The 288358-nt window shown below is 35.2% G+C and overlaps 1 protein-coding gene across 7 annotated transcripts; it reads right to left on the minus strand.

Annotated features, from left to right (window-relative positions):
* Window positions 1-72346: 72346 nt before the first annotated feature.
* Window positions 72347-187221, minus strand: KLHL4 (kelch like family member 4). Of its 7 annotated transcripts, none has more exons than XR_012329428.1 (12): window positions 186572-187220; window positions 126777-126944; window positions 126251-126387; window positions 123191-123387; window positions 119222-119434; window positions 114317-114503; window positions 108082-108306; window positions 106247-106409; window positions 104279-104491; window positions 75483-75654; window positions 75175-75300; window positions 72347-74007 (listed from the first exon to the last, which is right to left on the minus strand). XR_012329428.1 is itself a non-coding variant. In XM_073799692.1 (12 exons), exons 3-12 carry the CDS (start codon window positions 126917-126919, stop codon window positions 73948-73950), a joined length of 1710 nt encoding a protein of 569 aa, XP_073655793.1. In that variant the 5' UTR covers window positions 126920-126944; window positions 127685-127776; window positions 186572-186709; the 3' UTR covers window positions 72347-73947. The 7 variants fall into 7 exon arrangements, 5 of the variants coding, with proteins under 5 accessions (XP_073655793.1, XP_019787783.1, XP_073655791.1 ...); XM_073799692.1 differs by lacking the exon at window positions 75175-75300 and adding an exon at window positions 127685-127776 and having other exon boundaries at window positions 186572-186709; XR_012329427.1 differs by having other exon boundaries at window positions 74097-75654.
* Window positions 187222-288358: the final 101137 nt, after the last annotated feature.

The following is a 288358-nucleotide window of genomic DNA, read 5'->3' on the forward strand; positions in this document are numbered from 1 at the left end:
GATTTATATCAAAGAGTGTTCTTCCTTTGTTTTCCTCTAAGAGATTTACAGTGTCTGGCCTTACATTTAGGTTTTTAATCGATTTTGAGCTTATTTTTGTGTATGGTGTTAGGGAGTGATCTAGTCTCATACTTTTACATGTACCTGTCCAGTTTTCCCAGCACCACTTATTGAAGAGGCTGTCCTTTCTCTACTGTATATTCTTGCCTCCTTTGTCATAGATTAGTTGACTGTAGGTGTGTGGGTTTGTCTCTGGGCTTTCTATCCTGTTCCACTTATCTATATTTCTGTTTTTGTGCCAGTACCATACATCTGGATTACTGTAGCTTTGTAGTATAGTCTGAAGTCAGGGAGCCTGATTCCTCCAGCTCTGTTTTTCGTTCTCAAGATTGCTTTGGCTATTCGGGGTCTTTTGTGTTTCCATACAAAGTGTAAACTTTCTGTTCTAGTCTGTGAAAAATGCCACTGGTAATTTGATAGTGATTGCATTGAATCTGTAGATTGCTTTGGGTAGTATAGTCATTTTCACATTATAGATTCTTCCAATCCAAGAACACTGGTATATCTCTCCATCTCTTTGTGTCATCTTTGATTTCTTTCATTGGTGTCTTTTAGTTTTCTGCCTACAGTACTTTTGTCTCCTTAGTTAGGTTTATTCCTAGGTAGTTTATTCTTTTTGTGGAAAAGGTGAATGGGATTGTTTCCTTAATTTCTCTTTCTGATCTTTTGTTCTTGGTGTATACGAATGCAAGAGATTTCTGGGTATTAATTTTGTGTCCTGCAGCTTTACTAAATTCATAGACAAGCTCTAGTAATTTTCTGGTGGTATAGATGACCTTACTGGCAAAGCAGACATAGAGACACAGAAGTAGAGAACAGATGTATGGACAACAAAGGGGGAAAGGGAGGGTGGGATGAATTGGGAGATGGGGATTGACATATATATACTACTGATACTATGTATAAAACAGATAACTAATGAGAAAATACTGTATACCACAGGGAATTCTACTCAATGTTCTGCAGTGACATAAAAGGGAAAGAAAACCAAAAAAGACTGGATATATACGTATAGCAGATTCACTTTGCTGTACAGTAGAAACTGAAACAAAATCGTACAGCAACTATACACCAATAAAAATAAAAAACAAGTTTTTCTAATATCTTATCTAATTTATTAAGTAGAAATATATTTTTTGTATTGTACTGAAAATATTTTTAGATCTGCTTTTACTAGGGCTATGCTGTTTACTCTTCCCAAAGCCTTAGAAGCCTTCCTGAAGCTGTGTTTTCTGGGTCATATACCAAACATTAAGATATATAATGTCTTGAAATATTTGCCTTCTCTGTATATTAGACATAATGTCTTCTAGACAATCGGTATACAGTATTTGTGTGTGTGTGTGTGTGTTCTTACATCTTCTTTTTTACATATTTATTGGAGTATAATTGCTTTATAATGCTGTGTTACTTTCTGCTTTATAACAAAGTGAATCAGTTATACATATACATATGTTCCCATATCTCTTCCCTCATGCATCTCCCTCCCTCCCACCCTCCCTATCCCACCCTTCTAGGTGGTTACAAAGCACCGAGCTGATCTCCCTGTGCTATGCAGCTGCTTCACACTAGCTATTTATTTTACGTTTGATAGTGTATATATGTCTATGCCACTCTCTCACTTTGTCACAGCTCACCATTCCCAATCCCCATATCCTCAAGTCCATTCTCTAGTAGGTCTGTGTCTTTATTCCCATCTTACCCCTAGGTTCTTCAGGATATATATTTTTTTGATTCCATATATATGTGTTAGCCTATGGTATTTGTCTTTCTCTTTCTGACTTACTTCACTCTGTATGACAGATTCCATGTCCATCCACCTCACTACAAATAACTCAATTTTGTTTCTTTTTATGGTTGAGTAATATTCCATTCTATATATGTGCCACATCTTCTTTATGCATTCATCCAATGATGGACATTTAGGTTGCTTCCATCACTGGGCTATTGCAAATAGAGCTGCAATGAACATTTTGGTACATGACTCTTTTTGAATTCTGATTTTCTCAGGGTATATGCCTAGTAGTGGGATTGCTGCATCATATGGTAGTTCTTTTGTAGTTTTTTAAGGAACTTACATACTGTCCTCCATAGTGGCTGTACGAATTCACATTCCCACCAGCAGTGCAAGAATTTTCCCTTTTATCCACACCCTCTCCAGCTTTTATTGTTTCTAGATTATTTGATGATGGCCATTCTGACTGGTGTGAGATGATATCACATTGTAGTTTTGATTTGCATTTCTCTAATGATTAATGATGTTGAGCATTCTTTCATGTGTTTGCTGACAATCTGTATACCTGCTTTGGAGAAATGTCTATTTAGGTCTTAGGCCCATTTTTGGATTGGGTTGTTTGTTTTTTGTTATTGAGCTGCATGAACTGCTTGTAAATTTTGGAGATTAATCCTTTGTCAGTTGCTTCATTTGTAAATATTTTCTCCCATTCTGATGGCTGTCTTTTGGTCTTGTTTATGGTTTCCCTTGCTGTGCAAAAGCACTTAAGTTTCATTAGGTCCCATTAGTTTATTTTTGTTTTTATTTCCATTTCTCTAGGAGGTAGGTCAAAAGGATTTTGCTGTGATTTATGTCATAGAGTGTTCTGCCTATGTTTTCCTCTAAGAGTTTGATAGTTTCTGGCCTTACATTTAGGTCTTTAATCCATTTTGATCTTATTTTTGTGTATGGTGTTAGGGAGTGTTCTAATCTCATACTTTTACATGTACCTGTCCAGTACTCCGAGCACCACTTATTGAAGTGGCTGTCCTTTCTCCACTGTACATTCCTTCCTCCTTTATCAAAGATAAGGTGACCTTATATGCGTGGGTTTATCTCTGGGCTTTCTATCCTGTTCCATTGATCTATCTTTCTGTTTTTGTGCCAGTACAATACTGTCTTGATTACTGCAGCTTTGTAGTATAAACTGAAGTCAGGGAGCCTGATTCCTCCAGCTCTGTTTTTCGTTCTCAAGATTACTATGGCTATTCAGGGTCTTTTGTGTTTCCATACAAATTGTGAACTTTTTTTGTTCTAGCTCTGTGAAAAATGCCAGTGGTAGTTTGATAGGGACTGCCTTGAACCTGTAGATTGCTTTGGGTAGTAGAGTAATTTTCACAATGTTGATTCTTCCAATCCAAGAACATGGTATATCTCTCCATCTATTTGTATCATGTTTAATTTCTTTCATCAGTATCTTATAATTTTCTGCATACAGGTATTTTGTCTCTGTAGGGAGGTTAATTCCTAGATATTTTATTCTTTTTGTTACAGTGGTAAATGGGATTGTTTTCGTAATTTCACTTTCCGATTTTTCATCATTAGTGTTTAAGAATGCCGGAGATTTCTGTGCATTAATTTTCTATCCTGCTACTTTACCAAATTCATTGATTAGCTCTAGGAGTTTTCTGGTAGCATCTTTAGGATTTTCTATGTATAGTATCATGTCATCTGCAAACAGTGACAGCTTTACTTCTTCTTTTCTGATTTGGATTGCTTTTATTTCCTTTTCTTCTCTGATTGCTTTGGCTAGAACTTCAAAAACTATGTTGAATAAGATTGGTGAGTGTGGGCAACCTTGTCTTGTTACCGATCTTAGTGGAAATCGTTTCAGTTTTTCACCATTGAGGACAATTTTGGCTGTGGGTTTGTCATATATGGCCTTTGAATGTTGAGGAAAATTCCCTCTGTGCCTACTTTCTGCAGGGTTTTTACCATAAATGGGTGTTGAATTTTGTCAAAAGCTTTCTCTGCATCTATTGAGGTGATCATATGGTTTCTCTCCTTCAATTTGTTAATATGGTGTATCACGTTGATTGATTGGTGTATCTTGAAAAATCCTTGCATTCCTGGAATAAACCCAACCTGATCATGGTGTATGATCCTTTTAATGTGCTGTTGGATTCTGTTTGCTTGTATTTTGTTGAGAATTTTTGCATCTATGTTCTGATATTGGCCTGTAGTTTTGTTTCTTTGTGACATCCTTGTCTGGTTTTGGTATCAGGGTGATGGTGGCCTTGTAGAATGAATTTGGGAGTGTTCCTCCCTGTGCAATATTTTGGAAGAGTTTGAGAAGGATAGTTGTTAGCTCTTCTCTAAATGTCGCCTGTGAACCCATCTGGTCCTGGGCTTTTGTTTGTTGGAAGATTTTTAACCACTGTTTCAATTTCAGTGCTTGTCATTTGTCTGTTCATATTTTCTATTTCTTCTTGATTCAGTGTTGGCAGGTTGTGCATTTCTAAGAATTTGTCCACTTCTTCCAGGTTGTCAATTTTATTTGCATAGAGTTGCTTGTAGTAATCTCTCATCATCATTTGTATTTCTGCAGTGTCAGTTTTTACTTCTCCTTTTTCATTTCTAATTCTATTGATTGGAGTCTTCTCCCTTTTTTTTTCTTGATGAGTCTGGCTAATGGTTTATCAATTTTGTTTATCTTCTCAAAGAACCAGCTTTTAGTTTTATTGATCTTTGCTATTGTTTCCTTCATTTCTTTTTCATTTATTTCTGATCTGATCTTCATGATTTCTTTCCTTCTGTTAACTTTAGGTTTTTTGTTCTTCTTTCTCTAATTTCTTTAGGTGCAAGTTTTGGTTGTTTATTCAAGATGTTTCCTTTTCTTTAAGGTAGGATTGTATTGCTATAAACTTCCCTCTTAGAACTGCTTTTGCTGCATTCCATAGGGTTTGGGTAGTCGTGTCTCCATTGTCATTTGTTTCTAGGTATTTTTTGATTTCCTCCTTGATTTCTTCAGTGATCAGTTCATTATTAAGTAGTGTATTGTTTAGCATCCTTGTGTTTGTATTTTTTACAGATCTTTTCCTGTAATTGATATCTAGTCTCATGGCATTGTTGTCGGAAAAGACACTTGATACAATTTCAATTTTCGTAAATTTACCAAGGCTTGATTTGCGACCCATGATATGATCTCTCTTGGGGAATCATCCATGAGCACTTGAGAAAAAATATTTATTCTGTTGTTTTAGGATGGAATGTCCTGTAAATATCAATTAAGTCCATCTTTTTTAATGTATCATTTAAAGCTTGTGTTTCCTTATTTATTTCCATTTTGGATGATTTGTCCATTGTTGAAAGTGGGGTGTAAAAGTCCCCTACTATGAATGTGTTACTGTTGATTTCCCCCCTTATGGCTGTTAGTATTTGCCTTATGTATTTAGGTGCTCATATGTTGGGTGCATAAATGTTTGCAATTGTTATATTTTCTTCTTGTTTCACCCCCTTGATCATTATATAGTGTCCTTCTTTGTCTCTTCTAATAGTCTTTATTTTAAAGTCTATTTTGTCTGATATGAGAACTGCTATGTCAGCTTTCCTTGATTTCCATTTGCATGGAATATCTTTTTCCATCCCCTCACTTTCAGTCTGTACGTGTCACTACATCTGAAGTGGGTCTCCTGTAGACAGCATATATAAGGGTGTTGTTTTTGTGTCCATTCAGCTAGTCTGTGTTTTTTGGTGGGAGCATTTATTCCATTTAAATTTAAGGTAATTATTGATATCTATGTTCCCATTCCCATTTTCTTTTTTTAAAATATATTTATTAGAGTATAACTGCTTTACAATTGTGTGTTAGTTTCTGCTTTATAACAATGTGAATCAGTTATACATATACATATGTTCCCATATCTCTTCCCTCTTGCATCTTCCTCCCTCCCACCCTCCCTATCTCACCCCTCCAGGCGGTCACTAAGCACCGAGCTGATTTCCATGTGCTATGCGGATGCTCCCCACTAGCTATCTGGGTTATATTTGGTAGTGTATATATGTCCATACCTCTCTCTCGCTTTGTCACAGCTTACCCTTCCTCCTCCCGATTTCTTCAAGTCCATTCTCTAGTAGGTCTGTGTCTTTATTCCTGTCTTACCCCTAGGTTCTTTGTGACATTTTTTTCCTAAAATTCCATATATATGTGTTAGCGTGCAGTATATGTCTTTTTGTTTCTGACTTACTTCACTCCGTATGATAGACTCTAGGTCTATCCAACTCATTACAAATAGCTCAATTTTGTTTCTTTTTATGGCTGAGTAATATTTCACTGTATATATGTGCCACATCTTCTTTACCCATTCATCCGATGATGGACACTTAGGTTGTTTCCATCTCTGGGCTATTGTGAGTAGAACTGCAATGAACATTTTGGTACATGACTCTTTTTGAATTATGGCTTTCTCAGGGTATATGCTCAGTAGTGATGTTGCTGGGTCATATGGTAGTTCTATTTGTAGTATTTTAAGGAACCTCCATACTGCCCTCCATAGTGGCTATACCAATTCACATTCCCACGATCAGTGCAAGAGTGTTCCATTTTCTCCACTCCCTCTCCAGCATTTATTGTTTCTAGAGTTTTTGATGATGGCTATTCTGACTGGTGTGAGATGATATCTCATTGTAGTTTTGATTTGTATTTCTCTAATGATTAATGATGTTGAGCATTATTTCATGTGTTTGTTGGCAGTCTGTATATCTTCTTTGGAGAAATGTCTATTTAGGTCTTTGGCCAATTTCTGGATTGGGTTGTTTGCTTCTTTGTTATTGAGCTACTTGAGCTGCTTATAAATTTTGGAGATTAATCCTTTGTCAATTGCTTCATTTGCAAATATTTTCTCCCATTCTGAGGGTTGTCTTTTGGTCTTGTTTATGGTTTCCTTTGCTGTGCAAAAGGTTTGAAGTTTCATTAGTTCCCATTTGTTTCTTTTTGTTTTTATTTCCATTTCTCTAGGAGTAAGGTCAAAAAGTATCTTGCTGTGATTAATGCCATAGAGTGTTCTACCAATGTTTTCCTCTAAGAGTTTGATAGTTTAAGCTAATTATCATTATCTATGTTCCTTTTCCCATTTTCATAATTGTTTTGGGTTTGTTATTGCAGTTATTTTCCTTCTATTGTGTTTCTTGCCTAGAGAAAGTCCTTTAGAATTTGTTGTAAAGCTGCTTTGGTGGTGCTGAACTCTCTCAGCTTTTGCTTGTCTGTAAAGCTTTTAATTTCTCCATCAAATCTGAATGAGACCCTTGCTGGGTAGGATAATCGTATTTGTAGGTTTTCTCCTTCATTAATTTAAATATGTCCTGACACTCCCTTCTGGCTTGCAGAGATTCTCCTGAAAGATCAGCTGTTAACCATATGGGGATTCCCTTGTGTGTTATTTATCCCTTGCTGCTTTTAATATGTTTTCTTTGTATTTAATTTTTGACAGTTTGATTAATATGTGTCTTTGTGTGTTTCTCCTTGCATTTATCCTGTACGGGATGCTCCATGCTTCCTGGACTTGATTAACTATTTCCTTTCCCATATTAGGGAAGTTTTCAACTATAACCTCTTCAAATATTTTCTCAGTCTCTTTCTCTTTCTCTTCTTCTTCTGGGACACCTATAATTTGAATGTTGGTGCATTTAATATTGTCCCAGAAGTCTCTGAGACTGTCCTCATTTCTTTTCATTCTTTATTTCTTTATTCTGCTCTGCAGTAGTTATTTCCACTATTTTATGTTCCAGGCCACTTATCCATTCTTCTGCCTCAGTTATTCTGCTGTTGATCCCTTCTAGAGTATTGTTAATTTCATTTATTATGTTGTTCATCGTTGCTTATTTCCTCTTTAGTTCTTCTAAGTCCTTGTTAAATGTTTCTTGCATTTTCTCTCTTCTATTTCCATGTTTTTGGATCATCTTTACTATCATTATTCTGAATTTTTTTTCAGGTAGACTGCCTATTTCCTCTTCATTTGTTAGGTGTGGTGGGTTTTCATCTTGCTCCTTCATCTTCTGTGTGTTTTTCTGTCTTCTCATTTTGCTTATCTTACTGTGTTTGGGGTCTCCTTTGTGCAGACTGCAGGTTTGTAGTTCCCGCTGTTTTTGATGTCTGTCTCCAGTGGCTAAGGTTGGTTCAGTGGGTTGTGTAGGCTTCCTGGTGGAGGGGACTAGTGCCTGTGTTCTGGTGGATGAGGCTGGATCTTGTCTTTCTGGTGGGCAGGTCCACACCTGGTGGTGTGTTTTGAGGTGTCTATGGACTTATTACGATTTTAGGCAGCCTCTCTGCTACTGGGAGAGTTGTGTTCCTATCTTGCTAGTTGTTTGTCATAGGGTGTTCAGCACTGTAGCTTGCTGTTCTTTGAGTGAAGCTGGGTGTTGGTGTTGAGATGGAGACCTCTGGGAGATTTTCTCCATTTGATATTACATGAAACTGGGAGGTCTCTTGTGGACCAGTGTCCTGAAGTTGGCTCTCCCACCTCAGAGGCACAGCACTGACTCCTGGCTGCAGCACCAAGAACCTTTCATCCACAAGGCTCAGAATAAAAGGGAGAAAAAGTAGAAAGAAAGAAAGAGGATAAAAAATAAAATAATGATAAAATAAAATAAAGTTATTAAAATAAAAAAAATTATTATTAAGAAATTTTTTTTTTAAAAAGTAAAAAAAAAAAAAAATGGATGGACAGAACCCTAGGATAAATGGTGAAAGAAAAGCTATATAGACAAAATCTCACACAGAAGCATACACATACACACTCACAAGAAGAGGAAATGGGGAAAAAATAATAAATCTTTCTCTCAAAGACCATTTCCTCAATTTGAGGTGATTCATTGTCTTTTCCGGTATTCCACTGATGCAGAGTACATCAAGTTATTTGTGGAGATTTAATCCACTGCTCCTGAGGCTGCTTGGAGAAATTTCCCTTTCTCTTTGTTCTCACATCTCCCTGGGCGCAGCTTTGGATTTGGCCCTGACTCTGCCTGTAGGTCACCAGAGGGGTTCTGTTCTTCACTCAGACAGGGCGGGGTTAAAGGAGCACCTGATTCTGGGGCTCTGGCTCCCTCAGGCCAAGGGGAGGGAGGGGCACAGAGTGTGGGGCAAGCCTGCAGCAGCAGAGGCCAGCATGAAATTGCACCAGCCTGAGGCACACTGTGCATTCTCCCTGGGAAGTTGTCCCTGGATCCCAGGACCCTGACAGTGGTGGGCTGCACAGGCTCCCCGGAATGGAGGTGTGGATAGTGACCTGTGCTCGCACACAGGCTTTTTGGTGGTGGCAGCAGCAGCCTTAGCATCTCACGCCCGTCTCTGTGGTCCACGCTTTTAGCCGCGGCTCGCGCGCGTCTCTGGAACTCCTTAAGCCTTGCTCTTAATCCCTTCTCCTTGCGCACCAGGAAACAAAGAGGGAAGAAAAAGTGTCTTGCCTCTTCGGCAGGTCCAGACTTTTCCTCAGACTCCCCTCCAGGCTAGCCATGTTGTACTGTTCCCTTCAGGCTGTGTTCATGCCACCAGTCCTCTCCCTGCTATCTGACCAATGCCCGAGCCTCAGCTCCCAGACCCCGCTCACCCCGGTGGGTGAGCAGACAAGCCTCTTGGGCTGGAGAGTGCTGGTTGGCATCGATCCTCTGTGTGGGAATCTCTCTGCTTTGCCCTTCGCACCCCTGTTGCTGCACTCTCGTCCACGGCTCTGAAGCTTCCCCCCTGCGCCACCCGCAATCTCTGCCCTTGAAGAGGCTTCCTAGTGTGTGGAAACCTTTCCTCCTGCACAGCTCCCTCCCACTGGTGCAGGTGCCATCCCTATTGTTTTGTCTCTGTTTTTTCTTTTTCTCTTTTGCCTTACCCAAGTATGTGGGGAGTTTCTTGCCTTTTGGGAAGTCTGAGGTCTTCTCCAGCATTCAGTGGTTGTTCTGTAGGAGTTTTTCCACGTGTAGATGTATTTCTCATTTATCTGTGGGGAGGAAGGTTATCTCCGTGTCTTACTCTTCCACCATCTTCCCCCTCATGTCCCAGTATCCAGTTTTAAGCTGAGATTTGATCTAGGTTATTTCCAATTCTTTTAAAATATTTGATATTTGAATAAGAAATTTCTGTTCAGAGGACTTAATCTGACTACAAAATTTGTTGCAGGAAGATTATTCTTAGTAATTTTATTTGACTTAAATCCATAATGGAAAAATCAGTTTTAAAGACAAAGGGATTTTTAAAGCAAGAATCTACAGGAAAATTTTACAAATTTTTCTTCTCAATTGAGGTCAATATCATTATCATTTATGTTTCAACAGCTTTTTGCATTATAGTCATGTTTTAATAATTAAAGTTAAAATTAAATGAAAATTGTACAAATCACAAAAGATAAAGATAATGATGAAGGGACATCGGCGTACAATAGGTTACAATGACAATGCTCTAAGATAGAAAAAAGAGCTAATATGTCCTCACAGAACCCCAGAAAATTTCAGGACCTAGAGAAAACATGTATAGTAGGGATCAAGTGTGCAAAACTTATCATATGAAAATCTATCATAAGAATATGTTCGCCGGCAATATAGGGATATACAGTAAGAAAAAACAAGATATTAATTTCCTTAAGATGATGTTAAAAATATTTAACAACCAACATTTCATGACACTTACTAATGAGAATGGATTCTCAAACAATCAAGAGGGAGGCTGGCTACTCTTCCATACAGGTGTGTAACAGCTAAATATCATTCCTAGGTTTAGGGATCAATGAGTCTTACTCAAGACAACTGTGAAGATTAGTCTTAGGATAGCAACTGTATGGCAGACCTGCAGAGATCAGTCTGTTCAGATTAGAGCAGGATGATGGCAGTCCCAGGAAGGAGGCCTCCCAGAAAAATTAAACTCAGTAGAGCAGATGGTATGGTAGATAATGTGATTGTGCATCTAGAAAGAATTAAGAGCATCTGGAAAATTATGCAAGGCAACTAGGCAAATAATAGCCTGAAGATATGAAAAATGTAAATAAATATATATGATGACAAGAATTAGTTATCCAGTAAATATGTACATAGTAATAATTATGAACATGCTGATTAATGATTTAAGCAATATAGTGATTTACATATATATTGGGAGGAGTGGAAGAGGGGCAGTTGGGAAGGGAGAGGAGGAGGTACAAGATAGCTAAGTCTTTATTATAATAGGAAGTCGATAAGTTTAAAATTAATGAACCAAGGAAAAGTTTTTTTTCTATATGTATATTGTTTAGAAGTATGAACATCATCATCAGATGTATAGTACAGGGAACTCTACTCAATACTCTGTAATGACCTATATGGGAAAAGAATCTAAAAAAGGGTGGATATATGTATATGTATAATGGAGTCACTTTGCTGTACACCTGAAACTAAAAACATTGTAAATCAACTATACTCCAATAAAAATTAAAAAAAATAAATAAAACATTTGCCTCTGGAGATGAGAACTAGAAATAGTTGGAGCAAAGGGCTACAGTATTTCATTAAAAACCTTTCAGCACCATTTGATATTTAAGTATGCTCATAATATACTTTGATACATTAAACACTATATTAAAAATCAAAAAAAAAAAAGAATACCAAACCTAACCAAACCAAACAAAAAGTTAAGAAAAGAAAAGAAAAAAAACCCAGGAGTTTGTACACAAGTGAAAATTGCCAACACACTGAAAAGCACTGTTCTGTGAGAACGCCGTTGGCCAAGTGCAATTTTCCCCACTCCTCCACCCAACTAACCATAAATAAGGAGAGGGATTCATAGATCTAAGTGGTTTGTAAGAGAAGAGATATTGTTGGTACATGTGACTGTGCCCTCTGGGTATTACCCAAGGAAAATGTCCTTAATATACAAAGTAGCAACGTTAAACTTTACCTGAGCCCTGTATTCTGAAAACAGTGACTCAAGGGCCTCCCCCACACCCCCGACGCCTCTCCCACCCACACTTTTGTGTTTCAGGAAATAGCTAACTGCAAAGAACCACATTTCCCCACATAACTTAGATAAGACTGGTAGATGGCTCCCTTGTTTACCTAGGACAAGGCTCATAGGGCCCACAGCAGTGAAAGCACAGAATCCTAACCACTGGACCACCAGGGAACTCCCCAAATTCCCATTCTTTGACTCGTAAATGATTTGATAAACTGTTTGCCCCCACTAAATACCACTAGCTTGGCTTGACCAAACTTTCAGATTTCTCTCCTTCCCCCAGGTCCCTGAACTTTGACCCACCCTCAGCCTGAGCCAGCATCAGAATATGGAACAGCCCCCCCCTTAATGGCTCCTCCAGAGAGTTTGCTGACTGCAAGGAAAGACATTTTCTTTGATCAACTGTCATTTAAGCCACATATTCACCCCACTGCCCCATTCCCTGTTTTTTTTCTAGGCTTGTTTATCTTTCCCAATAAAAGAAAATTTCTTTCTACCTTACCTTTGAGAGACTTGCAGATCTCATTCTCCTTGTTGCAATAGTCACTTCCACTTGCGATAATAATCCTTTTGAATAAAGTCTTTCCTTACCTAATTCTGGATTTATTTTAATTTGACAAACTAACATCAGAAATGATGTGTTTGAAAGGAAGTCAGAAATCTATTATGAAATATTCAAAAAACTATCACAAATACTGTCAAAAAAATTAAATGACTGATTTTAATTTTTATTAGAGCAAGAAGGTTTAGGACCTGTGAGACTGGTAGTCTTTTGTTTAATAGTTACACACACACACACACACACACACACACACACACGCACACACACATATATATTTACACTCTCATATGATTTAAAGAAAATTCTGGCTTCAGACCTAATTGTATCATAGTACGCCTAAATAGAATTTTAAAAATAAAATACCAAAGACATGTAAATTGATGAAGGTGGGCTAATTTTCCAATTAACTGATTACACGAGGTTTTTTTTTCAGTGTAAAAACAATCCAGTGCTGAAGACTTCCACCAACATGAGGCTAAGTAAATATTCCACTTCTTTTTAGCCTGTGATTGCTGCTTTAATGAACGCTAAATAAGAAAAAAAAGGTCCTTTTTTCTGTATGTTGGCTGTGTGTGTGTGTGTGTGTGTGTGTGTGTGTGTGTGTGTGTGTGTGTGTGTTCTTATGCCTGTGCAGTACGCGATTAAGAGAAAATTAACTGGTGTGGGGTGATAAGTAAGGGTGATGATGGCCTGCAAGTGGAGGTTATGACATTAAGTGGCAAGATGAAATCTGGTCCTGGGAAGTTGTTCAGAAATTTCAGTTAAAGAAAGAAATAAAAATAAACAGAAAAATTACTTATGTGAAAAAAATGTAATATTTGTAAAATCTCTACTGTTGGCACTAAGAGTTAATAGGCCTCCTGAGAAAGACATATAGAAGTTAATCTTCAAAGAAGATTGAGTCTTATTCTCCACAGAGTTAAGATAGATGATATTTATGTAATCACATAGCTCAAAATAATAATAGCTAACATTTACTTAGTGCTCACAGTATGCCAGGTGCTGTGTATTATAATATTTAATGTTTGGAACAACAACATGAAGTAGATACTATTATTCACTTCCTCTCACAGCTAAGCAAACTGAAACACAGAAGGCTTAAGTAACTTTATAAGGTCACACATCAGGGAAGTGATAGAGCCAGAATTTGAACCCAGACAGTCAAACTCCACAGTGCAAGCCATTGACAATTATAATATTCAGCCAGCAAGATAACAGCCATTGCATCTATGAAACTGAGCAGGACCCAGTGGGGCTCCTGGGCACAAAAACTTTTTGTGTCCCCTTCCCTGAGTTCCAAAGGACAGTTTCAAACTGTTAATCAGGGAAGGGTGGGGATGCAGACACAAGGGAGGAGCAGTCAAGAAACAATAGTACAGCCATGGCACAGGGTCCTGGTTCCTCCTCAAGGGATATACATAACAATATCTTTGAGCACTTCTGCAGAGCAAAAACCCCCAACAAATGGAAGATGTTCCAGAAAGGTCACAGTTCAGTAACCTCAAGAACCACAGATCATGAGACCACCTGATGCCATAAGATATCTATATTGAGGGAAATGCAGGCCATGCATGCACCCCAACCCTTATCAGTAACCCTGCCCCTTGACTATAAAACTCCTAATCCTCCCATGCCTATTGGACACACAGTTTTGAGGGCATTGGCCTGCTGTGGCCCCCTTTACCTGGCAAAGCAATAAACCTATTCTTTTCTACTTCACCCAAAACTCTGTCTCTGAGATTCCGTTTAGTACCAGTGTACAGAGGCCGAATTTTTGCATCATCTACAAACACACACATTCCTCTTTGTATGGCTACCCTAGACCTATTGCACTCAAACTAGAAGTAGGCAATCATCTTTGAAATTAAAATTCAAAGAGTACTGTAATTTAGGGGAATTTCCAAGGTAAAAGTCTTGAAAATAAAATTGGTCAAGGTCAATAGTGGTCACTAATTGGTCAATAGTGTTCCTCAGATGGAGGTAGTGTGGGTGTTTATTTTCTTCTTACTTTTTTGTATTTTCTAATTTTTCTATGATGAAAATGAATTGATTTTATAAGAAGAAGAAAATGAAGTTATTTCTTGTTAGACATGTACTACCTATACTACAATGAATGATATTGCTTTCTTTTTTATACCAGCTGCCAAATGGCTAGATCATTTCCCTGATGCTATCTCCACTGAGCTTCTGTTTTTTCTTCTTGGCTTATAGGTTTGTTGAACATAGAAGTGGGATCTCATTACTAAAGCACTTTTAAAAATTTAGTATGTTTAATAATCACCAGAGGTGTTAAAAAAGTCAAAGGATAGAGTGACCATCAGATTTATAACATACAATCCAAACTGTAGCACTTCAGAATGTGAAAGGGAACAACAAAATAATTAAAATGATGACAATTTGGTTTTACTATGTGCGTGGACCTATAAAATTGTTTTATTCAAAAACTATTCTCAAAAGTGAAATTATTTCAAAAATAAAATAACATGTATCTGTGTACATTAAAGTAACATTTAAAAAATATATAATTTACCTGAACATTGGAAAATAACATATACAGAACATGTATTATTGATAATTCATACATTTTAATCACAGTCTTAGCTACATCTATCTATAATATGCCATTTTGGAGAAAAATATATTTTAAAATATTGTCTTTTCCCTGAAATGTTTTTAAAAATTGCAATTTATTATTGATAAATTTGAAATTTTTAATACTTTCAGTTGATTCTTCTCTCCAGACCATGATAGTGTTAATCAATAAAATACTGTCTATAGGTCATGACAGGGAAACTCAGAGAAAATTCTGCTAAAAGGTGTATATTCCCAATTTTCTTGTATGTATTGAAATGTGTATTTGTTTTAGTTTAAATATATAATTTTTGCTTCTATTCAGAGGATCTGTCTTCAACAAATTTGTTTTACAAGAATAAATTCATCAAGAAGTTGTCTCTTTTAATAAACCTTTTGAATGTTTCACCGAATTTAGATGCTGCAAAATCATATCCTTTATTTTACTCCATTCTAGTACAGAATATGAATTTATCCAATAAAAATAGATGCACCATCAAAAAATCACAAATCAAGATGTTCCAAAGTTCAATTATAAAATTTCAAAATTAAAACTTTTACAGTTTGAGCTCTCATCATTTAATTCAGTCGTTCCCTCTCTTTTGTTATAATAAAATTCCAGTGTCTTTGTGTTTTCAAGCTTTGTTTTCAGTCATTGTGATTAATTAAAAGCTTGAAAGCTACATTTGTTTCATGTTTCATTTGTCCTGCATCAGAGTTCCAACTGATTTTGATAAAAAATTCAACTCAAATGTTAAGAACGCATTTACAAAAGGTAATTAATTACATTTGAAAACAGGTTAATTTACAAAATAGTTATCCAAAGGCTTAAACATTTCCAAACTCTAATTGATGAGGGGCAGCAAGGAAAGAAAGTAGGTAAATACATGCAAAGGGGAAATTTTTCTTTTTAGATTCAACACCGCCAATACCCCAAACCCTATACTTCTATCAATTACTCTTTCTCCATATAAATATTGACATCTATGTTTTCTATATAGATGGGTGGACTATAAAGGCATCTTAAGATATAGTTATGAAATATGTGTATTTCAAAATAATCCCAAATTTCTCCAGAGGTTTCTAACTTAATAAGAAAATATTTTACAATGATGCTTTTGCTCTACTAATATTTGCATTCATATGATAAATATAAAAATATTTTTATCTCCAGATTTAATTTTTAAACTGAATTTAAAATAGTTTTCTCAATAATCTCAAATATTTCACCTTGGTAGAATAAACTTTCAAAGGCTTTATACTGATTCTATGGATTGGATCAAAAAATCAAACCATTATTAAACATAACATTTTCTATTTGAAGTATTTGATTTCATTGTTCTAAAATTGCCTTTGTGTAACTGTGAAATACTTCTGTTAATAAAATCATCTTATTAAGTTATCATTTCATTTTTTGTTTATGCATGAGAAAGGTTAGAACCAAATATGAGCTAAATTAATTTAGAATGAGTCATTTGATCTAAATGAATAGCACATTTTATGCAAGTTACAAATTTATCATTAACTTTTTGAAAAATAGAATTGTATTATTTTTCATTTAACATGGCTTTTAACGTTTGTTGATTAGTGAATGTGCTTATTACAAAAAAGTTATAATTGAGTTAATAAATAGTTGTACAGTACAAAATAAATGGCAAAATCACTATAGCAAGAGCACTATGCTACAACAAATTCTAGAGACCAGCTCTATGGTACAGCTGTTCAGCCTTGTCTGGCACTTATTTCATGGCCACCTAACCCTTGATTTTTCACATTTCCGACTAACACCAGCAAATGACACCCTGGCATCTTTGTACATCTAACAGGACTGAGTATCACTACTGAAGTAGAGAAGGAGTTAACAATCGTTAGCTGCTCATGTTCCAATATCTATTTTTTTATCAGTAAGAATTTTTTATGATGTGTTTTTTTAAACATCTTTATTGGAGTATAATTGCTCTACAATGTTGTGTTAGTTTCTGCTCTATAACAAAGTTAAACAGCTATACGTATACATATATCCCCATATCCCCTCCCTCTTGTGTCTCCCTCACTATCCCACCCCTCTATGTGGATACAAAGCATGGAGCTGATCTCCCTGTGCTATGTGGTTGCTCTCACTAGATATCTATTTTACATTTGGTAGTGTATATATGTACATGCAACTCTCTCACTTAGTCCCGTCTTACCCTTCCCCCTCCCCGTGTACTCAAGCCCATTCTCTATTTCTGCATCTTTATTCCTGTCCTGCCCCGAAGTTCATCAGAACCATTTTTTTTTTTAGATTCCATATATATGCGTTAGCATACAGTACTTGTTTTTCTCCTTCTGATTTATTTCACTCTGTATGACAGACTCAAGGTCCAACCATGTCACTACAAATAACTCAATTTCATTTCTTTTTATGGCTAAGTAATATTCCATTGTATATATGTGCCACATCTTATTTATCCATTCATCTGTTGATGGACACTTAGGTGGCTTCTATGTACTGACTATGGTAAATAGTGCTACAATGAGCATTGTGGTACATGACTCTTTTTGAATTATGGTTTTCTCAGGGTATATGCCCAGTAGTGGGATTGCTGGTAGTTCTACTTTTAGTTTCTTAAGGAACCTCCATAGTGTTCTCCATAGTGGCTGTATCAATTTACATTCCCACCAACAAGACAGTGCAAGACAGTTCCCTTTTCTCCACACCCTCTCCAGCATTTATTGTTTGTAGATATTTTGATGATGGCCATTCTGACCAGTGTGAGGTGATACCTCATTGTAGTTTTGACTGGCATTTCTCTAATGATTAGTGATGTTAAGAATGCTTTCATGTGTTTCTTGGCAATCTGTATGTCTCCTTTGGAGAAATGTCTATTTAGGTCTTCTGCCCAATTTTGGATTTTTTTTTTGTTTTTTAGATATTGAGCTGCATGAGCTGCTTGTATATTTTGGAGATTAATCCTTTGTCAGTTGCTTCCTTTGTAAATAATTTCTCCCATTATGAGAGTTGTCTTCTTGTCTTGTTTATGGTTTCTTTTGCTGTGCAAAAGATTTTAAATTTCATTAGGTCCCATTTGTTAATTTTTGTTTTTATTTCCATTTCTCTAGGAGGTGGGTCCAAAAGGACCTTGCTATAATTTATGTCATAGACTGTTCTGCTTATGCCTTGCTCTACCAGTTTTATAGTGTCTGGCCTTACACTGAGGTCCTTAATGCATTTTGAGTTTATATTTGTGTATGGTGATAGGGAGTGTTCTAATTTCATTCTTTTATATGTAGCTGTCCAGTTTTCCCAGAACCACTTATTAAAGATGTTATCTTTTCTCCAGTGTATATTCTTGCCTCCTTTACCAAAGATAAGGTGACCAAGTGTGTGTGGGTTTATCTCTAGGCTTTCTATCCTGTTCCATTGATCTATATTTCTGTTTTTGTGCCAGTGTCATACTCTCTTGATTGCTGTAGCTTTATAGTATAGTCTGAAGTCAAGGAGCTTGATCCCACCAGCTCCATTTTTCTTCCTCAAGATTGCTTTGGCTATTCTGGTCTTTTGTTTTTCCATACAAATTGTGATTTTTTTTTTTGTACTTCTGGCGAAAATTCCATCAGTAGTTTGATAGGGATTGCATTGAATCTGTAGATTGCTTTGGGTAATATAATAATTTTCACAAGGTAGATTCTTCCATTTCAAGAACATGGTTAATCTCTCCATGTGTTTGTTTCATTTTTAATTTCTTTAATGAATGTCTTATAACCTTCTGCATACAGATCTTTTGTTATCTTAGGTAGGTTTATTCCTAGGTATTATATTCTTTTTCTTGAAGTGGTAAATGGGAGTGTTGCCTTATTTCCTATTTCAGATTTTTCATCATTAGTGTACAAGAATGCAAAAGATTTGTGTGCAAAAATTTTGTATCTTTCTACTTTACAAAATTCATTGATTAGATTTAGTAGTTTTCTGGTAGCATCTTTAGGATTCTCTATGTATATTACCATTTACCTTCCAATGGTGACAGTTTTACTTTTTCTTTTCTGATTTGGATTCTTTTTATTTCATTTTCTTCTCTGATTACTGTGGCTAATACATCCAACACTATGTTGCATAACAGTGGTGAGAGTGGGCAATGTTGTCTTGTTCCAGATTTTAGAGGAAATTGTTTCAGTTTTTCACCATTGAGAATGATGTTGGCTGTGAGTTTGTCATATATGGACTTTATTATATTGAGGTAAGTTCCCTCTATGCCTACATTCTGGAGAGCTTTTTCATAAGTGAGTGTTGAATTTTGTTGAAAACTTTTTCCGCATCTATTAAGATTATCATATGTTTGTTATCCTTCAATTTGTTAACATGGTGTATCAGGTTGATCTGCATGTATTGAAGAATCCTTGCATTCCTGAGGTAAACCCAACTTGCTCATATTGTATGACACTTTTAGTGTTCAGTTGGATTCTGTTTGCTAGTATTTTGTTGAGGATTTTGCATCTATGTTTATCAGTTATATTGGCCTGTAGTTTTCTATTTTTGTGACACCTTTTTCTGATTTTGGTATCAGGGTGGTGGTGGCCTCATAGAATGAGTTTGGGAGTGTTCCTCCCTCTGCTATATTTTGGAAAAGTTTCAGAAGGATAGATGTTAACTCTTCTCTAAATGTTTCATAGAATTTGCCTGTGAAGCCATCTGGTCCTGGGATTTTGTTTTTTGGAAATTTTAAATCACAGTTTCAATTTCAGTGCTTGTGATTGATATGTTTGTATTTTCTATTTCTTCCTGGTTCAATCTAGGAAGGTTGTGCTTTTCTAAAAATTTGCCCATTTCTTCTAGGTTGTCCTATTTATTGGCATATAGTTGCTTGTAGTAATCTCTCATGATCCATTTATTTCTGAGTGTCTGTTGTTACTTCTCCTTTTTATTTTCTAAATCTGTTGACTTGAGTTTTCCCCCTTTTTTTCTTGATGAATCTGGCTAGTGTTTTTTCAATTTTGTTTATCTTCTAAAATAACCAGCTTTTAGATTTATGGATCTTTGCTATTGTTTCTTTCATTTTTTTTCATTTATTTCTGATCTGATTTTATGATTTCTTTCCTTCTGCTATCTGTGGTGTTTTTTTTGTTCTTGTTTCTATAATTGCTTTAGGTGTAAGGTTAGGTTGTTTATTTGAGGTTTTTCTTATTTCTTGAAGTAGGATTGTTTTATGATAAACTTTCCTCTTAGAACTGCTTTTGCTGCATCCCATAGGTTTCGGGTCATTGTGTTTTTATTGTCATTTTTTTCAAGGCATATTTTGATTTCTTCTTTGATTTATTCAGTGATCTCTTGGTTATTTAGTAGCATATAGTTTAGCTTCCATGTGTTTGTACTTTTTACAGTTTTGTTTTTCCTGTAATTGAAATGTAATCTCATAGTGCTGTGGTCGGAAAAGATACTTGATACAATTTTCTTAAATTTACCAAGGACTGGTCTGTGACACACGATATGATCTATCCTGGAGAATGTTCCATGAGTACTTGAGAAGAAAGTGTATTCTTTGTAGATGGAATGTCCTACAAATATCAACTAAGTCCATCTTGTTTAATGTGTTATTTAAAGCTTGTGTTTCCTTATTTATTTTCATTTTGGATGATATGTCCATTGGTGAAAATGGGGTGTTAAAATCCCCTACTATTATTGTGTTACTGTCGTTTACCCTATTGTGTTTCCTTTTTTGGATGTCAGCATTTTCCTTAAGTATTGAAGTGCTCCTATGTTGGGGGCATAAATATTTACAATCATTATATGTTCTGCCATTGATTATTATGTAGTGTCTTGCATTGTCTCTTTTTTTTTTAACATCTTTACTGGAGTATAATTGCTTTACAATGGTGTGTTAATTTCTGCTTTCTAACAAAGTGAATCAGTTATACATATACATATGTTCCCATATCTCTTCCCCCTTGCATCTCCCTCCCTCCCACCCTCCCTATCCCACCCCTCTAGGTGGTCACAAAGCACCGAGCTGATCTCCCTGTGCTATGCGGCTGCTTCCCACTAGCTATCTATTTTATGTTTGATAGTATATATATGTACATGCCACTCTCTCACTTTGTCACAGCTTACCCTTCCCCCTCCCTATATCCTCAAGTCCACTCTCTAGTAGGTCTGTGCCTTTATTCCCATCTTACCCCTAGGTTCTTCATGACCTTTTTTTTTCCCTTTGATTCCATATATATGTGTTAACATATGGTATTTGTTTTTCACTTTCTGACTTACTTCACTCTGTATGACAGACTCTAGTTCCATCCACCTCACTACAAATAACTCAATTTCATTTTTTATGGCTGAGTAATATTCCATTGTATATTTGTGTCACATCTGCTTTATCCATTCATCTGACGATGGATACCTAGGTTGCTTCCATCTCCTGGCTATTGTAAATAGAGCTGCAATGAACATTTTGGTACATGACTCATTTTGAATTATGGTTTTCTCAGGGTATATGTCCAGTAGTGGGATTGCTGGGTCGTATGGTAGTTCTATTTGTAGTTTTTTGGAGAAACTCCATACTGTTCTCCATAGTGGCTGTATCAATTTACATTCCCACCAGCAGTGCAAGAGGGTTCCCTTTTCTCCACACCCTCTCCAGATATTAAAGGTGATCCAAAATCTTGGAAATAGAATAGAGAAAATGCAAGAAACATTTAACAAGGATGTAGAAGAACTAAAGAGGAAACAAACAATGATGAACAACACAATTAATGAAATTAAAAATACTCTTGAAGGGATCAATAGAAGAATAACTGAGGCAGAAGAACAGGTAAGTGACCTGGAAGATAAAATAGTGGAAATAACTACTGCAGAGCAGGATAAAGAAAAAAGAATGAAAAGAACTGAGGACAGTCTCAGAGACCTCTGGGACAACATTAAAAGCACCAACATTCGAATTACAGGGGTCCCAGATGAAGAAGAGAAAAACAAAGGGACTGAGAAAATATTTGAAGAGATTGCATTGTCTCTTGTAATAGTCTTTATTTTAAAGTCCATTTTGTCTGATTTGAAAATTGCTACCCCAGGTTTGTTTTGCTTTCAATTTGCATGGAATATCTCTTCCCATCCCCTCACTTTCAGGCTGTATGTGTTCCTAGGTCTGAAGTGGGTCTCTTGTAGAAAGCATATATATGGGTCTTCTTTTGTATCATTTCAGCCAGTCTGTGTCTTTTGGTTTGAGCATTAAATCCATTTACATTTAAGGTAATTTTTGATATATATGTACCTATTCCCATTTTCTTAATTGTTGGGTTTGTTATTGTAGGTCTTTTCCTTCTCTTGTGTTTCCTGCCTAGAGTAGTTTCTTTAGCATTTGTTGTAGAGCTGGTTTGGGGGTGCTGAATTCTCTTAGCTTTTGTTTGTCTGTAAAGATTTTAATTTCTCTGTCGAATCTGAATGAGATCCTTGTTGGGTACAGTAATCTTGGTAGTAGGGTTTTCCCTTTCATCACTTTAAGTATGTCCTGCCACTGCCTTCTGTCTTGCAGAGTTTCTGTTGAAAGTTCAGCTGTAAACCTTAAGGGGATTCCCTTGTATGATATTTGTTTTTTTCCCTTGCTACTTTTAATGGTTTTTTTGTATTTAATTTTTGATAGTTTGATTAATATGTCTTGGTGTGTTTCTCCTTGGATTTATCCTATATGGGACTCTGTGCTTCCTGGACTTTATTGACTGTTTCCTTTCTCATGTTAGGGAAATTATCAACTATAATCTCTTCAATATTTTCTCAGATGCTTTCTTTTTCTTCTGGGACCCCTATAATTCAAATGTTGATGCATTTAATGTTGTTCCAGAGGTCTTTGAGACTGTTCTCAATTCTTTTCATTCTTTTTTCTTTATTCTGATCTTGGTAGTTATTTCCACAATTTTATATTCCAGGTCATTTATCCACTCTTCTGCCTCAGTTATTCTCCTATAGATTCCTTCTAGAGAATTTTTAATTTCATTTATTGTGTTGTTCATCATTTTTTGTTTGCTCTTTAGTTCTTCTAGGTCCTTCATAAAGTTTCTTGTATTTTCTCCATTCTATTTCCAACATTTTGGATCATCTTTACTCACATTACTCAGAATTCTTTCTCAGGTAGGCTGCCTATTTTCTCTTCATTTATTTGTTCTGATGGGGTTTTTTCCTTGATCTTTCACCTGCTGCATATTTCTGTGTCTCTCATCTTGCTTAACTTGCTGTGTTTGGGGTTTCCTTTTTGCAGGCTACTGATTCGAAGTTCCTGTTGTTTTTGGTGTCTGCCCCCAGTGGGTATGGTTGGTTCAGTGGCTTGTTTTGGCTTCCTGGTGGAGGGGACTGGTGCTTGCATTCTGGTGGGTGGGGCTGGATCTTGTGTTTCTGGTGGGCAGTGCTGCATCCAGTGGTGTGTTTTGGGGTGTCTGTGAACTTATTATTATTTTAGGCAGCCTCTCTGTTAATGGGTTGGATTGTGTTCCTGTATTGCTAGTTTTTGGCATGGGGCATCCAGCACTGGAGCTTGTTGGCTGTTGAGTAGAGCTGGATCATAGCATTGAGATGGATATCCTTGGGAGAACTCTCACCAATTGCTATTACTTGGGGCCAGGAGGTCACTTATTTTCCAATTTCCTGTACTCGGCTCTCCCACCTCAGAGTCTCTGACCTGACAGCAGGTCAGAGCACCAAGACACTGTCAGCCACATGGCTCAGAAGAAAAGGGAGAAAATAAAGCAAATATATATATATATATATATATATATATATATATATATATATATATATACATACACACACACAATAAAAGTAAATAAAATTATTAAAATTAAAATTTGTTTTTAAATTATTAAAATAAAATAAAAATTTAAGTAATAAAGAAAAGGTAGCAACCAAACAAATAAACAAATCCACCAATGATACCAAGCACTAAAATCTATACAAATCTATACTAAGGTAAATATAAAAATCAGAAACAAGTCATTCGCATATAGCAAACCCCATGTCTACATTTGCTACCAAAGTCCACTGCCTCAATTTTGGGATGATTCATTGTCTATTCAGGTATTCCACAGATGCAGGGTACATCAAGTTGATTGTGGTGGTTTTATCTGCTGCTCCTTAGGGTGCACAGAGAAATTTAACTTTCTTTTTTGTCCACACAGCTCCTGGGGTTCAGCTTTGGTTTTGGCCTTGCCTCTGCATATAGGTGCCCTCAGGCTTCTGTTCCCACCCAGACAGGAGGGTGTTAAAGCAGTGGCTGATTAGAGGCCTCTGGCTCACTCAGGCCATGGAATGTGGGGTGAGCCTGCTGCGGCAGAGGCCAACATGACATTACAACAGCCTGGGGCATGCCGAGTGTTCTCCTAGGGAAGTTGTCCCTGGATCACGTGACCCTTGCAGTGGTGGGCTGCACCGGCTCCCAGTGGGGGAGGTGTGGTTAGTGACCTGTGCTTGTACACAGGATTCTTGGTGGCTGCAGCAGCAGCATTTCATGCCCTTCTCTGGGGTCCACCCTGATAGCCGTGGCTCGTGCCCATCTCTGAAGCTCGTTTAGGTAGTGCTCTGAATCCCCTCTCCTCACACACCCTGAAACAATGGTTTCTTGACACTTAGGGACAAATTCCAGACATTTTCCCAGACTGCCTCATGGCTAGCTGTGGGGCACTAGCCCCCTTCAGGTAGTGTTCACACAGCCAACCCCAGTCCTCTCCCTGGAATCTGACCTCCAATGCCCAAGCCTCAGCTCACAGCCCCCACTCACACTGATGGGTGAGCAGAAGCATCTCAGGCTGGTGAGTACTGGTGAGAACGGATCCTCTGTGTGAAATCTCTCCGATTTGCCCACTGCACCCCTGTTGCTGTGCTCTCCTCCATGGCTCCATAGCTTCCCCATCCACCCTCCCCTGTCTCTGCCAGTGAAGGGGCTTCTTAGTGTGTGGAAAATTTTTCTCCTTCACAGCTCCCACCCAGAGGGCATGTTCCATCATTATTCTTTTTTAAACATTTTTACTGGAGTATAATTGCTTTACAATGGTGTGTTAGTTTCTGCTGTATAAAAGAATGAATCAGCTATACACATACATATATCCCCATTTTTCTTCCCTCTTTCATCTCCCTACCACACTCCTTATCCCACCCCTCTAGGTGGACACTAAGCACCAAGCTGATATCCCTGTGCCATGTGGCTGCTTCCCACTAGCTATCTATTTTATATTTGGTAGTGTATATATGTCCATGCCAATCTCTCACATCATCCCAGCTTATCCTCCCCCCCCAATCCCTCAGGTTCATTCTCTACATCTGAGTCTTTATTCCTGTCCTGCCCTTAGGTTCTTCAGAACCTTTTTTTTTTCTTTTGATTCCATATATATATGTAGCATGAGGTATTTATTTTTCTCTTTCTGACTTATTTCACTCTGTATGACAGTCTCTAGCTCCATACACTTCACTACAAAACACTCAACTTCATTTCTTTTTAGGGCTGAGTAATATTCCATTGTATATATGTGCCACATGTTCTTTATCCATTCATCTGTCGATGGACACTTAGGTGGCTTCCATGTCCTGGTTATTGTAAATAGAGCTGCAATGATGTTTGTGGTACATGACTCTTTGAATTACGGATTTCTCAGGGTATATGCCCAGTAGTGGGATTGCTGGGTTATATGGTAGTTCTATTTTTAATTTTTTAAGGAACCTCCATACTGTTCTCCATAGTGGCTGTATCAATTTACATTCCCACCAACAGTGCAAGAGGGCTTCCTTTTCTCCACACCCTCTCCAGAATTTATTTTCTGTAGATTTTTGATGATGGCCATTCTGAATAGTGTAAGGTGATTGCTTTTAGTTTTGATTGGCATTTCTCTAATGATTAGTGATGTTGAGCATACTTTCATGTGTTTCTTGGCAATCTCTATATCTTCTTTGGAGAGATGTCTATTTAGGTCTTCTGCCCATTTTTGGATGGGGTTGTTTGTTTCTTTGATATTGAGCTGCTTGTATATTTTGGAGATTAATCCTTTCTCAGTTGCTTCTTTTGAAAATATTTTCTCCCATTCTTAGGGTTGTCTTTTCATCTTGTTTATGGTTTCCTTTGCTGTGCAAAAGATTTTAAGTTTCATTAGGTCCCAGTTGTTAATTTTTGTTTTTATTTCCATTTCTCTAGGAGGTGGGTCCAAATGGATCTTGCTGTGATTTATGTCATAGAGTGTTCTGCCTATGTTTTCCACTAAGAGTTTTATAGTGTCTGGCCTTACATTTAGGTCTTTAATGCATTTTGAGTTTATTTTTGTGTATGGTGTTAGGGAGTGTTCTAATTTCATTCTTTTTTATGTAGCTTTCTGGTTTTCTCAACACCACTTATTAAAGAGTCTATCTTTTCTCCATTGTATATTTTTGCCTCCTCTATCAAAGATAAGTTGCCCATATGTGCATGGGTTTATCTCTGGGCTTTCTATCCTGTTCCATTGGTCTATATTTCTTTTTTTGTGCCAGTACCATGCTCTCTTGATTACTGTAGCTTTGTTCTATAGTCTGAAGTCAGGGAGCCAGGTCCCACCAGCTCCATTTTTCTTTCTCATGGTGGTTTGGCTATTCTGATCTTTTGTGTTTCCATACAAATTGTGAAATTTTTTGTTGTAGTCTGTGAAAAATGCCATTGGTAGTTTGATAGGGATTGCATTGAATCTGTGGACTTCTTTGGGTAGAATAGTCATTTTCACAATTTTGATTCTCCAAATCCAAGAACATGATATATCTCTCCATCTGTTTTTATCATCTTTAATTTCTTTCAGCAGAGTCTTATTGTTTTCTGCATATAGGTCTATTTTCTCCTTAGGTAGGTTTATTTCTAGGTATTATATTCTTTTTGTTGCAATGGTAAGTGGAAGCGTTTCCTTAATTTTTCTTTCAGATTTTTCATCATCAGTGTATAGGAATGCAAGAGATTACTGTGCATTAATTTTGTATCCTGCTACTTTACCCAAATCATTGATTAGCTCTAGTATTTTTCCGGTAACATCTTTAGGATTCTCTGTGTATATTATCACGTCATTTGCCAACAATGACAGCTTTACTTCTTTTCTGATTTGGATTCCTTTTATTTCTTTTTCGTCTCTGATTGCTATGGATACAGCTTCCAAAACTATGTTGAATAATAGTGGTGAGAGTGGACAACCTTGTCTTTTTCATGATCTTAGTGGAAATGGTTTCAATTTTTCACCATTGAGAACTATGTTGGCTGTGGGTTTGTCATATATGGCTTTTATTATGTTGAAGTAAGTTCCCTCTATGCCTACTTTCTGATGGGTGTTTATCATAAATTTGTATTGAATTTTGTCAAAAGCCTTTTCTGCATCTATTGAGATTATGATATGGTTGTTTTCTTTCAATTTGTTGATATGGTGTGTCACATTGATTGATTTGCATACATTAAAGAATCCTTGCATTCCTGGGATCAAGCCAACTTGATCATGGTGTATGATCCTATTAATATGCTGTTTGATTTTGTTTGCTAGTGTTTTGTTGAGTTTTTTTTTTGCATCTATGTTCATCAATGATATTGGCCTGTAGTTTTCTATTTTTGTGACATCTTTGTCTTGTTTTGCTATCAGGGTGATGGTGGGCTCATAGAATGAGTTTAGTAGTGTTGCTGTCTCTGCTATATTTTGGAAGATTTTGAGAAGGTTAGGTGTTAGCTCTTCTCTAAATGTTTGTTAGAATTCGCCTGTGAAGCCATCTGGTCCTGGGCTTTTGTTTGTTGGAAAATTTTAAATTCAATTTCAGTGCTTGTGATTGATCTGTTTATATTTTCTATTTCTTCCTGGTTCAGTCTCAAAACATTGTGCTTTTCTAAAGATGTCTTCCAGGTTGTCCATTGTATTGGCATATAGTTGCTCGTAGTAATCGCTCATGATCCCTTTTATTTCCTCAGTGTCAGTTGTTACTTCTCTTTCTCATTTCTAATTCTATCGGCTTGAGTCTTCTCTCTTTTTTTCTTGATGAGTCTGGGTAATGGTTTATCAATTTTTTTTTTACCTTCTCAAAGAACCAGGTTTTAGTTTTATTGATCTTTGCTATTGTTTCCTTCATTTATTTCTCATGTAATCTTTATGATTTCTTTTCTTCTGCTAACTTTTGGGTTTTTTTGTTCTTCTTTCTCTAATTGCTTAGGTTTAAGAGTAGGTTGTTTATTTGAGATGTTTCTTGTTTCTTGAGGTAGGATTGTATTGCTATAAACTTCCTTCTTAGAACTGCTTTTGCTGCTTCCCATAGCTTTTGGGTCATCCTGTATTCATTGTCATTTTCTTCTAGGCATATTTTCATTTCCCCTTTGATTTATTCAGTGATCTCTTGGCTATTTAGTAGTATATTTTTTTGCCTCCATGTGTTTGTATTTTTTTTCAGATTTTTTTCCTGTAATTGATATATATTCTCATAGCATTGTGGTCAGAAAAGATACCCGGTATGATTTCAATTTTCTTAAACTCACCAAGGCTTGATTTGTGACCCAAGATATGATCTATCCTGTAGAATGTTCCATAAGCACTTGACAAGAACGTGCATTCTGCTGTTTTTGGATGGAATGTCGTATAAATATCAATTAAGTCCATCTTGTTTAATGTATCATTTAAAGCTTGTGTTCCTTTACTTATTTTCATTTTGGACGATCTGTCCATTGGTGAAAGGGGGGTGTTGGTGTTCGCTACTATTATTGTGTTACTGTTGATTTCCCCTTTTATGGCTGTTAGCTTTACCTTATGTACTGGGGTGTTCCTAAATTGAGGGCATAAATATTTACTATTTCTATATCTTCTTCTTGAATTGATCCCTTGATCATTATGTAGTGTCCTTCTTTGTCTCTTGTAATAGTCTTTATTTTAAAGTCTATTTTGTCTGATATGAGAATTGCTGCTCCATATTTCTTTTGATTTCCATTTGCATGGAATATCTTTTTCCATCCCCTTGCTTTCAGTCTGTATGCGTCCGTAGGTCTGAAATAGGTCTCTTGTAGACAGCATGTATGCAGGTCATTTATTTGTATCCATTCAACCAGTCTATGTCTCTTGGTTGGGTAAAATCCATGTACATTTAAGGTAATTATCGTTATGTATGTTCCTATTACCATCAAGTAGAGTCCCTATTACCATTTTCTTAACTGTTTTGGGTTTGTTACTGTAGGTCTTTTCCTACTATTGTGTTTCCTGCCAGAAAAGTTCCTTTATCATTTGTTGTAAAGCTGATTTGGTGGTGCTGAATTCACTTAGCTTTTGCTTATCTGTAAATGTTTTAAGTTCTCCAACAAATCTGAATGAGATCCTTGCTGGGTAGAGTAATTCTGGTTATAGATTTTTCCCTTTAATTACTGTAAATATGTCTTGCCATTCCCTTCTGTCTTGCAGAGTTTCTGCTGAAAGATCAGCTGTTAACCTTATGGGATTCCCTTGTATGTTATTTGTTGCTGTCCCTTGCTGCTTTTAATATATTTTCTTTGTATTTAATTTTTGATAGTTTGATTAATATGTGTCTTGACATTTTTCCCTGTAGATTTATCCTGAATGGGTCTCTGTGTGCTTCCTGGAGTTGATTGACTATTTCCTTTTTCATATTAGTGAAGTTGTCAACTATAATCTCTTCAAATATTTTCTCAATCCCTTTCATTTTCTCTTCTTCTTCTGAGACCCCTATGATTCAAATGTTGGTACGTTTATTGTTGTCCCACAGGTCTTTGAGACAGTTCTCAATTCATTTCATTCTTTTTTTCTTTATTCTGCTCTTGGGTAGTTATTTCCACTATTTTATCTTCCAGGTCACTTATCCATTCTTTTGCCTCAGTTATCCTTCTACTGATTCCTTCTAGAGAATTTTCAATTTCATTTATTGTGTTGTTCATCACTGTTTGTTTGCTGTTTATTTCTTCTAGGTCCTTGTTAAACATTTATTGTATTTTCTCCATTCTATTTCGAAGATTTTGGATCATCTTTACTATCATTACTCTGAATTCTTTTTCAGGTAGAATGCCTATTTCCTCTTCATTTGTTTGGTCTGGTGGGTTTTTACCTTGTTTCTTCATCAGCTATGTGTTTCTCTGTCTTCTCATTTTGCTTAACTTAGTGTGTTTGTGGTCTTCTTTTCACAGGCTGCAAGTTGTAGTTCCTGTTGTTGTTGATTTCTTCCCCCAGTGGCTAGGCTTGTTTTAGTGGGTTGTGTAGGTTTCCTGGTGGAGGGACTGGTGCCTGTGTTCTGGTGGATGAGGCTGGATCTTGTCTTTCTGGTTGGCATGACTGTGTCTGGTGGTGTGCTTGGGGTTGTCTGACCTTATTATGATTTTAGGCAGCCTCTTTGATAATGGGTGCCATTGTGTTCTTGTCTTGCTAGTTGTTTGGCACAGCGTGTCTAGCCCTGTAGCTTGCTGGTTGTTGATTGGAGTTGGGTCTCAGTGTTGAGATGGCAACCTCTGGGAGAGTTTTCACCATTCGATATTATGTGGGGCTGGGAGGTCTCTGGGCATCCAATGTCCTGTACTCGGCTCTCCCACCTCAGAGATTCTGCCCTGACACCCAGCTATAGCACCAAGACCCTGTCAGCCCCTCAGATCCGAAGAAAAGGGAGGAAAAAAAAATGAAAGAAAGGAAGATTAATCCTTTGTCAGTTGCTTCATTTGCAAATATTTTCTCCCATTCTGAGGGTTGTCTTTTGGTCTTGTTTATGGTTTCCTTTGTTGTGCAAAAGCTTTGAAGTTTCTTTAGGTCCCATTTGTTTATTTTTGTTTTTATTTCCATTACTCTAGGAGGTGGGTCAGAAAGGATCTTGCTGTGATTTATGTCATAGAGTGTTCTGCCTATGTTTTCCTCTAAGAGTTTGAGTTTCTGGCCTTACATTTAGGTCTTTAATCCATTTTGAGCTTATTTTTATGTATGGTGTTAGGGAGTGATCTAATCTTATACTTTTAAAAGTACCTGTCCAGTTTTCCCAGCACCACTTATTGAAGAGGCTGTCCTTTCTCCACTGTACATTCCTGCCACCTTTATCAAAGATAAGGTGTCCATATGTGTGTGGGTTTATCTCTGGGCTTTCTATCCTGTTCCATTGATCTATCTTTCTGTTTTTGTGCCAGTACCATACCGTCTGGATAACTGTAGCTTTGTAGTATAGTCTGAAGTCAGGGAGCCTGATTCCTCCAGTTCCTTTTTTCGTTCTCAAGATTGCTTTGGCTATTTGGGGTCTTTTGTGTTTCCATACAAACAGAAGCAACCAAAAGATGTCTTTCAGTCCTTCAGTGATGAATAAGTAAAATATGGTACATTCAGACAATGGAATATTATTCAAGGCCAAAAAGAAATGAGCTTTCAAGCCATGAAAAAAATATGGAGAAACCTCAAATGCATATTACTAAGTCAAAGAAGCCAATCTGAAGAGGATTTCAACTGTAGGACATTCTGCAAAGGTAAAACTATGGAGAAAGTAAAAAGATCAGTGGTGTTAGAGCCTGGGGAAGGGGAAGGAGGGATGAATACAGGGGGTCGGTGCACAGAGGATTTTTTAAGGCAGTGGAACTATTCTGTGTGATACTATTATGGTGGATTCATGTCATTTTACATTTGTCCAAACCCACAAAATGTACAATACTCAGAATGACACTGATGTAAACTGTGGGCTTTAAGTGATTATGACATGTCAGCATAGGTTCATCATTTGTAACAAATGTCCACACTCTGGGGATGCTGATGCTGGGGGAGGCTGTGGATCTGGGGGGCCGGGGGCAGGGAGCATATGGGAAATCTCTGTACCTTCCTCTCAATTTTGCTGTGAACTTTAAACTGTTCTAAAAAATTGTCTTAAAAAAATAATGACAGTAGTGAAGGCAGAAATAAAACAGTCAATTCAAAAAAAAAAGAAAGGAAGAGAAAAATAAAATAAAATATAAAGTTATTAAAATATTATTAAAGTTAAAAATATACAAAAGTAATAAAAAGAAAAAGAAAGAATGAAAAGAGCCACCAAATGAAAAACCAAATCCACGAATCCACCAATGAAAACAAGCGTTAAAACTATACTAAAACAAACAAACACGCAAAAAATGGTCAGACAGAAACCTAGGATAAATGGTAAAAGCAAAGCTATACAGAAAAAAATCACACAAAGTAGCATACACATACACACTCACAAAAAGAGAAAAAGGGAAAACAAACAAACAAACAAACAAAATATATATAAAGGAAGAGAGCAACCAAATCAATAAACAAATCTACCAATGATAATAAGCTCTAAATACTAAACTAAAATAAGCATAAAACTAGAAACAAATTAGATGCAGAAAGCACATCCCATGTCTACAGTTACTCCCAAATTCCACTATCTCAATTTTGGGATGATTAATTATCTATTCAGGTATTCCACAGATGCAGGGTACATTATGCTGATTGTGGAGATTTAATCCACTGCTCCTGAAGCTGCTGGGAGAAATTTCCGTTTCTCTTCTTTGTTTGCACAACTCCTGGGGTTCAGCTTTGGAGTTAGCCCCTCCACTGCATGTAGGTCTACTGAGGGTGTCTGTTCCCTGCCCCAACAGGACAGGGTTAAAGGAACAGCTGATTAGGTAGGTGGCTCTGGCTCACGCAGCCTGCGGGGAGAGAGGGGTATGGAATGTGGGGCAAGCCTGCAGCAGCAGAGCCTGGCATGATGTTGCAACAGCCTGGGGTGCATGGTGTGTTCTCCCAGGGAAGTTGTCCCTGGATCTCAGGACCCTGGTAGTGGCGGGCTGCACAGGCTCCAGGTATGGGAGGTGTGGTTAGTGACCTGTGTTTGCACACAGGTTTCTTAGAGTGGCTGCAGAAGCAGTCTTAGCATTTCATGCCTGTCTCTTGTGTCCCTGCTGATAGCTGTGGCTTCTGTTCATCTCTGGAGCTCGTTTAGATGGTGCTCTGAATCCCCTCTCCTCACACACTCTGAAAAAATGGTCTCTTGCCTCTTAGGCAGTTCCAGACTTTTTCCCAGACTCCCTCCTGGCTAGCTGTGGAATACTAGCCCTCTTCAGGCTGTGTTCACACAGCCAACCCAAGTCATCTCCCTGGGATCTGACCTCCGAAGCTGGAGTCTCAACTCCCAGCCCCCACCCAACCCGATGAGTGAGCAGACAAGTCTCTCAAGCTGGTCAGTGCTATTCGGCACTGATCCTCTGTGTAGGAATCTCTCTGCTTTGCCCTCTGCACCCCTGTTGCTACGCTCTCCTCCATGGCTCCAAAGCTCCCCACCCCCACCCCCCGTCTCTGACAGTGAAGTGACTTCCTAGTGTGTGGAAACTTTTCCTCCTTCACAGCTCCTTCCCAGAGGTGCAGGTCCCATCCCTATTCTTTTGTCTCTGTTTTTTTTCTTTTTTCTTTTGCCCTACCCTGGTACATGGGGAGTTTCTTGCATTTGGGAATTCTGAGGTCTTCTACCAGCATTCAGTAGGTGTTCTGTATGAGTTGTTCCACATGCAGATGTATTTTTGATGCATTTGTGGGGATGAACGTGATCTCCACATCTTACTAGTCCATCATAGTGAAGGTCCCCTATGTGTATTTTAAAAGGAGATGTTAATAATGTTGTGTCTGAAGTCTTTCAGATTTACCCAAATGATAGAGTAAGACCATTCACTGCACATACTTCTCATACCCTACTAGACAAGGCATTGGCAGAAGCTGGGAGTACAAAATGGAGGTTAACCAAACCTCCAACCTTATTTTAATGTACCCATTAATAATAATACTGTGTTAAAAATGAAAAATCTGGTAAAAACCTAAACCAGAATTCGACCTATCCATTGACTACTTTTAGAGTTGTTTGCTCTAAAACCTGCTGCAGTTCCTTGTCCTCAGTTAGTATTAAATACATATTTCCTTAGGTGAAATGTGAGTTCCTGTTACTTCTCCTACTGCCATCCTTAGAAAAGTTCCAGGTTCTAGGAGCCTACTTAGGGTCTCATAAATCATTTCAACTTCAAAGACAATAGAGAAACAAAACCAGCATAACTCCCCAACCCACTATATTTTATGAGTTGACTATGATAAACCCCTTACTCACCAAATTACTATCTGTGGTCTTTGTTTGACTGTTTCTGAGCCTGAGTTGTTATAAAACATGGAAACTTTATACATTGCATCTCTATACATTATATTTCTCATATTTCAACTGGGTCTTCCACAAGACTTCCACTTGTTTAAATTCCAGAGCATGTGTTGTTATGGTAATCTATTTGGGTTGTCTTCATGCTACTGGTAGAAAATGTTCTATATTCATTTTATGAATCTCAAAGTTTTAAAAAATTTTTCCAGTGTCAACTATGTTAGCCTTTGAAAATCAAATGGGATCAGCAAAATCATAAAACTATGTTTATAGCTTTCAAAATGTTTATCTGCTTTGACTTTAATCTGTACCCGAGAGCAATCAACTTTTGACTGTTTATAGAAGTACTGCTTAGGTAAACTTTAGAGAAAATATCATTTAGTTTTTTAAATGTCTTCCTAACTTCTCTCAGGATCTGAAGTGGGTGTCTGATAACAGGTTAGTGTTTGTCTTATTTCTGAAACAAATATTAGCAATGACAGTGTACTGGTGGTGATGATAATGATATATACTTTGTACATTTGTAAACATCAATACTAATGTCAGGAAATTATAAAGTGTTTACAAATTCAGAATAAGAAGTATTTCAAAGACTATCACAACCATATCTGGCCCAATTCCAGTGATGTCGAGATAGGGATTACCATCTCTAGGTTTCTTTTTAGGTGATAAATTTAAAATTCCTTCTTAGGTCACTTAATTGTTCTGTTACTTGCAGCTGAAATTTTGCTGACATATGCATGCATTAATGTGTTATAAAATTATCATTTGGTTTATACATAGAAATCTTCATCATTTAACATTGTTGTTCCTTTTCTTTTTTCTTCACAAAGAACACTTCCTTTACTCCAATTTGGTAGACTAGTCTGATTAGTGGAAATTTTCATGGTGCCAGACTACTGAGATTTCCAGAGCAGATGACACTGTGCTTCTCCAGAAATAGCCATCCACCAACAAATGGCCATGACCTTCCCTGGGAGACTGTAGAAGTAGTTTGCTGCTCAGCTTACATTGGCCCTACCTTACTGGATCTAAGTGTAACCTTTCTTTTCCAAGTCATGCTGTAACAGCTGCATAGAATGAGAAATCAATAACCACTAGAAACCTGGAGTTAGGCCTTTCAGGCTTAATGATTTTATCATTAACCAAAGTGTACTTTTACTCTAATTAATTGTTTCTTCTTAATCTAAACTCTCTTATTTTGTGTGTCCAAGTGAAAGGAGAAAAATAACTTTAGTTCTTTAAAAGAACATCTGTTCCTTGCCTCACTACCTGTTAAAAGCAGAAAAAGTTAAATTATTTTGTCTACATAATGTCAGTCTTTCCTTTATTATTTGCTTATCAACTACTCATCCTTGAGATTCCAGCTCATCATCCTCAGGGTACCCTTCCTTTAATCAGATCAAATTGCATAATTACATACTCTCATAACATTAGGTAATTCCCTGCATTGTATTTAAAATATTTTGCATTTGTATATTTAGTTGTGTCAGTTTTGATTAATATATATCTTTTAAATTATTCTATGAGGTACATAATATATTTGGCTTACCACACTATCCCAGTACATAGTACTGTGCTTGGGGCTTAGTAGGATCTATATGATCTGGAGCATGCCAAATTACGATTTCATCTTACAGTGCATTCCCCCTTGCTTACCATGTTTTATTTTCTCTTTCTTGTTCTGCTTGAAATATATTTTCTCTAGATATTTCGCATCATGCTAGCATCTGGTTAAATTTTAAGTCCACATAGATGTCTTCCCTGACCACTCAATCCAAAGAATCCTCTCTCTATTACAAGCCACATTATACAGTTTTGTTTTTTGCTTTTTTCAAGGTAATATTTCTTTCTGAAATTATTTATTTACTTTTTAAGAATTTATTTTCCAACTAGAATGTAAGCTCCATGAGAGTAAAGACCTTACCTTGTTTTGCCATTGCTATATCCTCATTTCTCAGAATACTACCTAGCACATACTAGATGTTCAATAATTGTTTTGAATGAATGACTGGTGCTCCATAAATATGTGTATCATAGTTGAATGAAGTAAGTTATGTAGCAGGGAATCCTTATCTGAGCAAAAAGTGGCTTACCCTAAGGTTCAAGTACATCTTAGCATATTTAGAGAGTTGATTATATATATATATATCCATTATGGATAAGAATGGGGAATTTAGAATACTCTTGGGAGAGATTTCATTCTAAAGAAAATAGTTAAGGAACTTAACCTGGTTCTAGGAAAATGGGCCAGTTCAAAGTAAAAAAGTGACTCGGAGTACAGCATGGTGAGTGTCACTCAGGTTGTTTCCTGAGGAGTGGGCTATGATAAAACAGCAGATAAAAATGAGAAGAGTAGGGATGATGATAGTCCAAAAGGCCCTGGTATTGGCAGCATTGTTTCCAGCAGTTTCAGCAATGGTGAGAGAATGATGTCCTCAACATTTACACCAGGACTCTAGATATTAGGCACTTGGAGCCTCAACCCAGATACCAATTGGGCATTAGCAACAGCATCTCTACCATTAGCAACCCCCAACACCAGTGCGGAGTAATTCTTGGAAAATGATGGTATAGCTGCTACTCTGAGCATCAGCAGAAACAAGGGAGTTAAAGTGGGAGAATGAAGAACAGAGGACTTAGTGTCAAAAAAGGTTCCTTTATGCTCCTACCTGGGAACTCCAATAACTATTTGAGAAGATTTTGAAAGGAACTATATTCCTGTAGCAGATTTTCTTAACTGTAGCACTCTGACATTTTTGGATGTGTAACTCTTTTGTAGGGGGATGTCCTGTGCAGTGTAGAATGTTTAGTAACATCCCTGATTTCTACCTGCTACCTGCTAGTTATACCCATCAGCTGTGACAAAGAGAAATGTCTCCAGACATTGCCAAATATCCCCCAGGTAGGCAAAATTGTTCCCAATTGAGAAATGCTGCTGTAGAGTAAGAGAGCAAAGTCAGAAAAATCTTCTTTTGTGAATGTTACTGTCAGTTATATTTCCACTCAAGAGAGAAGAGTTTGAGAAATCCTGGTTACATGTACAAATGAAGATATACCTGGCTTTTTTCATCTATGTCAAAACTGTACATCTGTATTACTCAGGCCTCTCCAGAGAAACAGGACCAGTAGAGATTTATTTCAAAGATTTGACCTATTTGATTGTGAGAGCTGGCAAGCCTAAAGTTTGTAAGGTAGGCTGGCAGGGCTGCAAGCTCTCAGGCAGGACCTGATGTTGTGGTCTTGAGGCAGAATTTCTTCTCAGGGAAACGTAAGTTTTTCTCTTAAGGTCTTTGAAATGATTGGATGATGCCCACCCACTGTATGGAAGTAATCTTTTCTTAGACTCAACTGGTTGAAGACCTTAAGCCCACATACAAAATGCCTTCACAATAACACCTGGGTTAGTATTTGAATAACTAGGTATTATAACCTAGCACATAGTTGGCACATAAAAACTAACCATAACACCATCATATGTTTTTGAATTTCACAAGCTATTTTGTATAAACACACATAATAGTATGTTGATTGTGAATCTTAGTAATTCTTTAAAACAGAAATTTTAACACTACTAAATGAATAAATTGATAGAGTTCTAGTCTTTATCCATAGCCTAACACAAATGAACCCAAGGAGATCAGCATAGTGGCAAAAGCATGAACTCTGAAGTGAGACAAACTTGAATCTGACTCCAAATACAGGCCCTACTGCTTACCAGCTATGTAATATTGTGTAAATAATTTATTTCTCAGGGCATCAGTTCCCTTGTCCTTTAAAGAGGCAAAATAATACATACATTCAAGGGTTGTTCTGAGGTTGAAATGAGATGTATTGAAAACATCTAGGACAGGACTTAGTGTACAACAATAGTTATCACTTACTGGCTGCTTTCCATATGTTCAGCACTCTTCTAAGCTCTTTTCACAAATCAATTCCTATTATCCTGCCAATAATCTTAAGTGGTCTTTACTGTTATTATTCCCATTTTATAAATAAAGAAATTAAGGTTTGAAAAGAAAAAGAAATTAAAGTTTGGAAATATTAATTAACTTTCCTAAGCCAGCATTTGCACCCAGACTACCTGACTTTGAAGACCAAGCTCTTAACTACTATGCCTTCAGTTTGAACATGTATAAGTATCTAGATCTGGGATCCATAAACTGCAGCCCACAGGCAACAGGCCAAAGACAGCCCACCCTCAGTTTTTGTATAGCCCATGAGCTAAGAATGTTTTTTTACATTTTTAAGAGGTTGAAGGATAATGAAAAGAATACAGTAAATCCCCTACATACAAACTTTTAAGTTGTGAATTTTCAAAGATGTGAACGTGTGTTCCATCAACATCATGTGTGAGTGAAATTGCAGCTTGCTCTCCATCTCCTATTGCTGATGATCCTTCAGCTCTACCATCTTCCACCTCCTCTCCCTCCTCCAGTCAGTAACTTTTATTGCCTGTTCACTCGATGCCAGCCCCTGTATGCCAGCTGTTGTACTGTACTACTCTACTTTTCAAGGTACTGTACTGTAAGATTAAAAATGTTTTCATTATTTTTTGTTTGTATTTTATGTATTATTTTTGTGAAAAGTATTATAAACCTATTACAGAACAGTACTATATAGCCAATTGTGTTAGTTGGGTACCTAGGCTAACTTTGTCGGACTTACAAACAAATTGGACTTACAAACGTGCTCTTGGAATGGAACTTGTTCATATGTAGGGGACTTACTGTACTGTTTTGTAATAAGTAAAAATTACTTGAAATTGCAATTTCAGTGTCCATAAATAAAGTATTATTGGAACAAAGCCACACACATTCATTTACATATTGTCTATGGCTATTTTCATGCTACAGAGTTTGTAGTTGCTACAGAAATAGAATGGCCAGTTAAACCTAAGCTATTTGCTATCTTGCCCATTATAGAAAACATTTGCCAACCCCTAATCTAGTTACCCATTCTCCTAACTTTGGACAACATCTCCATTTTACATTTTGTGTGTTGTGTCTCTTGAAAGAATAGTATGTGTGTGACTAAGAAAATGTAAATTTATCAAACAGAAGATGGAGAGACAGAATTTGCCACCTCTTGATACAGATAACAAACTGTTAATATGATGATGCAAATACAGAGAAAAATGGTTAGATAACACCATCTACTGAGAAAATTTGAAATTACAGAAGATGTCACCAAATAATCTTTTCTAAACTTTTGTATGCATCAGCATCACCTGGATTCCTGGTGTGAAATACAGATTTCTGGACCCCACTGCTTACATATTTTGATATAATAGGTCTGGAGTATGGCCCAGAAATACGGATTTTAAGTAAACAGTCCAAGTGATTCTGATGCAGGTGATCCTTGAACCCTTTTTGAAAAATATCAATCTAAAACAAAGCTCATACCTGAGGGGAAAAAAAGACATATGCTCATTTACATTTCCTCATCTTTTATGTATTTAGTTCACACGGGTCAACACTGTTGTGTCTTGAACAATGGACTTGGTGGAGAAATAGTGCTATGATGTGCTGGTTGGAATCAGGGAGGCCTCAAGCTTCAATCCAGGCATATTAAGTCCCAGTGAAAGAAGGCATATTATGTAACATTAGTTTGCATGGGAAAAGGTGGTTGCTACCACCCAAATTGGGAGTTAGGAGCCTGAAACCTGGTACCTGTGCTAAAGCCGGAACCAGAGGTCAGAGTTAGATAATTTAGATGAAAATAGTGGGAAGAGTGATGTGGGTGGGAGAAAGAAATCTAATGAATTCCCCTAATGGGCCATCTCTTGCTGATTTTGTCAGATTTTATTGGCTCAGGAGTATAGAATTGTAGTCTGAAAGCACCACAGATGCACCATGAAGTTCTTAAGAATCATCAGCTGCAGTTTGACAGCCATCATATTTCCTCTCTAGACCCTCTTTAATATCCTGAGCCCTCTCCCTTTTATTCTCAGGTAGGAGCATGTTTTTTATTCTCTGTAGGCATTTTTCTCTCGAGCCAGTCTGATGCATACTGTGGAGTTTTTTTATCTATAATTGTTATCAATTGTTATCTCTAATTTAAATCTAATGTATTACTGAGGGGAGTTGAGATAGTATAAGTCTAATAGAAGTGATTAGAAGGTTATCTTCAACACCTTAATATAGCTAATAATGAAATGTATTTAAACTAAAAGCATATATATGCATACACAATTATATACAAAGTGAATATTTATGTACACATATATACTATACATAATAAATAAACATATAATTAAATTCTTCATTTGTAGTTGATGTTCTACTGATAGGAAAGATAGCAAAAACTCAATGAAATGTATGAAGCTAATAAAAAAGGGAGCTAAATAATGAGAATTAGGCATTAGTCATAAACGTAAAGCCCGTGGAGGAGATGCTGTAGTTGGTAGGCAAAAGTAGCTCAGCTATTAAAAGCTATCCTTATTTATAGGCAATAATTATTAATCAGGCTGGTCCACAGCTTGGGTGACATATCCCTCACTAGCAACAATTCTTTTGCTATTATGATTAATTTAGCTTCCCAAATACATTGGTTAAGGAGTTGATGTCTTGCATAATTTTGGCCACTGCAAATATGTATTCTGTTGTTGACACCAGTACAATGGCATCCTGATTTATTACATTGGGTTGGCCAAAAAGTTCGTTCGGGTTATGCCGTAATATGTTACAAAAACCCGAACAAACTTTTTGGCCAACCCAATATTATGTGAATGATGTATTTGATTCAGTCATATAAATTGATCAACATGGTAATCAGAAAGAGTCAAGACCCTAGGTTTGCAAAGCTTAGGGCCAAATCATGGGTTGTGATGACTCTAAGAAATCGGTATATTTTGAAGCCCTGAGTAGCCAGAAGACCTTTTTATATTTCCATTCAAACTTTGACAGCAAACATCCAATGAAGGTCAAATCTGGCTGCAAAGTTATTTTGTTTGGCTTGCAAACATTTTATTTTAAATTGAATTTGAATACCTTAAGAGGAGTTTATATTCTAAATCCCAAAGTCTTCATGATATAATTTTATTTATATATGGTCTCATTCACACATTTATGTTAACTACCTGGCCCCTAAAAACATTGTGATTTGCCCTGACCTACATAATACTTTGTTTTCTAATTGCTTAAAGTGAGTACGTTTGATCTCCTCTAATACATCTCAAGCCTGGTCTGTTGTTTTCTTGCTACTCCTGAACAAGCAACAATGAAACCACAGGTTGTACATAATAAATGCACCCCTTCACAGTCACTTAACTAGCCCAGGTTCTTTATTCATTGGACAGTTGTGACACTGGTCAACTGGAAATAACCCAAATCACAACCCTAAATACTGAGTTTTAAAAGGTAAAACAAGTGGATATTTTAAAAAAAAACTTTAGTCACAGCTTAAATGACTTCAGTGAATGTGCATTTACTATTTAACTATGTTATCAGTTATCCTTTCCCCTTAGAAATGTAGATCTGTAAAAGTATGTTTTATAAACAGCAGCAGAAAATATTTGCAGCTTAATTTTTAAAATTTTATTTATTTAGTTAAAATTTAAATTTATTGAACTTAAAGCTTTATTTAGTTGATGTATAATATTATATAAATTATAGGTATACAATATAGTGATTCACAATTTTTAAAAGTTATATTCCATTTATAGTTACTATAAAATATTTGCTATATGCCCTGTGTTGTGCAGTATATCCTTGTAGCTTATTTTATACCTAATAGTCTGTACCTCTTAATCCCCTACCCTTATATCGTCCCTCCTCCCACCCCTCTCCCCACTTGTTACCACTAGTTTGTTCTCTATATTTGTGAGTCTGTTTTTGTTATATTTACTAGTTTGTTGTATTTTTAATATTTCACATATAAGTCATATCATACAGTTTCTGTCTTTGTCTGATTTATTTCACTTAGCATAATGTCAAGTCCATCCACATTGCTGCCAATGGCAAAATTTCATTCTTTTTTTATAGCTGAGTAGTATACCAGTGTGTATATGTATATATATATATATACACACACACACACACACACACACACATCTTCTTTATCCATTCGTCTGTGGATGGACCCTTAAGTTGCTTCCATTTATTGGCTACTGTACATAATGCTGCTATGGAAATTGGAGTGTATGTATCTTTTCGAATTAGTTTTTTTTTTTTTTCAGATGTGTACCCAGGAGTGGAATTGCACAAACTCATAAATTTACTCTTTTTCTTCCTTTTCCTTTATAGTGTTCCAGGTGATTAGAAAAAGGATGGGTTGATTTTTTTGTTTTATTGTTTTTTCTATTTTCCTAAATCATGTCCTCCTTCTATCATTAAGCATTAAGCTTTAAGGTTACATTGTCCTAAAAAGACATAGTATTATTTAAGACTTCATTTGTAGGGTAGTTTTAGATTCACAGCAACATTGAGAGAAAGTTATGAAATTTCCCTATACGCCCTTACCCCGACAAATGCATAGCCTCCCCATTATCAATATCATCCACCAGAGTGATACATTTGTTACAATAGATGAACTTACACTGACATCATAGTCACTCAAAGTTCATAGTTTACCTTGGGCTTTACTCTCGGTGTTGTACATTCAGTGGGTTTATACAAATGTATAATGACATGTATACAGCATTATAGTATCATACAAAGTACTTGCACTGCCCTAAAACCTCCTTGTGCTCTTCCTATTCATCCCTCCCTCCATCACCGACTCCTGGCAACCACTTATCATTTTACTATCCCTGTAGTTTTGCCTTTTCCAGAATGTCATGTAGTTGGAATCATACACTATGAGCCCTAACAGATTGGCCTTGTTCACTTAGTAATGTGCACTTAAAGTTTCTCCATATCTTTTCATGACACAATAACACATTTCTTTTTAGTGCTGAATAACGTTATTTATCCCTTCACCTATTGAAGGACGTGTTGTTTGCCTCTAAGTTTTGGCAATTATGAGTAAATCTGCTATAAACATACTAGTGCATGGTGCATATTTCTGTGGACATAAGTTTTCAACTCTTTTGGGTAAATACCGAGGAATGAGACTGCTGGATCATTTGGTAAGAGTATGTTTAGTTTTATAAGAAACACCAAGCTGTCTTCCAAAGTGGCTGTACAATTTTGCATTCCCACCAACAATGAATGAAAGTTCCTGTTGCTCCAAGTCGTCACCAGTGTTTGGTGTCATCAGGGTTCCAGATTTTGGCCATTCTAATAGGTGTGTAACTGTATCTCATGATTGTTTTCACTTGCATTTCCTAGATGACATATGATGTGTAACATCTTTTCATATGCTTATTTGCCTTGTGTATCTTCTTCTTGGATGAGGTGTCTGTTAAGGTCTTTGGCTCATTTTTAAAAGTGGAGTATTGTTTTTTTATTGTTGAGTTTTAAGCGTTCTTTTCATATTTTGGATAACACTCTTATCATTGTTTCTCATAGAGCAGAAGTTTTAAATTTTAATAAATTCCAGCTTATAAATTATTTCTTCCATGGATTGTGCCTTAGTTGTGGTATATAAAAAGTCATCACCATTATCTGTACACACATTAAGAATTTTTAAGCCTTGGAGAATTGACCCCTTTATTATTTGTAATCATTATCATTATGTAATGCCCTTATTTATTCCTGATAAATTTCCTTGCTTTGAAGAATGCTGTATCTGAAATTAGTATAGCTACTCTTGCTTTCTTTTGATTAGTTTTAGCATAGTCTATTTCTCTTTATCCATTTAAATTTTTTTTTTTGCAGTATGCGGGCCTCTCAGTGTTGTGGCCTCTCCGTTGCGGAGCAACAGGCTCCGGACGTGCAGGCTCAGTGGCCATGGCTCATGGGCCCAGCCGCTCTGTGGCATGTGGGATCTTCCTGGACCAGGGCATGAACCCGTGTCCCCTGCATCAGCAGGCAGACTCTCAACCACTGCGCCACCAGGGAAGCCCCATCCATTTACGTTTTTTTTTTTTTTAACATCTTTATTGGGGTATAATTGCTTTACAATGGTGTGTTAGTTTCTGCTTTATAACAAAGTGAATCAGTTATATATATACATATGTTCCCATATCTCTTCCTTCTTGCGTCTCCCTCCCTCCCACACTCCCTATCCCACCCCTCCAGGCGGTCACAAAGCACCGAGCTGATATCCCTGTGCCATGAGGCTGCTTCCCACTAGCTATCTACCTTACGTTTGTTAGTGTGTATATGTCCATGACTCTCTCTCGCCCTGTCAGCGCTCACCCTTCCTCCTCCCCATATCCTCAAATCCGTTCTCCAGTAGGTCTGTGTCTTCATTCCTGTTTTACCTTGGGTACTTCATGACATTTTTCTTTCTGCTTAAATTCCATATATATGTGTAAGCATACGGTATTTGTCTTTCTCTTTCTGACTTACTTCACTCTGTATGACAGACTCTAGGTCTATCCACCTCATTACAAATAGCTCAATTTCGTTTCTTTTTATGGCTGAGTAATATTCCATTGTATATATGCGCCACATCTTCTTTATCCATTCATCCGATGATGGGCACTTAGGTTGTTTCCATCTCCGGGCTATTGTAAATAGAACTGCAATGAACATTTTGGTACATGACTCTTTTTGGATTTTGGTTTTCTCAGGGTATATGCCCAGTAGTGGGATTGCTGGGTCATATGGTAGTTCTCTTTGTAGTTTTTAAAGGAACCTACATACTGTTCTCCATAGTGGCTGAACCAATTCACATTCCCACCAGCAGTGCAAGAGTATTCCCTTTTCTCCACACCCTCTCCAGCATTTATTGTTTCTAGATTTTTTGATGATGGCCATTCTGACTGGTGTGAGATGATATCTCACTGTAGTTTTGATTTGCATTTCTCTAATGATTAATGATGTTGAACATTCTTTCATGTGTTTGTTGGCAGTCTGTATATCTTCTTTGGAGAAATGTCTATTTAGGTCTTCTGCCCATTTTTGGATTGGGTTGCTTGTTTTATTGATATTGAGCTGCATGAGCTGCTTGCAAATTCTGGAGATTAATCCTTTGTCAGTTGCTTCATTTGCAAATATTTTCTCCCATTCTGAGGGTTGTCTTTTGGTCTTGTTTATGGTTTCCTTTGCTGTGCAAAAGCTTTGAAGTTTCATTAGGTCCCATTTGTTTACTTTTGTTTTTATTTCCATTTCTCTAGGAGGTGGGTCAGAAAGGATCTTGCTGTGATTTATGTCATAGAGTGTTCTGCCTATGTTTTCCTCTAAGAGTTTGATAGTTTCTGGCCTTACATTTAAGTCTTTAATCCACTTTGAGCTTACGTTTGTGTATGGTGTTAGGGAGTGATCTAATCTCATACATTTACATGTACCTGTCCTGTTTTCCCAGCACCACTTATTGAAGAGGCTGTCCTTTCTCCACTGTACATTCCTGTCACATTTATCAAAGATAAGGTGACCATATGTGTGTGGGTTTATCTCTGGGCTTTCTATCCTGTACCATTGATCTATCTTTCTGTTTTTGTGCCAGTACCAAACTGTCTTGATTACTGTAGCTTTGTAGTATAGTCTGAAGTCAGGGAGCCTGATTCCTCCAGCTCCTTTTTTCGTTCTCAAGATTGCTTTGGCTATTCGGGGTCGTTTGTGTTTCCATACAAATTGTGAAATTTTTCGTTCTAGTTGTGTGAAAAATGCCAGTGGTAGTTTGATAGGGATTGCATTGAATCTATAGATTGCTTTGGGTAGTAGAGTCATTTTCACAATGTTGATTCTTCCAATCCAAGAACATGATATATCTCTCCATCTATTTGTATCATCTTTAATTTCTTTCATCAGTGTCTTATAATTTTCTGCATACAGGTCTTTTGTCTCCTTAGGTAGTTTTATTCCTAGATGTTTTATTCTTTTTGTTGCAGTGGTAAATGGGAGTGTTTTCTTGATTTCACTTTCAGATTTTTCATCATTAGTGTATAGGAATGCAAGAGGTTTCTGTGCATTAATTTTGTATCCTGCTACTTTACCAAATTCATTGATTAGCTCTAGTAGTTTTCTCGTAGCATCTTTAGGATTCTCTATGTATAGTATCATGTCATCTGAAACAGTGACAGCTTTACTTCTTCTTTTCTGATTTGGATGACAGAACTCTTAAGTGTGGATTCATCTGGGAATATCCTGTCATATGTTAAAGGATGGTAGAGGAATCTAGAAAATCTCTCTTAATACATAGCCCAGATGTCAATAAACTTTTTCTGTAAAGGCAAAACAGTAAATATTTTGGATTTTGTGGACCATATACAGTCTCTTTTGCACCTACTTAACTCTGCCATGAATGTATATGAATGAGCACAGCTGAGTTCCATTGAAAGAAACAAAAAAACCAGTGAAGAAAAGCTGGTATGACCAAAAGAGTGCTTCTTTTCTAATACTGAATAACCTCTGACTGTTTCATTCATACAAGTTTGAAAGAGGCTCATTTAAGTGAAATTTTTACCCAATGCTCCAGAGGTTCCTATATGCACAAATGGCAGACTTATACTGTTAACCTTGATATTTAAATTCTTAACTCCTAATTATGTGCTAAATCAGTGGTTTCTTTTTTTTAAATTTGTTTCATTTCATCACTGAAGCATCTCTCAAAATCTCCTGATTAAGAAGAATAGCTTCTTGTCCTGACAGTTCTTTTTGACCCCTATAACTACACAACTGTGTAACATGAAATGTTATATTTCATCCATCACTGGGGATAATGACCAAAAAAATTTAATGAAACTCACACAAAAGTGTCTCATCTGACCCAGAAATGACAACAATAAAAGAATGGAAATTTTTCAAAGCTTGAAAATCTTTACTTCTCTAAATAAATATGTAGAAGTGGAGACATCTAGTGTATATCTTCAACATTGATTTCTGTTTGTCTTTTAAAAAGAGAAATTGTTGAGTACCAGTTGTTAATTCTCCTAGTCAGGAGAGTACAGAAGCCTAGGTCTCTGGGGATTATAGGTTCTGGGGTCATTAACGCTATGTGATTTTCCTTTCATGGCCCCCTTCCCTGGTAGCTGATCACAGAAAATCAATTCTGATTCATTCCTGTTTTGTTCCTTCTCTCCTGAAATCTGAGATGTGACTCGTCAACGGGCCTTATCTCCATGCCTTTGCTTCTTGGTACTATAGACCTTGCAAGAAAAATTTCCTCAAGTTAAGTAGCTGAATAACTTGCTAGAATCCCTCCATGATGTTCTGTAGTTTGTCTGCTTTGACTGTCCCTAGCTGCCTCCTCAGCATGAGGCACTGTGGCCAGCCAGACAGTCCTGACAGCCTTGTGAGAAAACACAAGCCTCCTTCAATCTAGCAATACAAAAGCTGTCTCCAGATTACATCTGGAAGGAGAATCTCCAGGTTTAGAGAAGATACTTGACCAAACAATCTCCAGTCTGTCACACATTTTGCAAGTTTAGCATTTCTCTTCTCATTCTCTCACTTATGTGATAAATGCCACCACCACCATGCTGGCCTGCAAGGATAGGATTTAGCTCCACTTAAATGTGTTGTTTTAAGCATTGCCTCTATATGTTTCACGAAACCACCTGCCAAGCTGGAATGTACTTCACAGAACTTTACTGAACAGTGTGGAAGAGGCACAAGATATTAGATCACATAGAGCTGGCCATAAGTCTACAAACAAAATGCCTGATAAAGCCTTTAAGTTGTTTACGCTGACATAGTCAAAAACTATGAGCATAGCTTATTGTCCATGATCTGTAAGCCATATGCTACTGTATAAATGCCACTGGGGACATTTACACTCTAGCTAGAGTTAGAAGTTTTAGTAAATAAAGATATGGGATACCAGTTAAATTTGTATTTCAGATAAACAATGAATAATGTTTTAGTATAAGTATGTTCCATGTAGTGCTTGAGATATAATTATATTAAAAATGTATTCATTGTTTATCTGAAATTCAAATTTAATAAAGTCTCTCTCTCTTTTTTTTTGCTACTCAGATTCAAGCCCCCAGGTCTTACATTTAGGTCTTTATTCTATTTTGAGTTTACTTTTGTACACGGTATTAAAGAATGTTCTAATTTCATTCTTTTGCATGTAGCTGTCCAGTTTTCCCAGCACCACACCAACTTTCTTCTTTTTTCTCAAGATTGTTTGGCAGTTCAGGGTCTTTCATGGTTCCATATGTGGACAAAGAAAATGTTGCCTGTCATTTCAGTAAACACAGAATGTTTCAGCCATCAAGCCATAAGCCACTACAGCAGCCCCCAGTGGTGCTCCCTAAGGGGAATTCAGGGTGGATAAAAACAGGATACTTACTGGCCCTAGATAGTTAAGATGCATATCAAAGAAATAATTTCAATGAGCCCCAATTTTTTTTTCTTAGTATAATTATATGCCCAATATTGCATGTGACACGCTGATACTAAAAAAAGGTATTCATTTTCTATTTGAAATTCAAATTTGGCATCCTGCTTTGTTTTTGTTTTTCTTTTCTTTTTTTTTAACATCTTCATTGGGGTATAATTGCTTTACAATGGTGTGTTAGTTTCTGCTTTATAACAAAGTGAATCAGCTATACATAAACATATGTTCCCATATCTCTTCCCTCTTGCGTCTCCCTCCCTCCCACACTCCCTATCCCACCCCTCCAGTTGGTCACAAAACACCGAGCTAATATCCCTGTGCTATGCGGTTGCTTCCCACTAGCTATCTGTTTTACGTTTGGTAGTGTATATATGTCCATACCTGTCTCTCGCTTTGTCACAGCTCACCCTTCCCCCCCCCCATACCCTCAAGTCTGTTCTCCAGTAGGTCTGTGTCTTTATTACTGTCTTACCCCTAGGTTATTCATGACATTTTATTTTCTTAAATTCCATATATATGTGTTAGCATACGGTACTTGTCTTTCTCTTTCTGACTTACTTCACTCTGTATGACAGACTCTAGGTCTATCCACCTCATTACAAATAGCTCAATTTCGTTTGTTTTTATGGCGGAGTAATATTCCATTGTATATATGTGCCACATCTTCTTTATCCATTCATCTGATGATGGGCATTTAAGTTGTCTCCATCTCCAGGCTATCGTAAATAGAGCTGCAATGAATATTTTGGTACATGACTCTTTTTGAATTATGGTTTTCTCAGGGTATTTGCCCAGTAGTGGGATTGCTGGGTCATATGGTAGTTCTATTTGTAGTTTTTTAAGGAACCTACATACTGTTCTCCATATTGGCTGTACCAATTCACATTCCCACCAGTAGTGCAAGAATGTTGCCTTTTCTCCACACCCTCTCCAGCATTTATTGTTCCTCGATTTTTTGATGATGGCCACTCTGACTGATGTGAGATGATATCTCACTGTAGTTTTGATTTGCATTTCTCTAATGATTAATGATGCTGAGAATTCTTTCATGTATTTGTTGGCAGTCTGTATATCTTCTTTGGAGAAATGTCTATTTAGGTCTTCTGCCCGTTTTTGGATTGGGTTGTTTGTTTTTTTGTTATCGAGCTCCATGAGCTGCTTGTAAATTTTGGAAATTAATCCTTTGTCAGTTGCTTCATTTGCAAATAGTTTCTCCCATTCTGAAGGTTGTCTTTTGGTCTTGTTTATGGTTTCCTTTGCTGTGCAAAAGCTTTGAAGTTTCATTAGGTCCCATTTATTAATTTTTGTTTTTATTTCCATTTCTCTAGGAAGTGGGTCGAAAAGGATCTTGCTGTGATTTATGTCATAGAGTGTTCTGTCTTTATTTTCCTCTAAGAGTTTGATAGTTTCTGGTCTTACATTTAAGTCTTTAATCGATTTTGAGCTTATTTTTGTGTATGGTGTTAGGGAGTGATCTAATCTCATACTTTTACATGTACCTGTCCAGTTTTTCCAGCACCAATTATTGAAGAGGCTGTCCTTTCTCCACTGTACATTCCTGCCTCCGTTATCAAAGATAAGGTGACCATATGTGCGTGGGTTTATCTCTGGGATTTCTATCCTGTACCATTGATCTATCTTTCCATTTTTGTGCCAGTACCATACTCTCTTGATTACTGTAGCTTTGTAGTATAGTCTGAAGTCAGGGAGCCTGATTCCTCCAGCTCCGTTTTTCGTTCTCAAAATTGCTTTGGCAATTCGGGGTCTTTTGTGTTTCCATACAAATTGTGAAATTTTTTGTTCTACTTCTGTGAAAAATGCCAGTGGTAGTTTGATAGGGATTGCATTGAATCTGTAGATTGCTTTGGGTAGTAGAGTCATTTTCACAATGTTGATTCTTCCAATCCAAGAACATGGTATTTCTCTCCAGCTTTTGTATCATCTTTAATTTCTTTCATCAGTGTCTTATAATTTTCTTCATACAGGACTTTTGTTTCCTTAGGTAGGTTTATTCCTAGGTATTTTATTCTTTTTGTTGCAATGGTAAGTGGGAGTGTTTTCTTGATTTCACTTTCAGATTTTTCATCATTAGTGTATAGGAATGCAAGAGGTTTCTGTGCATTAATTTTGTATCTTGCAACTTTACCAAATTCATTGATTAGCTCTACTAGTTTTCTGGTAGCATCTTTAGGATTCTCTATGTATAGTATCATGTCATCTGCAAACAGTGACAGCTTTACTTCTTCTTTTCTGATTGTGATTCCTTTTATTTCTTTTTCTTCTCTGATTGCTGTGGCTAAAACTTTCAAAACTATGTTGAATAAGAGTGGTGAGAGTGGACAAACTTGTCTTGTTCCTGATCTTAGTGGAAATGCTTTCAGTTTTTCACCATTAATGATGATGTTGGCTGTGGGCTTGTCATATATGGCCTTTATTATGTTGAGGAAAATTCCCTCTATGCCTACTCTCTTCAGGGATTTTATCATAAATGGGTGTTGAATTTTTTCATAAGCTTTCTCTACATCTATTGAGATGATCATATGGTTTTTCTCCTTCAATTTGTTAATATGGTTTATCACATTGATTGATTTGCGCATATTGAAGAATGCTTGCATTCCTGGAATAAACCCCACTAGATCATGTTGTATGACCCTTTCAGTGGGTTGTTGGATTCTGTTTGCTAGTATTTGTTGAGGATTTTTGCATCTATGTTCATCAGTGATATTGGTCTGTAGTTTTCTTTCTTTGTGACATCCTTGTCTGGTTTTTGTATCACGGTGATGGTGGCCTCATAAAAGGAATTTGGGAGTGTTCCTCCCTCTGCTGTATTTTGGAAGAGTTTGAGAAGGATAGGTGTTAGCTCTTCACTAAACGTTTGATAGAATTAGCCTGTGAAGCCATCTGGTCCTGTGCCTTTGTTTGTTGGAAGATTTTTAATCACAGTTTCAATTTCAGTGCTTGTGATTGGTCTGTTCATATTTTCTATTTCTTCCTGATTTAGTCTTGGCAAGTGGTGCATTTCTAAGAATTTGTCCATTTCTTCCAGGTTGTCCATTTTATTGGCATAGAGTTGCTTGTAGTAATCTCTCATCATCGTTTGTATTTCTGCAGTGTCAGCTGTTACTTCTCCTTTTTCATTTCTAATTCTATTGATTTGAGTCTTCTCCCTTTTTTTCTTTATGAGTCTGGCTAATGGTTTATCTATTTTGTTTATCTTCTCAAAGAACCAGCTTTTAGTTTTATTAATCTTTGCTATTGTTTCCTTCATTTCTTTTTCATTCATTTCTGATCTGATTATTACGATTTCTCTCCTTCTGCTAACTTTGGGGTTTTTTTGTTTTTCTTTCTCTAATTGCTTTAGGTGCAAGATTAGGTTGTTTATTCGAGATGTTTCCTGCTTCTTAAGGTGGGCTTGTATTGCTATAAACTTCCCCCTTAGAACTGCTTTTGCTGCATCCCACAGGTTTTGGGTCGTTGTGTCTCCATTGTCATTTGTTTCTAGGTATTTTTTGATTTCCTCTTTGATTTCTTCAGTGATCACTTCATTATTAAGTAGTGTATTGTTTAGCCTCCATGTGTTTGTATTTTTTACACATCTTTTCCTGTAATTGATATCTAGTCTCATGGCGTTGTGGTCAGAAAAGATACTTGATACAATTTCAATTTTCTTAAATTTGCCAAGGCTTGATTTGTGACCCAAGATATGATCTATCCTGGAGAATGTTCCGTGAGCACTTGAGAAAAATGTGTATTCTGTTGTTCTTGGATGGAGTGTCCTATAAATATCAATTAAGTCCATCTTGTTTAATGTATCATTTAGAGCTTGTGTTTCCTTATTTATTTTCATTTTGGATGATCTGTCCATTGGTGAAAGTGGGGTGTTAAAGTCCCCTACTATGAATGTGTTACTGTCGATTTCCTCTCTTATGGCTGTTAGTGTTTGCCTTATGTATTGAGGTGCTCCTATGTTGGGTGCATAAATATTTACAATTGTTATATCTACTTCTTGGATTGATCCCTTGATCATTATGTAGTGTCCTTCTTTGTCTCTTCTAATAGTCTTTATTTTAAAGTCTATTTTGTCTGATATGAGAATTACTACTCCAGCTTTCTTTTGGTTTCCATTTGCATGGAATATCTTTTTCCATCCCCTTACTTTCAGTCTGTATGTGTCTCTAGGTCTGAAGTGGGTCTCTTGTAGACAGCACATATATGGGTCTTGTTTTTGTATCCATTCAGCCAATCTGTGTCTTTTGGTGGGAACATTTATTCCGTTTACATTTAAGGTAGTTGTCGATATTTATGTTCCTATTCCCATTTTCTAAATTGTTTTGGTTTCATTATTGTAGGTCTTTTCCTTCTCTTTTGTGTCTTGACTAGAGAAATTCCTTTAGCATTTTTTGTAAAGCTGATTTGGTGGTGCTGAACTCTCTCAGCTTTTGCTTGTCTATAAAGGTTTTACTTTCTCAATCAAATCTGAATGAGATCCTTGCTGGGTAGAGTAATCTTGCTTGCAGGTTTTTCTCCTTCATCACTTTCAGTATGTCCTTCCACTCCCTTCTGGCTTGCAGAGTTTCTGCTGAGAGATCAGCTGCTAACTTTATGGGGGATTCCCTTGTGTGTTATTTGTTGTTTTTCCCTTGCTGCTTTTAATATGCTTTCTTTGTATTTAAGTTTTGACAGTTTCATTAATATGTGTCTTGTCACATTTCTCCTTGGATTAATCCTATATGGGACTCTCTGTGCTTCCTGGACTTGATTAACTATTTCTTTTCCCATATTAGGGACGTTTTCCACTCTAATCTCTTCAAATATTTTCTCAGTCCCTTTCTTTTCCTCTTCTTCTTCTGGAACCCCTATAATTCCAATGTTGGCATGTCTTATGTTGTCCCAGAGGTCTCTGACACTGTCCTCAGTTCTTTTCATTCTTTTTTTCTTTATTCTGCTCTGCAGTAGTTATTTCCACTATTTTATCTTCCAGGTCACGTATCTGTTCTTCTGCCTCAGTTATTCTGCTATTGATCCCTTCTAGAGTATTGTTCATTTCATTTATTGTGCTGTTCATCATTGTTTGTTTCGTCTTTAGTTCTTTTAAGTCCTTGTTATATGTTTCTTGCATTTTATCTATTCTATTTCCAAGATTTTGGATCATCTTTACTATCATTATGTTGAATTCTTTTTCAGGTAGACTGCCTATTTCCTTTTCATTTGTTAGGTCTGGTGCACTTTTATCTTGCTTCTTCATCTGTTGTGTGTTTTTCTGTCTTCTCATTTTGCTTATCTTACTGTGTTTGCGGTCTCCTTTTTGCAGGCTGCAGGTTCGTAGTTCCCATTGTTTTTAATGTCTGTCCCCATTGGCTAAGGTTGGTTCAGTGGGTTGTGTAGACTTCCTAGTGGAGGGGACTAGTGCCTGTGTTCTGGTGGATGAGGCTGGATCTTGTCTTTCTAGTGGGCAGGTCCATGTCTGGTGGTGTGTTTTGGGGTGTCTGTGGACTTATTATGATTTTAGGCAGCCTCTCTGCTAATGGGTGGGGTTGTGTTCCTGTTTTGCTAGTTGTTTGGCATAGGGTGTCCAGCACTGTAGGTTGCTGGTCGTTGAGTGAAGCTGGGTGCTGGTGTTGAGTTGCAGATCTCTGGGAGTTTTTTGCCATTTGATGTTATGTGGAGCTGGGAGGTCTCTTGTTGATCAATGTCCTGAAGTTGGCTCTCCCACCTCAGAGAGCCCAAACTCTTGCATCTTCCCTGAGAAAGGCACTAACATCGTTAACTTGAGATGTCTGGGGTTTTTTCTGATTACCAGTAATCTTTTGATGTTCGACTACATGTGATTTTTTTGTTGTTTTGTTTGTTTGTTTTCAGAAACAACTCGCTCCTCCCTTACTTCTTTGGAACAGTCCCTCAGAGCTATCCGAGAGGCTGTCTTTCCAGGCTATAGTCCTCAGTAATATCCTTGAATAAAACATAATTCTCAACTTTTAGGATGTACATTCTTTTCAGTTGACACATTTAAATTTTAGGATTATTTGCTCTAGTTCTGGAAAAAATATCATGGGAATTTGGTAGGGATTGCATTAATTCTGTAGATTGATTTGGATAATATGGACATTTTAACAATATTAATTCTTCTAATCTAATACATGGAATATCTTTCCATTTCTTTGTACCATTTTCAAATTCCTTCAACAATGTTTAATAGTTTTCACAGTATAGTTCTTCCACTTCCTTTGTTAATTTTATTCCTAGGTATTTTATTCCTTTTGATGAAATTTTAGACAGGATTATTTTCTCATACTTATAGTTCATTATTAGTGTATAAAAATGCAATAAATTTCTGTATATTAATCTTGTTTCCTGCAACTGTACCAAATTCATTTATTAGTTCTAATAGTTTTTTGGTGGGGACTTCAGGGTTTTGTATATATAGTATCATGCCATGTGTAAAGAGTGACAGTTTTACTTCTTCCCCAAGGGAATGGTTTCCTTCTTGCCTAACTCAGGGCATTGACAGTAATGGTGACATAGTTTTTTTTTTTTTTTTTTTTTTTTGCGGTATGCGGGCAGACCTCTCACTGTTGTGGCCTCCCCCGTTGCGGAGCGCAGGCTCAGCGGCCATGGCTCATGGGCCCAGCCACTCCATGGCATGTGGGATCTTCCCAGACTGGGGCATGAACCCGTGTCCCCTGCATCGGCAGGCGGACTCTCAACCAGTGCGCCACCAGGGAAGCCCATGGTGACATAGTTTGAGTGTCAGATTGGAGGGCAATGAAAGCAGATGGTGTAGGCTTAAAAATATTCTTAATTTTTTTGGATTGTAAATTATTAGTGTGTAGATATGCAACTGATTTGTGTGTGTTGATTTTGTATCCTTCAACTTTGCTGAATATTTATTAATTCTAACAGTTTTTTGGGTAATCTTTAAGTTTTCTACTTATAAGATCATATTGTATGTGAACAGAAATGATTTTATTTATTCCTTTCCAATCTGGATGCTTTTTATTTCTTATAAAATTACTCCAACTAGGACTGGTAGTACTGAGTTGAATAGAAGTGGTGAAACAATATCCATGTTTTGCTGAAAACTGAGGGTTTGAAAAAATATTCACCTCTCCCAGTCTTCACAGACTGGCTCTGTGCAGGGGAACACCTCCTCTAATCCACCTGTCATGAAGGCTGAAGGTCTTCTCAGGCCTTTTCTGAAGATGCATCTCCCATAAGTATATGTGTGCTTTTTTTTCCTTCTTTTATAATGCTCCCAAATACATGCCTATTTTTAAATGTCTTAATTTACTGAGGAGTCTCACCCCTGCTTCTTCTCAGAGTCATAGATGTTCTATTGTTTTCATCTGTCTGTTAATTTCATCCTCCCAGGCACTCACACATCTGAAATCCCCTTGAAGCTCTCTTGCATTGAGGCCCCCATCAATTGCTTTTATTCACCTTCAACCTGATACCCAAACTATGCCACCATTCCTGTCAGTGCCCTGAGTAAGGCAAGACAGAAACCATTCCCTTGCACAGCTCCCAGACAAGCCAGAATATAACAAGTTATACTCTATGTCCTGAGTGAAGAACCAGGAATTGGGACTGTGCCATGCTGTGTAGCTCTGGAGATGTTTGGGGCAAAGGAGATCAAACACTTCATGAAATTTTCTACTGTTTTGAGTGTGTCTTTTTCTTGTTTAGGCTTTGGTTGCTGCAGCTTATTAAACTATTTCTAGAGATACCACATAGCTACTTTTGTCTATATGTTGTTGTTTATTTGGTATTTTCATGGGGAAATAGGGACTGAAGCTTCCTAGTCTGCCATCTTGCTGGTGTCAATCTCCTAAATTAACTTTTAATTCTCAAACTACAGTGGTTTGGGCTCCCATCCATGTGATAACAGTACCAACTCCCTTATTTCCTTGTATCAGTTTATTTCTGAATCTTCAAAGATGACCTTACATGTGCCCCCCAAACCAACATCTTAGTTAAAGATACCATATGGCATTTGTCTCCACACTGATTCCTCCTCTTCTCTAGTTGCCACTTGTTTTTGAAACTCACTGTTGCCACTGCTGAGAATGCCTAACATTCTGTGCAAATGATGGGTATCTCAATATTCATAAATTTTCTCCTGTTATGACAATGTCAGACTAAATGGCATCTCCATACCTAGCCCCTGCATACAGCTCTGAGCTAACCCTTATATCTGGGTTGGCAAGCAGCTCTGTTTATGCCGGCAGTATCCCAAAGTCTCCTTTGATTTTTTTCTATAAGCTTTTGGCCCTGATCTCTTTAACCACAGTGAGTCAAACCCCATCTGTCTTATGGAGGTGCTCCATTCAGGGTGTTACCTGAATACCACAAATTGGGTAGCTTTTAAGGAATAGAATTTTATTTCTTACAGTTTTTAAGGCTGGGGAGTCTGAGATCAGGGTGCCAGCATGCCACCAGACCTCTTTTAGGTCACAGACTTCCTGTATCCTCATGTGGAGGAAGGAGGCAAGGGGTCTCTCTGGCTTCTTTTTTTATAAGTTCATTTATCACATTTATGAGGATTCTGCTCTCTTGACCTAATAATCTCCCAAAGGCGTCACATACCAATACCATCATATTGGGCATTTCAGTTTCAACAAATGAATTTTGGGGGAACAAAAACATAGAACCATCCAAAATACTGAGTTTGGAATACCCACCTTTTCAATGCATTCACTCTTTTCCTTACAGCCCAGCCCATGTTCTACAAGTGAAAAATCTCCTTCCACTCCCAGCTATAAAAATTATTTTATAAGTGGAGTACTATAGATTTTCATGTAATTTAGGTAAGTTATATGTTCTATACTAATTTTGCCTAGGCCCATATGAATCATCCAAAAATGCCCTGATGCAATCAGAAGAGGCTCTACTGTTCCCAAAAGAGGACAGATATTAGTGTGACTTGGTAATATTTTGAGATATTAACTTATTACTTTTTCTCATTCTGTTTCCTTTCTCTTCTCCTAATACACGAAAGCAACTTGGTTTTCATTGTCTTAGGGGAAATAGGTGGCAGGTAGGAAAACAGATACAGCTTAAAATTCTTTCTGACCTTGGGATTGTCAAATCTTAAATCCTTAGAGGAAAGGGATGTACAGTCAGATATAGAATATCTTTAAGAAATAAGAAAAGAGAGAACTTTCTACCAGATAGGAAAATTACACTCCATGGTGGGAAAAAAAGCAGATATTCAAGAGAAGTTTGTGAGATCCAAAAGCAGAGATGGTCTGTGTACTTGCAAATGACACCACCTTAGTGACAAAAATTAAGAGAAGAATGACTGAGTAGTGCATCACAGAGAACTGAACAACTCACATCCTTAGTGGATTCAGGGGTGTCATGTAGGGCATAGAAGTAGCAAAAAGCCCAGTCATGAGGAGACCATGCAAGTGGATACCCTTACTCCTTCAGCCAGAGGGGAGAATACTGAATTAACTTTTTGTTTTGCATTTTTTGTACTGGTTTCTTGACAGCCTGGTAGAATGGAAGTTTGGATTCAGAAGTTTGTTGAGTTATAACAAAAAAAGAAAGCTATCTTTTCAACCTGAGTTTGCATTTTAAGATTTATACCCACTAAGTAAATATTCAACTATGTGACTTGGGACAAGTGTTAAAAACAGAAAGTATTGCCAATATGTCTAACTTATCTAAAGAATAAGACATGCAACAAACTTATGAATTATACCATTCCTTTTAGGAAAGTACAGAAAGGATAAAGTAGAGGAATGAAGTCAACAAGGTGTCAAAATAGGAGGTCCCGAGCATTTATTTCCCCACAGAATCACCATTTGGCAATTATCCACAGACAAAAGAACAATTGTGGGAGCTTCAAGATCTGGGTAGGAGTTTGTGACAGCTCAGTAGAGCCCAAGGCCAAGGAGAATGCTTTGATAAGGTGGGCCTGTGCCCCAGGGAGGTGGTCCACCAACCACAGACCCAACTGCAGACATAGAATCAGCCCCATCCCATGTGGACTTAGCTCCAGCCCTACTTGTCCATGGTCACAGAGGCAGTCCTATCTTCCCGGGGTACCCAGCAGAAACCATGTCCACATATATCCCTGTAATAGGCCTGCTGATTACAGACCTGACTGCAGACATAGATGAAGCCCCATGACCCAGATCCAACCCCACTTGACTGCAGTCCCAGAGGCAGTCCTGCCTGCCTGGGGACCTGGCAGGAGCCATGCCTACCTATAACCCAGGTAACAGGCCAGCTGGCTGCATACTTGTCTGTGGAACTGGAATCAACTCCATGATCTGACTCCATCGCCACTGAAACATGAACTCACAGCAGTTCTGTCTGCTGGGAACCTTGCAAGAGGCAAACCTACCTATGACTCTGATAGCAGGCCTGCTAACTGGACCCAGAAGCATCCCCACTGTCTACAGACCTGTCTTCATCCCTGCTTGCCTGTGGTCTTGGAGGCAACCCTGTCCACTCATTCACCCTGTTCCAGACCTGCTGGCAAACATGCCTTCAGCCCTGCCCACCTATGACCTGATGCCCCCACTTAAGGATGCTGGCAGTAAGCCCACCTTGGGAAACCACCAACAGGATCATCCACAGATCCTGTCTGCTAACAATACCATACTCTCTGACTAGGCTGAATGGTGAAGGTCTTTACCTTCTGAAGCCAGTCTGTAAAATGTAAATGACTGGAAAACTGCTCCTCCAAATGCACAGACCAAACCCAAGGCTACAAGGATCACAAAGAATCAGGCAACCACCAAAAGAAACTAATAAAGCTCCAGTAATTGACTCTAAAGAAATAGAGATCCATAAATTACTTCACAAAGAATTCAAAATAATCGTCTGAAAGAAGCTCAATGAGCTACAAGAGAACACAGATAGACAACTAAACAAAATCAGGAAAACAACATATGAACAAAAAAAAAGTTCAGTGAAGAAATAGAAACCATAAAAAAGAATAAAATAGAAGTCTTCAAGCTGAAGAATGCAACAACTGATCTGAAAAATTTAATAGAGAACTTCAACAGCAGAATCAAACAAAAGAAAGAATCAACAAACTCAAAGAAAGTTCATCTGAAAATAACCATTAGACGAAAAAAGAAGAAATGGAGAATACCCACAGTTCTTATGGACATCTTTAAATATTAGTATATGTATTACAGTATTTTAAAAGGAGAAGAGAGAGAAATGGGCAAAAAATTATTTGAATAAATAATGGCTGAAAACTCCACAAATCTAGGATCTGAAATGGACATCCAGATTCATGAAGCTCAGAGGATCTCAAGTAAGATGAATCAAGAGAAATCCACACTGGGTACATTATAATTAAACTGTCAAAAGTCAAAGACAAAGAGGATTTTGAAAGCAGCAAGAAAGAAGTGACACTTCATGTATAAGGGAGCCTCCATAAGACTATCAGTGGATTTCTTAAAAACAAACACATAGACCAATGGAATAGAATCAACAGCCCAGAAATAAACACATGCATATATGGTCAACTAATATTTGAAAAGGGAGCCAAGAATATTCAATGTATAGAAGACATTCTCTTCGATAAATAGTGCTGGGAAAATTGGATATTCACATGTAAAAGAATGAAAATTGTACCCTGCCTTATACCACTTACAAAAGTTAACTCAAAATGAATTAAAGACTTAAATTTAAGACCTGAAACCATAAAAGTCTTAGAAGAAAACACAGGGAAAAAACACCTTGACATTAGTCTTGGCAATGATTTTTGGGATATGACACCTAAGCACAAGGAACAAAAGCAAAAATCAAGTGGTATTACATAAAACTACAAAGCTTCTGCACAGCAAAGACATGATGAAAAATGAAAAGGCAACCTAGAGAATGGGAGAAACATTTGCAAACCATCTATCTGAGAAATGGTTAATATCTAAAATATATAAGGAACTCCAACTAAATAGCAAAAATACAAAACAGAGAAACAAACAAAAAATTGATGAGGAAATGGGCCAAAACCTGAATAGACATTTCTCCAAAGAAGGCAAACAAACAGCCAACAGGTATATGAAAATGTGCTCAATATCACTAATCATCAGGGAAATGCAAATCAAAACCACAATGAGATATCAATTCACATCTGTTAGAATAGATATTATATAAAAACACAAAACAAAACAAAAGACAAGTGTTGGCAACAATGTGAAGGAAATGGAACCCTTTTTGTATGCTACTGGTAGGAATGTAAATTGGTGCAGCCATTATGGAAAACAATATGAGTTTCCTCAAAAAAAATATAGAATTTCCATTTGATCCAGCGATCCTACTCTTGGTATATATCCAAAGTAATTGAAATCTGGATCTCAAGGAGATATCTAGACTTCCATTTTCATTGCAGCATTATTCATAATAGCCAAGATACAGAAACAACCTAGATGTCCATGGATGGATGAGTGGATAAAGAAAATACAGCATATACAAGCAATGGAATATTATTCAGCCTTTAAAAAGAGGGAAATCCTGACATTTGCGACGACATGCATGGGCCTGGAGGACAATATATTAAGAGAAATAAGCCAGACAAAGACAAATACTGTATGATCTCATTATTATATGGTATCTCAAATGGCCAAACACATAGAAGCAGAGAGTAGAATGTGGTTCCCAGGGACTAGGGGCTGGAGGAAATGGAGAGGTGTTGTTCAAAGGGTACAAAGTTTCAGTTATGCAAGTTAAATAAGTTCTGGAGATCTGGTATACAGCGTAGGGTCTGTGATTAGCAATATTGTATTGTGTACTTGAAAATTTGCTAAAAATGTAGATCTTAGATTATGTGCTTTTAGCACAAAAGGAAACAGAATAAAGCAAAACAAAATAAAGGGAGCAGGAAGAAACTTTTGGAGGTGATGGGTAAGTTTGTAGCATCAGTTGTCATGATGGTTTCATGGATGTATAATTATGTCCAAACACATCAAGCTGTATGCAGTAAAAGTCTACAGCTCTTTGTATGTCAATCATACCTTAATTTTAAAAAGGTACCTGTTTTGAAAGTTATATTAGATAATATATGTAAAGAATTTAGCACAGAGTTCAGCACATAATAAATACTTAAATATTAGTTATTTAAAAAAAAACATGGGTAACCTGTGAATCCCTACTAACTACTTCACTCACCATATGTAGCCTCCAGAAAAGAAGGTCCCTACCAGGTCAAGGATAATGTAGGGGAATCGATTTTCCTTTTACAACTTTCCTGTGTTTTTCTAATGTAATTCTGGTTATACCTGGATCATTAAGGCCTCAATGTAGATAAATAACAATTATTGCAAATACGTTGATCTACACACCACTGGAGAAGTGTGGAAAATAGTAGTACACACCCATGTTCAGTCCCCACCTCCTTACTGAATAAACATGAAGACCACTCTCCCTTAATCCTCTCCAGCTAATGGATGCCATGAGACTGGTTCTATTTAATGAAATGTTAGTGTGTGTCTCTTCTGGGCTGAGGAATTTAAAAGTCACTATGCTACTCCACACTGTCTTCTGTGTTAGTGGTCTTGAGGTCACGTGTTGGGATGTTAGTGTCACAAGATGTAGAGAACCCAAATATACAAGACAAAAGAAACTCCATTCCCATCTTCAACCCATGCTACCATCCCCCAACTGTGCAGACGCGCAAGCACACACACACATACACACACACACACACTAAACGTGCATCAGGATTTGCATGAATGATAAATAAACATCTGATATGCTAATCCAGGAAGATTTTGAGGTTTCTTTGTTAAGACAGCCTTGTTTGACCTATTCTGATGACTGTAAATATTGTTACAATTTTGTTTTCCAATGGCTGATGAACCATATTCTATGAATTCCTTGGACATAGTATCCTTTTTGTACAGAGCATCTTTACGATGCCATATAGTAAATTTAAAGCTTCCATAGTCAGCAATAATATGTGAGCAATCCTAGGATTTGCTAAGTAATTCATGAGCCTCATTCTGTACTTCTTCACAGTCACTTTTAGATAATAAATCTCTTCCAGAGAGATAATTATGACATTCATATATCACATTTATGTGCTTTGGATTCAAATAAATCTGGCCCTGCTACTTAGTAGCTGTGTGGGTTAAGGCAAGTCACTTAACCTCTCTGAGGTTCAATTGTCTCATTTGACAAATGTAACTAAAACAAATCTATCTAGGGATGCTGTGAGGATAAAATGAGGTAATACATGAAAATCATTTAACATGATACCTAGTAAATATGCATACTATAATTTAACTGTTAGCTCATTATAGAAAGGGATTTTCAGCACTGATGTATGTAGCAGAGGCATTTGAAGAACTTAAAATGCTTTTCATGTTGGCCCCAAATCTGACCCACCCTAACATAGTGATAGGAGCATTATTATTCCAAGAGTCAATTAGTGCAGATGACTCTATCCCATGTCTACTTTCATGGAAGGCAGTCCAAACCAAGGAAAAGTATTATATCTGGGAACAATGGATGGTTAAGTATCTCAGGATTAGCAATGATGAGTAACCGTAGCCAGCTCTAAACCTGAAGGACAAGGGTAGGGTGTAGTTAGTGAAATCCAGAAAAAATATGTAGCTATAGGAGAGAGATGCCCAACGGAAGCTGTGGTTTTCTGTAAAACACATATACTGCCACAGTGCCATGGCAGAAAGAGAGCCGGGATAATAAATAACCTTTCTCTCCTCTTACTCTCTCCTACAATCTCCATCCAGTGCCTCTGGTTGAATAGTTCCCCAAATGAAAGTCAGAGCAAAGGTGCTGTGTTGATAGAATCCTTAGAAGTCAGCCTCCCAGGGCACAGAGAAGAGTGGAAAAGGGCACAAGTAGATCTAGAGGAGCAACCAGAGAATAAAGAGCAAATCTATTTGCTTACCCAAGGCCTGAGTTTCCAGAGAAGGTTGCACAGGAGGAAGGTGGCAGAGAGGCTGAAAGAAATTTTCTCAATCTAGAAAGGCTGCAGAAGTGTTTCTACCTGAACTTGCTCCATGGTGGAAGAAGGACAAAATTGGAAAGACCTCAGAAGAGATGGCTGAGGGTTGAACAGAGGGAGGATAGGAACTTCTAGGTCAGTGTAGAATATGATTTAGTTCTTTTAAATCATGACATCTTTTAAGTTGTCATGAGTTCTTTTAAGTCATGACATCTGACTTTATGGAATAAGAATCATATTTACTAAACACATACTATTACTCTGTGTGATTTTCCAAATTGTAACAAAAGAAACCTAGTTATTTTGTGCTGGTAAAAGTTATAGGTTATCTTCCTAAATTCATCCTATATAGCAATGTTATAAGTTATCTTCCTATATAGTCCTTCCACTTATCTTCTTAAAAAATGACTACTAGACATTTAAAACTGGCACCAATATATATCTGTTAACATTTTGCTATACTTGTTTCCTGTCTTTTTCTCTCCAAAAGTGCCAACCACTAACATAAATTTAGTGTATATCCTTTCAGTCAATTGTTTTGTACTTTTACATACACATATAATGATTTTTTAAAAAGGTTTGTGGAAGTGGAATTACATTATCTTAGCCCTTTTGAGAAACAACCTATCCTATCTGGTTCTTGAGTACGTTCCTCTCCAGTCTGACATACAGAAATCAGAAGAACATCTGAGTGCTTAGCTCTATAGTTCCCTCCAAATCTTCTGTATCAGGTGTATCAATTGTTCCACCAACAAGACCACCATGTAGGTACACAGGTAACTTATATCTTCATTTAGGGGGCCATGGGAACTCCTGGACAGTCTCCTACCATATTTATTGTCACAGGAAGCTCAGAGTTTATTTTTATCCACTTTACGCCTAGACCTACATACTACACAATGATATCTGATTTACAACTGATTAAGCATAATGCTGGAGCTTGCTATCTCCTTAGGATTTATCCTAGAAAATAAGGTATATATCCTATCTAAGGGGTCTATAACCCCTAGGTCTCAGCCGAAGAAGGTAAGGACATGGCCAGTTCCCTCCTCCCCCAAATATATACTCATGTCTGTCTTGTTTCATCACCAATCCTCTGCTCAAGACTCTTTCCCTCCAAACTCATGGTATCTTTATCTACTTTTAGTGGGGAACCAGGAAAAATCCTGCTTCTAATTTAGCATAACTTTTTGGTAAATCTTTCTTTCTTATACCTAGATCAATGGTCTTTTGAATTTATAAAGTCAGATTTTATTCTTTACTCCTCATTGGGACTATAGTGTTGCAAAGTGCAGATGGTTACAGAATGAGAGTGAATTCCAAGAAGTAAAGAACATCTCAGATAATATGTAAATCATTACTCTGTTACACAAGCAGAATCATACAATATGTGACATTTTGTGTCTGACTTCTTTCACATATCATAATGCTTTCAAGGCTCATCCATATTTTAACACATATCAATAGTTTTTCCTTTTTGTGGCTGAATGGTATTCCATTGTATGGATATACCACATTTATATAATTATTCACCAGGTGATGGATATATTGTTTTTTCCCCCATGCTTGACTATTAAGAATAAATCTACTATGGACACCCAAGAACAGATTTTTTGTATGAACAGATGTTTTAATTTCTCTTAGAATGTGCCTAGGAGTGGTATTGTTATTGGTTATTGTTATAGGTATCTATATGGTAGATAACTCTATGTTTAACATTTTGAAGAATCATCAAATTATTTTCCAAAAAGACTGCATAATTTTACATTTTCACCAGAAATGTATGAAGGTTTCAGTACTCGCCATACCTGTTATACCCTGTCTTTTAAAATTTTAGCCATCCTAGTGGGTGTAAACTATTATCTTATGGTTTTGACTTGCATTTTCCTGATAGCTAATGATTTTGAGCTTGTTTTCATGTGCTTATTGGACATTTGTATATCTTCTTTGAAGAAATGTCTATTCAAATCCTTTGCTCATTTTAAAATTTGATTATATATCATTTTATTAATGAGTTATGTTTTTTAATAAAATTCTGGATACAAGCCACTTACCAGGTATCAGATTTATCCCAGTCTGTGGGTTGTATTTTCACTTTTTTGATAGTGTCTTTTATAACACCAATGTTTTACATTTTGATGAAGTATAATTTATTTTTTTCTTTTATCACTGTGCTTTTGGTGTCATTTCTAAGAAAACATTATCTATCAGAGTTCATGCAAATTAACTCCTATATTTTGATCTAAGAGGGTTATAATGTCATGTCTTACATTTAGGTCTATGATCCATTTATTTTTATTTTTTTATTGTAGTAAAGTATACATGACATAAAATTTAACATTTAAACATTTTTTAAGTGTACAATGTAATGGCATTAAGTATATTTACATTGTTGTGTAACCATCACCACTATCCATTTCCGGAACTTTTTCATCATCCCAAACTGAAACTCTGTGCCCATTAAACATTAACTTCCTATAATCCCCTGCCCTAAACCCCTGGTAACCACTACTCTACTTTCTGTCTTTATGAATTCTATTATTTTAAATACTTCATGTAAGTTGAATCATACAGTATTTGTGTTTTTGTGAGTGGTTTATTTCACTTAGCATAACTCAAGTTTCATCCATGTTGTAACATGTCAGAATTTACTTCTTCTTTAAGGCTGACTTGTTATTTTTGCATTTATATTCATCAGGGATATCGGTCAGTATTTTTCTTTTCTTGTCATGTTCTTATCTAGCTTTGGTATCAGGGTAATGCTGGCCTTGTAAAATGAGTTTGGGAGTACTTCCTCCTCCTTGCTGGAGTCCTTGAGTGCCTTGGTGCTGGAGTGGGTTGTGAAAGCCTGGGACACGCTGGTCAGCTTGGCAATGGGCCTTGCTGGATTCCCCCTGGAGTCTGTGTCACAGGCATTGATTGGGAGCCTGAGGCCACAAAAGCCACCCAGGTCAGTAGGAGCCAGCCAGTGCTGGAATGTACTGGGAAACTGCTGGAGCTTGATGGAAGTCTGTTGTCACAAGGGCTACCTGATGCCATAGGAGACAGCTGGTGCTGGCGTAAGCTGGGAGTCTGCATTCATGGGAGCTTGTCAGGAACCTGGTTCCAGCTGAGTCAGCTGGCACCTTGCTGGGCTGTGATCCTGGGACCACTGGAGATGCCTAAGACTGTGGGAGCCAGTAGGCACCAGAGTGGATTGAGGGCCTTGGTTCATGGAAGCATTCTAGGAGCCTGGATACAAGGAAGCTGCCTGGAGAGGAAGAATCACCTGTGGCCACTGGCCAACTGGGACTGCTGAAACTGGCCAGTTCCTTGGTGGGGAACTGAGTTTGCAGGGGCCCTCTAATAACATGGAGCCAAGGAAGCTGCCTGAAGTCATGGATGTTGTCTGTGACTGCTGGAGTAGCAGGCACCAATGTGAGATGGGAACTTGACTTCCTGGAAATCTGCTGGAATCCTGGTGCTGTGGAAGCCACCTGAGGCCACTAGAGTCAGCAGCTGCCTGGGACCGCTAGAGTCAGCAGATGTCAGATGAACTGGGAGCCTACTGGAAGCCTGGTACCACAGATGCTACCCAGTGCCTTGGGACCCACCTGGGGTCACAGGAGCTGCCAGGTGCCAGGGTTAGATGGGGAGACCTGTATTCACAGGAGCCCACTTTGTGCCTGGTACCATAAATGCTACCTGGTGCCACTAGAGCTAGCAGGTGCCAGGGTGAGCTGGGGCCTGGCTTCCTCAGAGCCCACAGGGAGCCTGGAATCACAGGAGCCACCAAGGGTCACAGGAGCAGCTTGGAGCCCCCAGAGCTGTCAGGTGCATGGGTGTGATGGGGGCCTGGGTTCCCAGGAGCCTGTTGGGAGCCATCCTATAGAAACCACCTGGAACTGTGAGAGGTGCCTGGGACCACTGGAGTAGGCAAGTGCTAGGGTGAACTGGAAGCCTAAATGTGTGGTAACCTGCTGGAGCCCTGGCATGGAAGTTGCTTGAGATGCTGGAGTAGGCATGTGCCAGAGTGAACTTGGGTCTGGCTTCACAGGAGCCCATCAGGAATTTTATGCCAAAAGTGACACTTGGGGCCACTGGAGCCAGTAGGCACCAGGGTGAAATGGTGGCCTGGGTTCCTGGGAGCCTTTGGGGATCCTGGTGCCAAGGGATCTACGTGGAGCTGTTAGAGTTGACAAGTGAGAAAGTGAGCAGGGACCATGGTTCCTAGGAGTCCTCCAGGAGTCCTGTCATGGAAGCTGCCTGAGGCTGCTGGAGTAGGCAGGCACTGGGGTCAGCTGGGGTCTGGCTTCATGGGAGCCTGCTGGGAGTTTGGCGCCAAGGACAGCATTTGGGACTGCCAGAGCTGCCTGCGGTCACTGGAGCCAAAAGGTACCAGGGTGAGTGGGGGTCTGGGTTTGCAGGAGCCTGCAAGAAGCAACATACAGCTGTGGGAATTGGCTTGGTGCTGGGATGGGTTCTCTCTGGGGTTTGGGGTAAAGTTGGGTACTCATTTTACTCCCCTCCCATGGGGAAGGTGTCTTTCTCCACACTGAGCTGCCTTAGCTTAGGAGAGGGGTAATGAGGTAGTGTGAATCTGTCTTTCTTACACTCCTCAATGTGTCCTTTCTTATTTCTTATTTCTGTGGTTCACCCAGGTGCTGTGATTGCCTCACCTAGAGTATTTGCTCTTGTGAAGGTATTTTCGTGTTTTCAGACCTATTTTTAAATAAGACTAGTTGTTCTCTGATGACCAGAACCTCTATGTGTTCCAATTCTAGCAAGGTCTAGTTAATTATGATCCAGATAGGATTATTTAACCACTCACATAGATACTAAAGCTTATGGAATCAGGCTGTTTGTATGAGGGTCTCCATGACCTTAGATGAAATGTGAATTGGGAAAATTCAGCTGGCCTTTGTAGAAAAGAGGCCACCAAATACTGATTCTCCATTACTTGAAATATCATCTAAATTACACAGACCTGGATTTGGTAGAGATTTCACAAACTTAGCCCTAATTTTTGCATATATCACTAGGGCCTAAGACACAGTAGATCCTTAATAAATATTTGTGATGCAGGGATATTATTTTCGAAGACTATTAATGTGTTTTTTTCCTTTTAATGTTTACTCATGTGTGAGAGTCCAGTATTTTGCTAGATATGTTCATTTCACCCATTGTTTGTGTATAATCTGAGTGTGTATGTGTGTCTGTGTCTGTGTAAGGGAGGGGATTAGGATTACAACAGGAAGGTAAAGAAAGTGGATACCAATATTAAACTTTAAGCATGTCAAATAGGACTTTTTCCCTAGTCTGTAGTAGGCAATAATCTTGAAAAACAAGTATTGTCAAGAGAGGAAAAGTATTCTATAGATTTTTAAAAATGTTTCCTTTACATAAGGAGAGGCAGGTTGATGAAATATGAAGTTTATGTGGTGTCTTCCACAGACTAGAGAGGAGATACTCCTTCCATTGTTCAGTTGGGGCTTAGTGTCTCTAGCAAGTGGTATATGATGTAAAAGAAGTCCATTACAAAGAGGAAAAGTAACTGAAAAACCTGTCCCTCTTCCTCAGGTGACTGTGGTAAGAGAAAAATGACACCTAAAGAAATATATGTATTATGGTCTTTTTTCTTTTCCCGGAATAAGATCTTGAGGTGGGAATCTTGTTGGAGAGCTTAAGACAAAATCTGAAATCAGAGGAGTTTTTGTTCTCTATTCCATTTGGGACTATAGGAGGAGACTTCCTTTCAGTGTTCCCTCCATATCAAAATGTGGCAGCAACCACACCTGAGTCAAGTTAATGTATGGTAGAGTTAGGCAGAGAGAGAAACTGAGTTTAGTGCCCCAGAGTCTACTCTAAGGTCCTGTGTAGTATAGAAAGTATCTAGAAGTTCCTTCATGCCTTATGGAAATACTGGGAAAGTAGCTGATGGTGTTGTCTGGAGAGACATCATAATATACGTTGTGGGCTGCAGAGCAGGGAGACCCTGAAAGCAAGGTCATAGTGATTACAGAACAATCAAGAACCAATATTTTCTTTCCAATCTGAGTATAATGTCTAAATGTATCAGCCCTTACACTTGTTGAAAGAGTATATAAATTAATAACTCCCTTTCTTATCTTTGTTAGCTTAAACCAAACTGATAGGTCATCTCCACTATGCTATGGTAGCAAGGGTCCTGACCCTATAACTCCTTTTCCAAACTAGATTTGACTGAAGCAAGCACAGTTATGTTTTAGTACTCTGAGCCTCTGCAGCTCTCCATTCTGACTGCTCAACTCTGCTCAGATTTTGGCAGCCCAGCTAAGCCATAGTGGCCCAAGCACAATTTTTTTCCAGTTTTTTTTGACACATAAAAAATGCATCACTGTATAAGTTTAAGGCATACAGCATGATGGCTTGATTTACATATATTGTGAAGCGATTATCACAATAGGCTCAACTAACATCCATCATTTCATATAGATACAATAAAGGGAAAAGAAAGAAGAAAAGAAAAAAAAATCTCCTTATGATGAGAACTCTTAGGATTTATTCTCTTAAAAACTTTCTTATGTATCATATAAAAAAGTGTTAACTATTATCATTGTTGTACATTATATTCTTAGTACTTCTTTATCTTATAACTGGAAAGTTGTACATTTTGACTACCTTCCTCCAATTTCCCTTTCCCCCACACTCCGCCTTTAGTAAGCAGGTCTGATCTCTTTTTCTATGAGTTTGGTTTCTCTCTCTCTCTCTCTCTCTCTCTCTCTCTTTTAGATTCCACATATAAGTGAGATCATAAAGTATTTGTCTTTTTCTGACTTATTTCACTTAGCATAATGCCCTCTAGATCCATCCATGCTATTGAAATAGTAGGATTTCCTCATTTTGAATGGCAAAATAATATTCCATAGTATAGATAGATAGGTAGATAGATAGATAAATAGATACATAGATAGATAGATAGATAGAGAGAGAGAGATAGAAAGATAGATATACCACAAGGTCTTTAACCATTCATCCATCAAAGGACACTCACTCTGTTTCCATGTCTTGGCTATTGTAAATAATGCTGCTATGGACATGGGAATGCAGATATCTTTTCTTTCTTTTTTTTATACATCTTTATTGAAGTATATTTGTTTGATAATGTTGTGTTAGTTTCTACTGTATAACAGAGTGAATCAGCTACATATATACATATATCTCCATATCCTCTCCCTCTTGAGCCTCCCTCCTACCCACCTTATCCCACCCCTGTATGTTGTCGCAAAGCACCGAGCTGATCTCCTTGTGCTATGCTGCTGCTTCTGACTAGCTATCTATTTTACATTTTGTAGTGTATATATGTCGATGCTACTCTCACTTCACCCCAGTTTCCTCCTCCCTCCTCGTGTCCTCAAGTCCATTCTCTATGCCTTCGTCTTTATTCCTACCCTGCCTCTAGTTTCATCAGTACCATTTTTTTAAAAAACTTCCATATATATGTGTTAGCATATGGTATTTGTTTTTCTCTTTCTGACTTACTTCATTCTGTATGACAGATTCTAGGTCCATCCACCTCACTACAAATAACTCAATTTCATTTCTTTTTATGGCTGAGTAATATTCCATTGTATGTATGTGCCACATCTTCTTTATCCATTCATCTGTCAATGGACACTTAGGTTGCTATCATGTCCTGTCTATTGTAAATAGTGCTGCAATGAACATTGTGGTACATGTCTCTTTTTGAATTATGGTTTTCTCTGGGTATATGCCTAGTAGTGGGATTGCTGGGCCATATTTTTAGTTTTTTAAGGAAACTCCATACTGTTCTCCATAGTGGTTGTATCAATTTACATTCCCACCAACAGTGCAGGAGGATTCCATTTTCACCACACCCTCTCCAGCATGTATTGTTTCCAGATTTTTTGGTAATGGCCATTCTGACCGGTGTGAGGTGATACCTCACTGTAGTTTTGATTTGCATTTGTCTAATAATTAGTGATGTTGAGCATCTTTCCATGTGCCTCTTGGCCATCTGTATGTCTTCTTTGGTGAAATGTCTATTTAGGTCTCTAAAATATGCAAACAGCTCATGGAGCTCAATATCAAAAAAACAAACAACCCAATTAAAAATTGGGGAGCAGATATCTTTTCAAGTAAGTGTTTTCATTTCCATTGAATATAGTCCCAAAAGTGGTATTGCTGGATCATATAGTAGTTCTGCCTTTAATTTTTTGAGGAACTGCTAAACTGTTTTCCATAGTGGCTGCACCAATTTGCATTCCCACCAGCAGTGCACAAGAGTTCCTTTTTCTCCACATCCAGCATTTGTATTTTTGATGATGGTCATTCTAATAGGCATGAGGTGATATCTCATGGTGGTTTTAATTTACGTTCCCCCAATGACTAGTGATGTTGAGCATCTTTTCATGTACCTGTTGGCCTTTCATATATCTTCTTTGAAAATATGTCTATTCAGGTTCTTTGCCCATTTTTTAATTGAGTTGCTTGTTTTTTGCTACTTAGTTGTATGAGTTCTTTATATATTTTGGATATTACCCCCTTATTAGACATATGTATGGTTTGCAAATATTTTTTCCCCTTCCATAGTTTATTTTCATTTTGCTGATGGTTTCTTTCACTGTACAGAAACTTTTAAGTTTGATGTAGCCCCACATTTTTATTTTTTTGCTTGCGAGCATGATTTTCAAATGTAGCCCTGGGCAACATATACATACCTCTCCTACTAGTCAATGTCTGATCAAAATGAAGCAAGCCTAACTGGACCATCAAGAAGATGGTATTCTTTCTCTGTTTGCCTGACCAAGCATGACTCTGGACATGATTTCCCTATTGGTGCCATCTAGCTGTGACTGGAGCATTGGCAAGCTGAGCTGTGGTAGGTCCTTTGATCTTTCTTTTTCCCACTGGCTCACACTCCAATTTAACTTGACAGGCCAAGCTTTGCTCTGGAGATAAAAGTTTAAGTAACTCTACTTCTGCATTGACTTAGATAAAGTATGAATTTAAAGATCCAACAGAACTCTCTGGGTGTGTGTTTATTATTTTTTACAACATCTCTATGTTTCCATCTCTACCCCTAGAACTGAAGATGTCTATAACCCTTTATTTAGAATTAAAGACAATGGCAGGAATAAGAAACAAAGTAGGGGAATTTTATTTTTTTATTTAAATACTTTAGCTATTGGAAAAATAAATATCAAAAGGTCAATTCAAGCTGCACTTGACATAATCTAAAGCCACACTTTATAACCAGAGGAAATAAATTTTATTTAAATTCAGTTTGTTAAAGTACACATATCCTTGTACAACCTATGTTGCTCTTTTTTTAAAAAACTTAAAAGTAGTAGTACATTTTATAAGCATCTCTGGATTTTATTTGTTGGTTTCACATACTACAATACAAAGCCCATTTAAAAGGACATATTGCAGAAATTCTAAAATCATAATTTAATTGAAAAGTTACTTTCATAAAGAAGGTTTTCCAACATTTTATCTTAAATATTGGGTTGGCCAAAAAGTTCATTTGGGTTTTTCCATAACATCTTATGGAAAAACCCAAATGAACATTTTGGCCAACCTCCCCCACTTTTTTTTAAATAATTGGACATGGAAGTGAGAATTTAAAGGTAAAATACTACCCAGCTAGTCTTTTTTGTTGTTTTTTAATTTAAAAACATTTGTAGTGCATATATCCTTAATATTCTCTACTGGATGAATATAAAATTGACAGAAAATCATGTACTGGTACATAAAAGATAATTATAGAATTAACCACGGATGTTGAACATTTTGGTGTTTCCATGTGTTAATATTGTAGAACATCTCAATTTTACTGCTGTTGAAAAATTGCTTTGTTTTTGAAAACTGGTTTAACTTAATGGCAGGTGTTTTAAGAGTTCATAGAAATGTTTGAGAAGAATGTTACTGTCTATACAAGTGAGGCCCTGACACTCGAAAGCTGAGGTCACAGTTTGTATCAATATGATAAATATTCACCATTTTATTGTATAGATTGTGTATATGGAATTACAATAATATTTTACTGGTAAAATAAATGTTGCCTAACAAGACAACATGTTAAGGAATACCAAATCTATATGTGTGCTTTGGAAAATGGTACTGTAAAAGAGTAAGTCTGAAAATTTTAACCTACTGTGATCAGCATAACAAATTATGTCAATGAGCTTTTTCTTTTTTTTTTAATCTCACCACAGTAAAATCTTTCTTCTTGGTAAATGTGAGATATTATTTAGCTATTTAGGATATTGTTTAGATAAAAGAATGATGTCTTACTGAAAATCAAACCTTATAATTTAAGCTTTAGATGTTCTCTTTTATATTAGTTACGTTCCAAATGATAGGGTACTTAATTTTTTTTTGAAATAGAAAATGTTTTTAACTTATCAGACTCAAAATTACTGATGCTTTTGTAACTTTTTATACTTTGGTCACTATCAATTTCCCTTAAACATTTTAACATTTTAAAGTGACGAGACTAAACATAGACTACTGGATTTTCATTTATATTATTAGCTGCAACAACATATACACTAAACACCTATATGTAATTAGTGTTTGAAAACTTGCTTTGGCTTCACAAATGAGAGCATTTATATCTACATATTAAAATGACACAAGAATTTTCATGTTTGATTACTAATTGAAGGAAAGAACATATTTCTTCTTCCTCTCCTCTTCCTACTCCACTTCTTGAAATTATCCAGTTTCCTTCCCTTTGATAAAGATAGCTTTATGGTAGCTTCACCACCACAACACATGCACCAGCTCTTCCAATGTTAACAGGAACTTCCTAACACAGAAAACAAAAACAAGGAAAGAAATGCTGTTTGAATGAACTCTGCATTTAGCATAATATATTAGAGTTGAAAAAGTCCTTACCTATTCTGGCCCAACCTTCATCTTGTATAAAGATATGGGAAAATGCAGCCCAAATAATAGTCCAATGTAGAAAGAGCATAGTCTTTAAAATGAAGTAGGCCTGAGTTTGAAGAACAGGTGATCTTGGGTAAATTTCACCTCTCTGATAATTTTCTCACTTTAAAAATTACAGCTAATAATACTCATTCTTCAATGAGCTTTTGTTAGGGTTAAGGAAGATAATGAATGAAAATAATTAGGCATATAGTAGTTATAATCTCATTATCTATTAGTTCTCTTTCACCATTTTCAAGGTCACACAATGAAACAGTGAAATGCCTGGAATAGAGTCTAGGTCTCTTAGCTACTAGTCTATAATTTTCTGAAAAGTAAATTACAAATATTTTGATTCTTGTATTTGACCTACATCCTTGTTTTCTAAATATTTTCCTCCATTTCTAGCTGTCCTAACCATTGTAAAGAGCTACCTACATGGCAGAACTTGAATATTTCTGAGGGTCTTCATGAATCATATTGTTGGAGGAAAGAGCTAGAATCCCATTATCAGGTGTCAGTATATTACACATAACTTATTTAGAACAGTAACCAGCTTACTACGTAGAAAACAGAGCACCATGAAGTTAATGTAAGGAAAGGTGACGTTTGATACCAAATACAAGGTTTGCTTGTTTGTGGAAATGGTGAAGAGTTAATCATACTTCATATTTTATTAATCCATCATTTAATCAACAAAACACCATTAGGCATTTTGGAATAAATACAGAGCTATAACTGCAAAGCTGTCAGAAGCATCAAGTTTCCTTTAACACCACCAAGATGTCCTTTCAGTGCCCCTTCTTGTACTTTCCTTAGAATTTCTTCTGTTAGATGCCCAGCACTCTTGAGAGAGTTTAATTCCAGTCTCTTACTGTGCACCAAGTCCCTTGAATGACTGATCAGTAGTTAGGAGTGTTGTAATTTGTAGAACCTCTATAAGGAGGGGACTGAAAGATTTTCCTCCTGGGCACCAGCCAATAAGAAAGGGCAGACATTTGTGGGTGAGGACATTATTCTTTGCTTCTCAAGTCATAATACATACATAGAAAGTTGGTCAGAGAGTAAAGCTCTTGGATTATTGAATCTGATTCACTTTTCTGTAAAAGGAATGAGTCCATCGTTAAGAGAATGTCTTGTCTCCACTTTATATGAGTACTGATGGATCCTGCTAATGATAAAACAGCTCAGTTAATAATTCTCTATAGCTAAATAAAACACATGCTATAAATTTCATTAAAGAATTTGGTTCAGCCCTAGAGAGGAAGAGAATGGGATTAATTCCAAACACATATTTTAATTTTTAAATTAAAATGTGAAATATATCAATTTGAATACTTTAAATGAGAGTACCTCTTTCCATTCATCTTTCTGTGTATCATATGACTCAACAGTGTTCAAGTAAGTATGTCCATCATATCCTCCAACTACATAGAGTTTGTCTCCAAGGGGACATACAGCAACAGCATCTCGAGGAACGCTCAGAGGTGCCACAGTTGACCATGAATCATTTTTTGGATCATACCTTAAGAGGTTTAGGAAGACAATTGAGAAGAAAGTTCAACAGCGTTAAAATTAATAGACATTAATAAAATGTACTCTTATCTAATATAAGAAATTAAAAATACCTTATACATACTAAGTGTAGTCTGACTAATAAACGTTAAGGATAACTAAATGACAGAATTCTCTTCAGCCACCAGATGTCACTCAAAGCATAGTGACAGTGAATTTCCTTTTAAAAATACCACACATTTCTTTGATCAGTACTCAGAATCTGTATGAGGAAATTTCACATATTGGCATCTTAACATTATGTGGAAAATGCCTCCTCTGTCATTTAGTATGCTAGCTGGAATGGATTTTTCTTATTCTTTGTTTATCCAAGTTATATCTGAGATGCCTGATCTTGTTTATATGAGAGCTCACATGTTAAGTAATTCTGAATATAATTGCCTTTTTGTTTTATAAACTATAGTACCCTGGTTTTAACACTCTTTGTAGTTACAAAGACCACAGTTGTATTCTTTTCCCTCTATGAGAGTTCTTATTTATCTTCAGAGGACCCTGGGATGTTTTTCTATTTTAACTTGAAGTTAACTCCTTATCCCCAAGCCTATTCTGTAAGCAAAATGAAAGAGAATTCAATAAGCAATATTAATTAAAATCTTCTCCAGGAATTCTTTCCTAAAATTTGAAGCCAGTATAGAATACTAATATCTAAAAGGGGTGAACAATAAGAAAAACTTATATAATTATATGTAGAAATTATCTCCGATTTTATATTGGCCTATTTGTAAAGCCCAATGAAAAACATTTATTTTACAAAATTTCATTTATTATCATCTACTAATTTCCTTACAATTGTATTACTCATCTTATTTCTGTTTCTCTCTCTTTAATCATAATCTAAATTATCTGATCCCAGCTTCCATTTGAACTTGGTCTCACATCCAGTAATATTTTTTAATAATATATGAAATCAACAATAATTAAGATATCCTCAATATCCACCATATACTGTTGGGTTTCACCTTAAATTCTGATGTTATATTAAAAAGCAGAACCAGAAAATCCACAGCTGTATGCTTTAACTAATCTGAATCTTTAACACAATTGCTATTGTTAATTGATGCTGCGCTCAGCTAACATAGTACACACATATATGAATTGTGAACCAGGGCTTGCGGAAGGATTCCCTTATAGATTTGCATCCAAAACCCAGGATTTTTCTGCATGTGTATGATAATGAATGCTCAAAAATCTGGCTGTTAATATTATCTGGACACTGGTTTATTAACTAGAGAGGTTTGGGGAATGTAGAATCTTCTGAAGAAAAAACATGGCACCTTGGTTGTTATCTGTAAAGGCACAGAGGATCAGTTATTAAAGAAAAAGTTAGCCACTACCTCACCTTCAAATTAAAACAGCACCCCATTTCTCCCCTTTTGTTTCTCTTTTGCTTTTCTATTTCTCCTTACTTTGGATATAAGTGTATATATATATATATATATATATATATATATATATATATATATATTCTAGTGGAAATAAAAAGGAGACTGAAGTAAAGGGAATTAGTCATGGACTTATTCCTCCACTTAGAGTAATTACAGACAATTTGCTTGACTTCTTTGTCTCAATGTTCTCATCAACATTATAAAAATAATAATCCCTGACTCAGCCAACACAAGTTTATGTATTTTAGAAACCTTTAATTTAAATGATTATCTTAATTAATTGGATGAGACTTCTAAGGTACTGGGTAGGCCATCAATGTTTTACCAGAAAATAGTGTCAGGAGTATTGTCTAAAACATGGAAATGAGGATTATCTGATTCCACAGAGTGTGCATCTTTGACTTTCTAACTGACAAGGCTATTTTACAACTCTATAGGTGTAGAAGTTAAGCTGTAGAAAACTGAGTTTTCTTGTGATTCCTATACATAACAATAAAATAAATTTTGCTTGATAAAGATAGAATTAATTTCTAACCCCGAATGATGACCCCACCCAAATATTACATTTTATTCCCTATAGGTTATTAACTGCTTTTGTATCTATAACCAATTTTTTTCAGCATTCTTAATTGTTTTTATGTCTTTTCTTCGAAGATTCTTTGAAGCAATTTTAACGTCTTATGGGTTACCTCATTAATTAATGAATCACACAAAATTCTTTGACAAGTTACTATTATATTTGTATGAAAGTCATAATTTTCAAACACTGTACTTTAGCACTAGTTATTTTCTCAAGATCTTTACAAGGAAAATGCCAATAAGGGGGATAATGTTAGTAATAACAATAATACTAATTACAAAAATAATACAAACAAAATAATAATATGTGCCAGGCAAGGCATTAAGTGCATTAACTTTTATTATTTTGTACCCTATGAAGTTGATACTAAAATTATTCCCATTTTTCACATGAGGAAACAGATGTTTAGAGATGTAAAGTAACAGGGTCAAGGTCACATAACTTGTAAATAACAGATCTGGGATTTGAACTCAGAGCTGTCTGACTGCAAATCTAGTGGTTTTAACTAGTATACTATACATGTTTTGGTATGCATAAAGTGCTTTTTCCCATTAAAAATTAAAAATAGTATATTTGGAAATATAATTATATCATTAAATAAAGTTAAACATTTAATTATTAGGATATGTTTGTAAGCATTTAATTTTGTAGTCTGTATTATGAAATTTTCTATATCAAAAAAATATGAACTGAGTTTATATTTTCCTAGTTGCCTATTTAAATTGGTATAGACACTTAAGCTATCGTAAGGCTAATTTCATGGTGATCACTCTACAGTGCTAAAACGCAGCCCAATTCATCTCTCTTTCAGGTCTTAAGATAGAATTTCCCAATTTCAGGGGTTCTTGATAAAGCCAGGAAAATGCTGGCATAATAATGGGAGAGAAGAAGGTGATTTAATTAAAATATTTTATGTATTTTAGATTTTTTCCTTATGAAATGTATTCTTTTTGGACCAAACCTAGTTTCTTAATCCCATGCATTTTGATACAAGGAACCAAGTAAATGCAACACAATTTACACCACTAAGATACAATAAAAAGTCTCAAAAACTGAAATAGAAGAAAAAAGCATAGACTTCAGTATGCTAGAAAGAAAATCTCTTACTAGTTTGAATTTATTATAAGAAAATTACTATTATAAGAGCTGAGAGTATTACCTGTCTCTCTGTCTATATATTTATATGATTTAACTTTTAATTCAGATGAAATTTTTGTGAAGTCAGGTTTGATTTTCATAGTAACAAACCTTCATGACTTTTTACTTACTAGATATAATTTTGTATAGTATTGTATTATTTTGTATAAAATCTTCTAGACAACTTTTAATATTTCTGTAATGAACGACATGAATTCTCTATATCAGTATCACTCTTTGACCACTGCTTCTCATGAATTTATCACTCCAATATAGTTTAGGCATTAATGGAAATTTGAGAAAGCATAGTTATTTTTACATGGATTTGTTTGTATATTTGATCAAGTTTTCCCAAATATAATAATTCCTGATGCTGTCTGTTTAGCTTATAGGAGGTGATATAGTCTTCTCCACTCTTGAATCATATAAAGAGGTGGCTACAGTTATTCTTAGGTATAGAAATATGTATATTTTTACAAGCATAAGAGTAGAATTCAATGCCTAGATACCCTTTCTTAAAATGAAAGCTATACTTACCTTTTTTGAATACAAGTATCAGTTTTTTGAGAGTATGTATACATTCATTAGACAGGTGGGCCTAAACTTTTGTGAACTGTGTGTTGTCTGTAATTTTTTGTGGTCTATGGAAGGCATCAATAAATTATCTAAGCAATTTGAAATTTCAGTAGAATCTATCCTTTTTCAACTTCTTACAGTGAACTTTAACAAGTATTGAGTTGCATTCCTTTGGCCTTTCTAAAAGGGAAACATGATTCCCATCAGTTATACACACACAGCACAGAGTAAATACTTAAACTTTTATACATATGATGAAATTCTGTATCAATAAAAGTAGAAAATAGTGGCTTGATGTTTAATTCTATCAATAATACTGAGTGTAGAATAGTGAACTTTTAGTTTTATAATGAAATGGAAAGTCAAGTATGACTGGTTTCCAAACTTTTAATAACCCCAGTTATATGAAAAAACTCCTTTAGCCACTATTTGTCATTTAACAATAGAGGGTGTCAACTGCCACTTATGTAGGGTGATAGGGATATACTAGATTTTCAAGATCTTTTCCATTTGTAATTACATATAATTTCACTATTGTGCTTCTGGATATAAATAAAGGGCAGAGCAAATTCAGCTTTATCTTTTAAATATACAGGCAAGTCAAGGTGATTTTCATGTAGTTTTTATCTTTTTTTTCAATGCTGCATTACTAGGGAGTGATGTCAGCAAGATGGTAGACTAGGAAGCTCTAGGATCTTATTCTGTCACAAAAATATTAAATAAACAAATAGAGACTGGTGAAAATAACTTTGTAGCTGTTCTGGAAATCAGTCAAAGATCCACAGCAGCCAAATACCTGCTCAGTCAAGAAAAAGATGTAGGCAATTTTGTGATTTTTTTTTTACTTTCTCTGGCCCCACCCCCTCCTAGAAAAGCATGGCATGGATTGGATAAAGCAGTGGCCCAGCCCCAGTTCCTTTCCTTGAACCAGAGAGAAAAGAGCAGAGCTAATATGCAGCAATTCAACCTGTCTCAGTTGTTGCCAAAGGGATTATCTTCTGTGTTACCTAATTCAGAGCTCAGACAGTCAAAAGTGTTTCAGCTCAGATTTCAGGCTAGGAAAAGCCACGGGAAGTACTGTACATGGTTCATGAAAGCTGTTGGGGGATTACAGATGCATAGACAACTGGGAAAAGAGATTATTGGTACTACAATAGATTACTGATTACTCCAATAGAATAGCTAAGGCTCTGAAAGGCATCAGGGCTGAGAATCTTAAGGAAGTTAAGGCATTTAAAAGCAGCCATGTATACAGAGAATCAACACACACACACACACACACACAAACACACATACACACACACAGGCCCAGGAAACAGACAAACCCAGTAGAGGTCTGAGAAGAACTCAAGCCTTCAAGATGGGCTTATCCCAAATATAGAACATAATTAGTGATTAAATAACAATAGTCTTCCTATGCATGGAGTCAATCTGCAAGGACTGGGAAAGGTATCTGTTATTTCAAATGGCCAGTTTTCAACAAGAGACCACAAAGCATACAGATAAATAAGAAAATGAATTTCACTCAAAAGAACAAAGTAAACCTCCAAAACCATCCCTGTAGAAACACAGGCATCTGTGTTACAAGAAAAAGACATTTAAGTGACTGACATATATCCTCAAAGAGTGAAAAGAAAAACAGGCAAAGAACTAAAAGAAATCAGGAAAAAGATAAATGAACAAAATTAGAAGGTCAACAAATGAAATAAATTATAAAGAAGAAAAAATAGAAATTCTGGTGCTGAAAAATGAGATGACTGAATTCAAAAACTCACTAGAATTTTCCATTGGAGACTCAAGCAAGCAGAAGAAAGAATAAGTGAACTTGAAGACAAGTGTTTTGAAATTATCATGTCTGAATGAAAAGAATGAAGAAAATTCAACAGAGTCTAAGGGACCTCTGAGACAACATCAAGTGGGTCAATATATGCATTTTGGGGGAAAAAGAAGAAGAAGAAGAAGGAGAAGGAGAAGGAGAAGGAGAAGGAGAAGGAGAAGGAGAAGGAGAAGGAGAAGGAGAAGGAGAAGAAGAAGAAGAAGAAGAAGAAGAAGAAGAAGAAGAAGAAGAAGAAGAAGAAGAAGAAGAGGGAGAAGAAGAAGAAGAAGAAGGAGAAGAAGAAGAAGAAGAAGAAAGGGAGGAGAACAAGGGGGGAAGAGTAAGAAGAAATAGTTCTACAGTAATAGTAGGAGGATTTGACTTCCCACTTTTAATAATGGATAAAATAAACCAGACAGATGATCAGTAAGTACATGAAAGAAGAACAACATTATAGACCAAATGGACTTAGCAAACATATATAAAAATTTCTATTCCCCCAAAACTCAGAAGATATATTTTTCACAAGTAAACATGGGACATTATCTAGGATAAAGCATATGTTAGGACATGAAACAAGTCTTAATAAATTTAAAAAGGCTGAAAACATGCAAAGTCTTTTCACAGTGGAATGAAACTATAAATCAACAACAGAAGGAAAAGTCATATGTCCACACATATATGGAAATGAAAGTACATACACTTAACAAATGAGTCAAAGAATATATCATAAGGGAAATTAGAAAACATCTAGAGACAAGTGAGAATGAAAACATGACTCATACAGAGTCTTCTGGAATGCAAAGAAAGCCATGATATGACATGGGGAATCAATAACTGTAAAGGTTTACACTTAAAAGGAAGAAAAATTGCAAGTCAAAAACCGAGCTATAGGAGAGGGGGAAGATGGTGGAAGAGTAAGACGCAATCACCTTCCTCCTCACAGATACACCAGAAATACATCTACACGTGGATCAACTCCTACAGAACACCTACTGAACACTGGCAGAAGACCTCAGACCTCCCAAAAGGCAAGAAACTCCCCACGTACCTGGGTAGGGCAAAAGAAAAAAGAAAAAACAGAGACAAAAGAATAGGGATGGCACCTGCACCAGTGGGAGGGAGCTGTGAAGGAGGAAAGGTTTTCACACACTAGGAATCCCCTTTGTGGGCTGAGACTGGGTGGCAGAGGGGGGAAGCTTTGGAGCCATGGAGGAGAGCACAGCAACAGGGGTGCGGAGGGCAAAGCGGAGAGATTCCCGCACAAAGGATCGGTGCCGACAGGCACTCACCAGCGCGAGAGGCTTGTCTGCTCACCCGCCGGGGAGAGTGGGGGCTGGGAGCTGAGGCTGGGGCTTCGGTTGGAGTGCAGGGAGAGGAATGGGGTTGGCGGCATGAACACAGCCTGCAGGGGATTAGTGCACCACGGCTAGCCGGGAAGAAGTCCGGGGAAATGTCTGGACCTGCCGAAGAGGCAAGAGACTTTTTCTTCCCTCTTTGTTTCCTGGTGTGCAAGGAGAGAGGATTAAGAGTGCTGCTTAAAGGAGCAAGAGAGATGGGAGTGAGCCGCGGCAAACAGCGTGGACCCCAGAGATGGGCATGAGACGCTAAGGCTGCTGCTGCCGCCACCATGAAGCCTGTGTGCAAGCACATGTCACTATCCACACCTCCCTTACTGGGAGCCTGTGCAGCCCACCACAGCCAGGGTCCCGGGATCCAGGGACAACTTCCCCGGTAGAACGCATGGCATATTCAGGCTGGTGCAAAACCACACTGGCCTCTGCTGCCGCAGGCTCGCCCGCATCAGCACCCCTCCCTCCCCCCGGACTGAGTGAGCCAGAGCCACCAAAACAGCTGCTCCTCTAACCCCGTCCTGTCTGCGCGAAGAACAGTCGCCCTCCAGTGACCAACCTGCAGATGCAGGACCAAATCCAAAGCTGAGCTCCGGGAGCTGTGAGAACAAAGAAGAGAAAGGGAAATCTCTCCCAGAAGTCTCAGAAGCAGCAGATTAAAGCTCTACAATCAACTTCATGTACCCTGCATCTGTGGAATACCTGAATAGAAAATGAATCATCCCAAATTGAGGAGATGGACTTTGAGAGCAAGATTTATTATTTTTTTCCCTTTTCCTCTTTATGTGAGTGTGTATGTGTATTCTTCTGTGTGAGATTTTATCTGTATAGCTTTGCTATCACCCTTAGTCCTATGGTTCTATCTGTCTTTTTTTCTTTTTTTTACTTAAAAATTAATTTTCTTAATAATTATTATTTTAGTAAAATATACTAATAATATATATAATATAATGTATTATATTATATATAATATATTATAATAATTATTATATATAATTATATCATTATAATATATCATATATATTATATATATATAATAATAATATCTTACTTTATTTTATTTTATCCTCCTTCTTTCTTTCTTTCTTTCTTTCATTCTAATTTTTCTCCCATTTATTCTGAGCCGTGTGGATGAAAGGCTCTTGGCGCTCCAGCCAGGAATAAGTGCTGTGCCTCTGAGTTGGGAGAGCCATCTTCAGGGCACTGGTCAACAAGAGACCTCCCAGCTCCACATAATATCAAATGGTGGAAATCTGCCAGAGATCTCCATCTCAACACCAGCACCCAACTTCACTCAATGACCAGCAAGCTACAGTGCTGGACACCCTATGCCAAACAACTAGCAAGAAAGGAACACAGCCCCACCCATTAGCAGAGAGGCAGCCTAAAAGCACAATAAGTCCACAGACACCCCAAAACACACCACCAGACATGGAACTGCCCACCAGAAATACAAGATCCAGCCTCATCCACCAGAACACAGGCACTAGTCCACTCCACCAGGAAGCCTACACAATCCACTGAACCAGCTTTAGCCACTGGGGACAGACACCAAAAAGAACAGGAACTACGAACCTGCAGCCTGCAAAAAGGAGAGCCCACACACAGTAAGATAAGCAAAATGAGAAACAGAAAATCTCACAGCAGATGAAGGAGCAAGAGAAAAACCCACCAGACCTAACAAATGAAGAGGAAATAGGCAGTCTACCTGAAAAGGAATTCAGAATAATGATAGTAAAGATGATCCAAAATCTTGGAAATAGAATAGAGAAAATTCAAGAAACATTTAACAAGGACCTAGAAGAACTAAAGATGAAACCAGCAGTGATGAACAACACAAGAAATGAAATTAAAAATAGTGTAGATTGTATCAATAGCAGATTGACTGAGGCAGAATAACGGATAAGTGACTTGGAAGATAAAACAGTGAAAATAAAAACTGTAGATCATAATAAAGAAAAAAGAATGAAAAGAACTGAGGACAGTCTCAGAGACCTCTGGGACAACATTAAACAGAGCGACATTCGAATTATAGGGGTCCCAGAAGAAGAAGAGGAAAACAAAGGAAATGAGAAAATATTTGAAGAGATTATAGATGAAAACTTTCCTAATATGGGAAAGGAAATAGTTAATCAAGTCCAGGAAGCACAGAGAGTCCCATACAGGATAAATCCAAGGAGAAATACGCCAAGGCACATATTAATCAAACTCAAAAATTAAAAAAAAAGAAAGCATATTAAAAGCAGCAAGGGGAAAACAACAAATAACACACAAGGGAATCCCCATAAAGTTAACAGCTGATCTTTCAGCAGAAACTCTTGAACCCAGAAGGGACTGGAAGGACATATTTAAAGTAATGAAGGAGAAAAACCTACAACCAAGGTTACTCTAACCAGCAAGGATCTCATTCAGATTTGATGGAGAAATTAAAGCCTATACAGACAAGCAAAAGCTGAGAGAGTTCAGCACCACCAAACCAGCTGTACAACAAAAGCTAAAGGAACTTCTCTAGGAAAGAAACACAAGAGAAGGAAAAGACCTACAATCATGAAACCAAAACAATTAAGAAAATAGGAAGAGGAACATACATATTGATAATTACCTTAAACGTAACTAGAATAAATACTCCCACCAAAAGACACAGACTGGCTGAATGGATACAACAACAAGACCCATATATATGCTGTCTACAAGAGACCCACTTCAGACCTAGAGACACATACAGATTGAAAGTAAGGGGATGGAAAAAGACATTCCATGCAAATGGAAACCAAAAGAAAGCTGGTGTAGCAAGTCTCATATCAGATAAAAGGGACGTTAAAATAAAGACTATTAGAAGAGACAAAGAAGGACACTACATAATGATCAACAGATCGATCCAAGAGGAAGACATAAAAATGGTAAATAATTATGCACCCAACATAGGAGTACCTCAGTACATAAGGCAAATATTAACAGCCATAAAAGTAGAAATTGACAGTAACATATTCATAGTAGGGGACTTTAACACCCCACTTCCAACAATGGACAGATCATCCAAAATGAAAATAAATAAGGAAACATAAGCTTTAAATGATACATTAAACAAGATGGGCTTAATTAATATTTATAGGACATTCCATCCAAAAAAAAACAGAATACACATTTTTCTCAAGTGCTCATGGAACATTCTCCAGGATAGATCATATATTGGGTCATAAATCAACCCTTGGTAAATTTAAGAAAATTGAAATTGTATCAAGTTTCTTTTCCAATCACAACACTATGAGACTAGATATCAATTACAGGAAAAGGTCTTAAAAAATACAAACACATGGAAGCTAAACAATACACTACTTAATAAGGAAGTGATCACTGATGAAATCAAAGAGGAAATCAAAAAAATTCCTAGAAACATGACAATGGAGACATAATGACCCAAAACCTATGGGATGCAGCAAAAGCAGTTCTAAGAGGGAAGTTTATAGCAATACAATCCTACCTTAAGAAACAGGAAATATCTCAAATAAACAACCTAACCTTGCACCTAAAGCAATTAGAGAAAGAAGAACAAAAAAACCCCACAGTTAGCAGAAGGAAAGAAAGCATAAATAACAGATCAGAAATAAATGAAAAAGAAATGAAGGAAACAATAGCAAAGATCAATAAAACTAAAAGCTGGTTCTTTGAGAAGACAAATAAAATTCGTAAACCATTAGCCAGACTCATCAAGATAAAAAGGGAGAAGATGCAAGTCAATAGTATTAGAAATGAAAAAGGAGAAGTAACAACTGACACTGCAGAAATACAAAAGATCATGAGAGATTACTACAAGCAACTCTATGCCAATAAAATCGACAACCAGGAAGAAATGGAGGAATTCTTACAAATGCACAATTGCCAGGACTAACCCAGGAAGAAATAGAGAATATGAACAGACTAATCACAAGCGCTGAAATTGGAGACTGTGATTAAAAATCTTCCAACAAACTAAAGCCATGGACCAGATGGCTTCACAGCCGAATTCTATCAAACACTTAGAGAAGAGCTAACACCTATCCTTCCCAAACACTTCCTAAATATAGCAGAGGGAGGAACACTCCCAAACTCATTTCACGAGGCCACCATCACCATGATACCAAAACCAGACAAAGATGTCACTAAGAAAGAAAACTTCAGGCCAATATCACTGATGAACAGAGATGCAAAAATCCTCAACAAAATACTAGCAAACAGAATCCAACAGCACATTGAAAGGATCAGACACCAGGATCAAGTGGGTTTTACTCCAGGAATGCAAGGATTCTTCAATATGTGCAAATCAATCAATGTGATACACCATATTAACAAATTGAAGGAGAAAAAACATATAATCATCACAATAGATGCAGAGAAAGCTTTCGACAAAATTCAACACCATTTTTGATAAAAACACTGCAGAAAGTAGGAATACAGGGAACTTTCCTCAACATAATAAAGGCCATATATGACAAACCCACAGCCAACATCGTCCTCAATGGTGATAAACTGAAGCCATTTCCACTAAGATTAGGAAAAACACAAGGTTGCCCACAATCAACACTCTTATTCAACATAGTTTTGGAAGTTATAGCCACAGCAATCAGAGAAGAAAAGGAAATAAAAGGAATCCAAATCAGAAAAGAAGAAATAAAGTTGTCACAGTTTGCAGATGACATGATCCTATACATAGAGAATCCTAAAGATGCTACCAGAAAACTCCTAGAGCTAATCATTGAATTTGGTAAAGTAGCAGGATACAAAATTAATGCACAGAAATCTCTGGCATTCCTATACACTAATGATGAGAAATCTGAAAGTGAAATGAAGAAAATACTCCCATTTACCATTGCAACAAAAAGAATAAAATATCTAGGAATAAACCTACCTAAGGAGACAAAAGACCTGTATGCAGAAAATTATAAGACACTGATGAAAGAAATTAGAGATGATACAGATAGATCGAGAGATATATCATGTACTTGGATTGGAACAATCAATATTGTGAAAATGACTTTACTACCCAAAGCAATCTACAGATTCAGAGCAATCGCTATCAAACTACCACTGGCATTTTTCACAGAATAAAGCAAATAATTTCACAATTTGTATGGAAACACAAAAGACTCCAAATAGCCAAAGCAATCTTGAGAACGAAAAACGGAGCTGGAGGAATCAGGCTCACTGACTTCAGACTATATTACAAAGCTACAGAAATCAAAACAGTATGGTGCGGGAACAAAAACAGGAAGATAGATCAATGGAACAGGATAGAAAGCCAAGAGATAAACCCATGCACATATGGTTATGTTATCTTTGTTAAAGGAGGCAGGGAAGTACAGTGGAGAAAGAACAGCCTCTTCAATAAGTGGTGCGGGGAAAACTGGACAGGTACATGTAAAAGTATGAGATTACATCACTCCCTAACACCATACACAAAAATAAGCTCAAAATGGATTAAAGACCTAAATGTAAGGCCAGAAGTTATCAAACTCTTAGAGGAAATCACAGGCAGAACACTCTATGACATAAATCACAGCAAGATCCATTTTGACCCACCTCCTAGAGAAATGGAAATAAAAACAAAAATAAACAAATAGGACCTAATGAAATTTCAAAAGTTTTTCACAGCAAAGGAAATGAAAAACAAGGCGAAAATCAACCCTCAGAATGGGAGAAAATATTTCCAAATGAAACAACTGACAAATAATTTATCTCCAAAATTTATAAGCAACTCATGCAGCTCAATAACAAAAAAACAAACAACCCAATCCAAAAATAGGAAGAAGACCTAAATAGACATTTCTCCAAAGAAGATATACAAACTGCCAACAAACACATGGAAGAATGCTCAACATCATTAATCATTAGAGAAATGCAAATAAAACTACAAAGATATATCACCTCACACCATTCAGAATGGTCATCATCAAAAAATCTAGAAACAATAAATGCTGGAGAGGGTGTGGAGAAAAGATAACACTCTTGCACTGCTGGTGGGAATGTGAATTGGTACAGCCACTATGGAGAACAGTATGGAAGTTCCTTAAAAAACTACAAATAGAACTACCATATGACCCAGCAATCCCACTACTGGGCATATACCCTGAGAAAACCATAATTCAAATAGACACATGTACCAAAATGTTCATTGCCGCTCTATTTACAATAGCCCGGAGCTGGAAACAACCTAAGTGTCCATCATCGGATGAATAGATAAAGAAGATGTGACATATATATATACAATGGAGTATTACTCAGCCATAAAAAGAAATGAGATTGAGCTATTTGTAATGAAGTGGATAGACCTAGAGTTTGACATACAGAGTGAAGTAAGTCAGAAAGGGAAAGACAAATATTGTATGCTAACACATATATATGGAAATTAAGAGAAAAAAATGTCATCAAGAACCTAGGGGTAAGACAGGAATAAAGCCATAGACCTACTAGAGAATGGACTTGTGGATATGGGGAGGGAGAAGTGTGAGCTGTGAGAAAGCGAGAGAGAGGCATGGGCATATATACACTACCAAACGTAAGGTAGATAGCTAGTGGGAAGCAGGCACATAGCACAGGGAAATCAGCTCTGTGCTTTGTGACCACCTTGAGGTATTGGATAGAGAGGGAGGGAAAGAGGGAGACACAAGAAGGAGGAGATATGGGAACATATGTATATGTATAACAGACTCACCTGGTTATAGAGTAGAAACTAGCACACCATTGTAAAGCAATTATACTCCAATAAAGATGTAAAAAAAAATAACAAAGTGATCACTGAAGAATTCAAAGAGAAAATCAAAAAATAACTAGAAACAAATGACAATGGAGACATGATGACCCAAAACCTATGGGATGCAGCAAAAGCAGTTCTAAAGGGAAGTTCGTAGCAATACAAACCTACTTTATGAAAAAGGAGATATCTCTAATAAACAACCTAACCTTGCATCTAAAGCAAATAGAGAAAGAAGAACAAAAATACCCAAAGTTAGCAGACGGAAAGAAATCATAAAGATCAGATCAGAAATAAATGAAATGGAAATGAAGGAAACGATAGCAAAGATCAATAAAACTAAAAGCTGGTTCTTGCAGAAGATAAACAAAATTGATAAACCATTAGCCAGACTCATCAAGAAAAAGGGGAGGAGAATCAAATCAATTAAATTAGAAATGGAAACGGAGAAGTAACAACTGACACTGCAGAAATACGAAAGATCAAGAGAGATTACTACAAGCAACTCTATGCCAATAAAATGGACAATCTGGAAGAAATGGACAATTCTAAGAAATGCACAACCTGCCAAGACTGAATCAGGAAGAAATAGAAAATATGAACAGACCAATCACAAGCACTGAAATTAAAACTGTGATTAAAAATCTTCCAACAAACAAAAGCCCAGGACCAGATGGCTTCACAGGTGAATTCTATCAAACATTTAGAGAAGAGTTAACACCGATCCTTCTCAAACTCTTCCAAAATATAGCAGAGGGAGGAACACTCCCAAATTCATTCTACAAGGCCACCATCACCCTGATACCACAACCAGACAAGGATGTCACAAAGAAAGAAAACTACAGGCCAATATCACTGATGAAAATAGATGCAAAAATCCTCACCAAAATACTAGCAAACAGAATCCAACAGCACATTAAAAGGATCAGACACCATGATCAAATGGGGTTTATTCCAGGAATGCAAGGATTCTTCAATATATGCAAATCAATGAATGTGATACACCATATTAACAAATTGAAGGAGAAAAACCATATGGTCATCTCAATAGATGCAGGGAAAGGTTGAGAAAAATTCAACACCTATTTATGTTAAAAACCCTGCAGAAAGCAGGCATAGAGGGAATTTTCCTCAACATAATAATGGCCATATATGACAAACCCACAGCCAACATCGTCCTCAATGGTGAAAAACTGAAAGCATTTCTACTAAGATCAGGAACAAGACAAGGTTGCCCACTCTCAACAGTCTTATTCAGCATAGTTTTGGAAGTTTTAACCACAGCAATCAGAGAAAACAATGAAATAAAAGGAATCCAAATCAGAAAGGAAGAAGTAACGCTGTCAATGTTTGCAGATGACATAATAATATTCAAAGAGAATACTAAAGATGCTACCAGAAAACTCCTAGAGCTAATCAATGAATTTGGTAAAGTAGCATGAGACAAAATTAATGAACAGAAATCTCTGACATTTCTACACACTAATGATGAAAAATCTGAAAGTGAAATCAAGAAAACACTCCCATTTACCATTGCAAAAACACGAATAAAATATCTAGGAATAAACCTTCCTAAGGAGACAAAAAACCTGTATGCAGAAAATTATAAGACACTAATGAAAGAAATTAAAGGTGATACAAATAAGTGGAGAGATATACCATTTTCTTGGATTGGAAAAATCAATATTGTGAAAATGACTCTACTACCCAAAGCAATTTACAGAGTCAAGGCAATCCCTATCAAACAACCACTGGCATTTTTCATAGAACTAGAACAAAAAAATTTAAAATTTGTATGGAAACACAAAAGATCCCGAATAGTCAAAGCAATCTTGAGAAAGAAAAACGGAGCTGGAGGAATCAGACTCCCTGACTTCAGATAACACTACAAAGCTACAGTAATCAAGACAGTATGGTACTGGAACAAAAACAGAAAGATAGATCAATAGAACAGGAGAGAAAGCCCAGAGATAATCCCATGCACATATGATCACCTTATCTTTGATAAATGTGACAGGAATGTACAGTGGAGAAAGCACAGCCTCTTCAATAAGTGGTGCTGGGAAAACTGGACAGATACATGTAAAACTATGAGATTAGAACACTCCCTAACACCATACACAAAAATAAGTTCAAAATGGATTAAAGACCTAAATGTGAGGCTAGAAACTATCAAACTCTTAGAGGAAACATAGGCAGAACACACTATATCATAAATCACAACAAGATCCTTTTTGACTCACCTCCTAGAGAAATGGAAATAAACCAAAAATAAACAAATGGGACCTAATGAAACCTCAAAGCTTTTGCACAGCAAAGAAAACGATAAACAAGACCAAAACACAACCCTCAGAATGGGAGAAAATATTTCCAAATGAAGCAACTGGCAGAGGATTAATCTCCAAAATTAACAAGCAGCACTTGCAGCTCCAAAGCAAAAAAACAAACAACGCAATCCAAAAATGGGCAGAAGAGTTAAATAGACATTTTTCCAAAGAAGATATACAGACTCTCATCAAACACATGAAAGAATGCTCAACATAATTAATCATTAGAGAAATGCAAGTAAAACTACAAAGAGATATCACCTCACACCATTCAGAATGGCCATCATCAAAAAATCTAGAAACTGTAAATGCTGGAGAGGGTGTGGAGAAAAGGGAACACTCTTGTAATGCTGGTGGGAATATGAATTGATACAGCCACTATGGAGAACAGTATGGAGGTTCCTTAAAAAACTACAAATAGAACTACTATATAACCAAGCAATCCCATTACTGGGCATATACCCTAAGAAAACCATAATTCATAAACAGTTATGTACCAAAATTTTCATTGCAGCTCTATTTACAATAGACAGGAGATGGAAACAACATAAGTGTCCATCATTGGATGAATGGATAATGAAGATGTGGCACATATATACAATGGAATATTACTGAACCATAAAAAGAAATGAAATTGAGTTATTTGTAGTGAGTTGGATGGACCTATAGTCTGTTATACAGTGTGAAGTAAGTCAGAAAGAGAAAGACAGATACCATATGCTAACACATATATATGGAATGTAAGAAAAAATATGTCACGTAGAACCTAGGGGTAAGATGGGAATAAAGTCACAGACCTACTAGAGAACGGACTTGATGATATGGGGAGGGGGAAGGGTAAGCTGTGACAAAGTGAGAGAGTGGTATGGACATATATACACTACCAAACCTAAAATAGATAGCTAGTGGGAAACAGCCACATAGCACAGGGAGATCAGCTCGGCACTTTGTGACCACCTGAATGGGTGGGATAGGGTGGGTGGAAGGGAGGGAGATTCAAGAATGAGGAGATATGGGAACATATGTATATGTATAACTGATTCACTTTGTTATAAATCAGAAACTAACACACCATTGTAAAGCAATTATATTCCAATAAATATGTAAAAAAAAACCCAAAATACTAAAAGATAAACAACAAAAACCCTGCAAAAAACCTTACTTTACACCTTAATAAACTAGAAAAGAAGAGTAACTAAACCCAAAGCTAGTATAAGGTAGGAAATAATAGAGATTAGATCATAGATAAATAATATAGAGAAAACAAAACAATAGAGAAAATCAATGAAATTATGAGTTGGTTCTGCAAAACATCAAAATTGATAAACTGTTAGCTAGATTGAGTATGAGAAAAAGACAAAACTCCCATAAAATCAAATGAAAGAGGCAGCAATTAGTGCTGATTTTACAGAAAGTAAGGATTATAAAAGTACTATCAAGAATTGTTCACTAACAATTTGATTAACCATCATGAAATGGACAAATTTCTAGAAACACACAACCTATCAAGATTGAACCATTAGAAAATTTCTATTTTTAAGATGAAATGGAAAATCTGAATAGACCTCTAATGGTAAGGAGATCAAAAGTATCCCAACAAAGTACAGTTCATCCTCAAACAACATGAGTGTTAGGGGCACCAACTCTATGTAGAGTCAAAAATTCGTGTATAGCTTTACAGTCCTCCCTCCATATCCATGGTTCCACATTTTTGGATTTAACTAACCAAGGATTGTATAGTACTGTAGTACGTATTTATTGAAAAAAAACTGTACATCTAAGTAGACCTGTGCAGTTCAAACCTATGTTGTTCAAGGGTCAACTGTATTCAAAAATCTCCCAAAAAAGAAAAGCCTAGGGTCAGATGACTTTACTGTTGAATTTTACTTTAGATTTAGAAAAGAATTAACACCATTTTTTCTCAAAATCTTCCAAAAAATTAGAGAAGAGGTAACACTTACTCATTCTATAAGGCCAGCATTGCACTGATACCAAAGCCAGACACTATAAGAAAACTACATACCAATACTCCTAATAAATACTGATGCAAAAAATTTTCAACATAAAACTAGCAAATTGAATTCACCAGCATTATTAATTTGATTATTCATCATAATAATGTGGGATTTATTCCTGGAATGCAACAATGGGCTATCATACAAAAATCAATCCATGCAACACACCACAATGACAGAATGAAGGGGGAAAAACATATGATTATCTCAACTTATGCAGAAAAATTATGTGACAAAGTTCATCACCCTTTAATGATTAAAAACCCTACCCAAAGCAGGAATAGAATGAAACCAGCTCAACATAATAACGGCCATATGTGGAAAACCCAGATCTATCATATTCAATGGGGAAAGACCAAAGGCTTTCTCTCTAAGATCAAAAACAAGACAATAATAAGAATTTTCACTACTTCTATTCAACATAATACTGAATTACTAGTTAGAGTTGGAAGAGAAATAAAATGCATCCACACTGGAAAGGAAGAAATTAAAGAAGACACCAATAGGTGGAAAGATACCACGTGTTCCTGGATTAGAAGACTCAATGTTGTTAAGATGTCAATATCACCCAAGTGATCTACAGATTCAATGCAACATCTATCACAACCCCAATAACATTTTTTTGCAGGAATAGAAATATCCATTATAAACCCATATAGAATCTCAGATACCCAGAGTAGCCAAAATAATTTTGAAAAAAGATGGAGAGAGATTGACATATCACACTTCTTGATTACAAAACTTATTAGAAAGCTACAGTAATAAAGAGTATGGTACTGGCATGATAACAGATGTAGTTACCAATGAAATAGAATACAGAGCCCAGAAATAAACCCTCACATTCATGGTCAAATAATTTTTGACATTGGGGCCAGGAAGATTCAATGGGGAAAGGACTGTTGTTCCAGCTGCTTCAAAGGCTGATGGGAAAACGGGATATCCACATATAAAATAATGAAGTTGGATCGTTACCCTACTCCATATATAAAAAATTTACTCAAACAGATCAAAGGCCTGAACATAAGACCTAAAACAGTAAAATTCTTATATGAATACATAGGGGAAATTATTTATAACATTGGATTTGAAATGATCTTTTGGATATGAGTCTAAAAGTACAATGTATGAAAAAAAATAGATAAATAGGATTTAATATAAAAATTTGCACATCAAAGTGTGCTATCATCAGAATGAAAAAGCAACTGATGGAATGAAAGAAACAATTTGCAAATCACATATCCGACAAGGGGTTAATATAGAGAATATATGAAGAATTCCTATAATTCAACAGCAAAAAGGAAAACAACCTGATTAAAAGATGGGCAAAAGACTGGAATATGCCTTTCTATAAAGAAGATATAAAAATGGCCAATAGCACCTGTTAAGATGTGCAACATATCTAATCATTAGAGAAACTCAAATCACAACCACAAAAAGGTACTACTTCAAATCCATTGGGATAGCCATGAAAAACAAAAGAAAACAATGTTGGTGAAGATGTACAGAAATCTGAATACTTCTGTTTTGTTGGTGGCAATAGAAAATGGTGTAGCTGAAATGGAAAACAGTATGGTGGTTCCACAAACATTTAAAAATAGGGAGGACCTTCAAGATGGCAGAGGAATAAGACGTAAAGATCACCTTCCTCTCCACAAATACATCAAAAATACATCTACATGTGGAACAACTCCTACAGAACACCTACTGAACACTGGCAGAAGGCCTCAGACTTCACAAAAGGCAAGAAACTCCCCATGTACCTGGGTAGGGCAAAAGAAAAAAGAAAAAAACAGAGGCAAAAGAATATGGATGGGACATGCACCTCTGAGAGGGAGCAGGGAAGGAGGAAAAGTTTCCACATACTAGGAAGCCCCTTCACTGGTGGAAAAGGGGGGTGGGCGGGAGGGAAGCATTGGAGCCACAGAGGAGAGCACAGCTAAAGGTGCAGAGGGCAAAGCAGAGAGATTCCCGCACAGAGGATCAGTGCTGACCAGCACTCACCGGCCTGAGAGGCTTGTCTCCTCACTTGCTGGGGCGGGTGGGGGCTGGGAGCTGAGACTCGGGATTCAGAGGTCAGATTCCAGGAAAATGACTGGGGTTTGCTGCGTGAACACAGCCTGAAGGGTGCTAGTGCGCCACAGCTAGCTGGGAAGGAGTATGGGAAAAAGTCTGGAAATGCCTAAGATTCAGTAGACTATTTTTCTGGGGTGCACGAGGAGAAGAGATTCAGAACACTGCTTAAACAAGCTTCAGAGACAGGCGCGAGCCACGTCTATCAGTGTGGACAACAGAGACAGGCATGAAATTCTAAGGCTGCTGCTGCAGCCAACAAGAAGCCAGTGTGTAAGCATAAGTCACTATCCACACCTCCCCTCCCAGGAGCCTGTGCAGCCCACCACTGCCAAAGTCCCATGATCCAGGGACAACTTCCCCAGGAGAACACATGGCATGCCCCAGTCTGTTACAATATCACACTGGTCTCTGCCACCACAGGCTCACTGTGCATTCTGTACCCCTGACTCCCCCTGCCTGAGTGAGTCAGAGTCCCCTAGTCAGCTGCTCCCTTTAACTCCCTCTTGTCTTCGTGAAAAACAGATGCCCAAGGGTGACATACATGCAGAGGCGGGGCAAAATCCAAAGCTGAACACCAGCAGCTGTGCAAACAAAGAAGTGAAAGGGAAATTTCTCTGTGCAGCCTCAGGAGTAGTGGATTGTATCTCCACAATCAAATTGATGTACCCTGCATCTGTGGAATACCTGAATAGACAATGAATCATCCCAAAATTGAGGCAGTGGACTTTGGGAGCAACAGTTGACTTTGGGTTTGCTGTATGCGACTGACTAGATTCTGATTTCGTGTTTATATTGGTATAGGTTTTAGTGCTTGTAATCATTGGTGGATTTGTTGATTGGTTTGGTTGCTCTCATATTTTTTATTAAACTGTTTTTATTTTTATTTCAATATTTTTTAATTTTTTAATTTTAATAACTTTATTTTATTTTCTTATTTTATTTTTTTTTCTACATGTTCTTCTGAGCTGTGTGGCTGACAGGGTCTTGGTGTTCTGGCCAGGTGTGAGGCCTGAGAGTCTGAGGTGGGAGGGCCGAGTTCAGGATATTAGTCCACCAGAAAACTCTTGGCCCCATGTAATATCAAATGGCGAAAGCTCTCCCAGAGATCTCAGTCTCAATGCTAACACCCAGCTCCAGTCAATGACCAGCAAGCTCCAGTGCTAGACACACCACGCCAAACAACTAGCAAGACAGGAACACAACACCACCCATTTGCAGAAAGACTGCCTAAAATCATACTAATTTCACAGATACCACAAAACACACCACCAGACGCAGCCCTGCCCACCAGAAATATAAGGTCCAGGCCCACCCACCAGAACATAAGCATCAGTCCCTACCACCAGGAAGCCAACACAAGCCACAGAACCAACCTTACCCATAGGGGGCAGACACCAAAAACAATGGGAACTATGAACCTGCAGCCAGAAAAAAGGAGACTCCAAACACAGTAAGTTAAGCAAAATGGGAAGACAGAGAAATATGCAGCAGATGAATGAGCAAGGTAAAAACCCACCACACCAAACAAATGAAGAAGAAATAGGCAGTCTACCTGAAAAAGAATTCAGAGTAATGATAGTAAAGATGATGCAGAATCTTGGATATAGAATGGAGAAAACACAAGAAACATTTAACAAGGACATAGAAGAACTAAAGAGGAAACAAAAAATGAGAAACCACACAATAAATGACATTAAAAATTCTCTAGAAGGAGAATAACTGAGGCAGAAGAAAGTAAAAGTGACTGGAAGTCAAAAGAGTGAAAATAACTATCGCAGAGCAGAATAAAGAAAAAACAATGAAAAGAATTGAGGACAGTCTCAGAGACTTCTGGGACAACATTAAATGCACCAATATTCAAATTATAGAGGTCCCAGAAGAAGAAGAGACAAAGAAAGGGAATGAGAAAATATTTGAAGAGACTATAGTTGAAAACTTCCCTAATATGGGAAAGGAAATAGTCAATAAAGTCCAGGAAGGGTAGAAAGACCCATACAGGATAAATCCAAGGAGAAACACACCAAGACACATATTAATCAAACTATGAAAAATTAAATACAAAAAAAAAAATTAAAAGCAGCAAGGGAAAAGCAACAAATAACATACAAGGGAATATCCATAATGTTAACAGCTGACCATCAGCAGAAACTCTGCAAGCCAGAAAGCAGTGGCAGGATATATTCAAAGTGATGAAAGGGAAAAAACTACAAGCAAGATTTCTCTACCCAGCAAGGATCTCATTCAGATTCAACGGAAAAATTAAAACTTTACAGACAAGCTAAAGTAAAGAGAATTCAGCATCACCAAACCAGCTTTACAACAAATGCTAAAGGAACTTCTCTAGGCAGGAAACACAAGAGAAGGAAAAGAGCTACAATAACAAACCCAAAACAATTAAGAAAATGGTAATAGGAACATACATATAAATGATTACCTTAAATGTAAATGGATTAAATACTCATACTAAAAGACAGACTGGCTAAATGGATACAAAAACCAGACCCGTATATATGCTGTCTAAAAGAGACCCACTTCAGACCTAGGAACACATAAAGACTGAAAGTGAGGGGATGGAAAAAGTTATTCCATGCAAATGGAAAGCAAAAAAAGCTGGAGTAGGAATTCTTATATCAAACAAAATAGACTTTAAAATAAAGACTGCTACAAGAGACAAAGAAGGACACTAAATAACGATCAAGGGATCAATCCAAGAAGAAGGTATAACAATTGTAAATATGCACCAAACATAGGAACATCTCAATACATAAGCCCAAAGTTAATAGCCATAAAAGGGGAAATCAACAGTAACAAAATTACAGTAGAAGATTTTAACACCCCACTTGCACCAATGGACAGATCATACAAAATGGAAATAAATAAGGAAACACTTTAAATGACACATTAAATAAAATGGACTTAATTGATATTTATAGGACATTCCATACAAAAACAACAGAATACACTTTCTTCTCAAGTGCTCATGAAACATTCCCCAGGATAGATCATATCTTGGGTCACAAATTAAGCCTTGGTAAATTTAAGAAAATTTAAGTCATATCAGGTATCTTTTCTGACCAAAACGCTATGAGACTAGATATCAATTACAGGAAAAATAAACTGTAAAAAAGGCAAACACATGGAGACTAAACAATACACTGCTAAATATCCAAGAGATCACTGAAGAAATCAAAGAGGAAATCAAAAGCTACCTAGAAACAAATGACAATGAAAACACGATGACTCCACACTTACAAGACACAGCAAAAGCAGTTCTAAGAGGGAAGTTTATCGCAATAAAATCCTATCTTAAGAAACAAATAAAATCTCAAAAAAACAACTTAACCTTACACCTAAGCAATTAGAGAAAGAAGAACAAAGAAAACCCAAACTTAGCAGAAGGAAAGAAATCATAATAATCAGAACAGAAATAAAAGAAAAAGAAATGAAAGAAACAATAGCAAAGTTCAATAAGACTAAAAGCTGATTCTTTGAGAAGATAAATAAAATTGATAAAAAAAATAGCCAGACTCATCAAGAAAATAAGGGAGAAGACTCAAATCAACAGAATTAGAAATGAAAAAGGAGAAGTAACAACTGACACTGTAGACATACAAAGGATCAAGAGAGATCACTAAAAGCAACTATATGCCAATAAAATGGACAACCAGGAAGAAATAGATAAATTTTTGAAAAGCCCAACTTTCTGAGACTGAACCAGGAAGAAATATAAACAGATCAATTACAAGCACTGAAATGGAAACTCTGATTAAAAATCTTCAAACAAACAAAAGCCCAGGACCAGTTGGCTTCACAGACGAATTCTATCAAACATTTAGAGTAGAGCTAACACCTATACTTCTCAAACTCTTCCAAAATATAGTAAGAGAAAGAGCAGTACGAAACTCATTCTACGAAGCCACCATCATCCTGATACCAAAACCAGAAAACGATTTCACAAAAAAAGGAATTTACAGGCCAATATCACTGATGAACATAGATGCAAAAATCATCAACAAAATACTAGCAAACGGAATCCAACAACTCATAAAAAAGATCATACACCATGATTAAGTGGGGTTTATCCCAGGAATGCAAGGATTCTTCAACATATGCAAATCAATCAATGTGATACCCATATTATCAAATTGAAGGATAAAAACCATATGATCATCTCAATAGATGCAGAAAAATATTTTGACAAAATTTAACACCCATTTATGATAAAACTCTCCAGAAAGTAGGCATAGCGGGAACTTAACCCAACATAATAAAGGCTATATATGAGAAACCCACAGCCAACATCATTCTCAATGGTGAAAAACAGAAAACATTTCGACTAAGATCTGAAAGAAGACAAGGTTGCCCACTCTCACCACTATTATTCAACATAGTTTTGGAAGTTTTGTCCACAGCAATCAGAGAAGAAAAAGAAATAAAAGGAATGCAAATAGGAAAAGAAGAAGTAAAGCTGTCACTGTTTGCAGATGACATGATACTATACATAGAGAATCCTAAAGATGCTACCACAAAACTACTAGAGCTCATTAATGAATTTGGTAAGTAGCAGGATACAAAATTTATGCACAGGAATCTCTTGCATTCCTATTCACTAATGATGAACAATCTGGAAGAGAATTTAAGGAAACACTCCCATTTACCTTTGCAACAAAAAGAATAAAATACCTAGGAATAAACCTACCTAAGGAGACAAAAGGCCTGTATGCAGAAAACTATAAGACACTGCTGAAAGAAATTAAAGATGATACACACAGTTGGAGAGATACACCATGTTCTTGGATTGGAAGAATCAACACTGTGAAAATGACTGTACTCCCAAAGCAATCAACAGATTCAATGCAATCCCTATCAAGCCACCAATGGCATTTTTCACAGAACTAGAACAAAATTTTCACAATTTGTATGGAAACACAAAAGTTCCCAAATAGCCAAAACAATCTTGACAAAGAAAAATGGAGCTGGAGGAATCAGGCTCCCTGACTTCAGATTATACTACAAATCTACAGTAATCAAGACAGTATGGTACTGACACAAAAACAGAAATATAGATCAATGGAACAGGATAGAAAGCCCAGAGATAAGCCTACGCACATATGGACACCGTATCTTTGATAAAAGAAGCAAGAATATACAATGGAGAAAAGACAGCCTCTTCAATAAGTGTTGCTGGGAAATTTGGACAGCTACACATAAAAGAATGAAATTAGAACACTCCCTAACACCATACACAGTAATAAACACAAAATGGATAAAAGACCTAAATGTTCATATGCCAGACACTACAAAACTCTTAGAGGAAAACATAGGCAGAACACTCTAAGACATAAATCACAGCAAAATCCTTTTTGACCCACCTCTTAGAGAAATCTAAATAAAAAGGAAAAGAAGCTAATGGGACCTAATGAAACTTAGAAGATTTTGCACAGCAAAGGAAACCATAAACCAGATGAAAAGACAACCCTATGAATGGGAGAAAATATTTGGAAATGAAGCAACTGACAAAAGATTAATTTCCAAAATATACAAGCAGCTCATGCAACTCGATTTCAAAAAAACAAAAACAAAAAAATCCAAAAATGGGCAGAAGACCCAAATAGACATTTCTCCAAAGAAGTTATACAGATTGCTGACAAACACATGAAAGGATGTTCAACATCACTGATCATTAGAGAAATACAAATCAAAACTATAATGAGTTATCACCTCACACCAGTCAGAATGGCCATCATCAAAAAATCTACAGGCAATAAATGCTGGAGAGGGTGTGGAGAAAAGGGTACCCTCTTGCACTTTTGGTAGGAATGTAAATTGATAAAGTTGCTATGGAGAACAGTATGGAGGTTCCTTAAAAAACTAAAAATAGAACTACCATATAACCAAGCAATCCCATTACTGGGCATATACCCTAAGAAATCCATAATTAAAAGGGTCATGTACCACAATGTTCATTGCAGCACTATTTACAATAACCAGGAGATGGAAGCAACCTAAGTGTCCATTGATAGATGAATGGATAAAGAAGATGTGGTACATATATACAATGGAATATTATTCAGCCATAAAAAGAAATGAAACTGAGTTATTTGTAGTGAGTTGGATGGACCTAGAGTCGGTCATACATAGTGAAGTAAGTCAGAAAGAGAAAAACAAATACCGTATGCTAACACATATATATGGAATCTAAATTAAAAAAAATTGTTCTGAAGAAGCTAGGGGCAGGACAGGAATAAAGATGCAGATGTAGAGAATGGACTTGAGGACATGGGGAGGGGAAGGGTAAGCTGGGACACAGTGGGAGTGTGGCATGGACATATATACACTACCAAATGTGAAATAGATAGCTAGTGGGAAGAAGTAGCACAGCACTGGGAGGTCAGCTTGGTGCTTTGTGACCCCCTAGAGGGATGGTCTAGGGAGCATGGCAGGGAGATGAAAGAGGGAAGGGATATGGGGATATATGTATACGTATAGCTGATTCACTTTGTTATACAGCAGAAACTAACACACCATTGTAAAATGGTTATACTCCAATAATGATGTTAAAAATAAAACATTTAAAAATAGAATTGCCATATGATAAAGCAACTCTACTTCTGTGTATATACCCAGAAGAATTGAAAGCAAAGACTCAAACAGATATTTGTACACCTATATCCTAGCAGCATTATTCACAGTAGACAAAAGGTGGAGCAACACATTTGTGCATTGACAAATGAATGGATAAAGAAAATGATGCTGTATGTACATATAATATAATATTTTTCAGTTTTAAAAGGAAAGGAAATTTGGATAAATGCTATAACATGGATGAGACTTGAACAATTATTGCTAGGCTAAGTAAAATAAGCCAGACACAAAAGGATTATGTATTATTCCACTTTTATGAGGTACCTAGGATTATGAAATTCATAGAAAAGGAAAGTAAAATGGTGGCTGCCAGTGACTGAGGTGAGGGAAGAATGGGGATTTGTTTTTTAATAAGGATGGAGTTTCCGCTTGAGGAAATGAAAAAAATATTTCTGGAGGTGAATGATGGTAATGTTTTCACAACGATGTAAATGTATTTAATGCCACTGAATTGTGCAGTTAAAAATGGTTAAAAGTGTAAATTTCATGTGATGTATGTTTTGCCACACTAAAAATATCTAGCATAATGAAGAGGTGATCAACTACTACTTTGCTAACTTTGGGGAAAACTGATATGGATAATCTCAGTGTCACATATATTTGACTATAATATATTATATATTGAGACAGTAATTGAACTCTTTTATGTTTTGCATAATGTTAAATTAAAATTTGTTTGCATCTCTTAAGATCCAATCTCAGGAAAAGCATTCCAGATATACACTGAGTAGCAGGGAGCTGGCCACTTATGATTAAACTTTAAAAAACAGAAAAAAAGAGGAAAAAGTCTATCATAAAGCAATTATTCCCTATAAGAAATGAAGTATTAACATTATCGATAATGCTTTTCAGAAGAAAAAATAATATTCGTATTCTTTCCTTTAGTCTTTTTTCCCTACATTATATCCTACATATCACTATAAATCAATTTCCCCCAAATTATTTTCTTTGTGATATTCCATTTCTCCAAATTTAATTATCCTTTTGCATACAAGATGAAATCCAAAAGTTTCCACCTTGACATTTCAGGCTATCAGAAAATCTGGTGCTTAATTGTGTTTTTGAATTGTTCTTCCAAATTGTTTCAACCTAAAGTCTCTGCTCATATCTATGAAGGTTTCTCCTTTATATTCAGGGTTTTGGCTGTGTTTTTTCCTAGACCTGAAATTCCCTCCATTCTTTTTTATGCCTACAAAGTACAAATTCTATCTTGTTCATGAATTTCCCTTGAGGACTCCATTCGTATTGATCTCTGTCTTCTGAATTCTGATAACTTTACTGACTGTAAATTTGTCACTGGAACATGGTTAATATTATCAACTGTTATGTTTGTGCATATAGATATATATTTTTCTATCTTGAAAGGGAATATGAATGGTAAAACAACAAAGTAATATGACTGACATTTAAAAAAACACTGCGCTTTATTTGTCCAGATGAATGTCTCCCATTCAAAGAAGTTACCTTTGGGAAATTAAATACTTAATGCAATAGAGTCATTGTTCAAAACATTATTAACACTTCTCTTTGGGAAATCTTTCAGTTTATTTTGTAGTGATAAGCCTTCATCCTTTGAGGATTGATTTTGTTTTCAAAACAGTAAAGTTATTTTGATTTGAGCTGGTAAATAGTTGAATGACATAGCTTGTAATAAAATTTATTTATTCTTACATTTTTTTGTCTCATTTTATAGGGTGACTATCAAATGATAAAACAACACATTCTTTTTATACATTTCTTATGATGAATCTGGAATGCATAAGGAGGATTTCTTCACAATATTTCAGGCCTAGGAGTAAGTGTACAACTTTACAAAGGATTATACCGCTGTAAGAATTAATACTTATTTGTAAGACTACTTTCTGGTAGCTTAAAAATCCTTCTTATTTCTGATAAAAACAAATAACCAAATAAATACATGAATAAAAAGGAATATTTTACCGTTCCACACAGTCAGAAAGTCTGGAGCAATGGTTAGAAGCAGGGGCATCATGACCCCCAACAACATATAAGAATCCATTGTATGCTGCAACTCCCACACCTCCACGTCTTTTGGACATTGGAGCACACAGACTCCATTTGTTAGTATGTGGGTCAAAGTATTCCATAGATTTGAGGCAGGAACTTCCATCACGTCCACCAATAGCATATAGCCTAGAAAAAAGACAGAAGTGTGTGTGTGTGTGTGTGTGTGTAAATTTGTGCATAATGAAAGTGACAGAACCTTGTGCAAAGCATTGAACTGTGTGTTCTACTCCCTTAGTATTTCACAGTGAATGGCCTGAATTTGTGAATGGATAGTTACCTAAAGGCATTTGTTAAGGTCTACCTTACCCTAAACCTCTCTGTTTCATCATTTTTGTGAAAGTTACTTTGACATGATATAATAGATTAAAGGATCCCACTGGAAGTGAAGTACAGAGAAAGAAGGGAGATTTCAAAATTGTTGGTAGTATTTGTCAGTTAAACCTCAATAAAGCTAAACATTTTTAGAGAAAGGTAAGATGTTTCCAAAACCCAACTATGGCAACCTTACAATTTTAGCTAGGTTTAATTGCTTAGCATTAGAATCCCTGTTGTTTTCTATGAACTATTTTATTTAGTGTAAAAAAAAATTGTAACTAAGAAGATATTAATTTAATAAGTAACTAGGGGAATAGAACAAAACCTAGAAACCAGATTTTTTTCCTAGAAAGATATATTGGCTATAACATTTCTTTCATAAATTTTAAATGCCAATTCTTTTGATGAGCAGTATTTTTAATCTAATTTAAATTTAATCCTGCATCAATAAAGAAGATAAACATTTATTAAACTATATGTCTATAATTGCCCTTCATGCTCAATTGTGAACAATAGCAAGTCAGAAAGACAAAATTAAATTAGTCAGATTCGATGATTTCAGCTTCTTCTGTAAAAGGTAGGAGATTGCTACTGAGTCGCCTGATATCATTCAGGTTAGGCAAGAGATAATCAGATTTAGGAGAATTTTAATCTCTAAAACACTGTAAGTCTGGGTCTCCTCTTAACTATAGACATTTCCTGCTCCTTGCACAAGGTGCTAAAATTGAAATTGAATTTTACTTGAAATTGTATTGAAATTTCTACTGAACCCAATTATGTGATGAGATATTGGCTTTATGCATATGCATAGTCAGTACAGACATACAAGGCTGTCTCCTGCCACTGACCCATCCTGGTGTCTGAATTTTTCATCATTCAAGTCTTTCCTATATGCTGGTCATTATCTCCAAAGGTTCCTTGTCAGAAAGCACATAATTACCTGCAAGAAGAACAATTCAAGCTCGTAGAAACCTCTAACATCATTGGGTTTCAATATATTAGCTTCTCTTATAGGCAAGCGATCAGGAAGAGGGAAAGATTCAGAAAGGTGGTACTAGTTGTAATTCTAAAATACTCAGGAGAGTGAATGGTAAAGAACAAAGAGACTTGGCCTATTACAAAGACTTACCAAAATTTTGATAAGTCAAGAATAAGTTATAATGTAAAAAATGGTAGCTTCCTCAGGGTAAGATTGGAACTTGTTTGATTCTCAAATTTAATGTACACACAAGTCACTTGAGGATCTTGTTAAAATGTCTATTCTGATTCAGGGGGTCTAGGCTGGGGCTAAGATTCAGCATTTCTAAATAGATCTCAGGTAATGCTGATGCTACTGGTCTCAGGACCACACTGGAGTAGCAAAGGACTACAGGATATTTAATTAAATGTTCATTTTAGATAAATATTTTCCATCAAAATGAAGGGAGAGTTCCAACAAAGGCCTTCTACTATCAATAGCTAGGATGTCCTGGTCACCGGGAATGCTTATTGATTGGTGGATCACATCACTGAAGTGCTGTACCACATGAAATGGGAGCAAAAGCATGCATGCTTGAGTTTACTCACTTGTTGTTTAATGCAACAACACCAACGGTGCTTCTAGGAGTTGACATACTGGCCACATAATTCCACTGACGTCCCTCAGGATCCCATCTTTCTACAGTGTTTAGATAACTCCATCCATCATGACCACCAACAGCATACATTGGTCCTTCAAGTGTGGCTACGCCTAAAGTGTAAAAATAGCATGAGGGCTCACCTAGGTAGGCCACACACAATGGATGTTGTTTCATTTTTCAAGGAACTGACTGCTTAAAAATTTGTTTGTATCTCTTAAATGGTTTTGTAAATAATCATTTAATTAATAATTTACTGATCTTGATATAAAAATTAATATGGTCTTTTAACCCTAGGAAATTTTCAGGCATAGTTAGGGTATCATGGTTGTAATGCTGAAGTCAAAGGAAGTAGTGGGACACAACTTTTCTCAGGATTAATAGAAAAGGGAAGCTGATTTGTTTTCTGGCATAATTTCAAAGTTATTTTTCAAATGTAAGTGATAGATGAGGTATGATATTGAATCTTAGATGAATCTTAGAATTGTAGGCTAACTGTGATAGGTCTTTCTAATCCCTGATTTTTATTATAGGGATAAAAAAATTCCCATGAGATAACTAAGTAGACAAGGATTTTTGAGGTTTAGTTAGAAATTTGTTCCAGTAGATACTATAAATAGCCCCTTTCTGTTTCTCATCTGCTCTGGGAATTCACGTAACTGGTTCCTCCCCACCTTACCTTCTTCACCATCTCAATCCGCCTCTCAGAGGTATACCCTCATCACCTCTCCTATCTCTTTAGTAATATCAATTAGAATTTAACAATTTGCTCTGATTTCTCTGTAAGATATGTTTTCTAAACATCACACTGACAGAACTGAGCTGAATAATTACATAGTCTATCATTTGATATAGATAATTTATCAGATATTTTGGGGCAAATAATACCAGTCCTGGATATGGCATGCTTTATCTGTGTAAAATTCAGTTCTTAAAGAACAATGCAATTGTTCAGCTTTTTTTTTTTTTAAGAAACTCTGTTATTGAATCGTACAGAGTCTAGCATGAAGAAAGATATACCTTGACAAATACACAGGAGAATCAAAGTTCCCCACTGTTCCAGAAGTCTCCATTCCTTCTTAAACTTTTTTGGAACCTCTGGATTAAGTATAATTTAGAGCTACTCTCAACCAAAGTGTTTTTTTTCTAAATATTTCTGCCTTCAAACTGTATCCTAAGGCTTTTGCATAAATATAGTTTTGCTTCTTATGTGAAGGGACACTAGAAACTAGTCCCTTGAAACAATGAAACAAAGAAACAATGTCTCTCCATTATCAAGTGTTCTTTTCTCTAAATTGAGTTTACAAAAAACTCCCTGTTGTAGTTTCGTGCTCTTCAACAATGTATTCCTTCTAAAAGTTTTTATCCTTCCTGAAGTGGGACCCCTTTAAAATACCGGTAGAATGGAGATAGGATTATAGCAAGTATGACATCTGAAACAAGAAAAACTTTCACAGTCTTTTATCATTTGCTTATGCTTTTCAGCATTTTGGAAACATTTTCACTAAGCGTTTGGCTAAATCTCAGTGATGTGCAGCTTAATTTTATTTTAATTAATTTTTTTTCAGATGGATGACCTTTATTATTTATTTTTAATTGGGGTATAGTTGTTTTACAACGTTGTGTTAGTTTCTACTCTACAGTGGAGTTCCCCGTGCTATACAGCAGGTTCTGATTAGTTATCTATTTTATACATATCAGTTAGTGTATTCCAGCTTAATTTAATTTTTAAAAAGCTCTACTAACTGTACATTCTTTAGAAACTATGTAACATTAAGCTCTTACCTAAGCCATGCCTGTGTGTTGACATGGGAGGCATCACCATCCAGATTTTGCCAACTGGATTAAAACATTCCACAGTATTCAAAGTTTTTAAACCATCTCTTCCTCCCACGACGTAGAGCTTATTATCAATAACAGCAACTCCAAACTGAAGCCTACGGCCACTCATGGTGCCAATATGTAACCAGCTGTTGGTCCTGAGGTCATATTTTTCAATTGTAGTGGTACCTGTTAAAAAATGTTGAACAATGGTAAAAACTGCTTGTATAAAAATTTTAATTGGCATCATTCATATTACATTTATGTATCTATCATTTATAGCATAGGATCAGTGATTGCAACTCAAATTAAAATAAGTAGCCCAGATGATTCTCCAACCTGGGAGGTAAGGTAAGGATATTTCACCACTTCTGAATCCAAATGGAGGAGTCAGAATAAAATAGTTTACTTAATATATATAGTTTATATGCTTATAATGGCTATAATAAGCTATTGGTAGTACTAACACAGGTGTCAAACACCATATTTTACAACCAAAAATTACTTCGGAATCTATTACTGACTGTTTACATACCTATAACCATTCAATATACTAATTTATGACCTTTTATTTTTAGTTTGGTGTGTGTGTGGGTTGATTTAAAATACAAATGACTAAAAGAACAGGAATGAAAATTCCTTTTAAATGGAACTTCAGTGTTGATTCACTTAATGTTCCATGATGGTAACACAAAGGATTATAATTAATAACATAATTATTTATATTTATATTATTTATGTATTATAATTAATAATGCAATTCTGAGGTATTACCTTCTTTATGTGTTAATAAAAGTTCAATTTTCTACTCAATTACTGAAATACCAAGTTTACTACCAGAGTATACTGTCACTACTGCCATAGTAAATTGTCACTACTTCATAATAAATTATTACTCCTGTAGGCAATGCTTTTTACCAGTCATCAACAATAGCTGCTGTTATTTTTTAATAAAAATTGATTCTGCACAGCAGGAAAGTTTCTAATTACCAAAGTAAGAAATGAAAGAGTTAGACGATTCACATTCATAGCGTACCTAAGACAGCTTGTGACAGATTTAGGGAATTTCAACCCAATTTCACAATGCTAACCATAGGAATAAGCAAAAACACTTCTGTTGTTCTACTGGGAGATTTGTGGAGAAAATATAATCCATTAGTTAAGATGAAAACAGTTAATATCTGAAGCCTTTTCACTGGCAAATTATAAGGCTACAGTATAAAGATTTAGGCAGAGTGTATATTATGTCTATGGCTGCTTCTGAAAGTTTTTCTTTTTATATTGGACTAATGGAAACAGTGTTTATATCTTTTTAGGTCTTTTCTGGTGAATAGTGCACTATAAGTATTTTTGTCTCAAGGGTTTGGATTTTCACAATAAAAACATGCAAATATACAGGCACTCATTTACTCTTTCTCTTTAATCCCTGCATCTTTCATTGACAATGTGGATTTGGCTGAATGCTGATTTACAGATAGCAATCACTCTATTGACTATATTTATTGCTGAGAGGTCAAATAACACCACCTAGCTTTTATATAATAAATGTCTCTGGATGATACTGTTACAACTGGAATACCTACAAACAAACTCACATCTACTTTCACTCTGTCAAGCAGTCAATTTTCTCTATCTGTTTTCATATCTTTCCACTTCTTCATTCCAATCTTCCCACATCTGTCTTCCTATCCACTCTTTTCTATTTTAACTTTTCATTTTGAACTCTTTTCATTAGTGGAATTTACCAAAAAGCCAATTTAGATTAGGAAATGAAGGTTAGGGTGCACTAATTATTAAGATTATGGAGTTATTAATGGTGAAGTAATTAGGAAATTGTAGAAGGCTACATAAATCAGCTGTATGTTGAAGATTTACATTGAAATGATGAAGGCTGCTTCATGCCAAGTTAATTTTTTCCAGACATTAGATAAAATATAAAAGATAAATTTACCCCATATCTACTATTTGCATCTATGAATATATATGACTTGTAGTTCTGTATCTTGAATTCTGAAAATTTCTTTAGCCCATTTGCCTACTTCCACAATTGCTCCAACTAATCAAAATGTAAATCCTCTAGGTAGCTTATTATGGCAGCTCTATATTTGATGGGAAAACTTAGATTTTTTTGTTTTTACTAATCTCTCTCTTTAGGACTCACTTCATAATTTTTCTGTGTATATCAATCTTCTACACTTAAATTTTGCAAATATTGTTTTTTATTTCATTTCAAAGCTCCTATTCAACTCTAACTTATGATCTATTCAAGAGAGAACAAAACCAGCCAAACTTTGTAGTATTGTTTGGAACATGATAGTTCCTGCTGTGAATATATCTGATGTAGTGATTTCCTCCATCTATTTTTAAAATGAAATAAAAATCACTATATTAACTTTTAATTTGTCCCCTGCCATACTGTCTCTCAGAATTCATTGTTTATAATAAATGAAAGGTTACTGAAAACCTTGTATTCACAAAAGCCCACAGTTTACCATTTGACCATTTAAAATTTTTGACTCTGTGATCATACTTAGAATTTTTTGATGAATCTTTTAATATACATGGTAGGAGTTATAGTTAACTCCAGCCACTTGTCTGATACCTATATTTAGCAACTAATTCCAAGTTAATTGTATGAGTCAGAAAGGTAATTAAAGACTGAGGAAGTACTGTATTTCCTAAACATCAAAAGGTGAAAGTTCAAAAAGTATCTTAAAAAGATAAGTGAAACAACACACTGTAAGAAAAAGCATGCATATAGAAATTTTTTTAAGAATGTAAATTGATATGTTTTTAAATGTAACACTCATTTATACAGATAAATGCTACCACTTTAATGTTTTTGCTTTACTTATTTTTTCTTTCTTTTCTTTCTTTCTTTTTTTGCTCCTAAGTGCTCACCCTGAATTTTAAATATATTCTAAAACCCTCAAAGAGAGGGGTCAGTTTTGTTGTTGTTGTTGTTCTTTCATCTAAAATAGTGGCAGTATAGCAAAAAGGAACACAAAATTTGAGTAATAATTCCCTTTCCCTTAGTTCTAGATGTTTGCCCTTGGCTTGGCTATTTAATCTTAGGGACCTTAGTCTCCTCATCTGCAAAACTGGGGTAATAAAATCTATCTTGTAGCATTATTGTGAGGATTAGAAATGATGTTTGCAAAATGCCAATCAAGGATCAGGTATTCAAAAATAATAGTTTTTACTATTATTGTAGTTGTCTGCAACTTCCCATAGACATTTTTATATTTCCATACAATAGGTATTCCAAGAGTCTCAAAATGATGGTTTTACTTCCTTCCATATCAAACTGTGGTAATAGAGTCAAGGGATCATAGGCTCACATTTCACTCATTTCTGTAAGCTAATAAGGAGTTGTAGATACTTATTACCATCTTGTGTAACACATTCATTTGTGTAATATTAACTTAAAAAACAGGAACCTGAAAAAATAACAAAAATAGTAACAAACAGGAAAACCAAACCAATAAACACAAAGTTTTCCATTTCTCACTCTGCAGGTTAGGCATTTTTTTTTTTAATCAGAAACTAAGCATAGCTGTGCTTGCATTTTGTACTTAGTACCTTTTTATATAAATATCAAATAAGACACCTTTTAAATGCTGTTAATGTTAATTCTATTCAACAAAATGCAATAAAATATCATTACTAGATTTGAAATTAATTATAATATTTCATTGTATTTGTTATTTTCTGAAGAACACTAGTTCTGTGACGTTTCTCTACTACTTTGGAAATAACTGCATTTGCAAGCTTTTGTTTTATAGGTTTATTATTAATTGACATGTCTCCTATATGGTCTTCCAATTTCCAGTTACACATACCAAAAGAAAGAATCGGTTTCCAGAAGCACAGGACTTTGACTTTTGCAACATTTTCTACAAGGTGTCAAAACATTTCTATGTATGACTTGGCAAATTTTAAGTGGTTGATCTTATTTCCTACACTGCCAATTCTTAATTACAAAGTCCTTGCCACATTGTTTTGGCAACATGGGTCTACAGACTGAGAAATCAAGTGTAAAAAGACAGAACTATAGAAAAACAAGCTCTAAGAAGTATTCAAGGTAGAATGATGGCTTCAGAAATTTTTCCTTATTCCTATTTGTTGAAATTCTTTTGTAAAATCAGTTTTATTCCAGGATGCAATTGCTGATCTTGTTATCAACATTTCAAGTTTATTTGTAACTGGTCTTTGAGCAACTATCTGGAAATTGACAGCAAGAAGTTAGAGACCACTCTCCTATTTCTGTCAAAAAACAAATTTGGAGGACCCCATCCCTTCCGTTTACAGTAAATCTTTAAGTTTTCCATGAAAAGATCTTATGTTGCAAAGCAAATACTGAAATTTAAAAATTGTTCCCATAAGAACCACAAAAGAACCCAAATTGCCAATGCAACCTTGAGAAAAAAGAACAAAGCTGAAGGTATCACCATCCCAGACTTCAGACTATACTACAAAGCTAAAGTCATCAAAACAGCATTGTACTGGCACCAAAACAGACAAATAGATCAATGGTACAGAATAGAAAGCCCAGAAATAAGTCCACACACCTATGGTCAATTAATCTATGACAAAGGAGGCAAGAATATACAATGGAGAAAAGACACTCTTCAACAAGTGGTTCTGGGAAAACTGGGCAATGAGATTAGAATACTCCCTCACACCATATACAAAAATAAAATCAAAATGGTTTAAATACCTAACTGTAAAACCTGAAACCATAAAACTCCTAGAAAAAAAACACAGGCAGAACACTATTTGACATAAATCATAGTGATATTTTTTGGTTCTGTCTCCTAAGGCAAAAGAAATAAAAGCAAAAATAAACAAGTGGGTCCTAATTAAACTTAAAAGCTTCTGCACAGCAAAGGAAACCACCAACAAAATGAAAAGGCAACCTATGGAATGGGAGAAAATATTTGCAAATGATGTGGCCTACAAGAGGTTAATATCTAAAATATATAAATAGCTCATACAACTCAATATCAAAAAAAAACCCAATCAAAACATGGCAGAATAGGCATTTATCCAATGAAGACATACAGATGGCTAACTAACACATGAAAAGATGCTTAGCATTGCTAATTATTAGAGAAAGGCAATCAAAACTCCAATGAGATATCACCTCACACATGCCAGATGACTATCATCAAAAAATCTCCAAATAACAAATGTTGGAGAGGATGTGGATAAAAGGGAACCCTTGTACACTGTTGCTGGGAATGTAAAGTGGTACAACCACTATGGAAAACAGTATGAAGTTTCCTCAAAAAACTAAAAATAGAACTACCATATGATCCAGAAATTACACTCCTGGGCATATATCCAGAAAAAACGAAAACACTAATTCAAAAAGATATATGCACTCCAATGTTCACAGCAGAATAATATACAACAGCCAAGACATAGAAGCAACCTGAGTGTCATCAACAGATAAATGGATAAAAAAGATGAGGTATATATACAGTGGAATAGGATTCAGCCACAAAAAGAGGGAAATTCTGCCATTTGTAGTAACATTGAAGGATCTAGACAATAGTATGCTTAGTGAAATGTCAGAGTGACAAATACTGTATGTCATTTATATGTGAAATCTAAAATAATACAAATGAATGTATATCCAAAACAGAAACAGACACACAAATATAGAAAACAAACTAGTGGTTACCAAAGGTGATAGAGAAGGAGGGAGGGACAAATTAATGGTATGGGATTAACAGATACAAACTACTATGTATAAAATAGATAAGCAACGAGGATATACTGTATAGTACAAGAAATTATAGCCATTTTCTTGTAATAACCTATAATGGAGTACCACCTGCAAAAATACTGAATCACTATGTAGTTTACCTGAAACTAATATAATATTGTAAGTCTATACTTCAATAAAAAGAAATTAAATGTATCCTGAGAGAAATAAATAAATAAATAAATATTGCTGTCATAAGGGAAAAGTACCTATTAAGAGTTGAGGAAACACTAATGAAAGGGTTTTATCCCATAAGGTAAGAATAAAAAAGGAGGTCACAATATTTATATTACCTTATTTATAAGAAATAGCTTTAGATGCAGACATTTATATATAGCTTTAACACCACCCTTATAGTTTAGAGGGTGTTGAGAATACATCTTTTTTGAATGATACTTTCTAAAGTAATTAATTTGTTCCTGTTACCTTTCATAGCATCCATGCCTCCCACAGCATAAAGTGCTCCCACAGTTGATTTTCTAGGCTTCGTCCGAGGGCTTTGCATCATGGGTCTTCTCTCAGGTAAGAGATGATACTTCATAGCTTCCATCAGGAGCTTCTGACACTCAAGATCACCAGTAAACATGGAACTGTTTTCAAGATCTGCCAGTAACTGAAAAGTAATGATGCATGTATATGAAGTAAAGAGAGAACATTAGAAATAGCATTTTCATTTATATAACTTTGGAGAAAACTCAAGCTAATTCTAATGTATGTGTTATTATTTAATATTTTAAGTTACTTAGTAACATATTTTATCATTAAAAGCCTCATGGTAGTAGCTAATTTATTAATGCACATTTATTTGACATACTTTTCCTCTTTTGAGTATGTACATGTAATCTCCAGGAGTGAAAGTGAAAAAGCACTCATAAAATGTGCTACTGAAAGCAAAGTGAATGGCTGTGTCTACACAGAGCAAGTGTCTCCTGCCCCGCTAGAGAAGCAGTCACCTTTTTGGTTGATTTAGGGGAGATGGCACAAACATGCGCAATTAAAATAATATCAGGACTTCACTGTTGGCACAGTGGTTAAGAATCCATCTGCCAATGCAGGGGACTTGGGTTCAAGTCCTGGTCCAGAAAGATCCCACATGCTGAGGAGCAACTAAGCCTGTTTGCCACAACTACTGAGCCTGCGCTCCTCAACAAAGGGAAGCCACCGCATTGAGAAACCCGTGCACCACAGTGAAGAATAGCCCCCATTCACCACAACTAGAGAAAGCCCATGCACGGCAACGAAGGCCCAATGCAGCCCTAAATAAATTAATTAATTAAAAAAATAATATCACCATGGGGGCTGCATCTTTATCATCAAATCAAAGCATGAAGCAGGTGCTTTTTATCTGTACATGTACATGTGTACACCAGTAAAGTACATGTATTAGTAACTAGGTGATTCATCATCAATAGTATATGAGATCAATCCTTTCTAACCATTATTGCCCGGCAGCTAATATGACCCTAATTCAATGGGATAAAAGCTAGGTAAAGTATTCTTCTTGAGATGGGTTGAGGAGAAGTTAAGAGTCTTGTTCAGAATTTTCCAAGGGTCATTTAGATTGGTTCCTTGGAGTCTGGAGTCTACAGTATCATAGGAATTGACAGGAACAGCAAGAAGATTGTTGGAATGGACATACTAATCTTACCCCATAAAACTTCCCCCTGAAGTTTCCTGTTCTTCACTGGTTAACCTCAACCCTGTTCTCACCCCACTTTTTATCCCTGATGGATCACTGTTTTGACTTGGCTGATGAGACCCCAGGTATTTCCTTAATGCATACGCTGTAGCAAATAGGTTTGAAAACTAGGCTATGTAATTTTTTTTCTTTCAAAAATATTCTTCAGATATTTATCACCAGTCTCTTCATGTATTTCATTTCTAGAATATTTGTATAAGATTACCCACTACTACCATCATCAGGAAAAGTTCACACAATCCCACATTCTAGGCATACTCAGGAGTGGGAGGCCAAGGTACCACTGGTTGTGTGTTTCAGCTGGATATTTCCTGTTATTCCAATAAATTAAGAAAAGTCCAACTAAGCCTTTTGCTGAAAGAATGTCATATAGACTTAATAGCATTATAAAGTTAAGGGCTTCTGATCCTTTACACCAGTGTATTTCAAATTTTTGCATATCTAAGAATCATCTGGAGAACTTGTTAAAATACAGAATCCTGGCCTCAACCAAATAAATCGTTTCAGTTGGTCTGTGGTGGGGGCCTGAGAAACTGAGTTTCAAAGAAACCCCGGCTTAAGAGTAAATATGTACTGGGAGTTCCAAAGATGGCAGAGAATAAAGAGTCTGAGCTCATCTCCTCTCCCAGGCACACAAAAATTACAACTATTTATAGGATAACTATTGATGAAAAAGACCAGAACCTACCAGAAAAGATCATCTACAGTTAAGATGTAAAGAAGGAACCACAAGTTGGGTAGGAGGGGTAGTCACAATATAGTCAAGACCCATAATCCCGGTGTGGGTGACCCACAAAGAGGAGAATAATTACAACTGCAGAGGTTCTCCCCAAAAAGTGAGGGGTCTAAGCCCCACATTGGGCTCCCTAGCCCAGGAGCCCTGCACCAGGAAGACAAGCAACCAGACTATTTGGCTTCAAAGGCCAGCGGGGCTTACATTCAAGAGACTCAGAGGGCTGTGGAAAATAGAGACTCCATATTTAGAGGACACACACAAAATCTCACATGCTCTGGGATCCAGGACAGAAGCAGTAACTTGAAAGGAGACTGTGTCAGATCTACCTGCTGATCTTAGAGAGTCACCAGGAAAGGCAATAGGCAAGCAGAGCTCACCCTGGAGTCAGACACTGGCAGCAGCCATTTGTGGGAGCTCATTCTGTCGTGTGGACACTGGCCCTGGTAAGGGCCATTTTGGAATCCTCCCTCTAGCTTATTAGCCTTAGGACTCAGACCTGCCCCCACCCAACAGCCTATAGGCACCAGTACTGGCATGCCTCAGGTGAAGTAACTAACTGAGCAGGGACATAGCCCCACTCACCATATGTGGTATATATATATATATATATATATATATATATACACACACACACTCTATACAATGAAATACTACTCAGCCATAAAAAACGAATGAAAATTTGCCATTTGCAACCACAAGGAAGGTCCTGGAGGGTATTATCCTCAGAAATAAGTCAGACAATGACAAAGACTGTATGTTATCACTTATACGTAGAATCTAAAAAAAGTGAAACAAACTAGTGAACACAGCAAAAAAGAAACAGACTCTACAAAAAATAAATACAAGAGAGGGTGTGGAGCAAAGAGAACCCTCCTACACTGTTGGTGGGAACGTATATTGGTGCAGTCACTATGGAGAACAGTATGGAGGTTCCTTAGAAAACTAAAAATAGAGTTATATGATCCAGCGATCCTACTCCCGGGCATATATCTGGAAAAGAAGAAAACTTTAATTTGTAAAGTTACATGCACCCCAATGTTCATAGTAGTACTGTTTACAATAGCTAAGACATGGAAGCAATTTAAGTGTCCATGGACAGATGAATGGATAAAGAAGATGTGGTATATATATACAATGTAATATTACTCAGCCACTAAAAAGAATGAAATAATGCCATTTGCAGCAACACGGATGGACCTAGAGATTATCATACTGAGTGAAGTTAATCAGAGAAAAACAAATATCATATGATATAACTTATATGCAGAATCTAAAAAAAATGATACAAATGAACTAATTTACAAAACCAAAACAGACTCGGAGTTGTAGAAAACAAACTTATGGTTATCAAAGGGGAAGGGGTGGAGGGATAATATAGGAGTTTGGGATTAACAGATACACGCTACTAACTATAAAATAGATAAACAACAAGGACCTACTGTATAGCACAGGGAACTATAGGCAATATCTTGTAATAATCTATAATGGAAAAGAACCTGAAATAGAATATATATATATAACTGGAACACTCTGCTATACACCTGAAACTAACATAACACTGTAAATCAACTATACTTCAATTAAAAAAAAACAGACTAACAGATATAGAGAACTAGCGGTTACCAGTGGGGAGAGGGAAGGGGGGAGAGGCAAGTTAGGGGTAGGAGATTAAGAGATGCAAACCACTATGTATGAAATAAATAAGCTATAAGGATATATTGTACAGCACAGCGAATATAGCCAATATTTTATAATAAATATAAATGGCATATAATCTATAAAAATTTTGAATTAGTTTGAATTAATTCAAACTAATATAATATTAATATTATATTATTTGAAACTATATTATAGTTTCAAATAATAATATTTGAAACTAATATAATATTGTAAATCAACTGTACCTCAACTAAAAAGAAGAGTAAATATGTACTTCCATGGGATTTAATTAACAGCTAAAAGTAAAAAAAAAAAAAGTAGAGAAATCATCAGCAAATTAAAATCTATTTTTCAGTGTTAACATTTAATTAGAAATGTTTTGCAAATTGATTAATTTTAACATTTATGAAGCTACGGATACATTAAGTCCAGAAAAGTCCTTCCTTCCAATGTGAATGATGTTTGAGGACTTTAGCTACAAGTTATATAGCATATGAAGTGTTCATATGTGCCTTATATTCATATATATATATGTATATATATAATATAAATAATATATACTACTGATCAGTTGGCTACAGAGAAATAATTTTGGTTATCACCAGTGTTAGAATTATATAGTGAGACTGCACTCCAACCTCACTAAATTTTACGTACTAAAATTCAGTATGAGGTGGGTCAATCCTGAGTTTTATCCAAGGGCGGGCATTTGTTTTTAGGATCATTTTTAGTACAATCCTTCTGCATGCATGGTGAGGATGCCATTATAATGATGCTCCAGTGCATCTGAAGCAATTATAATATGGTTTCAATCATAGTAGCTAATTACTCATGTTAGTTAGTAGGTATTATCCAGAATCTAACTCCTTCCTAGGGTCTCCTCTGGGATGCTACTGTAATGATTATTATCACCTTGCCTAGAAGATGGCAGGAAAAGAAAAAGAGTTAGGTTAGTCATTTTCCCTGCTTGTTACAAGTACTGTTTGGTGAGAGAGGAAACTGAATCTAATGAGTATTCTGAAGTTTGGGGATCATTTGTAGATTTTTTCCTTAAACCTTTTTTCCTTGCTCTTCATCATTATTAATATTGTTAATTGAAGGCTGTACATGTCCTTCTGTGAAACAAATCCTGTACCAGAAATTCTCTGTATCAAATTAAAAAAAAAAAAAAGGAATGGCTTAATGCCTAGTTGTTGTTTAGAACTATAATTTACATTCCTTGGGTAAGTTTCCATACCTGTGGTGGAAGTAATGGCAGTCTGATGTAAGAAAGCAGCATTGCTAGGTCTTGTTGCCTAGCCTGCACATCATGCCTTACCCACTGCATTAGAGCGTGGAAAATAGTTTCTTCATCAGGAACATTAATGTCATCACTGCATAAAAGTTTTGAAATCTCATTAGCTGGAAGCAGGAGGAATTCTTGGTTCTTTATTACCTCGATGAAGTGTTCCTAGAAAAGAGAAGTCTTCTACTGAAACTTTGTACTTTAGAAACTTCTTAACAAAATAAGCTTACCAAAGCATTTCTTTTTGTTAAACTTCAGAAAAAGCCAGAGAGACAGATATATGCATTCATAGAAAATAGATGTTATTGCTGCCCGTGACAGGGTATTGGAGGAGCCTCTGAAGCTGAGGAACAAAATGCTTCCACTGGGAGTTGTTTATTAAACACAAGGAAAGGCCTTAACTACTTCACAGGCCACATGGGTAGTGTCTGAGTTGATGCCAGTGCTTTTCTCTCTCAGATTTGTAGGTGACAACAGTTTATGACTCCAGAACTGACTGATGTCAAGTTGGCCTTTAGCCAAAAACCTGAAGAGAAATGCTAAAAATTTTCAAGGTGGAGGTTATATTGAAGGCCTGGTAGAGGCAGATTTGGCTGTGCATTTGATGGGGCAACATACTGAATTCATTTGAGATAAGAAAAAGAGACTGATTAAAAACTTCTCTTGTAAAAAAGCACAATCTTCTATTAACCAAGGCAAAGTTATTTTACAATGGATAAACATCTACAGAGTCAGGTTAATCTAAAAGTGACTCCTTTGGAGTTATTTTTTGAGGGGGAGTGGGGCTATCTCTCAATTTTTATGTTTTATAACTTGATTCTCTCTTCTGTCATTTGTGTTGTATTTTTATCAAGTATCAAATTTCAGGCAGCTGTGTTTCAATTTTTTTCATCAAAACACCACTATATTTTTCCTATTTATAATGTTATATATTTTCTTTGACAACACAATTATCATTTCCAACATTTTTCATAGTAAAGATCTTAAGATTTAAATGCAATAAAATATACTTCTGAAATTGATATAAGCAAGTCTAGTTGGTAATTTATGTTGCCCAATAAATAGATATTCTGGAAGCAGCTTAAGACAGCCTCTGTATAACTGGGGGATCTGGATAAATCAAATCACTCCCTCAGCTCCACTCTGAGTTTAGCCATTGTAGGAGGCAAGACTTCTGCCAATGAACCACCAGTGCCCTTGAGTTTAGTCATTGTGGGACTGAGTTAACCTAATAGCAAAATTATCCATACAAGAATCATCAAGTTTGATAGACCCATCAGGAAGCTCTGATACCGTAAATTCCAAGTTAACTTGCCTATTTAGACAAAGAGCCCTCTTGTGACTAATCAAGTAATTGAGAGAGAACTGCTGCTTTTACTATAGCAGATGTTCCTTGTTGAAAACCCTCTCATCTATAGCAAAATGGTGGAGCTAGTACTAAAACTAAAAATACATTACAATTGTACAGCACTTCACACTTTACAGATTTCTTTCACAAACTTTAAGTCATCACCAATGCAGTCTTGTGGGAGGTGGAATTATTCTGATGAGAAAACAGGCTATGTGAATTGTTTGATCTCTTGTGCAGTAAATGGCTAAGTATGAACTCACACCTATGCCTTTAGGTCTACTTCATTTTGTTCAATACTTCAACTGCCTTTCATAAATGACATAATTTTTATGAAAGGGTTAAGAAAAAGATAAAACACTCTAAAGCTTATGGTTACCCATTACTAGTAGTGTATGTAAACTTTGAAACTGTGTAAATATTATGGAAGACCCCATCTCTCATTCTCTCATTCTTCTTTCTATCCACTCTCCAACGAAAGAAAAAAAAAAAAAAAAACAAGAGTGTGAGAGAGAGTGCCCTTGGTTTAGTATTCATTTTTAAAATCCACACTTACATTGTTGCAAAATGTATTCAATGAATATAGCATATTTGCTGAATGTTTCATCAATGCAGACTACTATTTATATAATTGTGATGGTTAATTTTATGTGAACTTGACTGAGCCATGGAATGTCCAGACTTTTGGCCAAACATTATTCTGAGTGTGTCTGTGAGGGTATTTCTGGATGAGGCCCACTCACATTAGAAAGGGCAATCTGTTTTACTCAGTCTATGATTCAAATGACTGTAACTGAATCCTTAGTTTAGCATTATTCTTAGAGATTAAAATTATTTGCATTTTTATATTATCAGTACAGTATTATAAAAGCATTATTTTAGCAAGATCTTGACATCTTTTGCTGCATTTATAATATATACTAAAATAACTAAAGAGGGATTAAAGGAGATAACAGCATTGCATTTTTTTGCACATCCTGCTTTAACACTCAGTTTCAGTCACATAATAGGAAAAGGAAGACAAGTTCATTTTGAGCAACAAAAATAACTCAAGCTGTTTATCAGAATGTGTTTTGTCTGCAAGAGTAAGATACCAGACAGGAAACTGTTAATAGTTAGTTCAAGAATTTAAGTAATTTAACAGGAAGTTTTCATGTTTGGCATTTGTGGTAGGATTAACCTTTGAACTGCTGTTCCTATAGATTATATAGCATCTATATTTAGGACATAGGAATATAAATAGCATAATTAAATGACATGTTAAAATGTCAATCTATTATAATATGATTCGCCATATAATGGTATTGTTTCAGAAATATGTTTAAAACTTCAAATTTTGAACAATGACCAAGGGTGGGAAGAAGAGAGGGGAAGTTTTACAAGAATTTTTAAGAGAATTCAAATATTATAAGTTTGAAAATTTTAAGGTCTGTATGAAACTCTAGAAATATTTTTTTAATTATATGCATCTCAATTCTAAAATGTACTGTTAATTTTATTGTTTTTAGTTGTGATTCTCTATTGTTCATTTTTATGTACTTGCCTTTATTTTTGAATCTTAAATAAAGGTAGCTATTTTCTTAGCTTGAAATTTTATCTTTTAATTTGGTTTCTCAGAAAGATCCATCTCTTGTGTTGTTCCCTGCTTCAGAGGTTAAAAAGTTCATTTTCTTCTTTGTATAAAGGAATTATTAGCATGAATGGTAAGGATTTATTTAATATCCTCTGTCTACTTTTACTTGCCTCCCTACAATCTATATTTCATGTCACTCTCACTTGACTGAATAAAGATAGTCTTATCCCATGCAACTTTTAAAGAATTAACACATCAAATATGTTCAGTTAATTTATTATAATTACTAACAGAATTGAGAGGAATTTTAAGTTAATTAAAGAATTGAGTTGTTTTCACCGAAATAACATGTTTTCATTAAGAAATAAAAATTCCATTCAATAGAATTGTCTGATTTACTAATTTTGATAGTTCTTAAGTTCTTCCAGTTAATAGTGATCCAATAATATTACTTTTTTACTTATTGAATGATGCCTATTGGGTTAGCCAAAAAGTTTGTTCGGGTTTTTCCATAACATCGTATGAAAAACCCGAACAAACCTTTAGGCCAACCCGATAAATTTCATTAGAAATAATAATTTGTACAACTTTATGAAGTAAAGTTCTAATAGTATAAAAACATCAGGGAAATTATGTTTTCTTGTTACTGTGGATTCTACTTGAAATATGCATTTGTCCAGTTTAATTGTTGGCAATATTTTCATTTCTCCAAGCTCTGAGATTTAATTAAATCATTTTAGTTTGAAAAATGTGAAATTTGCTTGTGTACAGCTCAACCAGACAAATATTTGTATCTAATATCTATTTTGTGCAAGTCATTTGAAAATTATGTAAATTCATATTGCTTTTTAATTTTATCCCAACATTATAATCTTTACCTTGGAATGGTTCTACACACACAAACACACACACACAAACACATATCTGTAAACATATAATTAGTTTAGACACTGTGTTAATATATTATCACTATAAGTTAACATGAAGCAATTGATTTTACCATTGTGTATTTATGTGCCACACTCAGGAGCTCGGTACAGCCCTGGGCATCTCCAAACGATCGAATCCCTAAGCAGTTTGAAGGGTGGAGTTGTTTTATAAGAAAATTGGAGCAGACTTCAATGACTTGAGTCAGCTGCAGAAGACAAGCTGCAGCCAGCAAATTTTCAATAGTATCTTCTTTCAATTGCAGGACACCTAAATGGTTTGAAAAAGTAAAGAATTATTATATATTCCATAAAGTAAGACACAAATATGATAGATAGCTAAAATTTTCAATTTCTTTAATTAATAGGGCTACTTTTTCTAGTGTACAGTAACTATTCAGGGAATACCTTTTGAGGTGAATATATGCAAGTGAGTATGTACAAACACTAATAAGATGGCTGAAGGGAGCCATACTAGATTATCAAAAACAACTGGAGCAAATGAACAGTGAGTACCACCATTGCAACAAAAAGCAATTTCTTGTTTCTTTATCATCTTAGACCTGCATCTAAATCTAATACTAAAAACTGTCTACATTATGACTCAAGAAGCATTATGTCATATTGTATAAGGGTTGTACAATGGGCAATACAGGTACCTGTCATTTGTGTGGAAAAATGTCTGGGTAAATAACATTAAGCTTATATGTCCATATTTTTGCATCTGTATTTATTAGCTGATAAGGATGACTTTGCCCAAATATTACATCTGGAATTAATGCCCAGCACCGTCTTAAAAGAAAGAAAATGTTGCCAAGAGTCCTCAGCTAAAGAATTGTTTATATGATTATTTTCTTAGGTATAAAAAACAGATTCTGTTTAAAAATATCTGTAAAGATTTTTAAAAACCAAGATCAGAGCAATTTAAGCTGTTTCCTTTATATTGATATATCTGTATTATTTTTGAAGCAAGAATTATTGATGAATTAGTGCAAATGTTGTAAGTTATTTTGATAAGATATATTCCTATATTTCTGTTTTAGCCAAGCTATAGGGAAATTATAAAGAATGATATTTCATATGGATTATATAAACTATAAAGTATTATTTTATAATTTTGTTTTATAAAATACCTTAATATGAATTCTATCTGATTGCATAACCATAAAAATGAATAATAAAAACTGTAAGCTGCTATGTATTCGCTTCGACCTCTAAAATGTGTTGTAAAGGGATCCAGCCCATTGGCAAACTTTCTTGTGTTGTTTCTTATCCTGGATTTTGAAGGGAGAGCCCTGCCTATATTTTATGAAACTCAGAGAAATATGAACTATTCTCAGATTCATCTGCTGTAAACATTGAAACTTGCCCTGGTTATTAAGAATAACATTTATTTCTCAATGAATGAAACAATAAAACTCATAGAAGAAAACATAGCATAAAAGCTCCTTGGGTCTTGGCAATAAGTTCATGGGTAAGACACCAAAAGCACAGTGAACAAAAGCTAAAATAAACAAGTGGGACTACATCAAACTAAAGATCTTCTCCACAGCAAAGGAAGCAAAAAATAGAGATGGAAACCTACAGAATGAGAGAAAATATCTGCAAACCTTATACATGTTAAGGGTTTAATATCCAAAATGTATAAAGGACTCATACAACTCAATAGCACAAAAGCAAATAATCCAATTAAAAATTGGCAAAAAACGTGGATAGAATTTTTTTTTCCAAAGAAGACATACAAATGATGAATAGGTATGTTAAATGGTGCTCAGCAGCACTACTCATCAGGGAAATGCATATAAAAACCACAATGAGATATCTCATACTTGTTAGGATGGCTATTATAAAAAAGAGAAGAGATAGTCAATGTTAGTGAGGCTTTGGAGAAAAGGGAACTTTTGTGCACTTTTGGTGAAAATGTAAATTCGTTCAGCCATTAAGAAAAGCAGTATGAAGGCTCCTAAAAAATAAAAAAAATATAGAACTACCATGTGATCCAGCAATCCCACTCCAAAGGAAATGAAAACAAGATCTGAAAGAAATAGCTCCTCTCCCTTGTTTATTGCAGCATTATTCACATGATATGGAAACAATTTAAATGTTCTTTGACACATGAATGGATAAATAAAATGTGATATACACACACACAATGGAATACTATTCAACTATGAGAAAGATGGAAATATTGCCATTTGTAACAACATGGGTGAACCTGGAGGGCATTATGCTAACTGAACTAAGGTAGACAGAGAAAGACAAATACTGTATGGGATCACTTGTATGTGGAATAGGGGCGGGAAAGGGAAGATGGAGAAATGTAGATCGAAGGGTGAAAACTTTCAGTTATAAGAAGTTCTCAGGATAAGAAGTACAGCATGGTGACTCTAGTTAATAATATGCATACTTGATAATAATAATACTGCATACTTGAAAGTTGCTGAGAGTGTATCTTAAACAGTATCACCAAAAAAAAGAGTTATCTATATGAGATGATGTGTGAATTAATTACCTTGATCTTGGTAATCATTCATATATATATACATATATATATATATCTGTGTGTGTATATATACATATATATACACACACATATATGTGTATATACATGATATATATATATATTCATCAAGTTGTATACTTTAAATATCTACAATTATATTTGTCAATTATTCCTTAATAAAGTTGGAATGAATGAATAAATAAATAAATATTTCTTGGCCCCCAAACTCATCCTGTTACCTTTGTTAGATAGTTTGATTAAATATGACTTTATTATTTCAAAAGAAGAGACTAAATCTATAGAGTTAGAATATCCCACTTCCACTCTCATTTTTACAAACAAGAATGTACCCACACCTCTCAAGAGAGAAAGAGAGACATGCTCTTGTAGCTTTGTGTTAAAATAGCTCTATTTTCTCATGGTCAAAAATTTTATAGTATATTATTTACCTCTTGCTCTTTTATATTACTGTATTTAAATACTGATTCTGCCACTTACTACTTTAGGAAATTTACTTAACTGGTTTATCCTTCAATTTTCTCACTTGCAGAGTCATAATAATAATAATGTGGGTTATATAATATAGAGTTACTGTGAGGATTGAATGAGTTAATACATGCCAAGCACTTACCGGTGTAAGCATACTGCACCAAGGAATCAAGTGCATTAGGATCGACTCCTTCCATCCTGACCTCTTCTTGTTTGGCTTCAAGCACATCATTAGTAAACATTGCAGCAAAATAATCAGACACTGCACTGAGAACCAACCTGGAATTAGGAATGTTTCATAGGAAATTAAATCAGTCCATAATCTCACTGAAAAACATGAAATATAGTCGGTAAGTTTTTAACACTGATGAGTACGTTTTCTGCATAAATCTTTCATAGTTCAGTAAAGTGTAGTGAAATTAGAAAGGTAAATTAAGTAAGTTGATTCTGTTTAGACAATTTGTGCTGTTTCTCTTCATCAATTTCTCTAAAGTTTGGCTCTTCTAAATATCACACAGGGAAACAGATCACATAGGCTAGTGCTTTTTCAATATAAAAACATAAAAATCTATTTTCCTCAATGCTCCAATTCGTAATCAATGGACTGATTCTTTCTCATTCATGCTAGCTATAGTCATTAAATGATCTGTCTGCTTAAGGATACTTACCGATGGGCTGGGATTCTGAGGTGTCCGGCAATGAGTAGCACATCACACAATTGTTTCTCTTTCAGGTAGTTCTCCATTTTATGAAGAGTTTGTTCCGCATGGTTTACAGCATGGAAGTGCTCCTCAGATCTACTAACATTCATTTCTTCAGGATGCTGTGTATCTAATCTAAAAGGGGGATGAGTGTGAGAATATATTTTTTTCTCCTAGTGGGTGTGCAAAAATCCAGTAGAAATTTAGGCTAAATTTATTTCTAAAAGAAATAAATAGAATTAAAGTAAACTTAAAATTTGCCCACCAATCCTAAATATTTCACTATTATTGCTCCCTAACCTCCATTAAAGTGAGGTGTCATGATTACTATTTATGTCTGGAATGTAACCATGGATGTGACTATGCATGGTTCAATGGCAGGGCTAGTGCTAATTGTTATATGCACAAACATAAACTTCAAGATACAAGCCTCTTTGATTTTTATTAGCATCACAATTATGCCATTTGGCATGAAATTGCAGGCATGATTCAAAATACTTTTCAAATTTGATTATATTCTGAAGCTTCTCCATGGAGTACTTATTACACATCAGAGATATTTCTTGAATAATCTCAAGGCCGAGACTTCCACAACATTGTTTACAATATGTCATTCCCATCAAGAAAATAAACATATTTCCATCTTTTATTTTTTTTCAGCTTTACTGAGATATAATTGACATACTACATTAAGTTTTAGATGTACAATGTGATTATTTGATATACATATATATTGTGAAAGGATTACCACAATAAGTTTAAAGTATCCATCATCTTACATAGTTACCATTTTGTGTGTGTGTGGTGAGAATATTTAAGATCTACCCTCTTAGCAATTTTCAAGTATACAATACAGTATTGTTAACTATAGTTACCATGATGTATATTAGATCCTCAGAACTCATTTATCTTCTAACTGGAAGTTTGTACCCTTTGACTGTTTAGGTAAAGATGATGACTGTTGAATCTGCAATAATGAAAGCTGTTTACATGTCTTTTCAACCTCATACAATGGTGGAATTTAAGTACTAACACAAGCACATAGAGGTTTACAGTGAGTAGAAGCTTAAAATTTTGATGGTAAGATGAACATACTTTTCTTGTTATGATTCTAGCTTCCAGGCATCATTTTCCAACACCAGTTAAGATTAATTTTAGGTCCCTCCCACAATTTAGGCTGTATTTCTTTGAAGACAATTGGCCCAGGGTGACATTACTCTCTTTTTGTCTGTGTAATTCAAATAAATGATTCACCTGCAAATCTTCTTAACCTTTAAAGATTATTTTGGACATTCTGTCACAATACTGTATGGACAATCAGGGTAATAGGATATGAATATCCTTAAAAATTGCTTATTTTTTTTTAGAAAGGAACAATCCCTTGGCACCATAGAATGGAAGGAATTCAGGTTTCACTTATCCTAATCTTTCCTCTGTTCAAGAAATGGTTTGATTCACATTGAGTCAATCAAACATTCAATATCTAATTATCTTAGCTGTCCTTGTGTATACTCCAGCATGTATCAGAGATGGGCATATTCTAAAGGAGGAATATGCTTTGGGAAGTTCTTGCTGGGAAATATTTCTTTTTCATTTCCTATGTGGATGCCTGTGTGTGTGTGTGTGTGTGTGTGTGTGTGTGTGTGTGTGAAAGAGAGAGAGAGAGAGAGAGATTTCCCTGGCAAGGACTTCCACTACTATATTGAGTAGAAGTGGCACAAGTGGGCATGCTTGTCTTGTTCCTCATCTTATAGGAAAACCTTTCAGTAAACATTGATATGGTGATTTTTACAATGGCCTTTATTATGTTGTGGTAGCTTCCCTCTTTTTTCTAGTTTGTTGAATTTTTTTTTAATAATGAAAGGGTATTTAATTTTGTAAAATGCTTTCTCTGCATCAGTTGAGATGATTGTTTTTTCCTATGTTATGTTAATTATAGGGTATTGCATCGATTGATTTTCATATGTTGAAACAACCTCACATTGCAGGAATAAATCCCACTTTATCATGGCTTATAGTCCATTTAATGTGCTATTGAATTCTGTTTGCTAGTGTTCTGTTGAAGATTTTTGCATCTATATTCATAAGAAATATTGGTCTGCAGATTTCTTTTCTTGTAGTGTCTGTCTAGTTTTGGAATCAGGGTAATGGTGACCTCATGGAATGAGTTTGGAAGTGCTCCCACCTCTTCAATATTTTGAAAGAGTTTGAGGAGGATTGTTATTAATTCCCCTTCAAATATTTTGTAGAATTCACCAGTGAAGCCATGTTGGTTCAGGCCTCTTCTTTGTTGGGAGGTTTTTTGATTACTGACTCAATCACTTTTTACTAGTTACAAGTTGGTTCATATTTTCTTTTCCTTCATGATTCATTCTTGTGAGGTTGTGTGTTTCTAGGAATTTGTCCACTTCATTTAGTTATCCCAAAGCTGGCATACAGTTGCTCATAGTAATTACAATGTTTTTGTTTTTTCATTTCTGATTTTAGCTACTTGAGTCTTCTCTCTTTTCCTCCTCATGCAGCTTAAGGTTTGCCAATTTTGTTGATGCCTTCAAAGAACTAACTATTGGTTTCATTGGTTTTTCTCTATTTTTTAATTCTTGATTTTGTTTATTTCTGTGTCAAATTTTTTTGTTTATTTCTGTGTCAATATTTCTTATTCCCTTCCTTCTGTTTCAATTTAGTTTTATTTTTTGCTATACAGTAGATTCTTATTATCTATTTTATGTACATTAGTGTGAATATGTCAATCCCAATCTCCCAATTTATCCCTTCCCCCGCCTTTCTCACTTGGTAACCATAAGTTTGTTTTCTACATCTGTGACTATTTCTGTTTTGTAGATAAGCTTATTTGTACCTTTTTTTTTTAGATTCCACATAGAAGTGATATCATATGATATTTGTCTTTCTATGTCTGACTTACTTCACTCAGTATGACAATCTCTAGGTCCATCCATGTTGCTGCAAATGGCATTATTTTGTTCTTTTTTATGGCTGAGTAATATTCCATTGTATATATGTACCACATCTTCTTTATCCATTCCTCTGTTGATGGACATTTAGGTTGCTTCTATGTCCTGGTTATTGTAAATAGTTCAGCAATGAACACTGGGGTGCATGTATATTTTCGAATTATGGTTTTCTCCAGATATATGTCCAGGAGTGGGATTGCTGGATCATATGGTAGCTCTAATTTTAGTTTTTTAAAGAACCTCCATACTGTTCTCTATAGTGGCTGAGGAATGAAGTTAGCTTTTTGATTTGACATCCTTTATCTTTTTTAATGTAAGCATGTATAGCTAAAAATTATCTGTTTAGCACTGCTTTTGCTGCTTATGATAAGTTTTGGTATTTTGATACATCTTTTCAACTTGAAGGACTCCCTTTAACATATCTTGTTGTGAAGGTCTAGTTGTAATAAACTTTCTCAATATTTGCTTATCTGCAAATATATTAATTTATCCCTCATTTTTGAAGGACTGTTTTTACAGATATAGAATTCTCATTTGATATTTTTTTTCTTTCAGTACTTTTTTCTTTTTATTTTTTTGGTATGCGGGCCTCTCACTGTTGTGGCCTCTCCTGTTGCAGAGCACAGGCTCTGGATGTGCAGGCTCGGCAGCCATGGCTCACAGGCCCAGCCACTCCACGGCATGTGGGATCTTCCCAGACTGGGGCATGAACCTGCGTTCCCTGCATCAGCAGGCGGACTCTCAACCACTGTGCCACCAGGGAAGCCCTCTTTCAGTACTTTAAATAGAGTCAGCCCTCCATACCCCTGGGTTCCACATGTTGAACCCATCCACAGATTTTTGTATCTGCGGTGGGTCCTGGAACGAATTCCCCATGGATACTGAAGGACAAATGTATATCATCCTACTGCCTTCTGTCTTGCAAGGTTTCTGATCATAAAATTATTGATAATTTTATTGATGATTCCTTGTATGTGTTGGGTCATTTCTTTTCTGCTGCTTTCAAAACTGATCTTTTACTTTCAACAGTTTCATTACAATGTGTCTGGGTCTCTTTGAGTTTATCCTATTTGAAGTTCATTTAGCTACCTGTATTTTAAATCTATGTCCCTCCTCAAATTTGGGGACTTCTTTACCATGATTTCTTCAAAGAAGGTGTCTGCTCTTTTTCTCTCTCTTCGCTTTCTGGGATTTCAGTTATGCATATATTGGTCTGTTCGATGATGGCTCTTAAGTCTCTAAGGCTCCATTCACTGTTTTACATTCTTTTTTCTTTGTGTTCTAGATTTGAAAATTTCATATAACTTGTCTTCAAATTCACAGGTTTTTTCCTGCTGGTTCAAGTCTGCTATTGAAACCCTCTAGTAAATTCTTCAATTTAGTATTGTATTTTTCATGTCCAGAATTTCTGTTTGCTTCTTTTTTGTAATTTCTCTCTTTCTTGATATTCTTATTTTGTTCATATGTTGCTTTCCTGATTTCTTTTAGTTCTTTTTCTGTGTTTTCCTTTAGCTCTTTGAGGATATCTAAGAAAGTTGTTTAAGTTATTTATCTAGAAATTTTAAAATCTGTTGTTCTTTAGGGTCAGTTTCCTGATATTTATTTTGTCCCTTTTGAATGAGCCATGTTTCCTTGTTTCCTTGTGATCTTTTGCTAAAATTGGGTATTTGGAAAAACAGTCACTTTTCCTAATCTTTGCATACTGGCTCTGTGTGGGGGAAGTATTTCACTAATCAGCCCAACATGAAAGTTGAGTTCTCAGGACTTTTCTGAGAATGCATCTCTGTGGACTTGCATGTGTGCTTTTTTATTCCAATCTCACATATACACACTTGCTTATACAGATCTTAATTTCTCTATGTCTCACCTCTGCTTCTTTGTCAGACCTTAGATATTCTTTTGTATACCTTTGCCTATAATTGCTTGCCCCCATGTATCCATGGGTCTGTAGTCCTGCAATTTTCATGTGCTATTGTACCTGCCACTACTTTTTGTGGCTTCCAACTTGGCATCCAAACCATACTGCTATTCTCATCTGATCATTGAGTTAGGCAAAACTGAAATTAGTTTGTTGCATAGCCTACAGATAGACCAGAATGTGGCCAAAATTTCCACTCATTTCTTGTATCTTGAGGGGGAAATCAAGAAATAAGTTGCCTTCTTCCAATTATGCTGTTCTATCCTGGTATAAGAGCAAGCATAAATGCCATGAAATTTCTGTTGATTTGAATGTGACCTTTTCTTGATCAGACATTTACTTGGCTGCTGTATATCCTTTATTTGCTTGCAGAGCTCCCATGAAGCTTTTTAAATCAATCTGTAGTTGCTTACTTGATATTTCCATAGAGGACAAGGATCTGGAACTTCTTAATCCACCATTGTGCTGAAATCACAGAAGTTACTGCAGTCTGATTTTAGTTAATTTTAAGGAGAATACTTGAGTTTCTTATGTTTTTCTGAGTAGTAGTGAAACAGATATCAGAACAATAAGCCTTTAATATTGCTTTTGCTGCAAAACTCTTTTGTAAAAAATTTACTTTGAGAAAAAATGGAGGGAATTATCTTAAAAAATTGGTGTCATTAATTTTGGAGGTCACTTTGGAAGGCAATTTGGAAATATACTTAAAAAATTAAAATATAGATACTTTGTAAAGATATTCTTGGCAAGCCTCTGAGTTTGAAGTTGAAAATCTGAATGCAGTTATTTTAGAGAATGTGCCTTTTAACTTAGTTCAAATGTTGTAAAGACACAGAACCACATGCTGCTAACATAGAGAGCATAACTTCTTATTTAGACATTTCTCAAATAGCTTCATATTTTTTTCTGTTGTAAATTCCAGTTTTCAAGTGAGTCATGGAGGTTAAATGGAAACTTAGCCTTCTTCTAATGATGTTAACTTAGTTCCCAAAACTCATTATAGAAAAGAGCATTTTCTTACTGAGGGAATGTAAAACTACACAGAAAATTAATTTCTATTTTTTTGTATATGGTGATGCTGGACCATATGAAAGATTGCTCTCTTCAATCCAAGGGACAAGCTTATGGCTTAAATAAAATTTTTGTAGTGACTCTCCTTTGGAGAGCTGTTAAAGCTTCATCCATGTGCTTTTCTTGGCAAATAGAAGGCACTCAGTAAATGCCTGATTAAGGTATTAATTTATGCACATTTTTAATGCTGTTGTAGCTTGAACTTTATTACATTTGGAGTCCTGGAAGTGTATGAATTAAATCTCAGAAGCAAATCACAAACTTAGAGCTTCTTCTTGCTAAGATAGCTATTCAGATAATATAAACTTGCAATCATGCAGATAATATAATGATCTGAGTGGCATAAATTAAGCCAACATTCTAAACCTATAGTAGGTATAAATTTTTCTCTGAAGAAATGATGTATTCTTTTGTGTGAAATAAATATTTTAATATATCATATGGGATTATATATTAAGATATCATCTGTTGTAAATGACTGAAATTGTTATTTGAAAGGAAATATTATATATGGATAATACAAAGCAAATGCCTGCAATGTTTCCATTAAAACCAAAACATTTTGCCATTTATGAAGGCTTATCAGTTATTAATGTTGGGGATAATATATTTTAAAATTTTGTTGTTACTTAATTATGATAAATGATGATGGCATCAAAGTTGAAATCACTTTCATCTAGGACTCTAAAATTTATTTGCTCTTAGAATTTTAGCCTCCAGAATTGTTAGAAAGTACGTTTATATTGTTTAAGTAATCAAGTCTGTGCTATTTCATTTTGGCAGTCCTAGAAAACTAATGTAAGCTATATATAAAATTAAATATGATAAGGTCAGGTAATTTTTTCCATTAGTTTTATAAACATTTACTGAAAGCAACTATATGTATTTAACAATAATAAATGACAAAATCTCGAGATGTCAAAAACATTAAATATTGCATTAATTGCATTTTTAAAATTAATAAAATTTGAGAGGAGACAGTGTGGTGTAGTTATTAAGAACTTAGGCTTTTTACTCAAATGCTTAATTTCCATTCTGACACTTAATTAAGTGACTTTAAAAAATTTGCTTATCTTCCCTAATACTTAAATCCTCTCATCAGTAAACTTGTGCCAATTCCAAAGAGGTTTTTCTGAACACAACAGGAAATACTCATTAAATATTAGCTATCCTAGTCACTAAAAACACCAGCACAAACACCACTGTCATCATTGTAATCTCATCATCATAATCACCATTTTGGGTTGCCACAATCAGTGAAAGTGGCAGAAAAAAATACAGGGTAGCCTTAGAAGTATACAAAAAGAATACAGGTGAGCTTAGCTTTGAAGGATGGGCATGGCCTGGATGAGCAGAAAAGGGTGAAAAAGGTATTTGAAGAATGGAGAACAAGATGAACAAAAGTTTGTCATTGTTGTAACTGCTGTTATTTTTCCCCAGCTAGATTTCTCATAACATGTTAGATGGAATGTAGAAGTAGCAAAGTAAAATTTAGACTAGGAACAGAGATTAAACACCAGGAAAATCATGGATCTTTTATGAAACCTGGTGTAGGCAGTGAAAACTGAGAAAAGGGATATCTGCAGTCAGGAACTGAGTCAATAGGAAGGAGTTGCTCTGAATGAGTTAGTCTGAAGGGCAGTCCTAGATTACACCTGATAGTGACTTGACAAAGAAGCAAAGAGAGTAAAAGTATTTAGCATTTGGTTGCAGTGAGACTCAATTTGAAGGTCTTCCCTGAGTGAAATAATGGCAATTCTGAGCCAGATGCCTGGCAGCAGAAAAGTACACAGCATGTTCAGCATCTGCATTTGACTATCTTCATTGGGGTGTACAGATTACATGTGGAACAAAAGTGAAAGCAATAAGTAGCATTCACAGATTTAATGAACTACAGCAAGGACAAGAAAGAATAATATAGAATTGTGATTTAAACAGCAGCAGGGTCAAGAGAAGTTGGTGGTCTTTTTACTTCTTTGGTGTGTGTTATTTGGGGGAAAATTATTTAACTGAAGGGAACCTAATGGGTTTTTTTTTATATTTTTTTTGGTTACACCATGCTGGACAAAAAGTACCTGAAAAGAGGTTGACAAACCAGAATGATGAGACATTCACACAATCTATGCATACATGATAGTCCCTTAGATGTGAAGATTGATGTGTGAAGTTTGTTGAGGCTGGTGAAAGACTTTTATGTAGCAATTGCTAATGCTTTGGGGTTTCCAATGGGAACAGTGGGTGAGGCAAGGGAAAGTAGTCTCCCAACCAGTTTCTTAATATGGTATTAAAATGTTTGCTTATTTATTGTTTTAATATGGTTTTCTAAAGACTGTTGATAGTATTTTGTTACAATGTTACTGTAACAGAGAAGAAAAAACCTGAAATATATATAATAGCCCATTCTCAAGGCTCCGCCTTCCAGGCTTGACCTTTAAATCTATAACACATTTCATTCATATAGAGGTAAAAAGTTGTGGAACAGAGAATAACATTTGTCTTATTGGAGGTTTACAGGAACATTGTGACCTGACCTACACGGGGGACAGCTGCAAGAACAAAGGATTCTGACAACAAGAAGTTTGCAACAACCAGCCACCTCCGCCCCACCCCTTTTCGTATTAATAAGGAAGTCTGAGTTCTAACTTGGGGAAGATGGTTCTTTGGGACACTAGTCCACCATCTTTTCAGTCTGCTGGCTTTCTGAATAAAGTCGATATTCCTTGCCCCAAAACTTCGTCTCTCGATTTACTGGCCTGCTGTGAGGGAGCAATACGAGCTTGGACTTAGTAACATTACTATTCTTCATTTGTTTTATAAGATTCATGAAATTTGTGAGTGACTTATGTTAAATACAGAGGTCAGATTTCTGCATCAATGATAGAATTCTTTTAATAAGGCATATTTTTTAAAATATAAAAATATTTTATCATGAATGATCCTATCTTGGAAAATATATTAATTTTCTTATAGGAATTACATTTGTAGTTCTACCTAAGTTTTTTATATTGTAAATGAATATATTTCTATTCAAAATAACAATTTCAATCTACTAATGGAAAATGAACGATTATAGAATGCTGAATAATAAGTTATGAAATCTGGTATAATCATTTGCAAGTAAAGCAGCCAAGTCACTCACTAAGTATTGGTACATGTTGACTCAAGATTCCTTTTGGATAAGTTATTGTAATTAAGTCACATTTTCCATAATATATTGAATCTGTGATGTCTATCAAGTGTTTCCTTTAACATAAGCAAAAAGCTGTTAGAGTTGATAATAAAACATATCACAGTGTTTTTAATGTGAAGAGCTATACTTGTTTCCAATATGTTTATGTCTTCCAGGAGTGCATGTAGTTTTTTCCTTTTGGGAATCATCATGGAAGGCTATTTGTTATATATAAAAAAGCTCATTGACACCCTCATTTTCCAAGCTTTCTTGGTAAGACCTTAATGTTGTTTTACAAAAATTGTCTGAATTTATGTCTGTGCAGATACACACATCACAGTTCTACTCACCTTAGTGAAAATGTGCTACCTAGTGTAAGTCAATTTCAAGATCAAGTCCTAGACCTAGATTAAAAAGAAAAATGTATATTCTCATCTATACACCAAACAAAAATTAGATAGAGACTGTAATATAGATAAATATGTGGAATATAAAACCAAGGCTTTGCATATCATCATATAAAGACAAAATAATATATTTTAAAAGGTATTCTCAGGAGAATGCTGTAAACTGAAGTGTTACTACTTAGAGTGCCCTATACTCCAAATGCTATTTGATTTTGCTGTTGTCTTTCTTAGTTTTGAAATAAAATTTAATGAAAGAGAGAAATAATCCAAAGGACAAAGTAAATAAAACTAATGGTAGTGAATTTTAATGATAATCTTTATGGAAAAATGTTAGCTCTTAAATAATTGTTTTACTTGTTGTACTTGTGACCTTCCTCTCTTCATTCTAAAATACAGTTAAAGAATTTCTATCTATTTTACATATCTAAGTGAACTATAATTAAATTAGTAATAGGGAGAGACTGACGATCATGCTAATATATTTACTGTGGGTAATGTTCAAATGTCTTCCAAATATTCATTCTTCAAGCAGAGTAAAATAAATATTAACATGCTAACCAAGTGAAAATATTTATTTATAAAAATAACTTTAGCTCTTTTAGATCCAAAAGAGCTTTTGTGAAAATAACAACAAAACTTCTTCATGAGGCTGAAGTGGGAGCTGACAAAACTGACACTTGCCTTATGGATACCTGTTATGACCTATTTCCCTTCAGAGTTGCTATATAGTAGGAGACACAATTTGAACAACAATATAACTAAATTATTTTTTAAATGAGCTATGTAATTTATAATTTTAACTATGGAGAAAATTCCCACATAAATATAAAACAGTCTTTTATGTTGGTCTTCACTATCAGAAAAGGAAGACTTACATATCCTCACACATTAACAGTATAATAATAATCATAATCATAATTACAGACTAATGAGTGTCAGTTATGAGTCAGGCAATATGCTATATATTTTCTTATATATTAAGTCTTTTAATATTCACTGTCTGTAAGTTAAAAATTTATCTCTATTTTTCAGATATGGAAACTCAGGCTCAGAAAGATTTAAAAATTGCCTAATATTATGTAAGCTAGTAAATGAAGAGTTAGGTTTCAAGCCAAACCAAGATCTGTCTGATCCTAAGGCTGATTTATTTCTAGTACTCCACAATACCATTTAACTACTTACATTACATTGCACATTTAACTTACAGAAGGTTGGAATCTTTGTATTGTATTCTAAATAGTTGGTACAGATAAAGTACACATTTATTCTAAAGAAAATCTTAGAAAAGATAAATTTGTTGACAGCAGTTTTATAATTTATGAACTAAAAATTCAGAAATTATAATAACTTCTGAAAGCTTCTTAAATCATTTATGATACTGATAAAATGTAAGCATTACAAGTTAGTGACCTGGAAATCACATTTTTAACTCAAGATATTTTAAGGTAGGAAGATAAGGGATCTGGGGATTGCTTGACTTAGAAGTCATTTGAGAACTGTGTTAATTACCTGGGCTGACCTACTAACTTCAGCATTTTAGAGTCTTTACTTTTAGAACTTGTTTCAGAAAGACAGGGCTCTTGAAGCTGTGTCATTTATTGTCCTCTAAAAAAAATCTTATCTATGGATATTTTAAAAGATAAAAACTATGTTCTTCACTACCAGATTTTAGAGGAGACACATGAAAAAGGGAATGATATTTCTCTTTGAAAAAATATTTCCAGGTTGAAAATGAAGTGTTTTGCTTTTGATTTATATTTTTTAGATTCTTGTGCCAAATATTTGATTTGTAGCATAGTTGGAAAACAGGAAATACAAGAATAAACAAAAGCAGAATAATGAGTTGCATCTTAATCTAATAGAGTTGGATGGCTTTATTGCAATTTGCATATATGTTTTATCTGAATACTTAGGCCACACACAGTGTTCTTGCTTCTTTTTTCAGAGTGATGTTATTCCCCAACCCAAAGTAGAACTACTGATGACATAGTGACAGAAGTAGAAATGATGAACTGAAATAATCCCTCCCTCTCAGTGATTTAAGAATACTCTATTGAAAGCAGTACAGTACAATCCTCTAAACCTACGTTTGGCATTCTCTGAGAATCACATCACTGTTTTGTTTGCTACTTATATTTTTCTTATTTCTAAACCATTCATAGGATCAAATGAATCTGATCATATGTTTACATCAGATGTTTAAAGTATTCAGGGCCTGTGATTGTATTAATAGAAAAAGAACACAGTGGTATTTTTCAGAGTGTTGTTGTAAAGGCAGAATTAAAATATAAATGTAATTCATACATGGTACGTAAGTTCTTGAAAAAAACATTATAATAGGTTGTTCAGTTCTCAAAGCTTGATTAAATTTGAATGTAAAAAGCAAAATATATTTTTTAGACTGAGTTTAATGTTTCTGGGAAACATTTTTATTTTGTTTTGTCTTTCATAGTACTTGTGAATTTGGCATCTAGATGTCTAGGTAAGGAAATTTGTCAGGATCTAGTCAGTCATTAGGAACTACTGGAGAACAAATGAAATGCAAGTCTCAGAAAGCAAAAAACCAGCAATACAGGCAGACAGATGAGGATGAAGTGGGCTGAGAATTATGGAAAGACAAGACACAGGATTAAAAGTATGAACTATATTCAGGAGGAGCCAATGGAAAAGAAAAAAGTCACAATAAAAACATTATATACCATATCATATTATAAATTATCTTAATTGCAATAATCATTAGAGCAAAGGAAACCACCTAAAAACATAATAATGAAATATGGCTGTCTTATTCAAAATATGGGAGTCTTATTTCCCATGATTTAGCCATAACAAAGTTATTATTTCTGGTTGCCACACAGGTTATAAAATATTCTACTCTACATATACATTTTTTGGAGGTTTTAGTTTTCCATATTTACTATGCATAAAATATCTCAAGGCCCCTTAGTGGTCACCAGGGAAGTATAGAATGAGCTAGCATTTTACTAGTCTTTGGAAGGAAAAAAAATATCAAAATTAAAGTATCAGAATCTATTATGTTAAGATCGTATATATATATTTTAAAATTATTGCAGTATAGTTTCTTTATAATGTTGTCTTAGTTTCAGGTGTACAGCAAAGTGAATCATTATACATATACATATATCAATTCTTTTTTAGATTGTTTTCCCATATAGGCCATTGCAGAGTACTGAGTTCCATGTGCTATACAGTAGGTCCTTATTAGTAATCTATTTTATATATAGTAGTGTGTATATGTCAATCTCAATCTCCCAATTAGTATCTCCCCCCCTTACCCCATGGTAACCATAAGTTTGTTTTTTACATCTGTAGGGATCATACATGTTTTAGTATTTCCATAAGAGTGGGAATTTAAATTTTGTCATCCCTCATTTGATTGGGTTAAAAACTAAGCTCAAAGTTTGGTTAATCCTCAAAATGACATCTAATTTTTCTAATATGATTAGTGGTTTTATGCACTTCTGTCTTTCCCCTAGATCAGTAAATTATCCCCTTTCTAATTATTTGTGGAAATTAAATTACCTGAATTTTAATGAAGTAGAAAGTAAACTCTTCTATTCTTTCCATTAAATTGCAGGATTGCTTTACATAATTAAACTATTAATGATTAATTCATGAACATATCACCATTTGTTTTTACTAAATGGAATTCTAAAGTATCAATATATTCTATATTCACATTAACTATTATAATGGTCCTTTAGAACTTCTTAATTTGGACTTCACTAATTCAAAATTTGTAATAATTCAAACAAATGGTAAGACGTAGTGGTGAAGCCTGGAGCAAATCCTCACTCATCATGGAGTTGAGGAGGCAAAGGCATTTTCCCAAGATTTTTCTGGGCACCTCAGGGTCTTGGTGCTCTGGCCTGGTGTCAGGCCTGAGCCACTGAGGCTGGAAAGCCAAGTCCAGGACATTTGGCCACCAGAGACCTCCTGGTCCCAAGTAATATCAAATGGCATAGGCTCTTCCAGAGATTTCTGTCTCAATGCTAACACCCGGCCCTACCCAATGGCCAGCAAGCTCCAGTGCTGGAGGCCCCAACTTAAACAACTAGCAAGAAAGGATCACAACCACACCCATTAGCAGAGAGGCTGCCTAAAATCATAATAAGTTCAGAGACACCCCAAAATACACCACCAGAAGCAGCCCTGCCCACCAGAAAGACAAGATCCAGTCCCACCCACCAGAACACAGGCACCAGTCCCCTCTACCAGGAAGGCTACACAAGCCACTGATCAATCCTTACCCACTGGTGGCAGACACCAAAAAGAATGGGAACTATGAACCTGCAGCATGCGAAAATGAGACCCCAAACACAGTAAGTTAAGCAAAATAAAAATAAAGAAAAATATGCAGCAGATGAAGGATCAAGGTAAAAACCCACCAGACCAAACAAATGAAGAGGAAATAAGCAGTCTACCTGAAAAAGAATTCAGAGTAATGATAAGAAAGATGATCTAAATCTTGTAAATAGAATGCAGAAAATACAAGAAACATTTAACAAGGACATCGAAGAACTAAAGAGCAAACAAACAATGATGAACAACACAATAAATGAAATTAAAAATTCTCTAGAGGGAATCAATAGCAGAATAACTGAGACAGAAGACCGGAAAACTGAGCTGGAATATAAAAGAGTGGAAATAATTATCACAGAACAGAATAAGGAATAAAGAATGAAAAGCATTGAGGACAGTCTCAGAGACGTCTGGGAAAATATTAAACACACCAACATTCAAATTATAGGGGTCCCAGAAGAGGAAGAGAAAAAGAAATGGTCTGAGAAAATATTAGAAGGTATTAGAGTTGAAAACTTTCCTAACATGGGAAAGGAAATAGTCAATCAAGTCCAGGAAGGGCAGAGAGTCCCATACAGGATAAATCCAAGGAGAAACACGCCAAGAAACATATTAATCAAACCACCAAAAATGAAATACAAAGAAAAAATATTAAAAGCAGCAAGGGAAAAGAAACAAATAACATACAAGGGATTCCCCATAAGGTTAACAGCTGATCTTTCAGCAGAAACTCTGCAAGCCAGAAAGGAGTGACACAACATATTTAAAGTGATGAAAGGGGAAAACCTATAACCAAGATTACTATACCCAGCAAGGATCTCATTCAGATTTGACACAAAGTTAAAACCTTTACAGACAAGCAAAAGCTAAGAGAATTCAGCACCACCAAACCAGCTTTACAAAAAATGCTAAAGTAACTTCTGTAGGCAGGAAACACAAAAGAAGGAAAAGACCTACAAAAACAAACCCAAAACAATTAAGAAAATGGTAATAGGAACATACATATCAATAATTACCTTTAATGTAAATGGATTAAATACTCCAACCAAAAGACAAACTGGTTGAATGGATGCAAAAACAAGACTTGTATATATGCTGTTCTCAAGAGACCCACTTCAGACCTAGAGACACATACAGACTGAAAGTGAGGGCATGGAAAAAGATATTCCATGCAAATGCAAAGCAAAAGAAAGCTGGAGTAGCCATTCTCATATCAGACAAAATAGACTTCAAAAATAAAGAGTATTACAAGAGACAAAGAAGGACATTACATAATGAACAAGGGATCAATCCAAGAAGAAGACACAACAATTGTAAATATTTATGCACCCAACATAGGAGCATCTCAATATATAAGGCAAATGCTAACAGCCATAAAAGGGCAAATCAACAGTAACACAATTATAGTGCAGGACTTTTTTTAACACCCCATTTTCACCAATGGAGAGATCATCCAAAATGAAAATAAATAAGGAAACAGAAGCTTTAAATGACACATTAAGCAAGATGGACTTAATTGATATTTATAGGACATTCCATCCAAAAACAACAAAATACACGTTCTTCCCAAGTTCTCATGGAACATTCTCCTGGATAGATCATATCTTGGGTCACAAATCAAGCCTTGGTAAATTTAAGAAAATTGAAACCATATCAAGTATCTTTTCCGACCACAAAACTATGAGACTAGATATCAATTACAGGAAAAAAAATTTGTAAAAAACACAAATACATGGAGGCTAAACAATACACTACTAAATAACCAAGAGATCACTGAAGAACTCAAAGAGGAAATTAAAAATACCTAGAAACAAATGACAATGAAAACATGATGGCCCAAAACCTATGGGGTTCAGCAAAAGCAGTTCTAAAAGGGAAGTTTATGGCAATAAAATCTTACCTCATGAAACCAGAAAAATCCCAAGTAAATAACCTAACCTTACACCTAATGCAATTAGAGAAAGAAGAACAAAGAAAACCCCAAAGTTAGCAGAAGGAAAGGAATCATAAATATCAGATCAGAAATAAATGAAAAAGAAACAAAGGAAACAGTAGCAAAGATCAATAAAAAACTAAAAGCCATTTACTCAGCTATAAAAAGAAACAAAATTGAGTTATTTGTAGTGAGCTGGGTGGACCTAAGGCCTGCCATACAGAGTGAAGTAAGTCAGAAAGAGAAAAACAAATACTGTATGCTAACACATATATATGGAATCTAAAAGTGAAAAAAAAAATGGTTCTAATGATCCTAGGGGCAGGACAGGAATAAAGACACAGATGTAGAAAATCTGCTTGAGGACATGGGGAGGGGGAAGTGTAAGCTGGGATGAAGTGAGAGAGTAGCATTGACATATATTCACTACCAAATGTAAAATAGATAGCTAGTGGGAAGCAGCTGCATAGCACAGGGAGAACAGCTCGGTGCTTTGTGACCACTTGTATGGGTGGGATATGGAGGGTGGGAGGGAGACACAAGAAGAAGGGGATATGGGGATATATGTATACATATAGCTGATTAACTCTGTTATACAGCAGAAACTAACACAACATTGTAAAGCAATTTTACTCCAATGAAGATGTTAAAAAAAAAACAAAAACAAATGGTAGACTGATACTGTTGAAAAGAGTTTACCAAGCCAAATGCAAATATATATCATTTAAGGAGAAGACACACTCTTAAGATATATGAGAAACAATTATTTATTAATACAATCCAAAAATATAACCCTCATATAAACAGAGAAGAACCATTTGGTTTTTGATGTACTCATTACAGATAATTTTTGAATAGATATAGAATTAATAGCCCTAAGAGGGCATATGCATTTAAAACAATTTTATTCCTTTTCCAAACAGAATCTGAATCCCATTTGTATAATACCCTACCAGCTAAGAGTGATTAGGGAAAATAAATCAAATTTGAATGAACAGACTTTTCTACACAGAAGTATTCAGAATGATTCCTCTTTACCTAATGTCAAATGATGAAAAGATGGCACTTTCTCAATTCTTGTGGAAAATAATATGGATAATGCAGATTCATTCAATTCAGCAAGTTTTATTGAGATCCTACTATGTACAAGTGCTGATTAATCATGCTGTGTAACACTTCTGAATAGCCTACCACTTTCTTTAGAAGGTCTTTTGGTCCGATTCTCAAGAGACGATATTTACAGCCTAGTGTTGTCCTATGTTTCTACATACATTAAAACAAATATGAAATATGAACCAAAAGGGAATACTATTGCCTTGAAGTAACCATTATCTTATCCCCTCTCCACATGTATTCTGTATGCCTAAAACTTACCATAATTCATTTTCTTCACTGAATTTCAGTTAAACTAACTTTGAATATTGAGAAGAAATTCAAGCAGAATAAGGTTAGATAAAACCTAAGCTTGGAATTGTCACGGCATCTTTGAGCAGGTTTTATACCAGAAGGTCTGTGCTAATATCTGTAACACCTAGAAATATAAGCAGACTTAGACAAATCTTGATTTTATTATTCTTCCTATTTATAGAAATGTGAGGAGAAGGTATGAGAATTTCAATTCCTTATGTTAAAGCAATCTTTATGTTCTGGAATGAATTCAAGCTACAGTGTCAATATCAATAACAATCATAGCTAACACTGAATAATCAATTTCTATATGACAGGTATTTCTCATAGCTCATGTAAAGTAACTCATTTCATCCCATCAACAACTCTATTCTTATACTAATTACATTGATAAGGAAATAGGCTGTGCAGATTGATAAAGTAAACTGCTGGACATAAAGCTGCTAAACAACACAATCAGAATTTGAATCCAGACAGTCTTTCCTTAAAGAGCCAGAATATTAACTACTAAATAACACCACCTCTCTTTCTAAAACATCTTGTCTCATTTGTCTCTCTCATGATTAATTTTGGAGATTAAATGCAGACTAATAATGTCTAACCATACATTAAATCTTATCAGGATCTGGTTAATTATAACAGCTGTAATGCATCAGAATTTTTCAGGCATCTCAGAAGTTGGAAGTTTCAAATATATATATATTTGAAATAATAGTTACAGAAACTTAAGAGAGAAGCAAAACTTCAAAAACCTCACTGAGTTCTGCCTTGAGAAGTAGGAATGGCTTTCTTGACATAACAGAATCCATTTTTGCCTAAGCCATTTTGTGATCTAAGGCTAGCCACAACCACAATGCTTGCCCTTGAACAGGTCTTAATAATTAATGATCATTTTTTGGTGGGAGGGATGTGCATACGGCATGCGGGATCTTAGTTCCCTGACCAAGGATTGAACCTGTGCCCCCTGCAGTGGACCATCAAGGAAGTTCCAGTAACTTATGATCTTAAAGGAACAAAGGAATGCAGGAGCAGAGATAGTGCAGTGATAAAGCAGTGTCCTAGTTCCTCCTCAAGGAATATACATAATATATCTTGGAGTTCTGCAGGAGCTAAGGTCCCCAACCAGGTGTAGGATGGAATGATGATGTTGACTCTCCTAACTTCAATCTACTAAAGCTTGGACTCTGTAGACCTTTGCCCCAATTCTATGCTGAATTCTCCTCTGCTTAAGCCCCTTCATGAATATGCACATACCCTTAGCTTAAAACTTCCCCAGTTTTTGCTATTCAGGGAGACACTGCTTTAGGAAAGACCCCGGTGCTCTTACTTGCTGCAGGTAATAATAAATACTTCCTTCTGCAGATCTTTGGCTTGGTCATGTCTATTGGCTTGACACCCACCAAGAGGTGAAACCACTTTTCAGGTAACATCCTCACAGCCATATTTTAACTCATAGCTGTAAAGAAATTGGTAGTATCTGTACTATATATTGCATCTATACTATATTTGGAGGTAAACTACCCTTTCCACTCTTATGTATTGATTTTTCTAAACACCTTTGAGACACATTTAGGTAATTTTGTTATTGAAGGCTTTTTTAGTACCTAGCTAACTGAAATATTTTATAAAAAGAGTACAAGAGTTTATTCATCCACTTAAACATTTATTGAATGTCTACTCAAAAAGGAAGGAATATATGGAGGGCCTTCTCCATTCATGGCTTCATGAGAGGAATTATTACGTACTGTGTAACTAAACTGGGAAAAAGGACCAAAATCCATATTATCATGAGTAACCAGTAACTTTAGATTCACAACATTATAGCTTCTGTAAAAATATTTTTGAAAAACATAGTATAACATTGTACTTTATATCTATATTTAATATAATTAGTTTGCATTATTATATTTTAATTACTATTATTCTACAGCAATCTAATCGGACACTAATCTACACCATATTTTTAATTTCTTATATATTTATTAAAATATAGTTGATGTATAATATTATGTTAATTTCAGATGTACTACATAATGATATGACATTTGCATACATTATGAAATGATCGCCATGAAAAGAATAACCTTAACCAAGGTGGTGAAAGATATATACTGTGAAAACTATAAAACAATGATGATGGAATTTGATAAGGATACACATAAATTGGAAGATATCACATGATCTTGAATTAGAAGAATTAATATTGTTAAAGTGGCAATAGTACTCAAAGCAATCTACAGATTTATTGTAATCCCTATAAAAATACCTGTGATATTTTTCACAGAACTAAAAAGTAATCCTAAAATTCATATGGTACCACAAAATAACCAAAATTGCCAAAGAAATCTTGAGAAAAAAGAGGCTGGAATTATCACCCTCCCAGACTTCAGACTATACTATTGGGGTTGCCAAAAATTCATTCAGGTTTTTCTGTAACATCTTATGGAAACAAACAAATGAACTTTTTGGCCAACCCAATACAATGCCACAGTAATCAAAACAGTATGGTACTGGCAAAAAAACAGATACATAGATCACTGGAACAGGATAGAGAGCCAGAAATGAAGCCACACTTATATGGTCAATTAATCTATGACAAAGGAGACATGAATATACAATGTGAAAAAAAAAGCATTTTCAATAAATGGTGCTGAGAAAACTGGACAGTGCCATGTGAAAGAATCAAACTGGAATACTTTTTCACACCATAACAAAAGTAAACTAAAAATGTATTAAAGGCTTAAATGTAACACCTGAAACCATAAAACTCCTAGAAGAAAAGAGCCAGTATGTTCTTTGACATTGGTCTTTGCATTATTGTTTTTTGTATATATCTCCTCAAAGAGTGGAAATAAAAGCAAAAATAAACAAATGAGACTACATCAAACTAAAGTTTTTGCATAGTGGCAGAAACTATCAAGAAGACAAAAAGGCAGCTTACTGAATGGGAGAAAATATTTGTAAGCAATATATCCATAGGGGTTATTATCCAAAATATACAAAGATTTCATACAACTCAGCACTAAAAAAAATCAACACAATTAAAAAATGGGCAGAGAACCTCAACAGACCTTTTTCCAAAGAACACATACATATGGCAAACAGACACATGAAAAGATGATTGACATCACTAATCATCAGGGAAATGCAAATCAAAATCACAGTGAGATACCACCTCACACTTGTAAAAATGGCTATTAACAAAAAACAAGAAATAACAGTTGTTGGTGAGGATGTAATCTAATATTTTAAATCAACTTTCAATTAAAAAAAAACACCCACAAAGTAAAGGTTAGGACAATGGCTTCATTTGTAAATTGTAACACACATTTTAAGAAGAATTAACATTATTCCTTCTCAAACTCTTCCAAAAATTATAAAAGGGGGGGGCAATTTACAACTATTTTATGATGCCAGCATTGCTGTATTAATAAGGAAAAGTTATCACAAGAAAACAGGAAAACATCTGTCATGAATATAGATATAAACATCATCAACAAAATACTAGCAAACTAAACCCCACAGCATTTTTAAAAGGATTATATCCAATGATCAAGTGGGATTTATCCCAGGAAGCTTGAGACAACAATCAAATGTCAATCAATATAATAAAGCATATTAGTAGAATGAAGGGAAAAAATACATGACAATCTCAATTGATACAGAGAAAAACACTGAACAAAAGCCAAAAATTTTTCATGATTAAAATAAGACACTAAGAGTTGAAGGGACCTTCGTCAACCTGATAAAGGACATTTATGAAAACCTGACGGCTAACATAATACTTAAAGCTGAAATAAACCACAGTGGGTTACCACCTCATAGCCATTAGAATGACTATTAAAAACACAAATGAACAAACACAATCAGAAAATAACAAATATTGGTGAGGATGTGGAGAATTGGAACACCCGTACATAGTATGTAAAATGATACCACTGGGGATAGCTGCATGACATTTCCTCAAAAAGTAAAACAAAGAAGTACTGTATATTTCAGCAACTCCAATTCTGGGTATATACCCAAAGAATTGAAAGCAGAAACTGAAACAAATATTTGTTCAACAATGTTCACAGCAGACTTATTCCACAGTCAAAGGGTGGGAAGAACCCAAATATCCATCAACTGATGAATGCATAAACAAAATGTGATATATACATATAGTAGAATATTATTCAGCCTTAGAAAGATTGAAATTCTGATATATGCTGCAACATGGATGAATCTTGAAGATATTATGCTAATGAAATAAGCCAGAATAAAGGATGAATATAGTGTGGTTCCACTTATACTATGTGCCTAGAATAGTTAAATTCATAGACATGGAATATAGGATAGTGGTTATCAGGGTCTGAGGGAGTTATTTTCAGTGAGTACAGACTTTCATTTTGGGATTAAGAAAATGTTCTTGAGATGGACAGAAGTAATGATATGAGTGTTCTAAATGCTGCTGAACCAGACAGTTGAAAATTGTTAAAACGGTAAATTTTGTTATGTATATTTTATCATAATGATAAAAAAGAAGTATTGCTGAAAGAAGTTAGAACAGGTATAAATAAATGAAAATATATCCTGTGTTCAGGGATTAGAAAACAATGTTTATACGATGGCAATACTTCTCAAAGCAATCTACAGATTCAATGCAATCCCTACCAAAATTGATATTCAAATGAGTACGTAATAACAAGGGGCACTGCATAGCCAAAATAATCCTGTAAAAGAATGAAGTTCAAGTACTCATACATCCTGATTTCAAATCTTAGTACAAAGCTACAGTAATCATGAGAGTGTGGAACTCCCATAAGGAGAGACTTATAGACCAATAAAATATAACTGAGAGTTCAAAAATAAACCTATATATCTTTGGTCAATTGATTTTGGACAAAAGTGTCAAGACCGTTTAAAAGGGGGAGAATATTCTCTTCAACAAATGGTACAGACAAAACTGGATGTCCACATGCAAAAGAATGAATTTGGACCCTTACTTCAAACCACATTAAAAAAAAAACTCAAAATGAATCAAAGATCTTAATGTAAGAGCTAAAACTATAAAACTATTAAAAAAAATGGGGTATATCTTCATTACCTCAGATGTCAAAATGGTTTCTTAGATATGACACCAAAAGTAGAGGCAAAAAAATAAATTAATACATTGGACTTCACCAAAGTTAAAATATTCTGTTCCAGAGGATATGATCAAGAAAGTAAAATGAAAACCCACAAAATGAGAAAAAAACATTTTCAAACCATGAACCTGATACAGAACTTGTGTCTATAACATATACAACTAAACACCAAAAGACAAACAACCCAGCTAATACATGAGCAAAAGATTTGAATAGAGAGTTCTCCAATGGAGATATACAAATGGCCAACAAAAACAGGAAAATATGCTAAACATCATTAGCAATTAGGGAAATGCTAACCAACACCACGAGATACCATTTCATACCCGTTTGGATTTTGGAAACCAGGTGTGGGAAGGCAGAGTGTGGCACACTGTCTAGCATGATAATATGTATGTTCCAATTTTGTGTTTAAGTTAGTAGAAAATTGGGATTCATTGACAGTTTTCTAAAAGGGCAGTACCATAATCAGAATTCAATAATCTTATTATTAGGGATAAGTTATCTAGTAATTCATGTAAACCCTTACAATGTAATTTATTTTTAATTTGTATCAAATCTCATGACACATAATTTATAACTTTAGAACTAATCTCTCTTGGAAATGTATTCTATTTTTCATGTATTATCCTTCTGTGAGCTTCAGGGGTTAAACTGTAGTTTATGAATAAATCTGTAATCAACTATTTGTGCATTTAATAGTTTTATAATAAGGAAATTATTCTCCATCAATTTTATTAAATTTGTAAAGGATCCCTTTTTAAACTATTTTTACCTTGCTACACAATAAAAAATGCCCTTTTAAACCCCTCTTTAGGTGATTTAAGCACAATGATTAACATTCTCCTATCACTAGTCAAAACTCAAAGGATAAACTTTGATTAAAAATCTTCTAACAAACAAAAGCCCAGGACCAGAAGGCTTCACAGGTGAAATCTATCAAACATTTAGAGAAGAGCTAACAACTATCTTCCTCAAACTCCTCCAAAATATAGCAGAGGGAGGAACACTCCCAACCTTATTCTATGAAGCCACAATAACCCTGATACCAAAACCAAAGATGTCACAAAAATAAAATTACAGGCCAATATCACTAATGAACATAGATGTAAAAATACTCAACCAAATACTAGCAAACGGAATTCAACAGCACATTAAAAAGATCATACACCATGATCAAGTGGGGTTTATTCCTGGAATTCAAGGATTCTTCAATATATGCATATCAGTCAATGTGATACACCATATTAACAGCCTGAAGTATAAAAACCATATGATCATCTCAATAGATGCAGAAAAAGCTTTTGACAAAATTCAATACACATTTATGATAAAAACTCTCCAGAAAGTGCATGCAGAGGGAACCTACCTCAACATTATAAAGGCCATATATGACAAACTGACAGTCAACGTCATTCTCAATGGTGAAAAACTGAAAGCATTTCCTCTAAGATCAGGAAAAAGACAAGGGTGTCCAATCTCACCACTATTATTCAATATAATTTTGGAATTTTTAGCCACAGCAATCAGAGAAGAAAAATAAATAAAAGGAATCCAAACTGGAAAAGAAGTAGTAAAACTGTACCTGTTTGTAGATGACATGATACTAAACATAGAAAACCCTAAAGGTGCCACAAGAAAACAGCCAGAGCTAATCGATGCACTCGGTAAAGTTGCAGGATACAAAATTAATGCAGAGAAATCTTTTGCACTAACAATGAAAGATCAGAAAGAGAAATTAAGGGAACACTCCCATTTACCACTGCAACAAAAAGAATAAAATACCTAGAACTAAACCTACCTAAGGAGACAAAAGGCCTGTATGCAGAAAAGTATAAGACACTGAACAAAAAAATCAAAGACAATACAAATAGATGGAAAGATATAACATGTTCTTGGATTAGAAGAATCAATATTGTGAAAATGACTATACTACCCAAAGCAATCTACAGATTCAATGCAATGCCTATCAAATTACCATGGACATTTTTCACAGAACTCGAACAAAATAATTTTACAATTTGTATGGAAACATAAAAGACCCTGAATAGCCAAAGCAATCTTGAGAAAGAAAAACGGAGCTGGAGGAATCAGACTCCCTGACTTCAGACTATACTACAAAGCTACAGTAATCAAGGCAGTATGGTACTGGCACAAAGACAGAAATATAGATCAAGGGAAGAAGATACAAAGCCCAGAGATAAACCCACGCACATACGGTCACCTTATCTTTGACAAAGGAGGCAAGAATATACAATGGAGAAAAGACAGCCTCTTCAATAAGTGGTGCAGGGAAAACTGGACAGCTACATGTAAAAGAATGAAATTAGAACACTTCCTAACACCATACACAAAATAAACCCAGAAAGGATTAAAGACCTAAATGTAAGGCCAGACACTATCAAACTCTTAGAGGAAAACATAGGCAGAACACTCTATGACATAAATCACAGCAAGATCCTTTTGGAACAACCTCCTAGAGAAATGGAAATAAAAACAAAAATAAACAAATGGGACCTAATGAAACTTAACTTAAGACTTTTGCACAGCTAAGGAAACCATAAAGATGAAAAGACAACCTTCAGAATGGGAGAAAATATTTGCAAATGAAGCAACAGACAAAGGATTAATCTCCAAAATATACAAGAAGCTCATGCAGCTCAATATCAAAAAAACAAACAACTCAATCTAAAAATGGGCAGAAGACCTAAATAGACATTTCTCCAAAGAAGACATACAGATGGCCAACAAACACATAAAAAGATGCTCAACATCACTAAACATTAGAGAAATGCAAATGAAAACCACAATGAGATATCACCTCACACCGGTCAGATGGCCATCATCAAAAAAATCTAGAAAAAATAAATGCTGGAGGGGCTTGGAGAAAAGCGAACCCTCCTGCTCTGTTGGTGGGAATGTAAATCAATACAGCCACTATGGAGAACAGTATGGAGGTTCCTTAAAAAACTAAAAATAGAACTACCATACGACCCAGCAATCCCACTACTGGGCATATACCCTGAGAAAACCATAATTCAAAAGTATGCATGTACCAAAATGTTCATTGCAGCAGTATTTACAAAAGCCAGTACATAGAAGCAACCTAAATGTCCATGGACAGATGAATAGATAAAGAAAATGTGACTCATATATACAGTGTAGTATTGTTCAGCCATAAAAAGAAATGAAATTGAGTTATTTGTAATGAGGTTGATAGACCTAGAATCTGTCATACAGAGTGAAGTAAATCAGAAAGAGAAAAGCAAATACCGTATGCTAATGCACATATATGGAATCTAAAACAACAGTACTGATGAAACTAGTCGCAGGGCAGGAATAAAGACGTAGGCATAGAGAATTGACTTGAGGACACAGTGGCGGGGGAGGGGAAGCTGGGATGAAGTAGAGAGTAGCATTGACATGTATACACTACCAAATGTAAAGTGGGTCCTAGTGGGAAGAAGCTGCATAGCACAGGGAGATCAGCTCGAGGTTTTGTAATGACCTAGAGGGGTGAGATAAGGAGGGTGGGAGGGAGGCTGAAGAGGGAGGGCATATGGGGATATATGTATACATATAGCTGATTCACTTTTTTGTACAGCAGAAATTAACCCAACACTGTAAAGCAATTATACTCCTATAAAGATATTAAACAAAAAACTCATGGTGACAGGTCATAAATATTCTCCAATTTATGTATTCAGTAAATAGACAATCTGATCTATTTCATAGTTTCATAAATTTTGGTACTGGCCAAATAATTTAACATTATGGAGAAATATTTGGTCTCAGTCTTGTGAAAAATGTGGTGGTTCACAGATTTGATTTCGGCAAGAAATCACTGCATGAAATAAAATCATGAAAGTAATAAAAAATATTTCTAATTTTAACAATGCTTAAGTGTTTCAGAAATATGGTTTTCTTTAGTTTTTTTTACAGCGCATATATTTTTTATCTTCATCCTTTAATTTTACTTTTTTACTACAGCTTAGCCATTCTTTGCCAAACATTGGTGGTTGTTATTTATTTTCTCAAATAAATCAACCTTTATAGAAGTATTTTCTTATGAGTGTCTTTATCCCCATTAGAGTTGTTGATTTATGTTTGTTTATGTCTGTGTGATGTGTTGATTATTTTAATGAAGCTATCTTTCCACACTGACTACTATATGTTTCCTAGAATTCAAAAACAGATATGCCAAAATAACTCCATGAAAGATACTGTAGAAAATGTTACACTTTGCTTGGAGAAGGGTCAAGTAAATGTACTAAGGAAGAAACACTTGCTGTAACTGCAGCAGAAAATAACAGCTAAGCAGTAAGTTGAATTTGTATTTCTATTTCCAAGGATAACAGTTTTAAAGTGAAGGTCTGTGGTTCTTGGTAAACAAAAGTGTATTTGAATTAACCCTTTTTGCATTTCATACCTGAGACCCAGGTTCTGCAAAAGCTTTCACAGGCACACATTTCTAAATAAGGCATAAAATATTATGCTAAGCTATTGGAAACTAAAGCACATACAGAGATAAAATTCACAAATTGTCTGCTTGTTCTTTGCCTCCTCAGGTATAAATTGCAATTTGATCATTAGTTTGCACATGTAGTCACTCATTTAACAAAATAAGTACCGATATTGAAGGCTCTATGCAAAGTGTTTGGTGGCTATCTCTCTCTCTCTACAAGGAAATTGTTGCTTTTCATTGAGCCAATACACAGGCACATGTATACTTACAAAGAGACATGAGAAAATATACATTTAATATTTCTACATCAAAAGTTCTGTACTTATCATTTATATTCAACTTTTCCCAGAAAGGATTGTGGTGCCTAGAAACATTAAAATATATACTAAAGAACCATTGCAATCAGACATAAACTATAAAAGATAGCTTTCAAAACAAGCAAAAAACTGAAACTAACAGCAAATTACCAAGCATCTAGTGTAAATTAGTTATTATAGTTGAGCAGTAAAGTTTTTTCTGTGTTTGTTGTAAGCCAAATCAAAAGGAAGCCATGTTCTGTCATATAAATTTTTGAAAAACAGAAGCATTCAAGTTAATTGGGAGAAACAGGCTTTTTCTTGACATAAAGCTAAAAAGAAACCTTTTTGTTGACATTAAATAATGAACATTTTGTTACTCAAAGACACTGAAATATTTCACAAGCCAAGTTTCCTCTTAATGCCTTTCTGTAAAAACTGAAGGCATTACATTATAAATTCAGAAAAGTTGGGTTTACCCAAACTTTGGGTTTGTTTTACCATATCATAACATTCATGATTGTTGCTTTTGGATGAGCTAACATAATAGAGAGCATTTACAAAATCTGATGAATGGAAAGTTAGCATGTGGCCTAGTCCAATGGTTCTCAAACACCAATCAGATGTATTCAGTAGAGCTGTTACATCAGTATCACTTGGTGACTTTTAGGTCACACAATATAGGTCCTTGAGGCATGCCTCCCACAGATTCTGATTCAGTATGCCTGGGGCAAAGCCCAGGTATCCTCCTTTTCAAAATGGTACTTAGGTGATTTTGATACTTTATATTGTCTCTCTCAAATATCACTGGTTTCAATTGAACATGTAAAGTACTGGAAGATAATTAATAATTGAATTCCCTGATAAAGTACAATTCAACAAATATTCATTGAGCACCTTCTATGTACCAAGCACTCGGATACCTAGGTGAGCAAGATAGAATTTCAGCTCTTGTAGAACTGGTATTCTGGAGTGAGGGAGGTTATCAATTAATAAGATAATTTCAACAGTGAGTAGTGTTATGAATAAAATAGAACAAGACAATGTAAGGTAGACAATTAATGAAAAGATGGGAATTGATTAGTTGATGGAGGGAAGATAAGTACCTAAAGTACTAATAGTGTTTACTGTTGATTAAATTATAAAGACCAGTATTGGATTTAATTTCTGTAGTGAAGACTGAAAGACTGACATTTTATTTTTGTTTACTGTGAGACCAATCATAATCTGTATAGAAATGGACTGCATAAACACCTGCAGGTTTTGTAAAAATTTGGGCTCAATAAAAATCCTTCAATATACCTGATAATTTTAGTACATCCTTGGCTGAGACCCCAGAGTACTAAGTCATAAAAATATTTTGGGTCTAAATATTGTAAAGTCCTAAAAGAATCTGAATATGTCTCCATATTCATGGAAATAACATGGTAAGCTAACAACCTCAAGGGACTGAATGATTTGAGCAATTAGATGGGGGTCATTTAATATTATCTATTAAAGTACTGAAGAATGTACTCTAAATGCAACAATATAATTAAAAAATAGTTAATGTAAGCTACTCTTTGTGACAACAGATAACTAACAGATTAATCTGATTCTTAAAGTCGGGCCTAATTCACAAGTTGAAAAACTCATTATCATCATGGAGGTTAATACTTAACTCTTACTTGTGTATATATCCAGTTCATTGAATACAATTAGAATTTTTATGATATATTAAAACAGCTCCTTAAAAGAGAAATCTTTTTGGTCCAGCTAATAACCTAAGCCATAATGATTCTAGAAGTCTTATTTTATTTTATAGACTTTTAAGAACTAGTAATACTCATGTATATGGAAAGTATACAATTGGTCCATGAATAAATCTAGACTATAGAATCCAAGGCCAACAAGAGTTCAAATCATGCTTTAAAAAATCAAATGCTGTTATTAATAAGTTTTCCATGTAAAATAAAACAGCAGAGATGGCTAAACTAATAGTTGTTTTCCAAATACATATTATATTAAGAGATCCAATTTCTTAAGAAGAAAACCGGCAATAAGGTTTTCCTAAAAATCTGTATTGAATTATAATTCACATACCATAAAAGTCACCTAAAGTGTGCATGCAGTTCAGTGTGCACATGTAAACTTACTTCAACTCTTTTTTGGAATAAGACATAACTAAATAAATTCATAAATAAATAAATTTACATTTGTGGCAAGCACAAAAATAAGATTGGATAATTAATCTGTGTGTGTGTGTGTGTGTTTGTAAAGTGGTTGGCATCAGCTGGAGAGGTTGCATGGCTCAGGCAGAGAATATTGGATTTAAAGTCAGAAGAATTCAGAGAGAATATCAGACCTGCCGTTTGTTATTAACTCATTAACTTAAAAGGGGTAACAATCACAACCTTCTTCACAGTGTTGAGATCAAATGAAGTAAATGTGTGCCACTGTTCTGTAAACTGTAAAGCACTCCCATGCATGGAGAAACAATTATCATTTGAAATTATTTATAATCTAGAATGCTATGTCAGGACCAACAAAATGTGATATAAAAGGAATTAATATAAAGCCTTAGGTTTAGGTCCAAAATATATGAAAGAAGAGAATTGGCTTGCCATTAGTAGCTCAAAGTTAAAAAGCCCTACTGGATTAGTTGACCACATCACATTATGAACCAATAGAGTGTAATATACCTGACAAAATAGGCCAATACACTGTTTGGATACTTTACTACAGAAGTTTCCTGATACAGGGGTGGGTGGGGGCAGGGTACAGGTGATAGCAGACTTATCGGACTCATTGGTCAGATTACATGTGCAGATTTAGGTCTAATTATAGTTACCATCCTCTAAATGAGGTATATTGAAATTGAAGTATATCCAGAAGAGAATATCTAAGATAGTCAGGACCCTGGAAAAATAGGTGATATGAAGAGGAACAGTTGAAGAAAGTAAGATACATATATTATGTTCTGTAGGTGCAGAAAAGGAAGAGATCATCGTGGCTGGAGTGGTCAGGGAAAGCTTTAGGTGACGGGTAGAATCTAATTTGGTATGAAAATGGAATCTGAAAAAGACGTGTGTACTGGTGAGAGCTAATTATATAGTCATCAAATCTTGGATTTCACTTCTATTAAACTGAATTTGAAGGACTGAAAAGCAAATACAAAGCTGAGTCAATATAAGCTATTGAAAACACTTGCTCCAGCAATAGGGAAAAGGAGAAATTTCTTCCTAAACAAGTTCATGGATTAAAATGTTTGTACGAAAATTTAGAAAACAATGTCTCAACACAGAAACATTCATTAATAAAGGCGGAAGGTGATATATGCCATAATGATAATCATCAGAGTCTGCCCTTTAAGTGAGATTACTACAATTCTGTGATATTACAAAGTAACTGGAATCTTTTGTTTTCATAGAAACAATGACAGCTGAGAGCTAACCTTTATGATGAGGTTGGTGATCACTCTCACACTTTACCCCTGATGGCAAAAAGAGAGATTGTATAGTGTTACTTGCTGGAGTTTTGGATATTTGAGGTAAAAAGTGGAAACTGAAATAAAATGTTTGTGTATCTGTATTTTAAATTAATAATAATAAAGGAGAAGAAAAAAAAAGTTCATGCCAGGTAAGAGAATTTTAAAAACAAAATAACCTTAAACAGTTTACTTTAAATAAAATATTATTTAAAATAAACTATAATTGATTATTTATGGGAAATCTATTCCATTATAAAATTATTTTCTTAGATGTATTTCTAAAGTAACCTAAACCATGGTTCTTGTGAAATGGTTATCATCTGTCATGACATCATTAGAGTTGTGATAATTTTATGTAGTCCTCTGCTAGTTAATATATAACATTGATCAACTGCATGGCAGTAACATTCAGGACCTCTTGAGTAAATAAGTAAATATTTCCTATGTAGTCTTTCTCTCTCTCTCTCACTCTCTGTGTGTGTGTGTGTGTGTGTATATATATATGTAAAATATTCACCAAATATGTAGATACCAATTAATTCAACACTACAGTTTGAAATGAAAGCTCATATATTTAACAATGCATTTTCATTAAAATAACAAAACAGTAAATGTAGTTCATGAGAAAACAATAATAACTAGCCTTTAAGTATGATATTGATTGAATCCTCATGTGAAATGAAAAGCTTTTTAAATGTCATCTTCTTAATTAGTGCACCCTTTAAATAGTGTTATAAAGTTATACACTAGGGACTTTCAGCTATACTGCATTAGATTACTACAGATAGGTGTATGCTAAAATGCTAAAATGTACAGGGTATGCTAAAACATTAAATAAATTTACCATTCCTTTTTTCAGCTTTATTGAAGTATAATGGATAAATAATATTGTAAGATATTAAAGTACACATATGATGATGTGAAATACTTATACATTGTGAAAGGATTCACCCCATCTAGTTGATGAACACAACCATCACTTCAAATTTAATTGATTAATTAACTTTTCGTGAGAACATTTAAGTTCTACTATCTTGGCAAATTTAAATTATACAATATGGTGTTATCAACTATAGTCACCACATTAAATTAGATCCTTAGACCGTATTCATCTTATAGTTGAAAATTTGTACGCTTTTACCAACCTCTCCCTATTTCCTCCACGCCCCAGCCTCTGTCAACCACTTTTCTATTCTGTCTCTATTACTTTTTCAAAAAATTTACACTCAACAACTCTAGCTATTTTTGAATAATAGAGTTATACCTTGCTTCATCGTACAACTTCCTTCATCATTCTAGCTTATATCTTTATATTTTATTCTTTTTTGCACCTTTACCTCCAGCTATATTGAGATATAATTGATATGTAACATTGTGAGAGTTTAAGGTGTACAACATGATGGTGTGATATTCATATATCATATATATTGCAAAATGATTACCACAGTAAGGTTAGTTACCACCTCTATCACCTCAGGTAATTTTCACTTATTTTTTGTGATGAGACCATTTACGTTCTACTCTCTTAGCAACTTTTAGGTATATAATACAATATTGTTAACTATAGTCACCATGCTGTACATTAGATTCCCCAGAACTTATTCATCTTATGACTGGAAATTTGTACGCTTTTACCAACATCTCTGTATTTCCACCACTCCTCAGCCCCTGACAACCAACAATCCACTCTCTGTTTCTATGAATTTAGCTTTTTTAGATTCTGCATATAAGTGAGATCATACAGTATTTTTTGTTCCCTGCCTGACTTATTTCACTTAGCACAATACGTTCGAGGTTCATTGCTGTTTCAAATGGCAGATTTCTTTCTTTTTCATTGTTGTATAATATTCCATTGTGTATGTTTATGTATATACATATATAGATTTAGACAGTGTATACAACTATGTATACGTATACACATGCACACACACATATATACATGCATACATATCACATTTTCTTAATTCATTCATCCCTCAACGGACACTTAGGTTATTTCCATGCCTTGGCTTATGTGACTAACACTGCTATGAACATGGGAGTGCAGATATGTCTTCAAGATACAGATTTCATTTCCTTAGTATATATATCTATAAGTGGAATTGCTAGATCACATGGTAGTTCTATTTTTAATTTTTTGAGGAAGCTCGAAACTGAGTTCTATAGCAGATACACCATTTTACATTCCTACCAAGAGTGTACAAGCATTCCCTTTTCTCAACATCTTCACCAACACTTGATATTTCTTGTATTTTTTAATAAAAGCCATTCCAACAGGTGTGAGATGATATCTCCTTGTGATTTTGATCTGCATTTCCCTGATGATTAGTGATGTTGAGAACCTTTTCATGAACCTGTTGGCCATTCGTAAGTGTTCTTGGAAAAAGGTCTATTCAATTCCTCTGCCCATTTTTTAATCTAATAATAATAATATTTTACTATTTAGTTCTTTATATATTTTGGATATAAATCTCTTATCAGATAAATGGTTTGCAAACATTTTCTGCCATTCTGTAGGTTGATTTTTTTTTAATTTTGCTTTTCAGTTTTAATTCTTTTAAACATACAATAGAATTTATTGTGTTTTTCCAGATTTCATTGTTTTCCTTTTTTTCTTTTATTTATTTATTTATTATTTTTTAATTTTTTACTTTTAACATCTTTATTGGAGTATAATTGCTTTACAATGGTGTGTTAGTTTCAGCTTTATAACAAAGTGAATCACTTATACATATACATATGTTTCCATATCTCTTCCCTCCTGTGTCTCCCTCCCTCCCACACTCACTATCCCACCCCTCTAGGTGGTCAAAAAGCACTGAGCTGATCTCCCTGTGCTATGCAGTTCCTTCCCACTAGCTATCTATTTTACATTTGGTAGTGTATATATGTCCATGCCACTCTCTCACTTTGTCACAGCTTACCCTTCCCCCTCCGCGTATCCTCAAATCCATTCTCTCATAGGTCTGTGTCGTTATTCCCATCTTGCCCCTAGGTTCTTCATGACCATTTTTTTTTTTAGATTCCATATATATGTGTTAGCATACGGTATTTGTTTTTCTCTTTCTGACTTTCTTCACTCTGTATGACAGACTCTAGGTCCATCACCACACTACAAAAAACTCAAATTTGTTTCTTTTTATGGCTGAGTAATATTCCATTGTATATATGTGCCACATCTTTATCCATTCATCTGTTGATGGACACTTATGTTTCTTCCATGTCCTGGTTATTGTAAATAGAGCTGCAATGAACATTTTCGTACATGATTCTTTTTGAATTATGGTTGTCTCAGGGTATATGCCCAGTAGTGAGGTTGCTGGGTCATATGGTAGTTCTGTTTGTAGTTTTTAAGGAACCTCCATACTGTTCTCCATAGTGGCTGTACCAATTTACATTCCAACCAACAGTGCAAGAGGGTTCCCTTTTCTCCACACCCTCTCCGGCATTTACTGTTTGTAGATTTTTTCATGATGGCCATTCTGAATGGTGTGAGATGATATCTCATTGTAGTTTTGATGTGCATTTCTCTAATGCTTAATGATGTTGAGGATTCTTTCATGTGTTTGTTGGAAATCTGTATATCTTCTTTGGAGAAATGTCTATTTAGGTCTTCAGCCCACTTTTGGATTGGGTTGTTTGTTATCTTGATACTGAGCTGCATGACCTGCTTGTAAATTTTGGCGATTAATACTTTGTCAGTTGCTTCATTTGCAAATATTTAATCCCATTCTGAGGGTTGTCTTTTCATCTTCTTTATGGTTTCCTTTGCTGTGCAAAAGCTTTTCAGTTTCATTAGGTCCCATTTGTTTATTTTTGTTTTTATTTCCATTTCCCTAGGAGGTGGGTCAAAAAGGATCTTGCTGTGATTTATGTCATAGAGTGTTCTGCCTATGTTTTCCTCTAAAAGATTGATAGTGTCTGGCCTTACGTTTACGTCTTTAATCCATTTTGAGTTTATTTTTGTGTATGGTATTAGAGAGTGTTCTAATTTCATACTTTTACATGCAGATGTCCAGTTTTCCCAGCACCACTTATTGAAGAGTCTGTCTCTTTTCCCCACTGCATATTCTTGCCTCCTTTATCAAATATAAGGTGACCATATGTGCATGGGTTTATCTCTGGGATTTCTATCCTGTTCCATTGATCTATATTTCTGTTTTTGTGCCAGTACCATACTGTCTTGATTACTATCGCTTTGTGGTGTAGTCTGAAATCAGGGAGGCTGATTCCTCCAGCTCCGTTTTTCTTTCTCAAGATTATGCTGGCTATTAGCGGTCTTTTGTGTTTCCATACAAGTTGTGAAATTTTTTGTTCTAGTTCTGTGAAAAATGCCAGTGGTAGTTTGATAGGTATTGCATTGACTCTGTAGATTGCTTTGGGTAGTAGAGTCACTTTCACAATGTTGATTCTTCCAATCCAAGAACATGGTATATCTCTACATTTTTCGTATCATCTTTAATTTCTTTCATCAGTGTTTTATAACTTTTTGCATACAGGTCTTTTGTCTCCTTAGGTAGGTTTATTCCTAGATATTTTATTTTTGTTGCAATGTAAATGGGAGTGTTTTCTTAATTTCATTTTCAGATTTTTCATCATTAGTATATAGGAATGCTAGAGATTTCTGTGCAATAATATTGTATCCTGCTACTTTACCAAATTAATTGTTTAACTGTAGTAGTTTCCTGGTAGCATCTTTAGGATTCTGTATGTATAGTATCATGTCATCTGCAAACAGTGACAGCTTTACTTCTTCTTTTCTGATTTGGAATTCTTTTATTTCTTTGTCTTCTCTAATTGCAGTGGCTAAAACTTGCAAAACTATGTTGAATAATAGTGGTGAGAGTTTGCAACCTTGTCTTTTTCCTGATCTTAGTGGAAATGTTTTCCATTTTTCACCATTGAGGACGATGTTGGCTGTGGGTTTGTCATATATGGCCTTTATTAGGTTGAGGAAAGTTCCCTCTATGTCTACTTTCTGCAGGGTTTTTATCATAAATCTGTGTTGAATTTTGTCAAATGGTTTCTCTGCATCTATTGAGATGATTATTTGGTTTTTCTGCTTCAATTTGTTAATATGGTGTATCACATTGATTGATTTGCATATACGGAAGAATCTTGTATACCTGGGATAAACCCCACGTGATCATGGTGTGTGATCCTTTTCATGTGCTGTTGGATTCTGTTTGCTTGTAGTTTGTTGAGGATTTTTGCATCTATGTTCATCAGTGATATTGGCCTGCTGTTTTCTTTCTTTGTGACATCCTTGTCTGGTTTTGGTATCAGGGTGATGGTGCCCTCATAGAATGAATTTGGCAGTGTTCCTCCCTCTGCTATATTTTGGAAGATTATGAGAAGAATAGGCTTTAGCTCTTCTCTAAATGTTTGATAGAATTCGCCTGTGAAGCCATCTGGTCCTGGGCTTTTGTTTGTTGGAAGATTTTTAATCAATTTTCAATTTCAGTGCTTGTGATTGGTCTGTTCATATTGTGTATTTCTTCCTGATTCAGTCTTGGCAGGTTGTGCATTTCTAAGAATTTGTCCATTTCTTCTCAGTTGTCCATTGTATTGGCCTAGAGTTGCTTCTAGTAATCTCTCATGATCCTTTGTATTTCTGCAGTGTCAGTTGTTACTTCTTCTTTTTCTTTTCTAATTCTATTTATTTGAGTCTTCTCCATTTTTTCTTGATGAGTCTGGCTAATGGTTTATCAATTTTGTTTATCTTCTCAAAGAACCAGCTTTTAGTTTTATTGATCTTTGCTATCATTTCCTTCATTTCTTTTTCATTTATTTCTGATCTGATCTTTATGATTTCTTTCCTTCTGCTAACTTTGGGGATTTTTCTTCTTCTTTCTCTAATTGCTTTAGGTGTAAGTCTGGGTTGTTTTTTGAGACGTTTCTTGTTTCTTAAGGTAGGATTGTACTGCTACAATCTTCCCTTTTAGAACTGATTTTGCTGCATCCCATAGGTTTTGGGTCATCGTGTTTTCATTGTCATTTGTTTCTAGGTATTTCTTGATTTCCTCTTTGATTTCTTTAGTGATCTCTTGGTTAGTTTGTAGTGTATTGTTTGGCCTCCATGTGTTTGTATTTTTACAGATTTTTTTCCTGTAATTGATACCTAGTCTCATAGCCTTGTGTTGGAAAAGATACTTGATATGTTTTCAACTTTCTTAAATTTACCAAGGCTTGTTTTGTGATCCAAGATATGATCTATCCAGGAGAATGTGCCATGAGCACTTGAGAACAATGTGTATTCTGTTGTCTTTAGATGGTATATCCTATACATATCAATTATGTCCATCTTGTTTAATGTATCATTTAAAGCTTGTGTTTCCTTATTTATTTTCATTTTGGATGATCTGTCCATTGGTGAAATTGGGGTGTTAATGTCCGCAACTCTGATTGTGTTACTGTTGATTTCCCCTTTATGGCTGTTAGTATTTGCCTTATGTATTGAGGTTCTACTATCTTGGGTGTATAAGTATTTACAATTGTTATATCTTTTTCTTCGATTGATCCCTTGATCATTATGCAGTGTCTTTCTTTGTCTCTTGTAATACTCTTTATTTTAAAGTCTATTTTGTCTGATATGAGAATTGCTACTCCAGCTTTCTTTTGATTTCCGCTTGCATGGAATATCATTTTCCATCCCCTCCCTTTCAGTCTCTATGTGTCCCTAGATCTGAAGTGGGTCTCATGTAGACAGCATTTATATGGGACTTGTTTGTGTATCCATTCAGCCAGTATATGTCTTTTGGTGGGAGCATTTAATCCATTTACATTTAAGGTAATTATCAATATGTATTTTCCTATTACCAGTTTCTTAATTGTTTTTTTATTTGTTATTGTAGATCTTTTCCTTCTCTTGTATTTCCATCTTAGAGAAGTGCCTTTAACATTTGTTGTAAAGCTGGTTTGGTGGTGATGAATTCTCTTAGCTTTTGTTTGTCTGTAATGGTTTTAATTTCTCCATCAAATCTGAATGAGATCCTGCTGGGTAGAATAATCTTGGTTGTAGGTTCTTCTCCTTCATCACTTTAAATATGTCCTGCCATGCCCTTCTGGTTTGCAGAGTTTCTGCTGAAAGATCAGCTGTGAACCTTATGGGGATTCTGTTTTGTGTTATTTGTTGTTTTTCCCTTCCTGCTTTTAATATTTGTTCTTTGTATATAATTTTTGATAGTTTTATTAATATGTGTCTTGTTGTGTTTCTCCTTGGATTTTTCCTGTATGGGATTCTTTGTGCTTCCTGGACTTGATTAATTATTTCCTTTCCCATATTAAGGAAGTTTTCAACTATAATCTCTTCAAATATTTTCTCAGTCCCTTTCTTTTTCTCTTCTTCTTCTGGGACCCCTATAATTCAAATGTTGCTGCGTTTAATGTTGTCCCAGAGGAGTCTGAGACTGTCCTCAATTATTTCCATTCTTTTTTCTTTATTCTGCTCTACAGTCATTATTTCCACTATTTTATCTTCCAGGTCACTTATCCATTCTTCTCCCTCAGTTATTCTGTTATTGATCCCTTCTAGAGAATTTTTTTATTTCATTTATTGTGTTTTTCATCACAGTTTGTTTGCTCTTTAGTTCTTTTAGTTCTTTGTTAAACGTTTCTTGTATTGTCTCTATTCTATTTCCAAGATTTTGGATCATCTTTACTGTCATTATTCTGAATTCTTCTTCAGGTAGACTGCCTATTTTCTCTTCATTTGTTAAGTCTCATTGATTTTGTCTTGCTCCTTCATCTGCTGTGTGTTTTTCTGTCTTCTCATTTCGCTTAACTTACTATGTTTGTGATCTCCTTTCGCAGGCTGCAGGTTCATAGTTCCCGTTGTTTTTGGTGTCTTCCCCCAGTGGCTGAGGTTGGTTCATTAGGTTGTGTAGGCTTCCTGGTGGAGGGGACTAGTGCCTGTGTTCTGTTGGATAAGGCTGGATCTTGTTTTTCTGGTGGGCAGTTCCAAGTCTGGTGGTGTGTTTTGGGGTGTCTGTGGCCTTATTATGATTTTATGCACCCTGTCTGCTAATGGATGGGGTTGTGCTCCTGTCTTGCTAGTTGTTTGGCATAGGGTGTCTTGCACTGTAGCTTGCTGGTCGTTGAGTGAAGCTTGGTCTTGGCATTGAAATGGAGATCTCTGGGAGACTTTCACCATTTTATATTACATGGAGACACAGCCCTGATGACTGAACTTGGCTCTCCCACCTCAGAGGCACAGCCCTTACACCTGGCTGGAGAACCAAGAGCCTTTCATCCACACGGCTCAGAATAAAAGGGAGAAAAATTAGAAAGAAAGAAAGATGATAAAATAAAATATAATAAAATAAAGTAAAATAAAATAGTTATTAAAATAAAAATAAGTATTAAGAAAAAAATGTTTTAAGTAATAAAAAACAAATACAAAAGATGGACAGACAGAACCCTAGGACAAATAGTAAAAGCAAAGCTATACAGACAAAATCACACACAGAAGCCTACACATACACACAAAAAGAGAAAAAGGGGAAAGAAAATATATATCTTTGCTCTCAAAGTCCACCTCCTCAATTTGGGACAATTCATTGTCTATTCAGGTATTCCACAGATGCAGGGTACATCAAGTTGATTATGGAGATTTAATCCTTTTCTCTTGAGGCTTCTGGGAGAAATTTCCCTTTCTTTTCTTTGTTCGCACAGCTCCCGGAGTTCAGCTTTGGATTTGACGCCACCTCTGCCTGTAGGTCGCCTGAGGGCGTCTGTTCTTTGCTCAGAGAGGACAGGGTTAAAGGAGTGGCTGAATCGGGGGCTCTGGGTCACTCAGGACAGGGAGAGGGATGGGTACGGATTTGAGGCAAGCCTACGGTGGCAGAGGCCGGCATGACGTTGCACCAGCCTGAGGGGCACTGTGTGTTCTCCCGGGGAAGTTGTCCCTGGATCACAGGACCCTGGCAGTGACAGGCTGCACAGGCTCCCGGGAGGGGAGGTGTGGATAGTGACCTGTGCTTGCACACAGGCTTCTTGGTGGCAGCAGCAGCAGCCTTAGCATCTCATGCCCATCTCTGGGGCTCGCGCCTGTCTCTGGAGGTCATTTAAGTAGTGCTCTTAATCCCCTCTCCTCGCGCACCAGGAAACAAAGAGGGAAGAAGACGTCTCTTTTCTCTTCGGCAGCTCCAGACTTTTCCTGGACTCCATCCTGGCTAGCCGTGGCACACTAACCCCTTCAGGCTGTGTTCACACCGCCAACCCAAGTCCTCTCCCTGGGATCTAAGCTCAGAAGCCCTAGCCTCAGCTCCCAGCCCCTGCCTGTCCTGGTGAGTGAGCAAAGAAGCCTCTCGGGCTGGTGAGTGCTGGTTGGCACCGATCATCTGTGCGGGAATCTCTCCACTTTGCCCTCTGCACCCCTGTGGCTGTGCTCTCCTCCGCAGCTCCAATGCTTCCACGCCTCCGCCACCCACAGTCTCAGCATGCAAAGGGGCTTCCTAGTGTGTGGAAACCTTTCCTCCTTCACAGCTCCCTCCCACTGGTGCAGATCCTGTCCCTATTCTTTTGTCTCTGTTTTTTCTTTTGCCGTACCCAGGTATGTGGGGGAGTTTCTTGCCTTTTGCAAGGTCTGAGGTGTTCTGCCAGTGTTCAGTAGGTGTTCTGTAGGAGTTGTTCCACGTGTTGATGTAATTCTGATGTATCAGTGGGGAGGAAGGTGATCTCCACGTCTTACTCTTCTGCCATCTTCCGTAGGTTGATTTTTCATTTTGTTGATTGTTTTTCTTTTTGCTGTTTCCTGTACATTTTTAAATGTAAATAAAGGCTTTCTTTTAAACAAGTGACCACTACATTAACAGTAGTATTACATAAGATTTACATGGATCTTGAGTAAAAGCCCAGTTGATCTTACTCTGATGGTGTGATTATAAAAAATTCTGTTAGAAAAATCATACAAAAATGCATATTCATGTCTCTGTAATTTGGTTGTCAGTGCATTATAGGTAAATAACTTTGTCAAGATACCTAGGCACAATATCCGCATTTCAATACCAGCACCATGTTAAGTGTTTCTTAATACAGGCTTCTAATTTTCAAAATGTAGTGGTCATTTCTAGAATTTGTTCTTCTTGATTAAGTTTCTTTTCTGTCTTTTCGATTGTATTTCCAAATACATCCCTATCTCAGGTTTAAATTAAATTAAAATATTCTCTTATTTGCTAAAATGGATTTCTGGGATGATATTGTTTACAAGTAACATGTTCTAGTAATTTAAGCTGTGGATGGAATATGATAAATTTAAGCATTCATTTTGATACATGATTGACTTATTTGGATTATGATAAAATTAACCTAACAACATATGGAAAACAGGATCAGAGACCTGCCAATAAATATGATCCTTATAAAACCAGTAGCAGAAAAGCCAGGACTATTTACAATGACTGCCTTGAAAAAGAGGAAGTAATCTCCCCCAGAATGTGGAAATTAGCAAGATGGATAAGGGCAGAATATTTCAAGCTTGAGGTATTTTCTAGTACTCCTCAAATTACACAGTGCCTACTTATGGGACTGCCATTAGGAGTCCAGAAGCAAGACTGAAAGATTATCGTCACTGGGCTCTTAAAAGCAAAATCTGGTCAACAACACTCCATTTAGGTATCTGGCTTTACCTTAACACGAACATTTTCCTAATGTAGAGAAATAACCTGCTTTTTATGAAACTACTAGTCACCTAATTATTGTCCAAAGGGATAAATATGTCACACACACACACCACACACAATGCATCAGTAGTTGACATACCGGGACTAAGGATATAGCTGTTGTTGTTTTTTAATACTAAGGGTACAGTTTTGTAAGGAATTTTTTTTCTTATTTACTTCACAAAATACTAATGTTACCTATGGCTTATTGGATATGCTACTATTATAGCACATATTACATTTCATCTTACATTACAGTTATTGGTATACATATTTATGATATGCTACTATTATAGCACATATTACATTTCATCTTACATTACAGTTATTGGTATACATATTTATGTTCTCTACTAGAATGTAAGCAACTGGAAAGTAGTTGTTTTATACCTCATTTTCTGTGTCAAGGTACTTGGATACATTATGCATTCTAAATGTCTATTGACATATGAATGAAGTAGTAGTGTAAAAAGAAGTTTTATTTTTATGTGACTTTTGTTTTCCAGACATGAGAGGAATTTACAGTAAATACACCTTCTTGAGTTTCATTTACCATTTTGTATCAGTGTAACAAACGTGCAGTCTGGATCATTTTAGCTTGTTTAATAGTAGTGAGAGCATCTTGACATACAAAACTGAATCTAAATAGAGTGTCAAATCAAAACACTTCTGAAAAAAGAGCAAGACTCAGTTAGTGGGAATGTCCAAGGCTTAAAGTATCTCTGCTAAGGCTGTCAACATGACAGAATTTTCATGGTTATCTGTTGTGGACAACATTCCCTTCATGTCTCACAAAGTGCTTCTTGAACAAGGGTTGACAAACTATAGCCCATGGTACCAAATCCAACCAGCCATCTGTTTTGTATGGTCTGTGAGCTAAAAATGGATTTTACATTTTCTTACTGGTTAACAGAATCAAAAGGATGCAAGAAAATTGTATACAATTCCAAATTCAATGTTCATAAATATGTTCTTATTGGAACACTGTTGCACTCATTCATTAACATATTTTCTAAGGCTGCTTTTGAGCTAAAGTCAGAGTTAAGTGGTAGCAACAGAGACTGGATGGCCTGCAAAATCCAAAATATTTACCTTGTTTCTTTACAGAGAGTTTGCCTACCCTTGTAAAACACTCATTGCTTTCATGTCCCACAATGCGTTTCTAGAATATCAACAGACATAAAAGTTTTTATTATCTTATATTTTTAGTTTGATTTTACCACAATCCAAATAATACAATGATGCATTAAAGTGGATCTTTAAATTTCTTTAATTCCATCCACTGCTTGGATTACTAGATAATGTTACCTGCTAAACATTACCATTCCAGATATCCACTTTAGTGAATACGAGAAGGTTGTTTGTAATTGACTAGATTATATGTGGAAATCTCCTCAAATGAGAAATTAAATGAAAGAATTGGTAAAATAGCAATGACTTTTTATACCTATTATAAAATAATTAAGTGAATGATTAAGCAATGGCTAAATAATTAGGAGGCAGTTTCTATCACCTATAAGAAACTATAGTATGCTTAACAATTAGCATTATCACATAAGATGAATGAGGCATGATGAAACTTGTTCAAAATGTAAAATGATAATGTTAACATTAATTGAATACTTACATGTAAGACACTGTTTAATGACTTTATATTTATTGCCTCAATTAATCTTCCACACAACCATATGAAATAGGTGCATATACTTTCCTCATTTTAAACACAAAGAGAAACTGAGAGGTTAAATAATTCACTTGAGGTCATAACACAAAAAAGTTGCAGAACTAGCCTTTGAATTTTGATACTTTAACTCCAGGGTGAATCTGATCATGCTTTTCTATATAGGATGTGGAAGGAAAATGTCCCTGGACACAAGCACACTTGGGTTGGTTATGGAGCCATACTTTTTTTTTTGCATAAAACAATGAGCATTGTAGGTTTGTTAACATGAGTTGAAGATAAATTCCATTGCTCATAACAATTAACTTTTTCTTCACCGTATTAGCCATTTTGTTAGCGTGCTTTTTCATTTCCATTGGTTTTACAAAATAAGTGATGCCTGATATTTTGAGCAAATCAAATACAAACTGTGGTAGACTATGAAAATAATGATTCTTCTAAGGAGAACAAACAATAAATACAAAGTCACACTTTGTCTGCTGTCCATAACAATTAACAATTATTCTCTATGTTTGCAACCAGCAGCATAGAGAATATCAAGAGACAGGAGGAAAACTCGTTTGCATTTGGCACAGCAGCGAGAGAGTATTATTATGTACAAGCTCAGGTCTGACCTTTCAATGATGCCTGCTTAAAATTCATAGATATTGATTAAAGAAACTAATATTTTCAAATTTATATTGGTGCTTTTCAGTCACAGTTCACTTTGAAAATCAACTAGGTATATTTTTATAATCGCATATTATTTTGGATGTTTTGTAGAGAAATGGCAAATTATGAAAAAAAATCATAAACACAGGGAATTTAGTACTGCTGAATCCCAGAAAAAAAATCATTGAGTGTAAAAATCAGACACTTCAAGCAAAACATAAATTGCCATGAATATGATGTTTTAGCAGAAGGAATCAAGCTACTTTCCAGACAGGCAGGAGACATAAAGGGAACTGGAAATACTGGGGAGAAATTTATATTTAAATAAAAATGATGACAAAAAGTTTTAATTGAGAAAAAATAGTTTTATGTCCTCTTTATTACTTTCTATTAAATGCAGCAGATACTGGATAATGATAAGTCCTCAATAGAAGATTCCAGAGAAACCAGCATGAAAACAGTCTAAACCAAAAATGACTCAAAGTTTTAACACTTCTAAGAATATATGAACATATATATATATATATATATATATATATATATATATATATACACACTGTATATTATACTGCATATATGATATGCAGATTATAACCTACATATTCTTGGTCCTTTTTGAATTATCTAATCTCATTAAAATGGCAACTTCTTGTATCTACTGTGCAGTACTCTCTTCTCAAATGTTAATGCATATTTTAGCCATAATTATTTATAAAATAGGGAAGTAAAATGAACATCTCATGTGATTTGTTTTATTTTAGTACTTAAAGAGTCTATGCTTTTTAATGAAACCTGAGAAAGTCAAAGGTTTGGGCAACAATGTCCAGCAAGAGAAGCAGCTCAAATACAAGATTAGGTGCAGCTTTGGGATCCGTAGTGTTATCTCTCTTCTTCCAAGTTTTCTCACATAACTCCTTGTAATTTAAGTAGAGAAAGACAAACGAATGGGGATGAAGGATGTAGAGCTAGGTGAAGCTCATACTCAAAACCGCATGAGTGATATACTGTGGCAGAATTTAAGGCTTTCCCTTCTATTTCACCCTGAGACTCTGGAAAGTGTCCACAAAATAAACATCTAAATAAATAAAATAAAATGAGTTCAGATTATTAATTCCCAAGGTGATCAGTATGAGTAGAATTTACTAAGTAGAATTTTCTAAAAATCATTTTATCTTTTAGCTAGATGTTCTAACTATAGTAATAGTCCTCTAAAAGTTTAATTGCCACTTTTTTTCAACGGCAATTCTGTCACTTTAACTTATGTTTTTGCTCTGCTAATTAAATTACCATACCTAGCAAACTTTAGTGAGATATAGTAGTTTCCAGAAATAAGTATCAATAATACTCATGGTTCATACCCAGTTATGTAGGCATGATATTTTGGCATGGTTGGTTCCTGATACAACCCTGACATAATCAGCCAGAACATGTTTGAGGCTCAAATTAGAATCGCCTAATTCATGTTGAATTCTGTAGCACTCTGTAATCCCTTCTTAGAATACCTGAATTAATTTTAAAAACCAAATAATTATAAAAGTTCCCCATGTCCCCCCTTTTCTGGCCATGTGCTCTTAGTTTCCATTAAATGAGAAGAATGAACTTATAGCTATTGACAAAAATAATTAAATAGATATTGAACAATTTTTTTAAAATACTTGAGTAAAATCTGAAGGTCATGTATGATATTTAAGCTAGTTAAGATTTATTTAAGCATTTCATGAGTAAAACAAATCATATTTATTTAATTGTACCTTGAGAAGAGGGCATGGTTTTTGAAAGCTTGACCTTTTCTAGGAAGTGTGTGTGTGTGTGTGTGTGTGTGTGTGTGTGTGTGTATGTGTGTGTATGAGAAAGAGAGAGAAAAGAGAGAGAGAGAGAGATTGTATGTGTGTGTGTGTGTGTGTGTGTGTGTGTGTGTGTGTGTGTGTGTGTAGGCTGGATACTATTTTGGGACCTCTGAGATGAAAGTCACAGAGTCATTCCAGAATTTCCATTTAAAGTTGAAAAACTAGAAAACTATGTAAAATATAAAAAAATAAAATCATTGGAGAACATATTATTTAGAATTCAAATTAATATTATAAACAAAAATTATCTTATCTTTTATTACATCTTCTTGATGTACTCAAAGAGATGTGTTTTTGAAGGACAACTTGTACCAAGTCAATGATCTCTTGGTTCCAACATATCAACTAAAGCAAAAAAGCTGGGAAAATGTCTTGAAATCTTTAGTTTATTCTTTTACACACATATTCACTTGGTTATTTTTCAGCAGTGTAGGTATGACCTTGACCTTAATGGCTCTCTTAGTGATCTGAACACTTATTATAAATTCAAGAGCCATTCTTCTTTCTGGGGGGATGGAGGTAGGGAGGAGAAGAGATATTATTGTACTAGATATAATGAGTTTTATTTATTTTGATTGCACACAAAGGTCAAAGCAAGCCTTCTGGGAAATAACACTGTAACAGTGGTAGCATAGATGACTGATTAAGATGTTTCTCAACATAAATATAATTTACAAATCAAAAAATTAAATAACAGGCTTGAATTCAATAAATAGAGTATGTTCTGATGTCACAGTGTATACCATTCTCACTACTATTAATAAACCATTTCATGTATCCTGTGATTTAAAGCCTTCAGTGTACTTCACTAATGGTACTGCATACATCAGTAAAAAATAAGAAAAACCTTAACAATACTAAAGATGCAAATGGTTTAATCATTAAAAATGTTTAATAGTCCATTAGCTTATAAGTGCTTCTTAGGTACATTTTCAGAATTAAGCAATCATCATTCAACAAACAAAAGAAATTCTGTTTCTATTTACCTATAAATTAATATATGTGATTTAGTGTAAAATTAAAAAAAATACATATACATGTTCAAATTCTAACTTTTGCAAATAACTTTAAATTATATTTTAACAGTATGTGATGACCAAGCTATTTAAGAATGACTTAATCAGATATCCTCTACTGTTTTACTTTAATAGAACCTTAGAAAGACTATCAGTTTATTCATTCAAAATGAAAGACAATGAAACACTACTTATTAATTTTGCCAAATATATCCCCCACATATAAGCCTTTTCCACACTTTTTGGCAGATTGATATTTTAGCTAAACAATGACTAGAATTCTCATGCACCTGTAAAAATCTATGCTATGCTGGAAGGATAAAAGGAAATAATTTTATGCAAGGGGAAATAACTATTATTTAAACTTGACTGGAAGCAATAACAGATGTTTCATGAATTTTCATGTTTTTGCCAGTATTTTCTTCCCTTTTTTTTTTTTTTTTTTTTTTTTTTTTTTTGCGGTACACGGGCCTCTCACTGTTGTGGCCTCTCCCGTTGCAGAGCACAGGCTCTGGACGCGCAGACTCAGTGGCCATGGCTCACAGGTCCAGCTGCTCCACGGCATGTGGGATCTTCCCGGACCGGGGCACGAACCCGTGTCCCCTGCATTGGCAGGCGGACTCTCAACCACTGCACCACCAGGGAAGCACCCTTTCTTCCCATTTTAATGGCAAAGAACTTTGAGTACCACTAGCAATTTTTATCCATTTATTTTTACAAGCCTCTTTCAACACAAAAGTAAAAAAAATTCTGTGATAGTCAGACCCTTACTAGATGTATAGCTGTCAACAGAAGACTAACTAAATTATCTACAGGGAAGAAAGGGGATTTTAAGACTTTTTGGGCTTGAAGAAGAAAAAGTTGCAGGATAACTTTAAAGGTTATCCTAAATGTTTTACATAGATATATTTATCACCAGTTTTATATTGCTGAGAGGAAAATAAGCAAATAGGGCCTAATTGTTTTAGTATATTTGTTGGTTAGCTTACAGAGAAACTGTCAGTGTTATTTGAATTATCTCCTCATCTTTGAATAAAGTTGCAACATTGATCTACTTAAGAATAACAGCATAAATATGATCTCATTCAGTTCTTGATTACCCATACTACTTATGGGCAGAAGCCAAAAGAGTAGATGATTCCTTGACCAGAGATAGTCATTGTGTTGTTCTTGAACTCCTGAGTGTATGGAGAAGCCCCTGTGTGGTGACAGACAATTTACAAAGCAAAACATCTATTCTCAAAATGACTGAATATTTTAGATATTTTCTGCAAACAGTAGAATGAATAAGATGATTTAACTATTTTTTATGGTAAAAAAGGTATGTAAAATGTCCTAGTTTATGTCTTTGATGTGGCAGTTATCTGATGTGAAGTGTAAAAATTATTGCATGTAGTTATTTGTAAGAAATTCTGTAAACAGGCTAACATAGGCACTTTTAGACATCAGCTATAATGATGATTGCACACCCATAAATTTATCTAAAGGAAGTAGCTGAATATGCTATTAAGAGAAGAGCACGGTTAAAGTCCAGGATTTAGGAAATTTGGCTTATAGTTACAGTTTTGCCACTAATTAGCTATAGTTATTCTATGTTTTAACCTTTTCTCACACCTGTCTATTTCTTTAAAAGTCCTTTCTAACCAAAATCTTAAGATATTTATAAATGTGCAATTTTTATAAACTTCAGTCAAATGAAACGGGATAAAAAATTCAGAGCATAAATTTCCTTTTTCTTCATATATATAGTAGTTATGAAAATAATTATAGTATATGTACTTGCTTTGATCACATGTGGCAAGTTCAAATGTATGTACTTTTATTTCTTTAATATAGAAATAAAAATCATCTCAATCTTGATACATTAGCAAGATGTACACTAATTGCTATCAAACTTGCTTTATCCTTAAGCAAGACAAGTTATTTAGATCAGCCAGGGCTTCCCTGGTGGCACAGTGGTGAGAGTCCGCCTGCCAATGCAGGGGACACGGGTTCGTGTCCCAGTCTGGGAAGATCCCACGTGCCGCGGAGCGGCTGGGCATGTGAGCCTTGGCCGCTGAGCCTGCGCGTCCGGAGCCTGTGCTCCGCAACGGGAGAGGCCACAACAGTGAGAGGCCCGCATGACGCAAAAAAATAAATAAATAAAAAATAAGTATCTATAGTATATATAGCATTATATTAGTAATCGTTGTCCAACCTTCAAAATACCTCACCTGAGAGTTGACGGACCACAATGATGGTAAAGTGTCATTGGTTATTTTGTTTCTGAGTTGAAAAATTAACAATAATGAACATTTTCCATGTGGTTGAAATTTGTTGCTATTCTTGGATTAAACTTTCTATGTTTGCATTTCAACACGTCTTGAGTCATTAACCCTACTTCCATCTTAATTATCCTGGGTAGCTTCTATATTAAACACTAGGAGAGCTGAACTGAGTTGCTACCTTGTAACTGCTTTTAAAACTTTTATTGCGAGGGTGTGCTTTTCCATTCCAACTGGAAACTCCATAAGGGTAAGATATATGTTTTTATTCCTTTGTCATCCTTTCACAGAACTTAATAAAGTTCATTACACATGGAAGAATGAAAGGCTAAATTAATGCTGCTGACTATTTTTAAAGCATTTTCTTGGTCAATATTTGAGAACTTAATGTAAATCATAGATTCAAGTGTATTTACTATTCTGTATATAAAGTACAATCAATTATTATGCTTTATAACCTATTATACTTTATATGAGACCTTGCTGTTTTATTTATTGCATGTTTACAAATATATCAAGTATTAGGATCCTGTAGGAATCCTGACAAATTAGGCTTGCAGGAGCTGACGAAGTGTTTTTTAAAGTTTGGTTCAGAAGTTTGTTAAAAATTCAGATTCCTAAATCTCACCTCAAAACTAATAAGTTAAATTCTCTGGTAGTGGATACTGAGTAACTACATTTTTAACAAGCTCCCCAGATTATTTTTGGGCACAGTGAAGTCCAAGATCCTATTTGCACTAACAAGAAAGAGAATTGCCCCAGGTATAGCTCATTAAACTAGCATCTCTGAAAATTATCTGCCTCCCACACTCCATTACAACCAACATAATACTGGAAGTCCTAGCCAGAGCATTTAAGAAGATAAATAAAAGTTATCCCAATCAGAAGGGAAGAAGAAAAATTATCTGTGTTTGCAGACAACATGCTCTTATATGTAGATAACCCTAAAGACTCCTCAAAAAAGCTGGTAGAACTAATCAACAAATTCAGTAAAGTTGCAGGATACAAAATAAACATTTAAAATCCTTTCTGTTTCTACACCAACAACGACCAACCTAAAAAGGAAATTAAGAAAACTATTCCATTTACAAAAGTGTCAAGAAGAATAAAACACTTAGGAATAATGAAATTGAACCTTATGGCATATACAAAAATCAACTCACAATGGATTAAAGATTTTAATGAAAACCTGAAACCATAAAACTCCTAGCAGAAAACATGGGGAAAAAGCTTCAAGACATTGGTCTTGGCAATAATTTCTTGGATATAATACCAAAGCACAAGCAACAAAAATGAAAATAGACTAGTGGGAATACATCAAACTAAAAGTACATAAAATAGCAAAGGAAACAATCAATACTCAAAAGGAAAATAACAAAGGAAACAATCAATACTCAAAAGGCAACCTATGGAATGGAAGAAAATATTTATAAACCATCTATCTGATAAGGGTTAATATCTAAAATATGTAAGGGACTCACACAAGTCAATAGCAAAGAAACAAATAATCTGATTTAAAAATGGGCAAAGAAATAGACACTTCTTCAAAGAAGACATACAAATGGCCAACAGGTATATAAAAAGGTGCTCAACATCACTAATCATCAGGGAAATACAAATCAAACCCACAGTGAGATATCATCTCAAATCTGTTAAAAATACTATTATAAACACAACAACAACAAAAAAACAAATGATAACAAGTGCTGGCGAGGATGTGGAGAAATCAGAACCTTTGTTATATGTTGATGGGAATGTAAAATGGTGCAGCTGCGAAGGAAATCAGTTTGGAACATCCCCAAAAACTTAAAAATAGAACTACCACAGGATTCAGCAATCACACTTCTTGATATATATCATTAAAAAAATTGAAATCAGTTTCTTGAGGAGATATTTTCACTGCCATGTTCATTGCATCATTAGTCACAGTATCCAAGACATGGAAACAGCCTAAGTTTCCATTAACAGATGGATGCATAAAGACAATGTGGTATATACATACAATAGAGTATTATTCGCCTTAGAGAAATCCTGCCTTATATGACAGCATCGGTGAACCTGGAGGGCATCATGCTAAGTGAAATAAGCCAGTCACAGAAGGACAAAAGCTGTATTATTTCATTTATATAAAGTACATAAAATAATCCAACTCATAAAAACAGAGAGTAGAATGGTGGTTTCCGGTGACTGGGGGGGAGTGGGAAATGGAGAGTTGTTGTTGAATGGATGGAGTTTCAATTATACAACTTGAATAGGTTCTAGAGATCTGCTCTACAACTTTGTGTCTATACTCTATTGTGTACTTAAAATTTTGTTGAGAGGATAGAACTCAATTTAAGTATTCTTGCCACAATAAAACTAAAGCTAAAAAGATATTTTTGAAAATTAAAAATCACTTATTCAAATGTTTAGTGAACTGCTCAGAGTCCTGGAATACCATTCAACTAGACCTTGAAAAAAAAAAAAGCATCATACTTTTTAAAATCTAAACATCCTAAATGGATATTCCACATGTCAAGTCCTATATTTTCTATTTTTTCTCACCACATTTTTTCCCTTAAAGCATTATATATATTAACATGCTTTCTTTGCTACCATTCATTACTTTGTTTTTCCTGTGTAATGGAATGTTGGAGAATCTGAGGAAAGCAAGTGGAACTTCTCCCTAAAATTACTCACAGACACAAAATATTTTTCTTTTTTTCGGTACGCGGGCCTCTCACTGTTGTGGCCTCTTCCGTTGTGGAGCACAGGCTCCGGACGCGCAGGCTCAGCGGCCATGGCTCACGGGCCCAGCCGCTCCGCGGCATTTGGGATCTTCCCAGACCGGGGCATGAACCCATGTCCCCTGCATCGGCAGGTGGACTCTCAACCACTGCGCCACCAGGGAAGCCCGTAGACACAAAATATTTGAATAACTTCTTGGACGTTAAAAAACCCAGACCTCTAAGATAAAGTCCAGATAGTCCTTATCTGTCTTTTAAGATCTTCCATGATCTATGCCTGACCTTCCTTTTTTGCTTAACTTTGTACTATTCTCCAATGTATATCATTCACTTCAGCCAAACTGAAATCTGTCATTTGAGCACACCTTAAATTTCTATGTTTCAGTGCCTTTTTCAAGGTACTGTGTTTGTCCTCCTACCTAGAATTCATTCTTCCCCATATCTGTATCAAAACGCTATCCATCCTTAAAATTGGTCTCAAATCATGCTCCTCCATGAAACATTCTAAGATTGCTCTGGTCAGAAGAATTATTTCTTGTCTTTGAATGCCTAGCAGTTTCAATGACCAAGCAACTTAAACTGTTTTTGCAATACACTCTTTTTTTTATTGCCATAAACCTTCCAAGTAGATGCACTTTAGCTCCCCAACAGTATTTTAAGTCTCAAGTGGGAATCAACATCTATTATTTATCTTTCATCTTTAAAGTGCCTAAGAAAACATAATGCATACAATTGGAATTCAATAAACACTTGTTGAATGGCAGAAACAAATGAATATCAACATCTTATTTAAGCAATTGGCTTGTTGAATGTTACAACAGAATTCAGACTAAATTAAAGAGTTGCCTAAAGTGTTATGTGACAGTCTGTTACACATGCAATTGTTTATTAGTATTGTTATAGACAATGCAATCAACATTAGCCAGAAAAGGACATCTAAATGCCACTGTGTTGAAGCAATCCAGTTATACAGGGAAAATGTGGACAAAAGACTTAACAGTTAGCTTCTATTGAGTGAGCTGAAAGTGAAATAACCAAGAACCCATCACATGTTAAAGACCTGCCAAAAACACTTGTAAGGTGTATAGTATGGCTCCTGAAGAAGCAATAGCAATACACAGTGTGTAAGAAGGGCAACAAGTTTACATTCTGTACAATAGCATTTGAAAGCATGAAAAGGACAAGCCACTTCGACTAACAGTAACAGGTTAAGAAAAGTTAACCAGGAGTAAAAAAGCATTCACTTCTGATAGTTTCAATAAACATAATTGCTAGTATTGCTCTCCTCCAGTGCAAATGCTAGTGATATGTAAGTATTATATCTATATATTGATTTGGGAAATAATTATTTTACAATGTTTTCAGAGTAAAAACATATGTTGAATAAAATTTCAGTAATACTTTTTCCATCCTAAAACATCAGATAATGAAAACTATTTGATTTTGATTTTCTCACTTTTAGTTACATTCTCTTAGATAGTTATTTTTAAGTCTATTTACAAAATCTTATTTCTCAACCACTGGGATACATATTGTCCATTCTCTTTAGTGAAATTGTAATCTTAATGGAATGGAATCACCATGAATAAAATATACTCAATGGCTGTATTTTTCATTTTAGCATGGAGTAATACAGATTTTTATATAAAGAAGCTTGTTTTATATGTGCCATTGTTTCCTCCTAAGAGATAAACCACAGACAGTAATATAAAGAAATAGAAAAAATGTGGCAGGCCATATTTTCATTTGAAAGCTCCAATAAATATATACCACTTCATTAGTAACCATGGTGTTCTGGAGTGATTAAATAAAAATGAGTTTATTTATACCCAACTATGACTTTATTAATTGCTATGCCCTTAAAAGTTGGTCCAAGCCAAATGATAGAATCAATATCATGGGGATAAGAATTGAAATTGCATGTAATGTTTAGTTGTTAACAGAACTTTAACTGATTTCCTTAAGATTGCCCTTAGGATAAAATCTTGTTGCCAATGTATAAGATTTTTGCATGGAGGAGATAACAGCCCACTAATTTTTTTTTCAGCCCACTGATTTTGATTTGGTATCCTTCTATTCAGCTGCCAAAGAACAAAGATAAACAAAACTAACAAATAACAACATGTACTCAATTCTTAAAATTGGGTGGTCTTCCAGCATTGATTTACTAAATCTATTTACTAAGATAGTCTTTGCTAAAATATTGTACATTTTTAAAGAAAAATTGTGATAGTGTAATGATAGTATAGGGAGTTCCTATAAACCCCACATCCAATTTTCCCTATTATCAATATCTTACACTAGTCTGGCACATTTGTTACCATTAATTGACCAGTTTTGATACATCATTATTAATTAAAGTCCATTCTTTATTCAGATGTCCTCAGTTTTTACCTAAAGTCCTTTTTCTTTTCCATATCACATTTATTCATCATGTATTCTTAGGCACTTCTTGGTTGTGACAGTTTCTCAGATTTTCATTGTTTTTGATGACATTTACAGCTTGAAGATTAAACACCAAGCATTTTGAAAAATGTCCTCCTATTTGGATTTGTCTGATGTTTTTCTCATGATTAGATTGGGATGGGGACGATGGGTTTTATGGAGGTAGAAGACAGAAGTAAAGTGCCATTCTCATCACACCATACCAAGTATATATACTGTCAACACTGCTGAGCAGTTTTGATGTTAACCTTGATTACCTGGCTGAGAGTATTCTTCATGTTTCTCCACTGTAAATGTACTCTTCCCCCACCACGCTTCCATGCTATACTCACTCTCCGAAAAGAAGTCACTATGTGCAGCCCACACTTAAGGTACAGTGTTCAGCTCCACCTCCTTGAGGACAGAGTATGTACATAAATTATTTGGAATTCTTCTGCACCAGAGATTTGTTTTTTCTGTCTTATTTATTTAAACATTGATTTATATCAATACAGACTTAAATTTTTATTTTTTACTTAGGTTTATAATACTTTTTTTTGTTTGTTTGCTAATATTGTTCCAGCTTTGGCCATTAGGAGCTTTTTCAGTTGGCTTCTGTGTCCCTTTGACATACCCCCATGATTACTTTTTTGAGGACTTTCTACTTTATGGCACAAGATATTCCAGATTCATCTTGCAGAATACTGACTTATGTTTCTTTATTAAGGATCCAGTGTTCCCCAGTCCTCCACCTCAATTTTAGTTTTTCATCTCCTTCAAATATAAGAATTTCACACTGATATACATATACACATACACACATATACATGTATACATATGTGTGTATGTATGTGCATGTGTGTATATATATAGCATTGAAACTATTTTTACTTACAAGGTCATAGGAAAGAAATCAAAAAGATTAGTATTAAGGGGCAGATGTCTTACAAAAATCAGAAAGGAGATATACAAGTTTAAAAAATAAATTTTAATGTACTAAGTGATTGAATATTTAAGCAATGTGTAACAGGTCAATGCAATTAATATGCTGCTCCTGAAGTCACATATTAAGTAGTACCACATACTTTAAGTTCTTTATTTATATTTCCAAATGCAGAAGAAAAATGATTCTTGTCTTTCAAATACCAGAAATAACTATAGGTGCTTAATCATAATACTTAAAGAAACATGACCCTAACATATTGCCAGATGCTTAGATGGAAAGGAGTCCCAATTTTCTCAAATATTAAATATATTTTAATTAATGTTAGCTTAAATATATATGCAATACCACAATGTTAAGAATGAGTCGTGAGGACCATGGTACCTCACTCTCAGGAAAGAGGCTGTGAGTAGCAAGGATTTAAAATCAACCAACATAAGTTCATTAGGAATTAGGAATGTTAGGAATCATTGCACTAAGTTTAAATTATGTGTTAAAATATTCTAAATTTAGTAAAGCAATTGAATAACTTATGTAGTTTTATATGGTACATTTTAACCCATCGACAAAAGGATTTAACCTTAAATTTTCTATAAACAACAATAAACCTGTAGTTAGCTCCTTATTCTTTCCTTTGAAGTAACAGTTTCTACTGAATAATGCAGTGTGAAATTAAGTAACACAGGCCTAGTTCTGAACTTTAGAAGGCCACATTATTTTTGCCTTGTAAGAAGATAAGCAAAAACCACAACAGATATCCAACAAAATAATACCCAGAGAAAGATGTGAATGTTACCTTTACATTCAAAAATTTTCCTTGGGAACATGAGAAAATATATGTAAAATATTTAGTGCCTGGAACATGGTAAAGGTTTACAAAAGGTACTTATTATTTTTAATGTTGTATTATTACTGTTACTTTTCCAAAATCATCTGCTACCACTCTCCCCTTTAAAAACCCTACTCCAGCTGCACTAGCCTCCTTGTGTTTAAACATATCAAGCACACTCCCATCTCAGGGCTCTTGAAATTGCTGTTCTGTCTTCCTGGAAAGTGCTCCCTGTAAATAACCAGGTACCTTACTTCCTACTTTATGAGAAAAGATATTACAATAAACTTCATTATTTAAGATTTCTCTTATGCATAAATATTTCCCAAGCATATTCCATATCACAGATGGATCTGTGTTGAGGATGAAGACGCACAATACATTTGGCCTTATCTGAATTGTTTTGTTAAGAAAGCAAATACACCATCATGTGTCCATTTTCACAAAGGACACAGGGGCCACTGTACATGAGGCATATGGTCTGCTGGCTGCATAGCCAGAACCTCAGAGGACAAAATGACACCATGGTTAACAGGATGGCTGGAAAGTCTCCTCTGTGACCATGGAATATGCATGTGATCTTAAAGTCACTATAGTAAACAACAAGTCTGGACATATTTTTGAATTCACCAGTTAAGGGTGTTTGGAACATTAATCAATGGACTGTGTGGGGACATGTGGCATTGATGTAAATAGAAAAAATATGGATGGAGGTTAGGGGCTCCCCTGTAGCACAGCAGCAGTAACCTCTCATTTGTTTGAATTTTTGAGTCAGACACCCTCATGGCTGTCTCTTCATTTAGATGGCTTCACTTCATTTAGATCTCTGCTCAAATGTTACCTCATCAGAAAGGCCTTCCCTATCTGAAGGAGTATCCCTTCTTCACTCTATTCCCTCTAATTATTTTTTCTTCATAGTACTTACAACCATTTAAGTACTACATTTTGGTTTATTTTTATTATCTCTCTCTCCCCATTAGAATGTATACTCTATGAAAACAGGTTCTCTGTTTTGATCCTGTTTTATCCCCAGTGCCTAGAAGTGTGCCTGACACCCAATGGTGCTCAATATTTGTGGAATGAATTATTAATTAATTCTAGGTCTTATTCATCCAATCCCCCCTTCTTCGGGATATCAAAGTATATACTGCCAGCTGCTCTTTTTTTTTCTTTCTAGGCAAGCTCACTTGAAAACTGAAAAGGTCTCAAATGGAGGGAATTTGGAGTCTTGTCTAACACTGCAATACTGGAAAAGATATACAAAATCATATATCATACAATTAGTAATTTATGCAAAAACCAAAAGCCCCAACAGGTAGTATGAGGGTATTATCCCCATTCCTGCTAATTCCTTAAAACTAAACACCCCTGTGAATCTCCAGCTTTGCACTGGGGCATGTTGTTCTGGGCCCATACACATATCATCAGCATTTTATTTAATGTTCTCAAGCGCAATGAGGAGATAACCGCATTTGTCTTGGCAAATGCAGTTTACCACTTTATACACCTGGGTACTTAGGCATCATCTCTTTATGAGCAGTTAAAATATATATTATATATATATATACATATATATATAATCTTATAACTAAATATTCTGTAATATAAAGGCATAATCATAATACACTTAAAATATTCTGATTTTTGGAATTCTAGGGATGAAATAAAGAAAATAAAGGACATTGAGCAAGGTCATTATGGGGAAGCAAAGATGCAGAGTTCGTAGATAACTAGGACAAAAAGAAAATGATAATTGAGCCCAGGCATACTGATATGTGCATACTCACGGTGTGGGATCGTGATACAGAGTTGCTCATAAATGAAGTACATACTATACTTCAATTACATAGGAATGTATTGAGGTTTTTAAATTCCACAAAAACATATTAATATAACTTAATACCTTGGCTTTACTATCTGTTTTAGTAGTAATGGTAGTTTATTCAACTATATTACATGTTAGTAATTTAGTCCATTCTCTATTAATCCCCTGCAATATTTGTAGGAAGCAGGATGGCTTAAAGACCTTTATTTTGCCCCAAGTGTTAGAGCCCATCTTGTGTTCTCCACACTGACTGCCATTTTTGTTTGTTTGTTTGTTTTTTAACCACAAGACTTCTATTGAGGGGATAACAGGTTGCTGCCAACTTCGCAGGATTTTTTTCTCCTGCTTCTCAATTTTGTTGAAAAAGAGAGGCATTAAGAAAATGGGGCATAAAAGAGTTCCTTATCAAACTCTCTTTACCCAAGATGAAACAATTCAGAATGGGTAATGATAGATTAATAAACCATCATATTTCAATTAATAAGGTCCTCAATTTACCCCTTCTCTTCTGCTTAAAATATCCTTGGCACATCTATAAAACCACTTCCTGTATTTATTTTAAGAAAATATTAACTTTCCACTGTAACCATATGATATTTAAGAGAAAATTTTTTAGAACATGAACACTATCAAGAATAAAATAAAAAGAAAAATATATTAAAAAATATTACTTGGTGACAATTTATATTCGACATTTTATCTGGCATTTTCATTTAGCAACTAATTTATTGTAAATATATTCTCATGCTGGAAAATCAGTTTAGGGATCCTCAAAGAATTTTGTCAGGAAGTCACAGTGGATAATTTAAATTATTCTACAACAGAGTCAAATGTGCTTAATATTAACTTCCAAATTCAGCAGTTTTTAAAATTGTTGTCCATGGTGAGGGGAAATAATTTGAAAACCTGCTGAATCTAAAGCATAGATTATATATTACTTTGAAATCCAAGTATTTGTACTAAATACAACCTGCAATCCCAAAAGTTATACAGTATTTTCTGGAGTAATCACAAAAATATTTAGGAAAATTCTTACATACACATTTTATTTCTTAAGACATCTGTATCACAATCTATTATTATACTTAAATTCATTTCAAAACATCATTTCATTATTTACATTTCATACAGAAAGACTGAGTTCGTATAAAGGTATCATTTTGCACAGTTGCTTTGTCTTTTGCCATAATGTTGTTATGCTGTTTTTTCTATTGATTATGTTTTAAAATTATGGAAGCAAGGAACTGTCAGGTAGATATATTGCAAAAACATATCTAGAAGCAAATTTGCCAGTCCTTCTCCTCTAAACTTATGTAGAGACACAGTATACCAAATACCCAGATTTCTAAATAAGTTAGCATACCTTCATGTTGAACTGCTATAAAATTTAAGACATTTCAAAAATACCTTTTTCTGTAGCTCATTTACACTTTAATTACATTACCAAAATTAATTGTGTTAATTGTGTCTACAACATGTTGGGGAAATAAAATCTGATAATGAAACAAGAAAAAAAAAGTAAAGATCTACTAGATTAAGTTATGTTAGACAATATTAGAGGAGGGAACATAATTTCCTTCCACTCAAATAATTCTGGTGGACAGAAAAATAAAGTCAAATATTTTATGAGCTATACTTAAACTATACTTTATTATCACTTCTTATTCAATTTTAATATTCTGAAACACCTGACATGTTCCATTTCCTACTTTAAGATCTCACTGCTGTAAGCAACATTTCATTACTTGCTTTATGCAAAATATTTTCATAATTGCAAGCTAGCTATGAAACTAACACAACTTGAAAGAAATCTCAAATGCCAAAGGAAACTGTTCTGTACTCTCACATAAAGATAACATTTATCAAGCGTCAGTATAGCAACCACGTACTAAGGAATAGATAAGGATGTGCTGAGCAGTCAGAGCTTTTATTTTGTCAGAGTTGGCCTGACAAAGTCAGAAAGAGTTCTATATAATTCATCACACTTGTACAAAAAATCATAACTATTTGAACATTCAAGCCATAGAGGATATATACAGAAAATTAGCAATTATAATAAACATCTCTTAGAACTGAAACAGTATTCTTAATGGAATTGGAATGGAATAGGAAAAGTAAACTCACAACTGTAAAGCATATATCCCATTAATTATCAAAATGAATGTATTATTACTATTTTCCTTTATAGACCTAGAGGAGGGGGTTACTTGGAGACCCTGATTGGCTGCATACAAATTCAGAGATTATTATAACACTTTTATTTAAACATTAAATGAGAGTTTTAGAGGATAAGTTAACCTAAGCTATGACTTTGTTGTTATGTTTTCGAAAACTCCTACCTTGCTGTTGAATCTTCTGTATTGTCATCAGCCATCATCTCCAAATCTTGTGAGTGTTTCTCACAAGCTTCTTTGAACAAATTCTCCTCTGGAACTGCTTTAGGAGTATCTTCATTTGCTCGAAGATGTTCTATCAGGTTTTGTGGGTGCCAATTCTGAAGGGCTCTTTGATGGGAAGGGGCCGATCCTGGCACTGGTGTCAGTATGTTGTGGTGGACAGGACTATTGCTTTTCTTCAGTCCATTTCTGTCCCGAGAGTGGTTCTTCAACCTGCCCTGAACCGGGGTCCCTCTATGCTCATATCCTTCCTGCTGAAGGCAGTTTCCAGTGTTGGGCGAACCTTGAGAAGGATGACTAAACCACCTCCAGCGTAGTCTTAGGATCTGTTTCACATCAAACTCTTTCTTGCCAGACACTGACATCGTTGCAGGAGGAAAGACAAAAGCCTTCTCTCACAGAAAGGAAACAGCCTTTGTTATCTCTTGTTTCTCTGCCTCTTCTGTAGGACTAACAAAAGCATAAGTGCCGAGAGCAGTCTTTCTTGCTCTCCCCTCCCCCGCTGTCTGTGGTATACTGTGAATACTTCTAGCTTTCCAGCTGAAGCAGAAAGCTGCAGCTAACAGTGTAGGTGGGAACCCATACAGACAGGATGATGAGGTCAGACCTTAAACAAGTAAATCAGCTTAGCACAGGAAAGCAGCTACCACAACACACTCCAGCTGCTAGATTTGCACACTCCCAGCCCTCCTGCCTGGACTTGCAAATATCTAACCCAGCTCCTTCCTAACTGAAGTACAGTAGCTTCAGCCTTTAAATCCAAGCAAGTGAGCAAAAGCAAAGTGTTTAAATTCACTTCCTTCTAGATCCCACTCACCCCATCCCCTGCCAGATTTCATTTCCTGGCAACCCACTTTTAAAATGTGCCACTTTGTCCTAGGAGAATTTGTAACAGGGAATTCATTATGATCTATTTTGGGGTTCTTATGGAAAATTTGATGGTGGTTCATTAAGGGAAAACATCTTGTCATCTGTCCCTTCATGCACGTTTGTAGTTATTTTCATAAAATAACTGAAAATATGAGTGTCTTTATAGAAATATTTGCTTGAAAACTTGAACAATTCCAGAAACATAAGAAACTGTTGCTTACCCATGACTAAAAACACACACTCCACTAGGAAATGTAGTAACAGTATTTTAAGTCTACAGCTGAAGGAAGAGAGCAGTGTTTTTCTAAGCTCATTAGGTTAGAAGACATGTCTTCTCTCAGGAACCAAAATTTGAAAACGAATACTTCATCCTGGCTCCATGCCAGTATAAACACTTCCTTATCATGCTCTTTACTTTCACAGGCAGTGTTAAAGGTCTATTTTCTTTGTTCAAAAGTCCGTATGAGAGGATGCAAAAGCATGTTTTGAAGTAACTCCAAATTGTCACATAACTCAGCAATAACTGTGCACAAAGTACTTTGAGGTATGAATCAGAATCACTACTGTGTACAGGGATAAATGTTTCTATGACAGTATTGTATCAGGAATGTATTCACCAATGCCATTTTGAAATTTAGTTTGAACTTTATAACTTCCATGTCATGCATACATGTGATAAGGGGGAATTGTACCATTGGATCCTTAGAAAGAATATTGAAATTGTAAGGCTTTGATTTTAGTTCTGGCTTTACAGTCAATGAGCTGTATGATCTTGGACAAGTCATTTTACTTCTTTACATCAGTTATGAAGAACTGATATGGAGGCTGAACAAATTTCCAAGTTTATACTTGCAATGGATTTTAAAAAATTTGGAAATAGAGAATAAAATGAATATCTTTTTGTAAGTTTTGGTAGATATTTTACCTGCAATTATCTATAAATCTAATTATACCTTTTCCTTTCCCCTCTTGTTTTTGTAGGTGTAATGGGAAATTTATGTGTCAACTTAAATGGCCTACAGGGTACCCAGATATTTAGTCAAACATTGTTTTGGGTGTTTCTGTGAAGGTGTTTTTGGATGAGCTTAACATTTAAATCAACAGACTAATAGATTGTCTTCCCTAATGTGGGTGGGCCTCTTCTAATCAGTTGAAAGCCTGAATAAGCAGAATACTGACACTCTAAGAGGAAATTTCTCCTGCCTGACAGCCATCAAGCTGGGACCTCATTTTTTTTGTTTTGTTTTCCTGACTTCAGGCTCAGACTGAAATATTGACTCTTCTTGGATCTCAAGCCTGCTGGCCTTTGGATTAAAACTATACCATCAGCCCTCCTGGGTCTCCAACTTGCTGACTACAGATCTTGGGACTTGTCAGCCTCCATAATTATGTGAGCCAATTCCTTATAATAAATCAATTTCTGTCTATCTACCTGTCTACATCTCTATCTATCAATATTTTTCTAATACTAAGCAATTAGTAAATACACACTGATAGATATATACTTGATTTTTATACCAATTATAAGCAGGTTACTCCCATCTTCAATTTTCCAAACTATTTTCCAATAAGCTCCTTAAGCCTCAGTGTTTGCATGTATCATCCTTCCACCTTGGTGAATGTGCTGTCTGCTGCTGTTACTTAGCATATATATAATTGAAGAGAATCTCAAATAGTTCTTTTGAGGAGCCCCAGACACAGTGAGTCCTGACAACTAAACATGAATTACCTTTCTGTTACCTGGGTAGATAACATTCCAAGTAAATGCCTAGTCAAGATTTGTATTTTAGGCCTTTGTATTCCCCACTGTGCCTAAAACACGGTGTTGGACATAGAGTAAGCGAACTGTAAATACCAGGCAGAATGAATAAAATATTATAATAGAAGTGTAAATAGTATGTGGTAGGCACAAGAAGAATTACTGATTTGGCCACCTAAGTAGCTCTAAATAATACCTTATTGGATACTAAGAATCTGCAACCTTATTTTCCTAATATGTTCCCTGAGCTTGTTAATGATTCAGATATAATTGTATATTTACCTGTGTACCTTTTATAAGATGAATAGTAACTAATACCTGTCAAAATCTAAACACTGATAGTACAGTACTCTATATGATTCTATTGAGAATGTGCTTTATTAAAGTACACAGATTATGGCCATTTTCTTAGATCTTGCACACAGAATTGTAGAATGACTAAGAAAGTATTGTCTAGAAAATAAAGAGAATAATATTTTATGAAGCATGAGGGTTCCTTTTAAGTTTCTTATTATAAAGGAAAGATTTAAGCATACTAAAGCAAAAATAAAGATGTCTGTGAGGATAGGAACCATATTTTATGAATCATCTCCTACCCATTGCTTTACTATCTACTTGGTATCTAATAACTATTTAATATAGGTAGAATTAATGAATGAAAAATTCTAAATGATTTTATTATCACAGAACTTACTATCTCAATAAGTGCTGGAATTTTAAAATGAAAATGCCAAAATGGTTATGGGCTAAAATACCCTTCTAAATAATTAATAATTATAGAAGTAGGGGGACAAGCCTGCAAACCAATTGAAGTCTCCCAGCAACTTAGCAGCCATACACTCTCTTGATGTTGCATTCTGAGTAAAATCCTGGCCAGTAAATTAAATTAGTCAGCTGCTGGGACACTTCAGAAGTTAATATTATTCAAATGTACTTAGGAATACTTAGTTTTATTTCTTTCCCATAATTATATGTTTATACAACTTAAAGAAAAATAACATGGTTATAGATTTCTGTGTAGCAAAGGCTGTACATAACAACTTATCACGGTCCTGATGTGGAACTATTCACTTGGCACAAACCACAACAGGTAGTGCTATGGTGAAAAGAAAAGCAATATCAGATTTAGAAAGCTTGGATGCTAAACACATGGGTCTTAACCAATCCTGTCTTAAGTTACTGCACCCCAAATCACTACAAAATGTTGAAGGAGGCTAAAAAACATTAACATTGACTCATAGTCCCTGTCAGTTTCCTGACCCTGCAAAAGGAGACCAAAGAATTGAATGATACTACCATGACAAAACTTCCTCAATTTATATCTACTTATTTAGGTGAACTAACTTTTTTCAGTGCTCATATCTGTAAAACCAAACAAATAAACAAAAATAACTTTTGCTCATACCTGTCTCATTCCAACAAAAAGTAATATCCATTGTTGTTACTTGAACTTAGCACAAAAGCAAGGTCATTTGTCCTTACTAACAGTACATTCCCAGTAAAATTTTAATGTGTTTAATATCTTTTATAAATATAAAATGCACCTATGTTGTTTTGTTTAATTATTAGACTAATAGTTATAATGCTCCTTAAAGGAAAAAATTATACTTAGAGCCAAAGGAAATTAAAAGAAAAAAATCAATTTATGTATATATTTTTGTTGTAGGAATTATAAGGTAATCAATAAAATACTTTTTGACAAAATATATTATGTTAGAAAATGATTATTTTAGGAAAGTGGGATGAAAATATAGGTTCAAGGAGAAAGTGAACCATTTAAAATTTTTGCTTCTAAAGAAAGTTTTTCCATGTATTATTAAATTAATGATAGAGGTATCAAATCACCACAGTATTTACTACATTCCGTTGGATATATTTGAACGAGTGATTTAAAAGATTTATTTTGAAATATCAATATTTTCAAATATGCTGGAAATTACACTCCTTGCAGCTATTTAAATGTATGATACAATATATTTTTTTTTTTTATTGGAGTATAATTGCTTTACAATGGTATGTTAGTTTCAGCTTCACAACAAAATGAATCAGTTATATATATACATATATTCCCATATCTCTTCCCGCTTGCGTCTCCCTCCCTCCCACCCTCCCTATCCCACCCCTCCAGGCGGTCACAAAGCACCGAGCTGATCTCCCTGTGCTATGCGGCTGCTTCCCACTAGCTATCTACCTTACGTTTGGTAGTGTATATATGTCCATGCCTCTTTATCGCTTTGTCACCGTTTACACTTCCCCCTCCCCATAGCCTCAAGTCCATTCTCTAGTAGGTCTGTGTCTTTATTCCTGTTTCACCCCTAGGTTTTTCATGACATTTTTTTTTTAAATTCCATATATATGTGTTAGCATACGGTATTTGTCTCTCTCTTTCTGACTTACTTCACTCTGTATGACAGACTCTAGGTCTATCCACCTCATTACAAATAGCTCAATTTCATCTCTTTTTATGGCTGAGTAATATTCCATTGTATATATGTGCCACATCTTCTTTATCCATTCATCCGATGATGGGCACTTAGGTTGTTTCCATCTCCGGGCTATTGTAAATAGAGCTGCAATGAACATTTTGGTACGTGACTCTTTCTGAATTATGGTTTTCTCAGGGTATATGCCCAGTAGTGGGATTGCTGGGTCATATGGTAGTTCTATTTGTAGCTTTTTAAGGAACCTCCATACTGTTCTCCACAGTGGCTGTATCAATTTACATTCCCACCAACAGTGTAAGAGGGTTCCCTTTTCTCCACACCCTCTCCAGCATTTATTGTTTCTAGATTTTTTGATGATGGCCATTCTGACTGGTGTGAGATGATATCTCATTGTAGTTTTGATTTGCATTTCTCTCATGATTAGTGATGTTGAGCATTCTTTCATCTGTTTGTTGGCACTCTGTATATCTTCTTTGGAGAAATGTCTATTTAGGTCTTCTGCCCATTTTTGGATTGGGTTGTTTGTTTTTTTGTTATTAAGCTGCATGAGCTGCTTATAAATTTTGGAGATCAATCCTTTGTCAGTTGCTTCATTTGCAAATATTTTCTCCCATTCTGAGGGTTGTCTTTTGGTCTTCTTTATGGTTTCCTTTGCTGCGCAAAAGCTTTTAAGTTTCATTAGGTCCCATTTGTTTACTCTTGTTTTTATTTCCATTACTCTAGGAGGTGGGTCAGAAAGAATCTTGCTGTGATTATATGATCATCTCAATAGATGCAGAGAAAGCTTTTGACAAAATTCAACACCCATTTATGATAAAAACCCTGCAGAAAGTAGGCATAGAGGGAACTTTCCTCAACATAATAAAGGCCATATATGACAAGCCCACAGCAAACATCATCCTCAATGGTGAAAAACTGAAAGCATTTCCACTAAGATCAGGAACAAGACAAGGTTGCCCACTCTCACCACTCTTATTCAACATAGTTTTGGAAGTTTTAGCCACAGCAATCAGAGAAGAAAAGGAAATAAAAGGAATCCAAATCGGAAAAGAAGAAGTAAAGCTGTCACTGTTTGCAGATGACATGATCCTATACATAGAGAACCCTAAAGATGCTACCAGAAAACTACTAGAGCTAATCAATGAATTTGGTAAAGTGGCAGGATACAAAATTAATGCACAGAAATCTCTGGCATTCCTATATACTAATGATGAAAAATCTGAAAGTGAAATCAAGAAAACACTCCCATTTACCATTGCAACAAAAAGAATAAAATATCTAGGAATAAACCTACCTAAGGAGACAAAAGATCTGTATGCAGAAAATTATAAGACACTGATGAAAGAAATTAAAGATGATACAAATAGATGGAGAGATATACCATGTTCTTGGATTGGAAGAATCAACATTGTGAAAATGACCCTACTACCGAAAGCAATCTATAGATTCAATGCAATCCCTATCAAACTACCACTGGCATTTTTCACAGAACTAGAACAAAAAATTTTGCAATTTGTATGGAAACACAAAAGACCCCGAATAGCCAAAGCAATCTTGAGAACGAAAGAAGGAACTGGAGGAATCAGGCTCCCAGACTTCAGACTATACTACAAAGCTACAGTTATCAAAACGGTATGGTACTGGCACAAAAACAGAAAGATAGATCAATGGAACAGGATAGAAAGCCCAGAGATAAACCCACGCACATATGGTCACCTTATCTTTGATAAAGGAGGCAGAAATGTACCGTGGAGAAAGGACAGCCTATTCAATAAGTGGTGCTGGGAAAACTGGACAGCTACATGTAAAAGTATGAAGTTAGATCACTCCCTAACACCATACACAAAAATAAGCTCAAAATGGATTAAAGACCTAAATGTAAGGCCAGAAACTATCAAACTCTTAGAGGAAAACATAGGCAGAACACTCTATGAAATGTATGATACAATATTTTAAATGTGAGCTTTGTAATGTATCAGGCTGTACAATGTTTTTCAAACTTTTTGTAGGGGTTATGTGGAACAAAAATGTTTGAAGACAACATTTTGCTAAATGCTAACATTTGCTCAAGGCTAACTCAAATTTTGAAGATCATAACTTGATTTTAATCCCCTTTTTGTTCCATTTCATAGGCAAGTTAATTAGGGATGTTCTACAGTAGCTTTCTACAAATGCTCCCCATTTATCCCTCACTTAGTTCCCTTGAAATTTGACTGCTGCCCCTTTCTCTATATTGAAACTGTTCATTCCAATGCAACTGTTCTCAGACTTTAGTGAATCAAGATGTTACATATGTTACTTATTAAAACTATAGATTCTGATTACTTTTGAGGTAGGGTACAGAAATCTGCCTTTTTAACAGTCACTCTAGATGATTCCCTTTGTAGATGGCCCACAGATCACAATTTAAGAAATAGTGTTTTAAAGTAATCAATGGAAATTGTAAGACAGGGATGATTATCTTCATTAAATAATGTTCAAAGAACAGTGGGAGTGAAAAATAAACTTGTGCTTTGGTCACAACCCACGTATCACCTTTGTTCAACATAACAACTCATACACTTTAAACATTTTTTATTCATTTGGAGCCTCAGTTTACTGTCTGAAGATAAACTTCAAGCTGTGTACAAATATTTTCTTTTTCATATTTTGTATTGGAAGCTAAAATCACTCACTGCTGAGTTACCAAATCAACAGTAATTAAGTCACCTAAAAAAACAATATATACACATCTATAGGAATATAAACGTGACAATTTCCCAGCCACATGACTATTGAATTGGACCCAGATAGGTAATAGGGTAAAAGGGAGAGAGATGTTTTGTGTTTCTTCTTTATTACCTACAGTGGGTATCAGAGTGCTGAACAGAGAAACAAGTAAGTTCTATCATTTTGTAATACTGTGATGATGAGCAAACTGATTAACTCTCATTCATTTATTCAACAAACAAGTGATGGAGAAACAAGAAGTCGAGAAGGAACATTCAAGTTGGAGGAGGTTGACAGCTGAAGTCTAGGGATAAAGCTGGTTGAGATCAAAAGAGAGCAGCCAGAGCACGTGGGAGATAATATATAAGGATATAGCCATTGAGAACCCCACCAAATATTGAATTAATGCCTCATTAAACCCTGTGGAAGGGCATCCCTGTTCTGGGAAGACTTGCATTATCTTCATCTTGGATTGCTAGGTATGCCACCTGCTCTCTCAGTCCCTATCTCCTTTTTATGCTACCCATAAAATGGTGGCCAAAAAAATAAAATAAAATAACCGATGATTTGTCCCTTGTTGAATACAACTATTCTCATTGCTTATTTCCTTAACGGCTTTTTAAGAAAAATTATGACTTAATTCATTCATTCACCCAAAAGAAACTTATTGAGTGCATACTATAAGCCAGGCTTTGAGGTTGCAAATATGATTGCATTGTTCTTGCTCATAGAACTTACCTTTTGCACTATTGACCATCCCATCTTTTTTGAAACCTCCTCCTCCTTACCTTACTTTTTAATTTTTTTAACATCTTTATTGGAGTATAATTGCTTTAAAATGGTGTGTTAGTTTCTGCTTAATAACAAAGTGAATCAGTTGTACATATACATATGTTCCCATATCTCTTCCCTCTTGCGTCTCCCTCCCTCCCACTCTCCCTATCCCACCCCTCTAGGTGGTCACAAAGCACCGAGCTGATCTCCCTGTGATATGCGGCTGCTTCCCACTAGCTATCTATTTTACCTTTGGTAGTGTATATATGTCCATGCCACTCTCTCACTTTGTCACAGCTTACCCTTCCCCCTCCCCATAGTCTCAAGTCCATTCTCTAGTAGGTCTGTGTCTTTATTCCCGTCTTACCCCTAGGTTCTTCATGACCTTTTTTTTTTCCCTTAGATTCCATATATACGTGTTAGCATACGGTATTTGTTTTTCTCTTTCTGACTTACTTCACTCTGTATGACAGACTCTAGGTCCATCCACCTTACTACAAATAACTCAATTTCGTTTCCTTTTATGGCTGAGTAATATTCCATTGTATATATGTGCCACATCTTCTTTATCCATTCATCCAATGATGGACACTTAGGTTGCTTCCATCTCCTGGCTATTGTAAATAGAGCTGCAATGAACATCTTATCTTTCTTAATATACTGTCTTTCCCTACCCTCTGTGCCCTGGTTTTCATTATTATTTCCTCTTCCCCTGACATCTACCAGTGAGCAAGTCCTAAATTTCAGGTTTGTATCACTGCTTTTACTAATTTACACTAGCTGTCTTGTGAAGTGTATTCACCTTCAGATTTGAGCTATGATCTCTATGTCAGTGATTCCTAAATCTTTCTTTTAAGACGCACTATGATCTATATTTTGGATCCAGTTCTCTAGCTGCCTACAAGAACCTACTATATAAAAAATGTTTACCTCTATTTCATGACTATTGAACCCTCAAGAATCTTATGCTGAGGTAACAGTGTATAACAGAAAATGAATATCAGTTATTCCATAGGATGATTACCTTGGATTAAAATTTTACTGAATTTGGATTAAACAGAAGTGGTTTTAGAAACAAGATTTTACTCTAAAATATTTTTTGAAATTATCTTGGCACTAAGCAATGTGAACCTGACTGTAAATATAAACATGGACATTGGTCTTTAATTATATGAAATTATGATATATTTTAATATTAGCTACCATAAATAAATACATGTTCAGTATCATGAATATGTTCAGATGTAGTCATAACCTATTTTAATATTTAGTAAAATATAATCCTTTATTTTTAATTTTATTGAATAGATGAAAAGTTATTCTTATTCATTGTTTACCTTCAGTCATGAAGAAATGAAATGAAAATATGATTTGTTGAGACAAATTAAAATCATAAATTTTCACATTAAAACTATTTAGATTCATTTCCAAGACCATGTGAAGTGGGAAATTGAGAACATAATCCAGAAATATTACACTACCAAACATACTAGGGAGGAAAGAATATCTAAATTACCCCAAATTGCTTACCCATATGATGGAATCCATTAAAAGATTAATTGTATACATTATATTTAATCATGAGTAATAAAAATAAGATCAATTTTACTATTTTAAACTGAATCTCTTTTCCTCATTTCAGAATGGAAACTTGAAAAGAGTAAAGTAATATACAATGGCAGAACAGAGTGTTTTTTGCAACTGTGTACATGTGTATGTATGTGTGCATTTAATAGAGCCTTTTATTTTGGAGGCTGTTTTTGGCCTTTTTAGAAGCCTCATGCCAGATATCTCATATATAATGAAGAAACAGCATAAGATACAACTGAAGCAGGCAAAGGATGAATCTGAATTATCTATAATAGCTTGTATTAGTAAGTCCACAGTTATAGATGAAGTCAAAATCTAAATTCCACAAGGATTTTAATTATATTTGTTTTCCAAACATTTTGTAAAATGAGAAAAGAGCTTCTGGGAAAAACTTGAAAGAGAATTTAGAAATTTCAACATAACAACCTCCCCCAAATTTCTGTGTACAGAACAGTATAATATTTCATAAATATAAATCCTGCAATGCAGCCTTCGTGTGATGTGTATGTGTGTTTGTAAAAACACAGAAAAAATAGATAGATAGATAACCTGAACTAAATCATGTCCTGTAGATTAAAAAAAAACAACTCCCAAAACAAACTTCAAGCAGTACATTCTATGTCAAAAGGTCAATAATACAATTTTTCTTCTTCGATCACTACACAAGTACACAGATAGGCAAACAGCCCCTGTCAAAGGCACACAGGTATAGTTATATGCTGATAAGCACACATATATGCAAACATACATTGAATTCAGGTAGTTAGAAATTTAAGAAAGTAAAGAACTTTAATCTCTACTAAATTCTAACTCAAGTGTATGAACATACAAGTCAGACCTACAAAATCACAGTTATCTGGTTAGCAACACAATTTGGCTTTAAGAAATTCATTCAAAATAATACACATACATGCATATGTATTATGTACATTCTCATAGTCATTACATAGAGAAGAAATTTACATTAATATAATGTCACTTCATCTTGGTAACCTGTCTTTCACAAGTAATTCCTCTATATGTTGATTATCAATACCTCATTTAGAATTGACAGTTGAAGTATAAAAATTAACTGTAGTTTCAGAAAATTATGAGTATATATTTGTGGTATAAATATATTCACTATAGATATTTGCATTCAATGGATTATGAGAAGTAAGTTCATATATTGAGGGTTGTACTGATAATTCAATTCAGGCACTATTTACTAACTACTTATTATGAACAAAGCATTGCTAGGTAATGGGAAATATTTACAGTCCAGTAAAAAATAAGAATTTTAGGAAGATAAATAGAACAATATTGTGAAGGATGGATTACAGCAAAAAGAGAGGGAAACTGAAAATCAGGAGGCTGCTGCAACAGCATAGATAGAAGATTAAAAGAGCCTGAATCATAATGATTGAAATGGGAAGTTGGGGAAAATCATGAATGAAATAATGAAGTAGCATGAACAGTATCTGATGACTGATTATATATGGATGTAGATATGAAGACATGAATCACTAGTAACTATTTAGTTTCTGCCCTTGGTAACTTAAAAGTGGATGATGCAACAGGAAATAAAAAGTAAATAGGAACAGCTTATCAGGTGGAATGTGAAAGTACAAGATGCAGAATGATGTAGGTTGAGTTTGATATCCCACTGGCATGGATCTGTTCATTTGGTATTTGGAAATTTAGATCTGGATCTCAATACAGAGCTCAAGGGTGGAGATGAAGATTTAGGAATTTTCCACCTAAGAGTTGATTATTAAAAGCTTATGAGTGGATCAGTTCACACAGAGATGTCTGTGAGGGTGGAGGGCAGAGCAAAAGGAAAAGACAGAGGAAACAATTTAGGATATGTTTTTAGTGAGAACCCAAGGTTCTCAATATTCTAAAGAAATACAGAATGAGAAAGAAAGTAGACTAAAATTGTTACACCAAAACCTAAGTGAATTAGGCATAATAAATAAGACTCAAAGTAATTTCAATACACTTTAAGTTATACTGTTATATAATATAGCACAGAAAACAGAGCTCATGTTCACAAGGTCAGAAATTTTAAGGATAATTCTGTGCTTGATATCTGCTTAGATATTACAATGTTTCACCTAAACAGTAACAGTAGAGCAAATTTCATGAGTCATTTTTTTATATTAACTACCTACTGGAATACTGAGGTGCAGGCTGAAGAATTTCACATAATATACATTATATAAACCATATTTCTAGCTGTCTTGGAGGTATGAATTGTGAGAACAGATGAAACTGTGTACACAAATGTAAAATCTTACCTGAAGCTTTCCGTAGGCAATTGGAAATCTCAATTAATATCAAGCCTGAGTGAACATTTATATATTGAAGTTAATAATAATTTAAGGGCTCCATTTACCAGTTTTATTTCTTTAAAATCTGATTAATGTCTCCTTGGTTATGCAGAAATGATGAGTTCCATGAAAAGGTTATACTTAGCTTACAGTTAAAATGTTTTGAACAAAATGCCATTTGAAAAGAATGGCCTAGGTTTATCAGGGCATGTGGTTTCAAAGACATCTCTGGATTAAATAGAGACATAAAATGGATGTAGCATAGTCATCAAGTGATGACTAGAGAGATATGACTGAAGATTTTACAGAGAAATCTTTGAACTGATCCTATTTTCAGTTCCCTTACTTACGTGTTCTGTGAACAAAATCATAAAAACTGCCTTGTGCCTCAGGTCGTTTTTGTAAAAGAAAGTAAAGAACAACATGCCCTTTCCCTAGCTTGTGAGATATTATGAGGATAAGAAGAGCAATTTAATCTATAAGGTGTTTATAGTCATCTAGAAACAGTCAAAGTAAAAATACAATTTCTCATTATAAAACCATTATTTCAGAGGATTTTACTGTTGGAAAAAATTTATTTGAGCACATCCCTATGTTTTATGGAATATCATAAAAAATAAAGAAAATTCATAGCACTTAATACTGAGTAAACTGCTAGCTAATGGGATGAGCAGAACATATTGGGATGATTGGAAGTGTGGTTAAGAACTGTAAGAGTAAAAGAAGTTACTGTTATCTCATAAAGAAGGTAAATGAAGTATTCTTCTTAGAGTTAACAGTTCACTTTAATGATGCCATTTTTCTCTTCTAAGTAAGCTTATAAACATGGCTGTCAGTTTTGAATGATCAAAGCAAAGTAATAAGGAAATGTGGAGAAGTGCATTATTTGTGCTATCCAAGGAGAGAGAGAGAGAAAAAAATGCTAGCCTCTTTCGGTACAAAATATATGAAAGCTAACATTTTAGTCTTGATTTTAAAAACTGTGTTAGTTTACATTACAAAAAAGCTATGTTCTACCAAAACATTTTACTGAATTTTGTTTTAGTATGTAAACTCTGTTCTCATAAATCTGCTGTTTGTACACACACACACACACACACACAGACACACACACACACACACACACACAGAGTTTCCTGTGTAGGAAATTGATACTATCCACAACTATTTTGCAAAAATATGTTAAATTTAGCCAAAAAATATAGAAAGAGGGCAATGTATGTGAACAACCAATTCAGAAGTGAAGTAAAAAACTTCATGTCCCCCAAAAATGTGAAGGAAAGCTCAGAATCATGTGTGATCAGAAAAGTGCAAATGAAAAATAAAAGTGAAATTATATTTCATGTCCATCGAATTGGCACAAATTTAAGTCTTAAAATACCAAGAATTGACAAGGACATGAAGTTTTGTCAGAAGAGTTACATTTAAATGATTAGTAAAGTCATTTGGGGTTTCCATACAAATTTTAGAATTATCTGTTCTAGTTCTGTGAAAAATACCATTACTATTTTGATAGGGATTACATTGAATCTGTAGATTTACTTGAGGGATATGGTCATTTTAACAATATTAATTCTTCCAATAGATGAGCATGGTGTAACTTTCCATTTGCTTGTGTCATTTTCAATTTCTTTCATCAGTGTCTTATAGTTTTCTTTTACCTCCTTGATTCAGTTTATTCTTAGGTATGTTATTCTTTTTGATGCAACTGTATATGGGATTATTTTTCTTCCTTTCTCTTTCTGATAGTTTGTTGATAATATATAGAAACACAACAGAATTTTGTACATTAATTTCATATCCTACAACTTTACCAAAGTCATTGATGAATTACAGTAGTTTTTGGTGGTGTCTTTAGGATTTTCTATATATAGTATCATGCCATTTACAAACGGTGACAGTTTTACTTTTTCCTTTCCTGTTTGTATTCCTTTTATTTCTTTTTCTTGTCTGATTGCTGTCACTAAGACTTCCAATACTATGTTGAATAAAAGTGGTGAGAGTGGACCTTCTTGTCTTGTTCCTGATCTTAGAGTAAATGCTTTCAGCATTTCATCACTGAGTATGAAGTTGGCTGTAGGTTTTAGTTGTGAGATAATGATTTGGAATTCAGGGCTAGTCAACTCAGTGTCATGAAAAATGTTAGTGGTACAATAGTCATGCACAACATGACTAGAGAATACAAAATAAAATATAAACATGTATTACATAGTATAGTGAGCATTAGAAGCAGAAATGGAGAGGGACTTCCCTTAAAAAGAGAAGTCACTGGGGATTAAAGTCATCCAGGAAATCTACATGGAGAAGGTCTGGGAATTAAAGGATAAAGAAGTCTTAATAGATGAGTGAAGTTATTCCAAGCCAAGCAAATAGAATGTGCAATCACACTGAGTTGAAGGTACTGTCTTGTGGAATACAGTGAAGAGATTAGCCTGCTTGATGGAACAGCATGCATAAGCAAGCTAATGAGACAGGTAAGTATTTGTAACTAGTTGAATAACTAGAAAAATAATTAATTTACCAAGGTCTTACTAAAGGAACATCTTCTATGGTGTGGCAACGCTGTCTTCTGCCCTATTCTGCTTTATAGTTATTGAGAAAGACTTGACTGGGGGAAGAGACAGTTATTCAGATATGCAGTGAAGCTCAGATGATGGTCAAATACATTGTTTGACATATTTAACATGCAAAACTCTCTTAACAGGCTGGAAAAGAATGGCCAGATCTACCAAGAAGAAATTTAATATATACTTCTAATCAAATAAATACAAAATACAGTAAGATATTTGTAGCAGTATGAAAATTACTTCAGGCTTTTATTATAAATTCATTCACTGAGTTTTGGTTTCTTTATCTGAAAAATGAGGTGATTAGATTAAGATATTTTGGTGCTTCCATGAGATTCTAAATTTCTATGATTTTTCACATCAGTAGTTGAATATCACTGCAAAAATAACCAATGTCATCTTAGGTGAATTAATAAGAGTTTGAAGTACAGAAAAGGAGCATGATACTCCAAATCTACTCTGTGATGGTCAGACCACACTTGAGCACATTTCTCTTAAGAACATGATGAACTTGAGCTTGTCCAAAGGGAATGGATTATATGGTAAAAAAAAAACAGAAATTATGCTAAGTGAGATACCTGGGAATATTTATCATCATATTTCAAAGGCTCTCCATTGAATGTAGGATAAAATTTTAAAAATATAAAAACTTACTATGGCCTACAAAGTCCTACCTGATATGGTTCATACCTATCAAGGCCAAACCTAGAAATGCATCCATGGAACAACTCAACCAGTGAAGGACCATTCAAGATAATCTTTCATAGGCATGTCACTAAAGACAGAAATTTTGAAACTGACTCTAATCATGCTCAGAAAAGAGAAGTAATGTGCACCCTCAGTTGCCCTGCCTGATGTATGTTACTCTGTAGCATCATCTTGATTGACTAACTCTAACTTACTGAATTTCAGCCACATGACTACATCCCCTTAAATAAACCAAATGCTTTCCTGTCTCAGAGCTTTCACAAATTTGGTTTCTTCTTCTTGGACTACCCTATTGGCAATTTTCACTTGGCAATCCTAAGTATCTTTCAGGTTTCAGTTTAGAAGTCACTTCATAAAAGAAAGCGTCTAAGATATACCATATTAAATCAGATCAGATCAGCCTGTTATAATCTCTTTATGAGTCACATAACTCTCTTCTCATACTGTTTAATATTCTTCCATATCAGTTTATCATGAGTTATAATTATATACTTATTTGATACTTTATGAGGTCAGGAACTTTATTTTTTGGTAGAGAGTTTATATCTGAAACCTTCTGTTCTTTGTTTATTGTAGCAACTTAACTGAGTTTTCATCCTGGAGCAGAAGCCCATAGAGAGAGAAAAGGAGACTGTTGGAGAGGTGAATTGCTTTGAATAATAAATTTATAAGGAAGGTTCTGAATTTTTGGCATGCCCTGAGAGAGTGAGAATGAGGTGTCAGAAAAGAGGAGAGAAGAAATGTAAAAAATGAGATGAGGTAGACAAAGAGATAGGATCCATCTCAACAGTGGAAGAAATGGGCAGTTATAAATTTCCAGTGATGGCAATGGCCAAGGGATTTTAAGAAGTGATGTATAATACTGTAAATTTTTCTGCTGTGCTGCAAATTGATGACCCTAGTAATACAGGATATATTGGTTTGCTAGGGGTTCTATAACAAAATACCACGTATTGGGTGCCTTAAACAACAGAAATCTATTTTTTCATAGCTCTAGAGGCAAGAAGTCCAAGATCGAGATGTCAGCAGGTTTAACTTTGGAAGTCTCTCTTCTTAGTTTCCAGATGGACACCTTCTTGTTGTGTCTTCTCATAGCCTTTGGTGTGTGCATCCCTGGTGTCTTGTGTCCAAATTTTCTCTTCTTATAAAGGCACCAGCCAGATTAGATTAGGGCCCACTTTAGTGGCCTCGTTTTAATTTAATTACCTCTTTAATGACATTATCTCTAAACACAGTCACATTCTGAGATACTGAGATTTAGGACTTCAACATATAAATTTGGGAGGACACAATTCAGCCCATAATATTGGGGAAGAAGGTGAAACAGGCTTTTTTTCCTACTAAATATTGAATGAGGGATAGAGCAAGGTCATTTAAATATCAAGGGGAGGTGTAACTCCACAAAGATTGGGTATCTTTTAGGTAACTGGCTGTTTTGTTCCATTAGTTACTCTCACTTGTGAATATTTACAGAAAGTTAATAGAACAGCACAACTTTCTTTAATCCCAATAACATACTTATTATCCATATTTTGTCATATTTCCTATCATTTTTATAAAGTTGAACCTTGTGAGATTATTTCATTTGAATGAACAAACATAAGAAGAAGAGAGAAATAGTTGTTTCCACAATTCATAAATTGTGTATTACAGTATAAAATATAAAAAAGTTATATAGGCTTTTTGAGAATAAGCAAGAAAACCAAAGGACATAAAACTAAAACTTTGGCACATTATTTGGGGAGGAGTTAATCCTAAGGATCATGTTAATAAACCACTAAAATTCTCAGTGAATCACCAAGAAGCTTATAAAAATTAAACTTATTTAATAAGCTTGATTTCTTCTTTGATGCTGACTATACAAAATTAAATGATTTATAAAGATTTTTAAAGTTTCTAAAATGTATCTTTTATCTTAAGCTTACTCTCTAAAGTCATATTTCTCTTTCCAGTAATTTAAATTTTTTATTAATTGAGTAATATAAGCAATCTGTACTGAGTTCAGGTGTATAAACGTAAAAACTACTTGGGAAAATTATATTATCTATAACTACTCTGGGCTCTGCCAGTCACCAGTTGATTAAGCTCCTTTTTATTCATCTTCATTATGTATAATATGATTCTTTCATCCTTTCAAAGCACTTTGTTACTGATATACATAGAAGAAGTTGTAGCATTTGTTTAGTTGCTCCTTTGGTCACAACATTTCATTATTTAGTATAAAATATTTCTGTATATGAGGGGAGGGACATTTAATTATGACTTTACACACTTTTTCACTATTTGAAAAATTTATAATGTGCATATATAACCAATAATAAAAATATTATGTACCTGATAACATTTCCAGACTAGCTGACAATCCCTTCAATTAATTTAAATCTGTGGTCATATATGTGCAAAGATAGTTAGTATTTTCTAAATGGGATCCATGTCAAAATGATAATAATGGATTAAAAATTGATGCTGAGTAAGATAAAAGATCAATGCAGTAATATCATTTTTGCCAACTCTTAGTGTACTTCTATGGTAAAGCTATACTTAATTGCCAATAACAGTGAACTAATTAAACAATAGAAATTTATTAAATGTATAATTTCTAAGAGATATGTGACTATATCCAAAAAGGGTTATTTAGATTTAATCAAATATCTATTTTTTTATTAACCAAGTATATGGCCAGGAGATAAAATATTTTCTTAATGAAAAAATAATTCATTGTTGGCTTGCATTTGCCTTGATGTTAACCTCTCCCCAATATATAATGCAAAATATGTAAAGAAAAATGATTGAATTTACTACAAATTTAGAAATTGCATTGTAATATATGCTAAATGATGGAGGAGAAGTGTACCATCAATACAAATGTATTTTTTAAAAGCAAAAATAAGATTTGTCTATCTATTCCTGGCTAAGGTCTACCAATTTTCCAGTTTTCTACTTCAATGTTACTTCCTCAGGGAAGCAATCCATAGCACCATAGACAATGGGAGGCTCACTTTTCTGGTCTTCTTACACATGGTATTTTTCCTTCATAACACTTAGCATAAATTATTATTACATAAATTTATAATTATTTGCTTAATGGACCTCCATTTCAATTAACAGGGACCCTGTTTATTCTGTTCATCATTGTGTCCCTAACAGTCATCAAAATGCCTTGTGGATAGTAAAAAAATCTAAAAATACTTGTCAATGAGTGATTAAAGATATTAATGTCATTCTAATACACCATCATCAATCATCTTGACCCAATTTCTTACTTTTTTAAGGTTATTTTAATAAGTGATGCTCAGTTGAAGTATTGTCCTCCATCAAGGGGACATTTGACAGTGTCAACACATTTAGTAGCCACAAATGGTGAAGAGTTGCTACTTGCAATTACAAGATAGAGGTCAGTTATGCTGATAAACACCTTACAATGCACAGGACGGCCCCCACAACAGCCCCTAGGCCAAAATATCAATAGTGCTAAGGTTGAGAAACCCTGGATGACATTAAGAGATTTTTTGTTTTTTTTTTCAATTGAGTTCAGGTTCAGGAAATACGATACAAATATCAATAAGTTTAATTGAAGGATTATTAAACTTACTTGTTTCTTGAAAAATATTTCATTTCTATTATCATTGTATATATATATAATATATACTATAAATATCATGTATTGATTTTGGAATGAAGACAACATATAGCGAATATCTTTTATTTCATGAAGATTAACTATGAAATATACTTTCAAAATTCATAAACAGAATTAATGGGTCACAAGCACAATAGCTAGTATCTTAATTCTTAAAGAATTTATTTCTAAGAATTTATGACAGCTCATAGGAAGGAGAAATATGAAGGTTAATTTACCTAAAGAAAAATCACTAAGTAATGATACCTTTTTCGTTGACTTAATCCAAGACGTCAAAGCAATACATTTTTTTCAAAAGTTACCCTCAGTGGGTAATAGTTTAGTTTAATTTTTTTTAATTACTTCAATCATCTATTCTCAGCCCAAATGAAAGAAACAATATGATTATTTCATTTGGTTTCTTGCAAATATTGGGGTATACAAGGCTGTTTATTTAGAGAAGCAATTTGTAAAAGTTATTAAACTGGTTATTGGACAAATCTATATATGTATAACTAAAATATTCCATTGGTGTAATTATTCAAGGTTAGCTATTATAATAACAAAGCTGCAGGATGTGTTTTCCACATTTCTCCTCTGCAGAACAGAGTCCCTTATAAAGATATGTGTCAGAAATGAGCTCTTCCTACCATTATAAGCCTTATTAAATTCAGGTATACTTGGATAGGCAAAGTCTGGAAATTGTGTAATGTCTATTTATTGAAGAATATTGGGTGAGAAGTCTGACAAAATATTTAAAAATATCCAACTAGGAAAATTGATTATTTCATTATAGATTGAGAACACTTGCTAGCCATACAAAATTAACCCCAGTTTTCACTAAAAAGGGCTGTGGCTGAATTTATCACAATTTCTATTTCCCTACTCCTCATTCTCTTTTTTCTCATCAATGTAAAATTCCCAGTCCGTTTTGACTTCCAATATTTTCTAATGGTTTATAGGAATTAGCATAATAGGTATAATATCCAGTACACTAATAATATTTTTCCTTATAAAGCATGGGCTAAGCTTATATCAGTACTAAATTTATATTTGCAAGGAGAGGTAATAGAACATGTCCTGACAGTGTGTGTTTTCTGAGATACTATCAGATATTATATTTAGTATTATTAAAAAAGGTTTAGGGGCTTCCCTGGTGGCGCAGTGGTTGGGAGTCCGCCTGCCGGTGTGGGGGACGCGGGTTCGTGCCCCGGTCCGGGAGGGTCCCGCATGCCGCGGAGTGGCTGGCCCGTGGGCCGTGGCCGCTGGGCCTGCGCGTCCGGAGCCTGTGCTCCGCAACGGGAGAGACCACAGTGGTGAGAGGCCCGCGTACCGCAAAAAAAAAAAAAAAAAAAAAAAAAAAAAAAAGGTTTAGGTATTTTTATTACTCCAATCTATCTCCATACTAAGAAACTTTGTTGACATAAGTGGGATTATAATTAATTGAAGAATATTAAATTGAACTCTTTCTTGTTCTATTTGACACAGATGATGTGGGGATGGAAGAGAGAGACAGACAGGTGTTTCCAAACACATTTGAACTAAGTTATACCATTTATCCCAGTGCTGGGTTTATTTTTTATTTTCTTTTTATTGAGTTATAGTTGATGTGTAACATTATATAAGTTATAGGTGTACAATATAGTGATTCATGATTTTTAAAGGTTATACTCCATTTACAGTTATTATAAAGTATTGGCTATATTCCCTGTGGTGTACAACATATCCTTGTAGCTTATTTGATACATAATAATTTTTACTTCTTAATCCCATAACTCTATTTTACCCCTCTGTCCTTCCCTCTCCCCACTGGTAACTGCTAGTTTGTTCTCTATATCTGTGAATTTGCTTTTTTTTTTTTTGGTTATATTCACTAGTTTGTTGTGTTTTTAAGAGTCCACATATAAGTGATATCATACAGTATTTGTCTTTCTCTGTCTGACTTATTTCACTTAGCATAATATGCTCCATGTCCATCCATGTTGTTGCAAATGGCAAAATTTCATTATGTTTTTATGGCTGGCTAGTATCCCACTGCATGTGTGTGTGTGTGTATATATATATATATATATATATATATATATATATATATATATATACCACATCATTTTTATCTAGACATCTGTTGATGGAAACTTAGGTTGCTTCCATATCTTGGCAATTGTAAATAATGCTGCTATGAACACTGGTGTGCATGTATCTTCTTGAATTAATGTTTTTGTTTTTTTCAGAAATATACCCAGGAGCAGAATTGCTGGGTCATATGGGTAGTCTTATGAATTCAGTAAAGTTGCAGGATACAAACATAAAATGCAGTAATCTGTTGCATTTCTATACACTAAAAATGAACTGTCAGAAAGAGAAATTAAGGAAACAACCCCATTTAACATATCATGAAAAGAATAAAACACCTTGAGATAAACCTATCTAAGTATATAAAAGACCTGTACTAAGAAAACTATAAGACACTGATAAAAGAAATTGAAAACCACACAAACAGATGGAAAGATATACCATGTTCTTGAATTGGAAGAAATGACATTGTTAAAATGACCATACTATCCAAAGCAATCTACAGATTCAATGCAATCCCTGTCAAAATACCAATGACATTTTTCACAGAATTAGAAAAAATAATTTTAAAATTTGTATGGAAACACAAAGACCCCAGATAACCAATACAAACTTAAAAAAGGACAGAGAAGGAAAAATCACACACGTTGACTGCATACTACACTATGAAGTTACAATAATCAAAACAGTATTGTACTCTATTTTAGTTTCTGGGCATATATCTGGAAAAGACAAAAACTCTAATTCGAAAAGGTACATGCACTACAATGTTCATAGAAACACTATTTACAATAGCCAAGACATAGAAGCAACTTAAATATCCATTGACAGATGAATGAATAAAGAAGATGTGGTATATATATATATATATATCACTCAGCCATAAAAAAGAATGAAATAATATCATTTGCAGCAACGTGGATGGACCTAGAGATTATCATACTAAGTGAAGTAAGTCAGATAGAAAAAGACAAATATATGATTTGACTTATATGTGGAATCTAAAAAAAATGATACAAATGAACTTATTTACAAAACAGAAATAGACTGACATACATAGAAAACAAACTTATGGTTACCAAAGGGAAATGGGAGGGAGGGATAAATTAGGAGTTTGGGATTAACAGATACACACTACTATATATAAAATGGATAAACAACAAGAACCTACTGTATAGCTGTATAGCACAGGGAACTGTATTCAATATGTTGTAATAACTTATACTGGAAAAGAATATATATATATATATATATTTCAATAAAAAAACAGGATGGTACTGGCCTGAAAACAGACACATAGATAAATAGAAAAGAATACAGAGCCCAGAGATAAACCCACATACTTATGATCAATTAATCTACAACAAAGGAGACAAGAATATACAATGGAGAAAAGAAAGTCCCTTCAATAAGTGGTGCTGGAAAAACTGGACAGCTACATGTAAAAGAATGAAATTAAAACATTCTCTAACACCATATACAAAAATAAAACCAAAATGGATTAAAGACCTAAATGCAAGACTGGAAACCATAAAATACCTAGAGGAAAACATAAGCAGAACACACTTTGACATAGATTGCAGCAAGATCTTTTTGAATCTGTCTCCTAAAGCAAAGGAAATAAAAGAAAAATAAACAGAGCCTAATTAAACTTAAAATCTTTTGCACAGCAAAGGAAACCATCAACAAAACAAAAAGACAACCTACTGAATGGGAGAAGATGTTTGCAAATGATATGACCAATAAGGAGTTAATATCCAACATATACAAACAGTTCATAGAACTCAACATCAAAAAAAAAAAAGAAAACAAACATCTGATTAAAAAATGGGCAGAAGGACTGAGTAGACATTTTTCTGAAGAGGAAATGCAGATGGCTAACAGGCACATTAAAAGATGCTCAACATCACTAATCATCAGGGAAGCACAATTCAAAGCCACAATGAGATATCACTTCACACCTGTCATAATGGCTATCATCAAAAAGAACACAAATAACAAATGTTGGTGAAGATGTGGAGAAAAGGTAACCCTTACATCCTGTTGGTGGGAATGTAAATTGGTACAGAACTATGGAAAACAGTATGGAGGTTTCTCAAAAAACTAAAAATAGAGATAGGGTTTCTTTGTAGTATATTCCACAATGTAAGTCTCAATTCTACTCTTACCCTCCCTCCATCAGCACAACTACGTATCTTTTATTTTATTTTATTTTATTTTATTTTTTTGCGGTACACAGGCCTCTCACCGTTGTGGCCTCTCCCATTGCTGAGCACAGGCTCCGGACGTGCAGGCTCAGTGGCCATGGCTCACAGGCCCAGCCGCTCCATGGCATATGGGACCTTCCTGGACCAGGGCACGAACCCATGTCCCCTGCATCGGCAGGTGGACTCCCAACCACTGCGCCACCAGGGAAGCCCTACTACGTATCTTTTGAAAGTATCTTCCATATTTTTCTACACTCCAACTTATTTCAATGGCATTTATTCCCAGTTTTCAAGAAACAATTCGCTCCTTGACAATGCATTTGATAATCTGAAACATCTCCATCCTTGACAAAAAAAAAAGAAAAGAAAGAAAAGAAAAGTTTGTTAAAGACCAATCTTAAAAGTTTAAAATATTTTACAGCTGGAGCTTCTAAAGAAAATTATCATATTAGATTAATAATAGTAATAATACTTGTGAAAATAAAAGTAAGACTAACACTTTTAGTAAGACATCTTAGAAAAAATAGATGTACATGCTCATGTGAATAAATGTAACAATTCATTTTAGATATCAGCATATGAAATTACTACTTTCTTACAATACTTTCCTGAGGTAATACCTACTACATGTAGGTTTTAGTACAGACCATTGTCTATGTGTTCTTGTTTGATTATTTGGCCTAGAAATAGCCTTAAGGTGAAACATTTTTTTTACTACCCTTACACTAGTGAGTGTGCTACTTAAATATGACATTGTTTTCACCTTTGTTGTGATTATGTTATGCTTTCTCCCTTATTGCACTGTGTCCCTAATCACAAGGTTTATGAAAATTTCCCCCTGATATAACATTTTTAAATTTAAGTTTTCTTTCTGACATTATAAAAAGAAGATGTGCTTATTGTATGGGTGTGTATGTACTTATTATTGAGGCATCACCAAACCCTGAACAAATATCATGAAGATATGATGATACACAGTTCAAGGGAAAACTTTTATAAAAGAGAAAAAGTAAAATTAAATGCTCTCATTATGTCTAGGAAATGATGACATAACCTAATTTGTACATTTTATAGTGGCAAAGAAAATATTTGAAATCAATATTATATCAAAAGTTATACTTTTATAAACCATTACTGAAGAGCTACCATTTGGAAAGATACTATTTTAAATTTCCCAGCCCCACTCTCAGACACACAATTTGATTTGAAATAATGATATGTTATTTTCTGATTTTTCTCAAGGTATGTACTGACGTTCTCAAAGTGAATTTGCATTTTCTGTCACCTAAAAATTAACACATATATAGTACAGCACTTCTTAGGGGGAGGCAGGGAACATTGAAGAATTAGAGATAGGATAGGATAACTCCAAAAATGTTGGAATTGCTGATTTACTAGTAAATCATGTTGGATGATAGGTCCTTCAGAAATGAATATGGCATTAACCAAATAATTCTTTGGCCATTGCAAGTATATAGGGAAATAAATGATCCAGAGACTTGGTGGTGGGCTCCTAAGCCTGCTGGTTCTCTAGGTCACTGGACCAAATTAGGTTTGAGTTAGGTATTCAATAGTAAGTTTCTACTATTAGAGAGCTGTTGATTCCCTGATGTAAAATAAGCACCTTAGTAAAGAATTAGATGGAAAAATCAGGGGGAAGAAGAGCTGTATTTATATAACAGATATATCTTAAGTCAGTACCTCTCAAACTTGAGCATTCATCAGAGTCACTGTGTTTAAATAAACCAGGTTTATTTATTTAACCTAGTTTAAATAAAAATTGTTGGACCCAACTCCCAGAGTTTATGATTCAGTAGATCCGGGGTGGGGCCCAAGAATTTTCATTTCTAACAAGTTCCTAGGTGATCTCCTTCTGGAGATAGTCAATATATGTTAAGCTCATACTACATAAACTTAAGAGTCAGCATAAAATGGTAAAGGGCCACCAGTGTTGCTCTAGAAACAAAACAAAGCATAATGGCCTTATTTGGCAATATGCATGAAGTAGATTAAGAAGTCAAAGCATGCCAAAATAGAAGTTCAATCTGACTATCTAGAAGTATGCCACATGCTATAGGTGGAATAAAGGGTGAAGTGATAGGAAAATATTCAGGACTAAGATAAGGAAGGCAAATAACTGGACCATGTGCCCAGGAAAATTGGCTATGGTAAGAATGAACAGCTTCCTATATCATCAAAACAGAGAATGTATAGAAGTAAGAAAGAGGTAGCAAAAACAGACTTTAAAAAATGTTTTCCTATTCTTCCATCTAATTTTTTACTAAGGCACTATTTAGGTCCATTTACACCTGAATTTAAAAAATGAGATATATAGGAGTAGGACTGAATGGGAACTAACATTTACTGAACTCTAAATATATGCCAAGTGTCTTGTATAAGTGATTTCATTTGTATATATGTGTATACTTTTGTATATATGAGCCCTCATGATAATCTTATTAAGTTGTTATTATCCCTACTGAGAGATGCATAGGGCTTCCCTGGTGGAGCAGTGGTTGAGAGTCTGCCTGCCGATGCAGGGGACACGGGTTCATGCCCTGGTCCAGGAAGATCCCACATGCCATGGAGCGGCTGGGCCCGTGAGCCATGGCCACTGAGCCTGCGTGTCCGGAGCCTGTGCTCAGCAATGGGAGAGGACACAACAGTGAGAGGCCCGCGTACCGCAAAAAAAAAAGAATGAAATTAGAACACTCCCTAACACCATACACAAAAATAAACTCAAAATGGATTAAACACCTAAATGTAAGGTCAGATACTATAAAACTATTAGAGGAAAACATAGGCAGAACACTCTTTGATATATATTGCAGCAAGATCATTTTTGATCTACCTCCTAGAGTAATAAAAATAAAAACAAACATAAACAAATGGGATCTAATTAAACTTAAAAACTTTTGAACAGCAAAGAGAACCATAAACAAAACAAAAACACAATGCTCAGAATGGGAGAAACTATTTTCAAACAAATCAACCAACAAGGGATTAATCTCCATAATATACAAACAGCTCATGCAGCTCATATCAAAAAAAACCCAAACAACCCAATCAAAAATAGGCAGAAGATCTAAATAGACATTTCTCCAAAGAAGACATACAGATGGCTAAAAAGTACATGAAAAGATGCTCAACATCACTAATTATCAGAGAAATGCAAATCAAAACTACGAGGTACCACCTCACGCCAGTCAAAATGGCCATAATTAAAAAGTCTATAAATAACTAATGCTGAGTAGGGTATGGAGAAAAGGGAACCCTCATACTTTTGGTGGGAATGTAAGTTGGTGCAACCCCTATGGAAAACAGTATGGAGGCTCCTCAGAAAACTAAAAATAGAATTACCATATGATCCAGCAATCCCACTCCTGGGCATAAATATGGACAAAACTATAATTCAAAAAGACACATGCACCCTTATATTCATAGCAATATTATTCACAATAGCTGAGACATGGAAACAACCTGTATGTCCATCGACAGATGAATGGATAAAGAAGGTGTGCTACATATATACAATGGAATATTGTATTCCATATCCCTTTTATGGCTGAGCATTACTCAGCTATAAAAGAGAATGAAATAATGGAATCTGCAACAACATGGGTGCAACTAGAGATTATAATACTGCATGAAGTAAGTCAGAAAGAGAAAGACAAATACCATGCAACAGTACTTAAATGTGGAATCTAAAATATGACATAAATGAACCTATCTATGAAAAAGAAACAACCTCATAGACATAGAGAACAGACTTGTGGTCACAAAGGGGGGGATGGGTGGTGGAGGGATTGACTGGGAGTTTGCATATAGAATGGATAAACAACAAGGTCCTACTGTATAGCACAGGAAACAATATTCAATATCCAGAGATAAACCATAATGGAAAAAAAATATAAAAAACAATGTATATATGTGTAGAAAATAAAAGACCCTTATACCCTGGTCCCTTTCCAAACAGGCTAATTTACCAAAAGAAAGTTATATATTACTAAGAATAATTTATTTTATATTAATAGAAATGATACATATAAATAAAAAATTAAATTATGTGTTGAACACACAAATAAATCCTTTTGAGAAATTCATTTGTTTCATATCAGAAAATGTTGTTTTAACTTTTTTGCTTTTCACACAAATAAGACAAGAAAACATTTAAAATATTTAAGGACTTCAATTAATTTTTTTACTTCCTATTAAGATATAATATATAGGAGATACCTTCAAGATGACAGAGGTGTAAGATGTTGAGATCACCTTCCTCCACACACATACAACAGAAACACATCTACATGTAGAACAACTCCTACAGAACACTACTGAACCTTGGCAGAAGACCTCAGACTTCCCAAAAGGCAAGAAACTCCCCACGTACCTGGGTAGGGCAAAAGAAAAAAAAAAAACAGAGGCAAAAGAATAAGGACAGGACCTGCACCTCTGGGAGGGAGCAGTGAAGGAGGAAGTTTCCACACACTAGGAAACCCTTCACTGGTGGAGATGAGGGGTGGCGGGGGGGAATCTTCGGAGCCACGGAGGAGAGCACAGCAATAAGGGTACAGAGGGCAAAGAAGAGAGATTCCTGCACAGAAGATAGGTGCTGACCAGCACTCACCGGCCTGAGAAGTTTGTTTGCTCACCTGCTGGAGTGTGTGAGGGCTAGGAGCTGAGGCTCTGGCTTCGGAGGTCAGACCCCAGGGAGAGGACTGGGGTTGGCTGCATGAACACAGCCTGAAGGGGGCTAGTGTGCCACAGCTAACAGTGAGGGAGTACGGGAAAATGTCTGTAACTGCCTAAAAGGCAAGAGACCATTGTTTTGGGGTGTGTGAGGTGAGGGGATTCAGAGCACCACCTAAATGAGCTCCAGAGATGGGCACAAGCTATGGCTATCAGCACGGACAACAGAGATGGGCATGAAACAATAAGGCTGCTGCTAGAGCCACCAAGAAGCCTGTGTGAAAGCACAGACCACTATCCACACCTCCCCTCCTGAGACCCTGTGCAGCACACCACTGCCAGGGGCTCGTGATGCAGGGACAACTTCCCTGGGAGAACACAGGGCATGCCTCAGGCTGTTGCAATGTTATGTTGGCCTCTGCTGCAGCAGGGTAGCCCTGGACTCCGTACCCCTCCCTCACCCCTGTCTGAGTGAGCCAGAGTCCGCTAATCAGCCACTCCTTTAACCCTGTCCTGTATGGGTGAGAAAAAGACACCCTCAGGTGACATACATGCAGAGATGGGGCCAAATCCAAAGCTGAAAACCAGGAGATGTGTGAAAAAAGAAGAGAAAGGGAATTTTATCCCAGCAGCCTCAGGAGCAGTGGATTAAATCTCTGCAATCAACTTGAGGTACCCTTCAAATGTGGAATACCTGAATAGACACTGAATCATCCCAAAATTGAGGCGGTGGACTTTGAGAGCAACTGTAGACTTGGAGTTTGATTTCTGTATCTAATTTGTTTCGGGTTTTATGTCTACCACAGTTTAGTATTTAGAGTTTATTATCATTGGTAGATTGGTTTATTGATTTGTTTGCTCTCTTCCTTTCTGTTTTTTAATAAATAGATGTATATTTTTTTCCTGTTTCTCTTTTTGTGAGTGTGCATGTATATGTTTCTTTTTGTGATATTGTCTGTATAGTTTGCTTTTACCAGTTGTCCTAGGGTTCTCTCTGTCCGTTTTTTGTTTGTTTGTTTTAGTATAGTTTTTAGTGTGTGGTATTATTGGTGGATTTGTTTTTTGGTTTGGTTGCTCTATTCTTTCTTTCTTTTATTACTTTAATTTTTTTATTTTTAATAATTTTTTTTAAAAATATTTCAATAACTATTTTATTTTACTTTATTTTATTCTTTCCTTCTTTCTTTTTTTCTCCCTTTTCTTCTGAGCTGTGCGGCAGACAGGATCTTGGTGCTCTGGCTGGGTGCCAGGCCTATGCCTCTGAGGTAGGAGAGCTGAGTTCAGAACATTGGTCTACCAGAGACCTCCTGGCTCCATGTAATATCAAATGGCAAAAGCTCTTCCAGAGATCTCTATCTCAACACTAAGACCCAGCTCCACTCAACGACCAGCTCTCTACAGTGCTTGACACCCTATGCCAAAAAACTAGCAAGACAGGAACACAACCCCACCCAGTAGCAGAGAGGCTGTCTAAAATAATAATAAGGTCACAGTCACCCCAAATCACACCAGCAGACATGGTCCTGCCCATCAGAAAGACGAGGTTCAGCCTCATCCACCAGAACACGGGCACCAGTCCCCTCCACCAGGAAGCCTACACAACCCACTAAATCAAACTTAGTCAATGGGGTCAGACACCAAAAACAACGGGAACCAGGAACGTGCAACCTGCAAAACGGAGACCCCAAACATAGTAAGTTAAGCTAAATGAGTAGTCAGAGAAACACACAGCAGATGAAGAAGCAAGGTAAAAACCCAACAAACCAAACAAATGAAGAGGAAATAGGCAGTCTACCTGAAAAACAATTCAGAGTAATGATAGTAAAGATGATCCAAAATCTTGGAAATAGAATGGAGAAAATACAAAAAATATTTAGCAAGGACCTAGAAGAACTAAAGAGCAAACAAACAGTGATGAACAACACAATGAATGAAATTAAAAATTCTCTTGAAGGAATCAAGAGCAGAAAAACTCAGGCAGAAGAACAGATAAGTGACCTGGAAGATAAAATAGTGGAAATAACTACTGTGGAGCAGAACAAAGAAAAAAGAATGAAAAGAACTGAGGACCATCTGAGAGACCTCTGGGACAACATTAAACAAACCAACATTTGAATTATAGGGGTCCCAAAGGAAAAAGAGAAAAAGAAAGGGACTGAGAAAATATTTGCAGAGATTATAGTTGAAAACTTCCCTAATATGAGAAAGGAAATAGTCAATCAGGTCCAAGAAGCACAGAGAGTCCCATACAGGATAAATCCAAGGAGAAAAACATCAAGACACATATTAATCAAACTAACAAAAATTGAATACAAAGAAAAAATGTTAAAAGCATCAAGGGAAAAAAAAATAACATACAAGGGAATCCCCATAAGGCTAACAGGTGAACATTCAGCAGAAACTCTGCAGGCCAGAAGGGAGTGGCCAGACATATTTACAGTAATGAAAGGGAAAATCCTAAAACCAAGATTACTCTACCCAGCAAGGATCTCATTCATATTCAATGGAGAAATTAAAGCCTTTAGAGAGAAGCAAAAGCTTAGAGAACTCAGGACCACCCAACCAGTTTTACAGTAAATGCAAAAGGAAATTTTCTAGGTGGGAGACACAAGAGAAGGAAAAGACCTACAATAACAAACCGAAAACAGTTAAGAAAATGGTAATAGGAACATATATATCAATAACTACCTTAATTGTAAATAGATTAAATGCTCCAACCAAAAGACAGAGACTGGCTGAATGGGTACAAAAACAAGACCCGTATGTATGTGGTCTTCAAGAGACACACTTTAGATATCAGGACACATACAGACTGAAAATGAAGGGATGAAACAAGATATTCCATGCAAATGGAAATCAAAAGAAACCTGGAATAGCAATTCTTATATCAGAAAAATAGACTTTAAAGTAAAGACAATTACAAGAGACAAAGAAGGACACTACATGATGATCAAGGGATCAATCCAAGAAGAAGATATAACAATTGTAAATATTTATGCACCCAACATAGGAACACCTCAATACATAAGGCAAATTGTAACAACAAAAAAGGGGAAATTGAAAGTAACAGAATCATAGGAGGAGACTTTAACACTCCACTTTCACCAATGATCAGATCATCCAAAATGAAAATAGATAAGGAAACACAAGCTTTAAATGATACATTAAACAAAATGGACTTAATTGATATTTATAGGACATTCCATCCAAAAACAACAGAATACACTTTTTTTCTCAAGTACTTATGGAACATTCTCCAGGATAGATCATATATTGGGTCACAAAACAAGCCTTGGTAAATTTAAGAAAATTGAAACCTTATCAACTATGTTTTCCAACCACAACTCTATGACACTAGATATCAGTTACAGGAAAAAATCTGTACAAAATACAAACACTTGGGGGCTAAACAATACACTATTAAATAATGAAGAGATTACTGAACAAATCAAACTGGAAATTAAAAAATACTTAGAAACAAAGGAAAATGAAAACATGATGACCAAAACCTATGGGATGCAACAAAAGCAGTTCTAAGAGGGAAGTTTATAGCATTACAATCCTACCTCAAGACACAAGAAACATCTCAAATAAACAATGTAACCATACACCTAAAGCAATTGGAGAAAGAAGAACAAAAAACCCCAGAGTTAGCAGAAGGAAAGAAATCATAAAGATTAGATGAGAAACAAATGAAGGAAACAATAGCAAAAATCACTAAAACTAAAAGCTGTTTCTTTGAGAAGATAAACAAAATTGACAAACCATTACCCAGACTCATTAAAAAAATGGGAGAAGACTCCAATCAATAGAATTAGAATTGAAAAAGGAGAAGTAACAACTGACACTGCAGAAATACAACAGATCATGAGAGATTACTACAAGCAACTATATGCCAATAAAATGGGCAACCTGGTAGAAATGGACAAATGTTTAGAAAAACACCACCTTCCGAGACTGAACCAGGAAGAAATAGAAAATATAACCAGACCAATCACAAGCACTGAAATTGAGACTGTGATTAAAAATCTCTCAACAAACAAAAGCCCAGAGCCAGGTGGCTTCACAGGCGAATTCTATCAAAAATTAGGGAAGAGCTAGCACCTATCCTTCTCAAACTCTTCCAAAATATAGCAGAGGGAGGAAGACTCCCAAACTCATTCTATGAGGCCACCATCACCCTGATACCAAAACCAGACAAAGATGACACAAAGAAAGACAGCTTCAGACCAATATCACTGCTGAACACAGAGGCAAAAATCCTCAACAAATTACTAACAAACAGAATCCAACAGTATATTAAAAAGATCATACACTATGATCAAGTGGGATTTATCCCAGGAATGCAAGAATACTTCAGTAGACAAAAATCAATCAATGTGATAAACCACATTAACAAATTGAAGGGGAAAATCTATATTATCATCTCAATATATGCAGAAAAAGATTTTGACAATATTCAACACCCATTAATAATAAAAACCCTCCAGAAAGTAGTCATAGAGAGAACCTACCTCAACATAATATAGGCCATTATGACAAACCCACAGGCAACATCATTGGCAATGGGGAAAAATTGAAACATTTCCATTTAAGATAAGACACAATACAAGGTTGCCCACTCTCACCACTATTACTCAATATAGTTTTGGAAGTTTTAGCCAAAGCAATCAGAGAAGAAAAATAAATAAAAGGAATCCAAAATGGAAAAGAAGAAGTAAAACTGTCACTGTTTGCAAATCACATGATACTATACATAGAGAATCCTAAAGATGCTACCAGAAAACTACTAGAGCTAATCAATGAATTTTGTAAAGTAGCAGGATATAAAATTAATGCACAGAAATCTCTTTGATTCCTATACACTAACAATGAAAAGACAGAAAGAGAAATTATGGTAACAATCCCATTTACCATTGCAAATAGAAGAATAAAATGCATAGGAATAAACCTACCTATGGAGGGAAAAGACCTGTATGCAGAAAACTATAAGACACTCTTAAAAGAAATTGAAGATGATACAAATAGGTGGAGAGATATAAAATGTTCCTGGATGGAAGAATCAACATTGTGAAAATTACTATACTACCCAAAGCAATTACAAATTCAGTGCAATCCCTATCAAACTACCGATGGCATTCTTCACAGAATTTGAACAATAAGTTTTACAATTTGTATGGAAACACAAAAGAGCCTGAATAGCCAGAGCAATATTGAGAAAGAAAAACGGAGCTGAGAAATCAGGCTCCTGGACTTCAGGCTACACTACAAAACTACAATAATCAAGACAGTATGGTACTGGCACAAAAACAGAAATATATATCAATGGAACAGAATAGAAAGCCCAGAGATAAACTCACGCACATATAGTCATCTTATTTTTGATAAAGGAGGCAAGAATATACAATGGAGAAAAGACAGCCTCTTCAATAAGTGGTGTTGGGAAAACTGGACAGCTACATGCAAAATAATGAAATTAGAACACTCCCTAACACCTTACACAAAAATAAACTCAAAATGGATTAAAGACCTAAGCGTAAGGCCAGACACTGTAAAACTCTTAGAGGAAAACATAAGCAGAACACTCTACGACATAAATCAGAGCAAGATCCCTTTTGACCCACCTCCTAGAGAAATGGAAATAAAACCAAAAATAAACAAATAGGGCCTAATGAAACTTAAAATATTTTTCACAGCAAAGGAAACCATAAACAAGATGAAAAGACAACCCTCAGAATGGAAGGAAATATTTGTAAATGAATCAACGGACAAAGGATTAATCTCCAAAATTTGCAACCAGCTCATACAGCTCAATACCAAAAAGCAAAGAGCCCTATCCAAAAATGGGCAGAAGACCTAAATAGACATTTCTCCAAGGAAGATATACAGATTGCTGACAAACACATGAAAGGATGCTCAACATCATTAATCATTAGAGAAATGCAAATCAAAACTACAATGAGATATCATGTCACACCAGTCAGAATGGCCATCATGAAAAATTCTACAAACAATAAATGCTGGAGAGGGTGTGGAGAAAAGGGAACCCTCTTGCACTGTTGGTGGTAATGTAAATTGATACAGCCACTATGGAGAACAGCATGGAGGTTCCTTAAAAAACTAAAAATAGAACTATCATACGACCCAGTAATCTCACTACTGGGCATATAACCTGAGAAAACCATAATTCAAAAAGTCATGTACCACAATGTTCATTGCAGCTCTATTTACAATAGCCAGGACATGGAAGCAATCTAAGTGTCCATTGACAGATGAATGGGTAAAGAAGATGTGGCACATATATACAATGGAATATTACTCAGCCATAAAAAGCAACAAAATTTAGTTATTTGTAATGAGGTAGATGGACCTAGAGTCTGTCATACCGAGTGAAGTAATTCAGAAAGAGAAAAACAAATACCGTATGCTAACACATATATATGGAATTTAAAGGGAAAAAAATGGTTCTGAAGAACCTAGGGGCAGGACAAGAATAAAGACGCAGACATAGAGAATGGACTTCAGGACATGGGAAGGAGGAAGGGTAAGCTGAGACAAAGTGAGAGAGTGGCATGGACATATATACACTACCAAATGTAAAATAGATAGCTAGTGGGAAGCAGCTGCATAGCACAGGGAGATCAGCTTGGTGCTTTGTGACCACCTAGAAGGGTGGGATAGGGATGGTGGGAGGGAGACACAAGAGGGAGGAGATATGCCGATATATGTATATGTATAGCTGGTTCACTTTGTTATAAAGCAGAAACTAACACACCAGTGTAAAGCAATTATATTACAATAAAGATGTTTAAGAAAAGTTATAATATACTTACATAACTATATAAGTTTAAGGTGTACAGCATAATGATTTGACTTACATACATAATAAAATGATTACCACAACATGTTTTGTGAACATCCATCATCTCATATCAATACCAAATAGAAAAAAAGATATTTTTTTTTGTGATGGAAACTCTTAAGATTTACTGTTAATGACATTCATATATAACATACAGCATTTTAAATTAAATCTATCATGTTGTACATTACATCCCTAGTACTTATTTATCTTATGAATGGAAGTTTGTACCCCTTGAATACCTTCAACAAATTCCCCCTCTCCCACCCTTCACCTTTGGTAACAACAAATCTGAACTCTTTTTCTATGAATGTATTTGTCTTGTTTGTTTCTGAAGTAAAATTGACCAACCACACTATGTTAGTTCCTGGTTCATGACATAGTGATTTGATATTTCTATACATTACAAAACGACCATCATGATAAACCCAGTTACCATATGTCACCATACAAAAATATTACATTATTATTGACTATATTCTCCACACTACATTTCATACTTTTAACTCATTTATTTTGTCATGGAAGTTTTTACCTCTTAGTATCTCTCATCCATTTCTCCCTTCCTGCAACCCATTCCCCACCCTTTCAGCAACTACCTGTTTGTTCTCTGCATCTATGACTCTGTTTCTGTTATGTTGCTCATTTGTTTTGTTTTTTAGGTTCTACATATAAGTGAAATAATACCATGCTTGTCTTTATCTGTCGGACTTATTTCACTTAGTATAATACCTTCCAGCTCCATCCACGTTGTCACAAATGGCAGGATTTCATTCTTTATTATGGCCATGGTATATGTATACCAAATTTTCTTTATCCATTTATCTATGGATGAGCACTTAAATTGCTTCTATATCTTGGCTTTTGTAAATAATGCTGCACTGAACATAGGGGTGCATATCTTTTCTAATTAATGTTTTCATTTTCTTTGGATAAATACCCAGGAGTGGAACTACTGGATTATATGGTAGTTCTAATTTTAATTTTTTAGGAACCCCCATACTGTTTTCCACAGTGGCTGAAGCCATTTATATTCCCACTAATAGTGCACGTCCCTTTTCTTCATATCCTCACCAACACTTATTTGTTGTCTTTTTGATAACATTGTGGCTTTTAATTTCTGGCATTTCTGTAACATTAATGTAGCTTTTAATTTCTGATATTTCTGTAACATTATTATAGAATATCAACATTTTTTATGGTGAAAATATAGTCAATAATGCATAAAATAATATAAAATATATTATATATAGCATTTTATATATAGTATACATAAAGCTTGTGTGTGTGTATATGTGTATATATACATAATGTATGTATATAAATTACAGTATATATAGCATTATAGGTAGGGTTTATGTGGAAAAAGACATATCTGTATGTATATAATGAGGATCAACTGTATATATATATATATATATATATATATATATATATATATATATATCTTTTAACATATATACAGTTGATCTTCACTTTTCACAAATTCCATATTAACTTACTGGCTAAAATGTATTTGTAACCCCAAAACCAATATTCTCAGTGAATTTGTGGTCATTTGCAAACATGAACAGAGCAGCAAAATTTTGAGTCATTTGATGTGCAAGCATAATGCCAACTGAGGTCAAAGAAAGCAATGCTTTGGGTTTCCCTGGTGGCGCAGTGGTTGAGAGTCTGCCTGCCGATGCAGGGTACACGGGTTCATGCCCTGGTCCAGGAAGATCCCACATGCTGCGGAGCAGCTAGGCCCGTGAGCCATGGCGGCTGAGCCTGCATGTCCAGAGCCTGTGCTCTGCAACAGGAGAGGCCACAACAGTGAGAGGCCCATGTACTGCAAAAAAAAAAAAAAAAAGAAAAGAAAGGAAAAGAAAGCAATGCTTTGACTTTTTGTTTTGGTTCTCATACTGCAAATGGGTGCCCCTTCTGTAATCTGTTTAGAACCACTTCTTTTTGTTTGTTTGTTTGTTTGCATTTTTGTGCTATTTATTCATATCTCACTGTCTATAATGGTCTTTGAGCATAGTTCTGAATTGTCTGGTTTTACTAACAACAAGAAGGCTATGATGTACATTAGAGAAAAATATGTGTATGTTGGATAAGTTTACTTCAAGCATGAGTTGTAGTGCTGTTGACTATGAATTCACTGTTTACAAACCAACAATAGGTATTAAATAAGGTGTTTTTAAATAGAAACACAAATAAAATAAGATTATTTATTGAAAAGTTGGTGAAAACGTAACCAGCGTTTCACTGGAACCTAGCCCTAAATTTCACCAAGGAGCTATGTTTTAGTATTTACTAATATAGTGTTCATGATGACTTTGTAGAACATAACTACTGTAAATAATGAGAATTGGTTCTGTGTGTGTGTCTGTGTCTTGCAAAAATGGCATATTGAAAATGATAGCAATAATGCAAATGCAAGCAACCAACAAGAAAATAGAGTTGAAAATACTGTTGGTCAGCCATATTAGAAGGTTAAGGGAAAATACTAATACATATCTAATCAGATATAACAGGATGTCTGCCAGAAAATTCTAAATTGTTAAGATTATTTGAAGTATGAATTTATGCTCAATCATAAACAAGTCTTGCCTCAAGTGCATATTGTACCTTGACATATATACTAACAAAAGTGTGGAATCATCAAAACTGTCAATACATTCAAAATATTTCTTATTTCATCTTTATCTTATTTTTCTTAAATGTCCAATTATGTATGTATATTTTATGACTGTGTAAAAAAAACAAATATACATGTTTTGTGGGTGTATGTTTAAAATATTTTACTAATTTAAATTATTCTAAAACCTTTCCAGACTATTCTTTGATCACATAGTTCCTAATATATAGGAGCCACAGATCTGCTTACATAGTCTAAGCACATTGAAATTAATTCCATTCAAGTGTTTTATAAGATGACAAAGACCATTATAATTTTAATTATCCTAGATAGAGGTTCTGTCTCACATACAATTTTCATATTTGAAATTTGCTCTTTTTACTCCCACCCATTTGCCAACAGTTTTTATTATCACTATTGAAGCTCAATTGTAGATTATAAAACAGTGTGCACTTTCTCTGTGGAAGTCAGTTCCAGATTCACTGAAGTCCAAACTGAAAAACTAAGCCAGCATAATTCTAGTTATGCATGTCAGCCCAAGAATCTTGGTTATAAAATTCACTGTCAGTAAGACAATGAAGTCTCATTTTCATATTACAGAATTTATGAGGTATGAATCTACAACAAATAATATATATTAAACCACAAATAAGGAAGGGTAAGTCTTGTATATGTCCTTGAAATGTTTTTCTCTCTTCCATATTTTGTGACACAATATTTGTCTGGACACCCAAGGAAAAGAAGAAAAAAGCTATGGGTATTGTTCTCTACCAGAAGCAAATATGGATATGGTCTTTGGTAGTCATAGACTTCTTTCAGGTAGAGCTAGCTATAACCAGTAGTTTGAATGAGAATGTTTACATTAGTAAATTATATATTTGGTGCCTTCCCTTCCTTTGCCTTTTGGTAATAACTTCATATATAGAACCCTCCTCTCACACTGCCCTAGGTTTCACAGATCCACTCAATCTGTCTTCCCTCTCTTCCTATGAACTATATTCAAAACCTACATTATTTTTCCTTCACTGCCTGTATTAACCTGTCCTCAGGCTGTCATTACTCCCAATGGTTGTTGCATTTGGATAGAAGATGAATAATGAAATAACATTAATGATAACATGAGGGTCATGTGGGAGGAGGTGTATGTATGTGCATGTACACACGTGAGGAGGATCTCCCAGGCATCACTAAGATTTCTAAACAGATAGATATTCTAACAGGGAAGGCTGCTTATATCTAATCTACAGTAATTTATAAGAAATTTATCTTTAAAGAATACTCCAGGATTTTTTAAAAGAAGTCAAAGGATAACATAATCTAGAATTTATTAATTTTATAGACAGTAATTTTTAACTTAATTTAAGCCCTCATGTTAGAGTTTAGTTTCATTTTATTCTCTTCATTGCTCATTGGAAATATGACATGGTTGTATCTTTTATATACCTGATGATCCTTATTAAATAATTCTCTAATCAACTAATATAAAGAATATGTCATATGTTTTCATAACATGAACACATACAAACAAATTGAAAGTAACTTAAATAATTTTATTTTCTTTAGCATAATAATGTTACCATTCTTCCCCAAATCAGAAAAACTATGGCATCCTGATCTCTTTTCCTTATCTATACTGCATCCCTAACATGGACTACTGTATCAGCCTTTTAACTAATTTCCTGTTTCCACTCTTCCTTGAATCCTTCAACCTGATATTAGATCTACCTTCCTAAAACACAGATTAAATCATATCATTGTTTTCCTCCCAAACCTGTGATGATTTTCCAGTGCCTTTGTCATACAGTCTGTTCTTCTTAGCATGAGATTCATGATGTACTTTTCAAGCTCATTTTAATAAATTTACTTTTAAAAAATATTATAGTCTTATTGGGAAGACAAGTCCCATATACAAATCACTATAGTACAAAATTATAAGCTTAGATATGTAACAATAAGTAAAATTCAATTCATTTCCCCAAATACATTTAGAATCTGGTTCCTGCCTATCTCTCTTGAAGATCCTGTAACCTAGTTGTAGGTTAAACAAAGAGGTGTACACCAAACTAGAATATAAGACAGAATATGATATGTACAAAATTTTATAAAGTCTTTCAAAGAAAATAGATATTAATAAAAAAGGAAAAAGAATAATCTTGGAAAATAGAGCATTTGAACTGGGCCTTAAGAAATGAGAAGGGTGGAGGAGGAACCAAGGTGGTGTAGTAGAAGGACGTGCTCTCACTCCCCCTTGTGAGAACACGAGAATCACAAGTAGCTGCTGGACAATCATTGACAAGAAGACACTAGAACTCACCAAGAAAGATACACCACATCCAAAGACAAAGGAGAAGACACAATGAGATGGTAGGAGTGGTGCAATCACAGTAAAATCAAATCACGTAACTGGTGGGTGGGTGACTCACAGACTGGCGTGAACACTTATACCACAGAAGTCCACCCACTAGAGTGAAGGTTCTGAGCCCCATGTCAGGTTTCCCAATCTGCGGCTCTGGCAATGGGAGGTGGAATTCCTAGATAATCAGACTTAGAAGCCTAGTAGGAATTGATTGCAGGACTTTGACAGGATTGGAAGAAACAGAGACTCCACTCTTGGAGGGCACACACAAAGTAGTGTGCACATTGGGACCCGGGGGAAGGAGCAGTGACCCCGGGGGGATGGAACCAGACCTGTCTGCTAGTGTTGGAGGGGATCCTGCAGAGGCGGGGAGCAGATCTGTTTCACCGTGGGGACAAGGACACTGGCAGCAGAAGTTCTGGGAAGTACTCCTTGGCATGAGTCCTCCCAGAGTCTGTCATTAGCCCCACCAAAGAGCCCAGGTAGGCTCCAGTGTTGGGTTGCCTCAGACCAAACAACCAACAGGGAGGGAACACAGATCCACCCATCAACAGTCAAGTGGATTAGAGTTTTACAGAGCTCTGCCCACCAGAGCAACAGTCAGCTCTACCCACCACCAGTTGCTCCTATCAAGCCTCTTAGATAGCCTCATCCACCAGAGGGCAGACAGCAGAAGCAAGAAGAACTACAATCCTGCAGCCTGTGGAACAGAAACCACATTCACAGAAAGATAGACAAGATGAAAAGGGAGAGGGCTATATACCAGATGAAGGAACAAGATAAAACCCCAGAAAAACAACTAAATGAAGTGGAGATAGGCAAACTCCCAGAAAAAGAATTCAGAATAATGATAGTGAAGATGATTCAGGACCTCGGAAAAAGAATGGAGTCAAAGACCGAGAGATGCAAGAAATGTTTAACAAAGACCTAGAAGAATTAAAGAACAAACAAACAGAGATGAAAAATACAATAACTGAAATGAAAACTACACTAGAAGGAATCAATTGCTTAATAACTGAGGCAGAAGAATGGGTAAGTGATGTGGAAGACAGAATGGTGGAATTCACTGCTATGGAACAGAATAAAGAAAAAGGATGGAAAAGAAATGAAGACATCCTAAAAAACCTCTGGGACAACATTAAATGCAACAACATTCACATTATAGGGGTCCCAGAAGGAGAAGAGAGGGAGAAAGGACCAGAGAAAATATTTGAAGAGATTATAGTCGAAAACCTCCCTATCATGGGAAAGGAAATAGCCACCCAAGTCCAGGAAGAGCGGTAAGTCCCATACAGGATAAATCCAAGGAGAAACACACCAAGGCACATAGTAATCAAACTGGCAAAAATTAAAGACAAAGAAAAATTATTCAAAGGAGCAAGGGAAAAATGACAAATAACATACAAGGGAACTTCCATAAGGTGAACAGCTGATTTCTCAGCAGAAACTCTACAAGCCAGAAGGGAGTGGCATGATATAGTTAAAGTGATGAAAGGGAATAACCTACAACCAAGATTACTCTACGTGGCAAGGATCTCATTCAGATTCAATGAAGAAATCAAAAGCTTTTCAGAGAAGCAAAAGCTAAGAGAATTCAGCACCACCAAACCAGCTGTACACCAAATGCTAAAGGAACTTCTGTAAGTGGGAAACACAAAAGAAGAAAAGAACCTACAAAAACAAACCCAAAACAATTAAGAAAATGATCATACAAACATACATATCGATAATTACCTTAGACGTGAATGGATTAAATGCTCCAACCCAAAGAAATAGGCTTGCTGAATGGATACAAAAATAAGAACCATATATATGCCATCTACAAGAGACCAATTTCTGACCTAGGGACACATACAGACTGAAAGTGAGGGGATGGAAAAAGATATACCATGCAAAAGGAAATCAAAAGAAAGCTGGAGTAGCTATACTCACATCATAATAGAATTTAAAATAGACTTTAAAATAACAAATAGACTCATAATAGACTCACATCATAATAGACACATAAAATAGACTTTAAAATAACTAATGTTACAAGAGACAAGGAAGGACACTACATAATGATCAAGGGATCAATCCAAGAAGAAGATATAACAATTATAAATATATATGCACCCAACATAGGAGCACCTCAATACATAAGGCAACTGCTAACAGCTCTAAAAGAGGAAATCGAGAGTAACACAATAATAGTGGGAGAATCTGACACTTCAATTTCACCAATGGACAGATCATCCAAAATGAAAATAAATAAGGAAACAGAAGCTTTAAATGACACAATAGACCAGATAGATTTAATTGATATTTATGAGACATTCCATCCAAAAACAGCAGATTACACTTTCTTCTCAAGAGCCCAGAGAACATTCTCCAGGATAGACCACATCTTGGGTCACAAATCAAGCCTCAGTAAATTGAAGAAAGCTGAAATCATATCAAGCATCTTTTCTGACCACAATGCTATGAGATTATAAATGAATTACAGGGAAAAAATGTAAAAAACACAAACACATGGAGGCTAAACAATACATTACTAAATAACTAAGAGATCACTGAAGAAATCAAAGAGGAAATCAAAAAATACCTACAGACAAATGACAATGAAAACACGATGATCCAAAACTTATGGGATACAGCAAAAGCAGTTCTAAGAGGGAAGTTTATAGCTTTACAAGCCTACCTCAAGAAACAAGAAAAATCTCAAGCAAACAATCTAACCTTACATCTAAAGGAACTAGAGAAAGAAGAACAAAGCCCAAAGTGAGCAGAAGGAAAGAAACCATAAAGATGAGAGCAGAAAGAAATGAAATAAAAACAAAGAAAACAATAGCAAAGATCAATAAAATGAAAAGCTGGTTCTTTGAGAAGATAAACAAAATTGATAAACCATTAGGCAGACTCATCAAGAAAAAGAGGGAGAGGACTCAAATCAATAAAATTAGAAATGAAAAAGGAGAAGTTACAACAGATAACACAGAAGTATAAAGCATCCTAAGAGACTAATATCAGCAAATCTATGCCAATAAAATGGAAATCCTGGGAGAAATGGACAAATTCTTATAGAGGCATAACCTTCCAAGACTGAACCAGGAAGAAATAGCCAATATGAGCAGACCAATCACAAGTAATGAAATTGAAACTGTGATTAAAAATCTTCCAACAAACAAAAGTCCAGGACCACATGGCTTCACAGGTGAATTCTATCAAACATTTGGAGAAGAGTTAACACCCATACTTCTCAAACCCTTCAAAAAAATTGCAGAGGAAGGAACACGCCCAAACTCATTCTATGAGGCCACCATCACGCTGATACCAAAACCAGGCAAAGATACTACAAAAAAAGAGAATTACAGACCAATATCACTGATGAATATAGATGCAAAAATCCTCAACAAAATACTAGCAACCACAATCCAACAACACATTAAAAGGATAATACACCATGATCAAGTGGGATTTATCCAAGGGATGCAAGGATTCTTCAATATAGACAAATCAATCAATGTGATACACCATATTAACAAATTGAAGAATAAAAATGATATTATCATCTCAATAGATGCAGAAAAAGCCATTGACAGAAGTCAACACTCATTTATGATAAAAACTATCCAGAAAGTGGGCATAGAGGGAACCTACCTCAACATAATAAAGGCCATATAAGACAAACCCACTGCAAACATCATTCTATGGTAAAAAACTGAAAGCATTTCCTCTAAGATGAAGAAGGAGACAAGGATGTCCACTCTCACCACTATTATTCAACCTAGTTTTGGAAGTCCTAGCCATGGCAATCAGAGATGAAAAAGAAATTAAAGGAATACAAGTTGGAAAAGAGGTAGCAAAACTGTCACCGGTTGCAACTGTCATGACACAATACATAGAGAATCCTAAAAATGCCACCAGAAAACTACTAGAGCTAATCAATTAATTTGGTAAAGTTGCAGAATACAAGATTAATGCACAGAAATCTCTTGCATTCCTGTACACTAATGGTGAAAAATATGAAGGAGAAATTATAGAAACACTTCCATTTACCATTGCAACACAAAGAATAAAATACCTAGGAATAAACCTACCTAGGGAGACAAAACACCTGTATGCAGAAAACTATAAGACACTGCTGAAAGAAATTAAAGATGATACCAACAGATGGAGAGATATACCATGTTCTTGGATTGGAAGAATCAATATTGTGAAAATGACTGTACTACCCAAAGCAATCTACACATTCAATGCAATTCCTATGAAATTACCAATGACATTTTTTACAGAACTAAAACAAATCATCTTAAAATTTGTATGGAGACAAAAAAAGACCCTGAATAGCCAAAGCAATCTTAAGGGAAAAAAACGGAGCTACAGGAATCAGACTCCCTGACTTCAGACTATACTACAAAGATACAGTAATCAAGACAATATGGTACTGGCACAAAAACAGAAACATAGATCAATGGAACAAGATAGAAAGCCTATAGATAAACCCACACACCTATGGTCAACTAACCTATGACAAAGGAGGCAAAGATATACTATGGAGAAAAGAGTCTTTTCAATAAGTGGTGCTGGGAAAACTGGACAGGTACATATAAAAGAATGAAATTAGAGCACTCCCTAACACCATATACAAAAAGTAACTCAAAATGGATTCAAGACCTAAATGTAAGATGGAAAACTATAATACTCATAGAGGAAAACATAGGAAGAAAATTCTGACATAAATCACAGCAAGATCTTTTTTGATCCACCTCCTAGAGTAATGGAAATAAAAACAAAAATAAACAAATGGGACCCAATGAAACTTCAAAGCTTTTGCACAGCAAAGGAAACTATAAACAAGATGAAAAGACAACCCTCAGAATTGGGGAAAATATTTGCAAACGAATCAAGGGACAAAGGATTAATCTCCAAAATATATAAAGAGCTCATGCAGCTCAATTTTAAAGAAACAAACAACCCAATCCAAAAATGGGCAGAAGACCTAAATAGAAATTTCTCCAAAGAAGACATATGGATAGCCAAGAAGCACATGAAAATCTGCTCAACATCACTAATTATTAGAGAATGCAAATCAAAACTACAATGAGGTATCACCTCACACCAGTTAGAATAGGCATCATCAGAAAATCTACAAACAACAAATTCTGGAAAGGCTGTGGAGAAAAGGGAACACTGTTGCACTGTTGGTGGGAATGTAAATTGATACAGCAACTATGGAGAACAGTATGGAGTTTCCTTAAAAAAACTAAAAATAGAATTACCATATGATCCAGCCATCCCACTACTGGGTATATACCCAGAGAAAACCATAATTCAGAAAGACACATGCGGAGAGTAGGGAGAAAATGGCAGAACAGTAAGACGCGGAGATCACCTTCCTCCCCACAGATACATCAGAAATACATCTACATGTTGAAAAATTCCTACATAACACCCACTGAAATATGGCAGAAGACCTCAGACCTCCCAAAACGCAAGAAACTCCCCACATACCTGCGTAGGGCAACAGAAAAAAGAAAAAACAGAGACAAAAGAATAAGGACGAGACCTGCACCCGTGGGAGGGAGCTGTGAAGGAGGAAAGGTTTCCACACAGTAGAAATCCCTTCGTGGGTGGAGTCTGCAGGTGGTGTGGGGGGGAATTTTTGGAGCCGCAGCAACAGGAGTGTGGAGGGCAAAGGGGAGAGATTCCCGCACAGAGGATCGGTGCCAACCAGCACGCACCAGCCCGAGAGGCTTGTCTGCTCACACGTGGGGCAGCTGGGGGCTGGGAACTGAGGCTCGGGCTTCGGTCGGATCACAGGGAGAGCACTGGGGTTGGCAAACACAGCCTGAAGGGGTTAGTGGGCCACGGCTAGTTGGGAGGGAGTCCGGGAAAAGTCTGGAGCTGCTGAAGAGACAGGAGACTTTTTCTTCCCTCATTTTTTCATGGTGCACGAGGAGACGGGATTAAGAACGCTGCTTAAAGGAGATCCAGAGACAGACATGAGCCCCGGCCCAGAGACGGGCATGAGACGCTAAGGCTGCTGCTACCGCCATCAAGAAGTCTGTGTGCAAGCACAGGTCACTATCTCCACCACCCCTCCTGGCAGCCTGTGCAGCCCGCCACTGCCAGGATCCCAGGATCCAGGGACAACTTCCCCAGGAGAATGCACCGGGTGCCTCAGGCTGGTGCAACGTCACACCAGGCTCTGCTGCCACAGGCTTGCCCCACATCCATACCCGTACTTCCCCCTGGCCTGAGTGAGCCAGAGACCCCGAATCAGCTGCTACTTTAACCCTGTCCTGTCTGAGCGAAGAAAAGACTCCCTCAGGTGACCTACATGCAGAGGCAGGTCCAAATCCAAAGTTGAACCCCGGGAGCTGGGGGAACAAAGAAGAGAAAGGGAAATTTCTCCCAACAGCCTCAGGAGCAGTGGATTAAAGCTCCACAATCAACTTGAGGTACCCTGCATCTCTGGAATACCTGAATAGACAACGAATCATCTCAAATTGAGGAGGCAGGCATTGGGAGCAAGACAGACTATTTTTTCCCCTTTTCCCCTTTTTGCGAGTGTGTGTCTGTATGCTTCTGTGTGAGACTCTGTCAGTAAAGCTTTGCTTTCAAAAATTGTCCTAGGTTTCAGTCTGTCTGTTTTTGTTTCTTTTACTTAATTTTTTTTCTTACTAATTATTATTTATTTTTTATTTTAATAACTCTATTATATTTTATCTTTGTTTTATTTTATCCTCTTTCTTTCTAATTTTTCTCCCTTTTATTCTGAGCCGTGTGATGACAGGCTCTTGTTCCTCCATCCAGGAGTCACTGCTGTGCCTCTGAGGTGGGAGAGCCAACTTCAGGACACTGGTCCACAAGAGACCTCCCAGCTCCATGTAATATCAAATGGAAAAACCTCCCAGAGATCTCCATCTCAATACCAACACCCAGCTTCACTCAATGACCAGCAAGCTACAGTGCTGGACACCCTATGCCAAACAACTAGCAAGACAGGAACACAACCCCACCCATTAGTAGAGAGACTGCCTAAAATCACAATAAGGCCACAGACATCCCAAAACACACCACAAGATGTGGACCTGCCTACCAGAAAGAAAAGATCCAGCTTCATCCAACAGAAAATGGGCACTAGTCACCTCCACCAGGAAGCCTACACAACACTTTGAACCAACCTTAGCCACTGGGGACAGACACCAAAAACAACGGGAACTACGAACCTACAGCCTGCAAACAGGAGACCCCAAACACAGTAAGAAAAACAAAATGAAAAGAGAGAAAAACACAGCAGATGAAGGAGCAAGGTAATAATGCACCAGACCTAACAAATGAAGAGGAAATAGACAATCTACCTGAAAGAGTATTCAGAATAATGATAGTAAAGATGATCCAAAATCTTGGAAATAGAATAGACAAAATGCAAGAAACGTTTAACAAGGACTTAGAAGAACTAAAGAAGAAAAAAGAAACAATGAACAACACAATAAATGAAATTAAAAATACTCTAGAAGGGATCAATAGCAGAATAACTGAGGCAGAAGAATGGATAAGTGACCTGGAAGATAAAATAGTGGAAATAAAAATTGCAGAGCAGAATAAAGAAAAAAGAATGAAAAGAACTGAGGACAATCTCAGAGACATCTGGCACAACATTAAACACACCAACATTCAATTTATAGGGATTCTAGAAGAAGAAGAGAAAAAGAAAGGAACTGAGAAAATATTTGAAGAGATTATAGTTGAAAACTTCCTTAATTAAGGAAAGGAAATAGTTAATCAAGTCCAGGAAGCACAGAGAATCCAATACAGGATAAATCCAAGGAGAAACAGGCCAAGACACATATTAATCAAACTGTCAAAAATTAAATACAAAGAAAACATATTAAAAACAGCAAGGGAAAAACTACAAATAACACACAAGGGAATCCCCATAAAGTTAACAGCTGATCTTTCAGCAGAAACTCTGCAAACCAGAAGGGAGTGGCAGGACATATTTAAAGTGATGAAGGAGAAAAACCTACAACAAATATTACTCTACCAGCAAGGATCTCATTCAGATTTGATGGAGAAATTAAAACCTTTACAGAAAAGCAAAAGCTGAGAGAGTTCAGCATCACCAAACTAGCTTTACAACAAAAGGTAAAGGGACTTCTCTAGGCATAAACACAAAAGAAGGAACAAACCTACAATGACGAACCCAAAACAATTAAGAAAATGGGAATAGGAACATACATATCGATAATTACCTTAAATGTAAATGGATTAAATGCTCCCACCAAAACACACAGACTAGCTGAATGGATACAAAAACAAGACCCATATATATGCTGTCTACAAGAGACCCACATCAGACCGAGGGACACATACAGACTGAAAGTGGAGGGATGGTAAAAGATATTCCATGCAAATGGAAATCAAAAGAAAGTTGGAATAGCAATTCTCATATCAGATATAATAGTCTTTAAAATAAAGACTATTACAAGAGACAAAGAAGGACACTACATAATGATCAATGGATCGATCCAAGCAGAAGATATAACAATTGTAAATATTTATGCACCCAACATAGGAGCACCTCAATACATAAAGCAAATACTAACAGCCATAAAAAGGGAAATCGACAGTAACACAATCATAGTAGGGGACTTTTACACCCCACATTCACCAATGGACTGATCATCCAAAATGAAAAAATATACGGAAACCCAAGCTTTACATAATACATTAAACAAGATGGGCTTAATTGATATTTATAGGACATTCCATCCAAAAATAACAGAATACACATTTTTCTCACGTGCTTATGCAACATTCTCCAGGATAGATGATATATTGGGTCACAAATCAAGCCTTGGTAAATTTAAGAATATTGACATTGTATCAAGTATCTTTTCCGAACACAACGCTATGAGACTAGATATCAATTACAGGAAAAGATGTGTAAAAAATTCAAACACATGGAGGCTAAACAATACACTACTTAATAATGAAATGATCACTGAAGAAATCAAAGAGGAAATCAATAAATACCTAGAAACAAATGACAATAGAGACACAACGACCCAAAAACCTATGGGATGCAGCAAAAGCCTTTCTAAGAGGGAAGATTATAGCAATACAATCTTACCTTAAGAAACAGGAAACATCTCAAATTAACAACGTAAACTTGCACCTAAAGCAACTAAAGAAAGAAGAACAAAACCCCTAAACTTAGCAGAAGGAAGGAAATCATAAAGATTAGATCAGAAATGAATGAAAAAGAAATGAAGGAAATGATAGCAAAGATCGATAAAACTAAAAGCTTGTTCTTTGAGAAGATAAACAAAATTGATAAACCATTAGCCATACTCATCAAGAAAAAAAGGGAGAAGACTCAAATCAATAGAAATAGAAATGAAAAAGGAGAAGTAACAACTGATACTGCAGAAATACAAAGGATCATGAGAGATTACTACAGCAACACTACACGAATACAATGGACAATCTGGAAGATATGGACAAATTCTTAGAAAAGCACAATCTGCTGAGAGTGAACCAGGAAGAAATAGAAACTATAAACAGACCAATCACAAGCACTGAAGTTAAAACTGATTAAAATTCTTCCATACTGGGCTTTCCTGGTGGTGCAGTGGTTGAGAGTCTGCCTGCCAATGCAGGGGATATGGGTTCGTACCCCCGTTTGGCAAGATCCCACATGCCGTGAAGCGGCTAAGCCCGTGAGCCATGGCCACTGAGCCTGTGCGTCCGGAGCCTGTGCTCTGCAATGGGAGAGGCCACAAGAGTGAGAGGTCCACGTACCGAAAAAAAAATAAAAATCTTCAAAACAAACAAAAGCCCGGGACCAGATGGCTTCACAGGCGAATCCTATCAAACATTTAGAGAAGAGCTAACACCTATCCTTCTCAAATTCTTCCAAAATATAGCAGAGGGAGGAACACTCCCAAACTCATTCTATGAGGCCACCATCAGCCTGATACCAAAACCAGAAAAAGATGTAACAATGAAAGAAAACTACAGGCCAATATCAATGATGAACATAGATGCAACAATCCTCAGCAAAATGCTAGCAAACAGAATCCAATAGCACATAAAAGGATCATACACCATGATCAAGTGGGCTTTATTCCAGGAATGCAAAGATTCTTCAATATACGCAAATCAATCAACGTGATACACCATATTAACAAATTGAAGGAGAAAAATCATATGTTCTTCTCAATAGATGCAGAGAAAACTTTCAACAATATTCAAAACTCATTTATGATAAAGACCCTGCAGTATATAGGATTAGAGGGAACTTTCCTCAACATAATGAAGGCCATATATGAAAAACCCACAGGCAACATCATCCTCAATGGTGAAAAACTGAAACCATTTCCACTAAGATCAGGAACAAGACAATGTTGCCTCCTCTCACCCTATTATTCAACATAGTTTTGCAGGTTTTATCCACAGAAATCAGAGAAGAAAGAGAAATAAAAGGAATCCAAATTAGAAAAGAATAAATAAAGATGTCACTGTTTGCAGATGACATGATACTCTACAAAGAGAATCCTAAAGGTGCAACCAGAAAACTACTAGAGCTAATCAATGAATTTGGTACAGTAGCAGGATACAAAATTAATGCACAGAATTCTCTGGCATTCCTATACACTAATGACGAAAATTATGAAAATGAAATTAAGAAAACACTCCCATTTACCATTGCAAGAAAAAGAATAAAATATCTAGGAATAAAACTACCTAAGAAGACAAAAGAACTGTATGCAGAAAATTATAAGACACTGATGAAAGAAATTAAAGATGATACAAATAGATGGAGAGATATACCATGTTCTTGGATTGGAAGAACAATCAACATTGTGAAAATGACTCTACTTCCCAAAGCAATCTGCAGATTAAATGCAATCCCTATAAAACTACCACTGGCATTTTTCACAGAACTAGAACAAAATTTTCACAGTTTGTATGGAAACACAAAAGACCCCGAATAGCCAAAGCAATCTTGAGAATGAAAAATGGAGCTGGCGGAATCAGGCTCCCAGACTTCAGACTATACTACAAAGCTTCAGTAATCAAGACAATACGGTACTGGCACAAAACCAGAAGCAGATCAATGGAACAAGATAGAAAGCCCAGATATAAACCTACTCAAATATGGTCACCTTACCTTTGATAAGGGAGGCAAGAATATATGGTGGAGAAAAGACAGCCTCTTCAATAAATGTTGCTGGGAGAACTGGACAACTACATGTAAAAGTATGAAATTAGAACACTTCCTAACACCATACACAAAAATAAACTCAAAATGGATTAAAGACCTAAATGTAAGGTCAGACGCTATCAAACTCTTAGAGGAAAATATAGGCAGAACACTCTATGACATAAATCACAGCAAGATCCTTTTTGACCCACCTCCTAGAGAAATGGAAATAAAATAAAAAATAAACAAATGGTACCTAATGACACCTCAAAGTTTTTGCACAGCAGAGGGAACCATAAAGAAGAACAAAAGACAACCCTCAGAATGGGAGAATATATTTGCAAATGAAGCAACTGACAAAGGCTTAATCTCCAAAATTTACATGCAGCTCATGCAGCTCAATAACAAAAAAAACAAACGACCCAATCCAAAAATGTGCAGAAGACCTGAATAAACATTTCTTCAAAGAAGATAAACAGATTGCCAACAAACACATGAAAGAATGCTCAACATCATTAATCATTAGAGAAATGCAAATCAAAACTGCAATGAGATATCATCTCACACCAGTCAGAATGGCCATCATCAAAAAACCTAGAAACAATAAATACTGGAGAGGGTATGGAGGAAAGGGAACATTCTTGCACTGTTTGTGGGAATGTAAATTGATACAGCCACTGTGGAGAACAGTATGGAGGTTCCTTAAAAAACTACTAATAGAACTACCATATGACCCAGCGATCCCACTACTGGGCATATACCCTGAGAAAACCATAATTCAAAGGATCATGTACCAAAATGTTCATTGCAGCTCTATTTACAATAGCCAGGACATGGAAGCAACCTAAGTGTTCATCATCAGATGAATGGATAAAGAAGATGTGGCACATATATACAGTGGAATATTAGTCGGCCATAAAAAGAAACAAAATTGAGATATTTGTAGTGAGGTGGATGGACCTAGAGTCTGTCATACAGAGTGAAGTAATTCAGAGAGAGAAAAATAAATACTGTTTGCTAACACATATATATGGAATCTAAGAAAAAAAGAGGGTCATGAAGAACCTAGGTGTAAGATGGGAATAACAACACAGACCTACTAGAGAATGGACTTGAGGATGGGAGGGGGAAGGGTAAGCTGTGACAAAGTGAGAGAGTGGCATGGACATATATACAATACCAAATGTAAAATAGATACCTATTGGGAAGCAGCTGCATAGCACAAGATCAGCTAGGTGGTTTGTGACCACCTAGAGGGGTGGGATAGGGAGGGTTGGAGGGAGGGAGATGCAAGAGGGAAGAGATATGGGAACATATGTATATGTATAACTGATTCACTTTGTTATAAAGCAGAAACTAACACACCATTGTAAAGCAATTATACTCCAATAAAGATGTTAAAAATTAACATATAGTATGATTTCATACTGCCCCTGTATTATTACATATATTTTTTTAGCTCTCTGCATGCATAAAATTTAATATGTATAAAATTCTTTGGACTGATATTTTTACCTTGTCCAAAAGAATCCAATAATCTAAAAATAGCTTTACACACAAAACTATAGGCAATATCCTTTGATAAAACATAATAGAAAAGATTATTTTAAAAAAGAATATATATATGTATAACTGAATCACTTTGTTTTATTAATTTCACAGCAGAAATTAACACAACATTGTAAATAAACTATATTTCAATTTAAAAAATATTAAAATAGCTTTAAAATAAACAAACAAAAAAGAGGTCTTCCTCAAAAAACAAGAAAAATCTCACATAAACAACCTAACCTAGCACCTAAATACACTAGAAAAAGTAGAACAAAGCCCAATATCAGCAGAATGAAGGAAATAATAAAGTTCAAAGAGGAAATTAATAAAATAGATATACAAAACAATAGAAAAAAGTCAATGAAATTGAGCTTTTTTTGAAAAGATAAACAAATTAATAAACCTTTAACCAAGCTCACCAAGAAGAGAGGATACAGATAAACAAAATGGGAAATGAAAGAGAAGAAATAACAACTGATACCACAGAGATTCAAAAACTCGTAAGACAGTACTACAAACCGTTATATGCCAACAAATTGGACAACCTAGAAGAAATGGACAAATTTCTAGAAATATACATTTTACCAAGATTGAATCAAGAAAAAAGACAATTTGAATAGATCAATCATTAGCAGTGAAATTGAAGTTGTAATAAAAAAAAAACACCTCCCAGCAAACAAAAGTCCAGGACAGACAGCTTCACAGATGAATTCAACCAAACATATAAAGAAGAGCTAACACCTATCTTCTCAAACTATTCAAAAAAAAAATGAAGAGGACAGAACACTCCCAAATTCATTCTATGAAACCACCAATAACCTGATACCAAAACCAGACAAAGACATTACAATAAAAAAAGAAAATTACAGACCAATATTCTTGATGGATATAGATGAAACATATTCAATAACATATTAGCAAACTGAATTCAACAATATATAAAAAAGATCATACACCATGATCAAGTGACACAATGATAGTTCAATATTCACAAAACAATCAGCATGATACACCACATAAACAAAAGGAAAGATGAAAGTCAATAGATGCAAATAAAAATCATTTGACAAAATTCAATATACATTCATGACAAAAACTCTCATCAATGTTTGTACAAAGGGAACATATCTCAACATAATAAAGGCCATTTTTGATAAACTTGCAGCTAACTTCATACTTAATGGTGAAAAGCTCAAAGACTTCCTTCTAAATTCAGAAACAAGACAAGCATGTCCACTCCACTTCTACATATCATATTATTGGCAGTCTAGCCACAGCAATCAGAGAAGGAAATGAAATGACAGTCATCCAAATTGGAAGAGAAGATTTAGAACTGTTACTATTTGCAGATGATGTGATACTTTATATAGAAAACCATAAAGTCTAAACCAAAAACCTATTATAACTAATAAATGAATTCAGCAATGTTGTGAGATATAAGATTAATATACAGAAATATTTTCCATTTATATACACCAATAATGAAATATCAGAAAGATATATTTAAAAAAAACAAATCCCATTTAAAATCTCATCAAAAAGAATAAAGTACCTAGGAATAAACTTAACCAAGGAGGTGAAAGCCCTATACTCTGAAAACTATAAAACACTGATTAAGGAAATTGAAGATGATACAGAGGAAGGGAAAGATATCCTGTGCTCTTGGATTGGAAGAATTAATATTGTTAAAATGGCCATACTACCCAAAGCAAACTACAGATTTAATGCAATCCTTATCAAAATACACATGACATTTTTCACATAACTAGAACAAATAATACTAAAATTCATATGGAACCAAAATAGACCTAAATTTTCAAAGCAATCCTGAGATACAGAACAAAGCTGGAGTATCACCCTCCCAGACTTCAGGCTATACTACAAAGATACAGTCACCTAAACAGCATGATACTGGCACAAAAATAGACACATAGATCAATGGAACAAAATAGAGAGCTCAGAAATAAGCCCATGCCCCTATGGTTAATTAATCTGGAACAAAGGAAGCAAGAATTTACATTGGAGAAAAGACAGTCTCTTCAATAACTAGTGCTGGAAAAACTGGATGGATATATGTGAAACAATGAGACTAGAACACTTCCTCACATAATATACAAAAACAAACTCAAAATGGATTAAAAACCTAAATTAAAGAACTGAAACCAAAAAGCTCATAGATGAGAACATAGGCAGAATACTCTTTGATATAAATCATAGCATTTTTTTAACATCTTTATTGGAGTATAATTGCTATACAATGGTGTGTTAGTTTCAGCTTTATAACAAAGTGAAACAGTTATACATATGTTCCCATATCTCTTCCCTCTTGCATTTCCCTCCCTCCCATCCTCCCTATCCCACCCCTCTGGGTGGTCACAAACCACCTAGCTGATTTCCCTGTGGTATGTGGCTGCTTCCAACTAGCTATCTATTTTGCGTTTGGTATTGTATATACGTCCATGCCACTCTCTCACTTTGTCCCAGCTTACCCTTCCCCCTCCCCATATCCTCAAGTCCATGCTCTAGTAGGTCTGTGTCTTTATTCCCGTTTTACCCCTAGGTTCTTCAGGACCTAGAGTCTGTCATACAGAGTGAAGTAAGTCAGAAAGAGAAAAACAAATACCGTATGCTAACACATATATATGGAATCTAAGGAAAAAAAAAGGTCATAGCAATTATTTTGGATATGTCACCCAAGTCAAAACAAATAAAAGCAAAAATAAACAGATGGGATATAATCAGACTTAAAAGCTTTTGCACAGCAAAGGAAACCATCAACAAAGTGAAACAAGAACCTACAGAATGGGAGAAAATATTTGCAAATGATGTGACAGACAAGATGTTAATATATAAAATATATAGAGTTCATACAACTCAATATCAAAAAAACAAACAACCCAATCAAAAAATGGGCAGAAGACCTGAATAGACATTTTTCCAAAGATGACATATACATGGCTAACAGGCAAATCAAAAGATGCTCAACAGCACTAATTATGAGAGAAATGCAAATCAAAATCATAATAAGATATCACCTCACACCTGTTAGAATAGCTGTCATCAAAATTCTACAAGTAATTTTGGCGATGATGTGAAGAAAAGGGAACCCTTTTACACTGTTGCTGGAAACGTTAATTGGTGCAGCCACTATAGAAAACAGTATGGAGGTCCCTCAAAAATTTAAAAATAGAACTACCATATGATCCAGCAGTTCCAGTCCTGTGTATATACTTGAAGAAAATCAAAACACTATATGCACCCAAATGTTCATAGCAGTGCAGTTACAATAGCCGAGATACAGAAGCACCTCAAGTGTCATTCAAAAGAAGAATGGCTAAAAAAATGTGATATACATACATACATATATATATATACACACACACACAATGGAATATTACTTAGCCATAACAAAGAATGAAATTCTGCCATTTGCAGCAATGTGGATAGACCTAGGGAATATTATGCTTAATGAAATAAGCCAGAGAATGACAAATACTATATGATTATCACTTCGATATAAAATCTAAAAAATAAAACAAACAAATGCATATAGCAAAACAGAAACAAACTCACAGATATAGAAAACAAATGTGTTTACTAGTGGGGAGAAGGAAGAAGGGAGGGGCAAGACAGGGCTATGGGTTTAAGAGATACAAGCTACTATGTATAAAATAGATAAGCAACTGGATATATTGGATAGCACAAGGAATTATAACCATTATCTTGTAACAACTTTTAATGGAATATCTGTAAAAATAATCACTATATTGTATACCTGAAACAAATACAATGTTTTAAATCAACAATATTCCAATAAAAATATAAAATGAAATTATAAAAATAAAGTAGGAAGCTAAATCTCTATTTTTTTAAATTGAATCATGGTTGATTTACAATATTATATTAGTTTCAATTGTACCACATAGTGAGTCAGTATTTTTTACTCTCTCTTAAATTTACTTGTTCTCCAACTCTGACTATAATCTATGAAGTCTCACATGATTTAAACTTGGTTACTTATGGAGCTTCATGATAGCTAAAATATGCTCATGTCCTTCCTACAAAAGTTCCCAGATTTACACTGCCAACATGGAAGTCATGTGTTTCCAGGGGAAGGTTAACATCTGTGACATTTCCTGCCTGCTATGTTTTGACAACTATTAACTTTTGTTTGTTGTTTTAAGAAAATTTTGAAGCAAAATCTCTTTTGAAATAGCTGGCTTACCTCAATGAGGCTGCAAGATGAGCCTTTTTTAATGTTGCTTTATTTTAATTTATTCATTCTTTTGATCACTACATTTTTTTCTCATTCTGTAGATGTGTTTAACTCATATTACTTTGTCCATCCCAATAAGCTTTCACATCAGTTATCTCAGCATGACGTAATGTAAAGAACAAGGGCTTTGGACACATTAGACCTGGTTCTCTATGAAGTACTAATGTCATATTCATTATACAGATGAGGAAACAGAAGGGCAAAGAAGTGAGTTTTCCAAAGTAGCACTATGTGTTAATGGCAGAGCCAGGACTTCAAGCAAGGCTGTCTGACTTTGGAGTCAATGTTATTTACAGTTATGCTCTACTGCCTCCTTTTGGCTGTTATGATTTTCTCTGATAGGTCCTGAAGTAGATAGCTCTTGCTCAAAGTCACATAACATCTCAGAAGACAAAATCATGACTAGATCCTGTGTTCAAAGATGCATGATCCTTGGTATCATTACACCATATTAATATGCTCCTCATGGAAGTAGAAACACATATATGCAAACTGCAATTTTTTAAAAAAACTTTTAGAGTAAAAAAGAGGTTACATTAAATAGTCTAACCCCTAGAATATAATGGAAGAGGCTTATGTCCTTACAGATGAAAACGTGGCTACCTTAATTGCTTTTGTGAAATCGCCTGAGATCAACAACTCCAAAGTTAACTATTAAAGCAACAACACTACTCAATGTCAGGTTGCCATAATGGGGCTAGAAACATAGATATGAAGGTGATAATGGAATGAGGTGGAGAGTGATCCAAGTTGGCAAATAGAAAATAAGGTCTGGATATAAACCTCTAGTTGGGAACAGAGGCCTTCAGGCCTTCACATACCTAAAGTTATCTGAGTTCTCCTTTACTCCTCCTTCTAGGAATGCAGGTGTATTTTTTCCTGAATCCTAACAGAGAGAGAAAGACAACTGACAATCATCTCTATGTTTACCCCAGTACCTTTTACACACACACACACACACACACACACACACACATGCACACACACACATACCCCACCCTTTAAAAAGGTATATTCTTCCTATAATTCTGCTCTGAAAAAATAGCAAACACTTTAAACTTTCTAAGAGTCTCCATGGTCATTTTCACACTTGTTTTTTCAGTAGTTTTAAAGCCTTTCAGACTTTTCTGAATATTTTTTACCTTGCTTCATTCATCATGCTAAAATGTAAGCTTCCGATAAACTCAACTCAAAAATACATGCAATGAATGCCGAAATGAAAGACATTGAAACGAGGAAAGCAAAAAATAAAATTTCCATAAGCCTCATATAATTTGGTGCTCAAAGATCAGTAAGAAATATCTACACCTTTAAGCTCTCCATGCAACTGCTGAGTAATTTGTGTGAAGGGAAAGCATTTAAAAATATCTAAAATAAATTTTACAGTCTATAAACATTATCTAACATGAACTATATACCTCAACTATCAATCTACCATGCCAATATTACTGTTAATTGTTTTAGTAATTCATCTCACTCTTCTTCCATTTTCTTGATTCTAAATTCAATTACAATATTATTTTTTTTAATTTTAAAAACTCTAAACCCTAACCTTATAGTAAAACATACTTCTCCCAATTCCTCTTTTTCTCTACATCGCTGTGTGTGTGCATGTGTGTACATATGTGTGTTTATCTCTGTGTGTGTGTCTGTGTTTTCAAGTGTCCCTAAATACTAGTTTCCATTTCAAATGCCAATTTTTAAGTATTGAAAAATATGAAAATATTCCCCGTGTTGTGGAGTGTTATTGTCCTGAAAAAGAATGCAGCTTCGTGCGTGAATGGGATTTTTAAAAGACTTCGAGTTGGTGTCTAATTGCTACCTACCCTAATCAGGTATTATTAACTGTCAGAAAGTAAAGAAAATATAAGCTTCTTTCATACTTCCATTTGTCTGAAACAGGAAAAGCAAACCATGGTAACAAGTACAAAAAGTGATCCACTCAAAATAAAGCATTGACAATGTATGGGCCTAGTGTATTTTTTTATTTTCTTCAAGAATGTGTGAAAATGGAGATACCAGATGTGCCATTCTGACTAGGTGAATGTGCACAGCCCAAGTGTATATTTATGACACAGATTACACATGTTCCACAGAGTTTTGGATCTTAATAAAAAAAACATTTCCTTCATGAAAATATACTGTGGATTCCATTAAATGTGATTGCTCAGTGTAAATTTGCAAGTGGTGCAATTTGATACTTCAATCTCTCAGACTGTCATTTGCCTTTCAATTTGACTGATGTTGCCTTTTGCCATACAGAAATATTTGTAAAATCAATTATTTTCATTTATAGCTTTTGGTATTATCGTCTTACTTAAGAAGGCCTCTTCTACCTAAAGAATACAAAAAACATTATTCTATATTTTCTTGTAATATTTTATATGATTTAAAAATTCTCTTTAATTTACCTGCAATTATAGGATAAATACAATTATAACATAAATAGAAATGAGGTTATGTTCTACGTTTATTTTCTGCCATTATATAATCATTCATCCCCAAACAATTTTTTAATGCTCCACAATTTTATATATGCTCTTTAAATAAATACGTAACTCTCTTTTTCACCTATTTTCTGAGATCCTGATATGGTGTTGCCCATTCACTCCCACAATGGGTCTGGTTGAATATTACGCTTTTAATACAAATGAAAGACAACATTATAATGATTGTAATTTCTAGTACCATAGCCAATGGGAGAGGAAAGGTATGTTAGGTCCAGAGATTATATTACCTCTTTTTCAACCACAAAGGAAGCACTTTTTCTTCACCTTCTTCTTAACCGGCCAGGCTTGGGATTAAATGGGTTCATTTTGAAGTTCATTCTAATGATACTCCAATGCCAACCGAAGAATACTGAAAATCTGCCTTAAGAAACATAAGAACCAAAGATATCTCTCTCAATATCATAAATCTCCTAAAGTTTCTAAATATATCTGTTAAAGAAACTAAAAGATATATGTCTTCTAAGTAGAAAAACTTTCTTAACATAATTTATTAAAATAGCAGGAGAAATATGTTACGTTTGTTGGTAAGCTTCACACATTGTGTAGTCAAAAACAGTGATTAAAACTTTCTCCACACTGTGGTGTCTGCAAAGTCAGCTGCCTTTGTTTTAAATTCTACTCTCTAGCACTTCTCTTTATCAAGCACAACAAATATCAGCAATTGTTGACACATATTTTTTATAGTATAACGTATAAGGTCTTATGGTATAACATATAAGGCCTCAGGAAAAAAATGAGAGCCACTAAAACAGCTTAGGTCTAAATATATTTTATATATCATTAAAGAGAGAACCAAACAAACCACAACACTTAGGAAAAAGCTTTGCCAAAAGACTGACACAATCAAGCAGCACAGGCTTACATCTGCATTTGAGAATTTGTCTTAACTATAAGTACTTTTAATTGATTTTAAGGAAACCATTATACAAACTAAATAATTATGAACTTTATAATTTAACTCACCAATATGCTTTGTCTTATATAAGTAGAGTTTTACATAGATTTAATTTTCTACATTTAGGAGAACAATGTAAGAAAATCTAAAATGCATTCACTTATCTACTGAGGCCACTTACAGCCACGTTTAAAAATATTTGTAAGATCACTATATCTTGGCCTAGGAGTATTTAGTATAGCAATATCATTGTGTATAGAAATAGATTCAGGGTAAGGCAAAGTGATATTCTTCCCAGAATTCTAAACTCTTCTTGCTGGAACTGTTTCAGCATTTTAAAATCTAACCTTAGAAGACATTTTGTGAAATTCCTAAAATCAATGTTTTTCAGAGGAAAATTTTCTAAGAAACCATAGAAACACAAAAGGTAATTATAGGGGAAAAATGTAAAAATCAGGTCACATATTTAGGAGATCTTTTTTCTCTGAGGAATATAGCTAAACAGTACTTACATTTCTTGCTTAATACCATTACCAAGAACAGCAATTTTTTAGGGAATGTTGAGTTTAAATTTTATGTATAACCCCGTTCATCTTCAATGTTTAGTCTCCAAAAAATTCTCCTCAGATATTTCTGTCTATCTTTGCCTGGTGTCTACACCCTACATAAATTTTTTTTAATTTGGTCCTAAGATTCCAGCCTAGGCTACAAAGAGCACATAAAGGCTTGGTCTGCATTGCTTTACCCCTCACTAAAAACTTTAAGCCCATCAATCTTTTCAGCAACTTATTCTCGCTTGTGCCACTTCCTTTTCTTGGTCTATGAAGGTTTACACTAAACAAGTGGTAAATAATAGCCTCACTTCTTTATTAATATCAGTTCGTTCACCTAGTATCATCAGTTATTGTCAAGATAGTAAGTATTATATACTAGTTAAACCGGTAGATTATAATGTTTTCACACTCCCTGTCCTCTTACCAAATGGCAGAATCTTCTTTCAACTGTCACCAGCGTAATAGGAATAGCCCCTTCAGAACGTTTCCTGGCCTAATCATACTCTCACTTGTCAGTAAAATTTGATGGGCATGTACTAAATCCAATGAAGGTTAATACTGGGTTTTGAACAGTGCCCTCTTCTGGAAAATTCTTTACTTCATAGATTGCTGGTAGAAATACCAGATGAAATACAGACTGCTGATTAAATTTGTACTTCAGATAAATAGTGTATAATCTTTTAGTCATGAGTACATCTCATGAAATATTTTAGATATGCTTAGACTAAAAATATTATTCACTGTTTATCTGCAATTCAAGTTTAACTGAGCACCCCACATTATTATTCACTAAATGTGGTAACACTATTTGCAGAGGTTCTGTCTTTACAAATTCTGTACTTAGATTTACAATTTCCTAATACTCCAGCAATGAGTGTGTATTATTACTGTGAAAATATTCAGCAAGAGGGACTTCACTATCTCAAGGTGAGTTTACCTGCCATCTTACCCTTTCCACTATCCCCTCCCCATCACAGCAACTACTTTTATCACAATAAAGAATGAAAAAAGAGAGAGTTGGAGATAAGTGGTGAAAAGCTCTGGCCTGGTCTAAAAGCTTGTATTGAAATCACCTTTACTAAACATAGAGAATGACAAAAATAATATCTTTGAAGATGTCTTAAACCCATTGAGAGATTTTCCTTTTCATTTCTAACAACAAAGACTTTGAGGAAAAAGAGATGCAGGCATAGCGTGGGGAAGGAATCTTAGAGCAAAATTCCTGGACAAAATTCACGCAGGATCTAGAAAATAGTAAACCTAAATATAATTAAAATTTTATTTTGGTTGTAGTGAATTTTTTAATTATAAAGGGAGAAAGAAATCAGTTTCTGTAGCTATTTTAAAGTAACTTCTCAACCTGACCTATCTATTTACTCTATTTAAATTTATACAGAAAAATTTTAGTTACAAATTTGTTGTCACATATATATGATCTTACAATAATGCTATGAGGTAGGCACAGACTATTAAGTCAGTTTTTACAGATTCAGAAAACTAAGAATTAGGTTAATTGATTTAATTTAGAAAATGTTACTAATAGATGGCTGAGCCAGAATGTCAAATCAGGTGCTCTTTTCAGTATAGTATTTTTATCTTGATAACTAACCGGTGTGCATCATTTGGATCACAGTACATTTTATTCAGTAGCAGTACTAAAGACTGGCTTGGGGAGTTCTCCCCATAAACACAATAGTCCTTCCATACTTATTCAAAATAAATAATATCAATAGAAACAGTCTTCTTGCCCTGCAAGTGTAGTTTCAATAAAAAATTTCTTAGCTCCCTTCCTGTTGGAGTGCTTCATACCTGCCTAAGCACCTTCTATACAGAAATCCTTTAATAGCCAATAACTTATCATTTGTTTTGTTTTTCTTCTCTCCCAATATAGCCCAGATATATCAAAATACAGTTACAATTCTTTGACAAATTCTTGACTTGAAGCAATTGTAGACAGATATCCTGAAAATACTCTGTGATTAATATAAAACCCCAGATGCAAGGTCATGCTCATTTTAACATTATGGAACTTGGAATGAATTGGGGCACAGAAGATGATAAGTGAACACCACAAAGCCAGGATCTCAAAAGGAGAATCCACAGAAAACCAGTATAAAACCATGTCCCTGGTCTTCCCTGGTGGCACAGTGGCTAAGAGTCCGCCTGCCGATGCAGGGGACACAGGTTCGTACTCCGGTCCGGGAAGATCCCACATGCCTCAGAGCGGCTAGGCCCGTGAGCCATGGCCGCTGAGCCTGCGCGTCCAGAGCCTGTGCTCCTCAAAGGGAGAGGCCACAACAGTGAGAGGCCCACGTACCGCAAAAAAAAAAAAAAAAAAAAAAAAAAAAAACTCCTTTAACCATATTTAAAAGACTCGAAGTTATATTTATTTAAAATTTGTCATGAATATAGTTGGATAAATAAGTTAATTATTAAATATATTTTATACAAAATTGTTTTGTTCCTGTACCATGTACTTAGACATTCTTTTATAATTCTTTTTGGATTTTATACAAACAACAAGTAAAAGAATCACGTTAGTCATTTTTAAATAGATATCACGACTGAAAGGACTCAACTGGCAATTACACTTATGATTCTGATGGAAAGAATGAACAGACCAGGAAAGCACCACCCCATACAGAATAGTGCCTGAGTGAGACCATTCCATTCAGTATATGTTTTATATATCTGCTAAAGTACAGTTTTCAGAAATTTGAAGACAACTCATATGCAAGTGTAAAATGAACATTTGTCAAAAATTGTTATTTAATACTTTAGTTAATTAGATAACCAGTAATATATTAAAACTGGTTCAAAGAAACACTTAAAGGCACATAATCTGTAGGAATACTGAAATAAATTTGCTAATACATGCAAATTGGTTTATATCATATAGGACAATAAAATGTATTTTCCTTCCAAGTGACAATTGAATGTATTTTTACTGAGCAAAATCCATTTGCATAGCTTAGATAAAAAATTATATGTATTACTATTAGTTGTCTACAAGATAACTTCTACCCCTACAAAATAGGAAATAATGTAGTGAATACAAAAATCAATCAAAAACTTAAAACTCTGCTTAAGTTAAATAATCCCCAGAGGATTTGCTAGGCAATGCCTTGGACACCCAAGAATAACTTCTGTCCAATTTTAAGTGTAAGGCAATATTTTCAACATATCATATGCTCAAATTTAATCAGTCTTATATATATATATATATGATTATAATAATACAATATAAATGGATCTGCTTATTTTATATCTGTTAACATATTGATAATATTGATAATTGCTATGGACTGAATGTTTTTGTCCCCTCAGTATTCATGTTGAAGCCCTAAACCTCAATGTAACAATATTTGGAGGTGGGGCCTTTAGGAGGTAATTAGGTTTAGATGAGGTCATGAGGGTGGAACCCACATGATAAGGTCACCTTGTAAGCAGAGGAACAGACCAGAACCCATTCTCTATGTGAGTATACAGCAAGAAGAAGGATGTCTGCCAACCAAGAAGAGGGTTCTCATCAGACACCAAATCAGCTAGCACTTTGCTCTCGGACTTCCCAGACACAAGAATTGTGAGAAATAAATGTTCGTTGTTTTAGCCACCCAGTCTACGATAACATGTTATAGTGACTCCATATGACTAAGAAAATAATTCAGCTCAAAAATACCTAAAATATAAACATCATTATTTAGTATTTATATCCATAGCATGTAAATATTTTCTTTTTTCTAAGGGAGTGGGAACATGCCTTAGGAAATGATTCATCTGTTTTGAAATTAATAGTCCACAAATATAAAAATAAACTGAAAACAAATTAACACATACACAGTTAAGTTGGTGAACAAAAAGAAGACAACAGTCTTGTCTTCACTCAATATTGCTGGTACTCTCTCTAGCGTGGATTTTCCTTTTGGTGCACTCTGTCTAAGGTCAGGATACTGGTAGATTTTGTGCTTAACTGCAAACTGGCCATCCTATTACACTCTGGCATAAATATAGCCTTCCTATAACACTGTGGCATAAAACTGCTAATATGGATATTTTTCAAGTGAATTTGTGAGTATTGGTAGTGTCCATCAGTTGCCATGACTCCTTATAAAATAGTTTCTACAAAAGTTCCCCACTTGAAAGAAACACGTCAAAAAGGGAGCTATACTTATTGAAATATGCTATTATGACAATGTTTCCTTTTCATTTTACGTTATAAGGCACATTATGACCTTCACCATAGAGAACTTACAAAATAAGTACATTGGCAACAAATAGTTGAGGCTTTCAAATACAAGTCATTAAGAGACATTATACATGATAAATCCATTTAGGAGAAACAGCTAAAAGCATAGAGTTTGAAGAGGGAAATTTTACTTCCAGAAAGAGAAAGCCAAAAAATAAATTTAAAGGGATGGGCATAGATTTTCTCATAGAGGTGCAAAGTATCTCAGGAGTATGGTTTAAGATCTTGTATTTAATATTATGGTACAATATATACACTTTTAAATAATCAATGTTAGTACACATGATGAAAGAAAGGTAAATTTTTTTTTTTTTTCGGTATGCAGGCCTCTCACTGTTGTGGCATCTTCCATTGTGGAGCACAGGCTCCAAACGCGCAGGCTCAGCGGCCATGGCTCATGGGCCTAGCCACTCCGCAGCATGTGGGATCTTCCCAAACTGGGGCACAAACCCGTGTCCCCTGCATCGGCAGGCGGACTCTCAACAACAGCGCCACCAGGGAAGCCCCAAGAAAGGTAAATTTTCATTTAACATTTGCTAATTATTCACAACCACACTCTCTTAGGTTAAATTTTGCAGAAAAGAACTGAAACCATGAAGTTAAGAAAACAAGATTTACTTTGTTAAAAGAGAAGATCATTAAGGTTGAGGGGGCAGACAGACAATTTTTTTTTCTTTTAAGATTATATTCTCCTCCTCTTCAACTCTCAAGAGTTTTGGTCTTAAAAAACCTTTTTGAGGGCTTCCCTGGTGGCACAGTGTTTGAGAGTCTGCCTGCTGATGCAGGGGACATGGGTTCATGCCCCGGTCCAGGAAGATCCCACATGCCCTGGAGTGGCTAGGCCCGTGAGCCATGGCTGCTGAGCCTGCGCGTCTGGAGCCTGTGCTCTGCAACAGGAGAGGCCACAACAGTGAGAGGCCTGTGTACTGTAAAAAAAAAATATATATATATTTTCGAATTATTGAGTACTCCTTCTATTCACCATAGTACTGTAAGTCCTAGCCAGAGCAATTATGCAAGAAAAATAAATAAAATACATCTAAATTTGGAAAGAAGACATAAAATGTTCACAAACAATAGAAATCTTATATGTATAAAACTCTAAAGATTCCACAAAACTAGTAGAACTAATATATTCAGAAAAGTTGAAGGATACAAAATCAATACGCAAATATCTATGCACTAACAATGACTAATCCAAAAAAATTAAGAAAAAATTCCATTAACAATAGCATCAAAAATAATAAAATAGTTAGGAGTAAACTTAACCAGAGGTGAAAACCTTGTACAGTGAAAACTATAAAATGTTACTTAAAAAATTAAAACAAAATTATTAAATGGAAATATCATTAAGTGGAAAGACATGTCCTGTTCATGAATTGGAAGACTTAATACTGTTACAATGTAAATACTACATAAAGCAATCTACAGATTCAATGCAATCCCTATCAAAGTTCAAAAGACATTTTTTCAGAAATAGAAAAATTCATCCTAAAATTCATATAAAATCTCAAGGACCCTAAGGGATAAAACAGTACTGAAAAAAACAAAAAGTTGGAGATCTCACACTTTACGATTTCCAAGCTTACTCCTGCGAAGGAAAAACTTTTCTTGTACCTTCTTATGCTCAATCAGTTGGGATCTGTGTATTGAACTGTCAAAAGATAGATTAACAGAAGAAAAGATAAAATTTATTATATTCATATAGGAGTACACAAAAGAAGTATCTTGATCAATAATTAGAGATAGGGATAAAACTCTCCAGAGAGGCTTTATGGCAGCCTCTCATTCAGAACTTTCTGTCTCTAGTAAAATAAGGGAAGCTCCAGAAAATCTTTCTGCACCTGTTGAATCTCAAATGTCTTCATTTTAAAATATTTCTTTTATATTTGACACAGTAAACAGTAGTATATTCTGGATACCTTCACTCTTAAATTTCAGTAATCAAAGGAGTGGGATACTGGCTTAAAGAGAGACAATGGAATAGAATAGAGATCCCATTAACCCTTACATATATCATCAAATGATTTTGGACAAGGGTGTCAAGGCCATTCAGTAGGTGAAATTTCTGTCTTTTTACAAATTGTTCTGGGAAAACTAGATATTTAAATGAAATGATTAATTTGGACTATTGCCTTACACCATATACAAAAATTAAATCAAAATGGATCAAAAACATAAATATAAGACTACAAAGTGGAAAACTCTTAGAAGAAAACAGAGGAAAAAATTCATGACATTGGATTTAACAATAATTTCTTGGATATAACACCAAAAGCATAGGCAACAAAACAAAAAAATGATAAACTGTACTACATCAACTTTTTAAATCTATGTATCAAAAGACACAGTGAACAGAGTGAAAAGGCAACCCACAGAATGGGAGAAAATATTTAAAAACAATATATCTGATAAGGGGTTGATATCTGGGATATACAAAGAACTACTACAAATCAACAACAAAAAACAAACAACCCTGTGGGGGGAAATTCATTTTTCTAAAGAAGATGTATAAATCACCTATAAGCCATCAAAAGATGCTCAAAATCACTAATCATCAGGGAAATACAAATCAAAACCACAGTGAAATACAACTTCACACTCATTAAAATTGCTACTTAAAAAAAATAATAATAACAAGTGTTGGCAAGGATGTGGCGAAATTGAAACCCTGTACACTTTTTACTGGGAATGTAAAATGGTGTAGACAATATGAAAAACAGTATGATATTTCTTTAAATATTAAAAATAAATTTGTCATGTAATCCAGTAATTCCACTCTGGGTATATATCCAAAAGAATTAGAAGAAGAGCCTCAGGACAATGACAGCTCTGCAGACTGTGGACACAGTCCAACTACCAACAAGCCAGCACCTGGGCTGGGACCAGCTGAGCTCTGGCCACACTCACCAGTGAGCCTGCTCTAGCTTTGGGACCAACGTCACCCACCAGCAGGCAGACATCAGCCACAGGAAAACCTCAGTGCTGTAGCCCAAAGACCTATCCCACCCATCAGCAGGCCAGCACCAGCTCTGGGACAGGATAAGCCATGGCCTTGTCACCAGCAGGTCAACACAAGCTTTGGGACACCATGGAGCCTGCAGCCACCTGTGTCAAGAACTGGCCTCATTCATTAGAATTCTGATAACAGCTTTGGGACCCCTGGGCCCTGTAGTCAGACCTCAGGACATGGCTCTGTCTGTCAGTGGGCCAGCACTAGCCCCAGGACCTGGTTTCCTCCACCAGTGGGTGGGAACCAACCCTGGGATCTTCTGGACCCTGATTCCACCCAACAGTGAGCCAGCACCAGCCCTGGGGACCCCAGGGTTCTTCAGCCAGCCACCTCCAGACCCAGTCAAGCCAACCAGTGACTGGCAGTCTCTGCACAAGGAAGGGCCTGGCAACCAACAAGACTGGGATCCAACCAAGCCTACCAGACTGCCTACAGTAGTCTGCTCACCACAACAGAAGTACACAGGTAGCCCACAGAGGAGGTACCCTTAAAACATATAGCTCTGGTGACAAGAGGGGAGTGTACTGCTGGGAGACAAAGGATGTTTCCTACAAAAGGCCACTTCTCCAATATCAGGAAATGTAACCTACCTATCAGATTCATAGAAATAAAATAGGCAAAATGAAGCAATAGGCGAACATGTTCCAAATGAAGGAACAAGATAAAACCCCAGAACTAAGTGAAGTGGAGATAGGCAATCTGCCAAAGAAAGGGATTAAGGTAATGATTGTAAAGATAATAAAAGAACTTGGGAGAAGAATGGATGCACAGAGAGAGAAGTTAGATATTTTTAACAAAGAGTTGGAAAATATCAAGAACAATGAAACAGAGATGAAGAATATAGTAACTGAAATGAAAAATACAGTAGAAGGAGTCAACCATAGGCTAAATGATACAAAGGAATGGATGAGAGAGAAGGATGACAGAGTAATAGAAATCACTGACACTAAACAGAAAAAAAGAAAGAAGAATGAAAATAAATAAGGACAGTTTAAGAGACTTCTGTGATAACATTAATGATACTAACATTCACATTATATGGGTCCCAGAAAAAGAAAAGAGAGAGAAAGGGGCTCAGAACATATTTGAATGCATAATACCTGAAAACCTCCCTAACTTGGGAAAGGAAACTGATATCTAAGTCCAGGAAGCACAGACAGTCCCAAACAGGATTAACCCAAAGAGGAACAGACCAAGACACATTTTAATTAAAATGGCAAAAATTAAAGATGGAGAATATCAAAAGCAGGAAGGGAAAAGCAACAAATAACATCCAAGGGAATTCCCATAAGGCTATGCACTGACTTTTCAGCAGAAACTCTTCAGGCCAGAAGATAGGGCCACAATACATTTAAAGTGATGAAAAGGAAAGATCTACAACCCAAAATACTCTACCCAGCAAGACTCTCATTCAGATTTGATGGAGAGATCAAAAGTTTTACAGAAAGGCAAAAGCTAATAGAGTTCAGCACCACCAAACCAACTTTATAGGAAATGTTAAATGAACTTCTCTAAGTGAAAAAGAAAAGGCCACAACTACAGACATGAAAATTATGTAAGGAAAAAATCATCAAAAAAGGCAAGTATATAGTAAAAGTAGAAACCCAAAAGCATACAAAGCTAGTAGGAAAGTTAAAAGACAAAAGTAGTAAAATCATCAACATTCACAATAAGTAGTTAAAGGATACACAAAGCAATTAGATGTAAAATATGATGTCAAAATAGTAATTGTGAGGAGGACAGAGCACAAATGCAGGGCTGTTAAAATGCATTTGAAGTTAAGAGATAAGGGTGCTTCCCTGGCGGTGCAGTGGTTGAGAATCTGCCTGTCAATGCAGGGGACACAGGTTCGATCCCAAGTCCAGGAAGATTCCACATGCCACAGAGCAACTAACCCTGTGTGCCACAACTACTGAGCCTGCACTCTAGAGCCCGTGAGCCACAACTATTGAGCCCATGTGCCATAACTACTGAAGCCATGCGCCTAGAGCCAGTGTTCCACAGCAAAAGAAGCCACCGCAATGAGAAGACTGCGCACTGCAACAAAGACCCAACACAGCCTAAAATAAATAAATAAATAAATATTTAAAAAAAGAGATAAGAAACTTAAAACACGCATATATATAACTATATATAAACTTCATGGTATCCACAAACCAAAATTCTATGAGAGACACACAAAAAAGAGAAAGGAATCCAAATATAACACTAAAGATCAACATCTAATCACAAGAGAGGAGAAAAAAGAAGAAATGAATTGAAAATAGCTACCAAAGTAACCCAAAACATTTAACAAAATGGCAAAAAGGACATACATATCAATAATTAAATGTAAATGGATTAATGTTACAATTAAAAGACAGAGAATGGCTGAATGAACACAAAAACAAAAGCTATATACATGCTACCTACAAGCAACTCACTTCAGATCTAAATGCACACACAGACTGAAAGTGAGGGGATGGAAAACAGTATTCCATGCAAATGGAAATCCAAAGAAAGTCAGGATAACAATACCTATGGCAGACAAAATAAACCATGAAACAAAGACTCAAACAAGAGACAAAGACGGATATTACATAATGATCAAGGGATCAATCCAAAAAGATATAACAATTGTGAATATATATGCACACAACAAAGGAGAACCTAAGTACCTAAACACATAAAGCAAATATTAAGAGACATAAAGGGAAAAACTGACAGTAACACAATAACAGTAGGGGAATTTAACACCCCACTTACATCATTGGACAGATCATACAGATAGAAAATCAACAAGGAAACATTGGCCTTAAATAACACATTAGAGAAAATAGGCTTTATATATATATATATATATATATATATATATATATATATATATATATATAACATTCCATTCAAAAGCAGAAGAATACACATACTTTTCCAGTGTGCATGGAACATTCTCCAGGATAGGTTACATGCTAGGTCATGAAGCAAGCCTTGATAAATTTAAGAAAATTAAAATCTAGCAAGCATCTTTTCAAACCACAATGCTATGAGACTTGAAATCACCTACAAGAAAAAAAATGCAGAAAACACAAACACCTGGAGGCTAAATAATATGCTACTAAACAGCAAATGGATCACTGAAGAAATAAAGAGGAAATAAAAAAATACCGGGAGACAAATGAAAATGAAAACACAAAATCCAAAATCTGTAGGATGCAGCAAAAGACGTTCTAAGAGAGAAGTTTGCAGTGGTACAAGCTTACCTCAGGAAACATGAAAATCTCAAAAAAAAAAAAAAAAACTTTACACCTAAAAGAACTAGAAAAAGAAGAACAAACAAAGCCCAAGTTAGTTGAAGGAAAGAAATCATAAAGATCAGAGCAGAAATCAATGAAATGGAATACATAGAGACTAAAAAAAAAAAAGGAAAAGATCAATGAAACTGAGCCAGTTCTTTAAAAAGATAAACAAAATCTATAAACCTCTAGCCAGACTCAACAAGAAAACAAGTGTCCACATCAATAAAATCAGAATGAAAAAGGAGAATTTACAACTGAAACACAGAAATACAAAGAATCATAAAAGATTACTGTGAATAACTTATGAAAGTCAAATGAACAAACAGGAAGAAATGGAAAATTTCCTAGAAATGAACAAATTTCTAGCAAATACAGTATGACTTTGCTAATAAAAAATACCTAGATTAGTCAAATTTATAGAGACAGAAAGTAGAATGTTGGTTGCCAGAGTCTGGAAGGAGGTGGAATGGGGAATTATTGTTTAATTGGTAGAGAGTTTCAGTTTTGCAAGATGAAATGTGTTATGGAGATAGATGATGATGGTTTTACAATGATGTGAATGTACTTAAGGCCCCTGAACTGTACACTTAAAAATAGTTAGATGGTAAATTTTATGTAATCTGTACTTTACCACAATTAAAAAGTAATAATAAATTATTGAAGACCTCAAAGACCTTCTGTCTATTTACAGGTTACAATTATTTCTATATACCATATTTAAAATTAGAGCTGAGAAATAGGAAGTTCAAATCTGAAAATAAAAATCTTAAAATAATAATATTAAAATGAAATATTTTTAAACTCCATAAGTGTTAACATAAATAACATATACTTATAAAGACTGTATTTTCCAAAACAAAATTCTTATTAAGAACAGTGGCACTGTTTTATGTTTTTGCAAATCTCTACAACATCTGGCTTAATAGAGGACAGCTGAGTTCTCACAGCCTCTTTTGACTTCTATCTATTCCAATATGCTATCCTGGAATATATAACAAAAATTCGGCCTTACAAACTTATGTATTTAGAAAATATAGTAATATTTTACAGACTTTTCAAATAATTGTTGATACTTTTCTTTGATAGTAATTTTACCAGAACTTGACAAATGGCAGTTTCTTAAAGATTAGTTCTGAAGCAGAGTCTGAAACTGTATTAACTTTTTTGTACCTTGTTACATTAAAACACATTTGTCTGTTTTGTACTTTGAGAGTATTGTTTACACCTGCATAATTTTGTAACACAAAGCATTTGGTCATTTGAAAAATATTGACTCATTGACTTATGCAGACCTTCCAAATGTTGACATATAAAGTACAAAATATCAAAAACACAACATTTTTGTTAATTATCAACAGTGGTCTCATCAGAAAAATTATTATGTATTGAGAAGTTGTCAGGCTCATGGTGGCAGATACAAGTTTTTCAAAATTATTGAATCTGGGCTGACCTTAGTGTAATGGAATTGACTTTTTGAGTCTTCAGAGGTTAGGTCATAAATAGCCTTGTGGTTTCTGCCTGAGTCCCTGGGATCACATGATCTGGGGAGGTCAGTTGAATGATGGAAGTCGACTACATTGAAACAGTGATGCTATGAGGAAGACCAAACAAAACACATAGAGTGGTCACTTGACTCTAGCCTCAGCTGCAATCTGATTGTCACTATATGGAAGTCCAAAGGAAAAGTGCCAGATGAGCTCAGTCAACTTACAGAACTGTCAAAGAGAAATTGTTGTTTTATAGTCACAATATTTTGTGATGGTGTGTTACACAGAGTAAAATAACCAAAAATGTACTTTCAGGTCTAACATACTCTCATTTCTAAACATGTGGTTCCAGGGTTTTCTACAGTATTATTTGTGATGATCTATTATATATTATGGTACTCCCTCAGTGTTTTTCACAGGGAACACTAAATTTCCTAATGAAAGTTAGTGAATAATATGATCTGATTTACATAAATTCTTCTTTCAACCAACTTCACAGAATCACCTTTGTTCCATAAGGTGAGACATGACAGTAGTAGCAGTAGTGGTAGCAGTAATAATAATAAATTAGATAGTGATACATATATAATATATATACATGCATGTTTTATACATATATTTATATATAAGTATATACATAATGCATATAGTGATATATGTATAATATATAAACATATATAGAGTATATATAATATTTATAAATATACATTTTAGATTATATACTCACTATATTAGTTATTATAATATTATATTAAGTATATTATTATAAGTATATATTAAGTATATATATTTATAAATATATATATTAAACATTTAATCTCCCTGATAGCAATGTGAAGTACTATCTTATTCAATTTTACAAATGAGAAACCAAAGCATAGAGAATTTAAGTAAATTGTCCAAGATAACACAGATGGGAATGCTAGAGTTAAAACCCAAGAGTCTATCTCTAAAGTTGGTGCCCCATGGCCAATAAACTGGCAAAATCCTTCAATAACCAATTAATTAATTGGTTCTCATGTTTGCCTCTGTATATAATTATTGCAGTGTTTCCAAAACCCTATTGATCATAAGAATCATTAGGGGAACCTTTTAAAACTAGAGCTCCTGGAGCTTCAGCTGAGAAATGATAAATAAAAATCCCCAGTGGGGAAAGCTTAAATATCTGTTGTTGTTGTTGTTGTTATCATATGCCCAGGGTATTTCTTATAATTTGTTAGATTTGAGAACCACAGCCTTAAGGTACTGAGTTGTATTTTCCATTTTCTTTCACTCTGCCAGATGGATTCTAAAGAGTGCCTATACTAAGCATTTTACATATATTGTACACAAGGACCCTACCTGAAGAGTGGGTTTTATTATCTCCATTTGCAGGTAAGAATATTAAGGTCCTGTAAAGTTAAATAATATAAACAAACCCACAGATTGTAAGTAACAGAGTGAGTCTCTCTGGCTCCAAAGTCCTTCTTTTTTTAACCTTCTCCCTCATTTGACTTTAATTCACACTAAGATAAGTGGCTTGTCTGTGTGGTATTCATTTATGACTTGAGTTGACCATAAATGAAATTCAATTTGAACTTTAAAACATTGTTTACTTGGAAATATTGGAAATATTCTTGTTCTACAATAAATGTGTATTTCTATTATAATCTGTAAAAACAGCTTAATTCTTTACAAAGTCTGGACAGTGAAAATGATGCATATCATTCATGTTCCTTAATATGCCTGACATTCTCCAAGATATCTACCTTGCTGGCTCCCTTACATTTTTCTCAGGTCCTTACCCAGTTATCACCATTTTAACAAGTTCTTTCTGTCCACCTTATTTTAAAATGATGCCCCTTCTTTCCACCACTGGGTCCCCACCACCAATGTTGCCTTTATTTTTCTTCATGACATTTATCACTAGCTTTTACATAGTTCACTGCTGCATTTTCAGCACCTGGAATAGTACCAGGCATATAGTGGGCTCAATACATGTTTATTAGATAAATGAATGAATGAATTAATGAAATTGAGTCATGTGCATGAATACTTTGTCTTCTTTCTCCTTTATTGAGATATAATTGACATATAACATTGTGTACATTGAAAGTTTACAATGTGATGATTTGATACGCACACACACACACACACACACACACATATATATATATATATATATATATATATATATATATATATTGCAAACTGTTTACCAGTGTAAGGCTAGTTAAACATCCTTCATTTCATATAATTGCCATTTTGTTGTTGGTGGTATTATGTTGAAACATTAAAATTCTACTCTCACAGCAACTTTCAAGGATACAATACAGTATTGTGAACTGTACTCACCACAATTTATATTAGACTCCCATAATTTATTCATCCTATAACTGAAAATTTATACGCTTTGACCAACATCTCCCCATTTCTCCCATCCCTCAGCCCCTAGCAACAACTATTCTACTTTCAGTTTCTATGAGTTTGATAATTTTAGAGTGTATGTATAAGTGAAATTATAATATTTGTCTTTCAGTGTGTGTGGATTGCTGGATCATATGGAAGTTCTATTTTTAACTTTCTGAGCCTTCATATTGTTTTCCATTGTGTCTGTACCTGTTTACATTTCCACTAACAGTGTGCCAGGTTTCCTTTTCCACATCAGAGCCAGCCAGCATATGTTATCTCTTCTTTTTTGGATAGCAGCCATTCTAACAGGTGTGAAGTGATATCTCATTGTGGTTTTGACTTCCATTTCCTTGATGGTAAGTAAAGTTGAGCACCTTTTCATGTACTCATTGGTCACTTGAATGTCTTTGGAAAAATGTCAATTCAAGTCCTCTGGCTATTTTTAATTGGATTGTTTTCTTGAGGTTTAGTCGTATTCCTTAAATATTTTGAATATTAACTCCTTATCAAATAGATGGTGTGCAAATATTTTCTCCCATTCCATAGGCTGCCTTTTCAGTTGGTTGATTGTGTCTCTTGCTGTGCAGAAGCCTTTTAGTTTGATGTATTCTCACTTACCTATTTTTGCTTTCATTGCTTGTGCTTTTGGCATCATGTCCAAAAAAATTACCAAGACCCATGTCAAAGTTTCCACCTTATTTTATTCTAGAATTTTACAGTTTCAGGTCTTAGATTTAGGTCCTTAATCCACTTTGAGTTAATTTTTGTGAGTGGTGTAAGATAAGGGTCCATTTTCATTCTTCTGCATGTGAATTTAAAAATTTCCAAAAACTAATTATTGAAGAGACTATCCCTTCCCCATTTAATATTTTTGACTCACTTGTCAAGTATTACTTGAAAATAGATGCATGGATTTATTTCTGGGCTCTCAATTCTGTTTCATTGGTCTATATATCTTTTTTATATCAGTATGATAGTGTTTGATACTATAGCTTTGTAATGTAATTTGAAATCAGGAAGTGTGATGCCTCCAGGTTTGTTCATTCTCAAGATCACTTTGAATATTCAGAGACTTTTGTGGTCCCATATGAATTTAAGGATTGATTTTTTTCTATCTTTGTGAAAAATGCCATTGGAATTTTGATAGGAGTTGCATTGAATTGATAAATGCCTTTGGGTAGTATACATATTTTAACAATATCAAATCTTTTGCTCCGTGAACATAAGATATTTTCCCATTTATTTGTGTCTTCAACTTCTTTCATCAATGTCCTATAGTGTTTGGTATATAGATCTTTCACTTACTTGGGTAAATTGATTCCTAATTATTTTATTGTTCTTGATGCTCTTGTAAATTGGATTGCTTAATTTTTTCAGATAGTTCATTGTTAGTGTATAGAAATGCAAGTAATTTTTGTATGTTGATTTTGTATCCTGAAACTTTACTTCATTAGGTCTAAGAGGTTTTTTGGGTTTGTTTTAAGACTTTCTATATACAAGATCATGTCATCAACAAAAAGAGATAATTTTATATCTTTCTGATACACATAAATTTTGTTTAATTTTTGTGCTAAATTGCTCTACCTAGGACTTCCATTACTATGTTGGAAAGGAGTGGTGAGAGATGGGCACACTTGTCCTGTTCATGATCTTAAAGGAAAAGTTTTCAAAGTTTTACCATTGAGTATGATGTTATCTGTGGTTTTGTCATATATGGTCTTTATTATGTTGAAGTATGTTTCTTCTATACCCATTTTTTGAGAGTTTTTATCATAAATGGATATTGAATTTTGACAAATGCTTTTTCTGCATCTACTGAGATGAGTGTATATTTTGTCTTTCATTCTATTAATGTATTCTATCATATTTATTGATATGCATATGTTGAAACTCCTTACATTCCAGGGATAAATCCCACTTGATCATGATGCATCATCCTTTTGATGTGCTTTTTTTTAATTTACTCTGATTGCATTCTGTTGAGTTTTGTGCATCTATTTTCATCAGTGATATTGGCCTGTAGCTTTCATTCATTGTAGTGTCATTATCTGGTTTCAGTGTCAGGGTAATGCTGGCCTCAAAATAATTTGGTAGTGTTCCAACCTCTTCAAAGTTTTGGAAAAGGTTGAGAAGCGTTAGAGTTAATTCTTCTTTAAAAGTTTGGCAGAATTCTCCAGTGAAGCCATCTGATCATGAGCTTTTCTTTGTTGGGAGGTGTTTGGTTACTGATTTCAACCTTTCTTGTTATTGCTTTGTTTATATTTTCTATTTCTTCATGATTCAGCCTTGGTAAGTTGTAAGTTGCTAGGAATTTATTAATTTCTTCTAGGTTGTCAAATTTTTTGGCATGTAATTGTTTATAGTAACGGCCTACAATTCTTTATATTTTGGCAGTATCAGTTATAAGATTTAGTATTTTATTTGAGTCTTTTCTCTTTTTTCTTTGTAAGTTTAGCTAAATGTTTGTCAATTTTGTTTATGTTGTCAAAAAACAACTTTTAGTTTCATTGATCTTTTCTACTGTTTCTTTCATTTACTTAAGCTCTGATCTTTGTTACTTCCTCATCCTGTTAACTTTGGCCTTAGTTTGTTCTTGTTTTTTAGTTCATGGAGGTGTAAAGTTAGCTTATTAAGATTTTTCTTTTTTCTTAATGCAGGCATTTATTATTATTAATTTTTCTCTTACACTGTTTTTGCTGTATCCCATAAGTTTTGTTATATTTTGCTTCCATTTTTGTTTCTTTTAGGAATTTTTAAAATTCCCTTTTGATTTCATCTTTGACCCATTGGTTGTTCAGAAGTATGTTGCTTCATTTCCACATATTTACACATTTTCTGGTTTTCCTCCTGTTACTGATTTCCAGCTTTATATCACCATGGTCAGAAAAAAAATATTTAGCATCTGGTCTTACATTTAGGTCTTTAATCCACTTTGAGTTTACTTTTGTATATTGTATTAGGTGATGCATTAATTTCATTCTTTTACATTTAGCTTTACAGTTTTAAGAGCATCACTTGTTGAAGGGACTCTCTTTTCTCCTTTGTATATTTTTGTTTCTTTCATTGTAGATTAATTTACTGTAAGTATATGGATTTATTTCTGGGCTTTATGTCCTATTCCATTGATCTATGTGTCTGTTTTTAAGCCAGTATCATACTGTTTTGATGACTGAAGCTTTGTAGTATAATCTGAGGTCAGGGAGCCTGATCCCTCCAGGTTTGTTTTTCTTTCTCAAAATTACTTTGGCTATTTGAGATCTTTTGTGTTTCCATACAAATTTTAAAATGTAGAACTGTATACTCTAAAACTCCTAGAGAAAAACATATGCAGAGCACTCTTTGACATAAATCTCAGCAAAAATGTTTTGGACTTGTCTCCTAGACTAATGGAATTAAAAAAAAATAAAACACAAATGGGACCTAATTAAATTTAAAATCTCTTGCACAACAAAGGAAACCATAAACAAAATGAAGACAACCTACAGAATGAGAGAAAATATTTACAAACAAGGCTATAAACAAGGTATTAATTTCCAAAATTAAAAAATATAGTTTATACAGTTCAATCTCAAAAAAAAACCTAAAAAAAGGCTGAAGATCTAAATAGACATTTCTTCAAAGAAAATATACAGATGGCCAACAGGCACATGAAAAGATGTTTAACATCGCTAATTATTAGAGAAATACAAATCAAAATTACAATGAGGTATCACTTCACACCAATCAGTATGGCCATCATCAAAAGTCTACAAATAATAAATACTTGAGAGGGTTGGAGAAAATGGAACCCTCCTACACTGTTGATGAGAATGTAAGTTGTTACAGTCACTATAGAGAACAGTATGGGAGTTCCTTAAAAATTTAAACATAGAGTTACTGCATGATACAGTGATACCACTTCTGGAGGCATATATCTGCAGAAAACTATAATTTGAAAAGGATACATGTGCCCCAATATTTATAGCAGAACATTTTACAGCAGCCAAGACATGGAAGCAACCTAAATGTCCACTGACAGATAAATGGATAAAAAGATGTGATGTATATACACAATGGAGTATTACTCAGCCATAAAAAGAATGAAATAATGCCATTTGCAGCAACATGGATGGGCCCAGAGATGATCATACTAAGTGAAGTAAGTCAAAGAAAAATATCATATGATATTGCTTATATGTGGAATCTAAAAAAATGATACAAATGAACCTATTTACAAAGCAGAAATAGACTCACAGACATAGACAACAAACTTATGCTTACCAAAGGGAAAAGGAGTGGAGGGTTAAATTAGGAGATTAGGATTATACACACTACTATATATAAAATAGATAACCAATAAGGACCTACTGTATAGCACAGGGGACTACACTCAATATTTTATAATAACCTATAATGAAAAAGAATCTAAAAAGAATATATATATATACACATATTATATATATATATATAACTTATCACTTTATTGTACACCTGAAGCTAACACAATATTGTAAATCAACTATATTTCAAAGAAATTTAAAGAGAAAATATATTCGTTATGATTTTTATCTTTTAAAATTTGCTGAGACTTGCTTTGTGGCCTAATATTTGATCTATCCTGTAGAATGTTTCACTTGCACTTGAGACAAATATATACTCTGCAGCTGTTGGCTGGAATGTTCTGTATTGTCTGTTAGTCTAACATACAGTTCTAAAGTATATTTTGGTCTAAAGTATTGTTCAAGTCCAAGATTTCCGTATTGATTTTCCATCTTTATGATATATCTATTGTTGAAAACAGGGTATCAAAGTGCCATGCTGTTATTGTATTGTTGTCTATTGCTCCCTGCAGGTCTGTTAGTTTTTGCTTAAGGTGCTCCAATTATGGGTGCATATATATTTACAATTGATATATTCTCTTGATTGTTGACTCTTTTATTATTATATAATGACTTATTTGTGTCTTATTACTGTTGTTCACCTACAGTCTACTTGTTTTCTGATACAATATAGCTATCCCTGCTCTTTGGACTTTAATTTTCATAGAATATCTATTTCTATCCCTTCATTATAAGCCTATTTGTGTCTGTGAAGCTGAAGTTAGTCTCTTAAAGGCAATATATAGTTGAGCATTGTTTCTTATCCATTCAGTCACTCTGCCTTTTGATTAAAGAATATAATTCATTTACATATGTAGTAACTATTTACATGAAACAACTTAATTTTGCTATCTTGTTTATTGTTTTCTGGCTGTTTTTTAGTTTCATTGTTTCTTTCTTCCTCTATTGATATCTTCTATGAATTCTTGATTTTTCATAGTGATATAAATTGATTCTCTTTCTTTATGTTTTGTTTACCTACTAATTTTGTGAGTGTGGTAACTCTCTAACTTCCTTGAAATATCATATAGATATGAGTGTACTTTAAGCTGATAAGAACTTAAATTTTATTGTGTACAGAAACTCTACCCTTTTACTCCCACTCCCCACATTTTATGTTTTTGATGTCACAATTTACATCTTTTTATATTGTTTATCCATTAACAATTATTTTAGCCATAGCTATTTTAGTACTTTCGTCCTGTAACTTTTATACTACAATTAAGTGGTTAACACACCATAATATTACAATATTAGAGTATTCTGTATCTGACTATATATACTTACCTTTACTAGTGTACTGTATAATTTCATATGTTTTCATGTTACTAGTTACTGTTCCTTTGTTTCAGCTTGAAAATCTCCTTTCAGCATTTCTTATAAGGCATGTCTAGTGTTGATGAACTCTTTCAGCTTCTTTTGGTTAGGGAAAGTCTTTATCTTGCTTTCATTTCTGAAGATACCTTTGCTGGGTAAAGTGTTCTTGATTAGGACTTTGTTTTTTCTGCACTTTTAGTATACCATCCCATTCCTTCCTAGCCCTTAAGGTTTTGCTGAGAAATCTGCTGATAACCTTATGGGAGTTCCCTCATATGAGAGAATATTTTTTTCTCTTGCTGTTTTTAAGCAGCTTTATTATAAAGTGTCTTGGAGAAGATCATTTAGGATTGAAACTTTGGGGTGACCTAGTAGATTTATAAACTTGGTTTACCAAATCTTCAAGTTTGGGACGTTTCAGCCATTATTTCATTAAACATGATTTCTACCCTTTTCTCCCTCTCTTCTCCTCTGGGACTCTAATTATGCACAGATTGTTTCTTTTAATTGTGTCTCATAATTACTGTAAACATTTTTCATTCCTTTTCATTATTTTTTTTTTCTTTTTGCTCCTCTGACTGGATAATTTCAAATGATTTGTCTTTGATCTCACTGGTTCTTTCTTTTGTTTGATCTAGTCTGCTCTTGGAGATCTCTATTGAATTCTTCAGTTCAATCTACATTTTTCAGCTCCAAAATTTGTTTGGTTCTTTTTCATTTTCTATCTCTTTGCTTAACGTCTCATTTTGTTCTTGTATTATTTTCCTCATATCATCAAAGTGTTTATCTGTGCTCTCTGGTAGTTCTCTGAACGTCATTTACACAGTTATTTCTAACTCTGTGTCAGGCAATTCCTGTACCTCTATTTCTTTGGAGTCAGTTATTGAAAGTTACTGTGCTTCTTTGGTGGAGCCATGTTTATCTGATTTTTTGTGTTCTCTGAAGTTTGTGTAGGTGTCTGAATATTTGAAGAACAATCACCTCTTCCAGACTTTAGGGACTGACTTTATAAAAGAAGTCCTTCACCCTTGAGGAGGAAACACACTGGAACATGTTGTGACTCCAGATCCAGTGGTGCAGGGCACTGTGTATGTGTGTGTGTGTTGGCTCTGGGTCCATAGTGACTTTTCAGTTCAGTTTGCTGGAGTCGACAGCTTCAAGAGCTATCTGGCTCTTGGAAAACTCTTTGGGGGTTCTGCAGTGGATGCAAGGACTGTTGAGATCTTCAGTGGCACCTCCATGTCTAGAGGCTATGGACCATGGCAGTCAGGAGTGGTGGCTGGAGCAAATGGTGTGCACACACTTGGTTGTGAGGGCCAGCCATAAGTGCCTGTGCAGTGGCAGGGGACAAATAATAGAGTACTAAGTAGTGGAGGCCAGAGTGAGCAAAATGGGTTGTGGCTGACTGTGGATTCACTGTCAGCTGTAGGGGCCTTGGATGTTGGCATGCATTACCATGGATGCTGGTTTTTGTCATGGGCACACAGCAGTGGAGGCCAGTGTTGGGAGTTGCCATGAGTATACAGGTAAATAACTCGAGGGGTTAGCTGCAAGTGATCCCAGAGGTGCAGACCAGTAAGCTGAGACAGGGTTGGAGTCAGGATCACAAACAGCTACATGGGGCCTGTAGGTCTGTGTTGCACTCCTGTGGCTATAAGGTCTCCCTATGAGTGTGTATATGGCAGTAAAACTGGTAATGGTTATCAAGTTGGGTGTATGTGGATGGAGAGTTTGGAGGGGACTAGTTGCAGGTGTATCTAATAGTGCAGGCTAATGATACAAGATAGGCCCTAATCTGGACCCACAACCAGCTGTGGGAGCTGTGGCTATCCGCATATACTTCCTAGACTGAAAGATAATGAGATAATGTGTACATAGCAATGGAGATCAATGATAGGCATCAAGCTGGTGGTGTGCAAGTGCACAGCTGGAAGAGCTAGCCCTGAGAACACATATGGTGGTGGGGATTTAAGATGGTGTATTGCACTTGCTCAGCTGCAGAGGACTGGGCTGGTTGCCAGGGTGAGTCCTAGGTTTTGTTGGGAGTAAGAGGGGAAGGACGGAGGAGGGACTCAGGTGGCTGGTGCCAGCAAGTACAAATAATTGTGGGGCAAAAGCAGATGAAATCCTCAGAGTATACACAGTGGTTTTGTTGGCCACTGGCTTCTTCAGTGTTGAAAGCTGCTAGGTTTGTTTGCATAGCAAAAGACTGGGAACTGTGGTCACTCCCAATAAGCGTCTGATACTGATGGTCCCTGCTTCTCTCCTATGTTCATAGCCATCTCTTAAGTCTTAGGTATGCCAGCCTCTGGGTGGAGTGAAATCAAAGTAGGTCCTTTGTGACGCCCCAAAAAACTAGGGAAGTGGTCATTCACCCTGCTACCCCTTTTCTAGTGAGGTAACAATTTCTAGCTTGGGAGTTCCCCATTGGTGCTGAGCAATACTGGTTTGAGGGAGGCAAAATGAAGCTGCTCTTCCTTCCCTTTTTGTGTGGTTATTCTCAAGTTTTTTATTGTTCTACTGTATTGCTGAAGTTCCTTAAGTAGACTCCAAAGCTTTCCCAGAGCTGTTTTTGTTCATGAATAACTATCTAATTATTGATCTTTGGTGAAGGAGAGCAAAGGCTGGGGTCTCCTACACTGCTATCTTTGTGACACTCTTTTTTATTCTTTTTGTGGAATTTTATCCAGCTCTTTCTTTCTGAACTTTTGGAATTATTATTATCTTTTCAGATTTTATGGTAAATATTTCTCAGACTAACATATTTTTGTCTTGCTCTTAGAAATTTTTTGAATAAAAGAAGACAACTGCTGAAACAAACAAATGACAGAATGAGTTATTCAATTTGAAATAAGGGGAAAATTCTCTGTAATGATGGAGAAAGCGTAGCTCATAACACTATGTAAACTTTCTTCAGTTTTGCAAATTATTTCCAGAGAGAAATAATACTTTGACTGGAAAGTATCAAAGTAAGCAGGCTTTAGGTAATAAGTGCACTGATTTTTATTTTTCATTTATCTATCTATCTATCTATTTATCTATCTATCTATCTACCTACCTACCTGGCTGTGCCACGGGGCTAACAGTATCTTAGTTTCCCGAACATGGATTGAACCTGGGACGCAGCAGTGAAAGCGCCAAGTCTTAACCACTGGTCCACTAGGGAATTAACTGATTTTTATAATATATGAATATCATTTACTTTTATGCCATCTGAGGGCAATCATTTAGTTACATAACTACTTTAAACTGCAAGGCATTCAGGACCAGTTTCCTACTATACGTTTTCATGAGACATACTGAAAGGAATTGATGAACATCATGTTCATTGATGTTCATGACATACTGAAAGGAACTCAATGATAGCTATAATTATAAAATATAAATGTGTTGCAAATCAAATAGCTTATTTAATGTTTTATTTCCTCAAGGTTAGTCTCTACTCAAACTTATGGAAAATTAGATTCTGCAAAAGATTTTAGTAATTTTAGAAAATTACTAATTTGACCTAAAGTGATGAAACACTATCCTTTTGGTTAATGAAACTGCACAGGACTCCTTCTTTTAGTCATCCCAAGTTCTTTCCTTGTCCTTGCAACAGATAAATAATGAATTCTGTTTGGCTTTAATATACTGTATTTCCTTCAGTCTATAATTTTGATAGGGTTTCAACATAAATGCTATTTCAAACTTTGATGCCAGTAGCTAGTTGTTATAGTCCAATATTAGCTATTGACCTTATATATCAAAGTCTTTTGCAGGTTTTATTTAATTTCTAATGAGTCTATGGTGGTTTTGATGGCATTATTTGCTGCATCTGTGATATAAAATAACATAAATTACATATATAAAATAGGATTCATTAAACTGAGATAAGGAATAATGTATAAAGGTACTTCCTATAAGGAAAATATTACTGTTATCAGGAAAAAATATTTTTCTTTTTTTTTAAACTTTTTTTTATACAGCAGGTTCTTATTATTTATCTATGTTATACATATTAGTGTATATATATCAATCCCACACTCCCAATTCATCCTGCCACCACCATCCCCATCCCCACTTTCCCCTTTTGGTGTCCATACGTTTGTTCTTTACATCTCTGTCTCTATTATTGCCTTCAGGCATAGATTAATATTTTAGTTGCCATAACTAAAATTGTAATCAATGTTTGGATGTTGTCATTTATATTTCTAATGACAATTTTAGAAAGTATGTAATTAACAACATGAAGTCAAATGTATACTCCATAATATTCACATATCACACAATATATAGTCTACATTTACACAGACTTGATACTAGCTGTTTCTTAAGGAATACGAAAGCTTTCAAACAGAAGCAAATGTACTTTTCTTGAACAATTAAAAATATGATGGTATATTGTTAATTGTAATTTAATTGTTTGCTCATTGTCCATTACTTGCACAGTTTTCCTGACCCTATAAGAAGGAAAATCAGAACTTAATTATTACAGCAGAGTGAGCTATTCACCTTGGAATAGCTTTGTGAGATCCACTATGAAATGCAATTAAACACAAATTGATGTTCATGTGCTTTGATGAACTGAATTTATTGAGCCTTGACACATTATTCCCTTTATAAATGAAAAACCAGAAGTATATACTCCTGAGGAATCAAGGTTGGACCCCCAAATTTAATAGGTTTATGTATCAATGTTGCCATGGAGCTTTATTAAACACTAAAATCTGCTTCTGTGTCATAATGACCTCTGGAAAGAAGTTGGCTTTCTTTCTTCAACAATCTGAACAGGACTTTACTTGGGAAAGTCAAAGGTTTGTTTCAGTTATTCTGACCTTTAAAATTAAATCATGCTCTTCTCAACCTTTGCTACTTCAGTGTGGCTATCCTTCTCTTACTGTTTTCCTTTCAGCTCCATATAAAAAGGGTCATACCGGGGAGCATCCTGCTGAAGAAGCCAGCCACAAGCTAGAATTGATCTAGGGTGATTGAGAGACCCAGAATAACAATGAGATTAAGCACACTAACCATACCCTTTTAATTTTTCTTAAAAACATGTTTATCTTCACCAATAAAAAACATTCTAAAGAGTTTATAATCTGTTTGAACAGGTATCTTATATTTTGTCTTTTTTACATATAAAATTATAATATTAAGCATATATTTTCAAACTACACAAATGCACACAGATTCTAATAACTCAGTGAGAATATTTTGTCCTGTAGCAAAGGGAAAACAAGGTCAAGGGCATATGTGATTATAATACAAATAAGATAAAGTAAGTGAATAACAGTGTATAAACCAAGGTCCATGGTGGTTCAGAGGAGGACAGATCCTATCTGGTTCAGAATAGGTAAGGTTTATGAGAAGGACTTTGCAGGATGGATATGGTTTCAGCAATTAGAGGGGTAAAACCATAAAGTTACTGAGGCAGAGATTTGCAAGGTGTGTTTGGGGTACAGTCAGAAATTCAATCTGGCTTGAAGGCAGAGTGCTTATGGTTGGAGGGAGGGATGGGGTGAAATGTATAAAAGTACATTGTCTCATGTGGAAGGCATAAATGTTAAACTGAAGAGTTTATAATTCAGAAGGTGGTCGAGAATAATTAAGGGTTTTGAGCAGGAGAGTTCCAGAGAAAGTGGAAGTCAATAATTCCTAATCCTAGCTGCATTTCAGAATTGTCTGAAGTAACTTTTAAGAAACTGATCATGCAAGAACACTACCCACAGAGATTTTATTTAACTGGGCTAGGGTTAGACCCAGTTGTTTGCTATATTGTAAAATTCCACGGGGGATTATAATATGCATCCAGTATTAATAATCACAGATATGTGTTAAAGTATTCTCAACATGGCTATACATAATTGAACCAAATCCATCTTAATTTCCTTGACTATCTCTTCTTCCATAGTATATTATATAACAAAATCCAAAACCTGATTAATGTTCACAGAGCTTTTAAAAAACACAGTTGGACAGCTGCAACCCAAGAGATTTTGATTCACTTAGTCTGGGGTGGGATCTAGTCATCTGTCTGGCTATGTAGATCCATATGTCAACATTGCTGAGAACCACTGGTCTAAGGAATAAAGTGTAGGACCTGAATAATACTAAAGCTTATTTGATTTTTGAAATAAAGTTTAAATAAAGTACATAAAGCTCATTCACTGAACATTTTAGTTTTAACAGTTTCCTCATCTGGTATTTAATTACAGTAGTAATCACATTTCTGATACTTTAAAATTGAAATAGTAATAATATCTACCTCACAGTACTTTCTTGAATGCTAAGTCAGATTGGTTAGGCTTGGAATGATTTAAGAATAGTCCTAGGGGACCTTGAAGATGGCAGAGGAGTAAAATGTGGAGATCACCTTCCTCCCCACAAATACATCAAAAATGTATCTACATGTGGAACAACTCCTACAGAACACTTACTGAACGCTAGCAGAAGACTTCAGACTTCCCAAAGGGCAAGGAAATCCCCATGTACCTGGCTAGGGCAAACTAAAAAAAGAAAAAAGCAGAGACAAAAGAAGAGGGATGGGACCTGCACCTCTGGGAGGGAGCTGTGAAGGAGGAAAAGTTTCCATGCACTAGGAAACCTCTTCACTGACAGAGATGGGGTGGGGCGTGGGTAAGTTTCGGAGCCACAGAGGAGAGCACAGCAACAGGGTTGCAGAGGGCAAAGCAGAAAGATTCAGGCACAGAGGATAGGTGCCGATGAGCACTCACCAGCATGAGAGGCTTGTCTGCTCACCTGTTGGGGCGGGTGGGGGCTGGGAGCTGAGACTCGGGCTTTGGAGTTCAGATCCCAGGGAGAGGACTGGGGTTTGCTGCGTGAAGACAGCCTAAAGGGGGCTAGTAAGCCACAGCAAGCCTGGAGGGAGTTTGGGAAAAACTCTGGACCTGCCTAAGAGGCAAGAGACCATTGTTTCAGGGGGCATGAAGAGAGGGGATTCCTTCCCTGTCTGCCAACAGAAGGCAGAGCATGGCCTAAATGAGCTCCAGAGACTGGAGTGAGCCGTGACTATCAGCTTGGACACCAGAGACGGGCATGCAGGCTCACCCCGCATTCCAATTATGGCAACTGTACCCCTCACTCTCCCAGCGTAACTGAGCTACAGCCCCCTAATCAACTGGTGCTTTAACCCCATCCTGTCTGGGTGGGAACAGAAGCCTAAGGGCAACCAACACACAGAGGTGGGGCCAACACCAAAGCTCAACCCGAGGATCTGTGTGAACAAAGAAGAGAAAGGGAAATTACTCGGTACAGCCTGAAGAACAGCAGATTAAACCCCCACAATCATCTTGAGGTACGCTGCATGTGCGGAATACCTGAATAGACAATGAATCAACCGAAAGTTGAAGCAGTGGATTTTAGAAGCAACTGTAGACTTGGGGTTTGCTGTCTGTGACTGACTTGATTCTGATTTTTATGTGTATCTTTTAGTTTAGTTTTTAGTGCTTTTTACCATTAGTGGATTTGTTTATTGGTTTGGTTGCTCTCTTCTTCTTTTATTACTTTTTATTTTTTTTATTTTAATAATTTTTGTTTCATTTTATTTTATTACAAAATTTTTTTCCTCTTTCTTTTTTTCTCCATTTTCTTCTGAGCTGGGTGGCTGACAGGATCTCAGTGGTCTGGTCTGGTGTCAGGCCTGAGCCTCTGAGGTCGGAGAGCTGAGTTCAGGACACTGGACAACCAGAGACCTCCTTGCCTCACGTAATATCAATCTCTGAGAGCTCTCCCAAAGATCTCCATCTCAATGTGAAGACCCAGTTCCACCCAATGGCCAGCAAGCTCCAGTGCTGGATGTCCCACGCCAAACAACTAACAAGACAGGAACACATTAGCATAAGCCCACCCATTAGCAGAGAGGCTGCCTAAAATCATAATAAGTTCACAGAAACCCCAAAACACACCACCGGATGTGGTCCTGCCCACCAGAAAGACAAGATTTAGCCTCATCCACCAGAATACAGGCACCACTCCCCTCTACCAGGAAGCCTACACAACCCACTGAACCAAACTTAACCACTGGGTGCAGACACCAAAATCAACAGGAACTATGAACCAGTAGCCTGCAAAAAGGAGACCCCAAACACAGTAAGTTAAGCAAAATGAGAAGACAGAGAAATACAAAGCAGGAGAAGGAGCAAGGTAAAAAGCCAATGGACCAAACAAATGAAGAGGAAACAGGCAGTTTACCTGAAAAAGAATTCAGAGAAAAGATAGTAAAGATGATCCAAAATCTTGGAAATAGAATGGAGAAAATACAAGAAACGTTTAACAAGGACCTAGAAGAACTAAAGAGCAAACAAACAATGATGAACAGCCCAATAAATGAAATTTAAAATTCTCTAGAAGGAATCAATAGCAGAATAACTGAGGCAGAAGAACGGAAAAGTGACCTGGAAGATAAAATAGTGGAAATAACTACTGCAGAGAAGAATAAAGAAAAAGAATAAAAGGAATTGAGGAGAGTCTCAGAGACATCTGGGACAACATTAAATGAACCTAAATTCGAATTATAGTGGTCCCAGATGAAGAAGAGAAAAAGAAATGGTTTGAGAAAATATTTGAAGAGATTATAGTTGACAACTTCCCTATTGTGGGAAAGGAAATAGTAAATCAAGTCCAGTAAGAACAAAGAGACCCATACTTGATAAATCCAAGGAGAAACACACCAAGACACATATTAATCAAACTATCAAAACTTAAATACAAAGAAAAAATATTAAAACCAGGAATGGAAAAGCAACAAATAATATACAAGGGAATCCCCATAAGGTTAACAGCTGATCTTTCAGCAGAAACTCTGCAAGCCAGAAGGGAGTGGCAGGACATATTTAAAGTGATGAAAGGGAAAAACCTACAACCAAGATTACTCTACCAAGCAAGGATCTCATTCAGATTCGACAGATAAATTAAAACCTTTACAGTCAAGCAAAAGCTAAGAGAATTCAGCACCACCCAACCACCTTTACAAGAAATGCTAAAGGAACTTCTCTTGGCAGGAAACATAAGAGAAGGAAAAGACCTACAATAACAAACACAAAACTATAAATAAAATGGTAATAGGAATATACATATTGCTAATCACCTTAATGAAATGGATTAAATGCTCAAACTGAAAGACATAGACTGGCTGAATGGATAAAAACCAAGACGTGTCTATATGCTGTCTACAAGAGACCCACTCCAGACTTAGGGTCACATACAGACTGAAAGTGAGCGGATGGAAAAAGATATTCCATGCAAATGGAAATCAAAAGAAAGCTGGAGTAGCAATTCTCATATCAGACAAAATAGACTTTAAAATAAAGACTATTACAAGAGACAAAGAAGGACACTACATAATGATCAAGGGATCGATACAAGAAGAAGATATAGCCATTGTAAATATTTATGCACCCAAAATAGGAGCCTTCAATACATAAGGGAAATGCTAACAGCCATAAAAGGGGAAATTGACTGTAACACAATAATAGCAAGGGACTTTAACAACCCACTTCCACCAATGGACCAATCTTCCAAAATGAAAATACGTAAGGAAATGCAAGCTTTAAATGACACATTATAAAAGATGAACTTAACTGATATTTACAGGACATGCCATACAAAAACAACAGAGTACACTTTCTTCTCAAGTGCTCATAGAATATTCTCCAGGATAGATCATATCTTGGGTCACAAATCAAGCCTTGGTAAATTTAGGAAAATTGAAATCATATCAAGTATCTTTTCTGAACACGATGCTCTGAGACTAGATACCAATTACAGGAAAAAATCTGTAAAAAATACAAACACATGGAAGCTAAACAATACACTACTAAATGACCAAGAGATCACTGAATAAATCAAACAGGAAATCCAAAAATACCTAGAAACAAGTGACAATGAAAACACAATACCCAAAACCTATTGGATGCAGCAAAAACAGTTCTACGAGGGAAGTTTAGAGCAATACAATCCTACCTCAAGAAGCAGTAACATCTCAAATAAACAACCTAAGCTTACATCTAAGGCAATTAGAGAAAGAAGAACAAAAAAAGCCCAAAGTTAGCAGAAGGAAAGAAATCATAAAATCCGATGAGAAATAAATGAAAAAGAAGTGAAGGAAAAAGTAGAAAAGATCAGTAAAACTAAAAGCTGGTTCTTTGAGAAGATAAACAAAATTGATAAACCATTAGCCACACTCATCAAGAAAATAAGGGCCAAGATTCAAATCAACAGAAATAGAAATGAAAAAGGTGAAATAATAACTGACCCTGCAGAAATACAAAGAATCATGAGGGATTACGACAAGCAACTATATGCCAATAAAATGCACAACCTGGAAGAAATTGATAAATTCTTAGAAAAACACCACCTTCCTAAGACTGAGCCAGGAAGAAATAGAAAATATAAACAGACCAATCACAAACACTGAAATTGAAACTGTGATTAAAAGTCTTCCAGCAAAAAAAAAAAAACCCAGGACCGGATGGCTCCACAGGTGAAATATATCAAATACTTAGAGAAGAGCTACCACCTATTCTTCTCAAACTCCTCCAAAATATAGCAGAGGGAGGAACACTCCCAAACTCATTCTACGAGGCCACCATCACCCTGATACCAAAACCAGACAAACATGTCATAAAAAAAGAAACCTCAGACCAATATCACTGATGAACATAGATGCAAAAATCCTCAACAAAATACTAGCAACCACAATCCAACAACACATTAAAAGGATCATACACCATGATCAAGTGGGCTTTATCCCAGGAATGCAAATATTCTTCAATATATGCAAATATATCAATGTGATGCACCATATTAACAAACTGAAAGATAGAAAACATATGATCATCTCAATAGATTCAGAAATAGCTTTCAAAAATTTCAACTCCCACTTAAGATAAAAACTCTCTAGAAAGTGAGCAAAGAGGGAACTTACCTTAAAATAATTAAGGGTATATATGACAAACCCACAACCAACATTGTTCTCAATGGTGAAAAAATTGAAACCATTTCCTCTGAGATCAGGGACAGGACAAGGTTGCCCACTCTCAACACTGTTATTGAATATAGTGAATCATATCATACAGAGTGAAGTAAGTCAGAAATAGAAAATCAAATACTGGATGCTAACACATATATATGGTATCTAAAGAAAAAGAAAAGGGTCTGATGAACCTAGGGGTAAGACAGGAATAAAGACGCTGATGTAGAGAATGGACTTGAGGACACGGGGAGGGGGAAGTGTAAGCTGGGATGAAGTGAGAGGTTAACATTGACATATATATACTACCAAATGTGAAATAGATAGCTAGTGTGAGGCAGCTGCATAGCACAGGGAGATCAGCTTAGTTCTTTGTGACTACCTAGAAGGCTGGGGTATGGAGTGTGGGAGGGAAATGCAAGAGGGAGCGGATATGATGATATATGTATACATATAGCTGATTCACTTTATTATACAGTAGAAACTAACACAACATTGTAAAGCAATTATACTCTAATAAAGATGTTAAAAAATTAAAAAAACACCACTAAAGAATTTAAAAGGCAACCATAGTCTCAAGTTATTGCGTGTTCTGGATATCTGTGACTGAAATAGAAATGTAGTTAAAAGTCCCATAAATTATAAAAAAATGACTGTCGGGACTTTTTGTCTACTCTTTTTGGGGAGAGAATGAAAGCATTTTCATTAGCCTTAAATATAGCCATATATTGATAGGCAGAAGCATAATGTTATGCTACTTCATAAATGTTCATGTATATGTACATGGGTATGTATGGATGCTGAGTAACTAAAAATGAGCTGGATATTAAACTCGACACACAGCTGAAAAATAAAAGAATAGTCGTAGTATGTAATGTTTCCAATGAACACTCACTCATTACTATTATTACTTTCGAGGTAATAATTTCTAATTTGGGGAACTATAATGATTCTATTAGTGAATAAAGTACCTAACAACTCCTGGTATATATTATATGTTTAATACATGTTGGTTTTCTTAATGAGATATTATTGTTTTAAATTTTTGAATCATTTGTATCATAATTAATGGTCTTTTAATCTTCAGTATTTTTATTCTGAGGGCACATTTACATTCAAATCTGAGAAACGTATGTACAACCCAGCTAAGACTACTGAGTGATGTCCTTACCATTTAACAACAATATTACCAATTGCATTTTATTGTTTAGTACTACGTACAGTCACTTCCTTCCTGAATTAATAACATTTTTTTCTAGATTAAGCACAGTAATAGAACTAAAATAATGAATCTAAATGATATGTTCATCTTCCCAGGTCACATTAAATATTTATTTTAAAAATTAAAGAATAATACATTTTAAAATTAAGACTACCAGGAGAAGTTGATATTACTCCATAAGAGTGATCATTTTTTTCCATATCATCAGAAAAGTCTTTCAAAACTTGGAAAAAAAGACAAAATTTTGGGCAACATAGCCTTTCAATGTCATATAGAGGCAAAGGCAGACTAAGATTTTCTAGGGGAACATATTTAGTTTGACTTGCTATTTACTGTTGATAAATTTTCAGACTTAGTAAAGTTACATGCTAACATAGATTTTTGTTCCATAAAGATACAAATAATTTATATCTGGTGGAAAAGATTACATTTTATAGCCTGTTGGATATTCACAAATTTTTATCAACTCAAAAATCTTATCCTAATATTACCTGTGAATTTTCCAGCATTTGAAATAGAGACTGAAATGTTTTTAACCTCATACTTGCCCTCTAACCAAAGGGTTAAATAAAATATTTGATATATATTCATTTTATATTTGTAGAAGAGTCATTTTTTAACCTTTTTGAAAATTATCCTTTAGCAAAATTTCTTACCCCGTTTTGCTTTTTTTTTTTGGATTTTTGTGTTTTATTTATTTTATTTTAACATCTTTAATGGAATATAATTGTTTTACAATGGTGTGTTAATTTCTTCTGTATAATAAAGAGAATCAGCTACACATATACATATATCCTCATATCTCCTCCCTTTTGCATCTCCCTCCCACCCTCCTTATTCCAACCCTCTAGGTGGACAAAAAGCATTGAGCTGATCTCCCTATGCTATGCGGCTTCTTCCCACTATCTATCTATTTTATATTTGGTAGTGTATATATGTCCATGCCACTCTCTCACTTCATCCCAGATTACCCTTCCACCTCCCTTTGTCCTCAAGTCCATTCTGTGTGTCTGCGTCTTTATTTCTGTCCTGCCCCTAGGTTCTTCAGAAACTTTTTTTTTTTTAGATTCCATATATATGTGTTAGCATATGGTATTTGTTTTTCACTTTCTGACCTACTTCACTCTGTATGACAATCTCTAGGTCCATCCACCTCACTACAAATAACTGAGTTTCATTTCTTTTTATGGCTGAGTAATACTCCAGTGAAAATATGTGGCACATCTTTATCTATGCATCTGTCGATGGACACTTAGGTTGCTTCAATGTCCTGGTTAATGTAAATAGTGCTGCAATGAACATTGTGGTACATGACTCTTTTTGAACTATGGTTTTCTCAGTGCATATGTCCAGTAGTGGTATTGCTGGGTCATATGGTAGTTCTATTTTTAATCTTTTTAAGGAACCTCCATAAGGTTCTCCATAGTAGCTGTATCAAGTTACTTTCCCAGCAACAGTGCAAGAGGGTTCCCTTAACTCCACACCCTCCTCAGCATTTATTGCTTGTAGATTTTTTGATGATGGTCACTCTGGCTTGTGTGAGGTGATACCTCATGGTAGTTTTGATTTGCATTTCTCTAATGATTAGTGATGTTGAGCATCCTTTCATCTGTTTGTTGGCAATCTGTATATCTTCTTTGGAGAAATGTCTCTTTAAGTCTTCTGCCCACTTTTGGGTTGGGATTTTTGATACTGAGTTGCATGAGCTAATTGTATATTTTGGAGATTAATCCTTTGCCTGTTGCTTCATTTGCAAATATTTTCTCCCATTCGGAGGGTTTTCTTTTCATCTTGTTTATGGTTTCCTTTGCTGTGCAAAAGCTTTTAAGTTTCATAGGTCCCACCTGCTTATTTTTGTTTTTATTTCCATTTCTCTAGGAAGTGGGTCAACAAGGATCTTGCTGTTCTTCATGTCACAGAGTGTTCTTCCTATGTTATCATCCAAGAGTTTTAGAGTGTCTGGCCTTACATTAAGTCTTTATTGCATTTTGAGTTTATTTTTGTGTATGGTGTTAGGGAGTGTTCTAGTTTCATTCTTTTACTAGTTTTCCCAGCACCATTTATTGAAGAAGCTGTCTTTTCTCCATTGTATATTCTTGCCTCCTTTATGAAAGTTAAGGTGACCATAGGTGCATGGGTTTATCTCTGGGCTTTCTATTCTGTTCCATTGATCTATATTTCTGTTTTTGGCCAGTACCATACTATCTTGATTACTGTAGCTTTGTAGTATAATCTGAAGTCATGGAGCCTGCTTCCTCCAGCTCCATTTTTCTTTTTCAAGATTGCTTTGGCTATTCAGGGTCTTTTGTGTTTCTATACAAATTCTAAAGATTTTTGTTCTAATTCTGTGAAGAATGCCATTGGTAGTTTGATAGGGATTGCATTGAAACTGTAATTGCTTTGCATAGTAATTTTCACAGTAATGATTCTTCCAATCCAAGAACACTGTATATCTCTCCATATGTTTGTGTTATCTTTGATTTCTTTCAAGAGTGTCTTACAGTTTTCTGCATACAGGTCTTTTGCCTCCATAAGTAGGTTTATTCCTATGTATTTTATTCTTTTGGTTGTAATGGTAAATGGGATGGTTTCCATAATTTCTCTTTCTGCCCTTTCATTGTTAGTGTATAGGAATGTAAGAGATTTCTGTGCATTAATTCTGTATCCTGCTACTTTACAAAATTCATTGATTAGCTCTAGTAGTTTTATGGTAGCATATTTAGGATTCTCTATGTATAGTATCATGTAGTGACAGTTTTACTTCTTTTCCAGTTTGGATTCCTTTTATTTCTTTTTCTTCTTTGATTGCTGTGGCTAAAGCTTCCAAAACTATGTTGCATAATGGTGGTGAGAGTGGGCAACCTTGTCTTGTTCATGATCTTAGTGGAAATGGTTTCAGTTTTACACAGTTGAGAACAATCTTGGCTGTGGTTTTGTCATAAATGGTCTTTATTATGTTGAGGTAAGTTCTCTCAATGCCTACTTTCTGGAAGGTTTTTGTCATAAATGTGTGTTGAATCTTGTCAAGGCCTTTTTCTGAATCTGTAGAGATGATCATATGTTTTTCTCCTTCAGTTTTTTAATATGGTATATCATATTGATTGATTTGCATATATTGATGAATCTTGCCTTCCAGAGATAAACCCCACTTGATCACGGTGTGTTATCTTTTTAATGTGCTACTGGATTCTGTTTGCTTGTATTTTGTTGAGGATTTTTACATCTATGTTCATCACTGATATTGGCCTGTAGTTTTCTTTTCTTGTGACTTTTTTTTGTTTGTTTTTTATCAGGGTGATGTTGGCCTCATCGAATGAGTTTAGGAGTGTTCCTCCCTCTGCTATATTTTGGAACAGTTTGAGAAGGATAAGCGTTAGCTCTTCTCTAAATATTTGGTAGAATTCTCCTGTGAAGCCATCTGGTCCTGGGTTTTTGTTTGTTGGAAAATTTTTAATCACAGTTTCAATTTTAGTGCTTCGGATTGGTCCCTGTTTTTTTTTTTGAAGGAACATGTGAGATCCCTCCATTTTCTACTGAAGCCATTTTTCCTTTTTCTCCCATTACTGGAGCTTGGACACAGAATGTCATTCTCTTTTTTTAAAAGGCTTATTCAAAATTCTACAGCTTTCTTGGCAAACAACTGAATAAATCTGGGTCTTTCTTGTTTCCCCTTTCTTTTTTTCTTTTTTTCTTTTGGCTTTTTATATTAATACTACCCTTTAGGGATATGGGCTAGAACTACAAATATAGTTTTGCTAAGGAGCCAAACTCTTAGGCATAATGGGAGATTACCACACTTTTCTTACTAATTGTTTTCTTTATTTGTTTTTAAAATCAAGTAATAGGTTATTACCATATTCTGTTTAGCTTGGCCTCCACCCATTTCGTGTTTCTTTATTTTTCTGAAATTGTGAGTATTCTGCCTTTTTGAATTTGCAATTCATCAATTTTTGCATAACTATTCACATCAAAGAAAGAAAAAGAATTATTTAAAAGGAGTTCATTATCTTAGAAACCTCCAAAACACATTTTGCACTGTCTGAAATTGTTCTGTTTTATTCCTCTCACAATTGTGTATTTTAAAACCTTTATTTTATTAAAGTATAATTGATGTACAATGTTATATATGTTATAGGTATAAAATATATTGATTTTTAAAGGTTATACGCCATTTATTGTTATTATAAAATATTCGCTATATTGCCTGTATTGTACAATATATCCCTGTAGCTTCTTTTATGCATAATTGTTTGTCTGTTTGTCCCCTACCCCTGTATAAAGAAGATTAACTTGTTCTTTTGTGTCATTTGTTTTACTCCCCTTGCAAGTATATATTTTTTGACAAAAAATATTAACTCCTTATATTTTATGGCATTTTTCTGTTTTAATCTAAATTTCAATCATCCATTTAGATGGAATTTGAATTTTTCACCTCCTTTTCTGATTACAAAAGAATATAAGCAATTTATCTTTTAAAAATATTTACAGATTGTTAATCCTATACCTCTATCTTTTCTCTCCCTCCTTTCCTTTCCCCAGTGGTGACCACTGGTTTGGTCTATATAACTTTGTGTCTGTTTCTGTTTTGTTATATAGAAACTACTATATATAAAATAAATAAGCAACTAGGATATATTGTACAGAACACATATAACCATTATTTTGTAACTACTTTAAATAGAGTAAAATCGATAAAAATATTGAATCATTATATATACACCTTAAAAGAATATAATATTGTCAATCAACTATACTTCAAAAAAATTAAGAATCTCTAAATGTTTTTATTAAAACAACTTAATGATATGATACTTATTGATATTGATTGCTGCCTGATTAACCTTCATCTCTATTAACACATGACTCCTAGAAAGTGCATTTGATTACATTAATAAGCACATATTTGTTCTGGGATTTTAAGGTTCTTATTTTGCATAGAGAACTATTTGTTTTGTTAGCTTAATTTTGTGATTTTACCTCACACGTTACTTTGCATTGTAATTTGAAGTAATAGATTTCTCCTTTTTTTCACTGTTTTCCTCAATTCATTTAACAGACACTATGTTTGAATTGAAAACGAAGAGAAGAGATAATATTAATATACCAAGCATTGTGCTAAACTTTTAAAAAAAATATCAGTTAATGTTTAACATAACCTTTTGAAGTCAGCACTGATATCCCCATTTTGGAGATGAAGGAACTGAGGCTTAGAGAAGGCTGCATAATACAATAGATAGAGGAATAGTTTTGCTGAGTCAAAAGATAATTTTTGCCCTTGAACTGATTATAGCTTAATAATGGATATTAAAATACAAAATTTAACTGAGTAAATTTGAAGATCTAAAAGATTTTATTCAACAATTCATGAATCAGGCAGCATCTCACCTACAAATAGGAGTTCCAAAGAGCTACAGAAAAGGAAAAGTTTTCAAAGGTAGGACAAGGAAGTGATAAAGAACTATTTCATGCAAGGTCATCTTCCTTTGGAGTAAGGCAGGGGTTCAACACGTGGATTACCTCACTAGTGCTGGCTCAGAAATTCCAGACTGACTGGTTAAGATTACATTCCTAAGAGAGGCTGAACCTGCAAATAGGTTAGGTATTAAATTTTGGTTTCCTAATGTGGGTCTTAGCACAGTGACTCCACTTTGGGCCTGTTATCTCCTTTAACATGGATTAGAGGTGAAGAGAACAGTATTTTAGAAACCTTGACTTTGACAATGTGACCATGAAATTGAAGGAAGAAGTAACTAGAGACAAATGAGTCATTTAATTTTTAATTAATTTAATTTCATTACCAATGAGGTAATGAAAATAAAGAAGAGGCTATAGATTTAAGAAACATTAAAGATTTTGACATGACTGGATGAACTAGGGAATATGAGATTAAAGATTGCCTTATGAGAGCTAACTAAAGTGTTGCTAACTAAATCATGTGCAAAATAATGTTAACTCTCACTATTCAAAGGTGATCTGCACCTATAGCATTAACATCATCTTGTTAAAAATGCAAACTTCAAGGCTCCATCCCTGAGCCATCTTAGTGATTTGAAATAGTTCTACAAATTATTTGATACTCTCTGCTTCTCCCAGTTTTAAATATGGGATAATTTGGTGACTTGCTTCTAAAAAATAAACAAAAAACATAAGTGATGGTGCTTGACTTTAGAGCCTATGTCATCAAAAGCTGTGCAATTTCCCTCTTGCTTTCCTTTGGATTGCTTGCTTGGAGGAATGCCAGGTGATGTTATGAAGACATTTAAACCAATGGAAAGCCCCATTTTGTAAAATACTGAGACTTTCTGTCAAAAATCATGTGAGTAAACCATTTGCCAACATACTCTCCAGTCCAGTAACTATTTAGATGACTGTATCCCCTGTCAACAGCTGGACTGCAACCTCATGAGATACATAAACACCCAACCAACCTACTCTTGAATTCCTGATCTACAAAAAATCATTGAGGACAATAAATTCTTGTTGTCTTAAGCTGGTACATTTTGAGGTAATTTTTTATGCAATAGATAATTAATATTCACACTGAATTTGAATTTCTGGGGATGGTGCCCTCCAGGTGATTTAATGAGCTCTCCAGGTGATTCTGATACATACCAAAGTTTGAAAATCATTATTGAAAGAAGACAGAATAGTAACCATTTTGAATATATTAACATTATCTAAAGAAAGACAGTGCAAAGCATGAAGAAAGGTTAGTCACAGAGATCCAGCATGGCAATTAGCATTCAAATATTTCTAGGGAAGAGAGAGCCTTTTTTATCAGACATTGAATATTTCTACTTCCAATGGTACAGTTACCCTTAAAATGATACAGAAAACTATTTAACAAATGATGCTGGGACATGGAAACATCCATACACAAAAATAGAAAATAACACCTCATATTATAAATATAAACACATTTCCACATGGACTAAACCCCCAATATGAAGGCAGTATCATATATCTATCTATTTATCTATCAATTATCTATCTATGTATCTATCTATATATCTATATATATATCATAGACCATCCCTGTGTCATTAAAATAGGGAAAGATTTAATAAACAAATCATAGAAAATGTAAACCATAACAAAAAGGATTCATGAATGCAACAACATTAAAAATAAAAAACTCTGAAAACAAAATCACCATGAACAAAGGGAAAGCCAAACTATGGAGTAGGAGAAGCTGTTTGTGAACTATTTATCAACAAAAACAATTAATCTGGAAAATATATCAAAGTGACTTACAAATTCATGAGAAAAGACAAAACAATCCAGTAGAAAAAAATGTACAAAGTCAAGAAAGAAGTAATTAAAATATGGAAATCCAAATTATCAATGAACGCATAATAATCTTTGAAATGGAGAATTTTTAAAATATATACTATTTCACACTCACCAGACAGACAAATTTAAAGCCTGGTAATATCAAGTGTTGTTGAAATTGTGGAGAAATAGGAAATATTATTTGTTGCTAATGGAATTATAAATCAGAGAATTTGACAATGTGTTGTATTAGTGAAGATACCCATAAATTTTATCCAACAGTAACACCTGAGGGCTATAACACTTGCAAATGTACAAAGAAGACATGTATAAAGGTGTACATGCTGTGCTGTTTGTATTAGTGTAAAAGTAGAAACTGCTCTCAATAGAATGGGTAAACAATAGTTTATTCTTATAGTAGAATATCATACAACCAATAAAATGAGTAGATTATAAGTATCAATGTAATTAGATAACATAATTTTGAAGGAAAAATAAAAAAGGTTGAATGATTGATAGTACTGTAATCACTGAGATTTATTGATTGACTACTAATTCCAGATACTTTTCTAAAGACTTTACATATATTAACTCATTTAACCCTTAAAACCTTATGAGGTAGACAGTATTATTGTCTATTCACATATGGGAGAATGGTCACATAAACTTAAGAAAATTATCCAAAATTATACAAATAGTAAGTATTGAATCAGATATCTAATAAATTCCTTGGAGATATATATATATATATATATATATATATATATATATATATATATATATATATATATATATAATGTGCAAAATGATACACATAATACAAATAATTTATACAATTTTTAAGTACAGAAAAGTACCATCTGCTATTTATAGTATATATAACATACATAAAAATATACTTGAAAATGACACATAGCAACATCAAGATCATGGTTTTACTATAAGGAAAGGAAGTGGGAATGGTGCATGTGTGTGTGAGGCTTTGAATGTGTCTCCATCACTTTCTTGAAGAGAAAATTAAGCAGAACTTGC

The sequence above is a fragment of the Tursiops truncatus genome, chromosome X (genome assembly GCF_011762595.2).
Source record: "Tursiops truncatus isolate mTurTru1 chromosome X, mTurTru1.mat.Y, whole genome shotgun sequence".
Taxonomy (NCBI): Eukaryota; Metazoa; Chordata; class Mammalia; order Artiodactyla; family Delphinidae; genus Tursiops; species Tursiops truncatus.

What these genes read in the sequence shown, in the direction of transcription:
- KLHL4 (XM_019932224.3), bottom strand. Translation starts at nt 186,993, where the DNA reads ATGTCAGTGTCTGGCAAGAAAGAGTTTGATGTGAAACAGATCCTAAGA. An exon ending in TGCCATTACTTCCACCACAG is followed by an intron (nt 114,504 to 119,221) that starts GTATGGAAACTT and finishes ATTACTTTTCAG; the next exon opens with TTACTGGCAGATCTTGAAAA. An exon ending in CTTTCTGACTGTGTGGAACG is followed by an intron (nt 75,655 to 104,278) that starts GTAAAATATTCC and finishes AAACCTCTTAAG; the next exon opens with GTATGATCCAAAAAATGATT.